General features: G+C 41.1%; 4 protein-coding genes, 2 long non-coding RNA genes and 2 pseudogenes across 13 annotated transcripts; 4 read left to right on the top strand and 4 right to left on the bottom strand.

The window, feature by feature from the left end:
- Window positions 1–102,976: 102,976 nt before the first annotated feature.
- LOC136964135 (uncharacterized) lies at window positions 102,977–121,835 on the bottom strand. The gene is made up of 3 exons (XR_010879050.1): window positions 121,517–121,835; window positions 104,882–104,943; window positions 102,977–103,744 (listed from the first exon to the last, which is right to left on the bottom strand). It is a non-coding gene; the product is annotated as an uncharacterized lncRNA (long non-coding RNA).
- A 4,000-nt stretch (window positions 121,836–125,835) lies between these two features.
- wrn (WRN RecQ like helicase) lies at window positions 125,836–220,239 on the bottom strand. 8 transcript variants are annotated; one of them, XM_067258022.1, is made up of 36 exons: window positions 196,367–196,647; window positions 196,083–196,203; window positions 195,788–195,883; window positions 194,891–195,012; window positions 194,536–194,678; window positions 194,209–194,357; window positions 193,978–194,127; window positions 193,298–193,340; window positions 193,061–193,166; window positions 192,591–192,963; window positions 189,734–189,814; window positions 189,428–189,557; window positions 188,779–188,854; window positions 183,366–183,433; window positions 158,713–158,821; window positions 158,541–158,609; window positions 158,334–158,416; window positions 158,053–158,159; window positions 157,294–157,481; window positions 156,580–156,754; window positions 156,288–156,469; window positions 154,832–154,930; window positions 154,635–154,727; window positions 154,195–154,354; window positions 153,731–153,901; window positions 153,382–153,473; window positions 147,864–147,930; window positions 147,547–147,620; window positions 147,332–147,395; window positions 146,954–147,066; window positions 146,544–146,658; window positions 146,108–146,233; window positions 145,457–145,619; window positions 139,411–139,604; window positions 131,155–131,310; window positions 125,836–126,057 (listed from the first exon to the last, which is right to left on the bottom strand). In XM_067258022.1, the coding sequence occupies exons 3-36, from the start codon at window positions 195,845–195,847 to the stop codon at window positions 125,944–125,946; spliced, it is 4,215 nt and encodes a 1,404-aa protein (XP_067114123.1). In that variant the 5' UTR covers window positions 195,848–195,883; window positions 196,083–196,203; window positions 196,367–196,647; the 3' UTR covers window positions 125,836–125,943. The 8 variants fall into 8 exon arrangements, with proteins under 8 accessions (XP_067114123.1, XP_067114124.1, XP_067114121.1 ...); XM_067258023.1 differs by having other exon boundaries at window positions 195,788–195,864; window positions 196,083–196,647; XM_067258020.1 differs by having other exon boundaries at window positions 196,083–196,647.
- purg (purine-rich element binding protein G) lies at window positions 212,982–214,014 on the top strand. Its single transcript, XM_067258411.1, has one exon. It carries the CDS (start codon window positions 212,992–212,994, stop codon window positions 214,012–214,014), a length of 1,023 nt encoding a protein of 340 aa, XP_067114512.1. The 5' UTR covers window positions 212,982–212,991.
- A 423-nt stretch (window positions 220,240–220,662) lies between the features above and the next one.
- LOC136964407 (uncharacterized) lies at window positions 220,663–230,208 on the top strand. Its single transcript, XM_067258515.1, has 9 exons — window positions 220,663–220,962; window positions 221,140–221,305; window positions 222,026–222,263; window positions 222,353–222,496; window positions 222,580–222,718; window positions 223,075–228,179; window positions 228,292–228,341; window positions 228,472–228,602; window positions 228,684–230,208. Exons 1-9 carry the CDS (start codon window positions 220,845–220,847, stop codon window positions 229,148–229,150), a joined length of 6,558 nt encoding a protein of 2,185 aa, XP_067114616.1. The 5' UTR covers window positions 220,663–220,844; the 3' UTR covers window positions 229,151–230,208.
- Window positions 230,209–230,562: 354 nt separating this feature from the next.
- LOC136964566 (uncharacterized) lies at window positions 230,563–232,040 on the bottom strand. Its single transcript, XM_067258723.1, has 3 exons — window positions 231,674–232,040; window positions 231,024–231,269; window positions 230,563–230,921 (listed from the first exon to the last, which is right to left on the bottom strand). The coding sequence occupies exons 1-3, from the start codon at window positions 232,038–232,040 to the stop codon at window positions 230,563–230,565; spliced, it is 972 nt and encodes a 323-aa protein (XP_067114824.1).
- An 8,642-nt stretch (window positions 232,041–240,682) lies between these two features.
- LOC136964567 (uncharacterized) lies at window positions 240,683–243,284 on the top strand (annotated as a pseudogene).
- A 7,225-nt stretch (window positions 243,285–250,509) lies between these two features.
- LOC136964478 (uncharacterized) lies at window positions 250,510–251,329 on the top strand. The gene is made up of 3 exons (XR_010879076.1): window positions 250,510–250,598; window positions 250,730–250,900; window positions 251,146–251,329. It is a non-coding gene; the product is annotated as an uncharacterized lncRNA (long non-coding RNA).
- Window positions 251,330–251,903: 574 nt separating this feature from the next.
- LOC136964568 (uncharacterized) lies at window positions 251,904–258,422 on the bottom strand (annotated as a pseudogene).
- Between the last annotated feature and the right edge of the window lie 25,875 nt (window positions 258,423–284,297).

The following is a 284,297-nucleotide window of genomic DNA, read 5'->3' on the forward strand; positions in this document are numbered from 1 at the left end:
GTACCGACACCCTAATACATAAAATTGTATCATACATAGAATATCATTCAAATCTTTACATTTATCAAGATTAACACACTTCCCATCTCAGAAAACTATAATCTGAATTGAATTCAAATAAGTGCAAAATCTGATACGTAAATATTCACCCTCTTAGTTTCTCAAATACCTGATCTTCACTGTGACGCTACATTTACAAGCAGAAGCATGCTGCATACAGTTATTGTTTAAAATGGCTCGGTCCTCCATTGATGGTGGAGTTTCGACAGTGGGAGTTGCATGAATGGCCTGTTACTGGTAATGCTACAGTTTCCCTCCCTCCTACCCTTCGTTGGGAATGTGACTTTAGAAGTATTGACAGTAGGAGAAAGTAGGAGACAGCTGATCCTGAGAATATAGTTGGCTGTACTGTACACACTGACAGTTCACACCAAAGACATACTGTAATCATCTATGCTGGTTTAAAATAGTTTCTAAAACAGCGTCTAATTCAACTCCATGCAAAAGAAAATGTGATTTATTAAGCATCAGCTTAATCTTTACTTCCATCAAATGGTTTTGTTAATCAACTTTATTACTGTGTGAAAATGTATGACTATATCTCAATTAATAATGTTAAACTATAGAGGAACACCAGAACATGGAAAAATTATATAATTGGGTGTGCTTGTCCTTGGCAAGGCCCAACCTATATTCTCTCTCATTTATATTTATTAATAATAAAAAATTCCCTCGTCCTAAAAACTCAGTAGATTGCACTACAAAGATAATGTCGGTGTAAACATTTCTGTCTTGGTCCAGAAAGCTTTGTTTGTATCGGATGGAATGTTCCGGGCATCATTTACATTTTTGTGGAGAAAAGTGAAGCTAACGGTGGCTAACCAGCCAGCCACAGTCACAAACGTCATAACATCACAAACCTGCGCGCGATTACCTTTAGTAGAACATCAGTTTAGTAGCTCGTTAACTTATGGAAGATAGCTAGCTACCTAAAACGTAAAGACAGCTGTAGAAACGCCACAGGTAAAGGACAGGGTGGTAACATCTAGCTATGTTTTCAGGCTGTGATATCAACACCCTGTATTTGTGTACGCCCTTCGACTGGTTTGATCCTGCGATTGCCACACAGTGGTATTCTAGTAGTTAGCTCCATTTCCTTATCGGTCCGGGGGTCAGGTCTGAATCTAGGAGCAAAAAGGAGCATAACCGGCTTCTCCATGTGAGGAAATTGTACATTACCTAGGGAAATTGTACATTATGCTTGCAGGGATTAAGGTGGCTGAGCGATTAGGGAATCGGGCTAGTAATCAGAAGGTTGCTGGTTCGATTCCAGGCCGTGCAAATGACGAATGTGTACTTGTGCAAGGCACTTCACCCTACTTGCCTCGGGGGAATGTCCCTGTACTTATTGTAAGTCGCTCTGGATAAGAGCATCTGCTAAATGGCAAAAATGTAGGCTAAATATAGGATTATCTGATAATCCAGTTCTCCAAAGCACAGCTGCTACAGTACTAGCTACCAAGCAGTAAATTAATACTTAGTTGTCTTCCCTGAATTTGCGCTGTTGAGCTAGTATTGTGGTGAGACTGATAAAATATTAAAGCAATTAACCACAAGAGGGGTATCTAATGATGATCATTAGTCCTGTGGAGAAGTGGCAGTTCTAGACAAATTTTACTGGGGGGGGGGCCAAGTGTTTAATCAGAGGGGCACATTAAAAAACGGAAACAAATGATATTTAAACATTAAATACTTTAATTTTGCTTTACATTAAAATCATACAAACGGCTCTGTCTCTCCCTCTTCCAGCTCCTCAGCTCTCTCAATACCTTGATATGTTTCTCTCACTTTTTTATTTACTGGGGAAAAAAAGGCTGCAATGTCGCTTCCTCGTTTCATGATGACTACTAGAAATACTTTTTTTTCTTCAGTCACAGGGCTCCAGACTAACTTTTTTACGAGGAGCACCGTAGCCCCTGACTGAAATTTTTTGGAGCGCAAGCAGAAAATTTAGGGGCACACCTAAAATCGACCTGCAATGCAATTATTAATGTAACTAGAGAGGGTACAATTTCTGAGGAAATTGTGGGGTGTGCTTACGTCGGTTGCAGATGGGTCATTTTTACAACTGATATACAGCGACGCACCACACAAGCTTGAGTTTAAATTAGTGGTGGGCCGTTATCGGCGTTAACGCGCTGCGTTAACGTGAGACTCTTATCGGGCGATAAAAAATATATCGCCGTTAATCTATTCTCAAAGTTGGGTTGGGAGCTGGGTCTATACTACGCAAGCTATGATGACTTTCACCTTGATATTTTAGCACGGATGTATACCTAGCCAAATTGCACTGTAGGGGGCGAGAACGAGTCTTCGAACCTGTGTGTATGCCTTGTGTATGAAATTATCACATCAAACGAGACGAGCTAACATGGATGCAGCTATGAAGCCGCCTGGTTTGCTTCAGGGAAAATTTATTTTTAAGAAGCTTCCCAATGGAAACCTCGACAAGACTAAGGTTGTTTGCACCTTGTACTATGCGGAATTAGTTTACTGTAGGAGTTCTTCCAGTCTCAAATACCACATAAACGCAAAGCATCCCTTAGCTAATGCGGAAGATGCCGGGCCAAGCACTGATGTAGCGCAGGGGAAGAATCGTTGTCAAACTACGATGTTTGAGTGCAACCGAGGCAAGCCCGTCAGCACAGCTCTATCAGCCAAGCTAACTAATCTAATAAACAGTTAATAAACACAAGTACATCTTATTGAACATAATTTCTTTTCATCACCAATTATCATAGTAGAACAGCTTTCTCAAGCAGTTTGTGATGCATTTTGGAAACAGGAGATGAGCTCCTGGTCTAATGTGCCACCTGGCTTGAGAAACCCGTTCTCAAAGACTTACTTTTAGTCATTATTTGGGTAGCACACATATTCTAAATGCCTTGGGCGGAATTGAAATGAGCCATTTTAATCTAGATTAATCTAGATTAACGCCAAGATTACAGTGAGATTAATCTAGATTTAAAAAATGTATCTATGCCCACCACTAGTTTAAATACATTATCTAATGTGACATTACGTACTGTATGCAAGTCTTAGCTATGCCTTAAATGTATTATGCACTTATCAATCAGTCCTCCTAGAAGGGGTGATTTTAGACCCTTTTTAGGGGTGCTCAAGCACCCCTAAATGTCATCTCAGTACCCCTAAAAATAATAATAATAAAAAAAACTATTATTGTTTATTATCATCTGATGCTGGTAGTCCTTAGTTTTTTCATTCATGCAATATTTTGCATAATAATACCTAAATGAATTGTTATCCAGTGAAATTAGGGATTTATTAGCAAGGGGGTTTAGCACTTTTGCAAGGCACTGTATTCATGTCACATTCTCATTGGGGGCTGAGCACCCCTGAAGGTCTGATCCTAGAATCTCCCCTGTCCTACACCACACTTGCTGAGCAACAGCGCAAACACATGCAGGGATACAGTAGCTAACAACGCTAGTGCTAAATAAGTATTTAGCTGCTCGGCTCCATGACGCCGGGTAAGAAGGGCTTGTGAGACAGCTCACCAAAAGAACGAAGGGGAACCCACTTGTCTGGCAGATAAAGACATGTTCGTAGGAACCTAGCGAAAAATAGCCTAAATATTCCAAGACTTTTAGCTACGGTACTAATGCTGAGGGCTCGCTGATATCGCTGTCTTACTAGAACGTGGTATCTATGCATCGTTGCTAACGTGTGCTGACATTGTGCACACCCAATAAATTCCAAATGTGTTGGTCGCACATGCGCGAGTATTTGTAAAAAATGCTCGCACTGTCTCAAAAACTGGTCGCAAAATGCGACCATTTGGTCGCAGTCTGGAGCCCTGAGTCAGCTCAGGGGGGCCACAGGGGGGGCCAGTTTTACAGGGGCACTGGCTTCTGTAGGCCCCCGTGTAGAACCGCCCCTGCTGTGGAGCAATCGATGCGGTTCAATATCCGGACGATTGGAGTGAATAAATGAAAGGTGGATTCCCTACTATTTACAGCGCGGATTGCCGATCACATGACTCTAGTCTTTAGACAGGGACGTTGTTACTGACACATAATGGTTGCGTTATTATTAGTAGCCAACTCATGAGGCTGTGGTTAAAGTGTATCATTTTAATATTAGCTTTAGATGTTAGCCACTGGAGCTGAAAACGACTGACACAAACGTGTGTGACTAGTGTGTGTGTGTTTGTTTGTAAGAGAGTGTAAAGTGGATTAACATGTGTGACTACACTGTAAAAAAAAGATGAAATTACCGCACTTTTTCTGTAAATTATACGTGTTTTTTTCTGTATTTCTGAATGACAGGAAATACAGATAGAAAGACAATGGCAAACTGTAAATTTATAATTTTACATAAACATTACAGCCAAATGTTGTTACTTAAAAATACACGAAAATGTCTGTTTTTTTACAAATATTAATAACATTTTCACCAAAATGTTAATTTCACTTTATCAAAACTAGCTAATTTAACTGTTATTTTGCAGATATTTACTTTCATCCCACGGACAAATAACATAATTTTTGGTTTAGACATAGGAACCTTGAACTGTGAACTGAGCTCGGGTAGTTGACGTCATGAAATCCCAGCATGCACCAGTCAATATCAAAGACTATTTATTAATTAAAACTACTTCAGCATAATAATGCACTGAAAATACAAACGTGAGCAAAGGCAGCAATCGCTATCGAATCAACAGACGTGCAATTTAGATAGCCCGGGGAAGAATACAAACAACGAAAATCACCAGTGAACTTAATTTAAATGAGCAAGAACTATAGACTAATACAATAACAGGCTTAAATGAACTGAAAACATAAATTATACGACTTACAGTTCTCAAGGACGCACACACACAATCTCAACTGCGGTGTGAAGCGTGTGTCCGTACTATTCTCCGACATGCACTCTAACAATCACTGCTGATAGACGGCACAGCCCTATTTCTGATACCGTGGCGGCAGAAATTTAGAAATCAACATAGAGGAAACACTGCACCATCAAACAAACCAAATGTGGGACAATTACTAAGTTTGTGTGGGACAATGTGGGACATGTTACCAACACTAAAACATAACCTGATAATAACCTTAATAAAAACATTTGTATGCTCTGTTCTTTAGTACCTTCCAGAAAACCCCATTACATCACAATGGTCACAGCTCCACATTTTGATTGACAGCCGTCACAACCTATAGTGAACGTGTTTACTCCTTTCTTTTCAACCATTGGATAGGATTTAAAAAACGGCTGTTGTATTTGTACTTCTGACGAAGCGCTGTTAAATATAGGTGAAAAACTAAATCGCAAAAATAATAAATAAAATGCTTTCTTAAAAAGGCAAAAGAATGCATGTACGTTTTCTTAATATGATAATTAAAAACCAACAGACGAATATGAATATGCGGGACATTTTTCAATATGCGACATGAGGGACAATGGGTGAAAATGCTGTGCGGTACAACGCAAAGCTGGACGGGTCCACACATGCACCTAGCTGGCGTGGGTGGCCTGTATACATGCCTGGGGAGCAGTGGGGGCTGGTTCATAGAGGCAGACGAGGTTGCTCCTGCTCTATTTTTTTAAGGCAAGAGGGAAATCAAAATATAAAAAGAGTAATTGGTTGAAATAAACCATTACCAAATCTTTGTATCATTTATCAAATAATGTATCTCTTCTTTGGAAAAAATCCATCTCTCCAATAATGGAACAGGAATCTCTGTCTGTGTGTGTCTTATTTTTTTGAATGGGAGTTTAGGGCAGCGAGTGTCACATAATTATCCTGAGAACCAGGCACTCTGCAAAGTTCATATTTTGCAGGTGTCCTTTGTATAAACCAATGGAGTGCAGTGACAGCGTTTAACATTGTTTGGATAAGCTTTTTGAATTTCTCAAAAATAATTTGCCCCTAGTTTTGCATTGGATCTTTTTCAGCCATGTTGAGCTCGCACTTTACGCTACGTTTCACTAACCGCTTGGACTAGTGCACTAGAGGTTGGAGGCTGTATGATAACTTAAGTGAATTTAGTTTTGTTAATGAACTAATGCGATTAACAAAGGCATTCGGAAAAAATGAACTAAGCGCTTAACACATCAAATTTTGTAGTAAGGAAAATAGGGAAATGTTGTTTAGTTATTTAAAAGCAAATTCGCTTTTACAACTGAAATGGCCAGGTTAGCAGTGCTGACTGCTGGCATAACATTGAATCAGCTGCTTTCAAAGAGGTTTCTTTATCGATGTAATGCCGGCTAGCTAACAGAATGACAATATGAAGTGGATACTTTAAGAATAGATCAGTGAATTTAGTTACATAAATTAATGTGTTCACTGATGTCAAAACTGCCTGCACATTGTAATCAAATCAACTACGACATTATAATCACCAGTTGCATCACAGACATGGCCACAATTCAGGGGCAGGTCTAGACATTTTCACCTGGGTTGGCAAAGGGGTGGCAGGAGCAGGTGTGGGATGAAGCTGGAAATGTCCCCACATTTCCTTTTCATTTCCCTACAGTATTCAAGAATAATCATTAATATGCTGCTTTAAATCATAAAAGAAAAATGCAGCAGTGTGAAAACTCCTCGATTACAAACACGTATTATGAATTGAAATGAAATATATAAATATATAAATCTAAATGACATAAGACAACTTTGTTAAAATAATGGATTTAGCAATACTTATGAATAGGGCTGCACGATTATGGCCGAAATGATAATCACGATTATTTTGATCAATATTGAGATCACGATTAACTATCACGATTATTTGTTGATTTTAAGCTAAACAAATGTTATTGTCTCAATGCATTGTACCTGTATAATGGATGTGAATAAAACTCAAAATATACAATCATTAAAAACAAATATTCCCATAACAGAATGTAACCAAATGAGAATGTTTCAGAACTATGCAGAAAATACTAGTTTACAGGTTTTTTAGAAAGATTCACTCTTTATTTCCCCTCTGCGTTTTACATCGCAGGTTGGAAAACTAATTGCGCGGGGGATCACGTATCGTTTATCAAGAATTTGAAACCTTCGTTTGTCACCGTGTTTATTGGGCACATGTCTTTGGCCAAATGAAATGCGACTGCATTCGTTATTTCACTGTGTCTTTGGGAGGTGGATGGGTATGGTGATGCGCTAAAGAGGCTCACTTCGATGGATGCCTGAGTTGATATTGTGTTTAGATTAGTCTTTGCAACGCATTTCTTGGCCCTCATACATTCATCTAGAACGTTATGGTGTTTGTTTGAGTGGCAACTTTACGTCACTTTGCATATGACCTGTTCTTGTTTTGTGTCACTTGCCTTGAACCCAAAATATTTCCACACAACGGATGACGATCCGATTCTCGTTAGACATTCTTTTGTTTTCTTTGTTATGATAGTTTATAGCCTTATGACCGACTACTCTCTGTTGTGGAATTTTTCTCAAGTTACTCTGTTGTGACCGTCTGACCGACTGGCTCATGTAGGCACGTGATCTGACAGTAGGTGTATTCGACTTAATGCAGCGCCGCAGCCGGCTGCCTGCAGGTTGTAGAAAGAGTTTAACATAGCCCAATACATGACAACATTTTCGACTTTACGGAGCCGTTTATAACTCCTCCCCAACTGCAAGCATCAACTCTAGCATGTCGTTTTATGCAGCCAGTCAATTTCGAACGCACCTATTGTTTTACGGAGCGCTAGATTGGCTTTGCAAAAAAAAAAAAAAAACTTTGATACAGAGTGTTCTATGAACAGAATGACGCATTTTAAATATCGCTCGATCACGTGAATTTGATTGTGGGAAAACGAAATCGTGATTGTGATTAAAATTCGATTAATCGCGCAGCCCTACTTACGAAATAGCAAACTTTATCATTTACAACCTAGATAATGAAAAAGAACAAAAGTTGTATCTACAATGGCCATATAATGACGGTACTGATAGCTGAACTGGGGCTAGCATATGAGTATAATTAGCCTATAGGAACATGCACACTTGTGACACTTAATAAACAAAGTCAATAAACAATTAATCGATTAGAAGAAAAGTGTAAACTTAATCATGCTTTCATGAGTATGCTTTGAGGGAACGATTATTTACTCACCTTAAATACAATTATCAATGGAATAATGACGTACCTACGCACAGAAATATTCACATGTATAAAACCGGTCGTACGCCAGGTCCTGCGCACCTTTCCTTTATAAATCACAATCAACTTGACCACTCGTGAACGAGCCACTGACCCCGCCTTGCCTCCTCCCATACATGAATATGCAGATGGACTATAAATGCGCCCCTGAGGTAATTTCTTTGTCTGAATTAAAATGGCCAAACACGCAAAAAAGAAAAAATCACAGACTGTGAGATTGAGGTTCTAAAGACAGAGGTGGAGGCGAGGAAATGTGTCCTGTTTGGCGGCCTGTCATCAGGTATTAGCAAGCCCGAACTAAATCTGCAGATTTTTTTCACATTTTCAGTTGTTATTCAGACAGAAAATCTGCAGAATTCCACTAGCCTTCCTGTTCTTATGCCGGAGCGACCGAAGATGTTCCACAACAGTTTGACGCCAAATATGGTCGATTGAATGTTGACAGACTTTGCAAAAAAGTTTTTATCCATCCTCATAAAGATGGCCTGAAAACTCCCTGGCCCTGTCTATTGCTGTAATTTTGGTTGATAAGTGTTTCCGTGTCAATTATCTTCAAGGCTGAATCTTGGGATTATTGGCTAGCTAGTCTAACGTGAACGTTACTGTATCAGTTTATGGATTGACAGACTTCCTTCAATTGCCATCACAGACCTACTCTGGTGGCAATGGGCTCTGTTTACAGGTTAAATATTTCGAAAGAATAGAAACATAATGAGTTGACAAGTTTATTAAAATGTTGCCAATGAATTCTATTTGAAATTCTGCGGGTTTTTGTTGGAATTCTGAGCTCGCGCATTACGTTTGGGCCTGGGTATTAGCAACAAAACTAAGTCGGCGGAGTGTAAAACTGTCACGAGGGCCATAAATGCTGTGGGTTCGGAGAACAGGACCATGGCAGAAATTAAGAAACGAATGGTGGTCCTTGGGAGGTGAATCCATTCGTCATGCCTCCTGGCTCATCCTCAGAGTCAGGCTCACAGAGACATTTGTATTTTCCCATGCCAATCTTGTGCTGCGTTTCCAGTTTCAATAATCCATTTGTGTTTTGGAATTTTGATGTGAATCATCCACATCAATGATCAAACTTTTATTAGCGGAGGTAATTATGTTTTTTTAATCGTCAACGTCATATACGTATTACAGTAACTGTAGTGGAAACTTTATTTTGTAGTATTTGTTGAGTTTCGGCACTTTTCAGTTAAAATTCGAAACGTTACAGAGCCGACAAGACTTTGCGGACGGCCCGCACATTCTCACGTCTGCTCAAAAGTTTCTGTGACTGCCCGCACATTCTCACGTCAAGTACATTTTTATACATCACACCATGTGCGTGAAAAATGTTGCGCCTTTAATGACTGAAAGCTTGAAGGACCTTCTTCAAGTAGTGACCGATAGCTAAGGTAGGATTGGTCAAAGCCGTGGCTTTAGCAATAGGTCAATTATAATTTCCAAATGTCATCTTGAATTCTCAACCACTGTACTGTACTGTGACAAACTGGTAGTAAGTGATAGCAATAGATACAGTAAAATATTGTTAAAGATAAATTATAAATGCAAATAGCAAAATTTGGATTTTTTGGGATTTATGTTTCCCATTTCCTTTCGAGAAGTAGCTAGCAAGTGTTAGCTTGCTGTGGCAGCCCTGAAGGAGCGTTAGTGGGATGGGAAATAACCATTTGTGGATTATTTGTTGTCACAGCCATTGCACAGTTTGGATTACACAGCAAAGGAAAGGATCAAGACTGCTGGACGACCAACTCCACAGATAGCGATGATCCCGCCGATCACAGTCCACAGCCCTGTGGCTACCTCTGATTATACTCACATTTACCAACTGACCCAAGTTGAACACTGGATTTTGTTGTTTCAACACCCATGGGCACCTGTAGCCCTCCTACAGCATCATATCATATTTTTGAGTTGATTTGCTAGCTAGCCTATCTGTCTGTCTGTTGCCGTCAAAACACGCCGTCAACGAGAGCGGGATTGTCACGTAGCAACGCTGACACCGGCTAACCTAAAAAAATTAATGAAGTCGATTTTCTATTACTGGAGCATAGGTTTGAAACCCTTAATTTGGAAGACAAAAGTGAAAATAAAGTGTCTTGGTGCCCACCAACCACGGGATACCGTAATAACTCAAACTGCTGGTAAAAATAATGCATTAAACAATGATGAACAATGATTTGATACACACCATAGCCATGATAAACGTATGGCTATATGGTAGTTTGTGATTTAAAATGTTTAGGCATCAGGCATAGGACTATACAGTTAGGTCCATAAGTATTTGGACATTGACACAATTTTCATAATTTTGGCTCTGTATACCACCACAATGGATTTGAAATGAAACAATTAAGATGTGCTTTAAGTGCAGACTTTCAGCTTTAATTTCAGGGTATTTACATCCAAATCAGGTGAACGGTGTAGGAATTACAATACAATTTATATGTGCCCCCCCCCTTTTTAAGGGACCAAAAGTAATTGGACAATTGGCTGCTCAGCTGTTCCATGGCCAGGTGTATGTTATTCTCTCATAAAGGGAGTTCGTTATTTCATTGAGAAGGAGCAGATAAAAGGTCTAGAGTTCATTTCAAGTATGGTATTTGTGTTTGGAATCTGTTGCTGTCAACTCTCAATATGAAGTCCAAAGAGCTGTCACCATCAGTGAAGCAAGCCATCGTTAGGCTGAAAAATCTAAACAAACCTATCAGAGAGATAGCAAAAACATTAGGTGTGGCCAAATCAACTGTTTGGTAAATTCTTAAAAAGAAAGAACGCACTGGTGAGCTCAGCAACACCAAAAGACCCGGAAGACCACGGAAAACAACTGGGTGGATGACAGAAGAATTATTTCCCTGGTGAAGAAAAACCCCTTCACAACAGTTGGCCAGATCAAGAACACTCTCCAGGAGGTAGGCGTATCTGTGTCAAAGTCAACAATTAAGAGAAGACTTCACCAGAGTAAATACAGAGGGTTCACCACAAGATGTAAACCATTGGTGAGTCTCAAAAACAGGAAGACCAGATTAGTTTGCCAAAAAACATCTAAAAGAGCCTGTACAGTTCTGGAACAACATCCTATGGACAGATGAGACCAAGATCAACTTGTACCAGAATGATGGGAAGAGAAGAGAAGAGTATGGAGAAGGGAAGGAACTGCTCATGATCCAAAGCATACCACCTCATCAGTGAAGCATGGTGGAGGTAGTGTTATGGCGTGGGCATGTATGGCTGCCAATGGAACTGGTTCCCTCGTATTAATCGATGATGTGACTGCTGACAAAAGCAGTAGGATGAATTCTGAAGTGTTTCTGGAAATATTATCTGCTCAGATTCAGCCAAATGCTTCAGAACTCATAGGACGGCGCTTCACAGTGCAGATGGACAATGACCCGAAGCATACTGCGAAAGCAACCAAAGAGTTTTTTAAGGCAAAGAAGTGGAATGTTCTGCAATGGCCAAGTCAATCACCTGACCTAAATCCAATTGAGCATGCATTTCACTTGCTAAAGACAAAACTGAAGGGAAAATGCCCCAAGAACAAGCAGGAACTGAAGACAGTTGCAGTAGAGGCCTGGCAGAGCATCACCAGGAACGAAACCCAGCGTCTGGTGATGTCTATGGGTTCCAGACTTCAGGCTGTCATTGACTGCAAAGGATTTGCAACCAAGTATTAAAAGTGACAATTAGATTTATGATTATGTTAGTTTGTCCAATTATTTTTGGTCCATTAAAAAGGGGGGGGGGCACATATAAAATGTGTTGTAATTCCTACACCGTTCACCTGATTTGGATGTAAATACCGTGAAATTAAAGCTGAAAGTCTGCACTTAAAGCACATCTTGATTGTTTCATTTAAAATCCATTGTGGTGGTATACAGAGCCAAAATGCTGAAAATTGTGTCAATGTCCAAATACTTATGGACCTAACTGTATCTCAATCTAAATTATCAGAGTATAATTATCATAGCTATATAATTGTTAACAGTAGCCTACAATTGCAAAACAAACCTAAATCCATACATCTATAATCCTCCATTTTCCTGACACAAAAACAATGTTAAAAAGTTAGGCTATTGGATAATGTATTGATTAATAGTTGTCTATTTATATAAAACAATGTCAACAAAGTCAATTTAGATGTGTTTAGAGGGTGTCTGTTTTTTAATCAAAGAAGTAAAGGTTTAAAAAAGGACCTCGACCTACGTAGCCTATCATTCACACCGCTTAAAGGGAACGTTCTTTCTGGAAAAAGTCACGTGGCCGTGTGCATTGTTTTTTGCCGTGGTGGATTGTATAATCCATGTTTTACCTCTCGGGGTGCTTAAGAATAGGGTGCACGCGCAATTAGCTTGACTACTTAAATCTGACTTGAATTAGTAGGAGTGCATGAGCTGAAATTGGCCAGAACCGCTTTAGCCTCGCTTGACTAATTAAACAAATTCAAGTCAGGTTTGGAACTTTAAGTCCATCTTATTTGAGCGGCAGTGTTTCCCCTACGTTTACAGCAGGGAGGGGGTCGACCATGTAGAGACAGAAATGACATGCCGTCGTGTAAGTAAGATAAATAACATAAGGCCATTTAGTTTGTTTAATAAAAGAGCAAGCTTTAGACCTGTTTTATAGGAAAGGTAACCTTAAATGACTTATTTTGTGATCTGGCGCTATATAAAACCTTCCAGGGGGGGGGGCGGGGGGTGCCGTTGGGGTGGCGGGACGCCCCCCTAATATAATGGTAGGGGAAACACTGTGCAGCCTTTATGGAACAGGCCTCTGATCTTAACAGCTTACATCTAAGGTGTGAGCTGTTGCCCACTGTGCAGTCTTTGTGCATTGCTATGCACATCGCCTTAATATTGTCCTCAGCACAAGGAACACAATCAGACAAGAACGACTGAGAAACTTGCAATCCTTGCAATTGATAGGAATAATCTAACATCTCTTGTAAAGAATCTTAACTGGTATGAGAAGACCATAGACATATTTGCTGCACAGACTTCTAGAAGAATGGACTTCTCTTTTAAGTAAATGTGTCACTCTGCCCCTCATGGTCCTGATGACAACAACTCTCCAAAGAATAGCTCAATTAAGTTTTTACCCCCAGTGCTTTTTTCAATTACTATTAAACTACCAAGACTTGTGTTGATATTTTACTGACTAGACTTCTTCTGACCTTCCAAGATCCAAAGACAGACAGCTTTTACTTATCTCCTGCTCTTGGAATACTGGATTCAACAACAGGCCAGCTATGAAGATAATCTCAGAACATGTAAAGTGAGTGGAACCCTCCCACAGGCAGAAGAACTAATAACATTCGTTTTTAATAATTCCAGATTTTCATGGATTTTGTTTTACCTTTTAAAACAGAAGGGGCTGTCTAAAAGTGCCAATGTAATGTACTGGGTGCTGCGTATATATTATATATATTTATCCTTTGTGTTTTAATATGATAATATGATATTTGTTCCTTTCCTTAGGACTTCGGGTGCATTACCTTACCTTAGTTGTATAGTAAGTTTGCATTAGGTTGCTAGTTGGATTATTGCTACATTTGAAAATAAAAACATAACAGAACTTGAACATAAGAAAGTAGAGATAAGTAGCCAAGTAGTGTAAAATAACATTACGCAATGGTTCGGTTTTCCTCCTGTCCACCCAAGTCTTTTTTGCCACCAGCTGCCACTGCTGAGGAGTGAGTTTAACTGATCTACACCAGCTACATGAACTGTGGTGCAGAGTGTTACAGAGGAACAGCAAGATTCCAAGGTACAAACATATACACAATCAGTCACAATACTCTAGTAAAAAGGTTACAAATCCTGGTGTGACACATTCCAATTTGTATTTAAGTATGGTGTCAGAGGGGACAAGTGAGCTGTTCTTTCCTGTCATCTCCCAAAACATAGTGAAGTCTGTGTAAATGATTGGTCTTACTCACCTACGCTATAGTAAAAACGATTTGGTTTGTCCAAATAGTTTACAGTGGTGAGGTCAAGGCGCTTTAGCAGACCCAAATTTCCAAAGTGCCTTTTCTGAGAAATACAGTTTTTCCATGTGTGTGTCGTCAGAGATAAACACAACGCCCACACACAAAAATACTTTGAAAACAAGAGCCAGAGACTGGTGAACTTTTAAGTTTTTATTGATAGATGAATTGGATAATTAAGTTGTAGATAGGGATAAGGATGGGTATAGCTAGACAGAGGAGTCCATTTGTTGTAACCCCAAATTATCTGTAAATTAAGATACTGTAGAGTACACATTGGATACATTAAAACAGGTGAACAACTATTGTACTGTACTTGGTTTTTAATGCAGAATAGGTGTTGCAAACTTAGCGAACCTAGCAATTTTAGCTTGAGATTGAAAGGATTCAACCCAAAATATCCCATCCCCTCTCTTTAAAGCCACTCTTCCAAAGCACATGAACGAGCTGTCTGACTACTGCCGGGAGGCAGACAGACAAGTAGCCTGTCCAACCATTGCATTTGGTCTGAATGCCGTCCAATCATTAGAGCCGGTCCAACCTCAATGATTGGTCATGTTTATGACAGTCCTAATTTTACTGTCGAACCGTTAGATGTATTTGTTGCTATCAGGATGTGAAGTTTATTTCAGCAAATATGTCAAAAGGTGCTTCTCAACAACATTACCTACCCTGCCTTTAAGGGATCACTATCCTTAAGTGTTTTCTATTCTCTGCTACAGATACATACTGTACAAAAGTATGGTAAATCTGTGGATCTTCTTTAATCACGCAGTATGTTTCTTGCTTTTAGGAGTAGGGTTGGGTATCGTTTGGATTTATACGATTCCGTTGCCGAACCGGTACTTTCAAACGATTCCGATTCCTAAACAATTCCTAAAACGTAAAAACAGTAATCAAAGAAAGGCTCTTTTATAGTTTTTTTTTAATGAAAAATTGTTTAAATGTAACAATATATTAACGTTTTAAAGTAGCCTACTTAAATATATAATAAGTAAACCTAAGTCACCTAACACACAACTACAATAATTTAACAATAAATAACAGTTACACTATTAACAAGTAACAACAAAATAAAAGTTGAGTTGGTATGCTAACTAAACCAGCTTCAGACTTAAGCAGTTCTTTTGCAGAAAAATTACCATATTTGCCTTCTCTGGTAAGATACGACACCTCTCCTGACTTATGGCGTGTCCTGCACAGGAGAAAACTCAGTGTCAAAGAGGCCTGTACACACAGGTATGAGTTTGAAAGGGCAGACAAATTGGGGAGGTTGTCCCGGGACTAGGGACTGATGTCTGCAAGCTGTCGAACAAGGTGCATCCCTCTGCTTTAAAGATCCTGTAAAGCAAATTCCATGATTTGCTTCTCAGTACATTCTATACGTGTTAGACCGTAGAACAGTTTCTCTTCCGTTTTCAGATCAGGTTTTAATGGGCGGAGCCAAAAAATTACCCATCTACGTCACTTTGACCTATCTACGTCACAACACTGCATGGCTTCTCCTCTCACTCGGTGAAACGGTATAAATGACTCCTGCTGTATTATTATTGTAGCAGTTAGCTAGCTAGGCCTACAGGATGTCTCCCTCCACCCACATCTGAAATGGTAGCTAATGTGCTAGAAGTAGTTGGAGAGCTCACTGTCTGCTGTCTCTGGTGTCCATTTTTACTCCTGTGTTACAGCTCAGGGAACAAGCTTCATTTATATGCATCTGTATGCTTCAGTCATTGAACAAATAAATTCTAATTCTATACTGTTTTGTTCAGCTTGACGTAGCGTCCATTATCTTGAGAGAGGCGGCGCCTTCCAGCGAGGGGCGGAGCTTTAGCTCCTTCAGGCGACACGCCCCCCCAATCTCAAGCAGAGAAGACAGCTGATTTTCTCAAGATTTCAAAGCCTAATTTAACATAGTTTTCTGTGGGGGTTTTTTTCGTTAGAATTTGGATGGGTAGTTAATAACACATTCTTCTGTAGTGTGGTGAACTTAAAACTCGTTTTCAATTCTTTTTTATTTTATCAGATTTATTGTGCTTTGTCGATATATATTGATGCTACATCTAGCCAGTGCATCGGATTTCTTGCATCATAACTTCTGAACAGATTTGTCATAAATCACAAGATTGGTCACTTCTGATTCTAAGTGGCATACTAACTCGAAATATATCACACTGTCCCGTGTCTGCCATTTTGGGCGTCGGCCATTTGGAATTTTCATTAAAACAAACTCCTCGTTCGCCGTTGCTCCTATTTTCATGGACATGTAATCAAATCATTTTCAGACCACAATCACCTTGACATGTCAAAATAGGACTGAATTACAGCTTTTTATACTTGGGTCAAATCTGACAACGCTCCCCACAGGAGAAACTGCTTACTTTTTTATACAGTAACTGAACACAGCATTTCCTTGCAGTGAGAATAGCTTACTGGGATAAAACGGGTTCCTCTGAAGTGCAAGGTCATAGGTTCGAACCCAGCCACAGTCATCAAGCATGTCATGATACTGGTTTATCTGTTTAGTGAAGCCAGGTATGCCACAGTAGCTGTCTAACAGTATAATGGTAATAATTATCATTCTCAGGGGATCTATACTCAAGAAGAGTCAGATTTATTGTGCTTTGTAGATATGTGTCCTCTAACCTCTAGGGGGGCGATCCCATGTCTGACACATGTTAACTTGAGATACCAGCCAAATTGATGCCGCCATTTTGAATGAATTAATAAAACGTTTTTGTCCTACTCCTCCTACAAAATATATCAAATATTCACCAAATTTGGGACAGATTATCTTCAGACCACAATCACCTTGACATGTCAAAATAGGACTGAATTACAGCTGTTTAAACTTGGGCCAAATCGGACAACCACTTGCCACAGGAAAAACTGCTTATATTTTTACCCAGTAACTGAACTGTGATTTGCAGCACTGAGAATCGCTCACTAGGATAAGTTGGTGTCCTGGCAACGGCAACGTCAGAGGTTCGAATCCAGCCAAAGCCAACGAGCTTGTCATGTCTCTGATTCTCTGTTTAGCGACACTGTAAGCCACTGCAAAGGAAGCCAGGTACACCGCAGTCGCTAGCTACCTGTAGTCAAGCTACAAGCTATAGTAGTAAGTTGTGTCGTATCTCAGCAAATCTTTGATGGATTCACGCCAAACTTGCTGCGTGTACTCGGAACACTCTTCTGAGGATGTCGAAAGTTTCTTCTGGGTCATCTGACCTGCTTGGCCACCCCATTGCTGCTTGCAGCTATATTTGGTGGCCAAGCCGCGAAGCGGCGAAGCCACCTTAAGGGTTTCTACCTTTTCTTATAATTATTATTATTATACATCTGCAATGGGAGTCTATGGCAGCCCCTAGAACCACATGGTCAGAAGTTGTGAAATTTGGCACACTCTTTGGGACCTGTCCCCTCATCACTTTCACCAAGTTTCATGTCTCCCATTTCAACCCTCTAGCGCCACCAATGGGTCGAAGTTGAAGGTGTGTTTACACACGTTACCTTTGAACCATATGCCGCATTTTCCTTTTCACATTCCGGTAAAGCTGATCAAAGTCGGCGATGAAAATCATATCTCAGGAAATATTCGCTGAATTGACAACAAACTTGGTACAGGTGCTCGGGACCCTGTTTCAAAGAGGTCCACAAAAGGTTGTGTCATCTAACCTCTAGGGGGCGATCCCATGTCTGACACATATTAAATTGTGATACCAGCTGAATTGATGTGGCCGCCATTTTGAATGAATGAATAAAACGTTTTTGGTGAATACCAAATATTCACCTAATTTGGCACAGATTATCTTCAGACCACAATCACCTTGACATGTCAAAATAGAACTGAATTACAGCTGTTTAAACTTGGGACAAATCTGGCAACCACTTGCCACAGGAAAAATTCCTTACATTTTTACGCAGTCACTGAAATCTGATTTACAGTACTGAGAATAGCTCACTAGGATAAATTGGTGTCCTGTCAATGTCAACGTCAGAGGTTCAAATCCAGCCAAAGCTGACAAGCTTGTCATGTCTCTGATTCTCTGTTTAGCGACACTGTAAGCCACTGCAAAGGAAGCCAGGTACACTGCAGTCACTAGATGTCGAAAGTTTCTTCTGGTTTATCTGACCTGCTTGGCCACCACATTGCTGCTTGCAGATATATTACTAGAAATGTGATTTCATTTTTGTTCTTTTTATATCCAGGATGTGTTTAATAAATGGTTAAACATATTAACAGAATAACATAACTTACAAGTCTTTGGTTTTGTTGTAACAATGATAAATTACAACTTTTGGAGGGGGGGCCAGTAAAAATGGTCTTGGGGCCAGTAAGTTTCAAAATGTTAATGTTGAGCCCTGCTGTGGTTGATGGCATCCTTTCGCCCAACGTCCGGCTGTTATCTCTCCTAGCGTTCCTTTAAAAACTCTGGAACACACTGCTCTCAATCAGCAATCCCCCTGTTCAGGTCATCCAAAATGCAGCCCCTAATCTTCAAGTGACCCATTTAGAATCAGTTTCATTCGCTATTTTTGCTTTTTTTATACAGCTTTTTTTATAAGTAAGTTTGTACAAACAAGGAATTTACTATGGCAGGAAGGTAAACATATGAGTTTTAAATAGAAAATGTAGAAAATAAAACTTTAAGAAAATGTACAGCAGCATCTAAATAATTCTAACCACTTACAATTCCCCTACTGAGGTTTCTCCACTGGATGCTGACCATTACCAAGGCTGCGGCCACATGTACCTCCAGGATATTATTCAGCCATACGCACTGATGGGAGCAGTGTTGGTCAACTTACTTGGATATATTCATTAGTTACTGATTACTGATTACTTCTCCAAGAAAGTAATCCAGTTACTTTACTGACTGCTTATTTTTCAAAAATATGATGCACAACCTGAATACGCTATAAAGCAATAGACCTTTCAGCCTAATTCTATTGTTTCTGCATATTCCATCATATAAAATTGAATAAAATGTCTCTTTTTCAAAACTTGTTTTATTAGTTTCAATCTTTTAACTTTATGCACATTGCATCAAGGCAGCTTGAAACAGCTTTTGGTCTGTATTTTTTCTACGATGCGTCGGAATGATTCAGAGTCTACAGTGGAAATGGGCAATTTGTCCTCGATAATATAGCCAGCAACGACCTTCTTCAGTTCATCGGCACTAAGTCCTGTCTCTCTTACGTCTATTTCCTCCTGTTTAGCAGGAGAAGGGCCGTCAGAGGTTTGCCCGGTGGAATTGGATGTGGTAGCCGCAGCGGTCATGTCAGTGGGGGGATCCGGGGGTTTCTCAATGAGTTTCACATTCCTGTGCCGGCTTGCTAGGTGCTTGCTCAGACGTAGTGTACAGCGGACGCTGTACACTTTTTACAGAGTCAAACTCAAAGTAATGTCGGTACTTCCAAGCATTAAACGCTGCATGGTCTTGCTCTCTCCCGCACTCCATGTTATCTCTTGTTGATCTACACACACACACTGACGTCGCACCGCTGATACGTGATTGTCATTAGACACTCTCACAAACAAAATCACGGTTTAGTAACACAGCCTGCTTGTGTTGTTTTTGCAATTGTAATCCCTTACTTTACTCGTTACCTGAAAAAAGTAATCGGATTACTCCCATCACTGGAAGGGAGGCATTTTGCTCTGCAACATCGGGTCGTCTCAGGACCTCTTTTCAATGACAGAAGAGTTAAATTTGGATTGCGGTGATAAAGCAATCATGACTATTGGAATGAACTTACTTATATCCTCAAACTTGTTACAATTATTAATCAACCTTTAAATGTTTTCGTTTAAATAATGATATTGCAGAAGTACAGTAGCTTTAGGTTCATTTGAATGGTCTATGGGAGTTTAAATCAAAACATAAGTGTCACAGTGTCCCAAAATCACTAAAACACAAAGACTACTATTAAAGTATCTCATTGTAAATAATATAGCTGCAAGCAGCAATGAGGGGGCCAAGCATTAAAACATTTCAAGAATTCAAAATGGCGACCGCGTCAATTCGGCTGGTAACATTTAGGTTGGTTGAGGGGCAGTTCTATGGGCATATGTGAAGCCCTCTGTGACATGCTTGCTTGTAAAAAGGGCTATACAAATAAATTTGATTTGATTTGTTAGACATGGGATCTCCCAAGATATCAGGAGACAAAGGATTCACTTAATCCTTGTGTTATCTTCGGGTCATTCTGACCCATCAGTCATTGTGACCCACCGTCGTATTGCGACAAATTTACCTCATACAAAAACAAAGTGAAGCATTTTCTTTTAACTGTCGGGCTGTCTCAGACCCCCCACATTGGAATGGTTAAAAGAAAATTATTTTTATTTGTTTTTGTATTGGGTAAAATTGGGTAAACAGAACGATGGTTCTTTATGAACCTTTGGGTCATGTGACCCGAAGGCAGCACGAGGGTTAATTAAGGCAAACAAATCAACAGTTGTTGGCCAGTAAGCATTTTTGCTTCCTACAGCCCCTCCCAGTAGTCACATGGCATCCTCAAGGGAGGGTTCCGAGTTGAGGTACCAAGTGTGGTGTTGATTTCTCAAAGAGTTGCTGAGATATAACCCAAATTCCTGTTTGGTTGCTTTGCTGCCCATAAAACCCCATGTGTTGATGATTCATGTGAGGCTTTTTCTGAAGACAATCTGTGCCAATTTTGGGGAAGCTCGGACAAAAATTTTAGGAAAAGTAGTGAATAAATGTTTTTCCTTAACATTCAAACTACTACTACTAATAATAAGACTTTATTTATATAGCACATTTCATACAAGAATTGCAGCTCAAAGTGCTTTACATAAAATCAATAAAAACAATATTATAAGAAATAAAACTAATAAAACCCTTCTGAAAACAGGCCGCAGTCTTTGCGGTAATCCAGAACACACAAGCCGCAGTTTTTGCAGTATCTCGAGGCACAGTCTTTGTGGTTTCCCAATATAAATAAAAATGTCAAAATATAATGTAACTAATTCAAATCCAAAACACACAATTTCAGGCCTTTTGCAGAGCAGTCCAGAATCTATGTTGCTCAAGCCTTTCGATTACAAGCCGCAATCTTTGCAGTGTCACGAGCCACAGTCTTTGAGGTATTTCGAGCCACAGTCTTTGTGGTTTCCCAATATTAATCAAATGTAGCACAATCAGTAAAAACAATAATACAAGTCAAACACAAGCCGCAGTCTTTGCGGGAATCCCAAAAAATCTACAAAACAATAATACAACTAATAAAACTAATAAAACCCTTCTGAGATAAAATTAGTTAAATGCTAATAATGTTAATAATCTATATAACCGGAAATTGACGCCAAAGACTGCGTTGAACTTGTCTTGATCCAGGGAATCCAAAAGTACCTCATTTTAGAAAATCGGTCTTACGGTTAAAAAGTTATGTGTGTTAACGCACCTCCAACTTTGACCTGTTGGTGACACTAGAGTGCTCCAATGGGAGACATGTAACTGGGTAAATAGGATGAGAGCACTGTCCCCAATGAGTGTGCCAAATTTCACAACTTTTTACCATTTTGTTCTAGGGGCTGCCATAGACTCCAATGGGAGAAAAAGAATATGATGCGTAACTAGAGAGTGTACAATTTCTGGGGAAATTGTGAGGTGTGTTTGCGTCGGTTGCACTTTTTCTTTTTTTTTCTTCTATATCACCTCCAAACCTTTTGTTTAAAATAATATCCAATCATTCTGATAATTTTCATGAGTATACTTACATTTTACAACTGATATTTCTGTATATTTATGAAGATTTCATAGATTATAAAGCATTTGTTGCTGCTCATTTAACCTTGTGTAAAAATGGTCCTAACCTATATTATGACTTAAGCTCCCCCTCATGTTTTTTCCTTCTATGCCATTTTTAAGCATTTACTCATATTGCATTTCATTAATAAAGAACCTCCTTTGAAACACGCTGATTCTAACAACGTTGTCACTGGTAGTAGGCTTTCTTACTGGCTAATATAACAAGTTTACTAGGAGTGATCATCATTTGTCAGTTACAACATCCATGTCTGAAGACGAGGGGATGATGTGACCGGCAGTGGCGACCGGGACTTTGCAGAGGCCCCCGGCAAAGTCGGAGCTCGAGGCCCCTCCCCTAAATCCACTCAAATGTATCTTCATCCTATCTTATACATTGCTGTCTATCTTTAAATATAGCCTATATCCAATGTGAGAGAGAACAAGTTTAAAATAACAAGTTTAAACTGTTTGTGTGGCGTCCTGCGGAAACCCGTCGGATGTCGCGGCCGCTCATTGTTGGCATAAAAGTAAAATTGGTAGCCATAAAAGATCGAAAATAGTTTTCTGTCAACGTTGAGATTTTTGATGTTTTCTATAGTTAACACCCTAAACTTCATTGTTATCTACAAAAAGTATATACTTACTTATGAAAAACTGTTAATTTCAACGGTTTTTGGACATGTCAGCTAGCAAGTTTTCCAAGTCATTTCAAATCAAATGCTTAGTTTGCCTGCTCTTTTGAGTGTTGCAGCAGCCCCAAACAACTGATCAATAAAGTCAGGCTGTTAAACTTACAAATAACTTGCTGAGAAGTTATTAATGTAGCCTACACTTGAACTGACATTTACATTCACAACGTGATTACGAACAAAATGATTTCCTTTCCATAATCGCCACAGAATTGGAATGAAACGCAGTGGAATCTTTGAATGCAATTTTCTTCCTTACCACTTTTTGAAACGGGTCAACTTTAAAATTATGTAACTTCAGTTGTGATAAAGATATCTGAGTGATTTAAACAGATTTGTATTCGGGTCTCAGTTTGATGATAGACTTTGTAGTCGTGTCGTCGGATCTGAGGCCGAATGTCTTGGACAGTCGGGTGAGGAGAGGGGCGGAGCTGTCAACTGATCACCACCTGGTGGTGAGTTGGCTACGATGGTGGGGGAAGATGCCGGTCAGGCCTGGCAGGCCCAAACATAATGTGAGGGTCTGCTGGGAACGGCTGGCAGAATCCCCTGTCAGAAGGAGCTTCAACTCCCACCTCCGAGAGAGCTTCGGTCATGTCTCGGGGGAGGCCGGGGACATTGAGTCCGAATGGGCCATGTTCCGGGCCTCCATTGTTGAGGCGGCTGACCGGAGCTGCGGACGCAAGGCGGTCGGTGCATGTCACGGCGGTAGCCCTTGGACCCGGTGGTGGATGCCGGAGGTGAGGGAAGCCGTCAAGCTGAAGAAGGAGGCCTATCGGACTTTGTTGGCTGGTAGGACTCCAGAGGCAGCTGATGTGTACTGGCAGGCCAAGCGGAATGCGGCTTTGGCGGTCGCGGAGGCAAAAACCCGGGCGTGGGAGGAGTTCGACGAGGCCATGGAGAATGACTTCCGAACGGCTTCGAAAAGGTTCTGGACCACCATCCGGCGACTCAGGAGGGGGAAGCAGTGCACTGTCAACGCTGTATATGGTGGGGATGGTGCGCTGCTGACCTCGATGGGGGACGTCCTGGATCGGTGGAAGGAATACTTTGAAGACCTCCTTAATCCCACCAACACGCGTTCCGACGTGGAGGCAGAGTCTGGGGACATTGGGGGGGGCCCTTCTATCTCTGGGGCTGAGGTCACCGAGGTGGTTGAAAAGCTCCGTGGTGGCAGGGCCCCTGGGGTGGATGAGGTCCGCCCAGAGTTCCTTAAGGCTCTGGATGTTGTAGGGCTGTCTTGGTTGACACGACTCTGCAACATCGCGTGGACATCGGGGACAGTGCCTCTGGACTGGCAGACCAGAGGCAGGTGGTTCCCCTCTTTAAAAAGGGGGACCGGAGGGTGTGCTCCAACTTTAGGGGGATCACACTCCTCAGCCTCCCTGGGAAAGTCTATTCAGGGGTTCTGGAGAGGAGGGTCCGTCGGATTGTCGAACCTCGGATTCAGGAGGAGCAATGTGGTTTTCGTCCTGGCCGTGGAACTGTGGACCAGCTCTATACCCTCTGCAGGGTTCTGGAGGGTGCATGGGAGTTCGCCCAACCAGTCTACACATGTTTTGTGGATTTGGAAAAGGCGTTCGACCGTGTCCCTCGGGGGCTCATGTGGGGGGTGCTCCGGGAGTACAGGGTACCGGACTCCCTGATCGGGGCTGTTCGGTCCCTGTATGACCGGTGCCAGAGTTTGGTCCGCATTGCCGGTAGTAAGTCGAACTTATTCCCGGTGAGAGTTGGACTCCGCCAGGGCTGCCCTTTGTGACCGATTCTGTTCATAACTTATATGGACAGAATTTCTAGGCGCAGCCAGGGTGTTGAGGGGGTCCGGTTTGGTGACCTCAGGATCGGGTCGCTGCTTTTTGCAGATGATGTGGTCTTGTTGGCTTCATTGGTCCGTGACCTTCAGCTCTCACTGGAGCGGTTCACAACCGAATGCGAAGCGGCTGGGATGGGAATCAGCACCTCCAAATCTGAGGCCATGGTTATCGACCGGAAAAGGGTGGAGTGCAATCTCCGGGTCGGGGAGGAGATCTTGTCCCAAGCGGAGGAGTTCAAGTATCTCGGGGTCTTGTTCACGAGTGAGGGAAGGATGGTGCGTGAGATCGAGAGGCGGATCGGTGCGGCGTCCGCAGTGATGCGGGCTCTGCATCTGTCCGTCGTGGTGAAGAAGGAGCTGAGTCGAAAGGCGAAGCTCCCTATTTACCAGTCGATCTACGTTCCTACATTCACCTATGGTCACGAACTGTGGGTAGTGACCGAAAGAACGAGATTGCGAATACAAGCGGCCAAAATGAGTTTTCTCCGCAGGGTGTCCGGGCTCTCCCTTAGAGATGGGGTGAGAAGCTCGGTCATCCGGGAGGGGCTCAGAGTAGAACCGCTGCTCTTCCGCGTCGAGAGGGGCCAGTTGAGGTGGCTCGGGCATCTGATAAGGATGCCTCCTGGACGCCTCCCTGGTGAGGTGTTCTGGGCACGTCCCACTGGGAAGAGGCCCCGGGGAAGACCCAGGACACGCTGGAGGGACTATGTCTCTCGGCTGGCCTGGGAACGCCTCGGGGTCCCCCAGGAAGAGCTGGTGGAAGTGGCCGGGGAGAGGGAAGTCTGGGCCTCCCTGCTTAAGTTGCTGCCTTTCAAAATATGTATAATACCCAGAAAGACCCAAATGTTCACGATGTGAAGGGTTTCCTCAGGCCGCCACACATTTGTCATTGTTCAAAACCAAAGACAGCGCTAGCCTTCTGATAGTTCAGCACCAAGGATAGCATCGACACTATGAAATAACACACAATCAATGGAGGAAAGGAAAAAAAATATTCTTTCCAATAAGTAGGCTAAGCAAGTATATTTACTGTTGGTTGCTTGTGAAGACGTGCTGCTGCTAGCTACCTGTGGCTGCGGTAGTGTTTCGTGTCTGATAATAGCTTCCTCTCTGGCTGATCTAAATAAGTGTGTAATCTTCGGGTGTTTTGCTCGAGCTTGTTCAGACAACAGTTTATTGCTGCGCTTTTGAGCACCGCTTTCATATTTTCTTTTACTCATGTCTCTACCGTCATCATGTGCGCGTTGAATAGGCGTAATGGCACGAAAGGCACGTAAGATACGCAAAAGCCATTGTTGCCAGATTCAGGGATTTTGAGACTATTTAGCCCATGGAAGTGGATGAAGATCTGTTACGTTACGGCACTTAGGAATGATGGCTGGACCTGATGTTAGTTTCCTCCATGATCACAATGTCTCTTATTGACAGACTTGCTGCTTTTGTTGGTTTGTTGTAATTGTCTTAAAATTATTGTACTCGCCGTGAAATATATTATTGTTGCTTGCTTTTTTTTCACAGGTACACTCTTGCACTTTTGAGGTTCTTGCTGTTTAATTGTAACTTGTCTAACTACATGCTCTTATTGTTCTTCCCTTTGGGACTTACTTGGTTTTCACAATGTATGCTTCATGTTTGGCTACCCGCAATGTTTGGGGCTATATCGTTGTTATTATCAGTGACCTGTAGCAGAGCCAACAGACAAACCACGTACCATCACACCTTTCCCCTACCCCCGACAAGGAGAAAGGGGGTTTCCCCCCTTGTCCTTATCTCCAGAGCAGGAGCTTCAAAGCTTCTGGCCCAGCATGGGGTCAGAAGGTAGACCAAAATGGCCTTACAGTATGGAGACAAAGGATTTTAAGGAAGGACTTTTCTGGATTTACAAACATATTCTCAAGGACTACATGGCTCATGGACACTATTTCAATGACAGTAGTTGATGTGTTATAATGTATGCTTTCCCTTTAATGCTGTGTTGATATAATTTAGGGAGTCAGGTGGCTGAGCGGTGAGAGAATCGGGCTAGTAATCCGAAGGTTGCCAGTTCGATTCCCGGTCATGCAAACTGACGCTGTGTCCTTGGGCAAGACACTTCACCCTACTTGCCTCGGGGGAATGTCCCTGTACTTACTGTAAGTCGCTCTGGATAAAAGCGTCTGCTAAATGACTAAATGTAAATGTAATGTAATAATGTGATGTTTTAATGTAACTTCCTTTCCTGTTATGATAAATCAGTCAATCTTGATATCAAAATGATTCTAATCTACAAACTAAACCATTTATTAATGTTGTATTGTTATATTTCGAAGTATAAGAAATACATGGACATTTTAAATCGCTGAACTCTGAAAAGTTATCAACCACTTCACACCCATACGTCAATCTCAGGATGGACGCCCAGGTGGGAGTAACTGACCAATCAAAGAGTTCACCTCCAAAAGGATACCCCCCTTTCTCAAGGATTATAAAACCTCGACGCACAAGCAATCCTGGCTTTTTCGCAAGGATTCACCGGAAGTGTTCGCGACACATCTGACCTATCCTTCTCAATCAGCAACTCACTGGACCACTAGGAACTTGAACGAAAGATTCCTTTGCTCTAACCGTTTGACAACGACGAACGGAACTTTGACTCTTCTTCTTCAAACTGACAACAGTAACTGCGATATTGCTACATTTCTTACTTGTGAACATTGGCATATTGTGATTTAATTTGTTACGTTTGATTTTAGTTTGCAAATGATTTAACCTAACTTTCGTTAGGATTAGTTAACATACTCTCCCATTGTTCTCCAGAAGCCTATCTCTCTCCCTTCCCCCTCCCCACACGCTCTTAACCTACCATCTTGTACCAACCCTCATCAGAGTTTAGGACCTACTGTATACAGTTCAACTCAACTCACTTTCAACTAACCTATAACTTCTCTGGTATTTGTTCATTATAATAAAATTTCCTTAAATAAATCATTGTTTATAATACTTGCGTTATCCCTCACGTTATCTGGTCTGCTCTACTTTCATAGAAATTCACTACTTAAGATTAGACTGATTATTACGAAGGCTATTATTCAATAAGGTTTCCTCTGTCCCTTTAACAAATAAGAGGTGGTGCCCCCAAGAACTACATTCTTTATTATAAATTAAGTATTGCTAATCTTAAACGAGCAAACCCCGCTACAGACCTATGCACTTTTGTAAAACTCTCTCTTGGAAGTCGCTTTGGATAAAAGCATCTGCTAAATGCATAAATGAAAATGTATGTTGCCTACATTACGGAGGTCCTTTACCTGGCAGTTGAAACTTGGGGCTCTCAATGAGCGCCCTCAAAGTGTTTTCTTTGTTTTTTTATATATATTTTTTTTTATATATAGGCCAAGTCTGTTTTTTGATATGCAGGGCGGGGCCCTTAGGGCGTGGGGGTCCACCCGCTTCCTGGGACCGGCCATCTGCGCTGTAAGTAGGGAAAACCGCCTTGCGTTTATCCACTCCAATAGTTTGTATATAGAATGGCATCGCTTGCTCTACAGGACTAATGATCATCATTATACAGGGTGTTGATTACACAGCCGGGAAACATACTGTAGCCAGCTACATGTTATCACATTTAGTCATTTAGCAGACGCTCTTATCCAGAGCGACTTACAGTAAGTACAGGGACATTCTCCCCGAGGAAAGTAGGGTGAAGTGCCTTGCCCAAGGACACAACGTCATTTGGCACGGCCGGGAATCGAACCAACAACCTTCTGATTAATAGCCCAACTCCCTAACCGCTCAGCCATCTGACCCCCCAGCTCCTCTTCCACATGGGGTCCCCCAGGGCTCAATCCTTGGCCCTCTTTTATTTGCTCTTTACTTACTCCCCCTCGGTTCTGTTTTTAGGACACACAGCATCTCATTTCATTTTTATGCCGACGATTGCCAGATCTATCTTCCATTGGCACAAAACAATGCCCACTCAGTCCAACCACTCATAGACTGTCTTAAGGACATTAAAGCTTGGCTCTCAGTCAATTTTCTTAGCCTTAATGAGAACAAAACTGAAGTAATGATGTTTGGACCAAGTTGTCATTCTTCCCCCAACGTTGACCTTGGCTCTCTGTCACTGTATCTTAACGACTGTGTCACTAACCTGGGGGTCAAGTTTGATACTGATTTTAAATTTGAGAAAAAGATCAGTGGTGTTGTACAAAAAAGCTTTTATAAACTACGTCAAATAGCCAAGGTGAAACCTATTTTATCAAGACCTGACTTGTAGACATTAATCCATGCTTTATTACGACTCGTCTTGATTATTGTAACTCCTTGTACATAGGGATCAGTCAGACTTCCCTTGCCCGTCTGCAGCTTGTGCAGAACTCTGCTGCACGCCTGCTAACCCAGACCCGCAGGCGTGAGCACATCACTCCCATCCTGGCGTCCCTACACTGGCTCCCTGTGTACGACAGAATACATTTTAAAGATTTGTTTTTAAATGCTTGAACAACCTTGCTCCACCATATTTATCCGATCTGCTTCAGCCTTACTGCCCATCTCGATCCCTAAGATCAGCCGACCAGCTGTTGCTGACAGTCCCTAAAATAAGGCTGAAGCTCAGAGGTGACAGAGCATTTTCCGCTGCTGCACCCAAGCTTTGGAATAAGCTGCATTTAAATGTCAAACAGGCCTCCTCGCTTCCTGTTTTTAAATCTCTTCTAAAAACGCACTTCTACTCCCTTGCCTTTAACTTACCTTAAATTTTCCGTCATTCTCTAAAAAGCAATTGCAGTGAGCTTGTTTGTTTGTGTTTTTATATTTATTTATTTTATGTCTCAATGTAAAGAACTTTGGCTTCCTCTGTGGTTTTTTAAATGTGCTATATAAATAAAGTTGATTGACTTTAAGGTCCTTTTCCTCACATACAAAGCTCTACACGGACAAGGACCTAGCTACATTGCTAACTCCTTTATAAACTACACACCAGCTAGAACACTGCGATCATCAAATGCAGGCCTATTAGAGGTCACCAGAAGCAGTCATAAGAAGATTGGTGATTCGGCCTTTGTCAATTACGCCCCAAAACTATGGAACAAATTACCCATAAATATTAGGGAAGCTAACACTCTAGACATTTTTAAAAGACAGCTTAAAACCTACCTTTTTACCGAAGCATTTAAGTAATTTTATCTCAAAAGGGTTTTCCTACTTTTTAAAGTTGTTTTCTCTCTTGAACAGAGATCTTATTGGGATTTTTATTATTGTTTGAATTATTTATCACTTGTATTATTGTTTTTATTGATTTTATGTAAAGCACCTTGAGCTACAATTCTTGTATGAAATGTGCTATATAAATAAAGTCTTACTTACTTACTTACTTGATTGATCAACCAGGTATTTGCCTGTGGAGTTTCTGCAGCTGTTTTAGGTAGCTATCTCCCAGATGTTAATGAGCTGCTAATGTTCTATGATAGGTAATCGCGCGTGGGTTCATTACGTTGTGATGCTAGTGATGTTTCACTTTTCTCCACAAAAACTTTAAATTAAGCCTAAACCGTCAAAGGCAAGCCCACCCAATAAGAAGAAGAAAAGGTCGAAACACAATAGGTGGCTTTGCAGCTTCGCTGCTTAGCCCCCAATTATAAGTCGAACAAGGTTAACATGGCATAAACACAGCACTAATGCTTTGGTGTGTTCAGCAAGCAGCTGAATCATCAAAGCACTCCTACTCCTTTTCTCTGTATGATCCAGATGTCTGCAATGATATGTGTACTTCTTGCCATGAAGTGTTATCATGGTGCCTTCTCAAGAGGGAAGTTTGTTATGGTTTGTTTGGTAAACACAGTATAACTAACAAAAAAAACACCCATCTAACATAAAAGCCTCTTTGTATGTCCATATGCCACATCCAATTGTTACACCTTAACTTATGGATATGCATTCCCCAAAACCATAAATTACAAAGTATTTTTTTAAAGGTTTTATGCCTGACAACAACCACCAATAATAATAATACAAATCTGCATTCATGAAGAGTTAAGTACCCATCCAGTAAGTGAGAAACAAGTGAAAAACTTTCACAAACTATGAAAAGATTTCTATGAGGAGTGACCCAAACTTTCATACAGATTACATCAGCAAAATTATTTTTTACCACAGATGAGTTGTGTTTACTTCAAGTATCTATTAAGGTTAAACCTCATGATTGAACTGTTCTAATTTTGTGGCAGCACAACAGCAAGCTAAACTGTCCACCAAATGCATGTCAGGAGTCATGTAGAAGTGTAAGTGAAACTACAAGGAGTGAAATTACAAAAACAACAAAATATAAGTACATAAACAGAGTGCAATGACAAGGTAACACTATACTTCATCTCTTTAATAATGCAAGGAATATTTGTGCGTATGTCTATGTGTGTGAGGTTTTAAAGAGAAGGATTTTAGGGCAACGAGGATCCCACAATTATCTTGAGAACCAGGCACTGTGCAAAGTGTACTTTTGCAGGTGTCAGTTTTGTAGCACAGTCAACAGACAACACAATGCCAATCTGATCACCTCAGTAGAACACGGTATGCTGCTGACCCCATCACCAAATGTCCCTTAACTTTGCATTATATGATGTCTTATCTCACTGGAGGAAACCTGGAGGCCAACCTGCCTCAGCCTTTTTCCCTTCTAACCCAGATGAACTCAGGACAAAGGGATTTACCCAAAGCTGACCTTTATGGATGAACAAACATCTCAAGGACCACACTGTTCATGGACACTACAAGGATGATAGGAATTGGTGTGTGATAATGTGTGCTATTCTTTTATACTGTATTGATTTAATAGATTTTCTTAATGTAACTTCCTTCCACGTAGAGATAAGTTAGTGAATATTGGTATAAAACTAATTGTAATATACAAACAAAAACATTTATCAATGTTGTGCAGATACATTTTGATGTATAAACAATGCATGAACCTTGTAAGGCAAGGTTATATACAAAAAGTTATATACCGTTCACGTCTGTGAATCAGCCTGGGCAACTCCCAACCTGGGTAACCGACCAATGAAATTACATCAAGACACTCCCCTTTTTTTTGGACTATAAAACCATAAAACTCTAATAACTCTAATAAAAACTATAAAAATACTTTGACGAAAAGACCTTTGATCAAATTATACATACTTGCTTAACTACGGCCTAGGACTTACATGGAGCCCGCTTCGACCCACAACTTCAACACATAAACGCAAAGCATCCCTTAGCTAATGCGGAAGATGCCGGGCCAAGCACTGATGTAGCGCAGGGGAAGAGTCGTTGTCAAACTACGATGTTTGAGTGCAACTGAGGCAAGCCCATCAGCACAGCTCTATCAGCCAAGCTAATCTAATAAACAGTTAATAAACACAAGTACATCTTATTGAACATAATTTATTTTCATCACCAATTATCATAGTAGAACAGCTTTCTCAAGCAGTTTGTGATGCATTTTGGACACAGGAGATGAGCTCCTTACTTTTAGTCATTATTTGGGTAGCACACATTATGAATGCCTTTGGCGGAATTCAAATGAGCCATTTTAATCAGATTAACGCCAAGATTACAGTGAGATTAATCTAGATTTAAAAAGATTATCTATGCCCACCACTAAAAAAAACAAAACGCAGATTAACGAAAGGGAAAATGCTAACACTGGCAGCTCAAAAAAAAAAATCTTAGTCGACCAAGGGCATATCGACCAAACAATTGACTAGTCGACTGAGTGGGGACAGCCCTAATTATTTCATTAGAACGTTTGTTGTCTAGCTCTTAAATCATTCAGGAACATTTAATTTATAATAAAGAATGTTACACAAGTTGTGTGTTACACTGCAGTGGGTCTAAAAATGCATAGCCCAACATTATCAACATTCTATATCAAAAGTACACGGGTGCAAAGGAGCTTGAGCAGGTGCCTTTCTGAAACTTTGACACATCACAATTCTGAACCACTCTCTCTACCTCCTGATCCATACCAGGCCACCACATGTATGATCGGGCAATCCGATTCATCCGGGACATGCCAGAATGGGTCTGATGTAACTGTTCCAATACAGCCGCTCGACCTTGTGATGGTATGATGATTCTCTCTCCCTACATCACACAACCATCTTTGACACTCAAAGCATCTCTCCTGTGATAGTACGGTAACAGTAGTGGCTCCACGTTCTCAGGCCAACACTAAGATGTACTCATGTACTCCAGACAGTGTTATGTCATGCAAAGTCCACTTCTTAAGTTGTTTTGCACTTACAGGCGGGTCATCCATTAAATCCATTATCAGCACTTGCTCATCAGGATGCCAAAAATCACATCCAAGCCTTCCTTGTCCAACTGTGAATAATGCTTTTCTGCAGGCGTTAGCGTCCTTGACATGAACCCAAGGGGTTTCTCCACACTCTCTCCTTTTCTGCGCTGCGAGAGCACTGCACCTACCCCGTAGGGCGAGGCATCACAAGCCAGAGTCAGTTCCGAATCTGATGAGTAATGCACTAGCATCTCTGCTGACTTTAGTAGAGCTTTCGATTCCTCAAAAGCTTCTTGTTGGGGCTTTTTCCACACCCACTGAACATCTTTTCTCAGCAGCAGATGTAGAGGGGCTAGCAGCATTGCCAGGTTTGGAAGGAACTTCTTATAATAGTTTAGCAACCCCAGGTATGCTTTAAGCTATTTGACACACCTTGGTGCTGGTGCTTCTTCAATGGCTTTCACTTTCGTTTCCAGAGGATGGAGACCCTGTGCGCCCACTCTGTGTCCTAAATATTCCACTTAATCTGCCAGGAACGCGCATTTCCCCCGTTTCAGCCGCAATCCAGCTTCTTTCAGTCTCGACAACACTTCATCCAGTGCCTTCCAGTGACTTTCTTGGTCTACGCCAGTCACCAATATATCATCCAGATAAACAACTACTCCAGGAATACCTTGCAACAATCCCTCCATTGTTCTGTAGAAGATTGCAGGAGCTGAAGCAACTCCAAACGGCAGACGATTATATGTAAATAAGCCTTTTTGTGAATTCACTTTCAAGTATTTCTTGGAGCTCTCATCTATGATGATTTGTTGGTAGGCGTGACTCATGTCCAGTTTTGTAAACTGCTTTCCTCCATCCAATACAGCAAAAAGATCTTCCACTCTTTGTATTGGATACTGTTCCAATGTGGTCACTCCATTGACCGTGAGTTTGTAGTCACCGCATAATCTTATACTGCCATCCGGTTTCAAGATAGGAACAACAGGATCTGCCCCCTCTGAATACTTAACAGGTGAGATAGGGCTGGGCGGTATGGCCTAAAATGTTTATCACGTTATAATTCGTAATCACTGACGGTATTGGTATTCATCACAATATATTAGTTATTCTTAAAATGTCATGACAATGCAACCCGCACTGCAGCGGCTAATCTACCGCACTCGGACGGATTTGGATTGGGTAACTCCGGTGTGTCACTGTCACATGAGTTGAATTTTCCAAATTTTGCAGCGTTTAATTGCCACGGAAGAGCGACTTCTCAGTAGCCTACGCGTTCAACAGTAGCCTACGTTTATGGGATCGCAAGAAAACTGTTAAATATTTGTAGTGAGTTAGCTCTAGCTATAAACAATTATTACATGGCTGAATACTCTATTGTGTTGGCCTACAATAAACATTTCACGATTCTAACCAACCTGGCATTGGATTTGTCAAACGCATTCTGGTAGATTCATTTTCGCGCACATGCATGGCTTTCTGGTGGTGAAAGAGATTGCTAGTGTTTCCACCTTTGGCTAGCACAATTCGACGACACAACTTACAGAGTAGGCTACTGTTTGTTGGTCGATGTCGGATAACTTGAAACCAAATCATTTCCAAAAGACAGAAGTAGGATCCATTTTTTTTACCAATTCTTCTTTGTCCGGCAAATCAACCCCACTACCGTTATTTTCAGACATCATTAATGCTGGCTTACACTTGCCAACAAAAGTAGTTTACTCATGAATGATTGCTTCCTCTGGAGTTGGGCTAGCTTGTTTGTTGACTTTCATTAGCTGGCACAATGCGTGCAGCGTCCATGCTGCATGTTTTTTTTTGTAAAAGATACAAATTTGAACTAGCCCACTAGGCAGTATTACTTGACTTATATTTTATACCAAACAGAAACACTTTACTAATACATTTATTAATATATTGTGATATCCATGATATGGCAAAATCCATATCGTGGCACAACGCAATACCGGTATTCGCGTTCATACCGGTATACCGCCCACCCCTAAGGTGAGATAATTTTCCTCCTTGAACACTTATGCTGGGAGAGCAACTGTTGCAATGTCATCATCTCGGACTGTACCAGCATTATCTCCTGCCATTGTAGTTGAATTTTGTCAAGCCAAGCTCTGCCTAGTAAGCATGGTCCTGTTCCTCTCACTAAGACAAGTGGCATTGTCCTTTCCTGCTGCTGGTATTTGACATGAACATCCGTCACGCCCACTATCTCTAATGGCTCTAATGGCTTCTGAGCCTTTCCAGATGCCCTCATTCATGCCCTCATTCATAAGACTTACATTAGATCCTGTGTCAATTTCAAAGTTTACAAGTCTGCCATTAACATGTAACTCAACAGTGAGAGGTTTCACTTTCTTCCACGCATCAGTTTTCACACACGCCAAAGTGAATGTTTCTTCAGATTCATCACTCTCAAAATTTTCACTGACATGGAATGCTCGGTGCGGACGCACTCCTTTTCTACTTTTTCCAGTTAAAATCAAATCAAATTTATTTGTATATCAGTTATCGCGTGTCCCCTCTGTTTGCTTTTGTTGCGACAGGCCCTAGCGATATGGCTTATCTTCCCGCACTCATAACATTTGTCCGTCTTAAATCTACATTCATTGGCAATGTGGTTCTTCCCACTGCATCTGTTGCATTCTCTGTATTCTGGAATCAAATTTAAATGTCTTTACAATTTCACTTGGTTTAGGATTGAAATGATGTTTGAGCATCTCAACCAGTTGCTTATAAGTCTTTTCACTTGGTTTTGTAGGGCTAAGAATATTTCGCATCACACTGTAGGTTTGTGGTCCCACAATACTTATGAGAATAGCTCTTTGCTTACCCTCATCTACGATTTCATTAGCCGTGAGAAATTGCTCCAGTATTTCTGAATACCCACGTTAGAGCTTTTGCATCAAATGCTGCTAGCGAGCCGATACCTCTTGTAGCCATGATTCCTCTTCTTCTTTCAACCCTTTAGATTCACCAGTGTCCTCAACCGTCAGTCACCAGCACTCTGCTCTCTTTCATCACCTCAATCTGTTGCCCTCATAGGTGTTCCGCTTTATCCTCGTCGCCAAAAATGTAGTGTCTTCATATTACATTACATTTACATTTATTCATTTAGCAGACACATTTATCCAAAGTGACTTCCAAGAGAAAGCATTACAAAGTGCATAGGTCACTGATTATAACAACGAGATAGCCCCAATCATTGCGGATAGCCAAAACATCAAGCATACATTGTGAAAAACCAAATAAGTGCCAAAGGCCAGAACCACAAGAGCATGTAGTTAAACAAGTTACAATTAAACAACATTAATCAGACCACTACATGAAGTGAGTTGAATTGACACTTTACTGTTTCCAACATTACAGCAACAGACAGAACTCTCCAAGCCTCCCGCATGGGACGTCTTCTTCAACTAACTTATTAGGAAAGGACAGTGATACCCAAAACAACCCCTAGTGGCTACTCCAGGATACTACAGGTCTAAAGAAGGTTTTACCCTCGTTCATTTCCAAAAACGCTGCTCTCAAAAAGTTATTACAAATTTGCAAAAAATTCTCGAGTCGTAGCCTACAGAGCGGAGCTCTAGAGTCATTGCTACAAAACCAGCAGAACGCTGCCCTCAGAACGTTGGTTCGGGGTGTTGTAGTTCTTTCTGGGGGATCTTGGTGTTGGTACGTACGTGGTGTTAACACTACAAATCTCATGATAAATGAAATACCTGCCCGCGAAATAGGTCAGCGTCTCCTCAGAGTTTCTTAAAGTTTGGCTACGTGTGGAAAATGGGAAAGTGTACTTTCAACGAGACATGGCTAGATCACAGCGATTTCCGCTGTTGGTTACAAGCGGTACCCAGCTTGTTTACAGGCTCGCTTTAAACTTTGCCCAAAAAGTATTCTGGGAGTCAGGTGGCTGAGCGGTGAGGGAATCGGGCTAGTAATCCGAAGGTTGCCAGTTCGATTCCCGGTCAAGCCAACTGACGTTGTGTCCTTGGGCAAGGCACTTCACCCTACTTGACTCGGGGGAATGTCCCTGTACTTACTGTAAGTCGCTCTGGATAAGAGCGTCTGCTAAATGACTAAATGTAAATGTATTCTATTAGGCACTCTGGGTGTGAAGGTGCTGTCACACGCCAGAGCGGAGAAAACACAAGCTACACACACTCCCTCACACACTGTCTCTCTATTTGAGGGCAAGTTTGTTTTAGTCCATTTTCGTTTTGAGGGTAAGGTTTTTGGGCATTTGGCATGTTGTTCGGTGTGGAAGGTTACTAATGTGATTGCTTTATCTGTAAATTAAATTAATGCTTTTTCAATGACTGAATTCATTGAAATAAAATGTTTTTTTCAGAATTTCTTTGATTTGAACATGTTTTGGGTAATGCTTTGTGTAGGTCTTAAATTTAAATCTTTGTGGTCTTAAAATGTCAAGTCAAGTCAAGAGGCATTTCATTGTTAGCATACAAAAAGGTTGCTTGGCAATGCTCTTGTTCAAGAGCCGAAGGTCTAGAATGCACCGCCCGTCTTCTATGGAACAAGGAAGTACGGGGTGTATAGGCCTTTGTTTTGGTGTTCCTTGGGGACCAAGGTCACTGCTCCTCTGTCTAGAAGGCTTGCGATCTCCTGATAGAGAGCGTGCACCTTGACTGGGCAGGACAACACCCGTTTATTTCACACCCTCAAAGGGAGGAGGGACTAGGAAAAACTGCAGAGCATACCCACCTCTCATTTCCACCAAAGTGAACTGGGAGCTAGTTCGGAGCTGGTGCTAGAGCCAGTTCGGAGCTGGTTCAAGAATAGAGCCTTCTAAGAACTGGTTTGCTTTTCCACAGGCTAGAGAGCCACGTCATTACATCACTGTATACGTCTCATCTTTCCCAGCAACGCTAGCGCGGCAGCGCCAAACACAAAGCAGAGCCTGTCTAAAGGCTGTTTATTAATCTTAAGAACACGAGTTTGAGATGCGTGTTTTCTTGGCTATTACGCAATACCCTGGACTTGCAGCAGTATGACAACACTGGCATTATCAGCGCTACATTTTATAAACTTTTGCTGTATAGTGCTTGTGTATTACTTTTGTGTTAAATATAGGCTCAATAGCTCATAAGATTTGTGTTTGTCATTTCACTCATTTGATAGGATTATGATAAAACGCAGCAATTAGTGTCTGCACTGCACTGCGATGCTAGCTAGGTTATCGAAAAGTCGGAGCAAATTTACAAATGAGCAGTTCATCAATAAAATCAGCACATTTTCAGCAACTACACTGCCCACTTCACGTTACATTTTAATTCAGATGCTCACGGTAACCCCGCCCCAAGCGGTTCTTACTTGGTTCCCAATCTAGTCCAGCTCCGAAGTGGTGCTATTTGCGAACCACGTACAAACCACTTTTCCGGTTCTCAGTCTGTCGAAAGAGAAAGAACTGGTTCGCGATTAAGCACCGGCTCTGAACCTGCACCCAAAATGCGTTGGTGGAAAAGGGCTATCAGTGTCATGTCTAGCTATTTCGTGAGTGTGCAGCTCGCCTTCCATTCTGAATGGAATAGCAAGAGGGGGCAAGCGCACGCAGAGTGGGTTAGACACAGGAAACGGCTGTAATCCTGAGAGACCCTGACGGCCACCGTACACCCAGGGGGTATTACGGCACAAGGCGGGGTCAGCTCGAAAGGGCCGGGAAGATCCCGTCACAGCTTCACTAGCTAGGAGTTGTTTGTTCGCTGTTTGTTCACTCTCAAGATTGACGAGGAAAGGTAGATTGCCCTGTGCCGAAGGTGCGGCCGTGAACGACTCAACCGTTCCAGGAAAGGTCTTTGTTCGTTTACGGTGTGAAGCACTGAGACAAAGAGGCCAACACCAAGGGTCATTTTGTCTGAAGGGGGCCCCCTAGCAGACGTGGCGGTAGCTGAAGGTGGTTGACGAGGCTGCTGCAGCGGCATCTGACCACCCAGAAGCTTCTTCCCCTCCTCCAGCTGGGCGAAGCCTTGGTGACAGCCTCGCCGAAGAGCATAGTGGAGGAGATGGGGGCGCTGAGGAAGGCGACCATGTCTCCTTCTTTCATCACCGTGAGGGCGAGCCAAAGGTGTTCCTGGCCAACCGTGGTGTCTTGCGGCCAGCGCAGATGGCCCCACCCTGGTTTAAATAAAGGGCTGCCAGCTTTTCAGTTAGCTTTTTACATATTGTTAATAGTGGGAAGTATAAGAAATAAATACGGATGAATCTGATGAAGCACTCGTGGGGAATTTGGATATGGGATATGATAGCTCTAAGTAGCACCTTTCATTAGAGACAACAATTATGAAAAGTAATACCTTTTTATCCTAGTATGGATAAAGTATTTCACCATGGGTTCTTTTGGAGTCTCCAAAGGGAACCTTTAGAAAACGCCTGGATGTAACCTTCGAAAAACGTGTACAATATTTATTTATTGTGGTATTATAATCTACTTTAGACTTGGACTAGGTAAGGCTTCATGCTGTGGTCCCATTGTCTTCCAGCCAGGGCCGGTCCTAGGCATAGGCAGCCGCCTAGGGCGGCATCAAGAGGGGGGCGGCAAATTCCGAAGTTCATCCATTAATTAACCGTCCGCACCACCAGCAGAGGGCGCCAAGTCACATATCCGTGTTGCAGTTGGGGGGCGGCACCCCGTTTTTTTTTTTTTTTGAGGGGGTGCTGTTGATACATCTCGCCTAGGGTGCCGAATGTGCTAGGACCGGCACTGCTTCCAGCTAATAGCTCCCACCTATAGCATCTGCAGGCATCTGTATGCAAAACAAGTCAGACAGAAATAAAAGCTTTCTATTTCATGTTTCATGTTCAAGCTTCTATTACTCAAAACCAGTATCACTTACAGGGATTCTGACAACAGGGGAAAGAACTTCAGTGTCACCTTTCAAAAGAGACCACGACCATGCATGCTCCAAATTGTTCAACAGCTTTCAATTTACTTTGGGTTTACCTTGTTTAGGCATTTTAGGGGAATTTGACAGGATTGTTAAGATGTTAATAGTTTTTACTGTTTGTTTTTTGTATACAGTGTTTTGGATCATTTTGTTAATCAACTCAGGGCCTCATGTACTAACGCTTTTGCGCCCACTTCAGGCATATTTGTTTCCCAATTTGCGCGTAAAAGCATGGCGAGGTATGTACAAACATGCCGCACTGAGGTAAAAGCGCAGACTGCGTGTCGCGGGAACTGAAAATGGCAAATTGCGCTTTTCCGTGTCATGCATATGCATTCACGGGAGGGTCAAGGGGAAAGTGGGAGTTTCCCATAAAGAGATGGGAGGGGATGCGTAAAGTGCGCCTAATTATGTATTCTGCGGTATATACAAAAACCTCCTGTGAAAGCGCACCTCTATTTTGCAGTGAAAATTCTCCGCCTGATAAAAGCAGGCGTAAACCAGGATGCGCATATGCAGTGTTTCCGCTATGTTGATTTTTCCGTGGCGGCCCGCCAAGGCTGAATTTCTGCCGCCACGGTATCAGAAATAGGGCTGTACAAAATTTTAGGCCGTCTATCAGCAGTTTGTTAGAAAGCGTATCGGAGGATTGCACGGACACGCGCTTCACAGCGCAGTTGAGATTGCGTGTGTGCGTCCTTGAGAACTGTAGAGCTAAAGGACGATTTATACTTCTCCGTTTTTACGGAGACGGACACAGGGAACGCCCTCTCCGACGAGGAACTCCCTCTCCGTGCCCTCTCCGAGCCCCTCGGAGAGCTCTACGTGCACCTCCTGATTTTCCTGACTATCCGTCCTTCCGTCATTGTCGTATAACTAATGTTGTCAGTTAATTTAAGGCTGTTATTGTATTAGTCTATAGTTCTTGCTAATTTAAATTAAGTTAACTGGTGATTTTCGTTGTTTGTAGGCTATTCTTCCCCTGCTAGCGAAATTGCACATGTCGATTCGATAGCGATTGCTGCCCTTGCTCACGTTTGTATTTTAGGTGCATTATTATGCTGAAGTAGTTTTAATTAATAAATACTGGGTATATTTTTATTATTAGCTACAGAATGCTTAGCCTAGCCTATCAAGATCAAATGAAGCAGACAGCGTACATGCTTCCGAGTGGCCCCTTAATCGATAGGCTAGGCTACTGACCATTTACAATAAGTTACATCAATTATTAATTGGCAGCATTTATGCCATTTAAAACTTACTTTATGACTGTAAGGTGTCATTAAGTAGCGTAACTTTATTTCTATGGGGGAAATAGGACAAAAATATGTGCAAAAATACATTAGCTATTAGACTTTTACATTAACCTGCTCCAAAATATAGGCTTAGGGTTAGCACTTTGTTTCGGCCGGGGGTGGGGGGGTGGGGGGCGTTCGGACAGACCTGCCCCCACTGCAAAAAAAAATCCTAGAGGAAACACTGCATATGCCTCCTGTTGAAATGGCAACCGTAACCTGAGCAAGACGAAGGAGACATAGGCCAAAGTATTTTTTGCCACAAGGATCACACTTTTTGAGTTGAGTGAACACGAAATCATTACGCGTTACAGATTAAGCAGCCATTCAATATTACAGTTACTGGAAGAAATCAAAGATTACATTGAATCTCCGACTCAGCGTTCACATTCCATTCTAGCAGTTGTTTAACTCCTCACTACATTACAAATATTGGCATCGGGATCATTTCAAACAGTCATCGCTGTTTTGACTTTGGTGATTGATCCATGATAGAAAGAGAGAAGGGGGCCCATTCAATTGCGCGTTTAAATGCTCGCAATGTACGGTATAGTGGGCGGAGAAAGCGCGAAGGCGCTGATTACCCGATGACTTGCAGGTTTCGTAAATACGACGTAAACTGAAGTATCACAGCGTGCGCAATCTGCGGGATGGCCATGGCGCTAATAACGCTACGTTTGCGAATGTACGTACGAGGCCCTCAGTGTCTTTAGATAGCGAGGTTAGCAACTTAACAGAATTGGGCCTGGCAGGAATGGTGTCACAAAAAGTGAGAACATTTCTAAATATTTTCATGGGTTTAAATCAAAATCTAGTATGCAATCAAAATTATGTTTTTCACAAGCCATGAAGCCAGCTAAGATATGTATTGTCCACTCAGCTCATATAGAACCCTTTGGCTCAGCTCTGAGCCAGAAAGTTAATGTTATGCTATCCATGATACTATACCAGACCAAGGTATGAAGATGCTAAATTAGCAGCATTGATCACATATACCGCTGCAGTATTACATTTACATTTAGTCATTTATCAGACGCTCTTATCCAGAGCGACTTATAGTAAGTACAGGGACATTCCCCCCGAGGCAAGTAGGGTGAAGTGCCTTGCCCAAGGACACAACGTCATTTGACACGGCCGGGAATCGAACTGGCAACCTTCTGATTACTAGCCCGATTCCCTAACTGCTCAGCCACCTGACTCCCTATAGTATTACCAATAACAACATTAGTACGCTTATAACATGACTCTTGATTGGACGAATGTCATTCCACTCAGCTTGCGGCTTACTTCCCATTAGATTGATGGATGCTGAGATGTATCTTTCATTATTAGTAGGTGGGTGTACAGTCAGTTGTCTCTTCTGAGGTTGGTATATGATAAATCCCTCTCCTTCAGAGGTGGGAATATGGCATATACCTGCGTATACTCAGCCCTACACCACTGGACACAAGTACATTCAGGACACACAATTATTGATTGGACACAAAGTTTAAATTTATAATTTTAGCTACCTAAAATTATGATACGGAGGGCTTTTGTACATGCAAGACTGTCCCTTGCTCTGGTGAAGAGGTCATGAACAGGGCCTTTCACCGGCCGCTTATAGATATGGGAATGCACTATGGTCAGACTCTCGGGAAACATTAAGCAGGAAATATTCAGAAACAGAACTTCTATGAGTTACGACCTTATCACCTGTTTTCTTTTCAACTTGCGTTATCAACTGCTTAACCATGTAGGGAAGATTTCTGTGGTCACTATATTTTAACTTGTCTATCCATTGTATATAAGGACAGTTGGGAACCCTGTTACTTACTCATGCTGACCACTCTGTCGTGGAAAGGTCACATGATCAAGCTCGTCTAATAAACGCAGTCAACCCTTTCCAGTGTCATGCAACTCTTTCCGGCCTCTGACTGACAGAATTCATCCTATCAAATTAGTTTGTGAATAAGCCAACCTTAACTTTATCTTGCTGCTGTCAGATAATTGCTATACACGTTAGGTTATCTTAATAAGTGGTAACATTGTTAAACAGTGGTACATGGTACCAGTGGTAACGCTGAGGCAGTCAACATCATTTTGAACTGTGATGAGGCTCTAGCCCTGTACATTATTACACAGTTAAATGGAATTCTCTATTATAATTGTTCAATGTTGTAATTACGATATACCAAATATATTACATTATATATATAATACATCAATACATAATACAAATAATTGTATACCTATATATATATATATAATGTAACATAGATAGCCAATAAGTATATAAGTATATATTTTCTTTGGGCAATTTTCAGCTACGTAGAAGGGACTTTTTACTGCATTCTGACATTAATTTAAGTTCAACTGATTTTTTGTTAGACTCAAACCTTGAAGTGTTTTGTTTTCATTATTTCAAAAGCATTTTTCTGAATACATTTTTGCTTTTTGATATGTAAATTCTTTATTAAAAAGGTTCACACAAGTGACTATTGTGTTTAAAAGGATGAACAAACCTTATTTTAACTCTTTTGAAACCAATGAACTTATTCAGATAGGTTTTAGAATATTTTACTATTTAAAAAGATTGAAGATTAAATTATACATTTATTGTTAGCATATAGAAGTGAGAAGAACAATCATTTTATTTATCGCACAATTAGTGAACACTAAAAACCGAGATACAATCCACACCATGTTGAACTTCAGGCTCATCCGGTCTTGCTCAGTTGAGTGCCTTGCAGTGCTACTGGCTTCACCATAGGTCTGAGCTGTCTATAACTTAAGCAAAGGTTGGTTTCCCCATTTCAGATTGGTTTCAAACTCAGCAAAAAATATTGTGTGAAAGAGCTAGGCTAGTATTTTGAGCCAGGTTCGACAACAGAAATGTATTTGGGGGGAGATAGTTTTGGATATTTTGACTTGAGTTAATAAAATAAAATCACCGGAATGAACCAGGTGCTAAAACGGAAATGCAATACCACCAGGATCTGTTAGAGTCTTTGCTTCAAGCCACAGAGCAAGGGGTGGGGCAAGGGGTGTCCACTGGAAACGTTTGTCTTCCATTTTCTCCCATGCTGATGCTTGTCCTTCCTCATTTGTCAGCCAAGAGGAGTGGGCTGTCACAACAGCACCCATAGGCCAAGCATCCTAGTGTTCACTCATGTCCTGGTCAAGGACATGGGCTGGGAGAGAAATCTTTAACACCTCAATCTGACTGTGTTGTCCTGAAGATCAGATAAGGACATGTTCACTTATATGAAACCGACTTTCATGTATAAAAACAAAAATGTGGTGAACCGTCCCTTATGAAGAAGAAACGTTTATCACACACACGCGTGCAAGAAGCGGCAACAATGGGAACACACAAGCAGCAGTGTCCACTGATAAAAAAAATCCTCTGCATTGTCCCCTCCTGTTGTTCTTCCTCCGTGGGCAGCCATGAGCAGTAATCAGCCACATGAAGGCGACCGGGGGCCAAGTCCAAGTGCTCACCATATGCTTGGTCAGGGACATAGGCAGGAGAGCAATCTTGTCAGGGTTTGAGGGGTGACCTAGTGGTCACTGTGTTTCATGGCAGCACTCAGCTGAAGCGTATCTTTCTGTCAGCAGCTTTCTCCTTCTCACCACCTGTTCCCTGTTGTGTGCTGATTACACCCCTTATAAATACCCTCTGTTTTTCCTCTTTCTTTGCCGAAGAGTTTTGTAATGTGTGAAGACCAGTTCCATATCCTGCAATACATTCTTTTGTTCCAGCCACGTTGAACCGCTTCCCTACCCTTCCCTGGACATACTGGACTGCCTTCCCGATCTCGGACCCTGCCTTTCTCAACTAAGTTTTTTGGATCACCCCTTTTTGAGTTACCTTCTACGGCGTGCTTTCTTGTTTTGTTTCCAGAGCCTCACTTGTGAGATTTCAGTTGTCCTTTAATAAACTTTCCGTTCCGCACTCCGCTTTTGGGTCCTCCTTGCAGCCAGCCGTGACACAATATGTTCTGAATGTATATTTTATTGGGGTTCTTTGTGGAAGATACCCCAGGGACCACAAGGAGAACATGCAAGCTCCAAAAAGAAAGGCCCTGGAGGCCCACCTTGTCAGTCACATGATCACCATCAAACAGTGTCACAAGCGGGAATTGAGCCCAGGAGGAAACAGTGCAAGGCACTTTGCCACCACGCAACTAATCATGATTAGATCATGGGTGCACTATTATACAAATCTGCCTCTTAAAATGTTTTTAATTTGTCAGTTGCTAAAACCAGGCTTAAATGAGGACTGAACTGAACTGAAAGTATGTATAAATATTTCATTTGGATAAAGCCAATGGTCCATATTACTCACTTAGTGTAACTAAGATCTTAATAATGAGTGCTGGATTTGAACAGGAAGTCTCCCTCACAAGCTGGTAGAGGAAAATACCTGCCATCATGGACCTAGAGTACTGTGGCCTTTTACAGTTTTTTATTGCCAACAGTGAGTGCAATGAGGTGGCCCTGCACAAGTGTTCTCCACCGGGAGTATGCTAATAGTATGACAAATGCAACCTGGGCAACTAAGGGAACACATTAACATCTCATCATACAGAACACTTAATTGTGGTACAAAAGCATTACAGGATACTTGCTACTAGGTGACGCAAAACAGAATACTAAAGCCTTTATATTCACTACTACCTTTACAGTTTTGAGGTTCCCTGTAGCTCATTGTAACATATGAAACAATTTGATGTACTTTCTCTGTAAACAGAAGCGACCCAGTTCTTATTCAGTGGAAGTAGTATCAAAGAAATGGAACTTGGCAGATCTCAATGATTCCCAAACAAAGACCTTGGGATGTCTTTCTTCAGTTTTACTTCCAGATTTATTGTGTGGGTATATTTGTGGCCACTCAAGCTTTTTTTTTTTTTTGGACAAAGCCTCTTAGCTTAATTTCTGCAGGGCTGTAATCCAACTGAATAGAAATCAGGCAACAGAGCCCACTACTCGTTAAGCAAAAAATAACACGTTATGTGACCACTACACAGTGGCCCTTTGTAGCTTTATTCTGTTTTATAGTACTAAATCAAACTTGAAAATAACCAGTCCACTTTTTCTGTTTTCATATGGGGTTCATTTAGCATTCTGTCATTTGCCAGAACATGTAGAGGGAAAGGAATGAATAATTCAGTCATCAACTGTGAGTCTTGTTTTCAGAACTGTTATATTTAACTAGAGAGGGTACAATTTCTGGGGAAATTGTAGGGTGTGCTTGCTTGCGTCGTTTGCACAGGGGTCCGTTTTTAATGACATTTTTACAACTGATATTTCTGTATATTTTATATAAAAATGCATAGGGCCTACTTATTATTTATAAAGATTACATAGATTTAAAAGCATCTTTTTTTTTTGCTGCTCATTTACAACTCAAAATACGAGTGAAGTGTAGAATGAAATATGATGTCTTCTCATTTCCCCTGCAAGAGGCAGCCTCATAGCTGAATCAAAACGAATACATTTGGCAGACCGGTGTAAAAATTGACCTAATCTCTATGATTTAAACGTCCTTTTAAGTTTTCCCTTCTCGTGATATTTTCAGGCATTTAGCCTACTCATATTGCATTAATTCATTAATAAAGAACCCCCTTTGAAGATTATTCTACGACGTTACCGGCAGTAGAAGATGGAATCGCGATTCAAACAGTACCATCTGCTAACTGAAAATATGCCCTCAAAAACGTAAATAAGCTTGACATTTATTTAGTGGAAAATCGCTCATTCAAAAAGCTCACTGGTAGCGATCATTGTCAGTAACAACGCAAAATGCGATATAGCCCTGTGTGGAAAGGCTGCCCTGGTAAATTGTACTACTACGGTACAGTACTAGACTACTGCTGTGTTCGTCTTGGTAGCGATTGCGTTGGTTGAATTGGATTTAACGTTCCGTTGTACGGTTTAGGCTGAAATTAATTATTTTCATGAACAGATTGACAACGTTTAGGCTGTGGCAATGAAGTTCAGGTTAGTAGTTAGATAGACTTTTGATTTAAGTAAGGGGAGTGCCGAACATGTTCTGTCGCCGTTTGACTTCCTACAGCTGTGTAGATGTTTTTGTAGTGTCTCGCGTAGGCTACAGCGTTGCAGTGAGCAACACTGGTTTGAAACCACAGGTAATGATAATTTCACCCACAAATCGTTTACTTGTAATGTAATGTCATAATAAATCCTACAACGAAAATGTATTTGTGAGGAATGTTTATTTTAAAGATTGAAAACAGATGCATCATAGACCACTGTAGTATGTGTTGCCCGGGCAACAGAGGCTAATGTCATGATGCTAATGCTTCAGTGAAATAGTAGACTACCGTTTCCAAAAGTAGATGTGGGCCTACTTCCTTAATAATATCAGCTAATATTGTACATTACATTTCATAATTGTGTTTCACATCACAAAGTAAAATGAGTAAATAGTTATCACCCTGGCCTCTTTGCTTGTGGCGTTCCTGCAGCTGCCTTGCAGTAAAGCTATAGTTAGCCTAGCTATCCCCCAAGTTAACAGATGTGAAACGAATGTTCTGCTACAGGTAGTCACGCGTGTTTTCGTGACGTTAGTGACGTAGTGACGTTAGTAACGTCAGTGACTGTGGCTAGCAAACTAGCCAACGTTAGCTTCACTTTTCAACACAAAAACGCAATTTCTACTTAAACCATGCAACGGAACGTAAATAAAAATACAACCAACGCAATCGCTACCAAGATGAACCTTTTGACACCGCCGTTGTGTATGTAGTCCAAATATTGACTGATCCTTAGGGGGGCGAAAATAAATAATAATAAATAAATATATATGTGAGAGAACAAAGGTTGTGCTCTCGCCGAAGGCTTGAGCACACCCAATAATTTCTACATATATGTGTGGCGGCCTTCGGAAACCCTTCACATCGTGAAATCTTTCTGGGTATTATACATATTTGGAAACTACAAACTCTCCTGAATACAAATCTGTTTAAATCACTCAGATATCTGTATCACGACTGAAGTTACATCATTTGAAAGTTAACCTGTATCAAAAAGTGATAAGGGAGAAAACTGCATTCAAAGACTCCACGTTTCATAATTCGATTTGACATGGCTTGAAAATCTTGCTAGCTAACATGTCCAAAAACCATTGAAATTAACAGTTTTTCAAAAGTAATCATATACGTTTTGTACATTACAATGCAGTTTAGGGTGTTAACTATACAAAACATTAAAAATCTAAATTTTGCCAGAAAATGATTTTCAATCTTTTATGGCTTATAGCCAACAATGAGCCGTCGCAACATCCGACGGGTTTCCGCAGGCCGGCACACATATTAAGTCATTAGATAAGAAGCCAAGACCAGTGTTGCCAACTCCTCAGTAAGGAAAGTAGCTATTGGCCGTCCTAAAAGTCGCTAAATGACGTCATCGCCTAATTTGCATATTTATAACGGCTGCTGTGTGGGAGAGAAAAATAGCATTGTTGGAGACACAATGTGGGTAAAACAACCTGAATATGTTTAGAACTACAAATTAATTTTCGTCTGTTGATTGTTGAGGTTTTTTGAATGTTTTGGCATTGACAAAGGCCATCAAAGTGTGTGGGTCTGCTACTGTCTGTTGTGCGAGGCTATTGTGAGACTGGTCACCTGTGAGTGCTTTGGGACGGCGGAGGAGCTCACAGCAGCACCCGCTGCTCGTTGAGGACAGTACTGCAAAACTATCCGTGCTTTCACGTCAGAGTCTCAAAAACACCAGCAAGTCTCCAACAACACCGGAAAAAGTCACTAGATTTGTCGCTAGTCGCTTTTGACAATAAAAGTCGCCAGGAGGGTTTGGAAAGTCGCCAGATCTAGCGAGAAAGTCACTAAGTTGGCAACACTGGCCAAGACTAAAGTTAGTGTTGTTGTAACTGCTGTTTTTTCAGAAGCACAGGTGGAGAAGACAACTTGAAATATTCATTCAGTTTTGTACTCCAGTCATATATGGTTCACTTAATGCCACACCCTAGACATTTAGTAATATAGAATAGTAGGATTTACCTTAGTGTCATAATAAAAGTCAAAGTGATGTCTTATCCTGTGCACAATGAACACAATGTCAATAATAGTACGTAATGTATGTAAACTGTAGAGCAGTGGCGATTTCTTTAAAGGGGTCATTTACTGATTTTATAGGGTATTTCACACTGTTCCTTAAGGTCTCCGAATAGGGTATGTAACATTGGTTGGGCTGAAAATGGCCCGGGTGATGGTCTATGCGCCCTAATGCACCCTGTGAAATAGCCCTGGAATAAAACGAGAGGTTTTATCCCTTTTATGGTTTGCTCATGAATATATAGATGAGCTGTGCGCAGATTGGTTGGTTTACAACGAGTGAAGCTACGGAAAACAAAGACGCAACACGGCCAACCGCACTCAGTGAAACATTGAAGGTTGAGATCATTTGAAATGATAACGTTAGTTGTTTCCACTTCTGTTGTCGGACTTAGTTAGCTATCTTGCTAACTAATAAAGAATAACCTGACAAAGATCTGGACAAACATGCATCTTGAATTGTAGATTTACATGACAACACAGGTTATTTATTTGAATGAAACACAAGTCAGGAACATGAAATAACATTAGCCCCATTGCCAATAAACTAAATCATCACACATTCTACCTATGCTAGATACAGGATACTACAGCTTGCACTTGTGATGAACATAAGGTCGGAACAGCACCTCTCTTCAGCAACAGCTTCATAGCAAATCCTGCTTTACATTTTCCCAGGTTATCAAAACTGTCCTCTGTGAACTGGTTTGAGCAAATGTGTAATTGAGGGTCGAACTGCACAGAGATCTTCTCATAGACAAACATCACAGCCCGTCGAGTGTTTGGTTCCTTGGGAAGACTCTGAAAAGTGTGTCAGCATTCTCTGTACAGCCTGGAACACTGCATTTACGACCGTAGTCCATTTTCAATATCCTAAAGGAAAAACGTTCTTCTTTGTAATTCTGTGGTACACAGAGCAGCGCACAGCAAATTTTGGGGAGTTACAAAGGTATTTTTTTTAAAGGTGGATTGCATTCACATCTACTCATTTAGCAGAACTTTTTAATCCAAAGCAATAAATGTGCACAGAATATGCAGAAGACTCAAACCCTGTATACACTGTGTAGCATTGCAGGTCAGAACTTCACCAATAATGCTATATAATAACAATAGTGTTCAAAAGGCACATTCCCAGAATAACGTCTTATCACAGTGAGTGACCCAGGAGATCACTACATTATGATCACAGAACTGTAACAAAACATATTTTTTATTTGCTATTATAAATATATAAAATAAGTGTCCTGATGTCAATAGTTACAGAGCTTTAAAAGATAGCTTACATACATCTGGTTGATCACACGTCAATTAAGAAATAATTGTATACTCAATTAAATGTGCTGCCATAATAAACTAAGCCCACAAGCATGTGTTCAAACTTACTGTGCTGTTCATTTAGATTCATGTATTTGTGTGATTTTTAAATTTTCAAAATAAGATCATTTTGTTGAACATTATTAAGCCTGTTCATTATAGTAAAATATTGTGTGGCCAAGGTAGCTAGATGTACTGTATTGCACCATTTGTAGAGCCCGAATTCAGTTTTTAAAAAGTACTCCAAGACAACACATTACACAAACATTAAGCAAGTACTCTTAGGCTAGATAGAGATATAAAACACCAACATCTAATGAATGTAGACCCAACATATGGTTGCATTTCGAAACATGGCACTATGGCATGAGTAAATATCAGGAAGGTTCCATAGATTTCCATCTACCACCTGTGTGTCCTCGGGTGGGTAGAAAAATTGGTAAGTCACTAGTCCGCCTCCGCTTTGTCCTGTGACACATAACAGGATACGGTTTTCAAATAAACCCACTCACCCTAAACCCCCCTCAATAAGTCTTTCTTCATATTAGGAAATGTTTCTACAAAGCCGGTTCACTGCAGTACACTGCCAGTCAAAAGCCTCACGTACAATTTATGGTTGTTGTGAAGAATAAAAGTTATAGTCAAAGTTAAAAGATTTTTTAAGATGATATCTCATCTACAAGTTGCATAGAGTTCGATAATTAATGTATTCAAAGACCTCAGGACCTGAGACTGTACTGTCTGTATTATATTGTATTGTTGTTTTCCATCCCATCTTCTTAGTCTTACACTCAGCATGTAAATACCATCCAGTACTGTACCAAACCCAAGGTTTTCTCGTACAAAAGGTATATGTGATGCTTTCTATCTTCACCCGAAGAACCCTAAGGAAGTTTTGTAAAAAGAAAAAAAAAAGTGGTAATTATACATTGAATCCATCTAAACTGAATTCCACCATAGGAATGTTGCCAATGAGCTGTGTCCAGTGTACTGCTTTGTATATAAATGAAATAATGCTGACTAAATATAAAGTAAACGTAGAGTACATCTCATATCATTTAATCTCCAATCTCATACAGTACTGAAATGCCAACATGAAGAAATACATTGGAGTTATTTGTCCTGGCATATACTATTACCAGTTGTAATCTAGTTTGATTAATTTTCCCCAGTGTATTCAACAGAGTCTTTGCACTGTGTCTTTTTATAACTATTTGTAGTTTGTATTGAAAAAAAGGCCATTATCTGTGCTGACAGGTTTGAGGAAGACCACTGCTATTTCATGTGGCATCATTGAGTCACTGGAAAAAGCTCTAGAATAGAAGGTATTCAAAGCCTATGTCTTACAAGATTCCGTCTGGGTTTCAAATAGTTAGTGCTTTGAATATAGTAATATTTATACATAGTTTTTCTTTGAAAACCGAGAAATAATAACTCTGAGGACACAAATGTCATTGGTATATATATACAGTTAGGTCCATAAGTATTTGGACATTGACACAATTTTCATCATTTTGGCTCTGTATACCACCACAATGGATTTGAAATGAAACAAGATGTGCTTTAAGTGCAGACTTTCAGCTTTAATTTCAGGGTATTTACATCCAAATCAGGTGAACGGTGTAGGAATTACAACACATTTTATATGTGGCCCCCCCCCCCCCTTTTTAAGGGACCAAAAATAATTGGACAAACTAATATAATCATAAATCTAATTGTCACTTTTAATACTTGGTTGCAAATCCTTTGCAGTCAATGACAGCCTGAAGTCTGGAACCCATAGACATCACCAGACGCTGGGTTTCATCCCTGGTGATGCTCTGCCAGGAATCTACTGCAACTGTCTTCAGTTCCTGCTTGTTCTTGGGGCATTTTCCCTTCAGTTTTGTCTTTAGCAGTTCTGAAGCATTTGGCTGAATCTGAGCAGATAATATTGCCCGAAACACTTCAGAATTCATCCTACTGCTTTTGTCAGCAGTCACATCATCGATAAATACAAGGGAACCAGTTCCATTGGCAGCCATACATGCCCACGCCATAACACTACCTCCACCATACTTCACTGATGAGGTGGTATGCTTTGGATCATGAGAAGTTCCTTCCCTTCTCCATATTCTTCTCTTCCCATCATTCTGGTACAAGTTGATCTTGGTCTCATCTGTCCATAGGATGTTGTTCCAGAACTGTACAGGCTCTTTTAGATGTTTTTTGGCAAACTCTAATCTGGTCTTCCTGTTTTTGAGACTCACCAATGGTTTACATCTTGTGGTGAACCCTCTGTATTTACTCTGGTGAAGTCTTCTCTTAATTGTTGACTTTGACACAGATACGCCTACCTCCTGGAGTGTTCTTGATCTGGCCAACTGTTGTGAAGGGGTTTTTCTTCACCAGGGAAATAATTCTTCTGTCATCCACCACAGTTGTTTTCCGTGGTCTTCCGGGTCTTTTGGTGTTGCTGAGCTCACCAGTGCGTTCTTTCTTTTTAAGAATGTACCAAACAGTTGATTTGGCCACACCTAATGTTTTTGCTATCTCTCTGATAGGTTTGTTTTGATTTTTCAGCCTAACGATGGCTTGCTTCACTGATGGTGACAGCTCTTTGGACTTCATATTAAGAGTTGACAGCAACAGATTCCAAACACAAATACCATACTTGAAATGAACTCTAGACCTTTTATCTGCTCCTTGTCAATGAAATAACGAACTCCCTTTACATTTACATTTAGTCATTTAGCAGACGCTCTTATCCAGAGCGACTTACAGTAAGTACAGGGACATTCTCCCCGAGGCAAGTAGGGTGAAGTGCCTTGCCCAAGGACACAACGTCATTTGGCAGAGCCGGGGATCGAACCAGCAACCTTCTGATTACTAGCCCGATTCCCTAACCGCTCAGCCACCTGACTACCCTTTATGAGAGAATAACATACACCTGGCCATGGAACAGCTGAGCAGCCAATTGTCCAATTACTTTTGGTCCCTTAAAAAGGGGGGGGGCCACATATAAAATGTATTGTAATTCCTACACCGTTCACCTGATTTGGATGTAAATACCCTGAAATTAAAGCTGAAAGTCTGCACTTAAAGCACGTCTTGATTGTTTCATTTCAAATCTATTGTGGTGGTATACAGAGCCAAAATGATGAAAATTGTGTCAATGTCCAAATACTTATGGACCTAACTGTATATATATATATATATATATATATATATATACGTATATATATATTTGTCACCCCAACATCCCTCAGCATGGTTTTCTGCTATTACTGCAACCCTCCCCTGCACCAAGAAGATAGGGATGTGCAAAGGAAAACAAATGTCAATAGAGTCCTAAAGCTAACCATGAACATTTATAACACTGGAACAGTCATGATCCAAGGCCCGGACCACAGCCTGGAGGAGTTTTACAAGATGTTTCCTATACTGTCAGCAGATGCAGTGTCTACAAAACACAAGAAACAGAGATGAAGAGCATCTGTGAGGACGTCACCACCTACAACCTCCACAGTGTGCCCTACCCCACCTCTTACCCCATTGCCCTCCAATGATAAAGCTCTGCAAGACAGTATTGCAGAGAGACTTCATTATCTTTAAAGAAAAAATGACCTCCCTCAATGACCACTCCAGCCCCATCCCAGTGATCCCACATTACTGTGACATATGTTGAGGAAACTAACCAAGATCTAAGGAGGAGAGGAGCACAGCCAGTACCTTGAGAAACAAGAACTAAAGACTCTGCTAATTAACATGCCCAAGACAGAGACCACTGACACACCAACACACAATCAACATCCCCATCTATCCCCACTCACTAACACACATATCACCCCTGATACAAGTACCACCACAAAAACACACACTCCCATCCTACACTCCCATCCCCCATAACTGTGGTATATTGGATTGAGCACTCGGTGCTCGACTGTGTTGGACTGTCAATACTACTGGGTTCGGGGATTGACTGTTGTGGTCTGGGTGTGTGATTTGCTGCCGGTAAAGAACGGACTTGTAATGCATCCTTGTCTCCGTGTATATTTGTGATAAACAGTGATTAAGTTAGCAACCCATGAATAGTAGCACTACAATAGTCTACGGTACATAAAGCTACAACTAAGTGTCAGAAGACAGAGTTACGGAATAAATCGAGGACGGTATTTAAACAAGTTAACTGAAGACCAGCAGTCAGCTAACAAGTGCTAGTGCCCGTGAAAATGGAGCAGTTCAAACAGCCACCACCGCTGATACTCTCAGGGAATATTGCTGAAAACTGGAGAAGATGGGAGCAACGTTTCCAGCTGTATATGACCGCTTCAGGTGCGTTGGACAAGGAAGAGACGGTTAAAATAGCCATTCTGCTTCACATTGTCGGCGAGGAGGCGCTGGAAGTGTATAACACGCTCATGATCATCCCAGAAGGAGACGAAGAAACGATGGAGGAAGTTCTGAAAGCCTTCAGTGACTACTGCAACCCTCAAAAGAACGTCGTTTTTGAACGCCATCAGTTTTGGTCACACACGATTTCATCAGGAATATCGGTGGACAGATTCATCACACAGCTACGTCAGAAGAGCAAAGACTGTGAGTTTGGCAGAAATGAAGATGACATGATTAGGGATAAATTAGTGTTTAGCATAAATGACATTCGTCTGAAAGAGAGACTGTTGCGTGATAATGCCCTTACTTTGCGCAGAGCTATAGAAACATGTAGATCAGCAGAGCTCGCTAAGTCACAAATACAAGCGATGCAGACGTCACATGTTGTCCATGACACCTCGATAGATGCATTAAGGAAAGCAACGGGGCAAACACGCGCGGGCAGCTGGAACAAGAGCGAAATAAGCAGCAAGAGGCATGTAACAACTGTCTGCAATAAGTGTGGAAATAAGCATGAGCCCCGTCAATGCCCAGCGTATGGTGCAGTGTGTCACAAATGTGGTAAAAAAAAAAATTCTAAGGTATGTAGAGTAGGCACTGATAAAGCAGCAGCTACAAGCCAAAGACTATACATAATTTAGAGAGTGAAGGTGACTCGTTATATATAGGCATGATTGGAAAATACTAAAAGAAAGCAGCACACAAAACGAAAGGCACTGTATGGCACGAGACAGCCACAGTCAGAGGTGTAGCAATTAACTTCAAGCTGGACACAGGCGCCGATGCAAATGTACTTCCAATGCACATGTACCGACAGCTACCAGGTCCCATTCAGCTACGGCCCACAGAGACTGTGCTAATTGCTTTTGTAGGAGCCCGCCTACCCACAGATGGTGTTACGTCTCTAGAATGCAGGATGACCAAACGCAAAGCTGTGCTGGACTTTCATGTGACAAGCCGGGCCGACAAGCCGATTCTGGGTGGAGATGCATGTGAGGAGCTGCAGCTGGTGAGAAGAGTTGAGGCACTCACAGCAAGATCCCCGCAACCAGGAAAACCTCCAGCAACCCAAAGAGGAGCTACTACAGAGGTATGCAGCGGTCTTCACAGGATTGGGCGAGTTTCCTGGAGTTCATCACATACGCATTGACCCCAGCATCACACCTGTGATTCACGCATGCAGAAACGTACCACTGACACTCAAAGACTTGCAGAACAGTGATAATACCCGTCAAAGAACCTACAGAATGGGTGAACAGTCTTGTTGCCACAAAGAGAAAGAACGGTGCGCTAAGGGTGTGTTTGGATCCTTGCAACCTGAACGAGGCAGTCAACCATCAGCACTACTCCATTCCAAGCCCAAAGACGTGCGCAGCAGACTAGCAGGAAAATCCATCTTCTCCATCCTAGACGAGAATGATGTATACTGGCAGATCAAGCTAGATGAGCCGTCGTCGTATGCATCTTCAACACGCCATGGGGCCGCTTCCTCAGACTCCCATTCTCACCACCATGGGGAGTAGAGGGAGTCAGGTGGCTGAGCGGTTAGGGAAGCGGGCTAGTAATCTGAAGGTTGCCAGTTCAATTCCCAGCCGTACCAAATGAGGTTGTGTCCTTGGGCAAGGCATTTCACCCTACTTGCCTCGGGGGGAATGTCCCTGTACTTACTGTAAGTCGCTCTGGATAAGAGCGTCTACTAAATGTAAATGTAATGTAGAGCATTCAGCCGCTCTGATCCCCGTCTCTGGAACTGACTACCGCCCCAACTCAGAAATATTGATTCATTACTCCATTTCCAATCACAACTCAAAACACATCTCTTTACTACTGCCTATTCCACGTAATGTCATTTGCACTGCTTCCTTCTGTTGTTTTTATTGTTGTTATATTTTAAATTTTTCTGCTGCTTCTGATGTTTTTTATGTGCCAATGTACTGTGTCCTTGAGTGCCGAGAAAGGCGCCTTGGAAAATAAAATGTATTATTATATTATTATTCGGGATCAAGTCTGCCAGCAAAGTTTTCCAACAGAAGAACTGTGAGACGTTCAGCGACATCCCAGGTGTGTACGTCATAGCAGATGAAATGATCATCGCAGCATCAACAGAGCGGGAGCATGATGAAATCCTGCAGAAAGTAATGGAAAGAGCAAAGACTGCAAATGTGAAGTTTAACAAAGACAAGAGCCAGTTACAAATTGATACAGTAAAGTATATGGGACACATCATCATGGCAGCAAGACAGAGAGCTGACGACACAAAGATCAAAGCGATTGTCGACATGCCAACCCCAGAAGACAAACAAAGTCTCCAACGTCTGCTGGGAATGACAAAATTCCTGGCGCAGTACATACCAAGTGAAGCCTCACTCACGGCACCCCTCAGACAGCTGCTAAAGAAGGATGTGGCGTGGCAGTGGTGCTCACACCACAGCTCAGCACTATGGACACTGAAGTCCGCCCTCACACAAGCCCCAGTGCTGAGGTATTATGATCACAAGCAGCCACTGACTCTACAAGCTGATTCCTCAAAAGACAGACTGGGAGCCTGTCTGCTGCAGGATGGCCGCCCAGTGTGCTATGCATCACGAGCGCTCACCGACACAGAAAAGATGTACGCACAGATAGAGAAAGTTACTTGCCATAGTGTTCGCTGCTAAGAGACTCTACCAGTATGTCTACGGCAGACCAGTAACTGTGCAGTCTGATCATAAGCCTCTGGAGGTCATCGTGTGCAAGCCGCTGAGCAAAGCACCTGTGCGGCTGCAAGGAATGCTTCTACAACTGCAGAGGTATGATCTACACGTAACATACACACCAGGCAAGCAGCCAACTGAAAAGGGCAACGGCAGCACATAGCGTGTTGCAAGCTGTGTGTGAGAAACACAGGAAAGGCTGGCCCATGAAAAAGAAAAGTCTGGACAGGAAAGTACACGGCTACTGGCCAGTAAAGGACAACATCAGCATAGAGAATGACATTTTCTTGGTTGGAGACAAAATCATCATACCCCAGAGCTTCAGGAGCACGATTTTGGAGAAGCTGCATCTTGCTCACCAAGGAGTGCAGCGCACAAAAGCCAAAGCAAGAAAAGTCCTGTACTGGCCTGGCATGGCACAAGACATTGAGACAATGGTGGAGAAGTGCATGCAGTGCAAGCAGCTACAGCCCACACACTAGACTGAGCCACTCATACCACATCAGGTCCCACAACTGCCATGGATGAAAGTCGGAGCTGACATCTACGAGCTACATGGTCAGTCATACCCGTTAGTTGATTACCTGACCAAATATCCTGAAGTGCTCAACCTGCCTGATAAAACAGCTTACTCAGTGATTCAGAAGATGAAGTCTGTTTTGCCAGGCACGGGTTTCCTAGGGAGATAGTGAGTGATCATGTCCCATTTGCCAGCTATGAGACAAAGTCATTTGCAGCTTCATGGGAGTTCAAGCTCACACACTGCAGCCCAGGTTTTCCATCTTCAAATGGAATGGCTGCGAGAGCCATAAAGACTGTAAAACATGCGCTGAAGAAAGCAACACAGACTGGCACTGACCCACATCTGGGGCCTCATGTATAAACGTTGCGTACGCACAAAAAGCTTGCGTACGCTGGTTTTCACGCACACTTTGTGATGTATAAAGATTTACTTGACGTGAGAATGTGCGGACCGTCCGCAAAGTCTTGTCTGGCTCTGTAACGTGGCGAATTCTAACTGAAAAGTGCCGAAACTCACCAAACATTACAAAATAAAGTTTCCACTACTACGTTTATGACGTTGACTATTCAAAAAACACAAAAATAAAAGTTTGATCATTAATGTGGATGATCACATCAAAATGCCAAAACCCAAAACGGGAAATGCTATATAGCCTTCTGTTTAATCCGCCACCACTTAATAACTTCTGTTAAACTTGAGGGTGTCAAACGAACGACAAAATCACTCAGGAAATGCATGTCACGCTAACCCTATAGCTGCCATGCTGTTATGATGTGCCACCACTCGTTTCTTCATTTAAAGTTTTACATCGGACCATTTCTTTTTAATTTCTGCCATGGTCCGGTTCTCTGAACCCACATCATTTATGGCCCTATAATAATAATAGTGATTTTATTTGTAATGCACTACCCATTTACCTAAATCTCAAAGTGCTACAGGTTAAAAACAAGAAAGGGCGCAAATAGTGACAGTTCTCCACACCGCCGACTTTCTTTTGTCGCCAACAGGCTGACAAACATGACACATTTTCTCGTCTCCACCTCTGTTGTCAGAATCTCGATCTCACAGTCACCGTATTTCTTCGAATTTAATAAACGCCGCAGTGTTTATTAAATAACGTTCATTTTTGGTGCGCCGTTTATTCAAGGGCGGCATTTATTCGAAGAAATACGGTAATTCAGGCAAAGAAATTACCTCAGGAGTGCATTTATAGTCCATCTGCATATTCATTTATGGGAGGAGGCAAGGCGGGGTCAGTGGCTCGTTCACGTGCAGTCAATCTCACGTTGATTGTGATTTATAAAGGAAAGGTGCGCAGGACCTGGCGTACGACCGGTTTTATACATGTGAATATTTCTGTGCGTAGGTACTTTTTGAGTTTTGGCCGTACGCCATCTTCTGGTATGAAAGCTGCGCAATCCTTTATACATGAGGCCCCTGGTGTTGCTGTCACTGAGGAACATACCGGTGACAGGACTGAATGAGTCACCTGCACAAATGTTGATGGGAAGAGTTCTACGGAGCACACTTCTGTGTTCCAGTGCAGTGCTGACAGTCAGCCCCACAGCATCTTCACAGCAAAATACAGAACCTAGAGTTCCGCCAAAAGCATCATTACAATCAGCGTGCAAAGCCACTGCCAGTGTTGACCCCAGGAGACACCGTACACATGCAGACACAGAAATGTTCCTGGGAAAAAACGCTAGGTTTTCTCCTTTTATGGTATGCTCATGAATATATAGATGATCTGCGCGCTGATTGGTTGGTTTACAACGAGTGAAGCTGTGAATCAAAGCTGTCGAAGCTTCCCTTATAATGCCGACTACAGCTAGTCTAGCTAGAGTCATTTGCTAAGTAAGGTATGTTGATGTGTTTAGAAACTTATTTAGCATTCTACCTATGCTAGATACAGGAGACGTTAGCATTGCTAATAAGCTGTTAGCACTAAATCATACTTACAGCTTACGTTTGTGATGAGCATACTGTTGGAACAGCACCTGTTTTCAGCAACAGCGGCTTAGCAAATCATTCTTTAAATTGTCCAAGGTATTCATTCAAAACTGTCCTCGGTGAAATGGTTCGAGCAAATGTGTAATTGAGGGTCGAACTGCACAGGGATCTTCTCATAGACAAAAATCACAACCCGTCGAGTTTTTGGTTCCTTAGGAAGACTTTGAAAACTGTCAGCATTCCCTGTACAGCCTGGAACACTGCATTTACCACCGTAGTCCATTTTCAATATGCTAGAAAAACGTTCTTTGTAATTCTGTGGAAGTACACAGTAGCCTGGCTCTGCCCTCCTACATACTTCCACTCAATTTTATTTTTGCTTCTGTACATAGGTCTGGCCATGAGGTACGTAAATCAGATTTTTCAGGTTGATTTTATACCGGCGAATCAGCGAACAGAGGGAGTGACTGAGAACGATGACGTTGTGCGCTAGTTTGTGTTGTAGTTCCGTAATGGCGGCGGAGAAAGATGCGAGCAAAGCCATTCGGTCCGTTGTGGCAACGCTGCCGAATATCCAACAGCTAAAGCCGGAGCAAGAACAAGTTTTGGTGAGTTTTGTTGGTGGCCATGATGTTGTGGCCTTCCTAGTACACAGAGCAGCGCGCAGCAAATTTTGGGCCGTGACAAAGGTACAGACCAGAGCCAAAAAAGGTGGAGCACCGTTGTGTCGTCACAACGGGGGATTTTTCAAAACCGACTTTTACAGCTAAATTTTTTTATTGTGAGATTTACATAGGAAAGAAGTGTCAATGGACTTTGAGGTTCACTGTATATCCATTTTACCCACTGAACTGTCGTTATTCAACTGTGACAAGGTAAATTCGGTTCTGCAATCAATGACCCATTTAATGAAAACCATCAATAAATTGAAAACATGCTTTATTAATCATTGAAGTATGCAAGTAGAAAATACTTGATCAATGTTGACGTCCTAGAGTTAAGGACAAGTAAAGAGTTAACGGTTGAAGTAGCTGATTCGTAGGCCACTTCTCAGTTGGCAAAGAGGGATGTGGTATATTGAATCGGGCACTCGGTGCTCGACTGTGTTGGAGTGTCAATACTACTGGGTTCGGGGATTGACTGTTTTGGTCTGGGTGTGTGATTTGCCGCCAGTAAAGAACTGACTTGAACTGCATCCTCGTCTCCGTGTATATATGTGATAAACAGTGATTAAGTTAGCAACCCACGAATAGTAGCACTACAATAGTCTAGGGTACATTAAGCTACAACAATAACCATGTATCCATTCCAGCCCCGTTCACCATCACACTGCTGTTCGCTCTGACATCAGCACTCAACCAAAGAAAATCAACATAGATGCCACATCCAAGGAGAAAAAAGCAACGGTAGAATACAACATCATCATCCTTTGGGACTCGAATGGGAAACACCTCAATGAGAGATGGCTGTTTCCTAGGAGAAACGTGAAGAAAATGTGGTGTCCAACTTCCCAATCTACCCTACGATTCCTGTCAGAACAGACACTGAACACACCACCCATGTGATCGATCATCAGGAACTAATGATCTAAACACAAGGACAGTTTATGTAGCTAAGACCCTCATCCTAGTAGAGTTGGGTATCAAATAGGGCTGTCCCCGACTAAGATTTTCTTTGGTTGACCAAGACTCGACTAAAACATATGAAAAACGACTAATCGAAATTTGAAACGCTTTTCTTTTCACAAAAAACGTACAAACATTTTCGCGATCTGACTCAATGGCTGCTGGACATTGCAGATTCAGCCGCTAATAGCCTACTTATAATAAGACTCGTATCACCAGTCCTGTTGTAACCGAATGCCGATGGTATTTAGTATCTCTTACAATGTACTACAAATAAAAAATATTGTTTGTTTATCATGCAAATCATCAGAGCGCGCTTATCACTGCCTGAAAACTTGCAGCATGCGAACTTACGTAGAAGCTGAGTGGGGAACGGTGCAACAGGGAAATATTTAGTTGTCTTTGCCGGAGAACATAATGTCATTCGATTTGGATGTGATTCTTATAGGCATATTCATTTTTCAACCCAGCGCGTTAGCATGAGCGAAGTAGGGCTAGGCCAACTTACGTTTTTCAGGTGGTAGGCTACATCATATTCAACGTCGAACTATGAAAAATAAACCGTTGTTGGCAGAGTTTGCATTCAACGTTTTTCGAGTCACCCGGTACTTTGTAAATGTAAATGTACTTTAATGAAATGCTGCCATACCACAGATTTCTTTGCCATTTTGACGAATAACACCGACAAAGTAGGCTATGGCAGATTTTGTAGTTCGGCAGCCAATTGTGCTTGTGCCGTGTGCAAAATACCAAAACAAAGTGCAGATTAATGAAAGGGAAAACAGTAACACCTTTTCTTTTAAATTATATATTCTTAGAGTTGCTTTATTTGTCGTAAATAATATAAATCTACAATTTCTGTAGAAAATGTTAATTCAGCAATGATGACACAAGCGGGAATCAGATCTCACACTGCCATACGGCAGCTTGACTAAAAAAATCTTAGTCGACCAAGAGCATATCGACCAGAAAATCGACCAGTCGACTGAGTGGGGACATTTTAGAACCGGTTCCAAATTTCCAAGATCCGTGGATTCGATAAGACACTTGCATTTCGATTCCTCATTTCAGTTCATTAAAACACTGTGTGCATTAAAACACTGTGCAGACTCCCGATCGTAATTCACTTCACTACATCGGTGAAAGGAGGCCAGAAGTTGAAGGATGTTACATTATGGACGAAGAGAGATTCATCCTAGAAGCTGGGCAACACTAGTTGTATGACACAACAAATCCAGAAATGGCTGATACAAATTTGTATCTCGCGAACTCGCCAATGCAGCTGCCTCGCAGCGTCTCTGAAATTCTGTGAGAACAACTAACCTGGTCACGTTGCAGCCGTAACGCTCTGTAGACACGTCCGGTGTGAATAGGGCTTAAGTGTGGGTATTTGGCTGTTTGGTATTCTGTTAAAAGCAGTGCCTGGCAAAGGATCTCATACCCTCTCTGTTGATGTGGTCATAGAGGCGGCCAGGGTGAATGTTTCTGTGGTGGGCTATACTCACATTCTGCATCTGTGCACACTTGAATTATATTAAATTATTTATCCCATGGATGACTTGAGGATGTGTATCGCTTCTGGGTAGTAGATAGGTATGCCTTTGGGACTGTTGTTGTTACTACGGTCTAGGTTGGGTATCGCTTCAATGTGATAGATTCCGATTCTAGTTTTAAAACTTTTTTTCGAATCTTGGTTCCTATGATTATTTTAAGAGAAAAAAAAATTACAAATTCTGTTAGTGTGACACCCAAGATGTGTGATCACATTTTGGAGGTTTTGTTAGTTTTATTTTGAGCAATGTTTTGAAATAGGGGTCATAGAGGCCAATTATAAGTACAAAAAAAACCAGTTCAAACAGTTCAGTGTTGTTGCCAGTAGGAACTAACGTGGTGCTGTTTTTCCATTGGGGACTCTATGGCAGGCGGGTGTCGGTGCTTTTTCAATATGTTGAGCGGCGCGAAAGCAAGAAGAAGCACCTGTCGCCTGGTCTCAATTATTTTCCTGTTTTTCAGGGTATTCTTATCTGTCTATGGGTCCTCTGTCTGGATCGGCGACACCTGTAATTGGAGAACGTCGTTGATCCAGTGATCTCTGAACCTGTGGGCCGGTGTGTGACATCATCAGAGTAAGGGGCTGCGAGAATCCAGGCGTCTGACCACCATCAGAGCAAGGGATTTCGGGGGCCAAAAGCATCTGACGTGTTCACTATGACCAACAACGAGAGGAAGAGACTGGTTTGGGCTATAAAGAAGGGACTGTTCTGCCTTTCTCCTGATGAGTTGTTCCAGGTTGCAGTGGACATCTCAGGGACATCTGACCAAGACTCGGCTAAGTTGAATAGGGAGGACGAAGAGGGCTGTGTTGATTATGTATGTACATATATGGAGAGTACATTTTTGTTAGAGTTGTTAGATGAGGGAATGTCACAGTTACTTTTCCTAAATAATGTAATTAGTGAGATGATTCGTAGCCACAAACAGGGTAGTACCTCACACACTACACAAATGACCGACACTCAATCCATTGACGATACCAATAACCAGTCCCATAGCCCACATATCACACAGTCACCTCGTTCCAACACTGACCAACACTCCATCAACACCACTGAAAGCATTATCGCCCTCAAAGACCTTCCCTTACTGCAAAGGAAATAATTCAAAATTAATGGGGGGCAAATTGGAGATAACTCCTCTGAAATAAGATACAGCAATATTAGTAAACAGATGGATGAGAGATTGAAATAAAAGCACACCGAAAGTGAGGTCATCAGAGCAGTGTTTCGTATTATAAAACCCGACAACTTCAAATGTTTGCTAGCCAGCAAGGAAGAGGTGATAATAACAGAACTAAAGAGTTTCTTACAGTCACATCTAGGGGAGAAAAGTGGCACTGAACTGTTTCAGGAGCTGATGAATGCCAAACAGCATCCACATGAAACGCCACAGCAGTTTCTTTACAGAATGATGGGGCTCAAGCAAAAAGTGCTATTCACGTCCAGACAGACGTACTTCTGAGACAAGTTACCAGAACAACAAGTGAGGAGAGTGAGAGGAAACAACGCTAGGGTCATAGCACTCGCCCAAAAATAGCCCATGCACAGAGTAGTGAGGTTAATACTAGTGAGGTGACGAAAGAAAAGAGTAACACTGATATTAAGGCTAAAGATGAGCTAATTGATCGGCTGAGCGCTCAAGTACAGGCTCTCGCTCAGGCCGTAAGCTCCCTACAGACAAATGTTGCAGAAACAGCAAGGCCACCAACATCAGAGTCCCAACCGCAGTGTACCTGCCAATGTCCCAGTAAACAGGGAAGACCAATAAGAAAAGAAAGACCCTATGGATGCCCTAACTGCATAGCGAGTAACCAGACTAACTGCAACCACTGCTTTGTCTGTGGGGAAGAGGGACACCGTGCTGTGGGATACTTGAAAGGATCTAGGCCATCGGGAAACGCATCCCGGTCATGGCAGAGGGACAACCTGTGACCGACTGTAGTATGCAGTCCCACCTACACACAAGTAAATCAGTACCAGCACGAGCTAACTACAATATTGCCCCTCCTCATTTACCAACTAATGACAAATCAACATCACAGCGAGTAGCTAAGATAATTGGAGAAAAGTGTTTATTGAAATGTAATCTGAATGAACATTCTGTGATTGCTCTTCTAGATTCAGGAGCCCAAGTGAGTATCATAGACCGCCCATGGAAACAGAAACACTTTCCTCAACAGAAAGTGTGCCCTCTCAGTGAGCTCCTAAGAAACAGAGAACTGGAGGTCACTGCAGCTAACGGGGGGTCAATTCCATATGATGGATGGGTTGACCTCACCTTCGCTTTAATTGACAACAAGGATCTAAAGCTTGCCATCAGAGTACCCTTCCTGCCTAGCCGTGTGAGCCTTATGAGACCGATATTGGGCTTCAATGTGATCCAGGAGCTCCTTCTAGGGAAGACGGGTGGAATGGAAGTTGTCACTGTTATTGCAGATCTGCTGAGAGTGGCCATGGGGATTGAATATGACAAAGTTGAGGCAATTGTGAATTTTGTACAGACCGAGGACACCAATCCCGACCATGTACCAGTGAGAGTTGGTCGGCACGGCGTTGTTGTCCACCCCGGCCAAGTTACCTGGATCAAATTCAAGTTGCCAGCTGAATTCACCCCACCTATATACAGTTAGGTCCATAAATATTTGGACATTGACACAATTTTCATCATTTTGGCTCTGTATACCACCACAATGGATTTGAAATGAAACAATCAAGATGTGCTTTAAGTGCAGACTTTCAGCTTTAATTTCAGGGTATTTACATCCAAATCAGGTGAACGGTGTAGGAATTACAACACATTTGATATGTGGCCCCCCCCTTTTTAAGGGACCAAAAGTAATTGGACAATTGGCTGCTCAGCTGTACCATGGCCAGGTGTATGTTATTCCCTCATAGGAATTCGTTATTTCATTGACAAGGAGCAGATAAAAGGTCTAGAGTTCATTTCAAGTATGGTATTTGTGTTTGGAATCTGTTGCTGTCAACTCTCAATATGAAGTCCACAGAGCTGTCACCATCAGTGAAGCAAGCCATCGTTAGGCTGTAAAATCAAAACAAACCTATCAGAGAGATAGCAAAAACATTAGGTGTGGCCAAATCAACTGTTTGGTACATTCTTAAAAAGAAAGAACACACTGGTGAGCTCAGCAACACCAAAAGACCCGGAAGACCACGGAAAACAACTGTGGTGGATGACAGAAGAATTATTTCCCTGGTGAAGAAAAACCCCTTCACAACAGTTGGCCAGTTCAAGAACACTCTCCAGGAGGTAGGCGTATCTGTGTCAAAGTCAACAATTAAGAGAAGACTTCACCAGAGTAAATACAGAGGGTTCACCACAAGATGTAAACCATTGGTGAGTCTCAAAAACAGGAAGACCAGATTAGAGTTTGCCAAAAAACATCTAAAAGAGCCTGTACAGTTCTGGAACAACATCCTATGGACAGATGAGACCAAGATTGTACCAGAATGATGGGAAGAGAAGAGTATGGAGAAGGGAAGGAACTGCTCATGATCCAAAGCATACCACCTCATCAGTGAAGCATGGTGGAGGTAGTGTTATGGCTTGGGCATGTATGGCTGCCAATGGAACTGGTTCCCTTGTATTTATCGATGATGTGACTGCTGACAAAAGCAGTAGGATGAATTCTGAAGTGTTTCGGGCAATATTATCTGCTCAGATTCAGCCAAATGCTTCAGAACTCATAGGACGGCGCTTCACAGTGCAGATGGACAATGACCCGAAGCATACTGCGAAAGCAACCAAAGAGTTTTTTAAGGCAAAGAAGTGGAATGTTCTGCAATGGCCAAGTCAATCACCTGACCTAAATCCAATTGAGCATGCATTTCACTTGCTAAAGACAAAACTGAAGGGAAAATGCCCCAAGAACAAGCAGGAACTGAAGACAGTTGCAGTAGAGGCCTGGCAGAGCATCACCAGGGACGGATTTGCAACCAAGTATTAAAAGTGACAATTAGATTTATGATTATGTTGGTTTTTCCAATTATTTTTGGTCCCTTAAAAAGGGGGGGGCCACATATAAAATGTGTTGTAGTTCCTACACCGTTCACCTGATTTGGATGTAAATACCCTGAAATTAAAGCTGAAAGTCTGCACTTAAAGCACATCTTGATTGTTTCATTTCAAATCCATTGTGGTGGTATACAGAGCCAAAATGATGAAAATTGTGTCAATGTCCAAATATTTATGGACCTAACTGTATGTATAGGTGGGACAACTTTACAATGTTAGGCAACATTCATCCAATTGAAAAGATAGTGGAAACTTAGTGTTGACTCACCTGTTCCTGTCGGCGAGGGTGGCAAAGATGAAACAGAACTATCCGGATTGTGGCATCCTCCTGTCGACTTAAACCACTTAAATGATGAACAACAAGCAGAAGTAAAGGAAATGTTCTATGAGGAGTCAAACGCATTCGCTGAGGATGACGGTGACATTGGGTGCGTTCCAAGCCTCCAAACGCATAACTCTGAAGGATGACATTCCAGTGCAGCGATCATACACAGCGGTACCAAAGCCCCTTTACAAAGAAGTCAAAGAGTACATCCAGGACTTACTGGCAAAGAAGTGGATAGTCAAATCTCCATACTCTGCCCCAGTGGTTTGTGTCCGCAAAAAGGATGGTAGCTTGAGGCTGTGTATTGATTATAGATTCCTGAACCAGAAGACAGTTCCAGACAGACAACCCCTACCACGTATTCAAGATCTCATCGACACGCTTGGGGGGGGGGGTACAGCTGGTTCTCAATCTTGGATCAGGGAAAAGCCTATCATCATTGCAGAGGGGTCGCGACACATGACGGGTTCATCACTCCATGGGGTTTGTATGAGTTGGTGCACATCCCTTTTGGACTTTTGAATGCTCCAGCTGCATTTCAGAGGAGTATGGAGGAAATGCTTAACTCCTTGCGGGATGAGTGCTGCGTCAAATACTTAGACGATGTCCTCTGCTATTCTACAACATTCAAAGATCATGTTGAGGTTCTGAGACGCATCCTGAAGGCCCCCCAACAACATGGGGTAAAACTCAGACCAACTAAATGGAGTCCGGATTGATCTTGAAGCCATCCAGGCTTTGGGAAGTAAAACCCCCAGGACTGTTGGAGAAGTTCGAAAGCTGCTAGGATTCCTCTGTTATTACCGGACATACATTCAAGACTTCTCTAAAATTGCAAGCCCAATGTATGAGCTCTTGCAGGCAAAGAACACTGCCATCGCAGTACCTCAATCTAAGCAAAAGAAGGTAAATGGTATTTTTTGGGGGGAGTTTTTCCTTGTCTTCCTTGAGGGTTTAGGTTGGTTGAGGGGCAGTTCTATGGGCATATGTGAAGCCCTCTGTGACATGCTTGCGTGTAAAAAGGGCTCTACAAATAAATTTTATTTGATTTGAAAAGGGGCACAGATGCCATCCAGGACCCCAATACAATGAGCTGAGGTGCACCAAGGAGCTTTAGGCCAGCTCATAGAGAAGCTTTCCAGTCCACCAGTGCTTGGTTATTCTGACTTCGACCTCCCTTTTGTGCTACATACGGACGCATCAGAACAAGGGCTCGGTGCCGTGCTATATCAACGTCAGGGAGGGAAGCTGAGAGTAATTGCTTATGGGTCTAGAACACTGACGCCGGCTGAACGGAATTACAACCTTCACTTTTCAATGATTTCATTACACGGTTTGGCTATCCATGGAAGCTGCATCATGACCAAGGGAGAGAATTTGAAAATGAACTTTTCAAAACCCTGCAACAGCTGACTCCCCACCATCCTCAGGGAAATCATGCAGAGAGATTTAACAGTATCTTGCTTCAAATGCTCAGAACTCTGGAGGAACAAGAAAAGGAAAGATGGAGAGAACACCTACCACAAGTCTTCCATGCCTATAATTGTACCAGACTCGAGGCAACAGGGTTTTCACCCTTTTATCTAATGTACGGCCGTCAACCACGCCTGCCTGTGGATATGATATTTGGCTTGGATACTAATGAAGAAGCCACTACTCCACGAGGCTATGCAGAGAAGTGGGCCTCTAGAATGAAGTCAGCAGTCAAGTGCTCGGGGAAAGAAGTATTACGACTGCCATATGAAGGGTATTGTCCTTGAACCAGGTGAACGTGTCTTGCTGCTTAATCTGAGTGAGAGGGGGCAGAGGCAAGCTAAGGGCATACTGGGAAGACACAGTTCATACTGTGAATGAAAGAATTAGTGAAGGACCTGTGTACAAAGTGGCCCCAGAAACAGGTGGAAATAGGGTCCGAACACAACACCGCAATCTGCTTCACCTGGTCAATGACTTACCAGTTGATCTACCTCAGCAATCACAGAAACTGACTGGAGTCAGCAGTGACTCGTCCGATGACGATGAACCACAATACTGGCTGAGGATACCCAGGAGGGGATTTGAAAGGACACAAGAACAACGTGTATGTGAGCCTCAGGAAGAAGGTGTAACAACTACTAAAAGATGTGAACAACCAAGACCAATCATAACTGAAAGAGAAACCAGACAAAGTGTACATGTCAATGAAAGGGAAGAGAGTATGCCCGAAGTAGAAACCGAACACGTAACATATGAAGAGGAGTACTTGCCCATTGATCCAATAGAATATGAGCATGAGAATGTGACGTTACAAGAGGAAGGACCGGCAGCTTCTCAAACAAAGAGTGAATCACCCTGTCATGATCAGGTTAGTCAGTCACCAACTCGAAGATCCACTCATGAGAGGAAACCCAGAGGCTCACATACAATGTAATAGGCCAACCCTCTTACCAACTTCAAACAAACTGTAACACAGTGGAGGTTGATGATCTACCACCTATGTCCATTTGGGAAATGCAGACATACAGTAGAGCCTACCATACACCTTTCACAGTGTTATCATATCTCACACCAAGCCACATTCTACCTTGCATCATAACCATGCCATATGTTGTGCCACTAGTTGCATATTAATTGGTATATACACACTCACAACATACCATTGAGTATTTATTGTTTCACAATTGTGAAATGTTTGGGGTTTAGAAGTTTAGGAATGTCTAGAGCCATTAAATTTTGTCAGGGAGTGTGTGACACCCAAGATTCGTGATCACATTTTTGAGGTTTTGTTAGTTTTATTTTGAGCAATGTTTTGAAATAGGGGTCATAGAGGCAACACTGAACGGAAAAGTTCAGTGTTGTTGCCAGTAGGAACTAATGTGGTGCTGTTTTTTCATTGGGGACTCTATTGGCAGGCGGGTGTTGGTGCTTCTTCAATATGCTGAGCGGCGCGAAAGCAAGAAGAAGCACCTGTTGCCTGGTCTCAATTATTTTCCTGTTTTTCAGGGTATTCTTATCTGTCTATGGGTCCTCTGTCTGGGACCTGTAACATTAGCTCTGATGTTCAAATATCCATTCATATTTCTGTGAAAAATTAAACATGTCATACTTTCTGTATTTATTCAACAACATTTGTAGGCTTATTATTTTATCCTGTACTATACACTATATAGCCTAACTACAAAAAGCATCCAAAGTTGATGTCAAATGATGGAATGGAAATGAATACGAGGGAGGGATTGCCTAACCTACAATTTCTATTTCTGGGAAAATGGTTAAGTTTACTTGCGGGCCGGCCCATTTGTGCATAGTGTCCGACCATGGTGTATTAACAAATTAACGTGAACACTGCTTATACAAGCCTGTAGCCATGTGAAAGGCTGAACCAGGGACAATACCAGCGACAGTATGGAAGAAACCTCTTGAAAATGTGCCATTTTATCTATGGAACATACCACCAAGGGATCGTAATACCTGTGTTTTTACTTTGAAGTGACCGGAGGCATGTTCCATAAAGAGAATTTAATCAGGGCATGTCACTTACTTTCCCGTTTTTTTGGTAAACTCGCTTTTTGGAACAGGCCTCCGATTTTCTGACTTACATTTTGTATTTTACCTTACGGCTTGGACATGACCTCCGTCAAAAATAGAAAAGCTACCTATCTCTCGCAAAGCTGCACGGAGGGTCGTGTCTGGGACGCTGCTGAAACGCGCCACGTGGAGTCTGGTGTGAACTACACCATTGACTAGAGTGGCCGCGATCAGCCACAATCAGCTCCAACAGTCACGTCGCAATCGTAACGTGCCAGGCGCGCCCAGGCTTTATACTGACAGACCAACAAATGACCAACAATCTCAAATAGACCCCAACCCCAAAAAACTGAACTCTTATTCAGAATAACACAAACAGCCCTCCATGAAGAAGCAGACAATAAAATCCCAACCCCCTACTCTGACGAACAGTTATACAGCTACAGGTAAACCATTAAAAAACTACAGTGAACTGAACCAGATAAAAGAAATGCTGACCTTCATATGTAACAAACTACTAGATTAGATTAAGATAATAAATACTACTTGAAAAATTGTAAATGATCTTGTGGTTAGATTATACAAAACACTGTGGGGAGTTCAGCCAGAACTATGTGAGTGAATCCAGGGTTCCAGTAAGTAGGCCGTATTTTTTATTGAGGAAATAATAAGATTGATGGAGCTGGGATTGAAGGTTTATTTTACAGATGTGATTATTGTGTGGTTCTGTAAATACAAACACAAATGACACTTTGTATTTATTTTCCTTTCAATTTTAGTTAATATTGCTATTAATGTTTTTTTTTATTTATTTTAGTTTTACTTTCATTTGTATCATATATTAATTTCTTGATATAGACGTTAAGTTGTTTTGATTTACGGGAGTGGACGTTACACATTTACTTGCAAATCCCATCTGACTCTGAGAACAATTGCATCACCTAAAATGAGCAGCTGGAATGTCCAAGAAATGTGCTCATCAATAGGGTTTGGTATCGTTTTGGATTTTTACGATTCCGATGCCGAACCAGTACTTTTAAAACGGTTCCGATTCCTAAACCAATTCTTGAAAAACTAAAAAATTAATTAAAATAGTTTTTTTATTGAATATGATTTAATTTAACAATATATGAACGTTTTAGAGTAGCCTACTTAAATATATAATAAGTTAACCTAAGTCACCTAACACACAACTACAATAAATAACAGTTACATTATTAACAAGTAACAACAACAAAAATGTTGAGTTGGTATGCTAACTAAGCCAGCTTCAAACTTTAGCAGTTCTTTTGCAGAAAAATTATTTGCCTTCTCTGGCAAGATATGCCTGTCACTGGTACCAGGGATGGGAACAGAGAGTTTTTATAACCCTCAATCAAGCACCCTTATAGAAAATGTGGTAGAGATTCAGATGGTATTATTGTTTGGTTTAGAGTAGTGGTGGGCATAGATAATTTTTTTTAATCTATATTAATCTCACTGTAATCTTGGCGTTAATCTAGATTAAAATGGGTCATTTGAATTCCCCCCAAGGCATTCAGAATGTGTGCTACCCAAATAATGACTAAAAGTAAGTCTTTGAGAACGGGTTTCTCAAGCCAGGTGGCGCATTAGACCAGGAGCTCATCTCCTGTTTCCAAAATGCATCACAAACTGCTTGAGAAAGCCGTTCTACTATGATAATTGGTGATGAAGTTTGCATTGTATAGCAACGAACCAACAATCATATGTGTTTTTGCTCTAGCGCAATCAAATAAATACAGGAAATAAACACAGCACAGAAATAAATGTGGTGTTCGGAAATATTTGTGACGTTAGGGAATAAAAGTCTACAAAAATAAATAAATGTGGCATTAGGAAATAAAAGTCACCTGACTCCCTCAAATATTGTTTTCTTATTCTTTTCTTCACTGCGGCCGGCGCTTGATGCTTCTAATGATTAACACAAAACGACCACACCTCTCTGAAGGCGTGAAAAAGTCTCACATTGAAGCCGATTATCTGGCTAAAGCTTTCCATAACGCAAGTTTACCAAATAAGCTAGACTTATGTCAGTTAATCGGACTAATTTCTAGTTCATTCGGTTCCATAAAGCTAATTCAGCGTAGTTCAAACACGCTGAATGCTTCCAAACTAGCCTGGTCTGGGGCAGGCTAATTGTCAGACTTAGACCTTGTTAATGCTTAACCAGACGTTCCTGTAACACTGACCCAACGGGAAAAACTATGATTTACCACGGACATTCACATTGTCTTATTCTCATCAGTTCAATATGTAGGCTACATTTATAGAAAATCAACTTAAATAGTCTACATAGACTACAACATTTAGCTTAATGCATTAAACAATTATGAACAATGATTTGACACACACCATAGCCAACGTATGGCTATATGATTTGACAAAGCTGTTAAAACGCTAGCAGACAAAGCAGGAAGAGAATTCTATGCAATTAAGAAATCTATATGTAAATATAACTGTTCCCTCAGAATTTTCACTAAAATATTTGACTCAATCCTAAAACCAATCATGCTCTATGGCAGTGAAATTTGGGGGCCCCTTTACACTTCCCATCAGTGGCGGGCCGTGCAATTCACGCCTAGGCCTTCAGTGACGTCATACTTAGTCTTACCTAAATTAATACACCTTATAATACCATCAATATGACACCACGGCTCAAGAATCCATACAGAATCACACTTACATCACCTAATATAGGCTAGTCGAGCAACACTTAAATTCCAGAGCATTTAAAATCAATAAGCTCACATTCACAATTAAGAGTAGGAAACTAAGATCACGGATACTGTCAAAACTAAAAAATAAAAGAGTATTTTAAGAGACGAGTCAACAAAGTTTATCCATTAAAAGTACGCTATGTGAGCTTAAACAAGTTTGTAAAATAAACTGCACATTGTCGCCGTTTCATATGTCACCAACGAGACGATAACAAAACAAACTATTCATTGAAAAGCAGATTATTGGGTGTGCTTTGCCTTCGGCAAGGGCACAACCTTTGTTTTATCACATATATATTTATTATTTTTATTACTATTTATTTTTGCCCCCCTAAGCCACAGTCAATATTTGGACTACATAGACAACCTAGGTGTCAAATGTTTCGTCTTGGTGGCGATTGAGTTGCTTGTATTTTTATTTACAATCCGTTGCACAGTTTAGGAGGTTACAACGTTTTTGTGGCAAAAAGTGTCTTCTGTCGACGAAGGGTACCAGTGCTAGCCTACATCACTACGTCAGCACACGTTAGCAACGACGCATGGATACAACGTGATAGAGACGTTCTAGCACGCAAATTGGAGCTTGGATTATGAGTGAAAAATGCCAACCCCCAAAATTACCAACCATTGGGTTTTGTTGAGAAAGCAATTTCGAGTGGAACTGCAATCTCTGATTTTGTATTTAGGTTGTGAAAGTCTTTGTAATTTGAGCAAGTGCGGGTCGCCCGTGAGACTGATATGATATGACGATATGACTATTGTGAAGACAGCCAGATGGTGAGATTTTAATGTAGGTTGCTGTAAAAACCTTTATTGGTTTGCTACGTGAGAGCCCCGTCAGCTTCCGTTGACGATTGCGTCAGCTGTTGTCGATCTCTGATGAGTGTTTTCTTAATTTCGTAACAGGGTCAATTCTACATCAAAAATCAGAAGGAGACGGAGGGCAGTGTTTTAAAGATATGGCGATTGCGAAGACAGCCAGCGGGTCAGCATATTTTTGTGATTTGTGTAAAACTTGGAATTTGAGTGACACCGCGGCTTGTTTTGACGTTAGCCTCAGTCAGACTCGACTCGCCCACTGGCAGTGTAGTACTGTCTTCAATGCCACAGCTAAACTTTATGTCAAAAGAAACTTCTCATTTCCGGCGCTTTCAAACAATCAGTGAAATGTGGAGCAACAGCAGCTAGCTTGCCTCTAACAAACTTATTTTGAATTAGCCATTTCCCCCTACATTAATGTCAAACTTATTTAAGTTTTGGGGGGCATATTTTCAGTTAGCAGACGGTACTGTTTGAATCGCGATTCCATCTGAAATATACTGCCAGTAACAACGTTGTCACAGTAGCTTGTTTCAAAGGGGGTTCGCAGCTGTTTCAAAGGGTGTACTTAATGAAATATGCAATATGAGTAGGCTAAATGCTTGAAAATATCACTAGAAGGGAAAAACTTAGAGGACGGACCCACCTGCAACTGACGCAAGCAAGCACACCCTACAATTTCCCCAGAAATTGTACCCTCTCTAGTTGGGTGTGCTTTGCCTTCGGCAAGGGCACAACCTTTGTTCTCTCACATATATATTATTGGATGTGCTTTGCCTTCGGCAAGGGCACAACCTTTGTTCTCTCACATATATATTATTTATTGTTTATTTTCGCCCCCCTAAGGATCAGTCAATATTTGGACTACATACACAACGGCGGTGTCAAAAGGTTCGTCTTGGTAGCGATTGCGTTGGTTGTATTTTTATTTACGTTCCGTTGCATGGTTTAAGTAGAAATTGCGTTTTTGTGGTGAAAAGTGAAGCTAACGGTGGCTAGTTTGCTAGCCACAGTCACTGACGTTACTAACGTCACTACGTCACGAAAACACGCGTGACTACCTGTAGCAGAACATTCGTTTCACATCTTTTAACTTGGGGGATAGCTAGGCTAACTATAGCTTTACTGCAAGGCAGCTGCAGGAACGCCACAAGCAAAGAGGCCAGGGTGATAACTATTTACTCATTTTACTTTGTGATGTGAAACACAATTATGAAATGTAATGTACAATATTAGCTGATATTATTAAGGAAGTAGGCCCACATCTACTTTTGGAAACGGTAGTCTACTATTTCACTGAAGCATTAGCATCATGACATTAGCCTCTGTTGCCCGGGCAACACATACTACAGTGGTCTATGATGCATCTGTTTTCAATCTTTAAAATAAACATTCCTCACAAATACATTTTCGTTGTAGGATTTATTATGACATTACATTACAAGTAAACGATTTGTGGGTGAAATTATCATTACCTGTGGTTTCAAATCAGTGTTGCTCACTGCAACGCTGTAGCCTACACGAGACACTACAAAAACATCTGCACAGCTGTAGGAAGTCAAACGGCGACAGAACATGTTCGGCACTCCCCTTACTTAAATCAAAAGTCTATCTAACTGCTAACCTTAACTTCATTGCCACAGCCTAAACTTTGTCAATCTGTTCATGAAAATAATTAATTTCAGCCTAAACCGTACAACGGAACGTTAAATCCAATTCAACCAACGCAATCGCTACCAAGACCAACACAGCAGTAGTCTAGTACTGTACCGTAGTAGTAGAATTTACCGGGGCAGCTTCTCCACACAGGGCTATATCGCACTTTGCGTTGTTACTGACAATGATCGCTACCAGTGAGCTTTTTATGAAAGCGATTTTCCACTAAATAAATGTCAAGCTTATTTACGTTTTTGGGGGCATATTTTCAGTTAGCAGATGGTACTGTTTGAATCGCGATTCCATCTTCTACTGCCGGTAACGTCGTAGAATAATCTTCAAAGGGGGTTCTTCATTAATGAATGAATGCAATGAGTAGGCTAAATGCCTGAAAATATCACGACAAGGGAAACACTTAAAAGGACGTTTAAGTCATAGAGATTAGGTCAATTTTTACACTGGTCTGCCAAATGTATTCGTTTTGATTCAACGATGAGGCTGCTTCTTGCAGGGGAAATAAGAAGACATCATATTTCATTCTACACTTCACTCGTATTTTGAGTTGTAAATGAGCAGCAAAAAAAAGATGCTTTTAAATCTATGTAATCTTTATAAATAATAAGTATGCATTTTTATATAAAATATACAGAAATATCAGTTGTAAAAATGTCATTAAAAAACGGACCCTTGTGCAACCGACGCAAGCAAGCACACCCTACAATTTCCCCAGAAATTGTACCCTCTCTAGTTTGCATTTGTTTTTGAGAATATGTGACAACAAAACAATTGAACATGTTGGCGCAGCTGTGACTGAAGTCACTTCAGTCAGCTGCGCCAATGCGCCAGGTTATTTATCTCTCTCGCTAGCGGATTGCCCTCGCTCAGGCTCTCACGACTGCTTATCCAATCACAGGACGCGTACATGTCAAGTTCAGCGTAAGACCTTCTAGCTGGCCTTGGTGTCGCAGACTCGAGATCTGATTGGCTATCACAACTGACTGTCTCCGTTCACTTACAGTGCACGGGAGCCTGCTCTGTTGATTCTGAAGGCCTCAGGCAGATTTCATAGAACCTGACAACACAAGCTAGCTGAAATATGATTGGATAAAAACTCTACCATAATATACAACACTGTCAGCAGCTCAACCAAGTGGATATAATAAGACATGGAGAGAACAGACTATGGAGAATACTTTTTATTTATTTAAATTGTTTTGTTATTTATGTCAGTGTATTTATTGAATGACATTAAGATGGAGGAAAATTATGAAGAAAAAATATATAACCCCCCAAAAATACTTTTCTGAGTATGTTTAGGCCAGCAGAGAAGTTATTGCTGGCCCAGGCATCCCATCACTGCTTCTCATAGCATGTGGGACAAAAGTCCAACTAAAATGTTACATTTAGAATTTTGTAAGACTGTATTTGGTCTACCCAGAAATGGCCCAAATCTTGCAAAGTAAAATAGAGTCCCTCTCACTCTCCATAGTAAAAAACACATTCAATTTAGTATTCACTTTACACAAAGTGACCCTGAATGCCTCCATCACAAGGCCTTTAAAACAAAAGGAGGAACACAGAGATTGACGCATAAGCAATAAAACATCAAATTAATACGGGTGATTATGTTCATTAAAAAAACTCAGACTTCTTGATAATAATCATAATGAATATAATACCTATTGGAAAAATGAAATCAAGTTACATTACAAACTTGAATGTTACCGAATTTTGAATAGAGAAATGAAATTAGCTGAACATCTTAAATGTCAAATGCACACGCCAGGCATGTCAGTTTATTTGGTTTTACTTATTTTATTTTACCTTATGGCTTGGACACGACCGCCGTCAAAAATAGAAAAGCTACCTATCTGTCGCGAAGCTGCATGGAGGCCCGCGTCTGGGTGAACTGCACGCTTCTTAAACGTGGTGCATCTGGTGTGAACTGCACCATTGACTAGAGTGGCCGCAATTAGCCGCGATCATCTCCAACAGTCGCAATGTGCCGCAGAGACAGTCTGGTGTGAATAGTGGGTGACATGAAAGCAACTCCGGTGGAATTGTGTATCACAATAGGAACAAACTTTCTAATACGATTATTTAAGTATACGTACAATGCTGCTGTCTTTAGGATTATCGTTACTCGGATGTAGGGTTGGTTCTAACTGGTTCTAAGACAAACAGCAACAGCTAAAAAATCAGGCATTAATGCTATTTCACAGAGGACAATTGATTATCGACTGTTTAATTGGTTCATCCATAACATCCCACATACAGTGTTGAGTATGGTTTCAATGGACTAATGCAGCTGCACTCTTACAAACTAGAAATACAGTACAGACCTTCTAGTACTCCATTGCATAAAAAGTAGGGTCTTATCAACAAGATTCAAAAACAGTTTGTGGCTTTTTGTAAGGGGAGAGCAGGGATGAACATTTGTCAGACAGAGGTATTTAATATACCCAAGTCACAGGCCGTACATATTGCTTTCCACTTTTTAAAACGGGATCTTGAGGCTACTCTAGAGAGGTTCGCTCCAATAGGGTTTGTCTAGGAATATTTTTCCATGCAGCGAGTCAGCAACATACACAAACAGTTTGATTTAATGAACTCTGTGTGTACAAAAGCTGATGACCGGCTGGTCTACTGGAGTGTTCCTCGCTTACTCAGCCTTGCTCCTACGCAGAGCAACCTTTCAACAGCTGTTGTGCACAGATGGGGAAAACGTTGTTGATAAAAGCTTACTTTTCTTCCACTCGAGGGTATACATGCCGGTTTAAACCCTTTTTAGGCTCCCTAGGATCACACACTCTCATCCATTAGACGTTGTTTTCTATAGCATATCATTGTACTGTGACTGCGCCCACCGCCTCCAACTGTTAGTCTCACGTGCCACATACATTGAGAAGGTCCGAACTGTGAAGAGTGAATTTTTCCACAAACTGAACGTAACACCTAAGGGCTTCTAGGATGGAACAATATTTATAGTACTCACTCAACTGCAGCAAATATAGACCTCAATAAAGTAAGCCATTTGTAAAAAAAAAAAAAAAAAAGCCTATGTGTGGTTATGCAATAGAGTAAGAAGATTCAAGATGCTATTTTTTTTTTTTTTGATACACCAATTTTTGGGGGACTTTCTATTGAATTGGTGCTTGAGTCCATCACTTTGACATAATGTATACAACTAATGTATACAATGGTGAAGCTTGTAGAACATAGCATGAAACACTATGTTTAAAGTGATGGAGCGGCTTTCTGACATCTGCACTGAATATATATCGTACACAGGATTAAGAAATATTATCATATGAGTAAACTTAACTGTGTATAAAGATGGTGTTCCTGATGCATACATCCACAGTGTTATCTTTTAGACCCAACATAGATACACTTTGAGAAGACAAAGAGGAAACTAGAGAAGTCCCCTTTCTCAATGAAGCCAATGCAAAGTTACCCAATCAACCTCACAAGTGTCCTACTTAATTTCTGATCTTTGTACAACAATTAGCATCACAGTGGTACAATGTGTTAGCCACAAGTTCTAGTGAGATAAATAAACAGGTCACTTTACTTACGCTCTAACCAAACTTTTGGAGTTCACATAACTCAGCTGCAGTGTGGTGAAAGTGTTAAACTTGAAAATGTAAGTCTTATGAGGAAATGGTTTATCTAAGTAAACATGCCACCTGAAAACAGGTACAATATCATTGTTTTTACTCTCGACAAGCTAGTCAGACCTTTATATCTTGCAAATTTTCTAATCGGGCAATTGTGTTGATTGTCCAGCAAATTTAATAAAAAATATTTATGGAAGTGTTCTAGAAAATGTCCTAGAAAATCACTTCTGGGACCCTATAAGTTATTTTTATATTTTGTAAAATGTAAGCTACTGTACAGCCCTTCATGTACGATTAACATACAGTGAAAATTACACAAGTTTGATTCAAGGCCTTTAGTAAATCAATTTTTTGGTGTGATTTAGAAATTCTACCACAACGAAAATACAGACAAACAGCACTCTGTCATATCACTATTTTCACCATACCAGCACTCTGATATGTTATTGCATGCCCATCGGAAGTTGACAGAGGGAAAGTCATCAGCCAAATATGGGCATGTTACGGGGAAAGATGAGGACATGATTAATCATGCGGGTCTACGTCTTGCATTCTTTTGTTGTCCAAATTGATGGTGTAAATCCAAAGTGTTTCTCTATCCCCCTCTCTCCTCCTATCACTCTTTATGGTTGTGTTAACCCATTCCCTCTCCCCTTCTCTCCAACAGCATAGGCTGCCACCTTCAGCTTTGAGTGACAGTGAGTGAACCAAGCTTCAATAGGGAGTTACCTGACAAACTGATGGTCTCCTCTTCCTCCTTCTCCTCCCTCGTCTCGACCGATTAGCCTAGCCCTGGCACATCTGTGGGAGTGTCTAGGTTTTGTGGTCCAGCAGGGGAAACAGCTGCCCTTCCACCCCTGTGGGGCAGCCAACCCTGGCTTTATCACACTGACCGCCAGCTCCTACATTATTATTGTTCCATGCACTCTATCTCCCTCTCTCTGATAGGGACTACGGTGTTATTATGTTGTCCAGAGGAGGCAGACAAAGGGCCTTGCTTACACCCACGGTGCTTGGCTGTAATCTGTGGAACTGTGGAGAAGAGGTTATAGAGGTTTGGCAGGTTCATTCGGAAAATAGATAGGACACAATGCACTGTGCTAAGGGAAATTCTTTTTTTGTTGTTGATGTAATTGTGGTCTCTGTGAGTCAGTCACCTATAGGTGTAGGGAAGCTTCCATCCTTTACTTTGTCTCTTACAGGAATGCAACACTGACATCTAGTGCGCCTGCAGCACCTACACACAGGGGCTAAGTAATAGGATCTCCATACTAAATGCAACGCAATCCATAGTCTATATACAGTATGCGTGGAGTGGTACTGTAAATATTATCAATTAAGAGAACTGTGTTTATTGATCACTGGTAACCTTTTTCAGACTTATTTCCATACATTGTCTACCAGATATATGAATGTACTGGATAATGGGTCTCAGTAGAAGAACTATAGTTGAGTACTATAATAACCATATTCCAATAATTGGAATTATGTACTAAGTGCTCTTTAAGATGTACTGTAAGTACAGTATTCTGCAAACACACTAATCATAATCCTTTGTGAAATAATGTTTGTGTGTGTGTCTGTGAACTTTATGCAGATGTGAGCAGATGTTTTGAGATTCTATTGGTTTAAGCTGCCCAAGGCCACCATTTCATGCAAGCAGAACATAACTAAGTTATCTACTGTAAAACCTTTATTTTTATTTTTTATGGCCGTATCAGAACAGATAAGCCAGGATAGACACTAACATCAGCCCCAGCTTCAGTGTGTGTTTCAGATGTGAGTGGAGTTGAAGTCGGGAATGCCCTGGCAGGGAAAGGCCACCATGGACAATAGACTCCTCTGTAAGGAGGAAATGGAGAGGGGTCCACCAGCTGCCACTGTCAATTTAGCTCAGCAGTTTCCTCCCTCCACTCAGGTCTCTCTTTCCCCCCCATCTCTGTTCTTCCCTCTTCCTCTATCTCTCTATTTTACTACCCCATTCTTTTTCTTCCCTTTCAGCTTCTGTAGCACCTCAGGCTTGGGCTCCTAAACTGACCACAACGCATTAACAAAAATGTATTCAACAGTCTCAGCCCCAGGCTTTACATGACCCCAAACTCACTCACAGGGCCGTTTGGGAAATGGCATTTCATAAAGTTTGTAGACATGTCCGGCGTTGGCTCTGAAAATTCAAGGCCACTGGGAGGCTTGCTAAACAGATGCCAGCTGTTTGGATTAAACATTTTTACACAGTTGAAACTCCTACTGGTTGTTGGAAATATGATAAAGGGACTTTCCATCCACTTGTCGTCTCTGATGCTCCCTGACATGTGTGTGTGCAGGATTAGGAGCCAACAAAGATCTAGTTCAAACTCCAGCGCTCTGAGCACACACACATCCAACATGCACACACTCATTCATTCACTACCCTACCAGACTACACTAATCCAGGCTGGTTCATAGTAGCATAACAGCCATACCTTCCATTCACGAAAGAGGATGTGTGGTGTTCCTGTATTATTGATTGGTTAGGTCCTTCATACCAGATTATATTCAATATATTATATTCTTCAATAAACTGCTTTCACACCTGTTACAGCGCTGTATCTATGTTGGTGTACTGTACGCAAAAAATAATTACTCCGATGCGTTCTGCAGAGAAGGGAGACTGGCGTTTGTCATGGTTTGGAATGGAAGGGAGAAACAGGACAAGGGCGGATATCGCTGTAAAAATAAAACTATGTTGTTAGGTGGCAGACGTGTGTTGCTTAGGCAGCCGCCTTAACTGAAAAGTGCTGCGGGAAACCCTGAGCTAGCAACAATGAATCGCAGATTAAAAGGTCCCCTTTCGTCCAGCTAGCTCTCAACGCTCGGCAGGAATTTCAGGTCCACTCACTAAAAACAAACTTGACCCTCTCACTGGATATATTGTATAATAAAATGTTTTATTGAATGCAATTGGTTGCCTTGTATATTCTGTTCTATTTACCAAACTCCTTTCTTGTCTTAAATTGAGCAGTTGTTGGTGTGATTGCTATCTAGATTAGATTCAACATGCATCAAGTACTACAAATATAAATGTTCTTAACGTGGTAAATTGTAAGTGGGCTGATGAATAAAAGAACTTGTTTAACAAGTCCCATTTCAAGGATTTTTTTGTAGGCCAAGTGGAAGAGAAATGTACTTGCCCCACTGGACAAGTTAAACCTCAAACAAAACTAGAGAGGGTACAATTTCTGGGGAAATTGGCACTACACTCCAGTGGATCTCATCCTACCTGTCGGGAAGATCCTACCAGGTTTCCTGTGGAGGCAAACTGTCAGGACCTCGCCAGCTCTCCACTGGTGTCCCACAGGGCTCCTTGGACCCCTCCTCTTCTCTCTGTACACCACCTCACTTGGACCAATCATCACCTCCCATGGCTTCTCCTACCACTGCTACGCTGACGACACGCAGCTGTACCTGTCGTTCCCCCCGACCGATCCGGGGATCTCAGCTAGGATTGAGGCCTGCCTCACAGACATCTCCGCCTGGATGACCGAGCACCACCTCCAGCTGAACCTCGCCAAAACAGAACTTCTCATCATTCCGGCTAAACCCTCCATCTCCCACGATCTCTCAATCACCCTGGGATCTGCGACGGTGACCCCTTCATCCTCTGCCAGGAACCTTGGGGTTACCATGGACGACGAGCTCTCCCTCACGGCCCACATTGCTGCGGTCTCCCGGTCGTGTAGATTCACCCTCTACAACATCCGGAAGATCAGGAGATACTTGTCTGAGCACTCCACCCAGCTGCTAGTCCAAGCACTTGTCCTCTCCAAGACTATTGCAACTCGCTGCTCGCTGGTCTCCCAGCATGTGCAACCCGCCCTCTTCAGAGGATTCAGAACGCAGCGGCCCGCCTGGTCTACAATCTACCCAGACGCTCCCATGTTACCCCGCTCCTCATCTCTCTCCACTGGCTACCTATCATGGCCCCCACTGGCTACCTATCATGGCCCGTATCATTCAAGACCCTGGTATTTACCTTCCGAGCAGTGAACGGGACTGCACCCGTCTACATCAAGTCTCTCCTGCAGCCTTACACCCCCACCCGTCACCTACGGTCTTCAACCGCCTGGTGGTCCCACCGCTCAAGACCGCCCGGTCCCAACACAAACTCTTCTCCTGTCTGGCCCCCCAGTGGTGGAATCAACTCCCCACCTCCATCAGAGATACTGACTGTCTCTCCACCTTCAAGAAAAGGCTCAAGACGCACTTGTTCCGGGAGTACAACGGTACTTAGGAATGGTTCGCTTGACCCGATGTTAGTTTCCTCAAGGATCACAATGACTCTTGCTTAGAGACTTGTTGCTCTTGTGGTTAGTGGTAACTGTTTTAAATTTTTGTTCTCGCTGTGATATATTGTTTTTATTACTGTTGCTTGCTTTTTTCCACAGGTACACTTGCACTTATAGCAGTTCATGTTGTTTAATTGTAACTTGTTTAACTACATGCTCTTATGGTTCTTCCCTTTGGCACTTACTTTGGTTGTTCACAATGTGTGCTTCATGTTTTGGCTACTGGCGATGTTTTTTGGCTATCTTGTTGTTATGATCAGTGACCTATGCACTTTGTAAAGCTCTCTCTTGGAAGTCGCTTTGGATAAAAGCGTCTGCTAAATGAATAAATGTAAATCTAAATTGTAGGGTGTGCTTGCTTGCGTCGGTTGCACAGGGGTCCGTTTTTGAATGACATTTTTACAACTGATATTTCTGTATTTTATATAAAAATGCATACTTATTATTTATAAAGATTACATAGATTTAAAAGCATTTTTTTTTTTGCTGCTCATTTACAACTGAAAATACGAGTGAAGTGTAGAATGAAATAGATGTCTTCTCATTTCCCCTGCAAGAGGCAGCCTCATCGTTTAATCAAAACGAATAAATTTGGCAGACCGGTGTAATAATTGACCTAATCTCTATGATTTAAACGTCCTTTTAAGTTTCTCCCTTCTCGTGATATTTTCATGCATTTAGCCTACTCATTGCATTCATTCATTAATAAAGAACCCCCTTTGAAGATTATTCTACGACGTTACCCGGCAGTAGAAGATGGAATCGCGATTCAAACAGTACCATCAGTACAGCGTTGCAGTGATACACTGAATCGAAACCACAGGTAATGATAATTTCACCCACAAATCGTTTACTTGTAATCTAATGTCATAATAAATCCTACAACGAAAATGTATATGTGAGGAATGTTTATTTTAATGATTGAAAACAGATACATCATAGACCACTGTAGTATGTGTTGCCCGGGCAACACAGGCTAATGTCATGATGCTAATACTTCAGTGAAATAGTATTTACTACGAAAGTAGATTTACTTCCTTAATAATATCATCTTATATTGTACATTACACATCACAATTGTGTGTCATATCACAAAGTAAAATGAGTAAATAGTTATCACCCTGGCCTCTTTGCTTGTGGCGTTTCTGCAGCTGCCTTGCAGTAAAGCTATAGTTAGCCTAGCTATCCCCCAAGTTAAAAAATGCGAAACGAATGTTCTGCCAAAGGTAGTCACGCGTGTTTTCGTGACGTAGAGACGTTAGTAACGTCAGTGACTGTGGCTAGCAAATTAGCCATCGTTAGCTTCACTTTTCGCCACAAAAAATTTACTTGAGCCTAAACCATGCAACGGAACGTAAATCCCAATAGAAGCAACTCAATCGCTACCAAGACGAAACTTTTGACACCTAGGTTGTCTATGTAGGCCAAATATTGACTGAGTTTTAGGGGGGCAAAAAGAAATAAAAATAATAATAATAACTAGAAAAGGCTGTTCCTGCGAAACAGCAGTGAGAATGCTGAAAACCTGAATGGGGATAGCTGACCATGCTAAAAAAGCTGAAAAGTGAAAATTTAGTAAAAAGTCATGAGCTGAAGCTTCAAAGCAACCGAAAGGTATTTTTGAAAGGGGCTGGAGCAGCATTCCAACAATGATAGCATTCAGCATTTCCAAGCAGAAAGCTGAAATGAATTTCAAAAATGTGTGAGTCACACAAAAGAGGCAGTGTGGAAGCTGAACTGCATCATCTTAACAAAGCTAAGAGCTAAAATAGCCTACAATGCGTGAGAAGCTGAAAGCTGAACTGTTAAACAGAAGTAGAAGGAGGTTAGCTAGTCGTAACAAGAATATTATCGTTTTAACAGATGAAATTATAGTTGGGATAGTATTAGCAGTAGCAGATGTAGCCTACCATTGAGTGCGTTTACTCGGCTTTCTTAGTAGGATTCAATGTGTTGATGGAATGAAACGATACAGGAAGACACGGCGACACTTTGTTGCAGAAGGATGATGGTGCAAGTTTTGTCCGTGGAGCATACAACGATTAATAAAAAAGATTCATGTAGACGCGTTTATTGAGTAATTGCATAACTAATTACACATGTAAACGGAGTAATCGTATAATTGGCATAAACCGACAATTGCTAGTAATCGGGTTTCTCATGGTCAAGTAAACGCACCAATCACCTGTGTGAGAGACTGAGTGGTGCGTGTCTGTCGTTGCCACAGTGATGGTGCAGCTATGATTGCTAAAGCACTGAGGGCAGAGAATAACAGAAATGTAGCTAGAATCCACACCTCAAACAAGTTAACCTAGACGCAAAACTGTACGTCCAATCCAAAAAATAAGGATATTTTCCGAGACCCAAGACTCTGCCGAAACCAGAGATGTCCTTTATATGTCTGTGCGGTCAGAAATACGACTCTACCGGCAGTTTCAAAATCTTGTTTCTTTCGCTTTCTCTGACGAATTTTACCCACCTCTCCATTGAAGTTAGTGAGAGAATTTTAAAGGCTGCTCTCGCTTCAAGGCTCATAGCTGAAGATGTGTAAATGTGAGCTCTTTTGTAGTTACATTGGCTGAAAGAGGAAAATGTTTCCTACATTTTCAGGTGTAACTTGTTTCTGTAAGTTAAACTATATGAACGTTAGAGGAATTTGTTTGACAATTTAGTTGAATATCAGAAAAAGATTCATAAATATCAAGAAGGAGCAAACATTTTAATGTATTTCAAACTGTCATAATTCAAAATTGGCTGAATATTTGAAAAAGCTGAATCATTTGGGAATAGCTGAATGTCTTGTGAACATTTTAAAGGTTGAATGGTGTCTCTAGCTGAAAGTATGCTGAAGTAGTTACGTTTGAAAGAGGAGGAAGCTTTTTAATGATTTGAAAGGATTTACCATTACTTTTAATGGGAGAATAATTTGCACAAAAACCTTAATGTCTTAAAAAGTATAAAAGTGAGAAATACCAAAAGTCATAGCCAACATCTCCTGAAGGAGCTGAACGTTTTGATACAAGAATTGTAGGAATCGGTGAAAGTATGCAGAACTGGTTAAAGGCCAAAAAAGGGCGGAAGAACTAAGAAGTTGATATAATAATAACTAGAAAAGGCTGTTCCTGCGAAACAGCAGTGAGAATGCTGAAAACCTGAATGGGGATAGCTGACCATGCTAAAAAAGCTAAAAATAGTGAACATTTTGTAGAAAGTTATAAGCTGAAGCTTCAAAGCGCCCGAAAGGTATTTTTGAAAGGGGCAGGAGCTGGATGAAGGCATAAAACTACAGAAACGAGAAGAACAATGCTAAAAGAGAAATAATTCAGAATAATTTGAAAATTTTGTAGAAAGTCATTTGCTCAGGTTTCAAAAGGTCTGAAATGTATTTTAGAGAGGACCTGGAGCTAACTGATTAAAATGCTGCAGCAGAAAGAGTTAAACTATTGTGGGTGGTAAATAAGATCATGATACATCTAACCAGCGGATTATCTTGCAAGTGTGTCAAAGTGGTATTTTTACAGACTGTATTAACACCATATGCGTGAATAATCATTGTCATTGTCGTCCATCTTTAGCCGAAGAAGCTAGAGAGGATGCAATGGGAGAGTGTGCTTAAAGCACACCCAATAATATATATGTGAGAGAACAAAGGAGAGTCAGGTGGCTGAGCAGTGAGGGAGTCCGGCTTGTAATCAGAAGGTCGCTGGTTCGATTCCCGGCCGTGTCAAATGACGTTGTGTCCTTGGGCAAGGCACTTCACCCTACTTGCCTCGGGGGGAATGTCCCTGTACTTACTGTAAGTCGCTCTGGATAAGAGCGTCTGCTAAATGACTCAAATGTAAATGTAAACAAAGGTTAACCCAATAATAAGTATGCAGAATAAGCGGTTAGGGAGTCGGGCTATTAATCAGAAGGTTGTTGGTTCGATTCCCCGGCTATGCCAAATGACGTTGTGTCCTTGGGCAAGGCACTTCACCCTACTTGCCTCAGGGGAATGTCCCTGTACTTACTGTAAGTTGCTCTGGGTAAGAGCGTCTGCTAAAAAAAAAATGACTAAATGACATTGTAGGGTGTGCTTGCTTGCGTCGGTTGCAGGTGGGTCCGTCCTCTAAGTTTTTCCCTTCTAGTGATATTTTCAAGCATTTAGCCTACTCATATTGCATATTTCATTAAGAACACCCTTTGAAACAGCTGCGAACCCCCTTTGAAACAAGCTACTGTGACAACGTTGTTACTGGCAGTATATTTCAGATGGAATCGCGATTCAAACAGTACCGTCTGCTAACTGAAAATATGCCCCCCAAAACTTAAATAAGTTTGACATTAATGTAGGGGGAAATGGCTAATTCAAAATAAGTTTGTTAGAGGCAAGCTAGCTGCTGTTGCTCCACATTTCACTGTTTGTTTGAAAGCGCCGGAAATGAGAAGTTTCTTTTGACATAAAGTTTAGCTGTGGCATTGAAGACAGTACTACACTGCCAGTGGGCGAGTCGAGTCTGACTGAGGCTAACGTCAAAACAAGCCGCGGTGTCACTCAAATTCCAAGTTTTACACAAATCACAAAAATATGCTGACCCGCTGGCTGTCTTCGCAATCGCCATATCTTTAAAACACTGCCCTCCTTCTCCTTCTGATTTTTGATGTAGAATTGACCCTGGTACGAAATTAAGAAAACACTCATCAGAGATCGACAACAGCTGACGCAATCATCAACGGAGGCTGACGGGGCTCTCACGTAGCAAACCAATCAAAGTTTTTACAGCAACCTACATTAATATCTCACCATCTGGCTGTCTTCACAATAGTCATATCGTCATATCATTGCCCTCCTTCTGTTTTTTGGTGTAGAATTGACCAACTATAAAATTACGAAAATACTAAACTACTATGACGCTTGCATGGCTGCCGCCTAGGCAGTCTCATGGGCGACCCGCACTCGCTCAAATTACAAAGACTTTCACGACCTAAATCAAAAATCTGAGATGGCAGTTCCACTTGAAATTGCTTTCTCAACAAAGCCCAATGGTTGGTAATTTTGGGAGTTGGCATTTTTCACTCATAATCCAAGCTCCAATTTGCGTGCTAGAACGTCTCTATCACGTTGTATCCATGCGTCGTTGCTGACGTAGTGACGTAGGCTAGCACTGAGTACCCTTCGTTGACAGAAGGCACTTTTTGGCACAAAAACCCAATTTTTACTTAAACCATGCAATGGAACATAAATAAAAATACAAGCAACTCAATCGCTACCAAGACGAAACTTTTGACACCTAGGTTGTCTATGTAGTCCAAATATTGACTGAGGCTTAGGGAGGGCAAAAATAAATAATAATAAATATATATTTGAGAGAACAAAGGTTGTGCCCTTGCCGAAGGCAAAGCACACCCAATAATATATGTGAGAGAACAAAGGTTGTGCCCATGCCGAAGGCAAAGCACACCCAATTAAACAACATGAACCTCAAAAGTGCAAGAGTGTAGGAAAGCAAGCAACAATAATATAATTCACAGTGAGTACATGGAGTTAAATCGAGTACAAGGAGTTAAATCAGTTACAACTAACCACAGTTACAAATAATCATGCTGTCTCATCAGCATCTTGATATGCCACAACTGTGAGGTGGATGGATTTTCTCGGCAAAAGAGAAGTGAACAATATTTGAGAGAAATAGGCCTTTTGTGTACATAGAAAAAGTATTAGATCTTTGAGTTCAGCTCATGAAAAATGGGGGCAGAGACAAAAGTATTGCGTTTATAATTGTGTTCAGTGTATGTAGATTGAGATACGTGTATGCTTGGCTATTGCGCAGACTCAGCTCATTAAGGCATTGGTATGACAATAATACTGGCATTAGCAGCACAATATTTGATACACTTTTGCTGTATTGTGTTTGTGTATTATATGTATGTGTCTAATGTAGGCTCACACTTCAAGTTAGAAAAACTCAAAACTTGTCTTTCCCTCCCCTGTCTCTATTTTAGTACCGGGGAGTTTGAAATGCTAGCTAGATGTTAACACCCCTAATGAAGACAACTGTATTGCCATTTTCGGTATGACATTTGAAAAGTGAAAATCAACTACAAAGCTAATAACCTAAAAAACCCTAACCCTAACAGCAATTTTGTGTAGCTCATGCTAGCCTTTAACTTTGCTGGCTAATATCAACTATTGCCTCTCCACTGCACTGAACCTTCAGTTCTTCAGTAAAGAAATCATCTTTATAGATATTGTAATGGATAGTGATCTTTGTTTTTCACAATTTTCTCTCTGCTGCACGGCATTTTCTTTTAGTTTCACTAACATTTTTATTTGAAGGTTGGCTAGCAACAGCAGCAGTGACTGACCTTCAATGACAGGTGGGGGGAGGTGCACAAAGGACACACTTATTAGTGGTATCTTGCTTCCAACTTTTCTTTTGACAACCCAGTCATTTGGAGCAGATAAACATCTAAAAACATGCAGGGCTACAATAGGCCCAAGGACCAGGATCAATGACCCAGATTGAGAAAGGCTGAGAGGGAGTTTTAGAGAAGCTGACAAAGATGAATGTGCTTTTCCCTACTTGCAATCTTCATAAATAATAAGTATGTATACTTATTTAAATTATACCAAAATATTAGTAATATTACTTAAAATGTAAGTTAAAAAACTGACCCATCTGCAAAGGATGCAAGTACACCACACAATTAATTGTGACCTCCCAATAAATTGTACCCTCCCTGGTTTAGATTTTGGAACAAAGCAAAATAACAAAGTTATCCAGTGCAATGGTTCGATGCAGTATTGTACCCTGCTGCATAGTAATGAAATAACATGCAAGACTTATATGAACTCCTGATTTAACTTACTGCTGTTGTATTGTCCGGATATCCACAGAATGTGGTCATGACCCATAATCAACATGTACTATAACTGCTGAAAAGCTGTCAGTGGATACAAAACATTTGTCAGAACCACGTGATACCCAACATATTCAGACAGCAAAATTTCATCATGCTAATAGGTTCACTTGGGGTGTTTGTCTCTAATGGAGAGCTAAAATCGATATGGGGAAGAAAATCATTCTCACATTTGGTGCAGGGTGGTCCTGGATTAATAAGCCTAAAAGCCACATCAAAGCCTTGCTAATGGTGGCAAGTTTCCCTGACAGGGCTGGGTCACTCAATGAGGAAAGCATCCAGCTATGTAAAATAGGATTACACTGCTTCTACTGTAAACACAACGCTTTTGTATTAACCTTAGAGGTGTTCTTGAAGCATCATGGTGACCACAGGTCAATTTAACTACATTGCCTTCATCCAAGAATCCTTTGAGTGCACTGAGTCAGAGAAAAACCTCTTTAGAACAGGAAGATCCCTCTTGTTGGGTGGCAATTGAATAGTTTCAAACTTGTAAACAGATTTGAAGTGCTTTGAGTCCTAAAACCATTTTGAAGCGGTTACTTTCGACTTTTTTGAATTCGCTTACTTTGCTGAAGACTGTGAATGTGTAAATTACATATGCATTACGTCTATGAAAATAACAGAATCTGCCTCACTTGCGTACTTTAATGTAAAGTGCAATAAGGCTACATTTGATAAAGCTTTTTTCCATAAAAGACAGCTCACAGTCAAATGTATGTTATCACTTGAATCTCAACTTCCAAAGCTGTTATTCCAAAAGATAAAACTTTTGAAAAGTATTAGTAAAAGTCTCAAGCAATCTGCTGGTGAAATACTGCTGTAGCCAAAAGAGTGATGTACTATGTTTCTCAATGAACATATAATAACCATCATTTATAATCATTTAGTTGTATGTGGTCTAGGAGTTTAAAGGTGACATGACATGAAAACTTCACTTTAGGAGGTTATTTAACATTAATATGAGTTCCCCTAGCCTGCCTTTGGTCCCCCAGTGGCTAGAATTTTCGATAGGTGTAAACCAAGCCCTGGGTGTTCTTCTCCGCCTTTGAGAAAATGAAGGCTCAATTGCTCTGTTTGAAAATTTCCTCTTTGTGACGTCACAAGGAGGAAGGTTACCTCCCCTCTCTCTGCTTTGCCCGCCCAGAGAATCTGGCCTGCCCGTAAGAAACCGAGCTACGACCGTGCAAGTGTTTTTATCCTCGAGAGACATCATGGCTTGCAAACGAAAGAAGCATTACATTTGCTCAGTTTGGATGTACAAAGGAAAACAAAAATCTTTATACAGTTCCTTCATCCGAGCCTCTGAAGACCCAGTGTCTTAATTTTATTTTCTCTGGAAATGCGCCTACACAACTTCTGTTGTAGGCGGATTTGTTTTGTATGTCTGCGCCAAACACTTCAGCCACGACTGTTTCCTCAACTTGAGCTAATACAAAACTGGCCTTGCTGAAATTAAATTCTGGATCAATACTAACTTTCCTTTGTCCAGCTACTAACCTCGGACAAGTAAGTTAACTAACGCTATATCACTTTGTAGCTTTACTGTATATGGTTACCTAGCTTGCTACCCTTAGAATGTGGCTGTAACATTAGCTCTGCAGCTAACAGCTGAGTTACTGTCGCTAATGGAAAGGTAGATAGCATCAAGTATGTGTGTGAATACACATGCTGTAACGTGAGTGTTGTACACTTCTTTGTTATTTGGATAACCGTTCTGCTGTTGGTGTTATGGCGCGCGCGATATCTGCCTTTCCCCTCATTGAAATGACTGAGTGTGTACCTCTGCAAACCAGGGTTATCAGATGAGAATGGGCAAATTCGAGGCATCTTACAGCAACGGGGCTACAGCCATTGCGATACATCGATTGTAAACATTAGCGCATGGTGCCGCCCCTCCGCTCCTCATTAGCATTTAAAGCTACAGACACCAAAACGGCACGTTCTGAGGAAAGCTCCTTGTGGCACTGCTAGTAGTGGCTGTAATTCTGCACCAAGGCTGAATTTCGGTAAAGAGACTTCTGATACAGTATTAGGGGACCACTAAGGCCTATATAAAAGCATCCAAAAACAGCATGTCATGTCACCTTTAAAGTGAATAACCTCTTTCAAAACTAATCAATGACAGGCATACTGGTATGATAATAGAGTTAGTTAAGTTGTGTTTAGACAGCTGGATCCTATAAAAATTATACCCATATTCCAGGGCACATCAGAACAAATTGTCACTTGGGAATTGAGGTGCCACATTCATGTCATAAGCTCAGTTCAACAATAAGCCATACTGAATTTATTGTGCAAAAAAAACACTAACAAATGAAGACAGACATTGAGTGAAATCATAAGGAGTCTTAAGTACCGACTAGCCTGTTCAGACAGTAAATTTAAGTGAATTAGAAGACGGCAATGAAACGGCAATGAAACTGTAAAAAAAATACATTAAAAAACAAAAGCGTAACTAGATTGTCTGCTTGTGTGATCCAGTGTAATCCTTATCAGTTGCACATGGTGAATGTAAGACTAGACTTCCACTAGAGGGTGACCTTTTCATATGAATTCAACACTGCATATTATACACAAACAATGTTATCTAACACATGAGCCCAGGCAAAACAACCTATTGTATGCATTGCAGTAACATTAGTCATTCCATCCCATCAAAACTTCTGCGTTATGCCCAGACAGGAAACAGTAATTGAAGAGTACACGCTTCTGCACTGCTACTGCACTGTGACACTGTTTTGAGTACTTCAAAGCAGTTGAGAATATTCTCCAGTCCACTTTGGCAGCATAGAAAGCTTAGGCCCCAAGGATGTCAGAGAACTAAACAACCCTCCTGCCTAGATGAGGGTCTGGGATGGCAAGAATAAAGGCTGAATGTCAAAAGTGAGCTGTGGATGACACCAGAGGAATACAACTGTAAAGTGTACTGGCAATGAATTAGCAACATAACAGTAAGGACCAAGGAATTGATCTTGTTACTAAGTAACTTACTATGACAAAGCTAGTGTTCGCATTTTATCAAAATAACCTGAACAACAAGCATGTGCCTTGTAACATTGAATCAAACTTTGGTGTTACCTGCTCATGCTATTCCTGGACATACCTTGCCTTACATTGACAAAAATTGTGATTGCTCCACATGGAGGGGTTTGTATTTCAACTTTTGTCAGGAGCCATCTGCCTCTTGGAGATAGAACGCACACTTAATTGCCTCCAGATGATTGCCGTTGACCTGGAAACATGGTCACAGCATGAAATGCCCACACATACCCCCCCAATTTGAAGGAATGAGCCTGATTTAAATGTTAAATGAACTGTGGATTTCACATTAAGCTGGGTTCAAATTAAGGGCAATTCAATCCCTTTGGGATTTAACATTGCAGTGATATGTCAAACGTGGTCTATGAAAAAACAGACCATTCATTTATGTGTCATTAACCTTTTGGTAACTGTTGCACGACAGTTTGAGTGCTGTTGATTACCAAACCTAATCTGAGGTAAGGCCAGAAACAATTTGTAGACCATAAATTGACAACATCTTTTTGTAAATTACATGGCCAATTCATCATAAAAAAGATAATCTGTTCACAGTAGTGCACCTGCATATTGAATCAGTTTCTGATTTGGGATATACTGTTAAATGATCTGATGAAACTAATACAGTCATACGAATACAACTCAGCACTGTTGAGTCTTCTATTTTGGGCCCTGTTAACTGACAGTCTTTTTAAATAACCTTTTAAAATATTAACATCTACAGAGTCAGGAATAAGCCCTACTTTGAGTGATAAAAGCCCATCTCTAAATCTCTGATACCGAGAACATGACAGCTTATACAGAGTCAGAGTGTGAGAAGAGACAGCAGGTAGTGGAGATACTGCCATGTTAGAAACACTGAAGAATGTGGTTTTGCACGCTAATGAGACATTCAGGTACAATCAAGTCTGCCACCATTGCCATTCATTCTGTTATCTGAAACTATGCACAGTGGAGAAATGAAAAGCGAGAGGTCCTTACTTGACCAGATACTGTCAAAGATTGGGCACTATGTTACTATGCAACATAGCAATACCTATTAACAACATTGTAGTTCCATAGGAACTACAATGGATTGAATTATTTGGTAACACAAAAGCTAACACTTAATAACATTTCATTACAAAGCAATTCCTATGTACCTACAATGTTTTTAATTAAAGATCCCCAGCACAGAATAATTTTTTTCTTATATTTATGTTCCCTAAAATGACCTTGACTAAACTGAATTGTATCGGTGCAAAGTTGGTCACCAGAGAGGTTTTTTCACAATCCTCTACTGAAGGTGGAAGTCTGCTGTGAACTTTCTGTGATAGAAATGGTCCAATGCAAATTAGATTTTTGTAGTCACAAATTCAAGCCAATCACTAGTCATATATCTAACCACTCGTTTGCTATTTCACAGGTCAACCTAGTGCATGCAGCGGTTTTGGGCCATGCACGCGGCCTGGGATATTTGCATATTCATAGAATTCAGAATTTGTCAATGAGGAAGAAAGAGTACATGTGCTTCCAGACACTTTTATTCGTTTTTTAATACTTTTAATGTGGGGAAAACCATTTTAAATGAATCATGTTGGGGGACTTTAAGGTATTGCAGTTTAGTTCCATTATTGTTAATGTTACCTTATAAAGTGTTGCCACATATTTTATAATCTACTTTTGGTGAACACAGAGCCACACACTTAAAGCCAGAGATAGTTGGTATAGTGAGATTTACTGTATTGAGTATTATTATCAATAATTCTATCAGTAAGTGATCCCTATCAACCTGTATACTGTATATTTTATATAAAGTGAAGATCATCTTTGTCACACCTACACTAGAACACAAAGCCAAATGTAAATACTGTATTACAACTCCACCAGCACACGCACACTTACATTTTCAATCAAATGCAGCATTGGTGGTGGTGGGTGCTGCAGAGTATCAGAAGGTAGCTGGGCAGGGATGGAAATTAAATTTTTTGTCCACCGGCCACTGTGGCTGGTGGATTTCAAAATCTACCAGTCACTCAATGTTTTTACAAGCCACTTTCTTGTTTTTAACCGACAATGTTTAACTGCATGTGAAAATTAATACTACAACATCTACAATACTTAAGCAGTTTATTTAATCTCAGTCTCAATGAAACACTGACACTTTTATACATACACAAACCACGAACTGATACACATTTTATTAAATGAGTAGGGCAGATTAAACAACAAACTAACATTCCTCCACCCATCCTCCCCACTCCCAGTACAGTTTCCTACTGTTCATCAGAATCAGATTCTGAAGTTTCAGAGGTGCTATCTTGACCGTTCTTCTTCCACGACAGGGCGAACAGCTTCGCTCTGAAGGGGCTTATTTTCCCAATAATGACAACGGCGTTCTATACATTATCCCGCTTATAACACGGCTACTTGCCAAAAAAAAAAACTTAACACAATGTGTGTTATTACAATTTATATGTTACCATTCGTAGTGTTGATCAGCAGAGAAATAGTTCGCCAAAGACGTTGAACTTCATAAACGTTGAACATTCTTTAGGCTTCAAATCAGCTGACGTCGCTAAGCAACAGAGTACGCTGGAGTTGAAAAGTTACCGGACTACTTGCGGAGTGCTACGAAAGACGTGAATCCGAGGCAAAAAGGCAATTTCTCGGTCAGTTATACATAGCAACGGTCTGTTATGGAAAAATAATTGACCGCAGAAGGTTGGGAAGCCCCATTCAAGTGAATAGGGCATTCTACAGCATTAAGAACAGCTGTGTAATAATTGTATTTACCCGCCACGGTGGCCGGTAGGTGAAGCGAGTTTACCCACCACAACACAAAATCACCCTCATTTGGCTGGTGGCGGGTGCTAATTTCTATCCCTGTAGCTGGGCCTTCATCACTAAGCATGCGTGAGTGAGCACAAACAGGCAGCAACACCCCCTCCCCTGCCCCAGAATGTCTCCACTCCTGGCAGCTCTCTCAAAACCCCTGACTGGGTTTCCCTCTACTGCAGAGTAGTAGCCAGGAAAATAGGAACTCCCTGGTGACACAAGATCAGAGAACTGAGCCCAGATAGACTGTGTGAAACATGGGCTTACCATAGCACAAAAGAAAACTTATATCATCCATACTGAGGAACAGCGAGACTATGACACCCTCTTCGATTATCCTCACTTTTATTAGCTTTTGCCTTAAATCCAATAGAAATTGATAGTTGAGTTTCCCTTAGCAATATACTCTTTAAAATAGAAATACAGTTATTAATAACTAGTTTATTTGTTGAGTTAAATTTCCACACACAATCACTTTATGGATTTGTACCCAACCAAATTTGTAAAAATGATGTGATGCACTGACTCACACACTCAAACACTTTTCACATGCACCTACCCTCACATATTCTTTTGAGAAAATAATGAATACAAGAAAAATACATCTGCAGTATGTTTGGCATGGCTTTGCTCTCTTAGCCAGCTGCTGTGCGTGTGTCTGCCAGCTTGGTTCATGTTTTATGTTGAGTGCTTTGAAAAACAAAAGGCGAGCGTCCTACCCTGTACATGTGGCGCAGCTGCCAAGGGGTGTGCCGAAGCTAATACAAATTCCACTCAAGGTCAGGAGGTTTACCTCCCAGATTATCTGTTGGGCCCTCCTCCTTGGAAGAAGAGTTGGGGGAGACACAACTGTACACGACACCTCTCCTGGTTTTCCTACTCCTAATGATGATGTGGAGAACTTTGTGATGTGGAGACGGATGTTCCAGTAATGTACAAAGGCATCCTGACTGAATGTTTACACAAACGGGTTACCAATCAAGGAACACTAATGCTGCACATTTCACTTCCAAAGCCTTGCATCTTTATTTAGTCAGCGTTCTGGTCTGAGGACCGTCATGGTCTGAAAAAAAGTCTTGTGACCTGATCATTAAGAAAATAAACTAAGAGTTCTCTTTTATCTGCTCACACGTGTGTATCTCAGGCACACCTACAGACAACTGTATCAGTCCGGCAAGATCATTTTAAGCCAGTGGTGAGGTTTAAAGTCAATGTTTCTGTCTTTAATCAATCATCCTAACTACGCCTTTCTCTCTTCCTGGCTGAAAAGTTTTTCAACATCTTGGCGTAAAAAGCAAAGGGGAACACCAAGCTGGTTTCTTGTGCACAGCTGAAGAAATCATCAAGCAATCTGCATGTGCCAAAGATGGACAGGTGTCTCGATGCTGTTTCGACTGTCAGCTCCTCTCAGTACAGAACGTCCTCTGTTCTGAGCTGCTGTCCAGAATTAAAGTCCAGAGTTACAGCCCAGAGTCCCCTTAAACCCAGAGTTCCCTACAGAATAGAGTTATAGCTCAGAGTTCCCTACCCCAGAGTTCCATACAGTTAAGGGTTACAGACAGAGTTCTACAGGTCTGAGGAGCTTTGACAGGCCCTTTTATGAGTGGCTTCCTCAGAAGATGACCAGGGACTTCACTAGCATTCGGAATAAAAACTGTCAAAACTTTTTTGAGTTAAGTCACCTTACCAAATAATGTACTTTCTTCAAATCACACCAAGGTCCACATATACTAACGCTTTTGCGCCCACTTCAGGCGTATTTGTTTCGCAATTTGCGCGTAAAAGCATGGCGAGGTATGTACAAACATGCCGCACTGATGTAAAAGCGCAGACTGCCTGTCGCGGGAACTGAAAATGGCAAATTGCACTTTTCCGTGTCATGCATGCATTCACGGGAGGGTCATGGGGAAAGTGGGAGTTGCCCATAAAGAGATGGGAAGGGATACGTTAAGTGCGCCTAATTATGTATTCCACGGTATGTACAAAAAACGCCTGTGAAAGCGCACCTCTATTTTGCGGTGATAATTCTCCGCCTGTTAAAAAAGGCGAAAACCAGGATGCGCATATGCCTCCTGGTGAAATGGCAGCCGTAACCCGAGCAAGACGAAAACATAGGCCAAAGTATTTTTGCCACAAGGATCACACTTTTTGAGTTGAGTGAATACAAAATCATTACGCGTTACAGATTAAGCAGCAATGCAATATTAAAGTTACTGGAAGAAATCAAAGATCACATTGAATCTCGACTCAGAGTTCACATTCCATTCCAGCAGTTGTTAAACTCCTCGCTACATTACAAATATTGGCATCAGGATCATTTCAAACAGTCATCGCTGTTTTAACTTTGGTGGCTGATCCATGATAGAAAGAGAGGAGGTCCATTGAATTGCGCGTTTAAATGCTCGCAATGTACGGTGTAGTGGGCGGAGAATGGCGCTGATTACCCAATGACCTACCGGTTTCGTAAATCCGACGTAAACTGAAGTATCACAGCGTGCGCAATCTGCGGGTTGGCCATGGCGCTAATAACGCTACGTTTGCGAATGTACGTACATGAGGCCCCAAGTCTCTTAAATTCAGTTCCTACTGACAAAAAGAAAAACAAACTATAAGGTGCCAACAATTGTTGTGGCCAGTTCTACATTGTAACTTTATGGCTGTCAGATTAATGCCATGACAGCTTACAATAACTTTCAATTTTTTTATAGCAGTACCATTAGAATGATAAAAAGTCAAGTACCTTATGGAATACTGACAATGAGAGTAGTAAAATATGTCCTTATTAGAGCTCCTCAGTCCCTAGTTCAACACCCTGACAGGTGCACTTTGTGGGAGGAATTTGTGTGAAATATTTCTTCTCATAAAGAGCCTTGTGTAGAGCAAAAATGTGACCCTTGGTTGTATAATGATCTCTCATGCATCACGTGCAGGACCTTTCCAGCATTACACCCCTGCGTATCATCTCTGTCAACTCTGACAAAGATGTTCATCTGCTCCCCTCATTTGTTATGGCTTCACTGGCTAAATGTTTTGGATGGGCACCATTCTTCATAGTTCTGAGTTTTAACATTTAATCTGATCCACATCAATACAGGGACTTTTCATGAATCCATTCAAAAATGTATTGCTGTTCCTATTACTATTCACTGTAAATGCATTGTAAAACAAAAACAAATAAAAGCTGACTTAAAGGGGCAAAGGAGCCATAGGAATGATTCCAACCAGTAGGCCTAACCATTCTAAAGTGTAATCCAATTTGTATCATGACTTTTGTGTGAGGGTTCAACAGTAATCCGTCCTGGTTGTTGTTGGAGCCAAGGCCGGATTAACCATTAGGGCAACTGGGCACTTGCCCAGGGGCACATGACATCTAAGGGGCCCTGGACAATGTCAACTAAAATGTTATATCACTTTATGAACGCAGTCCTAACTTTCCTTAATGTGAATACTTTATTGCAACTCGTTCGATCAAAATATTATGTTAAATCACGTCAAACAACAGTGTTTGTGTAGTCTAGTAGCCAGTGCCGCCGCTCCCACAACGCGCACTACGCGCTGTGCGTAGGGCACCAACTCCTGAGGGGGTAGCAAAAATTAGCCAACTGAAATATCATCATAGTTATAATACTTATAATGCCGATATTATTTTAGTATATAAATATTAGGCACGTATATTACAAAACAGGCAGAACAAGAGATATAGCCTATTTAAATGCTCAAAAAAAGTTACGATGGTGCACCCCCACCAAAAAACAAAAACAAATAGCTACACACTCAACTTCCCAAGCTCGCTGTGGGTGCCATTCCCTATCTCAGTGGCCTGACGAACTTTGACAGCAGGCTAGGTCAACTTTTCTAAAATTGGCTTAAAAAGATAACAGGAGTCAGGGGAAGAAAAAAAGAAAGAAAGAGACTGCGAGATGGTGCCCGTGCATCACTTTCAGGTAAGCCCGCGGGCTTAATCATTGTTAAATACGGGAAATGTGCTGCTAATTTAATGGTTAGCCTACGCATAAACTTCAAACTAGCTGACGTTATTGCTAATGTTAGCACACTCAAATATGTTTTAACTTAGGTGCAAGCTAAATTAAGATGTTACTGTTAAACATTATCTATGCATTTTACAAGTAACAGCTAGCTGTTACTTTACATTCTATATGGTTTTATATTCGATTTATCAAATAGTTTTAAAATGAGTAAGGTGGAGAGCTCCTTGGCTAAACCAGGCTAAGAAACGCAAGGTAGCTACGTAGGGCTGAAAAATTAAGAGACAAAAAGACCACCTTCTCTAGACAAGATTTTAACAATGGCTCAAAAAGCTCAAAAAACTATTTTGCGCTCAAAGAAAGACCCCAAAAATTCGCTAAAAGTACTTTTAGAAATCGTAACTAGCATCACATCAAACACGGGGGGGGGGGGGGGGGGGGGGGGGGGCACAGAAAATTGATTTTTCTTTCGCGTAGACTACATGCGGCAATCCTTACTAAACATGACAACATTTTCATTGTCAAACACAAGCCATTCACGACCCGTCAGCCATTTGTCATTACATTTTCTGTTTCTGTAGTGCTATCAATATCCTCATCCCCTGCCTCGTTCCTCTTCTCGCTCCCAGAAGTTTGTCCTAACCACCGCCGTATTAAGTTAACTTTTTACTTTACTACTCTAGCTAGCTCTTATTACCTCCAATGATCCTCAATGCTTCGTTTTACTTCTTCCTTGTGTTTTCTGGTGGACGCTCCGTTCGTTTCCACCGTTTCTCGCGCTGGTTTCACTTCTAACTGCGCGCAGGCAATGGAGTATAAAACGTTATCACGTAGCATTACGGCACAGTGTTCATGGGAAACTTAGGAAGTACTGCCAGGGGGATAAATGACCGAGAACCATGCCGAGAACAGAGACTTATGTATCATTCATGTAATGCCTCATGTATCACCGGCCAAACTGGCTAGTGAGTTTTTATTAACACCCGCCAAAATGAATTTTAACCCGCATTTGGCAGGTTGGCGGGTGTTAATTTATAACCCTGAACATACTGGTGGCGTGGCTAGCGTGCTCGTTTTAGAACGGCTAGCCAGTAACGTCATTTTGCAATGCAGTCGCTGTTCTGCACGATGAACTGTTGGACAAAGATTGTTGAGTTTGTATATTTTAGTAATTGGATGTTAATTGGAACACTGTTAATAATATGGCAGCAGAACAAAAGACAACTGCTGCAGGCGGACCAAAAGAATGGCCATTAATTGAATGTGTATTTGATGAAATAAACATCTTCATCCATCCTGAGAGTTCCAGTCCTTAAAAAGCAGCAAACACAACGCGGGTTATATACGCTACTGTAAGACAAACTAGAGAGGGTACAATTTCTGGGGAAATTGTAGGGTGTGCTTGCTTGCATCGGTTGCAGATGGGTCCGTTTATTAAATGTAATTTCTGTATATTTTATATAAAAATGCCTACTTATTATTTATGAAGATTGCATAGATTTACATTTAGTCATTTAGCAAACGCTCTTATCCAGAGCGACTTACCCCCCCGAGGCAAGTAGGGTGAAGTGCCTTGCCCGAGGACACAACGTCATTTTGCACGGCCGGGAATCGAACTGGCAACCTTCTGATTACTAGCCCGCTTCCCTAACCGCTCAGCCACCTGACTCCCTCCCCTCCAGATTTACATGTGTTGCTGCTCATGTACAATTCAAAATACAAAAAGTGAAGTTTAGCATGTCCCTGTACTTACTGTAAGTTGCTCTGAATACGTACATCTTCTAAATGACAATGTAAATGTAGAATGAACCTAACCTATATGACTTAAATGTCACCTTAAGTTTTTCCCTTCTACAGTAGTGATATTGTCAAGCATTTAGCCCACTCATATTGCATTCATTAAGTAAGTAAGTAAGTACCCAGATAGGCCAATTATACACCAATTTACCCCATAATACAACATCAGAAACCATGGTTGGCAAACTCTGTGCAGCCACATGTGGGTGATTAAACAATAACACACAATTAGCACCACAATGTGTGATTAACAAGTCCGTTTATGTATAATGGCTAAGCCTAAAACTTAAAGCCACTTAGGGGCTGCTGTACAGACTTAAAACAGTCTATGCCTATAGTAAACTAGCTGACTCACTCTCTTCTACCTTACACCGTTCCGTAGCTGGCTGTTGAAATCACAGACTCCTTATAGTCATCGTTGTGTTTTGATGGCCCTTTATTGATCACAATGTTCTTCCATTGAACATGCAAGTCCATGTGTCCATCAAGCTCCATCAACAAACATTTTTACATTCCCATGAGTGTTGCGGTGTTTGCAAATTGATGCGATATATATAAACCAATGAAAATGGCTCTTACATAAGGGATGCAAAACCTGTGCAATATCAAGCCATTCAACTGCATTAAACTTGTAAGATGGAAGATTTATTGACTGTCTGAACTAACAAAGCATTTTCCAGGAGGGATATCCTTAGCGGAGCTTAAGAGATGAGCCCTCTGGAAATTGTAATGAGGATGTGCAATTATAATAGAGAGGCTATATGGATTGATAACATTGGATAGTCAGTGACACACCAGCCAGGTTGTCACCAAATTGCCTACTGTGCTAACAAAACATTTAAATAACTTTTTAAAACATTTACGTAACTACACCATCTGATTTCACTTTGTGGCTCCCGTTTAATAAAGAGCAGCAACTCAATTGTAAAATCAGCTTGTATAGTGGTTGTATGAATGAAAACCCACACCCTCTTGGCACTTGATTGCTGTACACCTATTGACAAATGAGTAGAGACAACAGCTATGTTTGTGGAATGGAGAATGGTTGTTATAGCAGGAGGTAAGAAGAAGCACACAGAAGTCCCCAACACTATTGATGATGGGCAGCAGATCACCAGGAAGAATCTTCAACGCTCTGCTCACTGGAAAATAAAAGTAGTAAGTACATTTAGTCATTTAGCAGATGCTCTTACAGAAACAGCCAAAAATATTAAACTCATCTTGCTACAGAACCATGTTAAAGATTTGCTCATTACATGCTAAATAAGAGTCACCATAACCAACAACCCACTGGCAATCAGAACATAACATTAGAAGAGGAAGAGTAATCCAACAGGCCTACTTTGGTAATTAAGGAGGTGTTTAGTTGGTTTAATAGCCGAGCTAGCTCATGACTTGAAGGTATTTTTGACATAATTTGACATTTGCTGTTAGACTTTTAGAAGTGCATGGCAACTATCAGTTAAGCATTTACTTTTGCAGTATACCGATAGACCTCGTATATTACTCTACATCCCAAACTGTATATAAAAACAACGTTAAAACGGTACAAACAAAAGTACTGTAAATGTTTTTGTCCCGTTATAATCAACAAGCGGCAAGCTGATCGCACGAGATGGCTGTCTCGTGAATTTGTGGCTAAACATTCGGACAAAAGCCGTTATTTTGGGCAGTTTGTTAGAGGACACTTCAGCAAACTAGGTGGTCTAACGATACAGTACCAGCTTTTGAAATGTAACGTTGAGTAAGTAGATACAAGTTTATAATCTTCTTGTCACTAAAAATGACTAAATGTAAATGTAACCATCTCCTTATACAGTGGGTATACTAGCGGCTGTAGCTAGATGGCGCTAGCAATATACATCGAATACGATCCAGTGGTGTGCACTGTTAAATTGTTAGAGCTAAGCTACTTAGCTACTGGCCGGACATTTTTAACCTCTTTATGGATAGACCTGTAGCTACTAACTTGTTATATATATATATATATATAGCTAACCGATTGGTCGGTCCATTCTACAATTTTAAAAGCTATTGTAAAACCACGACTGGGAGAACTGCTATAAAATAAACTAGTAGCTATAGTAGCTCGAGCTACTACAAGCTAGCTCTAGCTTTGTCTACTGTACTGTAGCTCAGTACTACTAACGGAACATTAGCCAGATTTGCCATAGTGTGCGAGCTACAACACAAACGTAACAAATACACTGTGTTCCATCATTTTAATTAAATATGACTTGTTGCACATGTTATTTATATTATTATATTATCACGCTTACCTCGATGTTGATTAAAACTGTTCTCTTCAACGTCGCTGTCCGTTGCTCATGTGTAGCTCTACCTTTAGCCAGACAGGATATGGATGAGCATTGGCAACGGCAACTGTCAATTACTTGAAATGACCATTCAAAAGTAAGTTGTTGCACCGAATCAGGTGAGCTGGATCAGGGAAACATCTAAAACATGCAGGACAGCGGCCCTCGAGGACCAGGGTTTGACACCCCTAATATATATCATACTTCATAGGATAGATGGATAGATGATGAAGAGAGGAATAGCATGTAACAGCTAAAAGTAACACTTTTAATTGTTTCTTAACTCTTTCTGTAGCGGCTCAGCTGCACATCCTGACCCTGCTGGAACACATCAAGCAGCAGCAAATGCAACTTGCTGCTGCTGTTAACAGTCTTGCTGCAAGAGTGGGTACAGAAACTCCAGTGGCTGAGATGCCGGACAATATGAGTTTCCACTGGCCACCATGTCTGAAGTGGAGGAGTTGGAGGAGTGGCTGAAAGACTCGAGGAATTCTCATGCTAAGCAAAACATGGTATAAAGCCAACAACTTCATTGTCTTTTTACATCATCACCTTTAAAGCAACATCCATCACTGCTGTTTAGTTTACTGGGTGTTAATATTGTTTAGCTGGTGTTGAGTGCAGGGTTCTGTTCAGATAAACCCAGCATTTGATGCAGAATTGCAAACTTCATAGAGTCAACAAAACTGTGCATAATTGTAGCAAATATTTTGTCTTTTGATCTAGAAGAAACCTTTTTTTTTTTATCTTGTCAGATTTCTGCGCTTGGTGCTGTAGGAGGACAGAACACCAAGAGAATATCCTGGAATGTTCTATCAAAGATTTTCTCTGACACAGTGGCCAAAAGAATTAATTGGAAAGGAGTAAATGGCAAAAAATGCTTCAAAGAAATGCTCACGAGAACTCTGTTAATCAGTAAGTATTGTAAAATACAGTAAAGTAGCTGTCAAAACAATGGAGAATTAGTTGGAATAAGTGGAACATTCAGAATCTGTTAATGACAGTTTATTAAGTGATGGACAATCTCCCTCAACAGAAGCTGTAAGGAAGAATCATCAGAGTGCACCGGACAGTGAGATTGACTCTTGCACCATAAGAGAGGGAGGGAGCCAGTGTAAAGTAGCTAGGACAGGACTAATGCGTTCTCTCCTTTTAGTTTTGGTTAATAATCTAGCTGCAGAATTTTGAATGAGCTGTAGTCTTTCAGTGGTTTTCTTGGGAAGACCAGTGAAAAGTGTGTTACAGTAGTCCAGCCGGCTGGATATAAAAGCATGAATTAACTTCTCTGCATCATTTTGGTTTATGAATGGCCTTTGCTATATTCCTCAGGTGAAAGAAAGCTGTTTTGGTCACTTTATTAATGTGAGAGTTGAAATTCAAATCTGAGTCCAGGATTACACCGAGACTTGTCACATCTGGTTTAAGACAGGGGGTTAAGCCTCCAAGATTCTTAATAAGCATCTCTCTTTTGGATTTGGGGCTACATAGTAGGACTTCGGTTGTGTCTTCATTTAATTTAAGAAAGTTACCATTCATCCATTTGTTTATTGCCAACAGGCAGTTGGTAATGGAATTGATGGCCGTTGCATCGTTGGGTTCAGTGGATATATATAGTTGTGTGTCATCCGCATAGCTATGGAAATCTATGTTATGTTCTCTGATTATGTTGCCGAGTGGTAACATATAAAGAGAAAAAAGTAATGGTAAGAACCACCTTTGAAACAAGCTGAACCCCCTTGAAACAAGCTATTATAAGTAACAACGTTGTCACCGGCAGTATTAGATGGAATCGCGATTGAAACAGCACCATCTGCTAACTGAAAATATGCCCCCCAAAAACATAAATAAGCTTGACATTTATTTATGGGGAAATGGTTCATTAAAAAGAAGTTTGCTGGAAGCGATCATTGTCGGTAACAAGGCAAAATGCGATATAGCCCTGTGTGGAGAAGCTGCCCCGGTAAATTGTACTACTACAGTACAGTACTAGACTGCTGTGTTCGTTGGTAGCGATTGTGTTGGTTGAATTCGATTTAACGTTCCGTTTTACGGTTTAGGCTTAAATGAATTATTTTCATGAGAGATTGACAAAGTTTAGGCTGTGGCAATGAAGTTCAGGTTAGTAGTCAGATGGTTTCACATATTGAAAGACTTTTGATTTAAGTAAGGGGAGTACCGAACATGTTCTGTCGCCGTTTGACTTCCTAAACATCTGTGGAGATGTTTTTGTTGGCTAGTAGGCAATAGCGTTGCAGTGGGCTACACTGGTTTGAAACCACAGGTAATGATAATTTCACCAACAAATCGTTTACTTGTAATCTAATGTCATAATAAATCCTACAACGAAAATATACTTGTGAGGAATGTTTATTTTAATGATTGAAAACAGATGCATCCAGGTGACCACTGTAGTATGCGTTGCCCGGGCAACAGAGGCTAATGTCATGCTAATGCTTCAGTGAAATAGTAGACTACCGTTTCCGAAAGTAGATGTGGGCCTACTTCCTTAATAATATCAGCTAATATTGTACATTACATTTCACAATTGTGTTTCACATCACAAAGTAAAATGAGTAAATAGTTATCACCCTGGCCTCTTTGATTGTGGCGTTTCTGCAGCTGCCTTGCAGTAAAGCTATAGTTAGCCTAGCTATCCCCCAAGTTAACAGATGCGAAACGAATGTTCTGCTACAGGTAGTCACGCGTGTTTTCGTGACGTAGTGACGTTAGTAACGTCAGTGACTGGCTAGCAAATTAGCCACCGTTAGCTTCACTTTTCACCACAAAAACGCAATTTCTACTTAAACCATGCAACGGAACGTAAATAAAAATACATGCAACTCAATCGCTACCAAGACGAAACTTTTGACACCTAGGTTGTCTATGTAGGCCAAATATTGACGAAGATTTAGGGGGGCAAAAAGAAATAATAACTAAAAACGGCTGTTCCTGCGAAACAGCAGTGAGAATGCTGGAAAACCTGAATGTGGATAGCTGACCATGCTAAAAAAGCGGAAAATTGTGAACATTTTGTAGAATGTTATAAGCTGAAGCGCCTGAAAGGTATTTTTGAAAGGGGCTGGAGCTGGACGAAGGTATAAAACTACAGAAAAGAGAAGAAAAATGCATAAAGAGAAATAATTCTGAAGAATTTGAAAATTTAGCAGAAAATTATTTGCTGGAGTTTCAAAATGCCTGAAATGTATGTTAGAAAGGACCTGCAGCAAGATGAAGGCAGAAAAGTACAGAAAAGAGAAGAAAAATGCAAAAGTACTGGCAGTTGGAAGGTACTGCTATGAAATGTATTTTTGAAAGGACCTGGAGCAAGATGAATGCAGAAAACAGAAGAAAAGAGAAGAAAAAGAAAAATGCAAAACAATAAGGGCAAAAATTCTGAGAGATGAGCTGCAGGAAAATGTGAACATTTAGCAGAAAACCAGTTGCTGAAGTCTGGGTTGAACGAATTTGAAGGTAAAAGGACAACACTGGAATGACTTAAACTTGCTGGAAAAACGTAGCAACCGTTGGTCATTGTTGGCAACAGACTGGCAACATTTCTAACCTAGAATCTAGGTTTCAGGTTCAAGAAGGAGGAGAAACTAATCATGTGTGCCCAGTCCTGTTCAGACACTTAATTTAAGATGACATCAAAATAATAATTCATAGTGCAGGGTAGCCAATGTTGTCGTTGTCCCTCGTGAGTTTTTTATACTTAAATAATAAGATCATGCTACATCTAACCAGCGGATCATTTCTTGCAAGTGTGTCAAAGTATTATTTTTACAGACTCTATTAACATAGGCTTGAACAATAACCGAAGGCGTGAAACTAGAGAGAGGATGCAATGGAAAATTTACTACATAAGCTAGATCTACACAGCTTCAAATTGAAAACGGAGACCATCTTTTGATTAAAGACAAGTTCCTTAACCTCTGTTGTCAATATCGCCAATAAAAAGTAAATACTCTTCAGTTACGCATTTGTTTGTAAGCATTTGTTAAGTTAAGCATTTGTATGCAAGTTAAGCATTTGTTAAGCATTTGTTTGTAGCTAGGTAATGAATGATAGTTATTAGACCGTATGTGACCTGGTTTCGCCGTTCTATTAGCAGCCATGATGACAGTAGCGTCACTAGAATGGCCTAACTAACAAAAGATCAGATATCGAATCTGTCCGCTGTTCTACATTGCCCACATAATTACGTATATTTCATTCCAAGACTCTGCCGAAACCATAGATATCCTTTATGTGTCTGTGCGGTCAGAAATACAACTCCTTTGGCAGTTTCAAAAACGTTCATGGTGCGTGTCTGTTTGGTTGCCACGGTGATGGCGAAGCTGTGATAGCTAACGAGCTAGGCAGAGAGAAAAACGAACATTTACCTAGCATCCACACCTCAAACAAGTTGACCTAGACGCAAAACTACACGTCCAATCAATAAAATTAGGATATTTTCCGAGACCCAAGACTCTGCCGAAACTAGAGATGTCCTTTATATGTCTGTGCGGTCAGAAATATGTCTCTACTGGCAGTTTCGAAATCGTCTTCCTTCTTGCTTTCTTTGACGAATTTGTCCCAACATTTGCATTAGTCTCTATGGGGCTTGAGACAGACTTTGTCTCACTCTCGGGCTCCTCACGCAAAAAGTAAATAACTGGGTTTCCATGCCCATATGAGTCCGACCAGCACAAGCACGGCATCGTTTTGATCCAAAATGAAGCTTGAAACGTAAATATTGCGGCCGTGAGAGCAAAAGTGCCATAAAAAAAAAAACACGGTTTCGGACTCTGCTGTCACTCTGAATTTGCGCAACATTAAAATGCCTCACTCTAGCTCTCTACATAGAAACCCATGTAAATCTCAGAAACGGTTTGGAAAAACTCATGAAACATAATCAGTGATATAGAAAAAAGTTGAATAGATATCAAAAAGATGAATTTCTAAAAAATAGTTTAGGATTTTGTCAACATTTTAAAGTTCAAATGGTGGCTCCAGCTGAAAGATTGAGGAAGAAGAAGGATTTGGAAGTTGAAGAAGTTTTAAGAAGTTTGAGAGGATTTGAAAGAAAACTCCATTGGAAAACCATGTTAAAAATATTATGAATATTGATTTATATTAATTCAAGCATAAGAGGTACAAAGCTGAAAAGTCATAGCACCCATGGCCTGAAACTGCTGAATTTTATGATAGATGAACGGTTTTAATAGCTGAAGATTTGAAGGCGCTGAAAGGTGTCTTGGAAGAAATAGAAGAAGATGGTTGAATAAAGATTCAAAGAACAATACTTGGAATGCTGAAGCTGCATTCCAACAATAATAAAGAGAAACAGTAAAACAATAGAGAGAATGCTTAACAGCATTCTCACAATAAAAACTAAAAAAGGCTGTTCCTGTGAAACAGCAGTGAGAATGCTGAAAACCTGAATGGGGATAGCTGACCATGCTAAAAAAGCTGAAAATAGTGAAAATTTAGTAGAAAGCTATAAGCTGAAGCTTCAAAGCAACCGAAAGGTATTTTTGAAAGGGGCTGGAGCAGCATTCCAACAATGATTTGAAAGGATTTACCATTACTTTTAAAGGGAGAATAATTTGCACAAAAACGATATTTTTAAAAGTATAAAAGTGAGAAATTAGAAAATACCCGCAAGCTGAAAGCTGAAATGAATTTCAAAAATGTGTGAGTCACACAAAAGAGGCAGTGTGGAAGCTGAACTGCATCATCTTAACAAAGCTAAGAGCTGAAATAACCTACAATGCGGGAGAAGCTGAAAGCTGAACTGTTTAACAGAAGAAGAAGTAGGCTAGCTAGTCGTAACAAGAATATTATCGTTTTAACAGCTGAAATTATAGTTGGGATAGTAATAGCAGTAGCAGATGTAGCATATCATTGAGTGCGTTTACTCGGCTTTCTTAGTAGGATACAATGTGTTGATGGAATGAAACATACAGCAGTAGGGCCGATACAGGAAGACACGGCGACACTTTGTTGCAGAAGGATGATGGTGCAAGTTTCGTCCGTGGAGCATACAACAATTAATAAAAAAGAATCATGTAGACGCTTTTATTGAGTAATCGCATAACTAATTACACATGTAACCGGAGTAATCGTATTATTGGCATAAACCGACAATTGCTAGTAATCGGGTTTCTCATGGTCAAGTAAACGCACCAATCACCTGTGTGAGAGACTGAGGCCCCGTCCACACTAGCCCGGGTAAATACAAATACGCGTATTCGAATTGAAAACGATCTCCGTCCACACTAGCGTTTTCATATCGTTTTCCAAATGTTTGCTGTCCACACTAACACGGGTACATGACAATCGTTGTCATGGTTACGCCACTCCTGCCCCTCCCTCCCGCCACCCTGCTCTGTTTACATGCACGCGATCAGCTGAGACTGACACTTGTTTTGAGGTTAAAAAAAAAGTGTCATACCAAAAACAGTTACACTATACAAACTATAGTTTTTTGGCTACAATGGCTCAACCAAAGGCGAGTTTTTTTTCATGGACAGATGAAGAGGTGGATGCGAAAGAGAAGGGTTTCCCTCACACGGTGGATATAACCAAAACAGCCTTAACCACAAAGCTGAAATTTATTAGGAGTAAGTACAGGCATGCGGTGGACTCCGGGAGAAGAAACTAGAAATATTTTTTCAACGACATCCGAAGCTCCACTCTAAGCGTTTCAGTCTGCACTCTAGGCTTTCACGTACACACCCATGTAAATCTCAGAAACGGTTTGAAAAAGCCTTGAGCTGCAATGAAATGAAATGTGCTATATAAATAAAGTCTTATTATTATAAACCATGGTGCACACACAGTAAAAAATGGGGTGTTAATATTCCAGAGTTAACTTATTAAAACCCATAGAGAGTATTTTCAACAATGTGGAGAGTAACGGCGCTCTAATGGTGTCGTTAAAAGGCAGTGTTAAATTCTGCAGACCTGCAGTGAAAAAATCTACTCTTCAGAGTGTTAATTTCGCGCCACTGCTGAGGTTTAACCGCGAGGACAGTTGCTACTTCGTCATTTTTAAAACGGCTTCGGACTGAGGAGCGCGTACTTTGTCGGTAAGTAATGTTATAGTGTCGTAAATAAATAGTACATTTTGCAAAGTACCGTACGTTTTTAATAGTATTTATGCTAACTGAAGTATTAACACATGTTATGTGTTATCCAACTAGACTAACGCTACTGTTGTCGAGCTCCAATGTGACGGTAGCAGTTGAAAGTTAGCTAGTTAGTGCTAGTATACTGTACTGTAGTTCTGCTCGAGTCTTAGCCTATAACTGAGCAAACGTTCTGAGCTAGTAACATAAGCTAAATTAGGTAACGTTATCATAAATTAGACGGGACACAAATTAGTTGTCACAACTGCCCGCAGTCAGGCAAATGCTAAAACGTTAAACCTAGCTCTAGCTAGTACTGTTGTAGCTAACTTAATTATTCTTCAGAGATCTGTGAGGTACAGTACCTGTACTGTATTAGCTAGCAATAATAGCTGCAGGCAGCGTGCCAGCTAGTATTGCGAATACAGTAACGCTACCTCAGTAAATAATAGGTAAGTTAACTAGTTTTTATGTTTTTGCCTGCATATGTCTGCAAAGGACTCTGCACACAGCCTCGGATGGTGGATTGGGCAAGTAGTGAGCTAGTTGGCAACCTTCAATGCTAGAAGTTGAAGTTATAATGTGTTGACCTACTAGCTACTTCACGTTGCTGTGAAGCTAATCTTCACGTTGCTGTGAAGCTAATGAGTCATGACACGCGGCCAAAATGAGCAACTCTTAACTTGGCAACCAATTTGGCTAGCTTTCCCAACATTACATTTGACTTTATCATAGAGTTAGCTTATTGACGTTCAATGTTGACATATTTAGAATTTGTGGCTCCAGATAATTTTACCTTCACATTCATTTAATGTAACCTATTCTAGAGTCCAACTTTAGTTTGTCTACTGTGATGTCTCTACTGTGCAGTGCATTACTGGTTAATGATTATTTTGGAAGTTTTTTAACAGATGCAAAATGTTGCTGCGAGTTCAGTTTGGTGTAGAGCAAAAGTATGTCAAGCTGTCAGAGCTGACATTTGATGCTTTCTTGCAAGAAGGTGTGTACATTATTTCAAGAACTATTCATTCCTATTGCAAAGTTTGATTTACCATGACTTTCAAACTAATTGAATCAACAATGTTTTTACGATTAAATTTACATCTTCAAAAGATAGTCAAATAAAATCAAAAACATTTGAATGAGCAATTTATTTTGTATTTTTTACCTGAAATAATTGTTGACCTTTTATTGTCTTGGGAAGGATATACTCTGCTATCAAAATGTGTTTAATGGTGCAATCCTAATTGATATACAGTATACATGCTTCATTCAATGACCAGAAAACATAATTTTTGTTACCAGTGTTCACAAAATTCAGCATACCCGAAGAATGTCAGGCTGAAATCAAGGTGTATGACCAGTCTGACACAGAAGTTGACTCAGAGGTTTTTCAAGAAATCGCAAAGGAGTCACCTGGAACCTTTCGGGTCACTCTAGGCATAAAAGAACTTGGTAATCATTAACTTTTAACTATTAAGCTTAAAAGTTGGGTTAGTATAATATATTAGTATAACACAAAAACAAATCCAGATTTTATACACATGCATTGAACTTGTGGTTAATGCATTTTAGATTTTTTTTTTTTATGTATCATGAATATAATAGTGCTGTGTGATATAATCTTTTTATTTTGTACAATTTCATAATGCACAGGTGCCTTTCCATCATCAACCTCTGTAAGATCTGATGACACGGTAATTCTAAACCTCTCTGTGTGTGACCGTAATGAAGAAGCAGCCACTGTTGAAGGAAGCCAACCTAAAAGACCATGCAGAGTAACCTGTGAGGCAAAAGGGGTAGGTAGTAGAAATTACTTTTAAGTCTGAATGTTTTTTCATTTGGTGTTCTTGAGTGAATTATATAAAAATATATATTTTCACATTTAAAATAAATGTTTTTTTATTTATTTTAACTTAAAGTTGATTGAAAAAATCCTAACATCAAGACCCGGTGGTGAACGTATTATCCACGAGTATGATAAGACCAAAAATCTCACAGATGCCACCGGAAGACAAATGATTAACATACTTGCTGCTGAGATGACAGAAACACATGGGTAAGCATTAGACGTATGATTTGCGTAATTACTGTGTAGTTATTATTTTTCTTATATGTTGTGTGATGCCAGTTGACTTTGATGGTTTCATTGAATTTCAAATACCTTCCCTAGAACATCCCCCCCAAAAAGTGTCAGGGTGATGTATGCACAGGGGATTGTTGCATTCTTTCCTTATCTGGAAGACCCATATTCACAACATGGATATGTAAGTAAAGGTGTAATTGCAACATTATGCCCGTATTCATAATTTTAAATGTTTGTGTTAATTTATGTTCATATCTAATTACATAGGAACATTACTACGATCCAGAGAGTGGGTGTGGATACCTGGCATGGCGTTTGAAGACCATACAAAGAAAAATCGCTGAAGAAAAAGCGGCCTCAGAAAACAAATCCCCCCAAAAGTAGTTTGTGCTGTGAATTGTGTTGTGAAGGAGGCTGTCAATTTGTTGTTTGTCTTTAGCTGGTGGGCCAGGCCATGGTAGACAACCTATCACCAGTGACCAAGTACCAACTGATGAAGAGGTGGAAGCAGCCATTGCTGTTTTGAGATACTCTGCTGATGAAGACACAATCCGTGAGAAGATGAAAACTACTTTTGTGTTTCGCCAAGCAATGGTCAATAATGCAAACAAGTCAGCAGATGTATTTTTGGTCTTCCCACGGTTTTTGGACACAGCAGGACTGGTATGACTTTTTTATTCACTATATCACCAAAATACCAAATAATGCCTTAGATATCACTCAAGAGAATGGTGGTGTTTTTTTTTTCTTTTTCAAGTCTATGTTTGTTGCATTGCAAATAGAACAAGACTTCAGACATGTGTTTGGTGAGGCCACAGCCAACAAATTCCTGGAGAAGTGGCCAACCACTTTCAAAGAAAAGGTGATGAAGGAAAGCCAGGGACTCGTACCTACCACAGAACTCTTGGATTTGATGCGCAATGCTGAGTCAGCTGTGGAGACTGAGAATGGTATGATTACTGTTTGATCTTGACATTACTGTGTTAATCTATGCACTAAAAGCATTTTGTAATGGTGCGAATCCTCAATTGAATATAATTGTGGTATTATGTGAACTTAACACTGGTTTACTGATCAATAGGCTGGGACTGTGACAAATCTGCCATCCTGCTGCTGCTACATTTGCTACCACCAGCTGCACAAGGGCGAAAGAGGCCAGGAAAGATGTCTGCATCTCAAGCAGCAGATAAGCTCATCAGATTTCAAAAGGTACATTGAAATATTGTGTGAAAATCATCTCAACCTCATAATCACTATGAGATCTGATGTATAGTTACTAAATACTTCTATTTAATATCTCCTCTAGGTTGGAACCAGTGTGCAGCAGCATCTAGATGGCATCACCCAAAGCAGTCAGCCCTACCTTCTTGCCCTTGGATCTACAAGGAGCTGCATCCACTCCTACTTCATTGTGGTCGACAAGCATGCGCTACCATGCAAAGCGACAGGTTCAGTGGGAGCCTTTGACGAACTTTTTAAGGCCCATTTCGTCTTTGATACGTCATACAGTCCTTGCCTGAACAACTTTTTCACTTTTTTGCAAACAACCATCTACAACATTGACATGGGGAACACAAAGGAGACCCCCAGAGTTGCTGAGTTAAGAGCAAGACTACTAAGATAAAACCATGAGGTGTTTTCTTTGCAAAATATGCCATAGAGGTCCAAACAGCTTTTCAGGAACATTTTCATGCATATGAAGTGACCAGGTCAAAACATGGTTTTCTTTACTTTTATGTTGAAAACTTGCTTTATCATAGGCCCTTTGACATACAAAAACAAACGACACAGCTCTATTTGTGGTTCCATATTGCTTTCTCTGGTGAGCATGTGATTTCTGATGTTCATTGATGTCAAAATAGCCTATACAGTTACAATAAATACTGGTATGGTTATCTGTTTGCTTTTTACCTTCATTACATTACAGTAATTCAATAACACTGTCATGCCATTGAGTTTTAAAATAACACTATGTATATATACAAGAAAATCATACAAATCAATATTTTGTACACATTTCAGTGTTAATTTTAACACTTTCCTTGTGATATATCCACTCTGAAACGCGTCAATATATTACTCAGAGGAGTGTGATTAAACCACAGTGTTAAATATGTGTACACATTTCAGTGTAAATTCTAACACAATTTTGAGTAGAATTAACTCGGAAAAATTAACACTGACCAAAGAGTAAATTTAACACTATTTTCGAGTTGGACCAAATATTTTCTGAAACAGAGTTAAATTTAACTCTGTAGGTGTTGAATTAGCACTCTTGTTTTTACTGTGCAGGATTAAAGATTGTGTAATGTAACCAGTTCCTGTATTTGAAAGGTGTGTTTGGCTTGTGTGCCAGATATGTAAAGATTACATAACAGAACTAAGTTAAGGTTAAGCAAGGGATCCAAATAGTTCTCTCATATAACAGAGGTTTTCAAATGTAATGTACAGTGGTTTCCAAACTAGTGCCCAGTGCCCGTGATGCAAGTTGTCAGTGATTAAGATGTCGGTGAGACACACACAGATTCCTGGAACTATAGACAGTGCACAGTGCCTGTGATTCAGTTTCTGAGTCAGGCTGTGTTCACACCGAAAGCAAAGCAAATTGACCGCGGGAAACCATGTCCAAAATGACTACTAGAAACAAATATAAAGTAATGTCATATAGCAGAGCATGCCCAGACAGCTACAATAATCTTGCCCTCCATTTCTTCTAAAACATCAGTGACATCTCAACATTGATAAGCTTTCGCAACATAGCGTCATGTGAATTTCTCACTCAGGTTGAACATTTTAAACTCAAGCGATAGACGCGAATAGTAGTGCCCATGATGCAGCTGATGATGACAGTTCTTCTCAGCGGCTTTGATACCTATATTTCTCAGATCACAATTGAAATTCTCAAAAGTATTTATTCAACCTCCACATCATGTAGTCATGTGCAAATCATAAAAGCAATTTATCATTCATTTAAACAAATTGGTATCATCTACAAAACGATGATCCCATCAATGATCATAAAAATATGATCCAAACCCATTTCTGAAATGATATATTGGATTGGAAACACTCACATTATTAATTTCCTTCATGTGTATATCTCGCCAAGTTAATGTGGCCTCATCCATCCTTGTCCCTGATGTACTGTGCTCTGTAAATGTTGAATAATCTGGCCAAGAACATTGGATTACAACTGTCTACGGACACTGTTATTGATAGTGTAATAACAAATCCCACATTTGAGTTGAGTACAAAAGCTTCATACTTCCTGTCTCTGAACTCAAATTATAACTGTCTATGATCATCTCTACGTAGGATGTTGTTTGTTTTTTGTCACATTAGGTTTGTGAGTTTATAATAAAATGCTAAGAATTATGTGTTGAAATACATTAAATGTAAATTCAGAACAGCAGACAATCACACATCATAGGTAAACATACATTTCATAGCCCATGCAGAGGTTAAATGTTCACATGGAATGTCTTCCATAATTATGTGAGAACAAGTTGACAGGTTTATTGCAAAGTCAATCTATCAAAGCCTGTAATAAATATAATGTAGCACAATATTTTCTTTGTAAATCTGGATTTACTATGATTTTGTAAGCCTGTGATATTATTGCCGCTGACTAAACAACGAGATTCCTATTTTTACACATTGTTTGAAGGAACTTAATCGAAATTACATTGTAATGCTAAAATAGTTTACCTGACCTTCATGTAATGCATGCCACCCAGGGGTAGAGTTGAAGTTCTGTTTTTTGAAACTCTTTTTCAGTCCCCACAAGAATTATCCTATTATCAGTCTAATAAAATGAAACTGTTAGTTTTTGTTAGTCCCAAGGGAGTTACTGGTCACTAAGATTATTCAGTTCACAAAACATTATTTAACAGTAAAAAAACGAAACCATGCTAACCATGACAGAAAAAGCTTTCTGAACTAAAAGATTGTCTCTGAAAAAGGACTTTCACAGCAACTAGGAATGTTGCAATGTGGTTACACAGCCTCAAATAATTCAGTTTTTGCACTGAACTTTTCAGTCCCAGAAGATGCATCAAGAGTTAAATTTCTATGCCTTTTCCACTAAAAACAATAAACAACAAAAAAACATTGGACGCTGTTCAACACAATGAGGTTTTCATCTGAGCCTGTTATAGTCTGAGACTGTTTGCCATTACAAAGTGTTTGTCCATCCCAGTTTCGTTGTACAATCTATAAACATGTAACAAAAGGTTTTCATCAGGCCCATAGAGATTACCCCCGCACCGCGGGGGGGCCTCGCAGGGATGGGGGGCCTCGCGTTTGTTTTTTGTTTTTATCCAATTTGAATGACATGGGATGCACACTATGGTCTTATTGTCTTGTCTGTGTTTCCAGAGTTGATATAAAAATAAAGAAAAGTATATTTAATTGTGCTTTCTTTGTTAGCAAGGTAAGTGACGTGACGAAATCGGTCAGATGGTCACACAGACCGGCGAGCCCGCAGCAAATAGGTAGCTAACTGTAGCGTAGCTCGGATCCTGTTCCGTGGACTGGTGCTATTGTTGGGCCGTCAAGGTCATTTTTCAAGCTAAAACTGATCAAAGGGTTATTCTGCGGGGGGGCGTTATGTGTTTCCGTTACGGTACTGGTTTTCATGTTGATCCCTACATCGAAAAACTGTTTTGCCTCAAAACACAGGTAGCCCATATCTTTGATGTTTCTATCCACCACTCTTTCTTTGAAAATAATTTTAAAATATGGAATGAAACATGCAGACTTGAAGTCAGCTAAAGGACACAACACTTATTTCTAGAAGCCATCCTATGTTATTCCCTCCCTTTGCTATTTTTCTGACCAGGCTTGGAACAAGAGGTTGTTTCATTACAAACTCTTTCCACCCAAAAACCTATTAGTACCTAAAGTGACTTCTGTCCCTTCTGTCTGGCGATCTGTCCCTCCAAAGTACTTGCATGAGGAGCACTGACCCTGGAAGTGCTCCGGTGGTGGGGTTGATGGGGCTTTGTGAGCTATAGGAACCATTTACTGTATAGCCACACTTTAACTTGACTTTAACACTTTAACTAATTAATAAATGTATCTAATTGCCTCATTGCCCATGTCTGGTCATATAAACCATAGAAATGTATTCTAAAAAGATGTATAGTTAATCGACTGTCCATTTGACAAGGGGTTATAAGTCTGGGGTAGACACAAGATTGGTAGGTTTATTCTGCTTCTCAAGATTGACTACATTACTGTCCCTCATCTTGAAGGAACCTCAAATGCAAAGAGTCACTTCTCCAGTAATAAAGCAACAACAAAATGAAAGGGCCTTTGATAGGAATGCTTTAGACCATACCCTTGTGCTTTTTTGAGCAATTGTAATTATTCTAGCTGAGTGAGGAAAACAGAAAGCAACATTGAGCTCATGGACCCCAAAAAGCTCCTTAAAGCATTATTTGTGTGCTCATACAGCATGAAGCAATATCCTATTTTGAAATTAGGGATTTGATTTGGCAGCAAAGAACCAGGTCCAAATCCAAACAAAGAATGCCCAATCTCAAAAGATTTATAGATCAGGGTCTCTCAACTAATCAATTCCAATATACACTTTCAAAACCAGAGATGTAAGTTTATTGAGGAAAAAAAACTATGGAGATACAAAATTGCAGCAACACAATATTTATATAAAGCGGATCAAATTGATGATAAAATAGTGAGTTAATATATTTTGAGAAAGGGATGCTAATTAATTTGTTTATAAAGGACGGCATATATTGACTGATATAATCAATTGATAAATGTATAATATTTTGAGCTCACGAAAGCATTTGGAGCGAAGCTCAGACGTTATTGTGAAATATTACAAGAGATGTTGATTTTTTTTCATTCACTAGCTTCTTGATAACGTTGTATCACGAATGACTGCCAGATTCATAGTGAGTGCATTTTCTCCGCAAGAGATTTGGGTAATCCATGTGAATCTGATGATATTAATGCATGTCCCCTGGGTATGCTGCCAACCCAAAAGGATTATATCTCAACCATACTCTCAAATGTCTATCATGCCTCTGTGTCATGGCAATATACACAGGCCCGTAGAGATTGCCCCCGCAGCCCCCGCACCGCGGGGGGGCTCGCAGGGACGGGGGGCCTCGCGTGGCAAAAAGTTTTTTTAAAATTTTTATCCAATTTGAATTACATGGGATGCACATTATGGTATTATTGTCTTGTCTGTGTTTCCATAGTTGATATAAAGATAAAGAAAAGTATATTTAATTGTGCTTTCTTTGTTAGCAAGGTAAGTGACGTGACGAAATCGGTCAGATGGTCACACAGACCGGCGAGCCCGCAGCAAATAGGTAGCTAACTGTAGCGTAGGTCGGATCCTGCTACGCCGACTGGTGGTATTGTTGGGCCATCAAGGTCATTTTCCAAGCTAAAACTGATCAAAACATCTCAGAAGCTCCATGTCACAAGAGAGGCTGTCAGGTCTGCCCATCCTTAGCATAGAGAATAAACGTGCGCGCAGTTTACATGTAAAGAGCGTGGTTAAAGACTTTGCACACAGATTTGCTGAAAGACGCGCACATGTGTATTCACCTGCAAACCTGTATAAAGTAGCCTACCGGTGTATCGACTATGTAGGCATATTTGTTATGTTGTTGTAACATATGTTCTGTTTGATAGGCCCTAGCCTATGTTTCTTTCTGTTGGAATACATTTTTTCTCTGTTTGAGCAGTTTTTTTCTGATTGAATAAATTTCCCTAAAAAGAAAAGCTTGAGTTTCGATATCTTGCATTTATTATACGGCTCTTCAGAATGTTCCAAAAAGTTCAGTTGATCGCGTCGGGGTCCTGTTCGTCCCGTATGTCTTTATCAAAGTGAATTATCAGCTATTTTACAGGAGAAACTCAAACTAGATGCAGTCAACAAACAAATTACTGCAATGCAAGTATTTCTTAACCATCAAATTCAGCACCACAGCAGAAGATAGCTCCCACTGGCATCAGGGTGAGCCCGACGGTCACAGTCCATTCACACCTAATCTACGCATTTACAAGCGAGTGACATAATTGCTAGTGAAAACCTTTAAAAACACAAAGATTGTTCACGGCTACATTCCAATTACTGATTGACCTGTTTTGACGCAAACAAGATACTAGCAGCACTACTATTTCCTTCAGGCCTACGTGTTTTTAGAACTCAGTCGGCATTAGGTTGTCATACTTCTATGTAAACAGTTGTTAACGGATATCATCGTTTTCTTTTTGAACGGATATGTAGGCTATACTGTATGTGTGGTATTGAGAAGACAATGGTGCATGGCCATGTGTATTAAGCTCTGAGACAAACATTATCGTGACAGTAGGACACCGTTTGACACTGCGCAAGAAAGTTTTCAGTCTTCCACTTACCACAATCCTTGCAGAGCACTTTGCTGACATCCCTTCGAACCGCTCGGCGCGTCTCGACAGGTGGGAACCTCGCGTTGAAAATGAAGGTGTCATTTGTGGGTTCCAAGAAGAACATATACCTAGTTTCTTTGTTCAACAACGCCAAACAGTTCTCTCTTCTGTTCAACACAATATAAACAATAGAATTCTTCTCGAGTCCCGCTGCTTTCATTTCCCAAACCTGGTGGACCTTTATCCTAACCTGGTACTGTTGCGAAGTCCTGTTTGACACCGATTCTGACGGAAAATGTACTTGTTTTTCTATTATCTGGACCTCGCTTTCGTTCCTTTTGGAACGAGCGCGTTGATTGGGAAGATTTCGCCCCTCTTCTTGGAGCTTTCCCTCAAACACTACTGTCGACTGGTGCACCAACTCCTGCACCGGAGCCATGAGAGAGGGGCTACATGTCAGCCCACAGAAACCTCCATACGGAGAGATGGAAAAGGACGCAAAAATTCCACAAACAACTGAAATAGTAAAAGAACTCTGTCCAGAGACTAGGTGGGTCCTCATTTTGGTAAAGGTCAAGATGATACGAAAGCTTAAAAAGGGAGAGAGCAGATTATAAAGAACATTTAAGATGACTAAACTGTGATGGAAAAAGCAAGCATGGTCCAACTGAAGCCCGCTGTTTGCTACAGTGAGCCACTACATGAGGGGGCGGAGTTGCATACTCTCTGTGTCGTGTGTACACATACGCCATGTGTGAAAGGATTTAGTATCATATCGTTTTCAGCCTTTTTTCATAAATAAAAAAAAGTACAACATATATTTAGTAACTAGTAGTTCAATCGGAAATGTGTTAAATGTTAAGTGGTGATATATTGGTTCAGTTGTAAAAAAATAAAAACGTTTTAATTCTGTAATTATATTTCATAATCAAAGGGATAAACAAGTTATTGTTGTTCCTGTTACATCTGTAATAAGAACACAATTGGAACTCCTGTTACAGAACAATAGAACAAGAACATTACTGTGAATTAAAAAAAAATTTGAACATAGTCCAATAGTCTGATCCTGGATTACTTCAAAACAAGCTGTAAAGGGGTATCTAAACATTGCATTTCTGGTAAATATGGGGCAAAAAGGATTAAAGCCATTAGCAGCCAATTTATTAATAGTTCCCTTGCCAAAGCGTTTGTTTTATGTATGTGAATCGTAATCCCCATCTTAATCCACATACTGTATTTCTTCGAATAAACGCTGCTGCCCTCTAATAAACGACGCCCTCGAATAAACGCTGCACCAAAAATGAACGTTATTTAATAAACGCCGCAGTTTTTATTCGAAGAAATACGGTATTGCATTTTGGGGGGTTAGGGTTACCTCTTTGCAGCTCCTCTCCCATTGCTTCAAGGCATTGTTCTCAAATTAAATGAGATTCTCTCTTGTAAAGACATAATTGAAAGGGGGCCTGATGGTACATACTATTGTGGTTCATCATTCAAAGCCCCTCTGCCCAGCCCTCTCCTCATGGCATGACAGCCTCAGGCCGTAACATATCCTGCACGCAACCACAACAGCCTCAGCCTGGGCAGCTGCACATGAGTAGGGTGCCTATATGCCTGGAGGCCTTCCTTCCAGAACTGCCTTCCACCTGCTTGAGAGCCACAGTTCAGCTACTCAACCCACCCGGGTCTGGCTTGCATTGATCTGGCACGTCCCTCCGTGGCCACACATGACACTTCCACTTCAGCTGTCTCCCCTCTCACTGTCAGCCATGTTGGTTCTTCCAATGTCTCTCCTACCTTCTCACAGCATGCAGGTTCAAACATTAACTCAATAACTCATCATTGAAAAATTTCATTGTTTTACTGAATAACCTTTACAAATGCTGATGGGAGCTGCAGCTGATAGCTGACAAAGACATTTCAGACTTTCTAGTTTGATATCTTTTTTTAAACAGAATGCAGTGACCTCTAGCCCTTAAATCGAAATCCACTTACCAAAATGGCAATGTGCCAAAACCCAGACCACCAGCTACAGCTGACCTAATTTCTGCTGTGAAAAGTCAATGAAAATGTGTTGCATAATTGCTGTCATTAAGAGGTGCTGAAATGAGTATCCTCAATATTATCAGTATCCTCAACATTATTCACACGGTTCCTTCTTGAACTGTGGTCACGTGATAAATGGTCAATATCTATGACTCGGATCAAATGTATGATGTACTTTATTGTGTACACTGCACCCATTTATTTGAGATATGTATCAGTTCTGTAAATATTTCTGGGGCGTCCACATGCCCTATGACATTAGCGTGATTAAACCTTAGACAGGCATGTTCTTTAATCAATAAAGAATTAGGTTAAGTACTCCACTAGAACATCCACACAACCATGTGCCATAAGGAAAAGGAAACACCAACGTCAAGATATGTTTACTAACCAGCAACCCACACTTCTAAAAATTTTCATTCTATAACTTCTGACAGCCTCTTAAGCTATCTCAACCACCACTCTTTCAATTTACCCACATGCTTTGAATTTTCATTACAGGTTTTGTACAGCTTGTAAAAGATACCTGGAATAACGATGTGCTCATTATTGAGCTGGGGAAAAGTCTGTTTTATATTCTATATTTGCCCTTATGTCATATGCTATAAGTATGTTTCTACATTTGGTGATGCAGTTGCTCTTGCAATATTGAGGAGGATGCTTGTCAAGTTGCGCCCAGAGCAAGACAAATTTAACCATTTGAACCATTCATTGCTCCTGATATGAATATCACATATAGAAACAATATGTCCTAAAGAACTGTAAAACTGTTTAATGGAAGATAATCTGAACAAGCCTGTCCTGAAACAGTTTTTTGCAAAAAGGAAACTATATATATGGGTAAGCTGATGAAATGGGACTGGTTTAATGAGCCAGACAGTTACATTCCCTCAATGCCACCAGCAATTCAGAGCAATTTTAAACCTAAGCTCCTACAAATTAATTTCACAGGTCACCTGCTGCTGACCATCCAACAGCACATATTTATGGGACAGGGCGGCACAGTTGTCAGTGTCCTACTTCTACACACAATGAAGAATCATCAATAACAAACTAGGCATACAGGAAAGAAGGCATTTACACCAATTTCAATGGTGCTTCTCGTTGCCTCCTCGACACTAGCTAAAAGCTAATCTAAAATGTTTTAATAATTTTTATAAACTATAGTCCTTGAATAAACTTTTCTTCTTCATAAAATTACCTACATTGATTGGGCTTCCCTCTAGGTATATTAATGCAGGTGTATTTTAAGCAAGTATTTTAAGGATGTAGGGATTTGTCAAGGCTGAAATAAAAGGTTTCCTCTTCTCTTCCTGGAGGTTTGCCTGACAGCATCGAAGCCTGAGACGAGCTGTGACTGGACATAGATGATTAATGTGAAGAAAGACATGACTGTGTATGAGCAAGAGACAGGAATCAAAGGATATCAAAAGCATGTCCTCAGTGGGGTAGACTAAAGCCAGAGGAAATGTATCCTGAGGTACCTGCTTTTTCTCTGATTTGAGTTAATCTGTATTACTAAGTCTGTTACAACCTTGGGATAGACTTTGGCATCCCAGGAAACCTCTGTTGTAAGTGATGGTCATAACCTATCATATTGTGACCAGGAAAATGGTTTGCTGAATGTGATTTTAGTTTTGGCAAGTACCTCTTGGAAGGTCTTTTTCAGACAGTATTACAATGAAAAATCTATAGCCTTCTCCAATTCCATTGTAAGTGCTCTTGATACAGTTGTACAATCATATCATGCAAAAAGGAGGTAAATCACTTTTACACGGTTCACCAGCTCTATTCCCACCAGGATAAGACACTATCTGTGACAAATCCCAAGTCTCTCACCTAATCTCTCAAGACGTTTGTGTCTGTGGAAACACTAATCTCTAAAGGGATTAAATGTTCACATCAAGGTGCAGCCTACCATTCCCTAATTCTTTCCCTAAGGTATTTTGTTGAAAGTCAGAACAACCTTTGACAGAAGGGTTTTAGCCCAGGAATAGGCAGTACAATGACAACAGCAGAGCATGATGTGTAAATCAAAAATGTATAGTAAGGGTATTCAACAAGGTAAACACGTTAATGTGTTAACATGTTCACTTAGCACTTTGGATCAAGAAAAGTGCATTATAAATCTAATTAATTCTTCTTATTATTATTGAGTTAAATTTTCTGATCATTCTTATCTTGTCAAGGAACATTTAAATCTTAAAATATCTGCAAGTCAACTTCTGGATGCAACTAAGTGTGGGTACCAAAGTACAAAAACAACGAAAAAGTACTTTTACCTTGAATTCACATTTTATTCTTAACAAGTAAAACAAAACAATAATTGCACATGGAATTATATCAACAGTTTCAGATGAGGTCCCAATTAATACAAATCATTGTATGGATTAGGAAAAAAGACCTTTCTTCTTTTTGGCTTTCTTCATAGCAGCAGGTACGGTCGGGACTGTCAGAACTTCTGACCAATCTGGTAACTTCCTCTTTGAAGGCTGGCTAAAGTTCTGGCAAAAGGACCAAAACAATATCAACAACAGTGTAACCAGACCAGACTCACGAGGGATCCAAGTACAGAGGGTTTTATTACAAAACAGGGTAGTCAAGGAACAGGCAGAGATCGGTATTCAGGCAGACGTAATCCAAAATCGTAATCTGAAAACAGGCAGAAGGTCGTAATATCGTAATGATACTAGACATTAGGGCTGTCCCCACTCAGTCGACTAATCAATTTTCTGGTCGATATGCTCTTGGTCGACTAAGATTTTTTTAGTCGAGCTGCCGTATGGCAGTGTGAGATCTGATTCCCGCTTGTGTCATCATTACTGAATTAACGAAATGTTCTACAGAAATTGTAGATTATATTATTTAAGACAAATAAAGCAACTCTAAAAATATATAATTTAAAAGAAAAGGTGTTACTGTTTTCTTTTCCCTTTCGTTAATCTGCGCTTTGTTTTGTTTTGGTATTTTGCACACAGCACGAGCACAATTGGCTGCCGAACTACAAACTCTGCCAAAGCCTACTTTGTCTGTGTTATCAGTCAAAATGGCAAATAAATCTGTGGTATGGCAGCATTTCATTAAAGTACATTTACATTTACAAAGTACTGTGTGACTCGGAAAACGTTGAATGCAAACTCTGCCAACAACGGTTTATTTTTCAAAGTTCGACGTCAAATATGATGTAGCCTACCACCTGAAAAACGTAAGTTGGCCTAGCCCTACTTCGCTCATGCTAACGCTCTGGGTTGAAAAATTAATATGCCTATTATAAGAATCACATCCAAATCGAATGACATTATGTTTTCTATGTCTTATTATTAGTAGGCTATTAGCGGCTGAATCTGCAATGTCCAGCAGCCATTGAGTCAGATCGGGAAAATGTTCGTAGGTTTTTTTGGAGAAAAAAAAAAGTGTTTCAAATTTCGATAAATCGATTTTCAGACGTTTTAGTCGAGTCTTGGTCGACCAAAGAAAATCTTAGTCGGGGACAGCCTTACTAGACATATTAGTAGAAGTATTAGTCCTTTGATTGAAATACCATACTGTTAAGAAGCTCTTTCTAGAGCTCCTATATAGGCCCAGGCCTGATAAACCTCTGAATGAAAACGTAATCTGACAGAGTTGTATAGCACTATGTACATAACTCTTGGTGTTCTAAACATGTCAAAGCTAGTATATGTAGAATAGCATAACTCAAACAAATCCCATAAAGTGCAATACAGTCTCTATGTGAGCTTAAACTTCACATACAAAACTGCATCCATACAGGAAAACCTGGGGCCGACCTTCATCGGATTATTATTCATCTCAATTCCTCGTAAACCCTTTATCTGACCCTCCAAATTGAATTTCCATGGGGATACAGGCATCTGGCAATCTCTTTGGCACTAAATCTTTAATGACCTTACTATCAGGAGAAGGAAGAAAAGAATACTGGTGTTTATATATTTGGAGGCTGCTCTAATGCACACATATTGATCCATAGGATTGCATAAAAAGGGCCAAAGTAGGACAGAGGAAGAGAGAGAAAGTGCGACAAATGTCAATTTACAAAACATTCACCTAAATTGTAGTAACCCTTTTTTGAGAATAGGCTGAAAACAGCTAAAACAAAAACAAAAACAACTCAAGACTACTCATGAGCAACAATGTCACCATTAAATATAGCTGCCACTGTGTGTGTGTAGCTCTCCCACTTGGCCAAAGGTCTTGCCCCCAGCAAAGGTGCTTGAGACCTTTAAAGGGCGGTCAGAGGGCCCAGATGCTCATGCTGATTGCTGACCCCTGGTACAGAGACGGTACCCAGGTCAAATGTAAGCCAGCTCCAAGCTAAGCCTGCTACAGGCTCATCTCGTTAGATGGGGACACGCCACGCACCAATCCTTACAGTGTGGGATTAGCGAAGGGCTAGGGTCGCAACCCCTCTGAGGTACGTCACAAATAAACAATGCGCTGTGCGTTGAAGAGCCCTTAACCCTGCATGAACTTTTTGACCAGGACTCTTTCACTCTCTTGTGCGTGCTTTAAGGCTCATCTTCTGATCTGCTATTGATGTGGATTCACGGATTACTCACAAGGAGATCATGATCCCTAACAGGGAAAGAGGGACCTATTAAGATACACACAATTGTAAGTAGTTATTGGGTGTGCTTTGCCTTCGGCAAGGGCACAACCTTTGTTCTCTTACATATATATTTATTATTATTATTATTTAATTTTTTTCGCGCCCCTAAAACTCAGTCAATATTTGGCCTACATAGACAACCTAGGTGTCAAAAGTTTCGTCTTGGTAGCGATTGAGTTGCTTCTATTGGGATTTAGGTTCCGTTGCACGGTTTAAGTAGAAATTACGTTTTTGTGGCGAAAAGTGAAGCTAACGGTGGCTAACTTGCTAGCCACAGTCAATGACGTTACTTACGTCACAAAAACTTGCGTGACTACCTCTAGCAGAACATTAGTTTAGCAGCTTGTTAACTTCTGGGAGATAGCTAAGCTAACTGCTTTACTGCAAGGCAGCTGCAGAAACGCCACAAGCAAAGAGACCAGGGTGATAACTATTTACTAATTTTACTTTGTGATATGACACACAATTGTGATGTGTGATGTACAATATAAGCTGATATTATTAAGGAAGTACATCTACTTTCGGAAACAGTAGTCTACTATTTCACTGAAGTATTAGCATCATGACATTAGCCTCTGTTGCCCGGGCAACACATCATTACCAGTGTAGCTCACTGCAACGCTGTAGCCTACGCGAGACACTACAAAAACATCTACACAGCTGTTTAGGAAGTCAAACGGCGACAGAACATGTTCGGCACTCCCCTTACTTAAGCTGATTTTTTACTACTTTTATTAGTTATATTATTGTTTTTATAATTTGCTATTGTAATTATTACTTTTATCACTTGTATTTTTTTAAAAATTGATTTTATGTAAAGCACCTTGAGCTACAATTATTGTATGAAATGTGCTATATAAACAAAGTCTTACTTACTTACTTACTTATTTATGTTTTGGGGGGCATATTTTCAGTTAGCAGATGGTACTGTTTGAATCGCGATTCCATCTTCTACTGCCGGTAACGTCGTAGAATAATCTTCAAAGGGCGTTCTTTATTAATGAATGAATGCAATGAGTAGGCTAAATGCCTGAAAATATCACGATAAGGGAAAAACTTAAAAGGACGTTTAAGTCATAGAGATTAGGTCAATTTTTACACCGGTCTGCCAAATGTATTCGTTTTGATTCAACGATGAGGCTGCATCTTGCAGGGGAAATGAGAAGACATCTATTTCATTATACACTTCACTCGTATTTTCGTACAATCAAAGCAAACTTTTGCTTTGATTGTCTGAGTTTCGTGAAGTGATTTCAATGACGCACGTGATTGGACAACACATCGTAGTTAGGGTTGGGTACCGAAACCCGGTTCCACTATGGAAACGGTTCCTACGCATCCGGTAGGAATCGGACCGGATTAGAACGCACATTTCGGTTACACTTAATGTGTCGACTGAAATATCCCTCTGTTGCTCCGAAACTGACGTAAACTATCACACTTTCTCTGTAGTCTACCATTAGCTAGCTACCGTAAATGTAGGCTACTTTCAAAATGCCATATTTTCCCTTTGGGCTCACCAAAACGGACGTTAAACCATATTACCCATTCACTGCACGTGATTGCTAGTAAACATATTACACTTACTCTGCTAGTCTATCGTTAGCTAGCTTTTAGTGCATTTAAAATGCCTAAAGCGAAGCGGTCGAAAGTGTGTCTGTATTTCACAGCCAAGGATTCCGACATCGCAAAATGCAACAAATGTTTCAAAACGATTACGTGCAAAGGGGGAAGCACGTCGAATTGATTGAAAAATGCAGTGACACACAGTGTTCGACAGCTTGCGGACATCAGTCCCTGGTCCCGGGACAGCCTCCCCAATTTGTCTGCCCTTTCAAACTCATACCTGTGTGTACAGGCCTCTTCAACACTGTCTGAGAGAGTTTTCTCTTGTGCAGGACATGCCATAAGTCAGGAGGCGTGTCGTATCTTGCCAGAGAAGGCAATATGGTAATCATTCTGCAAAACAACTGCTGAAGTTTGAAGCTGGTTTAGTTAGCATACCAACTTAAATTATTGTAGTTGTGTGTTAGGTGACTTAGGTTTAATTATTATATATTTAAGTAGGCTACTTCAAAACGTTAATATATTGTTAATATAAATAATATTGTTAATAATATATATTGTATATATTGTTATTATATATGTTAATATATTGGAGTCAGGTGGCTGAGCGGTTAGGGAATCGGGCTAGTAATCAGAAGGTTTCTGGTACGATTCCCGGCCGTGAAAAATGATGTGTCCTTGGGCAAGGCACTTCACCCTACAGGCCTTGGGGGGAATGTCCCTGTACTTACTGTAAGTCGCTCTGGATAAGAGCGTCTGCTAAATGACTAAATGTAATGTAATGTAAATGTTACATTTAAATAATTTTCCATTAAAAAAACCCATGAAAGAGCCTTTCTTTGATTACTTTCATTTTTCATTTTTTCAAGAATCGGTTTAGGAATCGGAATCGTTTTAAAAGTATCGGTTCGGTATCGGAATCGTATAAATCCAAACGATACCCAACCCTAATCATAGTATGGAGTGCTGTCTGGGACTTTCCCAGCTGAGCTGATCCAGCGCAGTATGTGTTCACTGAAAATAACTGTTGCTTCATCAGCGTTTAATTCAACAATTATTTATGAGAAACGTATCTGGTTCCAGATAGATCCTTCAATAGGTCTGCCAATTGTGCTGTAAGGTCTTATAGCTAAGCCTCAATTTCAACAAAACATTTAAAGATTTGATAAGTTCCAATGTTGAGGCTTCCACAGAGCTCGATAACAACCCATTCATTTGAATCAGGTGTGTTGGAGCAGGGAAACATCTAAAACATACAGAGCAGTGGACCTTGCGGACCAGGATTGAACACCCCTGCTTTAGGCTACAAAAAGCCAACAACCTTTATGTCAAAAATAAGAGCTGTTCCTCGAAAGCTAGCGTCTGACCTTGTATACTCTCTAGATCTACGATTTCAGTAAACACGTACCTTTACAGAGGAATCGTTGAAAATGTCCTGTGTATCCTCATCTGGGGACTTGTAACAGGATGCCAACATAATTGCGCTGGTCTGGAGGGTAGCTTTAGGAGTGGGGGATGCTTCAGAGGTGCTGGGCACATTCCTAGTGCTGCTAGGAGTTACCTCCTGTAAAGAATAAAATCAATCATTTGTGGGGGTGTATGTTCTAAAACAACAGTAGTCACTAGTCACTTTTAATGATTATGTTTCAATATAGGGTACACCACACTAGCCACCAAGAGGAAGATGGCCTTCACATCCAAGATTGGCAATTAATACTGACACAAATCCTGTCCTAACCACCTTAGTTAATCATTGCTTTGAGTAATTTTCTTTTCCTATTAGCTCAACCAGGCTGACTCAGCCTCCAATGTATAACTCAAACATCCAGAGTAACGTCACTCTTCTCTCCACTTCTAAGGCTCTAAGATATCAAACCATGCCACTTGGTCCAACAATGAGCCCTTACAAGCCTCCCGTTCAAATTAGTAGTCATGACACCAAAATGACATACCTCAGTAAGTGATAAGTTAAACCTAGGAAATCAACCAGTGACTTAAGAGACCAAACAGTACACATTCTGACAAATCACAACTGTCCATCTGTAGTATGTTTTACAGATCTGACTGCATCAACCTTTAAGAAAACATGTCTACTATGATAATCAACCTGAGATGTAACATCAGATGTCCTTATGGCTTCTGTGCCTGTTTAAATAAGGTTTTAGAAAGAAACAAGGACAGCCTGGATGGTGGAGCAAGAGACTCAGAGTGTGTGTGTGTGTGCGGAGGGGGGATAGACAGAGAGGCAGAGGGAGTGCGAGAGAGAAGGAGACCAGAAGCACGCATGACTCTGCTGCTTCGGTTGGAATTAAAAGACACCTGGCGTAATTAAGGGAATCCTTCCATCCATGATGGGTGTAACACATAGCCAACCTCAACACGATGCTAATCTGATCACCTCAGTTCTTCCACGGTAGGCTGCTGAAAGAAAAGAAAGAAGCGACATTGCATCATCCCATTGACGAGTTCATGTCCTCCCTCGTGAAGAACGGTCCATCCTTCGGGCAGCTGAGAGGAGATGGCGCAAGTCCAAAGACGGTCTGGACCTCGGTAACTATCACTTCCTTCTCTGCCTGCATAACTGATGCTAAAACCCACTACTTCCTGAACAAAATTAACTCTGCCTCAAACCCTCACAGTGCGTGTCCACTGCAGCGACGCGATGCGAGCGACAACATGTTTTCCATTCATTTTCTATGGAGCCAGGCGAATCGCTTGCGTGGTGTATTGTGGGTAGCGACGCGACCGAGTTGAGATTTTCTCAACTTTATGCAAATGAGGAGCGATTTTCGCTAGCGATGGCCAATCGGAGTGTTTTCTTGTTTCTCGTAACGTAGCAACCATGGTGAACATTTCTAGGTTTCAAGGTGGAGGAGAAACTAATCGTTTGTGTGGCTGCTTACCCTGTCCTGTACGATACATAGCTGTATTCGTACAGAGATGATAATAAAAAACGATGCATGGCGCAAGGTTGCCGAAGTTGTTGGTGCTTGTACTTTCAAATTCAGTCTAGTCACATTTCGTAACTTCGTTCTGTGGTAACTAACTAGCTAGCCCGGCTGGAACTCCCTATCGTATCGACAGATTAGCAGAGACTTTGAGTAATATAATAAACGTTTTTTACACATGTCAACGTGTATGTCTATTAAACTGTTTTGTATTTTGTATACAAGTTGTATTTTGATCGATGTTGCGAGTACGTAAACCCAAGTCTGCACACTTGGCCATGACAACTACAACAGTGACTTTAGAGAACTACATTTTACATTAATCTGTTTGAAACGCCCCCGAGCGTGGTGAACTGTGGGAAGGCGAGCGATGGCAAACGATTCGCATCGCTGCAGTGGACACGCACTGTCACACACTTTTCTCTACCTTCTCCAGCCTTCTTAACCGACCTCCCCCACCCTCCCCCTCCACCCTGACAGCAGACGACTTCTCCTCCTTCTTTGAGAAAAAAGTTGCTGACATTAGCAGTCGGTTCCCTGAACCCACCTTTCCTACCCACTCACCCTCTATGACTGACCCAACTAAATGTCTAAACTCTTTTTCTCCCCTCAGGCCAGAGTTAGCCCTCTACTCAAAAAACCCTCCCTTAACCCAGCCGTCCTCCAGAACTATTTATTTATTTATAAAATGTATTTGACAGGGACAATGCAGATAAACATAGCTGTAGAGCAAAGTTTGCAGCCGATGTAATACACATAGAAATTATAGCAAGTGTTAATTTCTGTCACTGGATGGGCCTTTCTACAATAACACACAATAAAAACAATATACAATTTAAAAAATCCCAAATGAAAAAGTACAAAAGTTCAAAGAGTTCTACAGACCAGTATCACTGCTACCCTTCTTTTCTAAAACAATTGAACATGCTGTATATAACCAACTGTCAAACTTTCTCTCTCAGAACAACCTACTTGACCCCAACCAATCAGGCTTCAAGACTGGCCACTGTCACTGGCCTCCTGTCAGTCACCACTGCCCTCCAGTCTGCCAGAGCGGCTTCGAGGTCATCCGTCATCATTCTGCTGGACCTTTCTGCAGCATTTGATACGGTTAACCATCAAATCCTGCTGGCCAAACTCTCTGAGATGGGCATCACTGGCACTGCACTTCAGTGGATCTCATGCAAAGTGTCAGGCCCCCGCCAGCTCTCCACTGGTGTGCCACAGGGCTCCGTCCTTGGACCCCTATTCTCTTCTCCCTGTACACCACCTCGCTTGGACCAATCATCACCTCCCATGGCTTCTCCTACCACTGCTATGCTGACGACACGCAGTTGTACCTGTCGTTCCCCCCGACTGATCCGGGGATCTCAGCTAGGATCGAGGCCTGCCTCACAGACATCTCCGCCTGGATGACCAAGCACCACCTCCAGTTGAACCTCGCCAAAACAGAACTCCTCATCATCCCGGCCAAACCCTCCATCTCCCACAATCTCTCAATCACCCTGGGATCGGCGACGGTGACCCCTTCATCTTCTGCCAGGAACCTCGGGGTGACCATGGATGACGAGGTCTCCCTCACAGCCCACATTGCTGCGGTCTCCCGTTCGTGTAGATTCATCCTCTACAACATCCGGAAGATTAGGAGATACCTGTCTGAGCATTCCACCCAGCTGCTAGTCCAAGCACTTGTCCTCTCAAAGTTGGACTACTGCAACTCGCTGCTCGCCGGTCTCCCAGCATGCGCAACCCGCCCTCTCCAGAGGATTCAGAATGCAGCGGCCCGTCTGGTCTTCAATCTACCCAGACGCTCCCATGTTACTCCGCTCCTAATCTCCCTCCACTGGCTTCCCATCACGGCCCGTATCAGATTCAAGAGTTACACCCCCCCCCCCCCCCCCCCCCCCACCTACGGTCTTCTTCTAACCGTCTGGTGGTCCCACCGCTCAAGAGCGCCCGGTCCCAACACAAGCTCTTCTCCTGTCTGGCCCCCCAATGGTGGAATCAACTCCCCACCTCCATCAGGGACACTGACTGTCTCCCCACCTTCAAGAAAAGGCTCAAGACGCACTTGTTCCGGGAGTACAACGGCACTTTGGAATGCTTGGCTGGACCTGATGTTAGTTTCCTCCAAGATCACAATGACTCTTATTGAGAGACTTGTTGCTCTTGTTTGTTAGATGTAACGGTTTGAAATTATTGTACTCGCTGTGAAATATTTTACTGTTGATTGTTTTTCTACAGGTACACTCTTGCACTTTTTGAGTTTCATGTTGTTTAATTGTAACTTGTTTAACTGCATGGTCTTATGTTTCTTCCCTTTGGCACTTATTTGGTTTTTCACAATGTATGCTTCATGTTTTGGCTGCTCACAATGTTTGGGGCTATCTCGTTGTTATGATCAGTGACCTATGCTCTTTTGTAAAGCTCTCTCTTGGAAGTCGCTTTGGATAAAAGCGTCTGCTAAATGCATAAATGTAATGTAAATGTAATAAGACACCTCATACGATGCCTTATCTTTCTGATCGAATTACACAGACACATTTAACTACGGACTCCGCTTCAAACCACAGCTTCAACACACCAACAAAGTTAATGCAACTAGCCGTATTTCTTACTTGGGACATTGGTATGAAGTGATTTATATTGTGTGTTTGACTAGACTACACATAAATCTGACGTGTAGTCTAAGACCTGACTCTTCCAGTTATTAGCCTAGACAAGGCCAGATTATTCTTCCCACTATTCTATTCCCACTCTTTTCACCTTTCCATTGGTCAAATTGTTCATTTTGTTATCCAACTCTAAAACTAACAATAACAATATTTAGTACTTTTCATCATATCACTGTTCCATTTACTTCAATAATCATTGTGTATATACACAATATAATAATATTAAATAGCGTAATTTGATCTCTCATGTTATCTGATCTGCTCTACTCTCATAACGAATGTATTCCTTTAGAATACTGAGCCCTACATAATAACTGGGTTTCCTCCATCTCCCTAAACCCATATTGAGGTGGTGCCCCTAATAACTCAATACTTGATTATAGATTAAGTATAACTATTCTTAAACGACCACACCTCGCTACAAAGGGGGAGGATTCTAAAACTCTAAATTTTTTAACATAATGTATACTTGAAAAGGTTTGTGGTGGGCTCAAGACGAGAAGCGAACCCTTGGGATTGACACTTGTTCTTTTCACTGAAGTGAGTGGCTGCTAATGACATACTGGGTGGCGTGTGTCTGATCAATGCGTTTTGCATTGACCAGAGCTAACATGATAAATATTAACTATCGAACAAGCAATCCAATTAAGAATGCCACCATGAATAAGTAGCCCCAATGATGTCATTCCAGAGATAATACTGTAAGGTCTTAGCAGTTCCATGCATTCTCCATGTTTGTAACTGATAAACAACTTGACATTCATTCAATCAGTGGAATGTTGCATTTCAATCAGAGCTCTGCTGCATCTCCATTCACTGCAGCTCTGCTGGCGTTCGTGGAAAATGGGCATTCTATAACAATATAACAAAAAGCATTGGATTGTAGTTAACGAGTTAAGAAGAGTTTTGCCACCCTCTAGTGGTAATAGGAGCATGACTAAGCTTTGAAAAAGCTACTGTTCAGTGACATCATCAAACAGGCTTTACTTTAGACCAGTGTTTCTCAACTGGTGCGAGCTGGTGTGGCGTGGGTCGCGGACGTGTGCTTCGGCTCCGTCTAAAAACAGTGGCGGCTGCTGGTCTTTCAAACAGGGGAAGCTAATTTTCGGCCTACATCATATACGTTTTCAGTTCACTGGCTAGTTCACCCCTACGACACTAGCCTAGCCTACAGTATGGATGAATGAACGAACGATCTAACCAAAAAATATTTAAACCCGAAGGAAATATGGGATTAGGTTCAACTGAAACAAGGAATGTGATGCATAATTGTATGAAATGTATGATGAAAATTGGCTAGCAATTTCGCCAAGCAAATACCAAGAAATAGGTTGCAGCCGTTTGTCTTTCAACTACAGTTGCAAAATCCGTGATGGGACTGAGCTTGAATAGCTTCGGCGACTTTTTATAGTACAAAATCGCTGTCAATCAAAAGGAGATGCAGTCTTTCGACAGACCCTCCAATCATCACGCGGAAGCCCAGCGTCCAGGCCAGCCCACTCCTCCATTCACCCCCAGAGACGCTGAGCGTCCAGGGCGGGACATAATCGCAGCATTTATCCAATGACCGTATAGTTTCGAAGCACTGAAAAAAACTGTTCATCGCAGCCCCATTGAAGTCCATGGAAGCTGAGCTTCAACAGGGAAATGCACTGTGACGCTACGGGAATGTATGAGAAGGAAATCAGTCAGTCGACCTGCTAATATATGTAGCTGATTCTGAACAAACTCGTCTTCGCTATGAACGTGTTCTAACGCATTTAAAATGTTAACACAATCGTAAATATTTGACCATTAATATTTTGAAATGTTAGGGGAAACTGAGTTTGAATAGCTTCGGTGACTTTTTATAGTACAAAATCACTGTCAATCAAAAGGAGATGCAGTCTTTCGACAGACCCTCCAATCATCACGCGGAAGCCCAGCGTCCAGGCCAGACCTCGATATGAACGTGTTCTAACGCATTTAAAATGTTAACACAATAGTAAATATTTGACCATGAATTTTTTTAAATGTTAGGGGAAGCTGAGTTCCCCTTGCAGTCTTAAAGAAATCGCCACTGTCTAAAAACCAAATGTTTATTTTTATTACGTTACCGAACATCCGATGGTGTGCTTTTATTTTGAAAGGTGCTCGAGTTGATATAGCCGTCTAGATTTATACAGACTTATACAGAGTTACATGCCACCCACCAAGCCAATCAGAAACACCACCTGCCATTTCTTTTAGATGGCACCATCTGTAAGTTTATAGCATTCAAATGTTTTGTTTGTATAAAGTCATTATTTGAACAAGTCAGGGGTCTCATTTATAAACATTGCGTACGCACAAAACGGGTCTGGAAATGTGCGTACGCTGCTTCCCACGCAAAAGTTGTGATTTATAAAAAACAAACTTGGCGGGAGAATGTGCGGTCCTCCACGCAAACTCTGACCCATCCGTAGGCCTACGCACATTTTGGAGACAGTGGGAACAAACAACAAACAAATAAATAGATTATTATTTAACTTTTTTGGGAAAAATAAACATCAACATCTGAAGCAACAGGTTTTATGTGGTAGCAAAGCTGATGGAGGATTTGATATGTTAGCCTTTTTTGATGTTAATAACACTTTTAAAATTACATGGATTAAACAGTGTGTTACCTTTCCTGACTATCTGGTATTTTATCCCATCTAATATTTTTAAATTGGTGGGTGGACTAAAATTGTTGTTATCTTGCAACTTTACCCCCCCTAAACTCCCTTTAAAATTGTCCAAATTTCATGAACAAGCTCTCTTGGCATGGAAACTTTGTTTTGTCCACAACTTTTCCCCACACAAATTAAAGATATGGAATAATGAATTGATTATAACCAAGAACAAATAGATTTTCCTTGAGAATTGGCATGAGAAATGAATTGACTATCTTTATGATATTATGGCTTTTACCATATAAATTCTGTATCCCTAACAAAAGTTAAAGATGTGCATTTAAGAATTTTACACAAAATTTACCCTACAAATGAATATATATTGAAATTTAGAAATGATGAACCAAACTGTACTTTCTGTCTATTGATCATCTTTTTTTTTAAATGCCCTCTTATTGGTAAATTTTGGGTTGAATTCTTCTCATTGCAACTCAGATGTTGAATACATAGGGAATGTTTTTATTTTATTAGCTAAATTCTTTATACATAAATGAAAATTTTCCTCTATAGTGCCTAAATTTGTTCATTTTCTACATGACGTCAATTACCTTGTTGAAACGTTAAAACTTGTGCATAATTAAAAAAGTGTCAAATGGTTGAATTATTATGAATTATTTGAATTATTATGAAAAGTTTTGTTAATTACAGTATAACCTGTGCCTCTTTACAATAAAAAAAAAAATCGTTTATAGTTGTATATTATTTAAATTGATCTTGAAGATGTCTCTCATATAATGGTCATTGCTGTATTGACTGAACTGGCATTGTATTTGTTAACATTTTTGCAACAAAAAAAAAAGTTTGAGCGGAAGTACGTAGGAGGGCAGAGCCAGGCTAACAGTGACCGGCTCACCGGTCTAAATAACGTTACATAACCAATTAAACTTCATCTTTAGATTCTTAACTTTAATGTAGATCTTAGATTGACCGCTAATATAAACCAATCATTCCCTTTACGAGACGCGACTGTAGATAACAAAAAATGGTTGTCGCAGTCTAGAGCCCTTTGCCATATTAAAACCTGCCAACTACAACACTCGACTGTTCCTTGGAATAAATCGTATGGTTAAGAGTTTAGCTGACTGTGTATCTCAACAGGCCCAGGGTTAGAGATGGCACTTTGAATGAGAAAAGTTGAGAAACACTGCTTTAGACTTTAGTTCTATTGTATTTGTGTTTGGTGTAGTGGTAAAATAAGTACTGGGTAGCTATGTTAAATAATAATAAGTGATATTCATTTTTAGAATCTGTCATGCTGACGACGAGAATAAACTCTAGCTTGCATTTGTGGAAAAAGACATGAGATACTTAACTCGGTGGATGGACAGACTCCATCCACTGCTTTTACCTCTGGTTCAATCCAGGAGATGGACTGCTGGCTCTGGGGTGGTGCTGCAGACCTAGGCTGCAGTGGGCCGATGGGGACAGCAGAGGGCGCTGTATGCACTCCATCTCTCTGCAGCATGGCCACAGTCAGTTTGAGCAGGAAGGGGCTGATATCTTTGGGAATTCCAGCTTGGATGGCCTTGATGTCATTGAGGTCTGGAAAGGAAATAGGGTAGGACAGGGAGGAACATGGGTATATATGTAAGGTGAGTTACTCAATAAGGTTATTGACAGAAGCCCAATGGGATGTTACACACTCCGCTTGCCCTATGATCAAAGTCTGAAGTCGTAAAGAACATGGTGGGAACATGCTGGAAATTATGCAACAGAAATACAACATTGGTTACTGTGACAGTTGTCTACAGCAAAAACACATTCTCCAGTGGATCTATTGAGCTGTACTACCTACAGTTAATCAAGACACTCACGTGATTGATTTCACCATTTATTCATACACATGACAAATGGTTTAACATTGGCGGAATGGATGTACATGGGGAAGCACTGCCGGCCTTCACTGCAGCATGCATGACATGAGGTAGGGAGCAACAAGTTAAATCCCCAAATCACCGACACTCTGCCAGTCTATACTATGTGTAGAACAGAGCGTCGCTCCTCCTGAGCCACAGGAGGACCACATGACATCCCACTGTTACTAATGACAAAACAAGGTGTTTTCTGGATGCCCAGGTCATGCTATCATTACAATGACTGCGGCTTTGTGTGCATATCCTTCATGTCGCATACATGAGGATGTGAGACAAATGTCAGCGGTGCATTCGCTGTTCCCAGGGCATCTTAACGGACGTCCCCATGTAGACACTGTGGATTCTGATGGCGACGTAGCGCATCATAGCACGTCGGCGGACCACCACGGCTACATGGAAATCCGAACGGACATACTAGCATTGCAATGTATGAAGCCAACCAGCCACAGGATACATGGGGACCACATTGGTCACCGGAGGTCTCAGACCCACTCAGCTTGAGCGCCTGCTCAGCTTCTTCTTGAGCGCCTGCTCAGCTTCTTCTTGAGCGCCTGCTCAGCTTCTTCTTGAGCGCCTGCTCTGCTCCTTCTTGAGCACCTGCTCAGCTTCTTCTTGAGCGCCTGCTCAGCTTCTTCTTGTGTGCCTGCTCAGCTTCTTCTTGTGCACCTGCTCAGCTTCTTCTTGAGCGCCTGCTCAGCTTCTTCTTGTGCGCCTGCTCAGCTTCTTCTTGTGCACCTGCTCAGCTTCTTCTTGAGCGCCTGCTCAGCTTCTTCTTGAGCGGTGCTCAGCTTCTTCTTGAGCGCCTGCTCAGCTGCTCAGCCTAGAGTGGATAGTCGCTGAGTGTTAACCAATGCAAGCCTCTATGGTGTACCAGCTGCAAGCATCGCCCGACACACAGTCACGGTCTCTGTTCTCAAGCGCTCATGAGTTCTGTGCTTCCACAACGTCCAGCCAGGACGTGGACACCAGAAGCAGCCGCCCTGATCCGTAAGGAATACGCTGTATACAGCTCCGGAGACAGGCCATAGCGCTCGCACAGACCTCAGTGGCGTTGCGTGAGCCACGATCTGGTCATGGCCTTGCCGGCTGCGTCATAGACGGGCTCCCCAGAAGGCTGCATGATGAAGGATACGTACACCGAATGTACAACTGGACACCTGCCACTAATGCTTTGATGTATGTATAAGAATATTGAAGCCAGGCAGGGGTTGACGGTATTCACTTGCCCTTTGACGAGGGCACAGATCGGGGAAGCGTCCCTGCAGGCTACCTGCAGCATGCAGATACCTATTGCAATCAGCATAGCTGGCTTCATGCAGACCGTCTCACAAGCTTCTCGGTTCATCATTATCGTTACTCATTTATCTGACGCATTGATTATATCTGAAACATATGTTCAGCATTGTCAGTACACATTGGTATATCTTAAAGGTGTAAACCGAGCCCTGGTATTCTTCCCCACCTTTGAGAAAATGAAGCTCAACGCTCCAATTTGAAAATGTTCCTCTTATGATGTCATAAGACAACATGCGTGCAAATGACCAAAGATAGACTAGATAGGCTACAGTATTTGGGGACCCCTAAGGCCTGTATAAAGCATCCAAAATGGCATGTCATGGGACCTTAAGTATTGATGTGTCTCTTAAAGTAAGAGACATGACAAATATGAAATAGCAGCAGGATTAGCATCGTAGATTCATTCCTTCACAGGACACATCCCTGCTAGGGATGTTCATGACTTATCATTGATCGATTCTTTGCTGTTCAGAATGTATCCAGTAAAATGTAAGCTATTAACCGACAACGTTTGCTGTCTCCATTGTTAGGCTACTTAAAACGTAACTAGGACGATGTACTCCAGTGCTTCCGCTGTATTCATCATACCGCTGCTTCGGAATTGAATGAAACATCATCAAATGTGAGCGAGTAGATCCCGATTAGATTGGATCTAGTGATGGGTCGGATCATTTTACTGATTCGGTTCTTTGAATCGGTTCTTTGAATGGTCACGAACTGTGGGTAGTGACCGAAAGAACAAGATCGCGAATACAAGCGGCCGAAATGAGTTTTCTCCGCAGGGTGTCCAGGCTCTCCCTTAGAGATAGGGTGAGAAGCTCGGTCATCCGGGAGGGGCTCAGAGTAGAACCGCTGCTCCTCCGCGTCAAGAGGGGCCAGTTGAGGTGGCTCGGGCATCTGATAAGGATGCCGCCTGGACGCCTCCCTGGTGAGGTGTTCTGGGCACGTCCCACTGGGAAGAGGCCCCGGGGAAGACCCAGGACACGCTGGAGGGACTATGTCTCTCGGCTGGCCTGGGAACGCCTCGGGGTCCCCCAGGAAGAGCTGGTGGAAGTGGCCGGGGAGAGGAAAGTCTGGGCCTCCCTGCTTAGGTTGCTGCCGCCGCGACCCGACCCCCGGACAAGCGGAAGATGATGGATGGATGGTTCTTTGAATCTCGTTCAGTAAAATGAACAAATCGTTTTTCGAGTCATTCGTTCATTTCAACGGGGGGAGGGGGGGGTGGCTATCCGTCCACTGCAAACACGTATCATATTCTCATGTAGGTTAGTGCATGACATTTGCACCAGCAGATACAATTTTCAAAGACATTCCTGCATTAAAATAATGTATCATGACAGTTTGTATGATTTGGTCATTTATTATCACACTAGCATTGAATTATCACGGCAAACAATTACACTGCACTAAACTGTAAGTGTAAATGTAAAGTGAAAATAACAAAAACAGTCAGTATGATGACTTGAGCGAATATCATTCACGTCTTACTAAAACAGCGGCCACGCGAAAGGGAATGAGGAAACTGTTTCCTCTACTAAAAAATACAATGCGTGTCAAGTGAAAAAAGGATCCGAAGTTAACGAATCGTTCGTTTCCTCTAGCTACCAGTAGGCCTACAGAGCCTATGCAGGTCACGTGAAAAATTATCCAAAGACTCGTAGAAAGACCGAGTCGGGAAATGAACGAATCGTTTGTTTCCTCTAGCTACCACTACAGAGCCTATGCAGGTCACGTGAAAAATTATCCAAAGACTCGTAGAAAGACCGAGTTGGGAAATGAACGAATCGTTCCCTCTAGAGTTTCCTCTAGCTACCACTACAGAGCCTATGCAGGTCATGTGAAAAATGATAAAAAGACTCGTACCCGAAAACCGAGTCGGGAAATGAACGAATAATTTCTGTTTACTTGGACGAGCCTATGCAACCGTCCCGATGCGCGGCCACGAGAAAATGAACGAATCACTCTTTGAGAGGACTCGTTACTCCCGAGTCCTTGTAAGAATTCGTTCAAAATTAAAGAATCGTTCACCAACGACACATCACTAATTGGATCTGCTCCACGATTCTAACAACCAATTTAAACGGCGCGAATACAGCAAGCACTTCTGTTTGGCTCGGTCAAGCAGTGACAAACAGGACAGCTTTTAGTAACAGTAACACTACTACTGGCTAAAGTAGGCTACCTCGCGAACTCTGGCTGCTTCTTCGAATGCAGGCTTGTGCAGCAATACATCTCGTAAGGCTCCTATTATTGTTGACTGCTAGTAGACTGAGAAGGCGTGCACATTGCATTTGTCCTTGCACGATATGTCCAACCCTTCACCCCGCAATCGATCAGATGCCTGTCCAACAGGTCAGTGAACGGAGAAAACCTGAACGTGATTCACGTCAGTACATTTACATTACATTTAGTCATTTAGCAGACGCTCTTATCCAGAGCGACTTACAGTAAGTACAGGGACATTCCCCTGAGGCAAGTAGGGTAAAGTGCCTTGCCCAAGGACACAACATCATTTTGCACGGCTGGGATTCGAACTGGCAACCATCTTATTGGTAGCCTGATTCCCTAAGCGCTCAGCCATCTGACCCCAGTACCTGCAAATGTTGCTCCTCAGATATGCCAGATATGCCGCGAGTGCTCGTGGTCGGCTCCTGGACGCGAGCCCCCTTTTTGGACAGCACAACAGCAGCACGGGAAAAGGAGCCGCCCTTCGCCGGAGCCTTCCCCAGGGAGCATGCAGGGGAGTGGATGGAACGGCTTTGCCGCACTCGAGGAACAAACAGCTCCTCGTGGCCAAACCCCACGTTGTACTACGGACAGTCCTTAATGTTGGCCGAACAAGGCCAAACGTGAACTGCGCCAGACGTTGCTGCGGCACCCCGAGTTTTCACCGACCCCATTGGTGCAGGGCTTCTCAGATGGAGAATCATCAGGAAGCAGCTCGAAACCTTCGTTCAGATCCCCAAAACACGCACACGCCGTCCGGGACAGAAGAGACGGACAGGGAAACGCGAACGACAGACAGGCCAACACTAGGGATGGCCGGATCGATCCTAAAGTATCGATATTTACGATACTGGCATTGTATCAAAAGGATCGATTCTCAATTTGAAATATCGATCCTACCTGGGATTTGTTTTAAACAAGTGATTTTAGAATATTTTTTATAATAGTTGTAGGCCGTATAGTATAGAAATGTACTTAACCCTTGTGCTGCCTTCGGGTCACATGACCCAAAGGTTCATAACGAACCATCGTTGTATTTACCCAATTTTAGCCAATACAAAAACAAATTAAAATAATTTTATTTTAACCTTTGCAATTTGGGGGGTCTGAGACAGCCCAACGGTTAAAACAAAATGCTTCACTCTGTTTTTGTATGCGGTGAAGTTGTCGCAATACGACGGTGGGTCACAATGACTGATGGGTCAGAATGACCCGAAGATAACACAAGGGTTAAATAAGAAAGTCAATGGGAAAAAATTTTTCTTCCGCTGTGTCTGTGCTTATCATGAGTTCATCAGCGGCAGCGCGCCACGCTCTCTCACTCTCACTCAGTGAAAGCACACTCAGCGGAGAATCGAATGCATTGCTGCGGTCATGACTGAAAGAAAAAGAAGCATAATCTGGAGTTATTTAACTCCAGTTAACAACGATGAAGCTTTATGTGACATTTGTCAAACAACAATAAACCACAAACATGACAAGCATCTAAAAGTTAAACACCTTAAAGAGCACAACGAAGTACAGCTGACCGCAAAGGAGGCAACACAGACACGTAATGCCTATTGCGGTTTATTTAATATTAATAACAATGGCTTTCAGAATGCATTATAAAATTACTCAAATAAAAATATTTCATAGAAGTATCGGTATCGGTATTGATATCGATGATACTGGTCTTGAAAGTACTTGGTATCGGATCGAAAAGAAAATGATTGGTATCGCTAGCCAACACAACACAGAGAACGAGAAGCGACCAGCAATGGCAGCATCGCAGAACACAAAGGTAATCGAGGACGCGTGTGCATGCATGTGTGCGACTTTATAGCGCCGCCTATCAAGCTAAGCCTATGGGCTGAGAACACGGCAATGGGTGATATGGCGCGCGCTGCCCGAGTGCCATGCCTGGACTTGCTTCGCTCATTTAATCTTTGAGTATTGACTGATCGGGAATATAACATTAAAGGGAAAACAAGATGACATGAGTAGCAGGTTCCTTACTGGAGTTGATAGGGGCAGACTGGACAATGCGCATGATGGTGTCTCTTATGGCAGGGGTGAGACCAGCTCTGTTCACGTCTAGAGGGAGGTCTGCCCTGAAGGCCTGCAGCAGATGGGACTCCACCACAGCAGAGGGCAGGCTGCGAGCGTCACACACATATTTCTGAACACACACATACACATCATGTACACACATTAAGCTCAGTTTTATTCACAAACTGCAAGTAATTGTTATTAAAATGTGCCTACAGATATCAAATGCGTCTGTCACATACTTTCTAAAAGAGACGAAGAAAGAACTAAAGTTGCTAATCTGCCGACAAAACGAAGGAGATGGGCAATGTACTGAAACTAAACTAAGAGAAACAGGAGTATTACATTTACATTACATTTAGCAGACGCTCTTATCCAGAGCGACTTACATTAAGTACAGGGACATTCCCCCCCCCCGAGGCAAGTAGGGTGAAGTGCCTTGCCCAAGTACACAACATAATTTGCACTGCCGGTAATCGAAACGGCAACCTCCTGAGTAATAGCCCGATTCCCTAATCGCTCAGCCATCTGACTCCCGTATCCCGACTCCCGAGTATCAGTGAAAGGGGGTTTATGGATATCTCAGTACGCCGAAATAGGAATAATTGCCACATTGACCATGCTCTGGCCCTGCTCCTGGAACAGTCTGTAGGTGATGTTGACACTGTCTGGTAGAGGGGAGGGATGGGGCCTTGACAGCAGCGATGAGCTTTCTTCTCTGTGTACAGTAGATGGACAGTTCACCTAGACAAGATAAGAGGACGACTTCCATCAAATTAAACATTTCTCACTTTAAATTTGTGTGCTGGTCTGTTCTGAAAGGACGACGACGGTATAAGACATGTAATAGAACAAGGAGGGTGGAAAACCACAGGGAAATACCTTGTATACCAAAGCTTATCTCTACTGTTGTGAAAAAATCCTTATTGGACCTGGGATGAGAAACGTACTTGTATCTCATTTAGATTTAGCATTAACAAAGTCAACTTTTATAACTGTGAATAATCCATATGTCTCGGGTTACAGATTTACTTTTGTGGACTCTCCTTTTCACCTTAAGTTGGTGTTCCGCACATAAACTTGCTATGGTTTTGAGGAGAGGCGCCAACATGCTTGACTTGGCTTCAGACACTCCATCAACCAGCTTCAGATCGGACACCGTGCATGGTCTACAAAAAAGCCAGAGGGAAATCAGGTCTGACCTTCTGCATAGAATTATTGCAAGAATTTGTATCTTTTTTTGCCTGATATTGCTCTGTTTTGCCAACAAATGGCAGAAGAAGAGAAATCTCTCCTTGTAAATGTTCAAAAGTTTCCCCGCCAAGTGTTTTGCAAGAAATAATAAAGTTTCCAATCATTCGACTTCTACTAGGACCAGTCTTTGTACACATGCTTTGTCTGTAAATTACTGTACCTTTAGAAATGGTTCTCAACATGACTACACCATGGATTTAAATGGCATACCTAATCTTTGCCATGTCGAGGAGAATCTTGTTGGTGGCTAGTATGGCTGGTGGAATGTCTTTCTCGCTGGCCAGTTTTTGTCGCTCGGCAACCAGTTTGGCGTACAACTCTGCCTGTGCAGAGACAAAGAACAGGGCATCCACATATAAGTTATGATCCGTTCACAATAGTCCATTGGGTCAAACATTGACAGTACATTGATCCTAGATTGAGTGATGAGGCTCAGGACTGAGGAGCTTACATTTCTTTATTCTATATATCTTAATATTGTCTGTGTCTATTTGTCTCCGATAAAGTGTGCAATTAGATACACAATTGCATGGAGCCGGGGGGGGATTATGACAATGTTTTCACAGGAAGAAGACTGGTTGTCTATACCTGTAGTTGTAGCTCTCTAGGATAAACTGGGTCTGGCAGAGGTTTGGGCACCTGTGACTGGAACCTGGAGCGGACAAGATACATGCATTTCACATGAAAACAAATCCACATTGATCACCTAAATGTTGATTATTTCATGGGTTTCAGACAACACTGAATTGGTTAGTTTTTTGTCTTTGGGGTGTCATGCTGTTTGAAAAAAAACCGTGCCATACCTGCCAGGTGAACTGTTGTACTTTTCGTAAACTTTGCTGCCAATGTTTCGTGAGTGGGAGGCAGTCAAATGATTCTGGAATTTTTTTTTTTTTGAAATGTGCAGAATTAGACCAATTGTGCTGGACACCACCTTTGTAAAGGTCCCAAAGCAACCATCCTGATTGACTGGGTTTGCATTCTAAGTATCTTGTTCTTTGAGACATAATACATGTTACTTTTGTTGGTTGTGGATAAAGGTGTGTATTTGCTTGTGTATACGGCATGGATATTTCTGATAGTGAGTACATCTTCTTCTAGAAAAGCCATTTTCTCTCACCTGAGCCACAGTTGAAGACTGTCTGCCAGCTGGAGTATTTGAGGTAGGAGCAAGGCTGGGCTTACGTCTGAAACCACGTGAAAAAAAAACACTTCCATGACATAAAGTGTCTACCTGGTCTCCTCTGCCTCACCCCAATTGCCATCAAATCCAAAACCAAGTCTTGAATAACTGCCCTTTATGCTATCTTAAAACTGTAATTCATTGAGATTAAAGGTACAGCATGTCCAATGACAGTGCTTAATGAAAATCTTAAAGGTCCCATGACATGCTGTTTTTGGATGCTTTTATATAGGCCTTAGTGGTCCCCTAATTAATAGTTTTCAGTCACGTGACCTGGAGGGCAGAAAGCTGCTGGCATAGCAGCTCACAACGTTGAGACGCAGCAAAAGCCGTCAAATTTACCTTCCCACGTTTTTTTGGATCACCTCTTAGCTAAAGAGAAGGCAAGATATGGACACAAACTTCAAGTGTTGGGCACTTGCGATCCATATACAGCACCCGCTGCCATATTTCTGCCCCTGAAAATCGCATGGTTTTTATATATGTGATGACTATGTGATATCATTACTGTAAACGAGCTAACCCCTCTCTCTCTTAAACAACTGCTAACTATTCAAACGGAAAGTCAACTTTTCCTTTAATCTTTACATATTACGACCTTAATTCCCAAAAAGTTGGGATGCTGTGAAAAACGTAAATAAAAACGAAGGATCAAATGAGTATGAAAAACCAATCAGTCTTAACACAAGCCTCACACATTGGCCCCTATCTTGCACCCAGCGCAATTGACTTTGTCAACGACGCAAGTATCAGTCGGTAAATTAGGGAATGACTTTGCGCTCCCGGGGGCGGTTCAGCGAAAAAAGGAGGCGTGTTCCGGCGCAAACGTTCCCTGGTGGTATTTTGCAGTTTCAGAAAAACAATTCCGCTACTGACCAGGAAAAAAGTAGTCTAAAGTCAATGGCGCGTTATTCAGATTCTAGTTTAAGGGCGCAAGCTTGGTCCAAGCGCACTGCTGGCGAGGCCAGGGTCTTCTTTCTGCAAAGCTACGTTACATTGTTTTGATTTATGGCGTGTTACATTTCTTCAATGATTATAAAAAGATTTTCATGAGAAATATCTATGTATGTGAACATGACTTGTAACAATTGTGGCAATTTACTCCCAAGCCTGTTTAACCGAAGCTAATTTGGGTGGGTTTTTCTCCCATCTCCATCAGAATCAGAATTCGGTTTATTCGCCATGTAGCCTATGTTACACAAACACAGAATTTACTGTGGCAGGAAGGTGCAAACAATAAACATATACAGGTCTTAAATTAAGTAAAAAAGTACAATAGCTAAACTAATTCTAAGAACTAAACAATTAAAAAAATAAAATATATATAAAAATAAGAATAAGAATTTGAATGAGCAGCATGAGTGGGATATTTAGTGCAATGAGAAAACTACTCTGCCTTTCCCATACAATGTCACTTCTCTATCTGTTACGGCCCTGATTAGAACGTTGGTCTCCTCGGCTGTGAACCACTCCTGGCGTGCGCCTGGCAAATCCGCCGTTATAATAGCAATCCGCCATGGAACAAGCGCTGCTCTTAAAGGAAATGTGAGATGACGCTCTAATTGGTTTATTGCACGTTATTCCCAAACCACACCCATTAGTAATGTAGCTACTTCGGACCAACCCATTTTAGATTTGCGCCAGGCGCAAAGTCATTTATCCCGCCGGCAAAATAGCAACCCAGCCGGAGTCCTGCCCACAAAGTTACTTGCGCTTTGCGTTTTGATACTTGCATTTCAGATCGTTAAAATAGGGCCCATTGTCTTTGTTTTAGTTGTGTCTAACACAACAACCCAACTATTTAGTCAACTAGCTAACTTTAACTAATTACGACCACTGCAGTTAGTCGCCTCGATACACGAACTATGTCAAACCGATTACGTAAAGATATAAGATGTTTTATGGCAAAAAATACCATAATTAATATATCTTTATATTCTTGTGTTTAACTTTACTTGAGCTTGATGTAGTGTTATCTGCAAATACGTGTATATTTGGACGGCTGGCATTGTTTGCCCTCCCCGGAGACAGAGGTAACATTAGGTTTACGATCCAAGATGGCGCCGATGATGGCTGCCTCGGTTGCTAGGTGCGCTCTATTTTGTCTTGTTTTGTCTGTTAATTCAGTGTTCTGCCAAGATCCGTCTGTCAAAATTCTGAAGTTTGCGGATGACACCACCCTCATTGGGCTCATCTCTGACGGGGATGAGTCTGACTATAGGTGGGAAGCTGACAACCTGGTGACCTGGTGTAGCCAGAACAACTTGGAGCTCAATGCTCTTAAGACAGTGGAGATGGTTGTGGACTTCAGGAAGAATACAGCCCCACTCACCCCCATCACCCTGTGCGACTCCCCAGTCAACACTGTGGAGTCCTTCCGCTTCCTGGGCACCATCCTCTCCCAGGACCTCAAGTGGGAACTGAACATTAGCTCCCTCACCAAAAAAGCACAACAGAGGATATACTTCCTACGGCAGCTGAAGATATTCAACCTGCCAAAGACAATGATGGTGCACTTCTACACAGCCATCATTGAGTCTATCCTCACCTCTTCCATCACCGTCTGGTACGCTGCTGCCACTGCCAACGACAAGAGCAGACTGCAGCATATCATCCGCACTGCTGAGAAGGTGATCGGCTGCAATCTGCCTACCCTCGAGGACCTGCCCACCTGAGGCGTGCGAGGAAGATTGTGGCCGACCCCTCCCACCCTGGTCACTCCCTGTTCCAGCTACTCCCCTCTGGCAGAAGGCTGCGGTCCATCAGGAACAAAACCTCACGCCATAAGAACAGTTTCTTTCCATCTGCTACTGGCCTCTTCAACAAGGCCAAGGACTCCCATTGACATTCATTCACTTATTTAACTATTATAAGTCCATCTAATGGCAATTCAGTATGCATAAGCCACTTTATCTCAGTATCCGATTGCACTATGTTGACCATTCACGCTGCTCATTATTCTTATTTTTATATATATTTTATTTTATATTTAAATTGTTGTATTCTTAGATTGTTTAGTTCTTAGAAATAGTTAAACTTTTGTACTTTTACTTAATTTAAGATCTGTATATGTTTATTGTTTTGCACCTCCCTGCCACAGTAAATTCCGTGTTTGTATAACATACATGGCGAATAAACCGAATTCTGATTCTGAGGTTTAATGGCCCAAATCCACAATCTCCTCCTCTCTGGGTTTTCTTTATTGGACGAAATTCTAAAGAAACACAGCCCAGGCTTGTTTCCTCTTCGATTACTGCATCCGATAGAACAACATCTATCCGGCATTTTGGCAACACAAAAGCAACAGACTCAAAGCAAATGTATGACTTTATAATGGGTGGCGGGCAGCAGAAAGTCTTTTTGCCCTCCAAGGGGGCGTGCCCCTTGGAACGTGACGTCACGTGAAAACTATGAATACTGTATCTGAAGTCTCTTTCCCGAAATTCAGCCTTGGTGCTAGTGATGGGAAGTTCGGATCATGTTACTGATTCGGTTCCGTGAATCTCGTTCAATAAAAGGAACAAATCTTTTTTCGAGTCATTCGTTCATTTTGGCATATAGTTTTTGTCTATCAGAAAATAGTTGGTTGGAATGTTCAGAATCACACGTGTGACGGTACTCTGTGGGGCCCGCTTTCGAACGATCACATGTGTGACGCTACTCCTTAATGGGTTAATTATCACGGCAAACAATTACACTGCACTAAACTGTAAGTGTAAATGTAAAGTGAAAATAACAAAACTAGTCAGTATGATGACTTGGGCGAATATCATTCACGTCTTACTAAAACAGCAGCCACGCGAAAGGGAATGAGGAAACTGTTTCCTCTACTAAAAAATACAATGCGGGTCACGTGAAAAATGATCCACAGACTCGTAGAAAGACCGAGTCGGGAAATGAACGAATCGTTTGTTTCCTCTAGCTACCAGTACAGAGCCTATGCAGGTCACGTGAAAAATGATCCAAAGACTCGTACCCGAAGACCGAGTCGGGAAATTAATGAATCATTTCTGTTTACTTGGACGAGCCTATGCAACAGTCCCGATGCGCGGCCACGAGAAAATGAATAAATCACTCTTTGAGAGGACTCGTTACTCCCGAGTCCTTGTAAGGATTCGTTTAAAATGAACGAATCGTTCACGAACGACACATCACTACTTGGTGCAGAATTACAGCCACTACGAGCAGTCCCACAATGAGCTTTCCTCAGGATGTGCCGTTTCTGTGTTTGTTGCTTTAAATGCTAATGAGGAGGAGAGAGGCAGCACCATGCGCTAATGTTTACAGTCGATGTATCGCAATGGCTTGTAGCCCCATTGCTGTAAGATGCCTCGAATTTGCCCATTCTCATCTGATCACCCTGGTTTGCAGAGGTGCACACTCAGTCATTTCAATGAGGGGAAAGGCGGACATCGTGCGCCATAATACCAACAGCAGAACGGTTATCCAAATAACAAAGAAGTGTACAACACTCGCGTTACAGTGTGTATATTCACACACATACTTGATGCTTTCTACCTTTACATTAGCAACAGTAACTGAGCTGTTAGCTGCAGAGCTAATGTTACAGCCACATTCTAAGGGTAGCAAGCTAGGTATCCATATACCGTAAAGCAACAAAATGATATAGCGTTAGTGTAGGTTTGTAGCTGGACCAAGGAGAGTTGTGGTACTGATCCAGAATTTAATTTCAGACGGTCAGCAAGGCCAACTTTGTATTGGCCCAAGTTGAGGAAACAGTCGTGGCTGAAATGTTTGGCGCAAACATACAAAACTTTGGGAAGTTGTGTCGGCACATTTCCAGAGAAAATAAAATTATGACACTGGTTCTTCAGAGGCTAGGATGAAGGAACCAAAAAAATACTTTTGTTTTCATTTGTACATCCAAACACTGAGCAACTGTTATGCTTCATTCGTTTGCAAACCATGATGTCTCTTGAGGAAAAAACGATATCGCACTCGCACGGTCGTAGCTCAGTTTCTCATGGTCGGGCCAGATTCTCTGGGCAGGCAAAGCAGAGAAAGGGGAGGTAACCTTCCTCCTTATGATGACATAAGGAGAGGATTTTCAAAACCGAGCCTTTGAGCTTTAATTTTCTCAAAGGCAGAGAAGAATACCAAGGGCTTGGTTTACACCTATCAACATTTCTAGTCACTGGGGGACCAAAGGCAGGCAAGGGGAACTCATATTAATGTTAAATAACTTCCTAAAGTTAAATGTTCATGTCATGGGACCTTTAAAAACGACTTTGTTTCCTGTGCATGGTATTTATTTTTAACATTACCTTCCATTACCTTTTCAAAGCATTGAAACAGCTGTTAACAGTTATCAAATCCTAGAATTTTCCTGTGTACTAGCATATAGCAATGCCTTGTGCAGTAGTTGCCAACAAAGTGATCCCTTCTACAGTGAAAGAAACAGACTGAAAGCATATTTCACATCTGGACAGTCTACCTTTGGACAGACCAGGTACTGAGCTCCCTGTTAGGCTGTAGCAGTAGGCTTCTCTTTGTCTCATCCTGGGCTTGGTTGAGCCACATCTTACCCTAAGCATAAAAAACACAATGCAGACAGTTATCGTAAAGAGCTTATGCAAATGAATGCTTCCTTATTGTATAGGTTTTGTGTACATAGTGCCAAATTCCAAGCATTAATTAATCTTGCACTTCTTGAACTTCCCTGTTCTGAAGCAAAAAATGTCATCTAAGAAATCAAAAATGATTATCCGATAACCACAGTTTTTCTTAGTACATACAAAAGCAAAGTACATCACCATCATTCTTACAAGTTAGTAGTACTCTACCTTAAGGGTTATTCGACAAAGGGTGCAGAACTTGTTACTGCCAGTGTACTCTTGCAGGAGGTCCTCTATGAGCAGCTCCTTGACCAAGGCCTTCCAGCAGGGCTCTGGTATGCCCTTTCCCCCTCCGAACAGAGGGTGGCGCCGGTAGTTTTCAGGAACCCTTTGAGAGTTCTGAGAGGAAAAGTAATTTAGTTAATGTGTGCTGACATGTTGGCTTTATAATGGTCACCCGGTATGTGTATCTGTATTTAAAATGAGTGTGTGTTGTGTGTAGGCGTCAAGGTATGAAAAAGCTCAAGTAAAGCTACCCTTTCATGAGCCAGGATATTTTCTTATGCTTCCACTGGGCTAAAGAGATGTATCCTACATATTCCTGTTAGAGAAGCTTAGAAAAGTTTGGCTGCTCCCGTCTATCCTACGAGTGGGGTCAGTGAAGGTCAGACTGGATGTGAGGTGATACTAACCGAGCCACGCAGGAAGAGGATGGTGGTGGTGGTGCCATACCTCTCCCCCATAGCAGCCACTGCACTTAGCAGCTGGAACCCCAGGGGGCCAAAGTCCTGATGCCTGCTTCCTCCTCCAATGCCGCCATCACAAACACTGTCGTCTATGATGTTCACCAACCTGGACACACAAAGGAAAGAAATATGGGACTGCTTCCATACTTTTGAGGGGAAAATAACTGAAAAACTCAATGAGCTTGAACAAAAATAGGGGAAAGTTCATACTGATTAGGACAATGGGATGGTTATCAAACTTTTGTCCACATCAACAGCAACACCTGTGTGTGATGCCATTTTAGGTTCTACAGCAATCGTAAGACTAGATGTTTGATAAAACACGTTACTAGAAAGAATTGCAAATGATGTACATAACACTGATAAAAGTTCTGGAGAAAGCACACCCAGATTTGCAGTTGTCACAACACTGGTAAGTTTCCTTGATGCCAGAAGTGACTTTTCTCAGCTGCTTGTCTTCAAAATGAGAGAGGATCAATCTTAAAAGGAATACATTACAATTAGATTACCATTAGTATTGATTCACAGAAAATCCCCATTGACATTTTCCTTTTTGAAGAATCAATAAAGATAGGAAACATACTTTCTTCTGCATTTGTATGATTTGAGATACTGCTCCATCTTGACCATCATTTTCAACTTGTAGGGACGAAATGTGTTAGTCCCCTGGTTGAGGAAAAACCTACAACAATGTTTTGGAATTTAATTTACTTTTTGACTCTACGACAAATTCAAACAAACGAGTCATGACTGTCACTAAGTATAACGACCTCCTTACCCCTACCGCCAATCCTGTAACAAAACAAAACAGAGGGAGGCAGGCAGAGGAGGACGCTGTAACACCTGAGATAAAGCTATTTCCATACAAAAACGGTTTATATTTGTTATTGCATCATTATCAAGATCAAGCAAGACCTTAGTTCAGTAGGGCTGTCCCCGACTAAGATTTTCCTTGGTCGACCAAGACTCGACTAAAACGCCTGAAAATCGACTAATCGAAATTTGAAACGCTTACAAAAAAAAAAACTTACAAAATTTTCCCTATCTGACTCAATGGCTGCTGGACATTGCAGATTCAGCCGCTAATAGCCTACTAATAATACGACTCGTATCACCAGTCCTGTTGTAACCGAATGCCGATGGTATTTAGTATCTCTTAAAATGTACTACAAATTAAAAATATTGTTCGTTTAACATGCAAATCATCAGAGCGCGCTTATCACTGCCTGAACTTGCAGCATGCGAACTTACGTAGAAGCTGAGTGGGGAACGGTGCAACAGAGAAATATTTTGTTGTCTTGGCCGGAGAGCTTCTTAACGAATCTGGGAAATCCGGCCAATGTCATTCGATTTGGATGTGATTCTTATAATAGGCATATTCATTTTTTTTTTGCGGTAGCATGAGCGAAGTATGGCTAGGCCAACTTACGTTTTTCAGGTGGTAGGCTACATCATATTCGACGTCGAACTATGAAAAAGAAACCGTTGTTGGCAGAGTTTGCATTCAACGTTTTCCGAGTCACCCGGTACTTTGTAAATGTACTTTAATGAAATGCTGCCATACCACAGATTTCTTTGCCATTTTGACTAATAACACCAACAAAGTAGGCTATGGCAGAGTTTGTAGTTCGGCAGCCAATTGTGCTCGTGCCTTTTGCAAAATACCAAACCAAAACAAAGCGCAGATTAACGAAAGGGAAAACAGTAACACCTTTTCTTTTAAATTATAGTTGCTTTATTTGTCTTAAATAATATAATCTACAATTTCTGTAGAACATTTCGTTAATTCAGCAATGATGACACGAGCGGGAATCAGATCTCACACTGCCATACGGCAGCTCGACTAAAAAAATCTTAGTCGACCAAGAGCATATCGACCAGAAAATCGACTAGTCGACTGAGTGGGGACAGCCCTATAGTTCAGTTTAAAGAATGTGTACTTGTAGACAGGGCTGTCACCAATCCTGTCATATCCGATCAGTGAAGAGGGAAAGGACACATTTTTAGAGCATGCTACCTTCGTACACACACACAGTTACCTATTGATGGTCATGTCTCCAGGTGTCCAGAGGACGTGGCAGGCACTGGGCAGCCCATCTCTCCCTGCCCTGCCGATCTCCTGGTAGTATGACTCCATCTCCTTTGGGGCCCCATAGTGGATAACCTTCCTAATGTCCAGCTTGTTGATACCCATTCCAAATGCCACAGTGGCCACAACGCACTGAAATCAGCATGTTATTGTATTCTATTGTTATGAGTATTATACAATCTCAAAATGTTTCAAGTCATCATTGCTCCTCTTTAGAGCCAAACAGTCAGCAAATGGCCTACCTGAATTTCATCTCTCATGAAGCTGTGTTGTGACTCTCTCCTCTGTTTGATGCCCAGCCCAGCATGGTACAGTCCACCGGTAATGCCCAGCTTGTACAGTACAATACTCACCTGCTCTGCCTCCTTCCTGGAGGGGCAGTACACTATAGAGGGCCCCTCAAACTCATAATCCCCCCTGACAGAGGAAGCAGTAACAAGGGAAAAACACATTAATATTCTTTCTTTCCTATCTGCCCGTCTATCCATTCATCGATCGATATGGTAAAAAGATCTATATCGAGAGTAGATTTTGGTTTGACTGTTGTGAAAATCAAACTAATGCTTTTGGGGAGATTTGTCAGGAGGGAAAGGTCCCTCCCTCATCTTTCAACTCACTCTCAGGATTCAGTTTATAAGATGGATCTGATTGGTAAAGGGTGTAAGGTCCCTCCATTTTTTACATTAACAATGTTTCATGTATGTTTCCATGTTCATAGTTTCAAAACGTTCACAGCATGACAACACTGCATGTAAAATATGTTCACCTGTCAAGTTACAAGCTTGTAAATCCTCTTTCCACATTATGGATTTCCAAATCGTGTCTTTCAAGCTTTCTGAATTCTGTCTCTATTCTCACCTCACCTCGTCTGTCTATCTGTGTCTCTGTGTGTGTGTATGTCTGCCTGCCTGTCACAGTTCAAGCTGTCCTGAGAGTCTGACTCTACATGGACCCACCCAGGCTTCTTCCTTAGGAAGCGCTTCATGTCTTCCACCATGTTTCCAGACTTGCGGCCGACCTCCAAGAAGAGGTTGGGCCTGTCAAAGGAGGTGCAGGTTATGACAGGATCCACCAGGTTTAGGCTCCTCACAATGTCCATCCTGATGGAGGGGCTGGCTGTGGCTGTTAACGCAATGATAGGGACCTGATGGGACAACATCATCTAAAGATTTTAGCGGTTCTCTGTTGGAATCTTTTCTTTTGTGAAACATATGAGACTATTATTCAGGTGAGTCAGGTGGCTGAGCGGTTAGGGAATCGGGCTAGTAATCAGAAGGTTGGTGGTTCGATTTCTGGCTGAGCCAAATGACGTTGTGTCATTGGGCAAGGCACTTCACCCTACGTGCCTCGGGGGCATGTCCCTGTACTTTCTGTAAGTTGCTCTGGATAAGAGCGTCTGCCAAATGAGTAAATGTAAATGTAATGTATTATAAAGAATAGTGTATTGTTCTTAAAGTAAAGTAAAATAAGCTAACCGTTACAGTGTTTATTGTCAAGTTAACTTAATTTATTTCCTTTTTTTATTTAAAGAATACCAAAAAATTGTATTCATGCCTAGCAATATGTCTGTAAATTATGTAAGTCCTTAAATTGGAGGTGTGTACAAATCAAATTATTCAAATGTTTGACTTGCTTTGAACTGAAAATATAAAAAAGTAGTAAGTGTAATGAAAGGTGGCCAGACATTTTTAATGGTGAGACAAAACTAAACTCACATTGGGCATACATCTCTTCAGTTTGCCAAGGTTTCTATAGGCTCCTCTGAAGTCATGGCCCCACTCTGAGATACAATGAGCCTCGTCCACCGCTATCAGAGAGATTCCTGCAGCACATATGCATTAAATGGAAATAATTCACAGTGATTTTATCCCCCCAAATTGTATAATTGTGCTTTGTTGTTGACAAAACTGTGATCTCTGCTTACGTTATTTATAGGTAAAGGTGTTCTTTACAAAGACTGGTAAAATAGTAGGTAGAAACTTTTTTATGAACTCACCAATAGTTGTGTTGAGCTGCTCCAGTAAAGAAACACTCCCAGAGCAGTATTCTGGGGTTATGAACACAACTTTGTATTTCCCCCTTAAAAATAGAAATGTAGTTTTCTGTTTCACATTAAGATGTTCAAAATATTAGAAAACAAGTCATGCTATATGACTGAAATGAGAGTTTCTATTGTGGGGTGTTTTCTTAAGAAAAGACTAACTGTTTCACGTCCAACAAGACATTTTTGGTCTGAGCTGAACCAAGGAAACAGGCTGGAATATTGGACATTCTGGAATTAGAACAACAAATACAATTATTTTTGTGAATAGAAACATTTGTTTGCAGTTTAATGTGTATCATGTTGTTAATGCATATCTGTGGTGTTAACATACTGCAGTTGCAGCACCTGGTCCTCCATGAGGGCAATGAGGGGAGAGATGACGACGCTCAGACCTCCACAGTACACTGGGGGGAACTGGAAACACAAGCTCTTCCCATAGCCTACACAAGAAAATCCCTCACTGAAAAACTCCATTGAAACATTGTTGCAACACCTATGACATGTACTGCAGCCATGAATATGATTATATTACAGCCCTTGTACTGTTAAGGTATTCAGAAGGGTACAGTGGACCACTGACAAAAGAAAAACCACAACATTGTCATAGGAAACCCCTAAGAAAATATAGCTGCAAGCAGCAATGAGGAGGCCAGGCAGGTTAAATGACAAATCACAAAGCAATTTTGGTGTGAATCCATCAAAGATTTGCTGAGATACGACCCAAACTCCTGTTTGGTGGCACTGTTGCCAATTTTGATCGGAAAAGCGGTTTTGAAAATCTAAAAACATTTACATTTACATTTATTCATTTAGCAGACGCTTTTATCCAAAGCGACTTCCAAGAGAGAGCTTTACAAAGTGCATAGGTCACTGATCATAACAACAAGATAGCCAAAAAACATCGCGAGTAGCCAAAACATGAAGCACACATTGTGAACAACCAAAGTAAGTGCCAAAGGGAAGAACCATAAGAGCATGTAGTTAAACAAGTTACAATTAAACAACATGAACCGCTATAAGTGCAAGTGTACCTGTGGAAAAAAGCAAGCAACAGTAATAAAAACAATATATCACAGCGAGAACAAAAATTTAAATCAGTTACCACTAACCACAAGAGCAACAAGTCTCTAAGCAAGAGTCATTGTGATCCTTGAGGAAACTAACATTGGGTCAAGCGAACCATTCCTAAGTACCGTTGTACTCCCGGAACAAGTGCGTCTTGAGCCTTTTCTTGAAGGTGGGGAGACAGTCAGTATCTCTGATGGAGGTGGGGAGTTGATTCCACCACTGGGGGGCCAGACAGGAGAAGAGCTTGTGTTGGGACCGGGCGGTCTCGAGTGGTGGGACCACCAGGCGGTTGTTTGAGGAAGACCGTAGGTGACGGGTGGGGGTGTAAGGCTGCAGGAGAGACTTGATGTAGACGGGTGCAGTCCCGTTCACTGCTCGGAAGGTCAATACCAGGGTCTTGAATCTGATACGGGCCATGATAGGTAGCCAGTGGAGAGAGATGAGGAGCGGGGTAACATGGGAGCGTCTGGGTAGATTGTAGACCAGGCGGGCCGCTGCGTTCTGAATCCTCTGAAGATGGCGGGTTGCACATGCTGGGAGACCAGCGAGCAGCGAGTTGCAATAGTCCAACTTGGAGAGGACAAGTGCTTGGACTAGCAGCTGGGTGGAGTGCTCAGACAGGTATCTCCTGATCTTCCGGATGTTGTAGAGGGTGAATCTACACGACCGGGAGACCGCAGCAATGTGGGTCGTGAGGGAGAGCTCGTCGTCCATGGTAACCCCAAGGTTCCTGGCAGAGGATGAAGGGGTCACCGTCGCAGATCCCAGGGTGATTGAGAGATCGTGGGAGATGGAGGGTTTAGCCGGGATGATGAGAAGTTCTGTTTTGGCGAGGTTCAGCTGGAGGTGGTGCTCGGTCATCCAGGCGGAGATGTCTGTGAGGCAGGCCTCAATCCTAGCTGAGATCCCCGGATCGGTCGGGGGGAACGACAGGTACAGCTGCGTGTCGTCAGCGTAGCAGTGGTAGGATAAGCCATGGGAGGTGATGATTGGTCCAAGTGAGGTGGTGTACAGAGAGAAGAGGAGGGGTCCAAGGACGGAGCCCTGTGGGACACCAGTGGAGAGCTGGCGAGGTCCTGACAGTTTGCCTCCCCAGGAAACCTGGTAGGATCTTCCCGACAGGTAGGATGAGATCCACTGGAGTGCAGTGCCAGTGATGCCCATCTCAGAAAGTCTGGCGAGCAGGATCTGGTGGTTAACCGTATCAAACGCTGCAGAAAGGTCCAGCAGAATGATGACGGATGACCTGGAAGCCGCTCTGGCAGAAAAACCGTGTGATAACATTTGTGACGGTTGGTCGGAAGATGACCTGTGCCAAATCTTTGCTTAATGCAGCGACCCATAGGCGTCAAATTGAACAAACTTTTTTGGACGTCTTTAGAACGGGGTCCCGATTCCATATACCAAGTATGGTGTCAATGCAGCAAAGATCTGCTGAGAAATAACCTTGCTTCAATACCGACTTTGATTGGCTGTACCATAAAAACGGGTTAGAAAATCTAAAAACCATGTGATAACTTTTGTGAGGCTTGGTCTGAAAATAATCTGTGCCAAATATGTTGAAGATTGGTCAAACTTTGTCAGACAAGTAGCGAAAAAACATTTTATTCATGAATTAAAAAAGGGGGCTGCATCAATTCAGCTGGTATCGCAAGTTAACACGCGTCACACATGGGATCTCTCAAGATATCGCCAGACAAAGGAATCACTTAATTAAGGCAAACAAATCAACAGTTATTGGCTGAAACAGATTTTTGCTTATTGCAGCGCCCCCTAAAGTTTAAATGACATGACCTTTTGTGGACCTCTTTAGTTCAAGTTCAAGGCTTTTATTGTCAGATGTACAGAACAACACAGGGTCAGCCTGGGCACTGAAATTATTAGGACAGGACAATGCAAAGCAACCTGGCATAACATAACATATAAGTACACAGAACATAGATTACATCTATGATAAGCAAAATGTAGTAAACCTCCTAATATACAATAATATACAATATTCAATACAGTATACTAAACCTCTAAATACACATACTACACATAATAACCTATAATAACCTTATAAACCTACACTAACCTAAGACAAGTGAAGTACAATAGTGCAATATTGCTGATAGTGCAACCAGTAGCTGAAAGTGACAGTGTGTAAAGTGACTAGTGAGAAGTGTATCAGTGTCTATATCAATGTTACTTTTACATTATTCATTTAGCAGACGCTTTTATCCAAAGCGACTTCCAAGAGAGAGCTTTACAAAAGTGCATTGGTTACTGATCATAACAACGAGATAGCCCCAAAACATTGCCGGTAGCCAAAACATGAAGCATACATTGTGAAAAGCAAATAAGTGCCAATGGGAAGAACCATAAGAGCATGTAGTTAAACAAGTTACAAATTAAACAACATGACCCTCAAAGAGTGTACCTGTAGAAAAAGCAAGCAATAATAATAAAATTCACAGCGAGTACAAGAAGTTAAATCAGTTACAACTAACCAACAAGAGCAACAAGTCCCTCAATAAGAGTCATTGTGTTCCTGGAGGAAACTAACATCAGGTCCAGCAAATCATTCCTAAGTACCGTTGTACTCCCGGAACAAGTGCGTCTTAAGCCTTTTTTTGAAGGTGGAGAGACAGTCAGTCTCTCTGATGGAGGTGGGGAGGTGATTCCACCATTGGGGGGCCAGACAGGAGAAGAGCTTGGGTTGGGAGCGCGCAATGTTTATTCAGAAGCCTGATGGCCCTTGGAAAGAAACTGTTGTCCAGTCTGCGTGTGTGAGACCGAATGCTTCGGTATCGCCTGCCAGAAGGCAACAGGGTAAAAATACTGAATGATGGGTGGTAACAGTCTCTTAGAATCCTGCAAGCTTTCTTGAGGCATCGTGTGTGGTAGGTGTCCTTTAGGGCTGTGAGCTTCCTGCCCATGATGAACTCAGCAGACCGGACCACACTACGTAGGGCCTTGTGATGCAACCAGTCAGTATGCTCTCTATAGTGCATCTGTAAGAGTTACTGAGGATGACTGAGTCCATGCCAAACTTCTTCAGTCTCCTCAAGAAGAAGAGGCGTTTCCGGGCCGCTTTGACCACCTTGTCCCTGTTAGCAGACCAGGTGAGATCATTGCTTATGTTCACCCTGAGGAATCTGAAGCAGCTGACCTTCTCCACTTCGGATCCGTTGATGTATAGGGGTGCATGCTCCTCCTCCTGCGGCCTCCTATAGTCCACAATCATCTCCTTAGTCTTGCTGACGTTAAGAGAGAGGTTATTGTCCTTACACCATGATGTCAGGGTATAAACCTCCTCTCTGTAGGCTGACTCGTCGCTGTCAGAGATGAGGCCCACGATGGTTGTGTCGTCAGCAAACTTAACAAGGAGGTTGGAGCTGTGCGTTGCCCCACAGTCGTGAGTGAACAATGAGAACAGGAGAGGGCTGAGCACACAGCCCTGGGGGGTGCCTGTGTTGGGGATCAGTGTGGATGAGGTGCGGTCACCGATTCTCACCACCTGTGGCCTCCCCGTCAGGAAGTGGAAGATCCACTTGCATAGGGAGGTGCTTAGTCCCAGGTCCACAAGTTTGGAGACCAGTTTGGAGGGGATTATGGTGTTGAATGCTGAGCTCAATGAACGGCATCCCCACATACGTATGCTCAGTGCTATCGGGCAATAATCATTCATGCAGGTGACCTTGGTGTTCTTGGGTACAGGGTCGATGGTGGTCCTCTTGAAGCAGGTGGGGAGTACAGGCAGGCTGAGGGAGAGGTTGAAGATGTCACTGAAGACCCCTGCTAGCTGGTCAGCCCAGCCCCTGAGGGCCCTACCTGATATGTCGTCTGGGCCAGGTTCCTTGCGAGGGTTGATCTTTTTGAAGCAATGCCTCACCTCAGCTATAACACAGTTCCGAATCCCTATACCAACTTTGGTGTCAATGCAGCAAAGATGTGCTGAGATATGACCCCACTTCCTTTTTGGCGGCTTAGTTGTCAAATGTGATAGGCTGTACCAGACAAATCATTTTGAAAATCCATATGATAACTTTTGTGAGGCTCAGTCTGGAGATCATGTCTGGCAATTTTGAAGAAGATTTTACAAAAATTGTAGTAGCAAAAAAAAATGTTTTCATTAAACTTCAAAATGGCAGAAAATCTATAAAACTGTGTATGAAGTCATGCGTTGAACTCATCTTGATCCAGGGAATCCAACGATACCTCGATTTTAAAATGTCCAGGGCCCTATCTTGCACCCAGGAAAAAATTACTTTGTACACCGACGCATGTATCATTCCTATTTTGCACTCAACGCACAGCGGACTTTTCCCTCCACAGACGCACGTCGGTAAATTAGGTAATGAACTTGCACTATGTTGCAGTTTCAGAAATCAATTCCGCCACAGACCAGGGAAAAGCGTAGTCTAAAGTCAGTGACGTGTTATTCAGATCCTATTTTAAGGGCGCATGCTTGGCCCGTGTGCACTGCTGGCGAGGCAAGGGTCTTCTTCCTGCGAAGCTGCGTTACATTGTTTTGATTTATTGTATGGCTGTGTTACATTTCTTTCATGTCAATGATTAAAACTATTTTCATGAGAAATCTCTATGTATGTGAACTTGATTTGTAACAATTGTGGCAATTACCTACCACGCCTGTTAAACCGAAGCTAATTTGGGTCGGTTTCTTCTCCCCTCCCCATGCAATGTCACTTCTCTATCTTTTACGGCCTGACGAGAACGTCGGAGTCCTTGGCTGTGAACCGCTCCTGGCGTGCATCTGGCAAATCCGCCATTATAATAGCAATCCGCTGTGGAACAAGCGCGCCTGCTCTTCAAGGGAATGTGAGATGATGCTCTGATTGGTTTATTGCACGTTACACCCAAACCACAATGAGTAAATATAGCTACTTCAGACCAACCCATTTTAGATTTGCGACGGGCGCAAGAGTCATTTATCCCGCCTGTGAAATTGCAACAGCGCCGGAGTCCCGCCCACAAAGTTACTTGCGTTACGCTTTTGATACTTGCGTTTCAGATCGTTAAAATAGGGCCCCAAAAGTCACATGTGTAAACACATCTTCAACTTTGACCCGTTGGTGGCGCTAGACTGCTCCAACGGGAGACATGAAACTTGGTGAAAATTATGAGGGGACTGAATGAGTGTGCCAAATTTCACAACTTTTCAACATACGGTTCAAGGGGCTGCCATAGACACCAATTTGCGGAAGTTTAGACATAATAATAATAAATATATCTGCAAGCAGCAATGGCGGATTACTCCCTCCATTCAACACATCAAGTTGGCTTCAGCCCGGTGACCCCACCGCCCCCCTCCCGGAATGGAGTAGCCTAACTTTGATAAAAAATGTTTTTAAAAATCAACCTCTCGTAAAGATGGACGCAGCAATCGCATAGGCTACTCAAATCTGACGTGTTGAAATGGAGCGGACAATTGACTCCTTTTTTAAGAAGGGACGTTCAAGTGTAACCGAACCATCACTTGATGTCGATTCGCCATTTCAAACGGAGCCTGTGAGTGAGAATGATGAGCCTGAGAAGGATTCAACAGGGTAAACACACGCAGGAAAAACAATACGGACATGCATTTCAACACCAGTGGCTCAAAGAATACCAGTGGTCATAGGTGCCATTTCCAGCGTATAAGTGGTAGGCTATTGCAAACTTTTTCGCCAGCGCAAGGCAATTTCTCCTTAGATAAGGGATTTACTTAAGGGTTTTGCACAGAATCCCTTAAATGGTTTCCTTAGCTAAGGTGAAACGTTAAGGGATTTACTACATTGAACTTGATTTCACAACAGTAAAATTCGACCGTTTCCACGGAGACTGCGTTTGTTCAGTTGTATCGCTCGTGCATCACCTTACAAAAGCTAGGGATAGTTAGCTCTAGCTAGACCTATGGAAAAAAAGGAAGAAAAGAAGGCAAGAAAACCAAATTGGTCAGAGGAGGAACATTTGAAGATATTTAGACTGCAGCACAAAAACCTAACAGTGCTATAGGTGTGGGATGGGTTAATTTATCTCCATAAACTCGGCCATGTTGCGAACTTTAAGGGAATCCTTAACTATAAGACCAAGATAAGGAGAAATATACTTAAGGGAACATTTAAGGAAACCTTAAGGAAAAGACTTAAAGGTGCTTTGTGCAACCGATTATATTTTAACCCTTGTGTTATCCTCGGGTCATTCTGACCCATCAGTCATTGTGACCCACCGTCGTATTGCGACAACTTTACCGCATACAAAAACGAAGTGAATCATTTTCTTTTAACCGTTGGGTTGTCTCAGACCCCCCACATTGCGAAGGTTAAAAGAAAATTATTTGTATTTGTTTTTGTATTGGGTAAAATTGGGTAAACACAACGATGGTTCGTTATGAACCTTTGGGTCATGTGACCCGAAGGCAGCACAAGGGTTAAGGAAACCTTAACTCTGACTTCAAGGAAAATCTTAACTTAAGGTGTTTTGTTCAACTGGCCCCAGACCCTTGACCATTGTTACTCAGCATTCAAGGGCATCTACAAACCCCTCCCCCGCCCTGCTTTTGGGAAGGCTGATCACACCTCCATTCTTCTCCTCCCCGCATGTAGACACAAGCTCAAACAGGTCAGACCAATTGCGAGGTCAGTTCACATATGGAGTGACGAGAGTGTGACGACCCTCCAGGACTGCTTCGATACCACTGAATTGCTGATGTTTAGAGAGGCAGCAGATGGAGACATTAATGAATACACGGACACTGTTTCCAGCTACATTCAACACTGCATCGATGATGTCGTCCCCAAGAAGGCTGTCCGGTCTTTCCCAATCAGAAGCCCTGGGTTGATACCGCAGTCCGGCCCAACCTGAGAGCCCGGTCTGTCGCTTTTAACTCTGGGGACCCTGATCGGTACAAGAAAGCCAGATACAACCTTCTTAAGGCCATCAAAGCAGCGAAATGGGCTTACAGGACCAAGGTGGAGTCCAGCTACCATGGCTCTGACCCCAGGCGCATGTGGAGCCTTAATGCACGGGCTCCGTATTCGCGGTGTCATTACTCTGCTCTACAGTGGCATCTGGTGGTGTATGTGGAGGGATGTAAATGTATAATGCTGCTAGTACACCACGGCACGATACGATACTTGCTGTGCAACAGTAATGCACGTTGTATCCATGCGTCGTTGCGAACGTGTGCTGACGTTGTGACGTAGGCTAGCACTGAGTTCCCTTCGTTGACACAAGGCACTTTTTGCCACAAAAACTAAATTTCAGCCTAAACCGTGCAACGGAATGTAAATAACAATACAAGCAACTCGTGCGATTAGCGTGTGGGGGGTCTCAAAAAATGAAAAAAAAAAAGTCCATAGCCCAGGGGCCTCAAGTGCTATTAAGACGCCCCTGATGTGGAGTGGACTTAAAGCCATTACAGACTACAAAGGGAGAGGCTACAGTGAGACCCAGTCCTCTGTCCTACTGCCAGTCGAGTTGAATGCATTCTACGCTCGCTTTGAGATGGACAGTGACCCCCCTGCAGTGGAGCTACCTGAAGGCCTAGCCAGTGGTGTGCCTACACTAACTGTAGCTGAGGTGAGGCATTGCTTCAGAAGGATCAACCCTCGCAAGGAACCTGGCCCAGGCGGCATATCAAGTAGGGCCCTCAGGGGCTGCGCTGACCAGCTAGCAGGGGTCTTCCGTGACATCTTCAACCTCTCCCTCAGCCTGTCTGTACTCCCCACCTGCTTCAAGAGGACCACCATCGACCCTGTGCCCAAGAACACCAAGGTCACCTGCATGAACGACTATCGCCCGATAGCACTGACCTCTGTCATCATGAAGTGCTTCAAGCGGCTAGTCAAACCATTCATCTGCTCCTCGCTGCCTCCCACCCTGGACCCTATGCAGTTTGCATACCGGTCCAACAGGTCTACAGACAATGCCATCGCCCTGACTATGCACACTGCTCTCTACCACCTGGACAAAGGGAATACGTATGTGAGGATGCTGTTCATTGACTACAGCTCAGAATTCAACATCATCATCCCCTCCAGACTGGTCTCCAAGCTTGTGGACCTGGGACTAAGCACCTCCCTATGCAAGTGGATCTTCCACTTCCTGACGGGGAGGCCACAGGTGGTGAGAACCGCACCTCATCCTCACTGATCACCAACACAGGCACCCCCCAGGGCTGTGTGCTCAGCCCTCTCCTGTTCTGCTTGTTCACTCACGACTGTGCGGCAACGCACAGCTCCAACCTCCTTGTTAAGTTTGCTGACGACACAACTATCGTGAGCCTCATCTCTGACAGTGACGAGTCAGCCTACAGAGAGGAGGTTGATACCCTGACATCATGGTGTCAGGACAATAACCTCTCTCTCAACGTCAGCAAGACTAAGGAGATGATTGTGGACTATAGGAGGTGGCAGGAGGCGGCGCATGATCCCCTACACATCAACGGATCCGAAGAGGAGAAGGTCAGCTGCACTGGACAACAGTTTCTTTCAAAGGGCCATCAGGCTTCCGAATGGACATTGATATGGACACTGATACACTTCACACTTGTCACTTTACAAACTTTTAGCTACTGGTTGCACTATCAGCAATATTGCACTACTGTACTTCACTTGTCTTAGGTTAGTATAGGTTTATAAGGTTAGTATAGGCTATTAAGTGTATTATGCATATTTAGAGGTTTAGTATACCGTATTGAATATTGTATATTATTTGTATATTAGGTTTACTATATTTGAGCTTATCATAGATGTAATCTATGTTCTGTGTACTTATATGTTATGCCAGGTTGCTTTGCGTTGTCCTGTCCTAAGAATTTCAGTGCCCAGTCTGACCCTGTGTTGTTCTGTGCATCTGACAATAAAAGACTTGAACTTGAAACCTTAATTTCTGTCAGAATTCAAAAAGAACTAGAGAGTGTACAATTTCTGGGTAAATGTTGGGGTGTGCTCTTATATTTGTGTTCTCCCTTTCGACTGGTTAGGTCCTGGGATTCCCACACAGCAGAAGTTAGGTAGCTCTACAATTTACCGGGGCTAGGTCTGAATCTAGTCGGAGCACAGCTGCCAGCTGTAGGTATATGCAGGTAGCAACGCTAGTGCTAAATAACTATTTACCTGGTCGGCTCCATGACACCGGGTAAGTAGGGCTTGTGAGACTGCTCACCAAAAGAACGAAGGGGAAACCAATTGTCTAGCAGCTGAAGACATGTTGCCTCAACTTTCCTAGACTTTTAGCTACGGTACTAAAGAATATATTGTGCTTATTAAAGTTCTGTCTTATGATCTGAGAAGTGGGTGTGGGAAGCAGGCTGTTCTTTGTGTCTCTATCTCTTCATTTTCAGAAACAACCGGGTGGAGACGGCACCCGAGCAGGTGGGACGCGTAGGCAAGAACAACTCCCTGATGCACGAGAGAACAAGCTCAACCCTCTTTTCATCTTTCTGTTTTAATTGTAAAGAATATATTGTGCTTATTAAAGTTATGCATTGTGCTTATTAAAGTTAAGAACTTAGAAGTGTGCTCAGGCTTAAACATTGGGTCTCACACTGGGTGTGGGAAGCAGGCTGTTCTTTGTGTCTCTATCTCTTCATTTTCAGAAACAACCTTGAAACCGGGTGGAGACGGCACCCGAGCAGGTGGGACGCGTAGGCAAGAACAACTCCCTGATGCACGAGAGAACAAGCTCAACCCTTTTTTGATACTTGTGTTTCAATTGCACTGTATAAATATATGCTGGGGAGGGACAGATAGCCAGTTGGACTTCGTGAACCAGCCCAAACTCTGTTGCGGATAGGGAAACGTAGACAACCCCAGAGCTCTGTACTTGTTGATTTCCAACTGCTGCATTAAAGCTGATATTATGGGAGCTCTGCGACTCCAGACCACTCTTTCTAGAACACAGATTTGTGTCATTGAATACTATCATTACATATTGGAATAGACACAAAATAATTCAAATCCTTCAGTACTAATGCTGAGGGCTCGCTGATATCGCTGTGACTGTCTGTCTTACTAGAACGGCGTATCTATGCGTCGTTGCTAACATGTCATTGCTAACGTGTGGCTAGTTCCCTTTGGCAACACAAGACACTTTTTGCCACAAAAACGTAATTTAAGCCTAAACCATCAAACGGAACGTTCGCGCGAATACAAGCAACGCAATCGAGACCAACACAACATTTGGACACCGACATTGTCTATGTAGTGCAAATATTCATATTTTTTTGGGGGGTGGGAAAGAGAGAGAGAACAATGGTTGTGTGCACCGAATTATATATTGCTCTGACTAGATTACAACCTACAACCCTTTAGCACATCAGCATTGTGTCTCATCCTACTAAGCCATTCACAGACTTAAACATTGGACTGTTCAGTTTTTGTATCAGACAATAAGCCGTTTCTCCAATGGCAAGCATTGTCATATTTGGTTAAAATTCAAACAGCTGTAATTTAGTCAGGCTTTGCCGGATGTTGAAAAAGGTGATGCGCCACCTACTGTTGAGGACATGAAGTTTGCAGTATTGCACAAAAACACAAACTAGGCTGTTGATGTAAATGTTAAAAAATAAGAAAAACTACTTCACTTAATTATTTACTTAATTCGTAGACTATCTGCTTCTTCAAACACAATGTCATTACTCAATTGCAACATACAGTAGTGGCCATAATCTTTGGCAATGACAAATGTTGTGTTTTGCAAAGTTTTGCTGGTTCAGTATTTGAGGAAAATGTTTTTGTATGTTTCTATAGAATACTGGAATACAATAAGGCACATTTCATATTTGTTTTTTGGGGGGCAAAGATTTTCAAATTATGCCAATAGTCTCCTCTTTTACAGCAGTCAATCTGCTCTTAAAATCCAATCAGAATGATAGTTCACCTGGCTAGAACTAGTTCACACTTTCCCCTGTGCTGATAATATGACTTACTGATATTCTGTTAGCAGTCATTTTATGCCAAGGCCCAGCAAGCTTTGCAAACACAAAATGTATGTCGCTTTCAGAAAAGTTGAAGATGTAACCTTTTATTCTGTATAAAATGATACTGTGTTTAGCCTTGTGTGTAGAGAGGCCACCCCCAAATGAAACTGTAGGCAAGGTCCAGGCTTAGGTAAACATACAAGACCCGTATCTTGGGATGAGGACTAAGAAGAGTTGGGGGTTTGTTTTTTTTTAATGCAGGGGCGTAGCCAGAATAATATTTTTGGATAGGCCTAGAAAAATATGTATATTAGTATATACGCTACTTGGAGCAACTTCTTTAGCCTATATGGCATCAAGGCTATTAAAATAAGACAGTGACTACACAAGTTCCCAACTTGCCAAGAAAATGAAACTCATCAATTCATATGCTCGATGACTATTTCACAATTTACCTTACCTTTAGACGTCATAGGCTTGACCTACATCACAAGGTGCAGACGGCGAGTCTTGGAGTTGAATATTGTGATGATTTCAGCATAATCCAATGTATCTGTCAGTTCATGCTCAAATGAGATTAAACTGAAGTGGTTCAGCCTGGCGCTTGTCATTGATGTCCGTAGAGGATTTTTTATTCTGTTAGTTGTTGAAAAAAGTCTCTCCACACTGCATGACGTTATTGGCAGTGTGACAATGATCCTTAACAGAGAGTTCATATTTGGGAACATATCATCAGGGCAGCTGTCAATACACTCAATATGGATGAAAAGTCACTCATTCCCATGTTTATTTTGCGATGTAACTGCTGAATAAAAACTGTGAATTCAGATTCCTCAATTGATACTCCATAATGATCGCATGTCGTCTTTAGCTGCTCTTTAAGGCCGAACGTTTGGGAATATTTGGAAAAGGACGCTGCCGCTTGCATGATCCCGTACATGTCTTCTTGAAACCTTGAGTTCAACTCAGTAATCTGTCTGTCCAGAATACTGTTTCAAAGTTGCCTCAGGTCACTGTCACTCTTGATATTGGATGTTTTCCCCAATGAAATTGTGACTACAGTATCGGCCAATTTTACTGGCAGTTTTCGTTGTCGTGATGCGCTCACATCCCAATTACTAACATCATGCTTACTCATCATCTCTTCAGTTAGCTTGAGCACTTTATCAAAGTCTCCCCCTGAGTTATCTCTGAACGTAGAAAAACTGGTTTTGAGGATTTCAATTAAACCAATACACTGTTACACATAGCGTAGCGTTTTGTAATCCCTTCGTAGCAAAATCACTAGTGTCAAACAATTTACTAAACGTGACTAACAGGAATAAAAACTTCTTGTTCTGGATATTATGTAAGAGGGCATCGGCTTCTAGTTTGGTTTGTCCACAAGCCTCTGAAAACTCTGCAAGGGCCTCTAAAATTACATCTAGCAGTAACAGCACTTTACTTACGGACCCTGATTTTGAACTCCACTGTACATCCATGGATCTTTGTAGCTCGATACATGGTCTGCCGGGATGTAACTCTTTCTGTACTTCTATGAATCAAGCATGTCTATGGGATCCACTCATAAACGTGTGTAGCTGGTTTACTGTGTCAAAAAAAGTACTGACATGTCCCGATACTTTTGCCGCGGTACACAGAACCAAGTTCAGACGGTGGGAGTTGCAATGCACATATACCGCTTGCTTAAATGTCTGCTTTAGGAGGACATGTACCCCTCCTCTGTTGCCGGACATGACTGAAGCACCATCGAAACAAAAACCCACACACAGAGTGGGATCCAACCCCAAGGGTTGCAACACTTCCAGAATTTTCCGAGATATTCCTTGTGCAGACAAATCAGCAGCTTCCACAAATCCAACAGCTCTTTCATTAATAATTCCAGCATGAATGTATCGGCTGCACACAGCAATAAGTTCTTGTTTAGATGGATCTTCATATTCATCTGCTAGTATTGCAAAATACGTGGAAGGAGCAGAATGAACTTAATCTTTTATCCTCCTGAGTAACAGCGTTGCTGCACACTCCAGCAACTCGTTCTGAATTTCGGGGCTCATAAGGGTGGCATTGCGTGGTACCTCATTAAGCCTGGTTTGTATTTCTGAGTCATACTTCGCAATGAAATTGAAGACTTCTAAAAAGTTGCCTTTGTTGCTTGCATCTTCGGTTTCTCTATGCCCTGAATGGAATATCCTTCTTTGCACACATTAAAATAATATCTATTACCACTTTAACATGTGCACGGTTTCTTTCTACAAAATCCTTGTTTGCATCACCATGCATTTGGTTCAACACAGTCCCGCGACTTCTAGGTGTAAGCGTCGTCTTGTAGGATTCAAATTTAGCAAGGACACTAGCATGTAATTTGCTATTCTCGTGTTTACGGCAAGCATTTCTTGTCAGTTTCCAGTTTTTAAAATCCCTCTCGTATAAATGTGAATTCAGCATTTGCCCCAGGAGAGTGCCTACAAAATTTACAAAAAATGGCATCTTTGGCTTTACTATACTCAATCCACACAAACTGGTCATACCATCTTGAAGAGAAGCATCGTGATTTGCCATTTATTAAACTTGAAGAGAACTTTGCTAGCTTTGGTTGACAGGTTGGTTCATCAACTGCAGACAAATCCGTCGGTGGGCCTAGAGCAGGTTCACCCCCGCCCGCAGTATCAAGAAAAGTAGACGGTGGGGTTAGCAAGCATTCTTGGCTCAAGGTGGCGGCGGTTGTGATGGCGATTGCGGTTGATTCTGTCCTGATGCCACCTGCTAATGTCTCATTCTGGAAGCGTTCGGTAGATCCATATTATTTTCTGGCACACACTCATTTTCTAAAAAAAATTTGGGGGAAAAACCTTGCTATCGACATTTGGTTTGCCATTGCTAGAACTAGCCTACCTCAGCTGGTGAGTCTGAGACAGTATTTAAGCGCAAAGTGACGTTGAAAAAAATCAAATGTAGCCTAAATAGTCGGAAAACAACTTATCGTGGGATATACATTTTTTTGTTAGACTACATTAGCCTATAATAAAATGACCCATATAAAATAAAACACAATTACTAAATAAGTTTTCTGAGATATTTTCGTTTTTGGGTAGGCCTTTGAACAAATTGGATAGGCCTGTGCCTACCCAGGCCTACCCGTGGCTACGCCCCTGGTTTAAAGGAGATACTGTTTGACAGAGCTAGAAGGGAGATTGAGGTCTGGTGACCATTAGTTAGTCACCTAGTGGGGGTAGGGTTGATGTTGTAAATGTCCACTGCAATAGACGCACAAACGCAATCACGAACGCGTGCAAGGTCTATGCAAGGGAGCCAATGAAAGGAGGGCCATGTGACAGTTGTATGCCTGTTTATGAACCAATGACTGTAGAGAGCGGTTTCAAAGGTTAGCTAGCACAACATGCTAGCAGACAAACTTTGTATCACCATGGCGAGTGGTCTTTTTGTCTCCTTGTGGGCCGGCCGCAAGCAAAAAAGCTTTCTTCCCTTCTTCACCGACTGACTGTGCAATGCTTGGTAAAGATTAGTATTTCTGATAGTCGCTCCCAATACTTTTGGCCACGGCTGTAGAGACCAAATTCACAATGTATATCCTATTAGCTAGATAGCTACAGACCGTGACATAGCCTAGGCTACTGTGATATAGAAAGATTGTAAGCTAAATATTACCGGCATTGTGTAAAACTTTGAATTTGTATAGAATGCTTATAGACCTTTTTTGATGAACATCCTAGAATTTTTGTTTGTTAAGTGTGGCCCTTGAAAGCTTCCAGTTTCAGACGCGCGAATGATTGTTTTGATGGAGTTTAGAAGCATAAGAAGTGAGCAAGTTACTGTGTTAATTTTTTTAAATGTCAATCCTGTTGCTGTGTTTGGGTATTCGTTGAGATTGGAGAAGAAAAAGTTGTCCACAATCAAGATATGTACATTTCCTTTAAAAACGGGACAACGGGATGACTGGGTTGCTGCTGTAAAGAATAGCTTTCTCGTAGTGCTTTGAAAAGGTTGTTTGGGGTGCTATAACTTGTCATCGAAGGGAATTTCAAATCATGTCTAGTATCAGTGGCGATGTGTCCTGGCTTAGGTTACTGAAATGAATTTGAGCAACAGGCAAGGGATCCACCTGAACAATAAATATACTTCATTAGAGATAACCATTAGTTATCTCTACCATGCGTAGACTACAAGTAGCTAGCTACTGTGGTGAACCTGGCTTGTTTTGCAGTGGTTTACACAGTCTCGCTAAACAGATGATCGGAGTGTTGTGATGGGCTCAAATAAACACGCATTGCTATGTTTTACAACCGGAAGATTGATCGGAAGACTAGAAACCGTTTTGTCAGAATAAAAACTACACCTCTGACTGGTTTTGAACCTACAACCCTTTGCTTACCAGCACAACATCTCAGCCAATTGAGCCATTCCCAGACATGGATTACATGTTAAAATTCAGTAACTGGATAATAAAAAAAGCCATTTCTCCAATGGCGAGCATTGTCAGATTTGGTCGAAGTTCAAACAGCTGTAATTCAGTCATATTTCGACATATCAAGGTGAAAATTTGCATGGTACTTCAGGGGCATCTCACCTTAAAGCCTATTACACCCCTTTCAGCCATTTTGTATTTGATTCAATTGTCTTAAGTAACATTTTTAAATACGTCAATGATACATATCTGTACAAAATCTCAAGTCAATTAGAGCTTTGGTTCAAGAGAAGAACCAAAGCTCTAGTATCAATGTGCCAAATTAGAAAATTTATGACCAGGGACTTTTTGAGATAATGGGGCACAAGGAGAAACAAAAATAAGAAGAAATATAGCTGCAAGCAGCGATGCGGGTTCCTCTGCAAAATGGCAAAATATTATAAACATGTACACTGTAGAAGATCAAGACTTGGACAACAAGAGAGCAAAACTACTTCATGTTTGGCCAACAACAATAGGCTGAACGGGGATTTGAACTCATGAGCATAAGGTTACAAGTCAGTCTCTCTAGCCTCTCTGCTACACACCAACTGCTGAGATTTTATGATTAGTAAGGGCTGAGTATTAACTTTGTATAGGATATTGAAACTCTTCTTGAGTTGATCTCTTTCCAGACTCTCAGTCAATGCACACAACTAACAATAGTCATGTGGGCAACTGGGCTAGGGCAGAGCTCATAATCAGCTCCTTGCGAGAATAGCCTGTGACAGTACAGCAGCTGACTCTCTGGTCCCATTAAACTACACAACATGCACAATCAGGGTGACCAACAACATTATATTAACTAACCAACAATAACATTACAAACATCTAACTGAACGAACACAACAACTGAAATCCCTCGCACGGCTGTTGTAACCAAACTATCAATCAATACGATCCAAGAGGGCGCCGATGATGGCTGCCTCGGTTGCTAGGTGCGCTCTGTTTTGTCTTGTTTTGTCTGTTAATTCAGTGTTCTGCCAAGATTTCCGGGGTTCTCTAACAAGAGAACTACTTCTAAACATCAGGACTACAACTCCTGTGGATTTGTTTCCCACTTTTCTGCTTCCAGCGGCAGATTTAGTGGGAATTCTAGCCAGTGCCACGCTAGGCTTTGCTCATGCAGTGAAACGCAGAAGAAGGGGAAAGCGAGCGGGAGCACTAGTTCGGCTTCGCAGACGTGGAATCCGAACAGTGCTTCCAAGTTTTTTTCCTCTCCAACGTACGTTCACTGTGCAATAAAATGGACAAACTACTGCTACTACTACTACTAACTACAGCTACTGATGGTGAAAAACAGAGACTTTCTTTCATCTTCGGTTTTGTGCTTCACGGAGACATGGCTGTGCGATTTGATCCTGGACACTGTATTACATCTGGCAGGCTTTCAACTCGTGAGAGCTGACCGGGACACTGCACTCTCCGGCAAAACCAAAGGCGGTGGTATGTGTTTCTACATCAACAGTGGCTGGTGTGTAGATGTGACAGTGAATCTGCAACATTGTTCTCCTGATCTGGAATAATTTTTTATAAACTGTAAACCTTTTTACTCGCCACGAGAATTTGCGTCACTCATTTTGGTCGGAGTTTACATGGCACCGGGTCCACAGGTTAAAGAGGCCCAACGCACGCTCGCCGACCAGATTCTGAGTGTGGAGCGGGCAAACCCAGATTCCCTTGTTATCGTACTCGGCGACTTTAACAAAGGTCATCTCAGCCACGAACTCCCTAAATACAGACAATTCATCAAATGCCCAACCAGAGAAGAGAACACTCTGGATTACTGCTACACTACAGTCAGTAGAGCCTACCACGTCATCCCTCGTGCAGCACTGGGTCACTCTGACCATACCATGGTCCATCTGATTCCTGCATACAGGCAGAAATTAAAGCTCTGTAAACCTGTTGTGAGGACATCAAAACAGTGGACCAGTGAGGCTATGGAGGATCTGCGGGCGTGCTTGGACTGTACTGACTGGGATATGTTCACGACTGCTACCAATAGTCTGGATGAACTCACAGAGGCTGTGACATCATACATCAGCTTCTGTGAGGACTGCTGTATTCCAACACGCACCAGGGTGAACTTCAACAACGACAAGCCCTGGTTCTCAGCAGAGCTCAGAAGGTTGAGGTCAGAGAAGGAGGAAGCATTTCGGAGTGGGGATAGAGACAGATTCAAGGAGTCGAAGAACATGTTTAGCAAGGCGGTGAGAGAGGCTAAACGACTGTACTCAGAGAGACTGAAGCGTCAGTTCTCTGCTAACGACTCTGCTTCTGTCTGGAGAGGGCTCAGGCAGATTACCAACTACAAGCCCAGAGCCCCCCACTCCACTAACGACTCCCGCCTGGCCAACGACCTGAATGAGTTCTACTGTAGATTTGAAAGACAATTGGACTGTCCTGAACTACCCCTTCCCACCCACGAGGCCTCCTCCCTCACCCCCTCTACAGTGACAACTCTCTCCATTCAGGAGGATGAAGTTAACAGACTTTTCAAGAGGCAGAACCCCCACAAAGCAGCTGGGCCGGACTCTGTCTCTCCTGCCACCCTCAAGCACTGCGCTGACCAGCTGTCTCCGGTGTTCACCTACATCTTTAACACCTCCCTGGAGACATGCCATGTGCCAGCCTGTCTCAAGTCCTCCACCATCATCCCTGTGCCCAAAAAGCCAAGGCCAACAGGACTCAATGACTACAGACCCGTCGCCCTGACCTCTGTGGTAATGAAGTCTTTTGAGCGCCTTGTGCTGGCACACCTCAAAGCCATCACAAACCCTCTCCTGGACCCACTGCAGTTTGCCTACAGAGCCAACAGATCTGTGGATGACGCCGTTAACATGTCCCTCCACTTCACCCTACAGCACCTGGACTCACCAGCATCCTATGCCAGGATCCTGTTTGTGGACTTCAGCTCTGCCTTCAACACCATCATCCCTTCCCTGCTTCAGGACAAGCTCTCCCAGCTGAACGTGCCTGACTCCACCTGCAGATGGATCACAGACTTCCTGTCTGACAGGAAGCAGTGCGTTAAGCTGGGAACACAAGTCTCTGACTCCCGGATCTCCTCAGGGCTGCGTCCTTTCCCCTCTGCTCTTCTCCCTGTACACCAACAGCTGCACCTCCAGTCATCCGTCTGTCAAACTTCTGAAGTTTGCGGACAACACCACCCTCATTGGGCTCATCTCTGACGGGGATGAGTCTGACTATAGGTGGGAAGCTGACAACCTGGTGACCTGGTGTAGCCAGAACAACTTAGAGCTCAATGCTCTTAAGACAGTGGAGATGGTTGTGGACTTCAGGAAAAATACAGCCCCACTCACCCCCATCACCCTGTGCGACTCCCCAGTCAACACTGTGGAGTCCTTCCGCTTCCTGGGAACCATCCTCTCCCAGGACCTCAAGTGGGAACTGAACATCAGCTCCCTCACCAAAAAAGCACAACAGAGGATGTACTTCCTACGGCAGCTGAAGAAATTCAACCTGCCAAAGACAATGATGGTGCACTTCTACACAGCCATCATTGAGTCCATCCTCACCTCTTCCATCACCATCTGGTACGCTGCTGCCACTGCCAAGGACAAGAGCAGACTGCAGCGTATCATCCGCACTGCTGAGAAGGTGATCGGCTGCAATCTGCCTAGGTCCTGCACACCTCGAGGACCCTGAGGCGTGCGAGGAAGATTGTGGCCGACCCCTCCCACCCTGGTCACTCCCTGTTCCAGCTACTCCCCTCTGGCAGAAGGCTGCGGTCCACCAGGACCAAAACCTCACGCCATAAGAACAGTTTCTTTCCATCTGCAACTGGCCTCTTCAACAAGGCCAAGGATTCCCATTGACATTCATTCACTTATTTAACTATTATAAGCCCATCTAATGGCAATTCAGTATGCATAAGCCACTTTATCTCAGTATCCGATTGCACTATGTTGACCATTCACGCTGCTCATTCTATTCTTATTTTAATATATATTTTATATTTAAATTGTTGTATTCTTAGATTGTTTAGTTCTTAGAAATAGTTAAACATTTGTACTTTTACTTAATTTAAGATCTGTATATGTTTAGTGTTTTGCACCTCCCTGCCACAGTAAATTCGGTGTTTGTATAACATTCATGGCGAATAAACCGAATTCTGATTCTGATTTTATTTTCCACAAGTTAAGAAGGTTAAGAAACAGTTGACATTTCAAGGTGAAATTGCATGAAATTGTGCAAGTAATCAAAATTATGACAGGCCAATAGACTGTGCCTAGATTCGAACCTGTGACCTTGCACTTTGTAGGACACCATTTCAACCCATTGAGCTACCCTCAAGGATGACAATACATGGTCAGTTACTCTACAAAAAAAGGAAGCCGTTTTTCCTGTAGCATGGATTGTTCGATTAGTTTAAACATCTGTAATTCAATGATCTTTGACATATCAAGGTGAAATTGTGCATGGTTCTTCAGAACGATGTCATCCTGTTTAACTAAACAGATATTCAAATTTAAGACAGGCTCAAACACTTTGGCTGGATTCGAACCTACAACCTTATACTTTGCAGGTCAACGTCCCAGCCCATTAAGCTATTCTCAGTGTTGAATATTGTCATGTTCAGTTACTGTCTGAAAAAGGTAAGCTGTTTCTCCTGTGGTAAGCGTTGTTAGATTCATCCAAGGTTGAAACAGCTCTAATTCAAATTATATTTTGACATACCAAGGTGAAATTGTTTATGGTACTTCAGAGTGATGTCATCTTGAACCCTATTAGGTTTGAAAAACCATCATTCAAAATGACATTTGATTTAGTGACACAAACATATTGAGGCAATGTGTAAATTTACATAAGTACACCCCTTTCAGCCATTTTGTATTTGATTCAACTGTCTTAAGTAAAGTTTTTAGATACATCCATGATACACATCTGTTCAAAATTCCAAGTCAATTGGAGCTTTGGTTCAAGAGAAGAGGAATTGTTAAGGTTTTTTAATAGTACATTAATAGTACATTTACATTTAGCAGACGCTCTTATCCAGAGCGACTTACAGTAAGTACAGGGACATTCCCCCCAAGGCAAGTAGGGTGAAGTGCCTTGCCCAAGGACACAAACGTCATTTGGTTGGCATAGCCGGGAATCGAACTACAAACCTTCTGATTACTAGCCCGATTCCCTCACCGCTCAGCCACCTGACTCCCCAATTTGGTTTTCCCAAATTATCACTGTACAGGAAAATACATCATGGCGGACCTTATGGGTCCTTGAGGCTTTTTTGTTCCTCATGAAAAATGAGGCATGCACACCAAGATTCGGGAGAATTGGAGCAATGGGGTGGGAATGCCATCACTTTGAAAATTTTACACGCCCAAGTCAAATTTGAATTTGACTTGGGCGTGGCCTGTGGCACCCCCTATGGTCTGATGTGGCCCATATTTGGTGTGGGGGTACCCACTTGGATGTAGTATCAATGTGCCAAATTAGAAAATGTATGACCAGGGACTTTGAGATATTTAGGTGCAAGGAGAAGAAAAATAATAATAATAATAAAAACCAACAATAACAATAGGTTCCCTCCTACCGGAGGAACCCTAATAAGAATACCAACAATAACAATAGGTTCCCTCCTACCGGAGGAACCCTAATAAGAATAAGAATACTAACAAAAACAATAGGTTTCCTCCTGCTGGAGGAACCCTAAATATAGCTGCAAGCAGCAATGGCAGATTCCTCCAAAACATTGCGAACCATTGAAAAATGTATATTCTTCACAAATTGTCACTGCATAGAAAAATCCATGCTGCAGACTTGCCAATGGGATACCAAATCTGAAATGCAATACCATCCAGATCCACAAGGGCCTTTGCTTCAAGCCAAGGAGTGAATGGTGGGGGCTTGGTCAGCCCACCCATTCCAGAAAGCCTGGTACCCATAGGCGCTACAGGCCACGCCCTGACGCACAGATACAAGGCCTATGGGTGATGGTGGGCCATTTGTGGTGTGGTAGTTACTCATGGCCTATACTATCACTGTTTCAGGATTTGGAGAACTTTTTACCATTGCATACAATTTCAGAAATGCAATGACACCAAGGTCCTCTAGGGCCTATGCTGAAAATCAATGAGTTAGTGGGGGCTTGTTCAGCCCCAGAGCCATAGAAAAAGAGAGTTGTGAAACTTCCATAGACTCCCATTGTTATCGAGGAATGCAGAAGTAAAGCGTGTCACATGCGACCTGTAGTTCCAAACATTGTATTTTCCACCGTTCAACCCCATTCATTTCAGTGTCTCCGAAGCAAGTTAGCTAGTAAATTGATGAAAATCCAGCATTTTTTCATATTTCTACCACCACATATCAATTGTTATTAGTAGTATTTCATATAGCTAGCTTTAGATAAAGTTTATCGTAAGATTATAGCTTGTTAGATTCTAAATGCAGTTAGAGCTAGACTGTAGGTCTAGTATCTAATGTAAGCAACACTTTTACTGTAGCTAGCTAGAGAGTATGTTTATCATAGCCAGAAGATCACCGGATCACTACAAACAAAAGGAGTGGAAGAACACTGGACATATTGTACAATAAAATGTTTTATTGAATGCAATTGGTTGCCTTGTATATTCTGTTCTATTTACCAAACTCCTTTCTTGCCTTAAATTGCTGGTGATAATGGTTGGATTCAACTTGCATCAAGTACTACAAATATAAGTGTTGTTAATGTGGTAAATTGTAAGTGGCTGATGAATAAAAAAACATTTAACAAGTCCCATTTACTTCAACAGTCGAAGGTTAAACGTTAAGTGGAACAATATAGTCCTCATTAGGCTACTGTTTGGTATGTACAGTATGGTACAGTTGTTACAGTATGGTAGGTAGCATAGCTCTAGCTCTGCTTCACAATATTGCGTCATGTATTATCATTTAATGTAATATACATAACTGTTAATAAAGTATCAGACATATACATGATACAACACACCAGTAACCAATTGATATTATGTGTTAATATACCGAAAATGTCCGTGAATCGAGATGGTGCTGCTGTCTGTCCCGTCGAAAACCATTCAAACAGGTTCACAGCAGTGGGGTTTTTGAAACTACAGCGAGCTACCGGAACCACGTGAAAAAAAATCTCCAGCTTTTTTCCTCTGTGTTTCACTGGCAGTGAGTGTTCACAGTGTTGTATTTCACTTCATTCTACACCAAAAACGTCAGGGGTGACTGCTTTTTGTAGATACGAGTCTGTTGAAGATAGACAAAATCTCTGATTTCTTTAACCAAGCTTGTTTCATTCGTCATTTGCCTGAGAAAGCGACTTCCGTTAGCCAGCTGTATTGAAAACCATTCAAACAGGTTGACAGCAGTGGGGTTTTTGGAACTACAGCGAGCTACTTGAACCACGTGATCACGTGTTGGCGAGATCAAAGCGTGTCGCAACTCTCTTTTTCTATGGCTCTGGTCAGCCCACAATGTCCTGAAATGTTGTGTGTGCGTCTCGCCAAGCTCACGCGTGTATCAAGGGAACAGAATGTGTGTGAGAATTTGGAGGAGCAGAGGGAGAGAGGATAAAGCCCTAGCAATTAGCCAAGCATGTATATTTCAAATATTCACAAAAAATATACTTTTCATCTTACAGTCAACTTTTTCTCAGATTTGTGTACGAAACATTCTCAAGAGTCTTCATATGAACTTGTGATTGAATGAGAGTATCAGTTTTTGACTGGCTGATGTGTAAAGCATTATTTTAGCGTTAGCGATACATTTTATTTCCTTTAATTCAATCATTTTTGGAGATATGAAGTTGCCTCCGCACATGGTATCATTTTGTCGTGTCTTCTTCGTGTATGTACATTTACATTTAGTCATTTAGCAGACGCTCTTATCCAGAGCGACTTACAGTAATTACAGGGACATTCCCCCGAGGCAAGTAGGGTGAAGTGCCTTGCCCAAGGACACAACGTCAGTTGGCATGACCGGGAATCGAACTGGCAACCTTCGGATTACTAGCCCGATTCCCTCACCGCTCAGCCACCTGACTCCCCGTGTGTAACAGATCAAGTCCCTAGGTCAATGTGGTACTTATTTATGGACACATTAAACTAGTGCTGTCAGTTAAACGCGTTATTAACGGCGTTAACGCAAACCCATTTTAACAGCGTAAAATTTTCTATCGCAAGATTAACGTTCTTTTTGGCCTAGCAAACTTTGTCGTTTTTTTCACATGCTGTTGCAACAACTACTGACGTTAGAAAAACTACAACACCACACCGGATCTAGCTAGACCGGAAACAAAACAACAGGCACGCCGCACACACTTGTTTGAGCTTGCAAGCCGGCTAAATAGTAGTAGGCTAACAGTAAATTCCATGTTTGTATAACATACATGGCGAATAAACCGAATTCTGATTCTGATCTAGCTGCCGAATGTTCTACTGATTTCCCTATCCAGAAGACATCCATATGGATCATTTGGCAAGCGGCAGCTATTCTTACAATGCGGATTTAGTCATTATTAACTTTCAAAAAGAAAGGGAGAAGAGGATATGGATGGGGGGGAACTTACCCGTTGCCATAACAACAAGATTATCTCTCCTCTCCTTCATAACCGAGTGTATTACTTTCCATTGTACCCTGCAATATGAAGTGATGATCTCTGGTCAGGCAAAGAATACAGGGTCACAGAAACATGGCAAGCCACAAGATTATGTAGAAATATTGATATGTAGATACATGTGTTATGCTGACTTGCTTGTGTTGGGTTATGCTCATTTTAGATGGTGGTTATCTTCGGGTCATTCTGACCCATCAGTCATTGTGACCCACCGTCATATTGCGACAACTTTACAGCATACAAAAACAAAGTGAATCATTTTCTTTTAACCGTTGGGCTGTCTCAGACCCCCCACATTGCGAAGGTTAAAAGAAAATTATTTTTATTTGTTTTTGTATTGGGTAAAATTGAGTAAACACAGCGATGGTTCGTTATGAATCAGAATCAGAATGGGATTTATTCGCCATGAAAGTTTGCACAGACAAGGAATTTGCTATGGCAGGAAGGTGCATACAATAAACATATAGGGACCTAAAATTTAAATATGTGGACTATCTATACTAAGGGTACATAAACTACCAGTACTAAGTGGAATTAGAATTAAATAAAATATACAATAAAATAAAATATAAGTTGCCGTAATTTACAATATAAAAATACAAAAATACAAATATTACAAAAAATACAAATGTACAAGATACAATTTTGTAATGCAGTGCAAAAAGCAGTGTGTTTTAAGCAGGAAGTCATTAGAGTCAGTGTGGTCCCTTGGCCTTGTTGAAGAGGCCAACAGCGGAAGGGAAGAAACTGTTTTTGTGGCGTGAGGTATTGATCCTGATGGACCGCAGCCTTCTGTCGGAGGGGAGTGACTGAAACAGGGAGTGTCCAGGGTGGGAGGAGTCGGCCACAATCTTCCTCGCTTGCCTCAGGGTCCTCGAGGTGTGCAGGTCCTCGAGGGTAGGCAGATTGCAGCCAATCACCTTCTCAGCAGTGCGGATGATACGCTGCAGCCTGCTCTTGTCCTTGGCAGTGGCAGCAGCGTACCAGACGGTGATGGAGGAGGTGAGGATGGACTCAATGATGGCTGAGTAGAAGTGCACCATCATTGTCTTTGGCAGATTGAACTTCTTCAGCTGCCGAAGGAAGTACATCCTCTGTTGTGCTTTCTTGATGAGGGAGCTGATGTTCAGTTCCCACTTCAGGTCCTGGGAGAGGATAGTGCCCAGGAAGCGGAAGGACTCCACAGTGACTGGGGAGTCACACAGGGTGATGGGGGTGAGTGGGGCTGTGCTCTTCCTGAAGTCCACAACCATCTCCACTGTCTTAAGAGCATTGAGCTGTAAGTTGTTCTGGCTGCACCAGGTCACCAGGTTGGCCGCTTCCCACCTACAGTTAGGTCCATAAGTATTTGGACATTGACACAATTTTCATCATTTTGGCTCTGTATACCACCACAATGGATTTTAAATGAAACAATCAAGATGTGCTTTAAGTGCAGACTTTCAGCTTTAATTTCACGGTATTTACATCCAAATCAGGTGAACGGTCTAGGAATTACAACACATTTTATATGTGCCCCCCCCCCTTTTTAAGGGACCAAAAATAATTGGACAAACTAACATAATCCTAAATCTAATTGTCACTTTTAATACTTGGTTGCAAATCCTTTGCAGTCAATGACAGCCTGAAGTCTGGAACCCATAGACATCACCAGACGCTGGGTTTCGTCCCTGGTGATGCTCTGCCAGGCCTCTACTGCAACTGTCTTCAGTTCCTGCTTGTTCTTGGGGAATTTTCCCTTCAGTTGTGTCTTTAGTAAGTGAAATGCATGCTCAAGTGGATTTAGGTCAGGTGATTGACTTGGCCATTGCAGAACATTCCACTTCTTTGCCTTAAAAAACTCTTTGGTTGCTTTCGCAGTATGCTTCGGGTCATTGTCCATCTGCATCTTGAAGCGCCGTCCTATGAGTTCTGAAGCATTTGGCTGAATCTGAGCAGATAATATTGCCCGAAACACTTCAGAATTCATCCTACTGCTTTTGTCAGCAGTCACATCATCGATAAATACAAGGGAACCAGTTCCATTGGCAGCCATACATGCCCACGCCATAACACTACCTCCACCATGCTTCACTGATGAGATGGTATGCTTTGGATCATGAGCAGTTACTTCCCTTCTCCATACTCTTCTCTTCCCATCATTCTGGTACAAGTTGATCTTGGTCTCATCTGTCCATAGGATGTTGTTCCAGAACTGTACAGGCTCTTTTAGATGTTTTTTGGCAAACTCTAATCCTGTTTTTGAGACTCACCAATGGTTTACATCTTGTGGTGAACCCTCTGTATTTACTCTGGTGAAGTCTTCTCTTAATTGTTGACTTTGACACAGATACGCCTACCTCCAGGAGAGTGTTCTTGATCTGGCCAACTGTTGTGAAGGGGTTTTTCTTCACCAGGGAAAGAATTCTTCTGTCATCCACCACAGTTGTTTTCCGTGGTCTTCCGGGTCTTTTGGTGTTGCTGAGCTCACCAGTGCGTTCTTTCTTTTTAAGAATGTACCAAAAAGTTGATTTGGCCACACCTAATGTTTTTGCTATCTCTCTGATAGGTTTGTTTTGATTTTTCAGCCTAACGAAGGCTTGCTTCACTGATGGTGACAGCTCTTTGGACTTCATATTGAGAGTTGACAGCAACAGATTACAAACACAAATACCATACTTGAAATGAACTCTAGACCTTTTATCTGCTCCTTGTCAATGAAATAACGAACTCCCTTTATGAGGGAATAACATACACCTGGCCATGGAACAGCTGAGCAGCCAATTGTCCAATTACTTTTGGTCCCTTAAAAAGGGGGGGCCACATATAAAATGTATTGTAATTCCTACACCGTTCACCTGATTTGGATGTAAATACCCTGAAATTAAAGCTGAAAGTCTGCACTTAAAGGACATCTTGATTGTTTCATTTCAAATCCATTGTGGTGGTATACAGAGCCAAAATGATGAAAATTGTGTCAATGTCCAAATACTTATGGACCTAACTGTATACTCAAACTCGTCTCCACCAGAGATGAGCCCAATAAGGGTGGTGTCGTCCGCAAACTTCAGGAGTTTGACGGACGGATGACTGGAGGTGCAGCTGTTGGTGTACAGGGAGAAGAGCAGAGGAGAAAGGACGCAGCCCTGAGGTGATCCGGTGCTGATAGACCGGGAGTCAGAGAGTTCCCAGCTTAACGCACTGCTTCCTGTCAGACAGGAAGTCTGTGATCCACCTGCAGGTGGAAACAGGCACGTTCAGCTGGGAGAGCTTGTCCTGAAGCAGGGCGGGGATGATGGTATTGAAGGCAGAGCTGAAGTCCACAAACAGGATCCTGGCATAGGATGCTGGGGAGTCCAGGTGCTGTAGGGTGAAGTGGAGGGCCATGTTAACTGCATCGTCCGCAGACCTGTTGGCTCTGTAGGCAAACTGCAGGGGGTCCAGTAGAGGGTCTGTGATGGATTTAAGGTGTGCCAGCACCATGCGCTCGAAAGACTTCATTACCACAGAGGTCAGGGCGACGGGTCTGTAGTCATTATGTCCTGTTGGCCTTGGCTTTTTGGGCACAGGGATGATGGTGGAGGACTTGAGACAGGCTGGCACATGGCATGTCTCCAGGGAGGTGTTAAAGATGTAGGTGAACACCGGAGACAGCTGGTCAGCGCAGTGCTTGAGGGTGGTAGGAGAGACAGAGTCCGGCCCAGCTGCTTTGCGGGGATTCTGCCTGAATTCTGCCTGAAATTCTGTTAACTTCACCCTCCTGAATGGAGTCGTCACTGTAGAGGGGGGGAGGTGGGAGGCCTCCTGGGTGGGAAGGGGTAGTTCAGGACTGTCCAATTGTCTTTCAAATCTGCAGTAGAACTCATTCAGGTCGTTGGCCAGGCGGGAGTCGTTAGTGGAGTGGGGGGCTCTGGGCTTGTAGTTGGTAATCTGCCTGAGCCCTCTCCAGACAGAAGCAGAGTTGTTTGCAGAGAATTGGTGTTTTAGTCTCTCCGAGTACAGTCGTTTAGCCTCCCTCACCGCCTTGCTAAACCTGTTCTTCGACTCCTTGAAACTGTCTTTGTCCCCACTCCTAAACGCGGCCTCTTTCGCTGACCTTAACCTTCTGAGTTTAGCTGTAAACCAGGGTTTGTCGTTGTTGTAGCTCACCCTGGTGCGTGTTGGTATACAGCAGTCCTCACAGAAGCTGATGTATGATGTCACAGCCTCTGTGAGCTCATCCAGACTATTGGTAGCAGTCGTGAACATGTCCCAGTCAGTGCAGTCCAAGGACGCCCGCAGATCCTCCATAGCTTCACTGGTCCACTGTTTTGATGTCCTCACAGCAGGCTTACAGCGCTTTAGCTTCTGCCTGTATGCAGGAATCAGGTGGACCATGGCGTGGTCAGAGTGACCCAGTGCTGCTCGGGGGACCGCATGGTATGCTTTGCTAATTGTAGAGTAGCAGTGGTCCAAGGTGTTTCCTTCTCTGGTAGGGCATTTGAGGAATTGTCTATATTTTGGGAGTTCTTGAGTGAGATTGCCTTTGTTAAAGCCGCCTAGCACAATAACCAAGGAATCCGGATTTTCATGCTCCACACTCAGTATTTGGCTGGCGAGCACACGTTGAGCCTCGTTGACGCTAGCCTGCGGAGGCATGTAGACGCCAACCAGAATGAATGATGCAAACTCTCGTGGCGAGTAAAAAGATCTACAGTTAATAAAAAATGATTCCAGATCAGGAGAACAGTGCTGCAGAATAACTGTCACATCTTCACACCAGCCACTGTTAATGTAAAAACAAATACCACCGCCTCTCGTTTTGCCAGAGAGCACAGAGTCACGATCCACTCTCAGCAGTTTGAAACCTGCTAGCTGTAGCGCAGAGTCTGGGATTAGTTCACTCAGCCATATCTCCGTAAAGCACAAAACGGAAGATGAATGAAAGTCTCTGTTTTTCCACACCAGTAGCTGAAGTTCATCCAGTTTGTTGCTCAGTGAACACACGTTGGAGAGAAATATCCCTGTTAACGCTGTGCGTGCCCCACGCCGACGGAGTCGCCCCAGAGCACCGGCTCGTTTGCCTCTCCTACGACGCTTCGCTGCTAGGACAAAGCCGAGGGTGGCTTTGACTATAATTCCCACTAATTCTGCTGCTGGAAGCAGAAAAGTGGTAAATAAATCAACAGGAGTTGTAGTCCTGATTTTTAGAAGTACTTCTCTTGTTAGAGAACCCCGGAAATCTTGGCAGAACACTGAATTAACAGACATAACAAGACAAAAAAGAGTGCACCTAACGACCGAGGCAGCCTTCATCGGCGCCATCTTTCTTGAAGATCACATGAACCTTTGGGTCATGTGACCCGAAGGCAGCACAAGGGTTAAGAGAAATACTAAATTCACTTACGGCTTGAAACAACTGTGTCCAAAATTCATCTTCAGACATTTTATATGATCTGGATTTGGCTCTGGAAAGGAAGGATCTATAGGGGAGGGAGGTTGAAAGGGAGACAAAGAAAGATTAAGTAGTGACTTTGATCAAAATCACCAAACAAGCACACATATCTAGGACTTGATCTGACAAATTCAGTCAGTTAGATTCCATCCCTTCACAGCATAAACTGATTTATAGATAGATCATTTTATGTCAAATCTATGTAATGTAATATCTATAAATGACAATATTTTCTGTATCTAATTGAGTGAATTAACCCTCGTGCTGCCTTCGGGTCACATGACCCAAAGGTTCATAACGAACCATCGTTGTGTTTACCCAATTTTACCCAATACAAAAACAAATAAAAATAATTTTCTTTTAACCATTCCAATGTGGGGGGGTCTGAGACAGCCCGACAGTTAAAAGAAAATGCTTCACTTTGTTTTTGTATGAGGTAAATTTGTCGCAATACGACGGTGGGTCACAATGACTGATGGGTCAGAATGACCCGAAGATAACACAAGGGTTAAGAGTATGAAAGTTCTATGAATGTCCTTTCCGATGGTTAGACCATTGTCTTCAAAAAACTTTCAGTTATTTAGCTTTAACAGTTTAGTACCAAACTCTTCCTCCTCCTCTCTAATGACATCCTCCTCTTCCTCTGGAGAGGAAGAGGCTTCCTCAAGGTCTTTCTGTTCATCTTCCGTCTTCTTTTCTTCACGACTCAACTTCTCTGCTTCTTCCACACACTAAGGGGCAATACGACCATGAACTTTGACACAAACACCAGCAATACTTCATAACATATTTGCACTCAAAGGTGTCAAGAGTGGTTTTCAAGGTTAAATCGTGTGTTTTAAGATAAAACGTTCATCAAAGAAGAAATATCCATGATTCTGACATGGCTGAAGTTGGACAGAATCACCTGTAACATCTGGTTCTCCAGCTCCTCATCACTCGCCACATCATACAAGAGGTCGGCTGAGTTCTCCAGGGTATTCTTCTCCTGCGTCAGTGAGAAGAAAAAAGAGTTTGTTGACTGATTATTTTCAATGCTGGTGGACATTACCATCAACCAAATCCCTTGTACTGCAAATTACCTGTACATTTCACAGTTTTCAAACCTTAGATAACAAGCTGTGAATATAAGATCTTAATTTTATGCTCCCGCGCTTGTGTAACGCAGCTGTCAAATGGGCAACACTCCGGGCATTTAATATTTTTCATGTCACCTAAGGTCAGAATCAGAATCAGGTTTTATTCGCCATATATGTTTACACAAACACAGAATTTACTGTGGCCGGTAGGTGCAAACAATAAACATATACGGATCTACAATCAAAAAGTATAAAAGTACAGTAGTATAACTAATCCTAGGAACTAATAATAAAAACAATTTTAAAATTTAAAATTTAAATTATAAAATATTAATAATATATATATAAAATAAGAATATGAATGGGCAATACTGAAAATAAGGTGGCTTGTGCGTAGTGTAGTTAAATGTCAGTTGGAGTCCTTGGCCTTGTTGAAGAGGCCAGTAGCAGATGGAAAGAAACTGTTCTTGTGGCGTGAGGTTTTGATCCTGATGGACCGCAGCCTTCTGCCGCAGGGGAGTAGCTGGAACAGAGTGTCCAGGGTGGGAGAAGTCAGCCACAATCTTCCTCGCTCGCCTCAGGGTCCTCGAGGTGTGCAGGTCCTCGAGGGTAGGCAGATTGCAGCCAATCTCCTTCTCAGCAGCTCGGATGATACACTACAGTCTGCTATTGTCCTTGGCAATGGCAGCAGCGTAACAGACGGTGATGGAAGAGGTGAGGATGGACTCAATGATGGCTGTGTAGAAGTGCACCATAATTGTCTTTGGCAGATTGAATTTCAGCTGCCGTAGGAATTACATCCTCTGTTGTGCTTTCTTGGTGAGGGAGCTGATGTTCAGCTCCTACTTGAGGTCCTGGGAGGGGATAGTGCCCAGGAGGCGGAAGGACTCCACAGTGTTGACTGGGGAGTAGCACAGGGTGATGGGGGGTGAGTGGGGCTGTATTCTTCCTGAAGTCCACAACCATGTCCGCTGCCTTAACCCTTGTGTCATTGTGACCCACCGTCATATTGCGACAAATTTATTGCATACAAAACCAAAGTGAAGCATTTTCTTTTTACCGTTGGGCTGTCTCAGACCCCCCCCCCCCCCCCCCCCCCCCCCCCCATTGCAAAGGTTAAAAGAAAATTATTTTTATTTGTTTTTGTATTGGGTAAAATTGGGTAAACACAACAATGGTTCGTTATGAACCTTTGGGTCATGTGACCCGAGGGCAGCACAAGGGTTAAGAGCATTTAAGTTGTTCTGGCTGCACCAGGTCATCAGGTTGTCCGCTTCCCACCTGTAATCAGACTCGTCCCCGTCAGAGATGAGCCCAATGATTGGAGGTGCAGCTGTTGGTGTACAGGGAGAAGAGCAGAGAGGAAAGGACGCAGCCCTGAGGAGATCCGGTGCTGATGGACCGGGAGTCAGAGACGTGTGATCCCAGCTTAACGCACTGCTTCCTGTCAGACAGGAAGTCTGTGATCCACCTGCAGGTGGAGTCGGGCACTCTCAGCTGGGAGAGCTTGTCTTGAAGCAGCGCGGGGATGATGGTGTTGAAGGCAGAGCTGAAGTCCACAAACAGGATCCTGGCATAGGATGCTGGGGAGTCCAGGTGCTGTAGGGTGAAGTGGAGGGCCATGTTAACTGCATCGTCCACAGACCTGTTGGCTCTGTAGGCAAACTGCAGGGGGTACAGGAGGGGGTCTGTGATGGCTTTGAGGTGTGCCAGCACCAGGCGCTCAAAAGACTTCATTACCACAGAGGTCAGGGCGACGGGTCTGTAGTCATTAAGTCCTGTTGGCCTTGGCTTTTTGGGCACAGGGATGATGGTGGAGGACTTGAGACAGGCTGGCACATGGCATGTCTCCAGGGCATGTCTCCAGTGCTTGAGGGTGGGTGCGTAGATTCCGCAAAGTTAGCCCAAAGTATACATCGCAAGTTATGGGTCTGTTAGAAGGAAGAGAGGCGCATAAAAGCAGTGACGCTCCACCTCCCAAATGGCCTCTTAATTAAGGATTTCTTACATTTAGTCATTTAGCAGACGCTCTTATCCAGAGCGTGCAACAACATAATTTATTTCAAAACCACGATTCAAATACAGACCATCAATCAAGCACATTTATTTATGTCATCTATTAAACTAGTCTACAGTGCCCCTGATGCAGTCAGTGAGTAAGATGTCAGTGACACACTGATTTCTGGAATGATAGATAGATAGTACAGTGCCTGTGATGCAGGTGGTGATGGCTCAGTGGCTTTGATATTTTCTAATCACAATTGAAATTCTCAAAAGTACTTGTTCAACCTCCACATCATCTAGTCCCTTATGCACATCGTAAAAGCAATTTCTCAATCTTTTAAACAAATTACCAATGCTCTGGTACATTCATGCAAGTGATTATGTAGTCAACAATTGTCTACTGTTTCCTACATTATCATCGCATATGTCATGCCGATCAAAATGTATTATTAAGTTCTCTGTTAAATTGTCTTACCCCCACAAACATCTAGACATTAAGTTCACTACATAAGTCATTACATGCACAGCAGTTGAGCCAGCTGTTATAATTGTAGACCTAATTCACCATAGTGTGTACAGTTCTGCGTAAGTTTGTTCCCTATGTTTACATTAACATTTTTTCATATTTGCTGGACATTTGCTTTAGGAGTTGAATGTAAGTAAAACAGGACAATTCTGTACCTTGAAGTCCAGGGTGGACTGTTCTTCATGATCTTCTTCTTTTACTTGCATCTCCAGCATCTGAAGCTCATACTCTGAGATATCCAGAGACATGATGCCTTCTTTCTGCCAGTATGAGGCTTCTCTGACATTCTTTACTGGTTCATGAGCCTTGAACAGGTCTAGGTTAGACTGGTTTAGATCCACATCATCTCCATCCTGGGCACGTGTTCTGCTTGACTCAACTGATGGGCTACAACCAATCACCTCACTGCTTTCGGGGCCAAGAGGCAAGAGTTCTTGAGGTGAAGAACAAGCTGTGTTGTTGCTCTTCATTAGAATATCTTTTAGAGAGTTGACGCTGGCAGACATGTCTTCAACCAGCTTGGAAGCTCTAAAATGACAACATAACAGTAATGTTAGACTAAAAACTGGTAATTTACAAAAAGAAAATAAGTTTGAGTTGGATAGATAACATTTGTAAAGCAAACCTTTCCATGTCATTGACTTCATTATGAATACGGCCAGCTAAACTAGCCATTTCACTAGCCATTTGGGAAACCTTATCCTTGAGGCCAGACCTACAATTCTCAGCTCCTTTAATGGAACCACCCAAACCCACACACAAAACACACGCACAAACCAAATACTTTGAATTAGCATATTGTTGTACCAAGAGCAGCTCATATACAACATTAAAAATCACACTAATCAAACAGGATACTCACCTAGATCCCAATTGAGCAGTTTGTTATAAATGATCAAACCAGCCTGAGTTTAAAATAAAATACAGAAAATAAATAGAGACTTAAATTTCCAGGTAAACAACTATGGGTTTGTACACAATCCTTATACATTCTACCAGGGGCGGACTGGCCATCGGGGATACCGGGAGAATCCCCGGTGGGCCGACGGGATTGGGAAGGTCCAAAATACCGGCCCACTTCCATCACCAACCGGCCCTCCCTTTGACATCGCCGGCGCCTCCAACTATTTTCCATATTACACAGCTTGAACACGTATAAATTGCTCTAAGACCTTAAGTAGTCTACAATCGCTGACTGAGTTTTATACTCCTCCTCGCGATTTGTATTTAACACTCACGGTGCCTATTTTCCTGAAATTTTCTGAAGTGTCTTCTGAAATATGTTCTTATGGACACTTTGGAAGTTCAACGTAAGAAATTAAACACATATCATGTAATTTTTTTGTAATCATCCAAAACAATGTTAAGTGTATGGGTATTTTTCCAAGTAGCCCAATGACTGGTCGATACGTGCGATACATTGAGTGGGCAACGCGCCATGTACTGAGTGAGTGGGCCGGTCTGACAGTAACTCCCGGGCCACTTTTTTCCCCCAGTCCGCCCCTGCATTCTACTTTACATGAAACCCATGTACACACTCACATAAGCATCTGTGGCAGCGTATCTTTTCTGGTCCTCAGAGAGATGGAAGTTATTCCAATTGCTGCAGCGAACATGTTTACTTTTGAAGAGCTTCTTCCTGAAAAGGTGCATAACGAGCCCAGCCAGACTCCACTTCTCCACACATCTTAGCTGTAGCATAAAATGAAGGTAGTGTCAAAGAAGAAGGGCTATGAACCTTCTGTTTCTGTAGCACAGATTGGTTGGCCTTACTTTTTCATTTCCTAAATCTCCCAGCTCCACAAAGTTTGTCATTTTGATACTGAAGTCGGACAGTAACTTCCACATGTCTCCCTCGATTCCCACGCCAACTTTTATTACAGACTCATCCTCCAGCAACAACTTCAGACCAGTTGGAAATCCTGCAATAGTGTTTAATCGCCATTGGTATGACATTATTTCAGTTACATACTGTGCAGTGTGAATGTCTCTGTTGATATGCAGAGCAATGCACTGGGCAAATACTATGATCATCAACAGATAAAAGTGGTAACATTTGATGGAGGGGAAAGCAAAATACATTTCCATTGCGGACTGTACCTGTCATTGAACAGAGATGAAAGAGGTAGCATTTCTCCTCTGAGGTACACAGCTGGACCAATGCAACTTTCTTCTGTCCCTTGAGGAAGCAAGGTGGCCATTCTATATCAAATCCTATGGCAGAACTGGGCTCTAGACCAGCCCTAGGGACAAACAAGGAGGCTTTTAACTAATGAGAGACTGAAATAGACAGCTGACTAATAATGTAGTCCTACTTTCTGAAAATGGTAGTATATTGAGAACAGTGAACAAACACCCTGATAAATATTGAAAGCAATTCAGTGTGTCGATTTAGGACAGTGACTTTTCATGCCAGTCTTGGCCTGTCTGGCTGCATAGCAATTCTGCAGATTACCTTAAATCCTGCGACAAAAACAAACAGTCATTCTTCTCATGACTGTATATGACTGTGCCAGTAAACTCCAGATAAGGGAGATCCTCGTCTGTGACATTTCTCTTATGGAATCCTGATTGAGCCTATTGAAGCAAAAAAAAAAAAAAGAATGTTCAGGCTGTGTTTGAGAGGGAAGGCCTATACTACACTTTAAACTCCTTGTTGTGTTGAGGGATGTATGGAAATATACATCCATTCATTATTGCTAATCATGAAATATAATTCTTTGTTCTTTGAACAGAAATTCACACACAACCAGGGCCGGGGTGGGTAATCGGGAGAATTCCCGGTGGGCCGTTTCACTTTTGGGCTGGTCGAGGATTTTTTGTTGTTGACATTTGTCACGTTAGTCTATCTTCTCTTAAAGTAGGCTACACACATTTCACATTCAGACACCTCAACCTCTACATGGGTTGTACCATGTGAGGGAGTTCTCCCCTCCCAAATAGAGTTGGCTGGGTCCATAGCCCGTCTTTTCCAAAAAGTCTAAAATTCTAAAATTACCCAATGCAACCAATTATTATTCAGCAGAATAGCTTACAGAAGGTGCTATACGCACACAAAACAAGCTGCACTAAAATAGGTTGTGTAAAACAGTGCGTTCACTGCGTTGGTAATGGTATATATTTGAATATGATCCTTCTCTGCTCAGGTGCTTGGGTAAACTTAGGCAAATGAGTGAGCCACAGTGAATTGGAAGATTACCACACCTAGATAGATCCGCCTCAAACTGCTATTGGCTAGGATGCAGGGAACAATAGATACTAAAGTTCATACTGTAATATTTCCAATTGTTATAGATCACACCACACCAAAACACATGTCTGATGGAGGACACAAGTAAGTACATCTTTTTACCTGTTTGAGAGCAGGAATTTCATTATTTGACATCCACTCTGGTAAATTCCGGTCTGTCATGACTTGGTTTCTATAATCTTCCAGCGACAAATTCCTCTGTAATAATGACAGATTTTATGTATTCATCTACATGAGCAAAAATCTATTTTGTTCTGTCAATTTTCAACAACACCAAGACGAGTCACGTGACGCTTTTTACTTGGTCGTTCAGTCATTGCAAGATAAGTAGGCCTAGTCTAATGAAACTCTATCTGACGACACATTAAACATCAATCGTAATGTTCGTTTGCAATACCTTGCAATGCCAGGAAATAGTAAAAAAAAAAGTTAATATATTGTTTGGTTATCCTCGATCGTCGCTACGCTTTCATGGTTCAGTATTCCAAACAGCTGGCGTGGTATCAGTTTGCATACTTCTGGAGATCAATAAATCGGAGTAGAATGGTTGTTAGATTCTGTAGCTGGCTACGCATCTGGCCAGCATTGCTTTCACAGTTGTCATGCCATGTGGCTTGGCGGACATCGAGTTACAAACTGGCTGATTAAAATTATCATAATGTTAAGATAGTACAAACTAACTTTCAGAAAGATTAGATCTAGGCTACAGTATGTCTGTCCACAACTCCCGCTGTATTTTTCTTTGGTGGTGTTTTTCTGGGTGGACAAATACTGCCGCAACTGTTTCGGAGGGCAAATTGCATGTCTATTTCCTCTACGATCGATCTATATTCAAATTAATATTTGAGGAATTACGTAAAACAGACAGATATAAATAATTGTGAAAATGTGTAGATAAAGCAAGGTACAACACGGGTAATAATAAAAGACGCTGAACACGCGCACAACACCAGTCCCGTATGTTACGCTGATTGGAGCTGCATTTAAAAACTATAGCCAACCCTACTTGTAACAGCAACAAAACAGGAAATAGGGGTTATGCCAAAGCCTGTTTAAGCAGAGCCTGCCCACTCCCTAATAAGTATGGAGTCAAATTAGGGTCAATAATAATTTGCAGTCGCAGAAAAAGATTCGCAGGCGCAGAAAACGTATAAATAATAATAATATAATAATAATATTAGTTTTACAGTAGTATCAAGTAGATCAACATATATATATTAAAAATGATTGTGGTCACAAAGTTACTTTGAGAGAATGCATGTAAACATTATCAGTTACATCAACAGTCCATGAGTGGAAAACAAATACTTGTAACATGTTCCCAGTACTACTAACACACATTACTGGATTATACAACACGTATGGGACAAAAGTCTATTTATATTCGGTACAGAAGCGCAATACACCAAGCTGGCTGAATATACACTGGAGCCAGAGACTGAGCTTGCGGGTCGGCATCTGCCTATGGTCAGAACGTCTCGTGGATGGTTCAACAACATTCAAATTCTGTTAACGTTATTCTTCGCAGTTGTTGGTGGATTACAGAGAAACAAGACGTACAGTATAGACCTAGACAATATATTGTACACAACAGTATTAGGCTATATCACAACACAGTATCACATCGAAATAAAAAGGCATCTTTACCTGTTGGTGTTTTTTACATTATGAATTTCATTACGCTTCTTTGGTGAGACCTCTAGGTACCCTGTTAGCGTTAGCCATCAATACATTAATTTTCCAACATGAAATGCACAGTTTTACAGGTTTGTGTGTACACTTTAAAGTATAAACTCAGTACATTCTTGAAAGCAAATTTAGATTATGAAATTGGGCTACATGTTTGACAGTGGGTAACATTGAGAATAATTTTCGACAATCTTACAAACGTTGTTAGTGTGAGGAAGATCTCGAAGCGTTTAGTCAACCTTTGTGTGTCCATATGTGCTGCGGTCGGTGATCAGCATTCTGATTGGCTACTCAACAAGCAACGTGCTGATAGGACACCTTTTTGACCCGATTTTGACACGGCAAAAGATTTGCAGGAGCAGAAAACGATTAGCAGGAGCAGAAAACGATTAGCAGGAGCAGAACAAGATTTGCAGGAGCAGAAAACGATTTGCAGGAGCAGAAAACAATTTGCAGGAGCAGAACAAGATCTGTAGGAGCACAAAAAGATTTGCATCCGTAAAAAAAAGTTTGTCAAAAATTATTCCCATGATACAACACTTTTTTACGGATGCAAAACTATTTCTGCTCCTGCAAATCGTTTTCTGCTCCTGAAAATCGTTTTCTGCTCCTGCTAATCGTTTTCTGCGACTGCGAATCTTTTTCTGCAACTGCTAATTGGGTGTGCTCAAGCTTCGGCGAGAGCACAACCTTTGTTCTCTCACATATATATTATTATTATTATTATTTTTATTTCTTTTTGCCCCCCTAAAACTCAGTAAATACTTGGCCTACATAGACAACGTAGGTGTCAAAAGTTTCGTCTTGGTAGCGATTGAGTTGCTTCTATTGGAATTTACGTTCCGTTGCATGGTTTAAGCTTAAATTAAGTTTTTGTGGCGAAAAGTGAAGCTAACGGTGGCTAATTTGCTAGCCACAGTCACTGACGTTACTAACGTCACTGCGTCACTAACGTCACGAAAACACGCGTGACTACCTTTGCCAGAACATTCGTTTAGCATCTGTTAACTTGGGGGATAGCTAGGCTAACTATAGCTTTACTGCAAGGCAGCTGCAGAAACGCCACAAGAAAAGAGGCCAGGGTGATAACTATTTACTCATTTTACTTTGTGATATGACACACAATTGTGATGTGTAATGTACAATATAAGCTGATATTATTAAGGAAGTACATCTACTTTCGGAAACAGTAGTCTACTATTTCACTGAAGTATTAGCATCATGACATTAGCCTGTGTTTCCCGGGCAACACATACTACAGTGGTCTATGATGTAGCGTTATCTGTTTTCAATCGTTAAAATAAACATTCCTCACATATACATTTTCGTTGTAGGATTTATTCTGACATTAGAAACCGATTTGTTGGTGAAATTACCATTACCTGTGGTTTCAAACCAGTGTAGCTCACTGCAACGCTGTAGCTTACGCGAGACACACTACAAAAACATCTAGCTACAGTACACAGCTGTTTAGGAAGTCAAACGGCGACAGAAAATGTTCGGCACTCCCCTTACTTAAATCAAAAGTCTATCTAACTACTAACCTGAACTTCATTGCCACAGCCTAAACGTTGTCAATCTGTTCATGAAAATAATTAATTTCAGCCTAAACCGTACAACGGAACGTTTAATCGAATTCAACCAACGCAATCGCTACCAAGACGAACACAGCAGTAGTCTACTACTGTACCGTAGTAGTACAATTTACCGGGGCAGCTTCTCAACACAGGGCTATATCGCATTTTGCGTTGTTACTGACAATGATCGCTACCAGTGAGCTTTTTATGAATGAGCAATTTTCCACTAAATAAATGTCAAGCTTATTTACGTTTTGGGGGGCATATTTTCAGTTAGCAGATGGTACCGTTTGAATTGCGATTCCATCTTCTACTGCCGGGTAACGTCGTAGAATAATCTTCAAAGGGGTTGTTTATTCATGAATGAATGCAATATGAGTAGGCTAAATGCCTGAAAATATCATGAGAAGAGAAAAACTTAAAATGACGTTTAAATCATAGAGATTAGGTCAATTTTTACACCGGTCTGCAATAATGTCACGAAAACACGCGTGACTACCTTTGGCAGAACATTCGTTTGGCATCTGTTAACTTGGGGGATAGCTAGGCTAACTATAGCTTTACTGCAAGGCAGCTGCAGAAACGCCACAAACAAAGAGGCCAGGGTGATAAATATTTACTCATTTTACTTTGTGATATGACACACAATTGTGATGTGTAATGTACAATATAAGCTGATATTATTAAGGAAGTACATCTACTTTCGGAAACAGTAGTCTACTATTTCACTGACATATTAGCATCATGACATTAGCCTGTGTTGCCCGGGCAACACATACTACAGTGGTCTATGATGTATCTGTTTTCAATCGTTAAAATAAACATTCCTCACATATACATTTTCGTTGTAGGATTTATTCTGACATTAGTAAACGATTTGTTGGTGAAATTACCATTACCTGTGGTTTCAAACCAGTGTAGCTCACTGCAACGCTGTAGCCTACTGTACCCGAGACACTAGTGTGAGTAGCTAACAACAACTCCTCAGCTGTTTAAGTCAAACGGCAACAGAACATGTTCGGCACTCCCCTTACTCAAAAGTCTTTCAGTAGGGAAACTATCTGACTACTAACCTGAACTTCATTGCCACAGCCTAAACTTTGTCAATCTGTTCATGAAAATAATTAATTTCAGCCTAAACCGTACAACGGAACGTTTAATCGAATTCAACCAACGCAATCGCTATCAAGACGAACACAGCAGTAGTCTACTAGTAGTACTGTACTGTAGTAGTAGAATTTACCGGGCAGCTTCTCCACACAGGGCTATATCGCATTTTGAGTTGTTACTGACAATGATCGCTACCAGTGAGCTTTTTATGAATGAGCTATTTTCCACTAAATAAATGTCAAGCTTATTTACGTTTTTGGGGGCATATTTTCAGTTAGCAGATGGTACTGTTTGAATCGCGATTCTATCTTCTGCCGGTAAAGTCGTAGAATAATCTTCAAAGGGGGTTCTTTATTAATGAATGAATGCAATATGAGTAGGCTAAATGCCTGAAAATATCACGATAAGGGACAACTTAAAAGGACGTTTAAGTCATAGAGATTAGGTCCATTTGTACACCGGTCTGCCAAATGTATTCGTTTTGATTCAGCCTGTCAGCTGCCTCTTGCAGGGGAAATGAGAAGACGTCATATTTCATTCTACACTTCACTCGTATTTTGAGTTGTAAATGAGCAGCAAAAAAAAGATGCTTTTAAATCTATGTAATCTTTATAAATAATAAGTAGGCCCGATGCATTTTTATATAAAATATACAGACCCCTGTGCAACCGACGCAAGCAAGCACACCCTACAATTTCCCCAGAAATTGTATCCTCTCTAGTTATTATTATTATATTAATGTTAAATAACCTCCTAAAGTGAAGTTTTCATGTCATGTCACCTTTAAAAAAAATCTAAAACCCAGCACTGTGTATTTTTTTGGCCTCCCCTTTTGAATTCAACATTCAAATTACTAGACAAAGAATTATATCCTGAGAAAAGTGGATTTTGAGGGGTATAGCTCCATAGACCTCCATTCATTTTGCACTCGCCCATTAGCGCCCTCATGGGAGTTCTCCCCATATATTTAGCTTTACAATCAATTGACACATTCTCCAAAGCTTCAGGCTTACGTCTGAATTTAGATAAATGTGAAATACTTGCTTTACATGATTGTCCTGTACAGGAATTACATAATATAAAGGTTAAAACAGAGGTAAAATATTTGGGTATTGTTATTTCTAGGACATGACCACAACTGACAATAAGAATGTATGGAATAAGGTTGATGAATGTAAGAAGCTCATAAATAGCTGGCTGCAGAGAGATATCACGATCTTTGGGAGAGTCTTACTATCCAAAATGGACAGTTTGTCCAGGCTCATTTATCCGGCCTTCTCATTACCCATATCAGCTAGAATGATTAAAGCTATAAATAAGGTTAACTTCAATTTCATATGGAGAAACAAATGTCACTACATCAGAAAGAATGACACTGTTAAAGACTATGAAGAAGGTGGTGTTAATGCGATTGATTTTGATATCATGAATGGAGTCTTGAAATTGAAATGGTTGCAATCTTTTCTTAAGAATAGGGATTCTTTTTGGTTTACTGTTCCTAAGTTGTTTTTTCAACAAATGGGCGGTATAGATGTTTTACTTCATTGTGGTTTTGAGTGTAGTTCATTTCCAACTAAACTTTCTAATTTCCATCAGCAAGTCCTTCTTTATTGGAAATTATTGTACAAGCATAATTTTACCCCACATAATACACCAGTGTGGAACAATAGATATATATTGGTCAGTAAAAAATCTGTGTTCATGGAGGAATGGTGGTCAAGGGGGATTTGGGCGGTTGCTCACTTTATGGATGACAATGGGAATTGAAGTTCTGCCGAAAATTTGGTTTCCAATGTTCTGATAGTATTTATGATGAATTTGTAAGAGCCATACCACTGGCATTAAGATCAATGATTAGGGAAGACATTTTGAACTCAAAGGTTACTCCTATGTTACGGCAGCTTTCAATTGATGGTGTTGACTTTTATGATAATAAGTGTACTAACAGGGTTGTTAGAAGTATGCTTCTTAAGAAATATTATCCAGACTCGGTGAGAAGAAAATATATCCTCAAAGATCTCCCTGTGGAGGAAATTAATAAAACGAAAACAAGGTATATTTCATATCCACTTCCCCCTAAGGTAAAAGAGATATGCTTTAAGATTTTAAATTAGTTCTATCCAACAAACGAATTCTTAAGATTTGGTTTTGAAGCAGATGCTTGTGTATTTTGTGTTGAGGAAGTAGAAAGTTTAGAACATGTGTTCTTTCAATGTGAATTGGTGCAGTCCTTCTGGAATAATATGTGGAGCTGGCTACAATCCAAAGATATTATAATGCCATCCTTGACAGTACAGACGATCAAGTTTGGTGTTTTTGTGGAGGACAAGAACTTGGATTTTGTTCTCATTGTTGTGATCTTATTGGGGAAGTTCTTTTTACACAAATGTAGATACTAATGAATGAATGCAATATGAGTAGGCTAAATGCCTGAAAATATCACGATAAGGGACAACTTAAAAGGACGTTTAAGTCATAGAGATTAGGTCCATTTGTACACCGGTCTGCCAAATGTATTCGTTTTGATTCAGCCTGTCAGCTGCCTCTTGCAGGGGAAATGAGAAGACGTCATATTTCATTCTACACTTCACTCGTATTTTGAGTTGTAAATGAGCAGCAAAAAAAAGATGCTTTTAAATCTATGTAATCTTTATAAATAATAAGTAGGCCCGATGCATTTTTATATAAAATATACAGACCCCTGTGCAACCGACGCAAGCAAGCACACCCTACAATTTCCCCAGAAATTGTATCCTCTCTAGTTATTATTATTATATTAATGTTAAATAACCTCCTAAAGTGAAGTTTTCATGTCATGTCACCTTTAAAAAAAATCTAAAACCCAGCACTGTGTATTTTTTTGGCCTCCCCTTTTGAATTCAACATTCAAATTACTAGACAAAGAATTATATCCTGAGAAAAGTGGATTTTGAGGGGTATAGCTCCATAGACCTCCATTCATTTTGCACTCGCCCATTAGCGCCCTCATGGGAGTTCTCCCCATATATTTAGCTTTACAATCAATTGACACATTCTCCAAAGCTTCAGGCTTACGTCTGAATTTAGATAAATGTGAAATACTTGCTTTACATGATTGTCCTGTACAGGAATTACATAATATAAAGGTTAAAACAGAGGTAAAATATTTGGGTATTGTTATTTCTAGGACATGACCACAACTGACAATAAGAATGTATGGAATAAGGTTGATGAATGTAAGAAGCTCATAAATAGCTGGCTGCAGAGAGATATCACGATCTTTGGGAGAGTCTTACTATCCAAAATGGACAGTTTGTCCAGGCTCATTTATCCGGCCTTCTCATTACCCATATCAGCTAGAATGATTAAAGCTATAAATAAGGTTAACTTCAATTTCATATGGAGAAACAAATGTCACTACATCAGAAAGAATGACACTGTTAAAGACTATGAAGAAGGTGGTGTTAATGCGATTGATTTTGATATCATGAATGGAGTCTTGAAATTGAAATGGTTGCAATCTTTTCTTAAGAATAGGGATTCTTTTTGGTTTACTGTTCCTAAGTTGTTTTTTCAACAAATGGGCGGTATAGATGTTTTACTTCATTGTGGTTTTGAGTGTAGTTCATTTCCAACTAAACTTTCTAATTTCCATCAGCAAGTCCTTCTTTATTGGAAATTATTGTACAAGCATAATTTTACCCCACATAATACACCAGTGTGGAACAATAGATATATAATGGTCAGTAAAAAATCTGTGTTCATGGAGGAATGGTGGTCAAGGGGGATTTGGGCGGTTGCTCACTTTATGGATGACAATGGGAATTGAAGTTCTGCCGAAAATTTGGTTTCCAATGTTCTGATAGTATTTATGATGAATTTGTAAGAGCCATACCACTGGCATTAAGATCAATGATTAGGGAAGACATTTTGAACTCAAAGGTTACTCCTATGTTACGGCAGCTTTCAATTGATGGTGTTGACTTTTATGATAATAAGTGTACTAACAGGGTTGTTAGAAGTATGCTTCTTAAGAAATATTATCCAGACTCGGTGAGAAGAAAATATATCCTCAAAGATCTCCCTGTGGAGGAAATTAATAAAACGAAAACAAGGTATATTTCATATCCACTTCCCCCTAAGGTAAAAGAGATATGCTTTAAGATTTTAAATTAGTTCTATCCAACAAACGAATTCTTAAGATTTGGTTTTGAAGCAGATGCTTGTGTATTTTGTGTTGAGGAAGTAGAAAGTTTAGAACATGTGTTCTTTCAATGTGAATTGGTGCAGTCCTTCTGGAATAATATGTGGAGCTGGCTACAATCCAAAGATATTATAATGCCATCCTTGACAGTACAGACGATCAAGTTTGGTGTTTTTGTGGAGGACAAGAACTTGGATTTTGTTCTCATTGTTGTGATCTTATTGGGGAAGTTCTTTTTACACAAATGTAGATACTTTAAAACTAAACCCATCTTGAATCATTGGAAGAATGAGTTAAAATCTTTAAGTAAATCCCTAAAGCTGATCAAAGTCAAGAAAGCTCTTAAGCTGTTTTCCTTGTTAGATACCTTTTAAATTAATCTGAGATGACCCTACATTGTGTATATGTGTAGATATTATGTATATGTTTATTTGTAATATTATTTGTCCTTGTGTTTGTTATGTAGATATTATTTGTATTGTTTTGTTTTTTGTTGTTGTCAAGTATTGTCTATATCTGTCTATGGGTTTTATTCTTGTTCAAACTGAGGCAGGAGATATATTCATTGGTTTGGAAATTACTGCTTAAGGGCCTGGATTGTTTTTATTTGATCTGAATAAATAAAAAAATTAGACATTCTCTGGTTATGCGGAGCGCCCAGGAAACGAACCGGAAAAGAGATGTAATCATTTTCCGCTGCTGTGCTAACCCAACGGCAAACCCAGCTAGTTAACACAATTAACAATAAAATTATTATTATGAGCATTTTGGGCGTTTTAAATTATTGAAATGTGAACACCATGTATTTATCTAAACCGTTTAAGTACCAGATGCGGGAAAATCCGAACAATGATTTTTACTGCGTATCTCAGTGTGAAATGTCCGGATGACCTGATGTCGTACCGCCTGGCTAAATGCAGAATTCCCGTATATCTTGAAAGCTGCCCTCCTCAACCTTTTTGGTGTAAAATTGACCGACATGTACAGGGTTTTTCCTGGGTCAAAATGGGTCTTCGGTGCTCAAAAAAAAAAAAAAATGTATATATATGTTATTTTCTTCTTTTTCTTCTTTTTTCTAATCAATGTATTTATTCAAAGGTGAATAAATACATTGAAATAAATCTAATGTAATAGCTAATGTAATATTGCACACATTTTCGTCCTATTTCCCCTAAAGCAATGAAGTTAGGCTACTTAAAGACACCTTACACTCATAAAGTATGTTCTAAATGGCATAAATGCTGCCAATTAATAATTGACGTAACAACTTATTGTAAATGGTCTGTAGCCTAGCCAAGGTAGGCCACTCTGAAGAATGTACACTGCCTGCTTCATATGATCTTGATAGGCTAAGCATTCTGTAGCAAATAATAACCCCACTTTTTATTAATTAAAACTACTTCAGCATAATAATGCACCTAAAATACAAACGTGAGCAAGGGCAGCAATCGCTATCGAATCAACAGACGTGCAATTTAGCTAGCAGTGGAAGAATACAAACAACAAAAATCACCAGTTAACTTGATTTAAATTTGCAAGAACTATAAACTTATACCATAACAGGCTTAAATGAACTGACAACATAAGTTATACGACTTACAGTTCTCAAGGACGCACACACGCAATCTCAACTGCGGTGTGAAGCGCGTGTCCGTGCTATTCTCCGACATGCACTCTAACAATCAGTGCTGATAGACGGCCTAAAATTTTGTACAGCCTGATTTCTGATACCGTGGCGGCAGAAATTTAGCCATAGAGGAAACACTGCACTATATATTATCATTCCAGGTTAAGAATATCAATGGAGGCTGCGTTGGAAATCGTAAATCAAACTTTTGTCAGCATTTTGAGTGGAAATTTCATTTGCATTTGTACAGGTGTATTCGTGCACGTCGGGCTGGCCCTCGCAGCCGTTCTGTCCATTCGCGCACCTCACAGTTGCGTTTTGATCTGACAAGAAGACACGCTTACTCGATTACTATTGATCAAAACAGAACGAGGGTTCGGCTTATGGTACTTGAAACATACTATTGAGAACCAATTCGCTGACATGCATTGCACGCGTGATGAACCCAGCTTTAATTTTTATTTTTTATCACAGACTTTTTTTTTTCTTTGGCGCTCAGGATTTGTCATTGGCGCTCGGGAAAACGGTACCTGTGCAACGAGACGTGGCTGCCGCCTACAGTAAGACTATGCAGTCTACCGGGCGAGCCGTTCTCACTCAAATAAGACTATCACGACCCAAATCAAAATTCCGAGTCGACAGATGAATGGGGAATCGCTTTTTCTTCTAAAGGCTGCCATCGTCGACCTTTTTGGCGCAAAATTCACCGAGATATAAAATTGGAAACTGGAGGCATCTTGTGTAAAACAGCACCATGTCAGCATAGAGCGTACAGATCCGGAAGTGATGATGTCTGTTTTACCGAATACGGAAGTATTTTCCGCATAGGCCATAGGCTAACCCCTATTCAAGAAACGTGCAGGGCTGAGCATGCTTTAAGATTTTTCATAATTATACTTTCACACTAGCATGACACCGTCTAGCCTACCTTAAATGTTGAATACCCTATCATGTTATTTTGGTTGACTGCAGCATAGGCGTATGCCTTTATGATCAAATATTTGATTTGATTCTGTGCTATTCTGTGATGTTTCCTGTGTCGTGTAGGCCTACTCTGGGCTAGGGCTGGGCGATATATATTAAAAAAAAGATATCTATATATTGTCAAAAAAATATATGATATTCTATATATATCTCGATATGTTTCCATTTGCATTTAAATAATGAAAAAACATGATTTTCTTTTGCCTCCATTAGAAAAAAAAAAAAAACAATTTAGATAGAACAGCTATTGTTACAAAGTACAAACAAAATGTGTAGTGCAAATTTAAGCAGTTGCCATAACATGGTACTTGCAACTACACAAAATGGACCTCACATGGAACAATTCATGCAGAGGTCCTTTTGTGACAGGACAAAAAGAGAGCAAAAGAGAGTACCTGTGCAATTTTCAGTTTGTGCACATGCTCTTTGTGACGGTGTCTGTGTTTGTTTGTGTGTGTGTGTGTGTGTGTGTGTGTGTGTGTGTGTGTGTGTGTGTGTGTGTGTGTGTGTGTGTGTGTGTGTGTGTGTGTGTGTGTGTGTGTGTGTGTGTGTGTGTGTGTGGAGCCAGACTGTGATCTTAAAACACAAACAGTCAGGACCAAAAAAAAGATTCTATTCGATATTCACGGACAGGGCAAGCAACAGTACAACAGAATAACCATTAAAGTTATCATCTCCCTGCAGTTACACTTTCTTTTTACTGCCATCATCCACACTTGGGCTGATGATCTTATCACAAGGTAATTTATCATTTTGATTGATGCAGTACAGTACCTAATAAAACTGTGTAATTACTGAATTAACCAAGGAACAACCTTGTTAGATGCAAACTAGCCATGTTATCTAGTTGAGCTAGCTAGTGAGTGGACCTGAAATTCCTGACGAGTGTTGAGAGCTAGCTGGACGATAGGGGACCCCCTAATCTGCAATTCATTGTTGCTACTCTACCCTTACAAAAAAGTAAGTATGCTTATAAAATCGTTCACTTTTTATATACTTTTAACAAGTATACTTATAAAATCGTTCACTTTTTATATACTTTTAACAAGTATACTTAATTATGCTTTGAAAATAGTTAACTTTTGATATACTTTTAAGTATGCTTTGAAAATAGTTCACTTTTGATATACTTTTAAGTATGCTTTGAAAATAGTTCACTTTTGATATACCTATAAGAAGTATGCTAAGAAACAAAAAAATATATACATTTCTTTTGGTGTAGGATGTACGTCTTCTTATACAGCAAAAGCAGTCAAAATACTTTTAAAGTACATTACAAGTTACATTTTTTACATCCATCTTGTATATTCTAATTATTCATGTCTAGGAAAATCTATTATGAATTGCACATTGAATCTTTTTTGTTACTGAAGCTGTAACCTTAATTACTGGCAAAACGTTTTGAAGCCCTATACTCTTGTACTATACTAATAATTATCAATTGGAGTATTCATGGAAAAAACCGAAAAAGCTACTTGAGAAAGAAGCCGACAGAAGGGTTGCATTATGCATTTGAAGGTTACACTCAAACTGACTGAAGAACAAAATAACCGTGAAAAAATGAAGAATGACTGGTCAATTCCCATGATGCAAGAGGCTCATGGGGCCATGACTAATATATTAGTAAATCATAGTAAATGGACATTTATTGAGTTTACTTCTTGAAATACTTACATTAATTTAAAGTGCACTTGAAAGTATTCCAAAGTATACTTTGAGGTACTTTAGGAAGTATACTTCATGAACTGAAAGTACACTACACAGGTTACTTTAAAGTATTCAAAAGTAAACTTCAAATACACTATAAGTGTACTGTAAAGTGTACTAAATTACCTAAAAAGTGGGCCAATTCAGTTTACTTGGTACAAAAATAGTATATAAATAAGTACATTGCTAGTATACTTTAAGTACCATGGTAATAGTATACTTTTTATATCTAAGTATACTTACAAATTAAACTTGAAGTATACTTCTTTTTCGTAAGGGTACGTACTCGCAATATCGATCAAAATACAACTTTTACACACATTAAGCAAAAATCTGATACGCTGGCTAAATGTAGCATGGTGACTACATGGTGCATATCTACTATACACACTAGTTCTGGCTCTTTTTTGCTGTATTTTAATCAGAGTGAAAGATGAAATGTTACAGTACGCGATCGGAAGTGAACGCCACTAATAGTGTGCAACAGTCTTAAAATATCGATGAAACAACTTTTACACACATGATGTAAGAAATCCAATACAATAGTTATATGTAGCATGATATTTTTTTTGTATTTTATTCAGGGTAAAAGATTAAATGTTACAGTATGCCACCAGGCACTCAGGGTAACCAGTTGTGTACTGTACCGTCGACGGGGTTAGCAAGCTAGCACAGTTACGTATTGTTACGAGACAGAATTTAAAAGTACAAAAACCCACCAGGAGCACCAACAACATCGGCGACCCTGCGCCATTCTTCATTTTTTTTGTTAACATATCTGTACGAATACAGAGACCTATCAAACAGGAATGGGTATGCAGCCACACAGACGATCAGTTTGTCCGATTGGCCATCGCCCACGAAAATCACTCCTCATTTACATAAAGTTGAGAAAATCTCAACTCGAATCACTTGGATCGCATCGCGTCACTACCCACAATGCACCACGCAAGCAATTTGCCTTGCTCCATTGAAAATGAATGGAAAGCATCACGTCGCTCGCATCGCTGTAGTGGACATGCACCGTTATGCTGCAAAACTAACCTGGTCCGGGGCAAGCTAACTGAAGGCTTACTCTGCATGTCCACTACAGCGATGCAAATTTCTTGCCATCGCTTGCTTTCCCACAGTGCACCAAGCTCAGGGGCTTGTCAGACAGATTAATGCAGAGTTGTAGTTCTCTAAAGTCACTGTTGTAGTTCGTATAACATCATGGCAAAGTGTGCAAACTTAGGTTTATGTAGCCTACTCGCAATATCGATCTAAATACAACTTTTACACACATTAAGCAAAAATCCGATACACTGGCTAGATGTAGCATGATGTTATCTACTATACACACTAGTTTCGGCTCTTTTTTGCTGTATTTTATTGAGAGTGAAAGATTAAATCTTACAGTACGCGATCGGACGCGAACGCCACTAATAGTGTGCAACGCAGTCTCACAATATTAATGAAAAAACTTTTACACACATGATGCAAGAAATGCAATACGCTAGTGATATGCAGAGTTTATGTATACATGAGGCTTCCTTCCTGAGGTCAAGAGGTCATCCAGTGAGGCCCCTTACAGAACGAATATAGATGTGGAATGCACAAATGTCCAGACTCTTAGGAGACAGTAAGGATCAATGTACTGATCATGCTAAACCATATAAGGAAACAATTCTGTACATTCTATGTTTGAACATGTCCAGCTAATGGATATAAGAACTTCTGGGAGACATTTGCCCCACTCATGCTAACTACTCTGCCGTGGACGGTCACATGATCCGAGCTCGCTTAATAAACAAAGTGAATCCTTTTCAGTGTCGTGCATCCTTCTGGCCTGCCTTCTGACAGAAAGATTCATTCTATCAGCTAGCCCCTTACAAAAAATAAGTATACTTCAAGTTTAATATGTAAGTATACTTAAGTATAAAAAGTGTACTATTATCATGGTACCTAAAGTATACTAGCAGTGTACTTTTATATACTATTTTTGTACAAAGTCAACTGAATTGGCCCACTTTTTAGGTCATTTAGTACACTTTAAAGTACACTTATAGTGTATTTGAAGTTTACCTTTGAATACTGTAAAGTAGCCTGTGTAGTGCACTTTCAGTTTATGAAGTATACTTCCTAAAGTACCTCAAAATATACTTTGGAATACTTTCAAATGCACTTTCAATTAATGTAAGTACTTAAAAGTAAACTTAATAAATGTCCATTTACTATGATTTACTATAATATTTATATGTTTAGGGGCCCCTCCAACACCACCGATCTTGCATCACTTGACGAGAACGGGGGCCCTCGCAAAGTGACACTTATTATTAGCTGAAAGAAACTAATTACTGCATGTAGTCACATGTTACTTTAACCCAGCTGTTCTTATCAAACGTAACAGTCATTTAACTCATGGTTACAATGGTAAACCAGCACAACAATGACAATTACCACGCAACAAAACACTAAATTCTAAGCAGACACAATAAAAAAACTAAATTTATGAAGTTACATTTGTATTTCGAACAAACTGCACATTTATCAGCAAATTTTAACACTATTCACCGCCTTGCATCATGGGAATTGACCAGCCAACGAGCCACGCTATCTTCATTTTTTCACGTTGTTATTTCGTTCTTAAGTCAGTTTGACAGTATAACCTTCAAATGCATAATGCAACCCTTCTGTCTGCTTCTTTTTCAAGTCGTTTTTTCGTTTTTTCCATTAATTCTCCAATTGATAATTATTAGTATCGTATAAGAGTATAAGGCTTCAAAATGTTTTGGCCGTAATTAAGGTTACAGCTTCAGTAACAAAAAAGATTCAATGTGCAATGCATAATATATCCTAGACATGAATAATTAGAATATACAAGATGGATAAAAAAAAAAAAAAACTTGTAATGTATTTTAAAAGTATTTTGACTGTTTTTTCTGTATAATAAAAGAAAACGTAGCCTACATCCTACTCCAGAAGAAATTTATACAATTTTTTGTTTCTAAGTATACTTATTATAAGTATAACAAAAGTGAACTATTTTCAAAGCATACTTAAAAGTATATCAAAAGGGCCGAAGCACTTCTGGGCCAGAGGGCCGCTTGCCTTATAATTTTTTTTACTACTAATACAAATTTTGGAATAAGATTGAGCGACACAGTTGGCCAGCAACACCGTTGGCCGGCCCCCCTTTCCCCCAGGACGGTTGGTCTATTCCAAATGAACGTCTATGCAGCCCTTAGTGCCGCTTATACACAACAATGCCACTGACAGATCGAAAGTTAGCTAGTAGAGACAACACAAAGATGGAAAACAGGCTAAGAAACGTAAATGTAATTACCTTCACTAGACAATGTTTTATCAATTGAAAAAACGTCTATGTTCGTTTGTTTTACATAAAGCTCCAAAAACCATTTTTCGCTCAAATCAGCCAAAAATATTCACTCGCGCGCCCGCATTAAGCGTGGAAGTCCCTAACTAGCATCACTTCAGGCAGGCGCGCTGTGGTGGCGTATACGGGACCGGTTCTGGTGGGCCGGTCTGGATCAAAGTCCAGGGCCTATTTTTACTCCCAGTCCGTGCCTGGCCAGGCTACTTTTAACTTATGGCTGTATGGTAGTTTGTGATTTGAAATGTTTAGGCTGAAGCTACATATATCTGAATCTAAATGATCCCAGTATAATTATCATAGCTACATAATAGTTAACAGTAGCCTATAATTGCTAAACAAACCTAAATCCATACATCTATCCTCCATTTTTCCGACACAAAAAAAACATTAACAAAAAAAATGTGGCTACGTGCTTAGAAGGTGTGTGTGTTTTTTTTATCAATCAAGTAAAGGTCTATTAAAAAGGACCTTGACCTAAGTAGCCTATCGTTCATGTGAATCATGTCATTTCATTTTGATAAAGTGGTGGACGAGCCGTCATAGTACACGGCTTAAAGAGAACCAGAGAATCTGAAACTCATTTCCTAATACATGTCTCTTTAACAGCGAGATTTTCTGTTGGGAGGGGGGGGGGGGGTTGATGGGTTCATTGGGTTCATTCCGCTTTCTTTACTGAAGCAGCGCCCTCTAAAGTGGGCCTGGATTGGATGATTTTTCATTTCATCAGGCTAGCCGCTTTCTTAGCTTGCATCTCAGCAGACAAAAGCGTGATAAGCAAGGAAAAGGGATGCTAAGTAGCCTAGTTTTCCAAAGTTGACGATGGAAATGGCATGAAGCGTTGTGCATGACCTTTAATCAGGACACAGAAACTCGATCAGCTGATGACTCCTGCCGAGTAGCTGCCATTTTCAGGTCATTCCAGGTATCTTTCAAACTTGTCAGTAGCTACAAGCTGGTTGGCAAGCTTAATGAACGAGCAAACCTTATTCATTACAAGCACGATAAATAGATAGGAATGGGGGAATTGCTTCGTACTACAGTGTCAATGGAATTATGATGGCTGATACATGTTCAAGAGGGATGGAAAAGGGTAGAGGAAGGATTACATCAGATTCAATGCCGAGAGGTGCATATCCTCAACATTATGTTCAGCCTGGCACACAGCAGCAGGGTATAGATATTCAAGAGCTTGCCTCTAAACGTGTCGACATTCAAAAGAAAAGATTCTATTTGGACGTAAAACAAAGTACACGGGGACGTTTCTTGAAAATTGCAGAGGTTTGGATTGGCAGAGGCCGGCATGACAACATAAGAAAAAGCAAATTGACGCTGTCTATGTCAATGGCACCAGATTTACGGTATTGCCTCGGAGACTTCATCGATTATTACGCTCGTATTGGGTTGCGAGGTACTTTGGTACCCCGGCCAGAGGAGCAAAGCAATGGCCAAAGCCGCCCGCACGATTCTCGCCGAAGACAGCAGGATCACCACACAGCATCTGTGTCACCTACCGGCTCTGCAACCTCGGAGGAGCATACTCATCGGGTCCTGAAAAGTGAATTCATAGAGAGAGACAATAGAAAGTACTATCTGGATTTGAAAGAAAACCAGAGAGGCAGGTTCCTTCGCATCAGACAGACGGTCAGCAGAGGACACGGCACTATGGGTTACTACGGCCAGGGCATTGAACAGACCATAGTGTTGCCAGCTCAAGGGCTAATTGAGTTCAGAGACGCACTGTCGCAGCTGATCGAAGACTATGGCGACGAGAACCCAGATGATCGTGGAAGAGGCTTAAGGAACCATGACGAAACCCCCGAGCTTCCAGAAGCAGCATCTTTTCGCGTGGACAACAAACGTTTTTATTTCGACGTCGGTTCCAACCGGTTCGGTGTATTTTTAAAGATAAGTGAGGTACGGCAGCCATATAGAAACACCATCACCGTTCCCTTAAAAGCTTGGGCTAGATTTGGTGAGAATTTCCTCAGGTATGAGGAGGAAATGCGGCACATTTTCACCTGCCACAGGGAAAAGAGGACGGAGCCTCGCGAGGACAGTGAGGACCAAGAGGATTGACATTGGCAATGCTAAGGGTTTTAGAGGTGTCAAGGTGGTCTTAAACAATGAAGGAAAATATAAACCTGACTATCATAGAATAAGATGATAAATGAACCTCTATACTGTACTGTATGACGCTTGTCAACGAGCACTTTCACATTGTTTCTCGTGCTTCTCCAATTTCACTCATTTTATATAGGATAATGGCGTCTGTTTTTCCAATGGTGCAAGGTGATGCACAATGAAATGGTAGGCTATACAAAATTCCAATAGATTGTGGTCCAATTCTGAAGCATTGTGAAATATTCTATTGTCGTTGCAGTGTCCGTTTAAGAGTCGCGGTGATTAGTGAGCCTAAAAGTGCGCATGTGTGTGAGAGTGAGTGAAAATGTGTTGCCTATGTTATGACTTCTGTAGTTTATTACACGGGTAGATTTGCTGATGGGTGCTAAACAACGCAGTTCAACCATCAGTTATTTTAGTTGTCATGTCCGTCTTCGTCCAGAGTGCAGATTAAGCAAAACTATAGCCTAGTGGACAATTTGGATTCGTTTAGCGTTTGGTCACCTCACAAATTGCTTGAAATAGTGTAGCCTACATGATATAAGGTGAATATTACAATGTCCTCCAAGTAACTATCTAATGCATTACCACAAAAGAAACTTTGTCAATAATTATTGTTGATCAGGCACTGAAAGTTATAAACCAGTTGCTGCACCATCTTATTCCACACCCATAACACTGTTTGAGGAAGGATGTTTCCAGAGGACCCTGCTGAGCACAGATGATGATCAGGTAGATTATTTCGTAACAGCACTCTCTTTGGTCATGCTCTCAGTGATTCACAATAGAAAAGCTTCAAGTGAACATTCAGAATGATGCCTTGAAAAATCCTTACTTGAAAATCTAGCTATTAGGATCTATAAGAGACTAGTTTGCATTTAGAGATGCAACTTTAATAGTTTGGCTATAAAATATGCCCTTATCAGTCTTGTCACAATCCATCTGACAGTGGTTTCCTTTCATGCATGTAGTGTAAGTGTGACTGATAATCAATTGATGTTTGACGTAAAACCTCTACTCAAATTGATTTTCTTTATAGTTCTCTATACTATATTTTTGTATCTTGAATCATGCCAACAATTTTGTGGTGCTATGAAAAGGAACACGCATCATGACATAGATCATTCTGTTGTAATTTAAGTGGGTGTTCCCAATTCCTACAATGTTAAAAAGTACATAAGACATGGAGGCTGATGTTAAAGAAGGACCTCCCTGAGCCATTCAGTAGTTTTTGCTTGTCACAGATGTATTTAAACATGGCTGGTGATATTTTCAACTTCCTTATCTTTTCCCATATTTTGGGATTCTTCATTCACCCATTCATACTCACACATAACGACTGCATCGAGCTACCATGCAAGGCGCCGGCCTGCCCATCGGGAGCAACTTGGGGTTCAGAGTCTTGCTCAAGGTTACTTCGGCACATGACCTAGGAGGAGTCAGGGATCGAACCGCCAACCTTGCAATTAACAGACAACCCTCTGTACCCCCTGAGCCACAGCCACCCCCAAGTTCTCCCATAGAATTTGAATGGCAATGTTTTTTTATTAATTAGCTGGATATTCATATTCTCCTGGTTGGAATCCAGAGGAGAGATGAACCATAAGCATGTATAAGCAACCTTGTATTAGGCTCATTCAACTCTTAAGTGTATTGTCTGTCGGCAAGCAGATTATTTTTCCTATGTGACTTCTGTTTATGAAATCTGAATTCTTTGGAGAAATATAAAGGAGTACGGTAAACTATAGAAGATAAGGTAAAAAATTGCGTATATATCCTGATAAGTCCAATATTTAGATTTTTCAGAGGTAATGGTCCAGTTTGCTTTTGTCAACTGAAAAGGTACATGAAAAGCATAAAAGTGTTCACTTTGTAGTATCAAATTTAAAGACGATTTTAAATTGTTCTATGAGGACTGTTAAAGACGTATTTACATTTAGTCATTTAGCAGACGCTCTTATCCAGAGCGACTTACAGTAAGTACAGGGACATTCCCCCCGAGGCAAGTAGGGTGAAGTGTCTTGCCCAAGGACACAGCGTCAGTTGGCATGACCGGGAATCGAACTGACAACCTTCGGATTACTAGCCCGATTCCCTCACCGCTCAGCCACCTGACTCCCCGTATGGGTATGGCATTATGGGATAATAAATTAAAGCACAACTTAACTTACTTTCCAACAACATTTTCAACTGTATTCTCCAAAACTCCAAGTTGCATACTTTAACTTGATACCAAATATGGCAATTATTTCTGGCCATTATTTAAAATTGCCCTTTTGCAATGTATTGTTGAGAAAAACAATTATTCAAATTTCGGCTTTAGGTGAAGACTTAAATGATGATCACACTAGGCTTATTTCTTAACCGTTGATTATGATTTTGCTTGACATATATTTAAATGGTGTATGGCTCATAATTATTAAAATACTATTCCAAGAAAGCACTTTTTATAGCACTTTACTTTGCTGCTTTAAACTTTACTGACATGGTGGGACCACAAGACACATTGGTTCAAATTGACAATCATGCACAATGTCACATGACATTTATGCCAAATGATTGAAATCCAGTCTATATTGTTTGTTTGGAATCAAACAAGCTCTGTTTGAATATAAGGTGACCTAGATAGTGGTTGTGAAGGTAATAGCCCTTCCTCTTACAGATGTTTTACTTGAACAACTCTGACCCCCTTTGTACTGAGGTCAAGGTCTTACAGTGTTTATATGGGTGTTATACCATTGTTGCATCTGCTTGGATTGGTAAAAAGGTGCAACTAACAATCCATACAACCACTGCCATTAACATATTGAGATCTTTTCATATCGTAAAAATGGGCAATTTAGCATTATCCGCTTTTGTGTAATATCTTATGATAGAATATGTTGTTTTCAGTTTACGTTTTTGCTTATAACTCATTATCTGTATATCCATCCATGTAACTTTAGATGATAACAATAGACATTTTAATTGCAATAGTACGCTTTTTCTTTTTTTGCCCTATCAATCATAGCCCCAAATAATGTTATAATGATCTGCATTCATTTTCCAGTACTATTATTTTGGGTACAGTGCATTGGGTAAATCTTTTAGATGACCCTTGCACAATTGTAGTTAAATCTCTAGACATGATTAAACAAGCACTTTAATGATGTGCACAAAGATTTGATTGCCTTTATTCCTCTAATATATAAACTTGAGATATAATTACATAGAATCCTAACATATAATGAAAATATTAAATATAGATTTGTGTAATGGTATACTGTTTTATGTATTGGTAACACCTACAACAGCCCCCCCCCCCCCCCCCCCATGGATCCAATTAGGACTGTTATTTCTAATTATAGCGTTGCCTACCTTTTAAGCCTTAAACATCTTTACAATTTGATTGTACTGCTTTGTTAACAAGTATAATTTCTATTCTCAAGAGAAGGCTAATTTGGAAAAAGTTACCTATTTATTCCAAGGACAAAATAAATAAACAGTTGTTTCCTAAATATTTGCAATGCACAATACACGTGTGTACAAGCATGTTTTAGGAACTAATTATACAAGTGCAATGTTAGCGTTCGAAAAACACTGGTAATAATAAGCTTTTTGCATTTAATTCAGATACAAAAAAGGTTCAGGCTTTGAAAACATGACAGCATCTTCACATACATGAGTTACTCATTTATATTTATTTAGGTAGTGTGTTGTTAAAATATGGGTACTAAAAACCCTAGGTTGGTTTGTTAATTTTGTTTGTATTTCACATGGCATTTTTTTGCAGTGGGATTTTAGAAGTATAAGTGTTTTCCTAATGATATAACATTTTTATGATGAAGCAAAAATGTTGTGTGTCTTTGGATAAATGTAGTGTACAACATTAGCGTGTCCTATTGTCCTAATAGCATATATAAGTATCAAAACTAAAAAGCTATTCTTCTGTATTTTAGCTCCTTCTTTAACGTGTGTACCGTATTAGTTAATGTTTTTACATGTATGGTACTGTATGAGTATTCATTAATTGCCTTGTAATGTTTGTAAAAGGTTGCAACATTTAGAAAATCTGAGAAAAAACACATTTTTAAAGGTTCTGCATGCCAACAGTTGGGTCCTAACATAGGAAAACTATACTAAAAAATGGTGCTATATCATGATATATAAAGGTGCTTAAATGGACTCCAGCTGCATGCATGCTTACAGGATATTTATAGAGTAGAATAAACAGTTGGACTTCTTGTCATATGATTAAATGGCTGCCACAGTGTTATCCCAAATGAAAACAATGTAGATTAACTGTAAATACTATCAATGGACATGACCTCATCTATCTAGACAGACTGTACCAACATTGTACACCAGTAGAGTTTGTAGTTTCCAGTTTTCACTGGCACATGGGAGTTTTACCGATTGAAATAGCTTGTTATGAGACAGTAAAGACACCCCTGCAGACAGAAAATATCCCTCACAAACTGATTTGGAAGTAATTAGTACCAAGGATATTTTAGCCAAAGGAAGTAAATATCATATATGTGAGCCTTATTTACAGTTATGCTGCCTCTGTGTATGCTCCAAAAGATCTGAAAACAATCTAATGAAAATCCTTTTTTTATGCTAATGATTTTAATCATGTCTTTGATAAGCTTTTACATGTAGCAAAGTTCAGAGATGGAAATGTGATGGCGTGTCTTGGAAAAGTTGATGTTATGCGTTCTTGGAAAAACTCGAGTTGATTGTCATTTGAACAGTTGTATTGCTTTGGCTGATAAACATGAAAATCTGCGTGTTTAACAGCTATATTAATCATAATTCTTTCAGATTTTGTTGTCCAATAAAAGTTTTACCAAATAAATTGGAATTGGCTGTTTTTTTCGGTTTTCTTTATGACTAATAATGTTGCTTGCAGTAAATCTTCACAGGACATGACAAGATATACAGAAAGAAGTGTGAGAAGTGATGAGTCAAGTGACTTTTTCCTCAGTCAAATGATGGACAAAATAAATCGGTTTAGATTAACACAATTTATACGGTTCAGGTTCCTTTTTAACAACAAAAATATAGCTATATAGAGAGCACTAATTACTTTCATGCACAACATGTCATTTTCTTTAAAGCAAACCCTTACAGGCGTATTCTACTGCGGTCATTTTGGCGGTGTATGAACTAAAATGTGCAAGGTTTGGAGGTGTGAGCTGTTGCAGTGGTGGGAACTTCCTGAAAGTCTGCAACCGAAATATATTTGAGGTCAAGCCATTTCCTCCTTTTTGCAAGTGTCCCTCAAACGGCAAAGAATAAATTGCATGTCAACACATCCATTTGTCATGAGTTTGTCTTTGTGCACAGCAATAATTGAAATGGTAAGATTTTACATTTTCTCCTACACCCTGGTATTTTGCGAGGAGCATACTGAATTAGCATCTTTCTACATATTACCAAAAGTGGTATCATCAACAAGTTGTAATTGATTTGTGATCTGTAAATATGGTAGCATTTTAGAAAAGTTTGTTTGATAAAGGCTGTGTGCATGCTGTTCTGTCTTATGCATTGTTCTCTAGCCTCAAGAACTACAGTTGTCAGTTTGTGTAAAGAGTGTTGAATCAACAACAAATGAACATAAGAAAAGTGTTGACTATGAGTTAAACTTATTACAGCTTATCACATATCCGAACTATCAAGAGTACTATACTCACATAACTGCTCATGTCTTCATTTGTGAACACAATTGAGATATTCGGGTGCAATCATTCAAATTAAATATTTCTTAAGCTTATGGTTTTGTTTAGCTAGCCTTTGAAATACTCCTTCAAATATCATAACAGAATTATATCAACATCCATACTGTAGTTTGTGGCAGTTTGAGGGGTTGCGTCACAGGTTGTGTCGGAGGTTCACTTTCATATCTATATCACTTCAGTTTCCAAGAGCTCACTAGACAGGTTTTGGAGGATGATCGCAGAAGCATTTTATTCTTCTCTCGTTCTGTTCAGTTTTTTTTTTTTTTTACATAAAGTTGAACAATTATCAATATAATTATAGAGGTCAATGGTTGAAGTTCCAGAACAGTCATTTTTGGATCTTTCAGTAAAACGGGAAATAGGTGTCAAACGAGCTGAAGCTGTTTGCCCAGACTCTCTACCTTTTTGCAGTCAAAGGTTCTTGGGAAGTGGCCAGTGGACTTTACCCACAATATATTTCTTTACATGGTCATGTGGTCACATGATAAGCAAACAAGCAAATGGACTTGTCTCTGTCGATATCAGTATGAAAAGTTCAAAGGTAAAGACAGAAAAAAAACACGAATCACTTCTGGATATACAATGCATGACTGGATAAAACCCACATTGCAGCGTCCTATACCCTGTAAACATAGTGAGATACTACCTGGAATACAAAATTCAGTGACTGACTCAAGGGACACCAAAAAAGTTTGCTGTGAGATCATTTGAAGACTTGGTAGACATTTAAAACATCCAAAATAAAAAATGAGGTAATTAGTAATGTAGAATCTTCTTTCAAGAATGTGTTTATGGCATGGGGTAAAACAAGTTCTCCTTTTTCAACAACAGGGAACTAGGTAACTGAAAAGCCTTTGTCTTATAAGTAGGAAATGACATGACCAGTTTTGAATATTTGTGAATATAATGATGTGACTCGAAATGGCTGTGACTGAACACTGAAATGGTATGTTTCCAAGGCAGAATAAGGAAACACTAAATGGCACGGCACAGTTTTAAAGTCGGATCTCTTGGACTTATATAATTTATGGATTTTAACAGGATAAAGTTCTGAACTAAGACACCATGGAAAAACCCACTTGTAAGAAAAAGATACTTTCATCAAGGGAATCTTCATGTGCAACACTTACCCCGACTCTTAAGAACTTCACCATTCCCAGAAAAAAGAGAGGAGATGGGAAAGGTTTGAGGAACATCCAAATACGTCAATCACTGAAAGTCTATATATTGTCTGTGAATTATTTGTCAATATAAAAGCAGTTAATAATTGTGTATAATATCTGTGAAATGTTATAATCTGAGTTCAATTTGTTTTAATTCAAATGAATGTTTTGTTCAATTCCATGCATTGTTTCAACAGCTCTTCTTGAATCATGCCATGAAGAAAGTAGGGATTACAGTTTAGTAAAAAGAATTCTAAGTGATTCCCGGCTAGACCCTTGCAAAGAGATTTCAGTCACTTCGATGTGTGAAGAAGTCAAATTGATACACAATGAGGAGCTACAACGAGAGTTCTCTGAGAAAAGGTGACACTTGACAGATGTTGTCTTTTACATTTAGTCATTTAGCAGACGCTCTTATCCAGAGCGACTTACAGCAAGTACAGGGACATTCCCCCGAGGAAAGTAGGGCCATAAGTGCCTTGCCCAAGGACACAACGTCACGGCCGCTCAGCCACCTGACTCCCTTTATGTCATTGGTCATCTATAGTCTTAATTCTGCCAACATTATAAAGATTACATCTGTACATAATGTTCCGAGCCATGGATTCTGGACTGTCTGCAACAAAGACTTATCGTAACACTCAACACTGTTACCTATTTACTACTCTTTATTAACTCTTACCTATTTAGGATACTTAGGGAGTCAGGTGGCTGAGCGGTTAAGGAATCGGGCTGGTAATCAGAAGGTTGCTGGTTTGATCCCCGGCTCTGCAAAATTACATTGTGTCCTTGGGCAAGGCATTTCTCCCTACTTGCCTCGGGGGGAATATCCCTGTACTTACTGTAAGTTACTCTGGATAAGAGCATCATATGGTAATTAAGATGGTCCATTATGTTGTAACTCATAAAAAACTTGAAGGGTGACTTGGTATGGAAATTAATGAAGTTTAATTTCAAAGTTCAATCTATGAAATTAATTTCATCGATTTTTGTACACCATTATCAGTTAACTTTTTTTATTGAACCTTTATTTTACTGGGAAAGTCCATTAATGAGAACACATTCTTGTTTTGTGGTTTTTAGGGCAGAGATGCGTTCCAAGGATAGACATGTCAGAGAAATGGAAGAAAGCTTCTGTTTTTTGGTCATGTCTGATCAGAAGGCTGCAAAGATTTTTCAACAGGGACTAAGTGTTGGGGACTCTGATCAACACTGTCTGGGAAATCCATCACATGGAGTGTATTTGCACAAACATGCTGATGTGGCCCTGAAAAATACCAGTGGCACCACACCCGCAGGAAATGTTTTAATCATTTTCAAGGTCAGTTGGAGTTTATAAATATTGTTCGGGTTTGAAAAGCACATATTTTGCAGCCAATACTAATAGGAAACTTTGTTGTTCTGTCAAAGGTTCTTTTAGGAAAGGTGAAAAAAGTGATTCCAAATTTGAGAAAGAGCAACACACATGATCCAGTTGTAAATTACGATTGTCATGTGTCTAGAGACCCTGCTGGACCACAAGACAGCCTCTCTCAACAAGTTATTGGGTCATCCGTAAGTTTAGTTCTGTCCATGCAAAGCTCAACCTTATCATTATTTGCATCAATCATTGATCAAGGACACATTTTTGTTTACAGGTGTTCCTGTTTGACTACAACGACAAACAGGAACTGACCCCCACACCAAGGCAATGCTTGCCGTATGCTGTAGTTTCATTGGCTCCAGCTGTACATTCAACACCATCCACACTGATGAGCGTTCCAATTAGGCCAAGGGGTACTGTACATGTAACTTTTACCTATAAGAATGTTCTATGCTCAATGTTCTAATCAAAACTGTTGCCTGTATTTGTTAATATTTGTAAACTGTGAATCTAAGGTCTATTTTAATGTTGTGGTGACCAGCATGTTTGGTGTTTGGGGCAGGTACAAAACATTCAAATCATCAGGCAGTTGGGTACACTCACCCAAAAACAGTTGATACAATGAACAATTGTTGAACAGTGATAAAATATAAAAACCTTTCAGTTTCAACCAATCCAAGTTAGAAATGGTTAAATATTTGTTTTTACTTAATAGCATAATTCTTTTTCTGCAGAACCATGTATAATTTTTTTTTTTTCATGTTGACAGAATTAGAAGCAAATATGAAGACTTGCACAGTGGCAGAAAGATGGCGAAAGGGACAGAATGCAACTGTAAAATTCAAACATTTTGGAGCTTCCAAATGTCCTGGATACAAATCACAAGGGTTGGAAGGATCTCCATTTTACCAAAATGCAGAACAACCAATCTCTCATGGCCCTACAAAAGACCCAAATACATCACATCAAAATGGCAAAGACCAGCTTTTACCATCCTTTGGTTCATGGGCTCCTCAGTCATGCTTTAGTACTCCATTAGACCCAACACCGCCAGACATTGGTTCGATCCCACTTCTGAACAGTTGGCTATTTCCTCATTCTGACTATGCTCAGTTCCTCTCGCATGCTGGACTGACTCAGATGAAACAAAATAAGTTACAGTCAAGTCATCAAGTTCTGTCTTTTCAACAAGCTCAAAGCTCACTGTCCATCAACCAGGATCAACAACGGCAACTTTCCGATATACCCACAGCAGCTGTGTTGGAGAAATGTACCACTGTCGTTTATTCTTCTCGTGTCATCAAAGATCCAAGAATGTTAAGACGATTGTCAGGCACTACGCAAACGTCCAGTTATGTTGACTCAGGTGGTCAGCAAACTGAGACAGACACATCGGAGAAAGAATTAATGGAAAAGGCAAAGCGTGATAAACTCCATGACTTACCAAACCAGAATAACAAGATTTTTGCAAATGAAACTAGGAATGTAAACCACACTAAAGGTAGCTGTACTTCTGCTTCTAAGATAAATGATTCAGTTGCTTCCCCCTCTGTGTCCCCCCAAAAAAGTGATAATCAGCCATCATACAGAATGCTGAAAATGAAATTTAAGAAATATTCAGCATATCTCCATATGTCAAAAAATGAGAGGGCCACAAAAATCTGGTCTTTAGAAAGTTTGTCATTTGATGAGAAAAAAATACTTTTTGAAAGAATCAATTTCTATGAGAAGTTTTACCAAAAGTACAAAAAAGGAGACCTTGTTCAAAATGACAAGAAAACCAAAGTAAACCATGAGGCATCAAGTAAACCAAGAAGTGAGCATGGCTGCTTAACTTCCCACACAGGGAAGAATTCACACAAACAACATACCAGTTATCACAATATTTCAAAACAGTCGCCAGGAATATCAATGCCAGAACCATCCAAACAACAGATGACACTGCCACTTCAACATTTGACACTGTCACAAGACACAAACAAGAAACAGGAAGATAGCCAAGTAAAAAAAGATAATTTTAGAGCTGGACCCATCCCAGTCAGTCTCTTAGGACTAAAGGGGGATCTCTCATTAATAGATGTGCATAGGTTAGAGCTTGAAAGAACAGCCAAAAGTTTGGATATAATAAATCGAGACTCATTGAACCAACCATCAACGATGTTGGAGCCTTCCACACAATCAACATCCTCTTATTACGCTATCCAAATCAAAAGGAAAGGGGAAGGCCAAGCTAAAAGTTGCGGCGAAATTGAATTCTGTGAACAACCTGATAAACAACCTGATAAAGACACACTGCCTTTTATTTTTCCACCGGATATATCTGTTCCCTATGCTTCAGCTGGATCCACACATTTTGATCCACAGACTCAGATACAGTCTGAAGTTGTTGCTCAAATGGTAGACTCCATGGGGGACAAACAGGACGAGAATGTGAAATCCTACTGTCAAAACCTTGACAGTAGTATGCACAACAGTGTCGTGAGACATCAGCATAAAACAGTTACGGAAGTACAAAACCAAGAGACGGTATCTCCAAGCTCTAAGGGGATTCTACAGGAGATGGAGGAGAGGTTTGATCTTGATCTGATGATGGTCCAAATGCCTGAAGATGCTCTTTATTCAGGAGAGGACACAAGTACTTCTGAGTACATTTTTGAGAGCCACACTGATATTATTGGTGCTTGTGAGGAGGTCAATGCAATGGAGACAGAAGTAGATGCTATAAGCACTGGCTGCCCCTTGAGTGTGTCAGGCAAAGACCTTGAAAAATCAATACAAACTATCAATATTCAAGACACAAAAGGCATACCATTGTATTCAGAAGTAACTGAGGATCGGAATAGCCATCCTTTGGAATGTGTCAATGATGCCATATACAGCTTTTTGCGTAGTAGATTTGAACTTGGTCAACTTGTTCTCTCATCTGCTCAAAACACTGAGTTTTTCATCTCTAGAAAACAATACTTGAAACCAAAAGACGTCAACAGTCCATTGAACACTTGTACATCACCACCTCAACCTTGCAACACAAACAAGTTCATCAGAGGTGTGCACTATAACCTGTGCATTACAATAAAAGCTGACATGGAATGCTCTCCTGGCACTGAATCATGTACTCTGATCCAGAAAACATTCAAAGGAGGTGTTTTGAAGGCAACCACCACATACAAGGATAGGCTGAAATCCCACAATGTCAAATTAATAAAAATAATGGCAGAAAAATACAATGGAAAGGAAAATGAGTCTTTCGGGACAATGAAGGATCATGTACAAGTGATGAAAAGTTCAAAAAAAATCTTCTCCAGCTTTCCACAAGCAGATTTATCAATAGAGTCGCAAACATCTTTAAGTATATCGCTAAAGAAAAGGAAACGGTCAAATGTGATTAAGAAGAGGAACTCAAAGCTAGACACATTTCCTTTTGAGTTTCGAAGGAGTGTCAGGAATAGAAGTAAAGGGAACAAGAATTCTCAATCTACAGCTCACAAGTCAGAAATAAACACTTCAAGGACAGCAAAGCCAGTTACCATGCAAAGGAAAAAAAGGGTTATTATCAAGATAATTAAGGATTTTAGGAGGACCAATAGTTGGTGGACATTTAGTCACAGGTTGAACCCAAACCGAATGCATCGCAACAAATTGTCCTATGGTCCTGTCAGATCAGACAGGCAACGAAAAATTACATCTGTAAATAAGGAACTTCCAAGCACTGACTGTTCTGCAAGAGACACATCCAACAGAGAGTTGAAAACACTACATTTCCCTCAACATACGTTGTCTACACTGGAATACCTTGATGTTGCAGATTCAAGTCATGAAAAATGGTTTACTTATGGGAACGTATTGGAGGATGACAAGCCACTAGAAAAAGCATTACAAGAAGGTACCCCTGAGGAAGAGACCAATGGAAATCTTACTACAATGACACAAGCTGAGGAGATCACCTCAGTATCTGATATCATGGAGTACCCATTAGATGCTGCCATTGAGATTCTTTGTGGCAGTGAGGTAAAAAGTGCTACAAACTTCTGCACACCCAAACCATATGAGGTAATGACCCAGGGTCTATCACAAACACAGAGATATGATAGAACTGAGGAAGATGTTACATCTAATCACGCCACCACACCCTCCAAGGAGGTCAAATTAATCTCTCAATTAAGAGATTTCTTGACCAGATTTGAGTTAACAGTTCAGAAAGAAGAAACAAAGTCACACTCTGATAATGAGGAACAGAATGTGTTGCATATCTGTGAGACTTCGCAAAGAAGTGACTCTGATGCTCAGAAGCAACCAGTTCAGTTAGTTGTTCTTGACAGGGTGGAACTGCCTAATCTTAGACAATTTACATGTGAGCCTATGCTGAATTCCACTGTCAAATCACAAGCAGTAAATGCTACCGAGATTCAAAGTATTGCAACAGAATGCAATCAATTCAAGATCTCAAGTCAGAGTATCAAACCACACATTAGCCAGTTTGATGTCACAAACTCAGAACAAGGGTTGAAAGCAAAAGATTACAAAAATGTGGATTGCATTTCATGCATCAGTCCTGATAGTACTTCCATGTTGGAAGTCACTAAAGGGTCTACTCAGGTTCTGGTGGGCAACAGTAATCTAGAGACAAACTCAGAAATCACCACAAGTGTACCTGTCACAAAACAGAAATGTAACAGCAATAGCAACACGAACAAGTTGAAAACTCAATTTGATTCAGAAGTTGAAAAACCGAAAGAAAATTATAGCATGAAAAGACACAATGTAAGGCTTGAAACTTTATTCCGGAGAGACTTTAGTGTGGCAGATATTTCTTACATGCTACAAGACAGCGACAAAGCAACTTCCTTGATTCAACTTATTCCAATGAGATCACACTGTAAAGTCATGCTCCAGTACTTCATTTTGAATTTTGAGAAAAAGCAGAATGACGAAGCCAAACAAATAGTTGTCACTAGAGACTTAGTTCTAGAGAAATACATGGACCGTCCTCCACAACCAGTGGAACTGAAGTATGAAGCATTGAATTCTTTCTTGGAACTGCAGATGATGTTGGAGGCGTGGCAATTTGTTGACAACAAGATGAGATATTTTAGTGGAGAAATTACATTTAGGAGTCTGCTGTGGTATGATCCCACTCTGTACGGTGAACTGTTCAAAGGAAAGGTGGGGTTCCAGCAGCAGTCCTCTTTATATTCATCTTTCCAGCAAAGCCTTGCCACTAATGGTCTAAGTGCATTGCAAAACTACCATATGGCTGTCTCTAAATTGAATGTGCAGCTCCAAAGAGCCCCAAACATGTCTTACTACATGTATCTCAAAAGCAAAAGAGAAAGGCTTGAGGTGGAAGCTGTATTACGAAATCCCACTCACTTAGAGAGTTTCTACCTCTCTGTGCCAGTGTCTTGCATGATAAACTTCGGTGACAATGTGGAAAGTTTAGAGAGGGCCAAGAATGTTGTGAATATCTTTACAGACATTCCAGGTGACCAGTTGGAAGGGGGATTTAATGTGGGAAAGGCAGAGCATCTTGCCATTATGTGCCGATTACTTCAAGAGAAAATCTACTATTTAAAAGCCGTTAAGAACACCATGCTTAGCAAGATATCGTGGATTGGCATGGAACACATTCTGTATGATGCTTCAAAGATAATGGTGGGAAGAGATGTAAAACCATGTGCATCACATGAACTTCTGAGGAAATACAGAAAAAAAAATCCACACATTGTAATTGGAGTAACAGAAAATGGCGAATCATTGTTCAATACAAGGAGGGCAAATAGCACTCACCAAGTGACAAAGCGAGTTCATCCAAGACAACAAACAAGACACTTGCAAGATCAGGTGCGGTCTACTGAGGACAATCACTGTGCTCAGGTCAGTTGATTTTGTAGAGATTTTCTTTTGTGCTGTGGACTTGGAGACTATAATGAGGGTCTGCTTTAAATGACCGCTCCCAAAAGTATTCACTGCTTGGTTTATTTTCTAGAAAGCACCTGAGGATATACCCACTGCAATAGCCTTAACATGTGAACCAAGGTATGCACATAAACATTTTGTTTTTTATTTGAATCAAACAGAAGCTCTGTTTTACCTCCTGAAAAAAACGTGATTAAATTTGAGGAATTTAGGTCAACGTGTATTCATACTTCAATGGTCTCCTTTTCAGCCCAAAGCCTCCTGATGTTCGCTCCAACAAGACTAAGCGAATAGTGTACCCCCAAGTTATCATCCCTTCAACGCATCTCCAGCCTGGAAAACATCAGGCAAAGCTTAATAAAACACAGGTTGTCCATCGAGGTGAGGGGTCATATGATATTCATGATTTACAGAAAAATATCACTGCACCATTCTCACCCCACATTGTGCCCCAATACCCAGAAATCAGGGCATGTCTTCTGAACAAAGACGTAAAAGAAGTTGATACACTGATGCAATTACCTGCTGCTTCGAGAGAGACAGAAACACATCCACATAGACAGTGTCTCTCAAGCTGGCCAACCCATAACAGAACAGGACATGATCCAAGGCAGATGCAGCCATCCTTGTCTCATTCAGTTAGGGACAGTCAACCCAGGGTGACTATATTCTCAAAAGATCTAAAGGAGCAAACTGGCCTGTCTCGATGGTTTAATCTGCATTCTTCCCAGCAACTGCCCTTATCAATGCCACCATCGAGAAGTGCAACACAAATGCAGCTTCCAAATCATATCAGCTCAGTGTGTGAGCCCCCTCCAATAAATTACCCCTTCTTCCTTCTGAATGGACAAACTTATGCTACTGTCAATCCTATCACACCATCACAAGCACATGATAATGGGGCCGCATTTCTTCATCATCATATGTAGCCAATGTTTTGCCTGCTTGAAATTATAAATGTTATACATCTATGTATAATGATTTATGTAAGACATGAATGTTTTACTTTCACAGTGTGTAACTCCAACACACAAACTGTACGGTCTTGGTTTTAGTAGTGTTTCTCTATTGTATGCCATTTTATTTAAGTGTTTTTTTTAAATCAATGTTCACATTTTGTACATAGATACATTTGTTATTGTAGTACAAAAATCAGTTTAGAAAGAAAAATTACATTCAGTTGATGAGCTTTTTTATGAAGTGTTATTACTGTTCGTCTTACTAACTTATTGCCGTTCTCTGTGTGGGCTCTTCCAGTGATTGTATTCAATGTTAATTTTATTTAGCTGTCATACATCTATGATATTTTCATATTTTGTAATACTCTGTAATCACATCAACTGATAGCCCATTGCATCAGTTGAAAGCAATCTTTGTAATAAAAGCCATTGGCTCATAAAGTCATATTGTTTATTGTTAAAAGGATCCCCATTAGCTGTCACCAAAGTGGGACAAGCTAATCTTCCTGGGGTTCAACAAAAAGAGCAAATAAAAAATCACTTAATTATAATCTAAAAGCAGCAAACATTGTAGACATCATTATAAACATCAGAAATTGATTCAGAATAAGTTATTACAGTATTACATTCATTATAACATTCATATAGTAAATGTCCATTCCCTACTCACAATTTTAAATAGTGCATTCTCAGATGGTACCTGAAAGAGACTTTGCAATTCATTTTACGTATATTCAATGGGCAATTATTCCAATGATTGATGGCATGATAAATAACTGTTCTCTTTAAAGCATTTGATTTCGGGCATGATAGCATCATCTGGCCATCATCAGCTGACCTAGTCAAATGAGAATGAACCTGATCACACCTAACAATTTGGTTATATAAAAACATGGGTTGAGAAAAAAAGACAGCGTTTCTGAAAATATTTGTTGTATTGAAGACCAGCCTGTTCTCTACCGTAGCCATGAGAGTCAAATGGTGCATACTGATAGTGTTTGTTCTTATGGGACAACGTAATACGAACTATACTAACACAATGTAATACTCGTATGCTTGGAAGGTCACATGAAACTGTCAGGGTGTGAGGAGGGGTAGGACCCAAATGCACGAGAGATGCGAGGCATGGTCGAAACAAGGGTTTTAATTCTCAAAAAACGGGGAACAGATAGGGCACTCACAGGGACAGGTATTGTAAGGACAAGACAAAGACTGGACACAAAACAGAAACCTAAATACACAGAACCAAACGACACACAGGTGGACACAATAATGCTAACGAGAACAGGTGAAGACAACGACAGGGAAACACTATGGCAGGACAAAAAACTGAAACCGGGGGGGGGGGGGGGCACGGCTGTGGCCGTGACAGTACCTCCCTCTCAAGGGACGTCACCGGACGTCCCACAAGGCCGGAGCAGGTCCGGAGGTCGGCCCGGAGGCAGGGCAGAGGGCCGGGGCAGGACCGGGGGTCGACCCGGAGGCAGGGCAGAGGGCCGGCGCAGGTCCGGGGACCGGCCTGGAGGCTGGGCAGAGGGTCGGGGCAGGTCCGGGGGTCGACCTGGAGGCAGGGCAGAGGGTCGGGGCAGGTCCGGGGGTCGACCTGGAGGCAGGGCAAAAGGCCGGCGGCCCGGAGGCCGGAGCAGGTCCAGGGAACCACCCGGTGGCAGGATGGGCACAGGCACATGGGACAGGAGGCGCCTGGGAGCGCGGACGAGGGGGCGCGCGGACGAGGGGGCGCCTGGGAGCGCGGACGAGGGGGCGCCTGGGAGCGCGGGCGAGGGGGCGCCTGGGAGCGCGGGCGAGGGGGCGCCTGGGAGCGCGGGCGCGGACGAGGGGGCGCCTGGGGCGGAGGAGGCGGCGGCCAGAAGTCCTCGGGCGGAGGAGGCTGCGTCCAAGAGTCCTTGGGAGGAGGAGGAGGTGGCCAGCAGTCCTCTGGCGGAGGAGGTGGCCGGGGCACAGGGCAGGACCGAGGCTGGGGCACTGGGCAGGAACGAGGCTGGGGCACTGGGCAGGAACGAGGAACAGCCTCGGTGGTCTGGGTGCTGGGCGGCGCAACCTTGTTCGTCCGGGCGCAGGGCGGCACAACCTCAGAATGAGGCAGGGGCACAAGGCAGGATCGAAAAAAAAAACACCGACACTGTATGACTATGTTTAGCCTGTGTTCTGCTCCTCTCTCTCACCAACCGTCTCTGGAGGGGATCCCTCTCTGAATTGCTCCTCCCAAGGTTTCTTCCATTTTTCTCCTGTTGAGAGTTTTTTGGGAGTTTTTCCTTGTCTTCCTTGAGGGTTTAGGTTGGTTGAGGGGCAGTTCTATGGGCATATGTGAAGCCCTCTGACATGCTTGCATGTAAAAAGGGCTATACAAATAAATTTGATTTGATCGAGGCAGGGGCCCAGGGCAGGACCGAGGCTGGAGTACAGGGCAGGAACGAGGCTGGGGTACAGGGCAAGAACGAGGCTGGGGTACAGGGCAGGACCGAGGCCGGGTACCGGCGGCAGGCGGCCGAGACTCTCCGGCAGGAACAGCCTCGGTGGTCTGGGTGCTGGGCGGCACAACCTTGTTCGTACGGGCGCAGGGCGGCACAACCTCAGGATGAGGCAGGGGCACAGGGCAAGATCGAGGCAGGGGCCCAGGGCAGGACCGAGGCTGGAGTCGGGGTTCAGGCTGGGGCTGGAGCCGGGGTAGGAACCCGGACTTTGGGTGGGCCCTCCGCTGCAGGCTTCGGGGTCCACCAGCAGCAAGTCGGGTCCCTAGGAAAGGGTTCAGGGAACTCTCTGCTGGGTCCATTTGTGGTCTTGTCCTTCTGTCAGGGTGTGAGGAGGGGTAGGACCCAAATGCACGAGAGATGCGAGGCATGGTCGAAACAAGGGTTTTAATTCTCAAAAAACGGGGAACAGATAGGGCACTCACAGGGACAGGTATTGTAAGGACAAGACAAAGACTGGACACAAAACAGAAACCTAAATACACAGAACCAAACGACACACAGGTGGACACAATAATGCTAACGAGAACAGGTGAAGACAATGACAGGGAAACACTAGGGCAGGACAAAAAACTGAAACCGGGGGGGGGGCTAATAAGGAATAAGGTGGTAAAAAGTAGTGACAGTGGTATGTTAGACCCGCAAACGTAACAACATCTGAAGAGGTCCACTGATCAATTAACAAATAATGATAACTATATTACTTTTATACTGTTTTGAATGTTCTGAATATAATAAACAATATTTGATCTATACCCTGCTATATTAGCTCATGAGAATGTCCAGGAGAGAAATATGCCTATCTTTGAATTATGTTGCTTGAATCATTGATAAACTGTCATTATGCTGTTTACTAAAGCTTGCTTATGCCTGCATAGCCATAAGTTAGTTATATTGTAGGATGTGACTAGGAAATGTCTGTGACACTAGATTGTAGGTCAGAGATCACAATGTTACCAAAGTTTATAGTGCCAGGCAACTTTGAACGAGAAAAATAGGAGGGAACGTCAAGGCCATTTGTAGGTAGCCTGGTCCTAACCAGACTCTCGTACATTGCATTTGTACAGAGACTGGAGTCTGGCCTCGCTCCATTGACAAGCGTTGACTTCCTTGTAGGCGGGTACTCTGTTGAAGTTTAAAACTATTGGATCTGCCCAGAGCCACTCTGATCTGCCATAACCAATCGCTAGCATTCGCCTTAGACAATTCCTTCACCACTCCTGTAACAGAGCTAGCTGCCATAGCTGGAAAATCAAACTGTTCCCGAACCCCGTGGGGAGGAGGGCCACAACATCATGGCGACCAACAAAACTCAGCGAAACTTGTTCTTGCTCCGGCTTTAGCTGTTGGATATTCGGCAGCGTTGCCACAACGGACCGAATGGCTTTGCTCGCATCTTTCTCCGCCGCCATTACGGAACTACAACACAAACTAGCGCACAACATCAACGTTATCGTTCTCAGCCACTCCCTTGTCCGCTGATTCTCCGGTATAAAATCAACCTGAAAAATCTGACTTACATACCTCATGGCCAGACCTATGTACAGAAGCAAAAATAAAATTGAGCGTAAGTACGTAGGAGGGCAGAGCCAGGATAATTTGTAGGAGCCCTATCTAAAGACTAAGCAAAAGCTATCAAGCACCATGAATATGGCAGATTCTTTCTGTGCTTGCAAAGATATGTTGATTGTCACCCCCTCCTATATTGTGAGACTATTTAACTGCTCTTCATTCCTGTATTCTTTGTCTAGTCTTCTGAGAAGCTCAACTTGAGTGTATCAGAAACTTGCACCTGCCAGATCTGTAATGAATACTTTGTCTTGAATTTGTATTTGGCAATTGACTTCACTGACTTGGTACTTTCACAGCAATAATGTAGACTATAGACTTTTTAACGTCCCACAAACGTAATAAAAATCTGCAGCTTTCAATGTAATAATCCCACAAACGTAATGTTTCCCGCAAATGTAATAGCAGTTGCCTACCACAAACATAATATGTAATTTCCTGTAAACGTAATAATAATGTTGTTTGCTGTATTTTGTTACATTTTCAGGAAGGTGACAATCTTCAGCTTTGAACATCCCACAAATGTAATAAACCACTAAAAAATACAAATCTGCAGCTTTTACAAGTTCCTTACTCCAAATGGCTTTACCAGCCAATTAAATTTTCTTCACACATATTGTCCACTAGGTACTGGCCTGCTTTGACTGATCGAATGTTTCCATCATATTAATTCTAGGTGTTATGACAAAGCCAAGAGTAAAAAATGGCAGGAGAGGAAAAAACAGTTTCATGAAAGATTTACAACTAATTATTGTGTGTACAAACACACCTGCTTACAATTAATCTATGCATGTAGGCTAAGGAAGTATTGATTGTCAGTAACAGCTGGATATTATTTATTCCAGGGACTCCACCCAGATCATGATTCTGCCACATTTTCATTCCTGTTTGGAGTCAGTGAACACATTGTTTTAGAACAGAAAACATGGCTCTCCCAACTTGTGTCCTTGGCCAGGCCATGAACGAGCACTCAAATTGGCCTTCAGAGACTGTTGTGACTGCCCACTGCTCATGGCTGCCAAATGAGGAAGGACAATGGCAGAAAATGACAGAATTTCTCCGGTAGACACCCTGACATGCAAGTGTGTTCAGCCACTCCCTGCATGTCTGTGTGTTTGCTTTGACCAATTATTAGACAAATAAAAGGATTGTTGATGTTCTTTTAACTTATAAATGCTAACATTTTGCTGACAATGAATTGATCCTTTAATCTTCAACTTTTAGAAATAATTGACAGTTCAAAAATGGTCTGGATGAATTATTGGTTGGTACAAAAATGTATTTATTAATTTAGTCATTTAATCATTAAAACAAAACATTTCCCAATGTTTAATAACTTTTTTAAAGAAAAATCTGGTGAGTTTAAATTGATGTTAGAATGCAGGAAATCATGTGAATTCCCCTCTACCTAAAGATTGCCTAGACCAAAAATGGTTTGTTATATTTTGTAGGATATGTACCGTATTTTTCGGACTATAAATCGCTCCAGAGTATACATTTACATTTAGTCATTTAGCAGACGCTCTTATCCAGAGCGACTTACAGTAAGTACAGGGACATTCCCCCCAAGGCAAGTAGGGTGAAGTGCCTTGCCCAAGGACACAACGTCAGTTTGCACAGCCAGAATCGAACCGGTAACCTTCAGATTACGAGCCTGACTCCCTAACCGCTCAGCCACCTGACTCCCCAGTATAAGTCTCATCAGTCAAAAAATGCGTCATGAAGAGGAAGAAAACATATATAAATCGCATTTATTTGGAAATGTATTTCACAAAATCCAAGACCAAGAACAGACATTTAATCTGGAAAGGCAAGTTATTCAACTACACAATAGCACACAGAACAACAGGCTGAATAGGTGTACGGTATGTTAACGTAACACATTAACAGTTATTCAGCTACACAATACCATAAAGACAGGGTCGTCAAGTTTCATCAAAAGCTTGGAGTGAGATTCCCCCCCTCCCCCGAGACAAGCTTTCACATGTGTTCGTGTCTATTGTTACTTACCTAGTAACGAACGTACGGTCGCCGAGAACCTTCACTCGTGCGACCATTAATGAATACAACGTTAGCAGACATCTTGGTTGGCATCCAGGGCCGGATTAACAAATTCTGGGCCCCTGGGCACGAAGGCATCATGGGCCTCTCCAACCCCTCCTCCTATCAACTCAACCACAGCTAGATGTAAAACTATGTTGGTTACAAAATTCAATTGATTGTTCAGTAGGCTACAGCAGCCAATGAAAAATGAACACAACACAATCTATAAATGTAATTAAATCATACATACCAGCAGTGAGCATAATAGCATATAATAATAAATAAAGACCTTACCTTAGAAGATTGGTCTCTTTCTTGTTTTCTTCCTTGAGAATTCAGTCACCACGTCATCAAAGTTCAGCTCTCTGACAAGTTCGGACTCAATAGCCATCAATGAAAGCGTACTAAGGCGTTTCTGACACAATCTTGTTCTGAGTTCATTTTTTATACTTGCAATTTGCAAAAACGATCGCTCACCCTCACAATTACAATTAGGGAGTCAGGTGGCTGAGCGGTTAGGGAATCGGGCTAGTAATCCGAAGGTTGCCAGTTCGATTCCCGGTCATGCAAACTGACGTTGTGTCCTTGGGCAAGGCACTTCACTCTACTTGCCTCGGGGGAAAGTCCCTGTACTTACTGTAAGTCGCTCTGGATAAGAGCGTCTGCTAAATGACTAAATGTAAATGTAAATTACCGTATTTCTTTGATTAAACGCCGCAGCGTTTATTACACAATGATCACACGAACTTCGGGTTGATGAAGGCGAATTCGCAAGTGGTAAAGTCAGATAGGCTATACTATATTGTAGGCCACACGTAATTGTCGCAATTACATTATAAAAATGTATAATTTGTTTTCAACCAGTCATCATTTAGAATTATATAATTGCATTCAGTATTATTAAGTGACTATTTGGTAAGAGTACAGTGCCTTTATTTTGAAGACCTTTTGGAACACTAATGAGTTAGAGAGTCGACAATTAACAGCAAGCGAAGCACGGACAATTTAATGCTCCGATAAAAGTTTAAGGTTGTTATAACGGATGTTAGTGATCTCTTGTGTACAGCATGCAGCCAACGAGGTTGTTTTGTGTCTGTATTTTACTTTGGTGAACGTCATTTACATGCTGCGCATGTCATTGTATGTTCATATGAAGCTAAGTGGTCTTTATTTTGTCGTTATACTGTGGGTTTAGTTTTCACATGGATTTGGAGAAGAAGCTTCAAATAAATATGTAGCAAGAAAGCCACTCTTGTGTGCCAGACAGTGCTTCTGTAACGGAGTGAGAACCGTGAAACTCGCTCCTCAGGTATGTAAGAGGCCACCCGCGTCAAAGAAGAGCTAGCTTTTCTTTGGCGTAGTTGGTAGTGGTCGCGCTTGGCAAGTCGGAGGCCGAGCATTCGAATCCCGTGAGTGGTGAACTACCTTGTCAGCAGTGTGCAAATTATACAATGACAATCAGGGGGGTCAACTCAGTTAAGAAACTTGCCTTTCTTGCACTTTCTCACGACGCAGAACGCACCGCTACACTGAGGTGATTCAACAAGCTTCTGTATTGCACACTGCTTTGTCACTCGCGTGCGGTGTTTCTTGAGTTTTATTGGGCACTGGTCACTCGCGCTGTGTTTATTGAGTGAATTTTGACTATGGTCAAATAGTGTGATATTCCCTGCCATAAAGTCAACATTTCTGTGTATCGCCAACCTGTTATTGAATGAATATGGTAACTATATTGTGATATTTACGATTACAGGTAAGAACGATATATAAATGTATCGACCCCCCCCCACCTGTGGTTTTTGGGGGGTACGAACCTTAATCGGGGGTCAGACCCCCCCAAACCCCCCCGTAATTCGCACACTGCTTGTCAGATGGAGCGTGGCTACGGCTCTTACAGACTACCACTTAGAGGGAATTATGGTAGCCTACACTTGTGATTTACTTGTGTAATAAATACTGTGTTTTAATTTAACCAATTAAATAACCGTTTTCGGATTTTTTGGTGCGGCGTTTAATCGAGGGCGGCGTTTATTACACAATGTTCATTTTTGGTGCGGCGTTTATTTGAGGGCGGCGTTTAATCAAAGATATACGGTAGTTACAGGTAGAGTAAGGAAGTCAGCCTCATTGCTAACATTAGCAGACAAGCTAGCACTAGCAACTGGTGCCCCCTCTGACGAGTAACTAGCAACCTCCTTTTAAATAAAGATGTCGATAGAAGCCACACTTTGTAAAAGAGCTCCTCCTCTCGCTTCTTTCTCCTGTTTTTGCTTTACGTACCCAGTGCTAGGAGTGCATAGATCCATTCTTTTCTTCGCTGCCTGTCTAGGCTACGTTATTTTCTTAATTTTGTCAGCCTTTACATTAAACCCACCCTCCCTTACCATTTCACCAATCGTAAAGGGTATGTCTTCTGGTGGAAAATATTCACACGATTAAATTGGTCAATTTGTCGCGCTAAAACAATGAGTGTGTAAACATTGGACAGTTGACTTGCCCATTTTAATTTATTTCAGTGCATATTTTATGTAACTGATATGTGATTGGCTAATGAGCTATTTGTGTTAACAAGCAATTGAACATGTATACCTAATAAAGTGGCCGGTGAGCTGTACCGTATTTTCTAAGTGTGACTATAAGTCTGGTCCTGCGACTTATAGTCAGATGCAACTTATATATCAAAATATATATTTTGCAAAATTTAACTGATATATTTAACATGTTTTTAAATGTTAATTCATACTGACTGACATGAACCAACGAGCACCAGCACGTATCGTTTTCCCTGTGTTAAACAGGCCACCGTACGTTCGTTACTAGGTAAGTAACATAGATGTGCGAACACACGTGACGGATAAGGTAAGTTTTAACATTTTAACATAAACATTTTTATATTTACTCCAGAGAGGCTAGAACATTTGGTAATATAGCCCATTTTTGGCTAATGCAATTGCTCAGTGGCTAGTAACTTTGGAAAACATCTAGCCACAGTGGCTGGTGAGTGCAAAAATGTTAACCCTTGTGTTTACCCAATTTTACCGAATACAAAAACAAATAAAAATAATTTTCTTTTAACCTTCGCAATGTGGGGGGTCTGAGACAGCCCAACGGTTAAAAGAAAATGCTTCACTTTGTTTTTGTATGCGGTAAAGTTGTCGCAATACGGTGGGTCACAATGACTGATGGGTCAGAATGACCCGAAGATAACACAAGGGGTTAATGTCAAGCGCTGAAACCAAGGTAAGCAGAATACCATCTCTGAATGCGCAACACGTCGAACCTTGAAGTAGATGGGCTAAAGCAGCAGAAGACCACACCGTGTGCCACTCCTATCAGCTAAGAACAAGAAACAGGCTACAATTCACACAGGCTCACCAAAATTGGACAATGGAAGATTAGAAAAAATATTGCCTGGTCTGATGAGTCTCAATTTCAGCTGTGACATTCTGATGGTATGGTCAGAATTTGACGTAAACAACATGAAAGCATGGACAGTGGCGGTCCTAGCACATTTACCCCCCCCCCCCCCCCCCCCCCCGGGGCGCAAGCCACAACACAGACATATGATGTGTCGCGATTGGCGCCCTCTGCTGGTAGTGCGTTTGAATCTCAAGGATAGCGGAAGGGTTCATTTAATTTTATGCACTTGGGAAATTGCTGCCCCCCTCTTCATGCCGCCCTGGGCGTCTGCCCGGTTCGCCTGTTCCAAAAACCGTTCCTGAGCATGGATCCATCCTGCATTGTATCAACGGTTCAGGCTGGTGGTGTAATGGTGTGGGGGATATTTTATTGGCTAACTTTTGGCCCCTTAGTACCAATTGAGCATTGTTTAAACACAACAGCCTACCTGAGTATTGTTACTGACCATGTCCATCCCTTTATATACACAGTGTACTCATCTTCTGATGGCTACTTCCAGCAGGATAATGCACCGTCACGAAGCTCAAATCATCTCAAACTGGTTTCTTGAACATGACAATGAGTTCACTGTACAATGGCTATGGAAGTTTATTAGACTTTATTCAAATGGTAATGAATTTTTCAAATGGCAATTCAATGTGCAAAGTGGCAATGCAATCCGCAATTCAAATGGTAAAGCAGTTGTCAAATGGCAATTCAATATGCAAATTACAATTGACCCCTGTAATTCTTCACCAACACTTACTGACCAATTGTGAAAAACCTAACACGAGGAAGGTTTGGCTCAAACTCCTTCTGCATTCTCTGAGAAAACTCAGGTTTGATAAGTGACAGTGTTGTGTATGAACGCATTGAACACGTTCATTTTTATGAGAACGATGAACTGAACGAAACTTAATGACAAATAATGAATTTGAACGGTGAACACGTTCATATTATCTGAGGTCTAGCTAAACCGTTACAGAATGTTTTTCTTCTCCTGAGGAGAGACGCTGTCTAAATCAAATTCTTGCACCATGTCGTTGCTCATTGCATGTAAAATTTTCGCTATGTAGCGAAACTTACCTAAACCAACTAACTCGAATTCGCACTACGTTACCCATGATTCATCGCACACACATGTAGACCAAACAAGCAACTGTAACCAAGAAAACAGGTGCGTTCGACATGGACTGACTTCATGCAGCGCCGCAGGTGGCTGCAGGCGGCTGACTTGAAACAGTGAATTCTGGTTAGACTTTTTGTCCGACTTGAGACGGCGCCGAGGCTAGGTCACTGTGACGTAGCCATCAAAGTAGCGTGAGATCGATTCGAGAACTGCCGGCTTCACTTCACATTCAATATTTTCATCAAGCGTACGCCACCAGAATAAACTTCTAGGCCAACCAGTTAACACCAACTGTTTAACCACTCTTAAAACAGGATCTCGGTCTGTTTCTTTGGCTATTTCTCTAGCAGTAAGAGGTTAGTCATCCAGACACGATACTCTGGGTCTTTCACAAACTATTACGCCCTTACAAGTTTTGGAAAGGGTATCTCCCTTACGTTCCACCTTCTTGCGCGAGCTCTGACTGTAGCGAGAACTGTCATTTTGATCAAATAGTGCTGCATGCAATACATGACCAGCGACCCCCCCGCCGACGCGACGAAGTGTCCTCTTTTTCACAAACTCAAATCTGGTCACCCTAATTTAACTTAAGAGCCCTGGTGTGTGTGAGAGTGATTTAAAAAGAGAGTGAGAACGAACATGTACATGCACAATTATGTCCTTAGAATTTAGGTCTATTACAATTACACCGATTATAAATTATATATATTTTTAAATATTCACAATAAATAGCCTCAACCGACCAATATTTGTAAGTAATGACAGTAAACATAAACCTCACAACACTGACAAATCCCATTCCACAAAAACGCAAAGCGCATTGTCTAATTTCATGATAAACATATCAGCTAGTATTATTTTTGAATATCTTCATATGGAAGGAGGATGATTAAGGGATATCTCGACATGAAAGGTGTATGCTGTATGCTGCAGAGACACAAATTGGATCTGTGCTCAAAACTATACATCAGCCTTACCACAAAGCAAGACATCAGGTACACTGTCTCAGCCTTGATATTTTACATCATCAAATATGTTGAATGTGTTATTATGAGCTGATTAATTTTTGTTGGTGTTTGTGTAGCTGCAGGTACTTAACCCGTATACAGTAAGATTTATTTTCATATAACCAGACCAAATGCCCTAAATGTTAAATGTATAAATGTATTTGACAGGGACAATACAAATAATCACTTACATTTAGAAAACCTGAAACCAATGCAGTGTATGTAGAACTAATAGGATTTAACTAGTTAATAATTTTCCTATCTCGTTTAGGGGTACCGCAATCTCAACCCCATACCATATCAAGCTGAGTACATGGGTCACAAGGTTCATATGGACCAAAACTAAAAGTTGGCTATGTTTGGGGTCACCCATGGTGCTCATTCTACAATGCCTATAAAAAGCCACCTTGTCATCTATGAAGAGGTTTTCAGGTAATATAGCCTTGGCTATGTCTTGTTGTAGACACTAAAGGGATAATCTGACATTTCTTAAAGACAGTGTTTTTTTGCTATTATATCAATATTTTGATATTAAAAAGTGGATATTTTGTGCTTAAATATCTTATGATATTGAAGTGTTCAGTCAAGGATAATGTGGTATTTGATTTGATCCATATAACCTATATCTAAATCTCACTTATGTTTTGTTTTGATCATTTATCAATATATTGTTCCTAAATGATGACTGCTGAATTACATTGTTATGAATCATATTACATTAAGAATAACTGATTTTGAACGGTTAACTTTTGCCCAAACTGAAATCGACTCTTTCATCCAGTAGGCCTGCAGTACTTGCTCATGGTATGTGGGACCAGGTGCCAGTAAATCACGGCAAGGAGTTTTATTTGACGGTATGCAGTTTTCCTGGTAAATGTGCATATTGACTGCTGAGTTGGTAAATTTACACAATTACTGGGAATTTTGCATAATAATTTTTCCCAAATGGACCAGAATAAATTGACTAATGACAAATCTTCACTGCCAATTCAGAACCATATAGTTGAAAGAATCTGACCTGAAGTCAACAATCGTGTCAACTATCCACTGAAGACAGCCCTTATGCAATTGTTGGATCAAGAGGAACTAGACATGGACGATGGCCTTGTGAGATACTGTGTGTCCAACCTAACTGGCCAGTTGTGCCAGATTGGTCTTACACAGCTGATAGTCTTGGAATGCTCATCGAATTCCAGGTGAAATGAAATTAACTGATCTTCAACAGACATTGTTAAGTTTCAAGACCAACAGTATGTTTTTTATTTTACAGGCAAAGGTATACCAAATGACTTGGCTGGCAGTGGGTGTCTCAACAAAATCCCACAGGAACTGTTACCTCATTCAGTTGAAGCAGCAGACCTTTACAGCCAACAGCTGGGATCCTCACTGACAAGACATTGTACTTTTGGAGTTGATCCATTTTTAACTGAACAGGACAAACTTACGGTTGAGAATCAGTTTGCAGAGAAATATTTAGACATTTCAGAACTATTCTCTAGAGCAGTGAACGATGACCTTGCACCATTCAAACAGGCACTGCTCTTTCTCATAACCACAACTCGGCGCAATGTGTAAACAGTAAAAACAATATTGCATGTGTTTGGGCAATACAAATGTTATCACAAAAAAGATATGTTGTCAATAGAAATAATTGTCAAATATAACTTCCTTCTGCAAAGTCTATACTAATAACCAAAATGACAATTTCAAGCCCAAACATGTAAATATTCACATATTAGAACAAGAACTCTGACCACTCTTTGAACCAATGAACTAAACTGACAATATACCTATTTGTAAATATAAAAGTGCAACATGTTACTCCTCTTCAGAAAGGGATCTCACAACAGACAATGCATCTGAAAGACCATTAATTTCAAATGTTGTTGCCTGCTGTGTTCCCTCTACATTTTGCACAGAGGTCTACTGCCACTGTCGCACACATGTTTTGCAGCCTATAATGCTTCGGCAACGCTGTGTGAAGACTGGCTCCTCAATAAACTAAAAAAATTAAATAAAATGAGGGTTAGGGTTGTCATTCTATATGTGTGTTCACATATGTCCTTAAAGTGTTCTTCATGTATTAGGTGACTGTTTTCTTTTTACTCAACTGAAATACAAAAAAAAAAAGTATTTGTTATTGTATCATCCTACATCATGGGCTGTTACACAAACATTTGCATCAGTACATGTAATTAATTGTAATGGATGAGACGAAGCTGACCTTAGTTATAGAATTTAAAAACTATTTGTATGTGTATTTGGAAATCTAAAATTCTGACACACTAAATAAAATGGATGTTAAATTATTTTACATGTGTGCATTTACTATGTATTGCATACTTACTCATACAAACAACACAGCAGAATCCCTGCTTGATGGTCTGTAGCTGGGAAGGAGTCAGGATGACTCTCTGAGTGGCAGCCAGATTGGTGAGTTCTCGGATTTCTGCAGTGACATCTGGTAAACTCTGTGATGCCAGTACAAGCTCTTCTACTTTCTCAGTGACCTCTCCAATACCTGTAGCATCTTAATCTTTTCAGTTGTTACTAGTGTGACCATTCACCATCTCCGTCACCGTATACCAGTGGTGTAGTGGTAAAATAAGAGGTGGGTAAACTATGAATTTTATTATTTATTTATTATTACGTTTCATTAGGGCTATTTAGATGGAACCAGTAAGGTTGGCTTGTACCTGCATCATCGTATTTGAAAGCACGTTATTAGGCTAGCCACTAGCGTTTGTCCCTGTCTTAATGCGATGTTGTGCGAACCAAAACAACGTTTACAAACGTGAATTGATCTTACTCTGTACTTGATAGTGATGTGTTGTTCGTGAACGATTCGTTCATTTTGAACGAATCCTTACAAGGACTCGGGAGTAACAAGTCCTCAAAGAGTGATTCATTAATTTTCTCGTGGCCGCGCATCGGGACTGTTGCATAGGCTCGTCCAAGTAAACAGAAATAATTCATTAATTTCCCGACTCGGTCTTCGGGTACAAGTCTTTGGATCATTTTTCACGTGACCTGCATAGGCTCTGTAGTGGTAGCTAGAGGAAACGCTAGAGGGAACGATTCGTTCATTTCCCGACTCGGTCTTTCTACGAGTCTTTGGATCATTTTTCACGTGACCTGCATAGGCTCTGTAGTGGTAGCTAGAGGAAACGAACGATTCGTTCATTTCCCGACTCGGTCTTTCTACGAGTCTTTGGATCGTTTTTCACGTGACCTGCATAGGCTCTGTAGTGGTAGCCAGAGGAAACGAACGATTCGTTCATTTCCCGACTCGGTCTTTCTACGAGTCTTTGGATCCTTTTTCACGTGACCTGCATGGGTTCTGTAGTGGTAGCTAGAGGAAACGAACGATTCGTTCATTTCCCGACTCGGTCTTTCTACGAGTCTTTGGATCGTTTTTCACGTGACCTGCATAGGCTCTGTAGTGGTAGCTAGAGGAAAAGAACGATTCGTTAATTTCCTGACTCGGTCTTTCTACGAGTCTTTGGATCCTTTTTCACGTGACCCGCATTGTATTTTTTTGTAAAGGAAACAGTTTCCTCATTCCCTTTAGCGTGGCCGCTGTTTTAGTAAGACATGAATGATATTCGCTCAAGTCATCATACTGACTGGTTTTGTTATTTTCACTTTACATTTACACTTACAGTTTAGTGCAGTGTAATTGTTTGCCGTGATAATTAAATGCTAGTGTGATAATAAATGACCAAATCATACAAACTGTCATGATACATTATTTTAATGCAGGAATTTCTTTTAAAATAGTATCTGCTGGGGCACATGTCATGCACTAACCTACAAGGGAATATGATACGCGTTTGCAGTGGACGGATAGCCCCCCCCCCCCCCCCCCCCATTTAAATGAACGAATGACTCGAAAAAAGATTTGTTCATTTTACTGAACGAGATTCCAAGAACCGAGTCAGTTAAATGATCCGAACTTCCCATCACTAGTACTTGAGGCCCTTTGCAGGCATCTGTGGGAGTGGGAGCACTCGATGGTCTCTTCAAAAATCGCCTGATATCCATGGCTAATTAATCCATTCCGAACAGGTAGGCTAATCCACAACGTGTATGTGTTTACCCAGACAGCAAAATGTGGCGCAGATCCGCTAAACGGACCTGGACAAGGCTCATCCTTTCCAACGGCCCAATACCGGAACAGTTTGGATCATTACGGATCAGAGACAGATCTGGGCCCAGAACAGTTATTCTGATGCCATGACGTGTGGTGCGGATCTGGCCCAGATCCGCAACTCACATCAGGGGCTCATCTGGCCCTGGTCTGTGATTCATATTTAGGCTATCAGACAATTAAGGCCCAAACAAATACCCACGCAATTTGTAATGTCCGGGAATCGAACTGGCAACCTTCGGATTACTAGCCCGACTCCCTCACCGCTAAGCCAACTGACTCCCTCACTTTCATTTCATTTTCAATTTCATTTATATTTCCATTTATATTTCCATTCATATTTCCATTTTTTATTTCATTTTCAATTCCATTTTCATTTCCATTTCATTTTCATTTCACTTTCATTTCATTTTCACTTTCATTTCATTTTCAATTTAAATTTCCATTTCATTTCCATTTACTTTTCATTTCACTTTCATTTTCAATTTCATTTCCATGTTAATTTTAATTTCATTTTCATTTTCATTTCATTTTCATGCATTTCCCCGGTTCACACCCGTTACACACACTCATTCACACACTTACACACACATGCTTATTTACCACAGCCATTCATAGTAGCTCTCAAGCCTGGCAGTGAGACAGGCTTAACCACACCACTGTACAGTAAGAAGCCATACTACTCTAGTTGTAAAAGGCCATTCCCAGTAGTGAGTAAATGTAAGTGACAAAAATAATATGATTAAAAATCAAATTACAAAAAAAAACTAATGTGAACACTGCACATATTTATTGCTCACCAGTTGGGTGTGACCGGGCACGGCGGCCACCCCCGCGGTCGCAAGCCAGATTAAACCATCTGATGGCATTATGATTTATTTTAATGTCTGTGGCTTTATCACTGATGCGATTCTTCCTCACTGCTCCTGTAAGACGTACAAAAAGCACACAAAGCAAAGAAACAAAGAGTAAATATTAGATTCAATATTCAAAGATTCTTTATTACATGACATTATAGTAAAATGCTTGCACAAATATATTATAAATGTGACTAAAGTGGTGTGGAGTGAGTAGTGAGTAGTGAGTGAATGAATAAGAGACTGGTGATTAAGTAAAGACATCTATATATATAATACTTACGAGCCATAATGACTAGTTGCCATCTCACTGAATTTTGAAGCAAAAATGTACCCCAAAATGTTAAATGCTATTTGTTTAGTACCTCTTCCCCCAATGGAGGCCAGCATCCCCACCCCAAACAAGAGACTAAATTAGTGAGAAGTAAGAGATTGATAAATGATAGAGGTATGGGCAACATAGCAATGAGTGTGGGACATATCTCATGTCATGAATTACATCTTGAGGGAATAAGCTTTCAGGGGTTTATATGGTTGAATCAGCTTTCCCTTATTGGGACAGGCTCAAATGTGTTAGCTGTAAACCTTTACCATCTAAATCCATAAAATCCCATTCATTCCAATGGGAAAATGTACTTTGAAGGCAAATATATTTAAAAAAAATACTTTGAAGCCAAATATATTAAGGGATATCACCTGGCACCCTCCCAAATCTTATTGAGATGCCCCTTGACAACAAAAAACAGCATGAATACCATGCGAATACCAAGTGTTAGTGGACTTAGATGTTATATACAGTAAGCATAAATACCAAGTGCTGTTTTTTGGCTATGTTGCCTGGGTTTTTCAACCACCCTTCAAGTGATCAACCTCCTCAAGGGAGGCTAGGGGAAAGGAGATCTCCTCCGGCATCTCCACAACAGGCTCAGCGGCTCCCGTTCTGGCCATGATGACGCTCATATTTATGGAAAGTTGGTTCATCTGTTGTTTCATGTTCTCCATTAGTGTCAACATGTAGAGGTCAGCAGCTACAAAACAACACCAAATTTAGAGACATGATATGAATTCTAAATGTAGCAAAAGCAGACAACACAGAAAATACTACATAATTGAATTGAAATACTTTTTGCAATGTTTTAACATTGGTTTTAATGTTTCTGAGTGAGTTTCTCAATGTTAAAATGATCCGTATTAGCTTTGTTGATATGGTTCATGTGATTCAACATTGTCTAAGCATATGTTGAGTTGTTGGTGCTATGTCTGCGCAATAATTCACTTACGTGTACAGATGATTGGGTCCCTCCCTGAACGCCCCATATTCAGGCTGGGCATACATATTTCAGTGGCTCCTTCTCTGTAATTAGTTGCCAAGCCATCAGAGGACATCCCGGGAGGTGGATGGCTTAGAGTCAGATCTGTATAGTTCTGTGATGAACTGTTGTAAGGATATTGAAATATCTGCTGAGGTAATGAGGGGGGCCTTAAAGGAGAGCGTCGTGGAGATGGAGAACAGGAGGATGGCACTGGAGGGCTGAGTGGTAGAGGTGGAGAATAGGAGGATGGCACTGGAGAGGCGTGTGGTAGAGGCGGAGAATAGGAGGATGGTAGTCGAAGTTTTGGGTGAAGAAGGATGGCCCTGGAGGGGGTGGTAGTGGAGGTTGGGCAAAGAAGGATGGCCCTGAAGCTGGTTGGTTGCTAAACAATAAACAGCAAATGTTTACTCCTCGACAGGTCTGCAAACGCATTTGTAAACTGAGATTTGTTAAAACGATTTGTTTGTTAACCTCGTTTTAACAAATCGAGGCGACAAAGCGTTTGCTGACCTGTCGAGGAGTAAACATTTGGTTTCTTATATACTACAACAATACGTGGGAAGATCACAAATCAAACAAGTCGAATCTGGAGCAGACGCCATGTTGTCAGAGCAATCAGCTGCACTTGCACTGGTGACGTCACTACATCTCCAAGGCAACATATCAACAACATCAATTTGTCTTCTGTCTGCTTCAGATACTTCTTTAAAACGGGAAGCGATTGTGGGGCGTTTGCGGACCTGTGCAAAAACCATATTTGGTTGCTTTAGTTTTTTTTTTGGCAATTTAGGCTACTTTGTTGCCGAGCAGATGCCACGTTGTTAAGGTCAATGGCTACATCTCCAAGGCAACCGCTTGTTGCTAGGTCCGTAAAAACGTTTATTTACCTCTGCGAACTTTCAGGAGGTATATAAACGGATTTATTAACTTTTGAGAACGTCTTCTGGACCAATAGGAACAGCGTATTGGTCCAATTATTACACTAGTATATAAGAAATATAAATGAAAGGTTAAAAGGGAGATTCTTTTGTGACATTTATAACAGAAGAGTTAAAAAAAAAACAGCAATTTAATAGTTTAACAATTGATTTCCACAATTGGACAAATACTGGTTATATTTACCATCGTGATGGTAAATATCATCGGCTCTCCGTCACTGTCTTCAGTATCACGATAATGGTGACAAATTTTTAGGAGAGAGACACATTTCACTTAGACTGACACTTGCACTTTCAAACGGAACACACACAAAACGACATCAATCACATTACTTGGCACTTGCACTTTCACACACTAGCACCTCTGACACTAAGGCTCCGTCCCAATACTACCACTTCACCCTAGCACTTCACCCTTCCCCTTCGTTTGCGCGTTCACGTGAAGGGGTAGGGTGTCCCAATTATTTTAGACCGAAGGGGAAGTGTTGTTCAACCCTTCAAACAACCCCTTCAAACGGAGTGCGATCAGAGGCAGACTACGGTTGAAGGGAAAGATTACATTTCCCAGGATGCCTTGCGAACACCTTGGTAACCGACTGACTCCAAACATTTTGAAGAAAGATGGCTGCCAGTGCAGAAAAAGAAGTTTACAAATGTAAGTATATCTTCGCAAATAACTATAATTTTTTTTTAAACACATCGGGATATCTAGCTGATCAAAATAATATTCCTTCCAATTGAGTAGAATACAATTGTTAAAAAAAATCACTATTTCACAAATGAACTTCTGTCTATGCTGCTGAGAGTAGCCGAGTAACGTTAACGTCAGCTAACGTTAGGATGTAAAAAACGCAATTTTATTATGACAGGTGGGTAGGTTAAATATGTTTGCCAAAACCTGAAAACCTGACGTGTGTTCAAATTCGCAAACATAGGAACACTGTTTGCCTTGAGTTTTTGGCAAACGTAGCCTACAGTGGAGCTGGATATGAGCTAGACAAAATGTTACCATTACAATGGTAACACATTTACAATGTGTAACTAAAATCATTTCAATGTAACGGTTGAAAGATACTAGTAGTTTGGTTGCGAGCTAACAGACAGGTGTCTAATGTTACAATGTTAGGGACTCCCGACCAGACCTGGGGTCTCATTTATAAAACTGTGCGTAGGATTCTTACTAAAAGTGTACGTACGCCCAAAAGCCTAAAATGGCGTATGCTCACAAAAATTCTGATTTATAAAACCGTGCGTACGCACACCTGTACGCAATGTTCCCTTTATAAATCACAGATTACCCACAAGTGTGCGTACGTGAATCAGCATTGTACCCCGCCCTGAAAACGCCCATTTTTAAACATAAATAGTCAATGCAAAGCACCTCATGAATGCTAATCTAGTATCTCATCATGACCCTGGCATGCGATTGTTCTTTACGGTGAATCATAGCGCATGACAACTTCTCATACACTGTTAGCCTATTGGTGGAGCCTGAAAACTCTGAAAATGTGGTGGCCGGTAGATCACCAATTACAAAAACTGTGCGAGTGGCGTCAACTGTGCCAGTGATACCGCGAGTCGGGATACAATTTGAAAACAAAAGCGTTTTGTTATGAACAGTAATCTATTAAAGTCTGGACTGATGACGTGGAGTGTAGCGATTGCACGGGAGCTTAACGACTGTATTTCCAGTTTTTGACATATGATTATATATGCACAGTATTAAATAAATATATTTAGTTATACACTGTATTCTGCAGTTATTTAAAGGTAGGATATGTGATGTTATCTGCATTCCATGCAGTCGGGCATTCCCCCCTCCTGCACTCCGGTAGTGGACAATATGATGGTGAGACAGCGCTGAATTTTGATTTAAAATTTGAGTTGATTGTACAAGGTGTTTATGGAACAATTATCACTCAGTACAAGCTAAAATAATACTGCTGGATTAAATCTTCATGATAATGATGAAATCGAGTGAAAAACGTGTGTGAGGAAAACAAAATATATAAATATTACGAGTAATCGTTCTTCCCACATTTACTTTCTGCAGTCTGACTACAGTACGGTCATCTGCGTCGCCAATTCCAACTGTTTCCAAAATGTGCGTAGGCCTACCGGAGGGTCAGAGTTTGCGTGGAGGACTGCACATTCTCCCGTCAAGTTTGTTTTTTATAAATCACAACCTTTGCGTGGAAAGTGGCGTACGCACATTTTCAGCCCCGTTTTGTGCGTATGCAAGCTTTATAAATGAGACCCCAGGGCACTCATTAGGTTCAGGACAGAAAATTAGGAGCAATTTACTAAAAAGAAATATGCATCCAAGCAGCTATATGAGTGAGTGACCCAGTTGTTGTTTTCCAATGAACAATGAATATCTCTGATAATTCCTGTAACCAGAGCCTAATCTACATCATTGTTTGTTGTCTGAGACAAGACACTGATCAAACAGCTGGGCCTGGAGGGAAAGGTCAATGTACAGCAGGTTGGAAAGAAATGGGAAAATTTAAAAAAGAAATATAAGGTAATTATTCGGTGAGATATATGCTGCATGTTATCGCCATCTGCCTTTTCAAATGAATGCGCAATCTATATATCAGCTTTTCACTTGTGAAAAGTGCGTGCACACACGCACATATATGTTTGCTATTGCAGGATCTGGAAACGCCAAAGACTGGTTCAGGGACCGAAAGCGGGGAGAAAACAGCTGCCAACTGGCCTTTCTACGAAGATATGCATGAAGTTCTCGGTGCCAGACCATGCATAGAGCCCCCTGTATTAGTGGCATCTTTTAATGAAGGCAGTGATGCCACAACATTACTGATGGTAAGTAAGGAAAATACACTAAAATGTATAACTTTTTTATCACTTACATTTAACCGGTGCAAAACTTCAATGGCACCAACATATCTAAGGCCTGAAGTACATGTCATGTCTGTAGATCTCCAAAACATTCAGTCTGAATGGACCTTCAGGCCCTGGTTTACTGCTGTGGCATGCTTGCAGTGTGCACAGGATGTTAATGTGTATGGTACTGAACCAATCTGGTTATTCATTTTCACTATGTACAGAACATCGTTGAACCAAGAGAAGATTCTTCCTCCAGTCCTGGTCCTCCAACCACTCCCACTGCTCCTGATCCCACAACACTGTCTCCCAGGAAGAAACGCACGAAGACCAATCTTAACCCTTGTGCTGCCTTCGGGTCACATGACCCAAAGGTTCATAACGAACCACTGTTGTGTTTACCCAATTTTACCCAATACAAAAACAAAAACAAATATTTTCTTTTAACCATTGCAATGTGGGGGGTCTGAGACAGCCCGACAGTTAAAAGAAAATGCTTCACTTTGTTTTTGTAGGAGGTAAATTTGTCGCAATATGACGGTGGGTCACAATGACTGATGGGTCAGAATGACCCGAAGATAACACAAGGGATATACTGGAATTTCTCAAACAGGAATCCGCAAAGGAGCAGAAGAGGCACGAGGAGACTGAAGCCAAAACAGAACGTTTCCTCAGCCTATTTGAGAAGCTAGTTAATAAAATGCCAGAGCAGTTATTTCTTTGTTCTATTCTGTTTCTTACTTATTTATATATGTTATTGCAGATGTGTAAAAACCTGTGTAATAGCAGACCCAAAATCCCAAACAAGTTGTCCAAACATCATAGGAATTACATAATATGTAATAGGAATTACATATTATTATATGTATTATATTATATTATTATGGAACAAATATAAAAACAATAAATAAGAAAATACAGCACAAAATTATTGAATGAAAACATGTGCATATGAACTATTTACAAGTTTGTAGAAGCATTCCTACTGAGGCACTTCTATATTGCCAGTGATCAGAGCAGCAAGCCTGTCCCTCGTGGCATTCCCTGGCCTTTCATGTGGTGCAGGGGCTTCCTGCAGAGGTCCTGGAGCCATGATGTCCTGTGCCACATCATCATCAGGTTCAAGGACATCCCCATTGTCTATACACACATTGTGGAGGAAGGCACACGATGCGATAACCCGAGGCGCAAATGTGGGCTTCACCTCCAAGGCCTTGAAAAGAGTAGACCTCCATCGGGTCTTCATTACACCAAACGCTCTCTCGACTATCGTACACCCCTTTGATTGCTGATAATTAAATCGCTGCCGCTCCCGTCCATTCACTGGTTCCTTGTATGGCGTGATTAGGCAGATTGGAGTCTCCAAACAAGGATACCCACCATCGCCAAGCAGAAAGTATCCATCGGGAGAGTACCTTTTAGATAGGTAAAAGGGGCTATTTTTTTTAACCCGGGTGTCATGTACAGATCCTGGGTATCCAACAAATACATATAGAAATTTCCCAGATGCATCACAAATGGCCTGCATGTTTATAGAGAAAAAGCCCTTTTAATTCAGATAGTCCAACCGGTGTAGTGATGGGGGCTTAATTCGAATGTGACAGCCATCAATGGCACCCACAGCTTTATTAAACACTGGATTTCTAGATAGTTGGCCAAATCCAAGTCCAATATTGTCCAGATCTGCAGGTGTTGGGAAAGAGATGGCTCGATGTAGGTTGCTCCAAATGTGTTGAGCGGTTTTGTGTATGACTCAGTGGACTGTTGATCGGGGTACATTGAATACCCGTGACACTACACGATACGACAGTCCATGAGCAACCCAGTAAACATATGACGATCTCCAGTTCATGGCCCCAGCCATGATCCTGCTCGCTTTTCAGCAGTCTCTGCAGGGCATGTATGGCCCGTCTACACAGTCTGAAGTCCTCCATTAGCTCCAGCTCTACATTCAACCACAACTGCAGGATGGGCACGTTGATATTCAGATGTCAGTAGGTCATCATACGGCCACTCTGAAGAACAAACAATAATCAACATTATTGGACAAAAGTCACCAGCTTCAACATGCACAGACAGAGGCCTAGGCTAAACTTCACCGTTTTTACCAATGAATTGTGATGTCTCAAATGAAAAATAAGTAGGCCTAATCTAGTTGAACTGCTTGTTGAGTGCTTGTGTTTATGTTATTTTTCCTTCATTTCCAACACAGGAAATGGCAATAATAACATAGAAGAACACATTTTTAGTTTTTATTTACATTAACCATGAACGTCACTAGGCTAACGTTACTACTAAACAATATCTGTTCGCGAGAAGGCGATAATAGCTAACGTTACGATAACTAGGCTAACTGTTTACTGTACACAAAAGTCTTTCCAATTTTAACTAACTGTTTCAACAGAAACGTTCGCAAATTGTGTTCCATACACTGTAACGTCATGATGTGAACGCACCTCTTGAGCAGGTTAGACTAACGTTAAAGATCCTGTAAAGTAAATTCCATGTTTTGCTTCTAAGTACATTATATATGTGTGAAATGAATTCCTGAAAGCATGTGCAAAGCGCTAAAACTTTGTCACACTGAAATGTGGAGTTAGACCGAAGAACAGTTTCTCTTCCGTTTTCAGATCAGGTTTTAATGGGCGGAGCCAAAAAATTCCCTATCTACGTCATTTCGCCCCATCTACGTCAGATCACTGAATGGCTCCTCCTGCTGTACTATTATTGTAGCTTACATCAGCTAGCTAGCTAGCTTCAGGATGTCTCCCACCACCCGCAACTGCCTCTTTCCTGGATGCAAGAACTCCAGCTGCGCTGCAACGCCATTTAAGTTCCCTGTTGATAATGAAAGGAAAAATAGGTGGATAGATGTTGTGAAGAGCCACGCTCATGGAAAGCTTCGGATAAACTCCAACAGCCGCCTCTGCGCCACTGCCCATTTCAAGGCGGACAGTTTTAACATGGACCAGACACAGATGGGGTTCACCAACAAACGGCTTCTCTTGCAGCGCGGAGCCATACCGAGCATCGCCCCCCCGGCCGTTCATCCTCCGGTCGCACCTGGACCATCCACCGCTGCCAGCAGTTCATCACTCAGTTCTGTGTGCTTGTTATAATTATACTAGATAACTTTTCCAGAGGTATCTCTGCTATAATTTGTGCAAACCGCTAACTTGATATTAGGCTACTCGGTGTAGAATGATGGTCTTTTGGTGAAATGGTAGCTAATGTGCTAGAAGTAGTTGGAGAGCTCACTGTCTGCTGTCTCTACTGTAAATGTTTACTCCTGTGTTACAGCTCATGGGAATATTTCATTTATATGCATCTGTATGTTTCACTCATTGAACAAATACATTCTAATTCTATACTGTTTTGTTCGGCTTGACGTAGCGTCCATTATCTGGGTCGCTTACGACCCAGATAATGGGCGCTACTTGATACGCTATCCATTGATAATGGATAAATATTATTATTGTAGCTTACTTGAGAGAGGCGTGCCTTCCAGTGAGGGGGCCGAGCTTCAGCTCCTTCAGGCGACACGCCCCCCCAGTCTCGAACAGAGAAGACTGCTAATTTTTTTACGATTTCAAAGCCTAATTTAACATACTTGTCTGTGTTTTTTTTCATTCTAATTTGGATGGGTAGTTAATAACACATTATTCGGTGGTGTGGTGAACTTGAAACTCATTTTTAATTCCACTTTACAGGATCTTTAACACATCGCCATCATACCAGCTAAGTTCAGTACAACGTTACATTTCTAAAACAAATGTACATACCTGAAAGACATCCACCATCGCTAGTTGGTGTCGAAGCCGTCTTCTGTTCGTCTCATATCTTCTCCGTTGGTTGGTTAAACGGAGAAGGATGATAAAAGATAACAGAACAGCTGGAGCCGGCATTTCCATGAATGGAATTACTACTACTACATTCGTTGATGCGTGTGACGTAGGTGAACTCGTTGGCTACTAATGACGCAATGACGCATCGAGTGGTGTCCCATTTTGCAGGTAAAGATTTCAATCCCTTAACACTTCTCACTCCGTTGTGAAGGGGCACACCCCAGTGAAGGACACTTCAATGAAGTGGTAGGGTGAAGGGAAGATAATTGGGACAGGGCCCAACACTGTGGACACTTTGCACTTATACTCCCCTCTTTTGCTATTTATTAAATTACTTTCCTGGTCCTTCTTTCTTTCACCCCATGTACAGAAAAGTTGAGCATTCAAATTTTAATTCAGTACATGTCTTACATTAGTATTTCTATGTACGTGACAAATAAAATCCTTGTATCATATCCATTTAAACCTGACAAATATCATAAACATGATTCTGTCTTACATAGGTTTAGGTGTTCTTTTGCCTCGACCAACTTCCTCATTTTCATCATCGGAGTCTAGCTCCGATGTGTCACATGTCAGTGACTGCTTCATCCCTTGCCAGGCTGACAGGAAGTCATCTAAAAGAACATTTATATAGGTAAATCATCGGCATTAATCTTGACTCAAGATATTAACAAAGTAGTTACTGTTGGCTATTGGGAGACACAGTACAAGGTAATAATAACAACTAGGTGATTCAAAAATGTATACCATATGTCTTCAATAGTCTAACAGGATGCTTCGATCAGTTGTGGCCTGGCACCTCGGCAAACTTCACGGGTTTGTTGATCTTCTCATCGCTTGTGTAATTTGGCCAGTAAGTAAAACCGTCATTGTACCATGACTTAGGCACCACAGACACGGACTTCTTGCCCTCAAGATATTGCACAACACAGAATATTCTTTTGAGAGAGAGAGAGAGAGAGAGAGAGAGAGAGAGAGAGAGAGAGAGAGAGAGAGAGAGAGAGAGAGAGAGAGAGAGAAAAGCATTAGCCATTTACCGTGCCTGAAAAAAGCCTTCTTCAGTCCCCTGAAAATAATCAATTTTCAAGTATGAATGGTGAATACTTTTCATAAAAATTGTATATTGCTGGTGTGTCTATTGTGTATACATATTCATTACCAAATACATTTTACTGGTGTCATGAAAGTGTACTTACATGTACATAAATAATTGATGCAACGTAGAAGATGATGCTTGAGAAACGAAAATCTAACCATAACTAAAACTATCAGCTGTAATACCACCCTCCCAAAAATCTAAAACTAGAATTTATCAAACAACCCATCAAACAACTGATCCTAATTCAAAAACAGCAAACTACTTTATCGTTTCACAGAATGTAGAATTGGTATGGATACAAAACCATTTATATGGGGGAGTAATACACATTTATATGCAACTGCACACACTTTGGCATACATGCATTGTTCTGATAATTGAGAGACACTGTAGATATTCAGAAAGTCTGAACTGAATGGATAGGTAAAGAAGATGGACTTATCAGAAAACCTTCTATAAACTAAATAGATGCCATCATGACACTCAACAATATTGTCAATCTTACAAATGTCACCAGCAATGGCAAATACATTGTTTCCTGTTTAGACTTTGATAGTCCACTCGTTAGAAACCATTTGGCTGTACTGCCTTTTAACCTTTCTAGAGGCAGCTCATTTGGAACTGATCCAACAAAATGTGGCTTTTTCAAAGAGACCGATGCTCTGTCAAGGATTTTATTCTGTTGATTTTGCTCAGACATGCGACGTAGCATTTGGGCAAGGGGGCGTTGGGGTTTTCTGACAAGTTTCTTGAGTTTCTGGAAGTGGTTCTCATACGGGAAAGCAGATATATTGTCGAGACAACCATGCTGTCTCACATCTTGGGCTAAGTGTACTAGTGAATGCACATTGTACACAATTGCCTCCTTGCCATATATTTAGCCAAAATGCGTCACAAACATATGGAGCAATCTTTCGGCATACTGCCAGTGCATTGAGGACAAGGTTGGGCTGACTAAAATGGCAATGCTAGAAAACATCAGCATAAAATTGCTGTAGATATTTGTGTCCAAGTATGAAGGCAGAATGACAGGTCTGATGTACAACAAAAACATCCTAAATTCCGTTGCCTTCCACCTGTCAATGTCCCTCAATGTTCTGGGTTTTCTGGCAAATTCCAACGGAATATAGTGGCGCAAACCTGTTAAACTGTCAGACATCTGGTCAACAATCGAAGCAGGTAAGCGGAATCTGAGAGCTCCTCTCAGCCAAATGTTCAGAAGCTTCCTAACGACACCTAAACAAACAGAATGCATATAATCACCTGGAAACTGAGATACCATCCCTACGTTCAACCCCTGGAAAGGGTTAGGGCCCTGGTGATGTTCTTCATTCTGTTTTTGTGCAAATGATTCATCTGTCCCAAGTGGGCAAGAGACTAAGGGAAAGGTAATTCTGCCAGATAGATATTCTCCTTTCTGGGCACATTTATCACATCCAAAATATCCATTGTGACTCTTAATGTTTTTTATGAAAGCCCGGGCAGGCGTATCACATATGACAGAATCTAAGTAAAAAAAAATCATTTTGCCCTCAAAGTCAATACCACTCTCCAACTCTTTCAACTCAGAAACAAAATCTTCCAAAAAGACTTACGCTGGCTTTGGTTTATGTGGTCCACAGAACAATGCAATCAAAACAGGTTCTTTAATTGGAAAACATCCTAAAATTGGCCACACCTGCATGCCACTACTCTTGAATAAGGGCAAGCCATCAATGTTGAGTTGGAGTTTTAGTGTGCAGCCATCTGCAAATGACTCAAATGCCTGTCGTAGCTTCTGCTTAAAGGAGGCCAGGATGCCAAAGTAGTAGTAGAGTCCTTTACATTTTTGTTCTATGTTATACGTGATTCTGGTCTTAAGGAGGGTTCTAGCATCCTTTGGCAGGTCAGGGTGAAAGAGTCTCAGCAGGCCAAGAAGAGCTGTAAGAGCCACCAGGGAAACTCCAAAGATTAACGCCCAGTTGCGTAGCCTATCACCAAGTGTGTTGGAGCTACATTAGTTAGTGGTGATTTGTTAATTACATTGTTTATTATGATTTTGTTTACATATATGTATTTGGTAATGTAGTTTAATAAATACAATGTTTGACTTAGACCCTTGAGGGCAGTAGTGGGCACAGGTGAAGGTGTATATAGGTAGGAAGTAGGAGGTGGCCTGTAGCACCTGGGTGATGGGCATATGGTTTTTTACCAGTGTGAGAGATAACATATTGTTTTGCTCAGTTGGAACAAATAAATCAGCCACAACCTCTGAATCCAGCCTGGAATATATTTTTGTCTTGCCTGCGTACATCACCTGCCCAGGGTGCTAGAAGTCGTCGTTTGAAGTATTAATTTAAGTTTAATTGATATTTTGTTAGTGACAAGCGGCCACTACAACAAGGTTACAGGTCTGATCTGTTTCATCAGAATCTTGGTCTGAGTAAGACTCCTCCTCAGATCCAGGCAGATCCCTCCTAAAGGACTGCTCATGTGATATGTCCTCCTCTACAATGTCCTCCTCTATCATCTGTTCATTTTCAATCTCCTGTCTCTCCTCCATGTCACCCTGCATATTCTCCAAGACTGTCTCTGCTACTCTTTCCCTACATCCAGGCTGTCCTTCCACTACATTTTCCTCACTACAATACTGGTAAGAAAAACTTTCGCTGTGCATATCCCTAATTTGTTGAAGCCCTCGCTTAACTTCTCTACGCGCTCTCCATCTAATGGCGGCCCCCGAGAGGAGTGTTTCTCTTGAATCCATCCTGAGCTGTTGAAATTTGCAGGGGAAAAAACCCTTAATCAAAGGTACGCGTGTGGTGGAGACGATGTGTCAAGTGCAAAAACATTGAAAACTAGAGAGTATACAATTTCTGGGGAAATTGTAGGGTGTGCTTGCTTGCGTCGGTTGCACAGGGGTCTGTATATTTTATATAAAAATGCATCGGGCCTACTTATTATTTATAAAGATTACATAGATTTAAAAGCATCTTTTTTTTGCTGCTCATTTACAACTCAAAATACGAGTGAAGTGTAGAATGAAATTGATGTCTTCTCATTTCCCCTGCAAGAGGCAGCTGACAGGCTGAATCAAAACGAATACATTTGGCAGACCGGTGTTAAAATGGACCTAATCTCTATGACTTAAACGTCCTTTTAAGTTGTCCCTTCTCGTGATATTTTCAGGCATTTAGCCTACTCATATTGCATTCATTCATTAATAAAGAACCCCCTTTGAAGATTATTCTACGACTTTACCGGCAGAAGATAGAATCGCGATTCAAACAGTACCATCTGCTAACTGAAAATATGCCCCCAAAAAGTAAATAAGCTTGACATTTATTTAGTGGAAAATCGCTCATTCATAAAAAGCTCACTGGTAGCGATCATTGTCAGTAACAACGCAAAATGCGATATAGCCCTGTGTGGAGAAGCTGCCCCGGTAAATTCTACTACTACGGTACAGTACTAGACTACTGCTGTGTTCGTCTTGGTAGCGATTGCGTTGGTTGAATTCGATTTAACGTTCCGTTGTACGGTTTAGGCTGAAATTAATTATTTTCATGAACAGATTGACAAAGTTTAGGCTGTGGCAATGAAGTTCAGGTTAGTAGTCAGATTGTTTCAACTATTGAAAGACTTTTGAGTAAGGGGAGTGCCGAACATGTTCTGTCGCCGTTTGACTAGAAAAGCTGAGGAGTTTTTGTTTGCTACTCACACTAGTGTCTCGGGGAGGCTACAGCGTTGGAGTGAGCTACACTGGTTTGAAACCACAGGTAATGGTAATTTCACCAACAAATCGTTTACTAATGTCAGAATAAATCATACAACGAAAATGTATATGTGAGGAATGTTTATTTTAACGATTGAAAACAGATACATCATAGACCACTGTAGTATGTGTTGCCCGGGCAACACAGGCTAATGTCATGATGCTAATACTTCAGTGAAATAGTGGACTACTGTTTCCGAAAGTAGATGTACTTCCTTAATAATATCAGCTTATATTGTACATTACACATCACAATTGTGTGTCATATCACAAAGTAAAATGAGTAAATAGTTATCACCCTGGCCTCTTTGCTTGTGGCGTTTCTGCAGCTGCCTTGCAGTAAAGCTGGGAGTCAGGTGGCTGAGCGGTTAGGGAAGCGGGCTTGTAATCAGAAGGTTGCCAGTTCGATTCCCGGCCGTGCCAGATGACGTTGTGTCCTTGGGCAAGGCACTTCACCCTACTTGCCTCGGGGAGAATGTCCCTGTACTTACTGTAAGTCGCTCTGGATAAGAGCGTCTGCTAAATGACTAAATGTAAATGTAAATGTAAAGCTATAGTTAGCCTAGCTATCCCCCAAGTTAACAGATGCGAAACGAATGTTCTGCCAAAGGTAGTCACGCGTGTTTTTGTGACGTTAGTGACGTAGTGACGTTAGTAACGTCAGTGACTGTGGCTAGCAAATTAGCCACCGTTAGCTTCACTTTTCGCCACAAAAACTTAACTTAAGCCCAAACCATGCAACGGAACGTAAATTCCAATAGAAGCAACTCAATCGCTACCAAGACGAAACTGTTGACACCTACGTTGTCTATGTAGGCCAAATATTGACTGAGTTTTAGGGGGGCAAAAATAATAAAAACAATAATAATAATAATATACTCTGGTGAGTAACTGTGAGCCGCTAACCGATAATGATTTAAATGATATAAATACAATATAACTTTTTAAAAAGGCGTTGAAGTTAGTTTGTAACTCTGCAGTTTATACATGAATGGAAGTGAAATATTTTCCCTGTATTGCATACGCTAACGCTTGCTTAACACTAGCATAGCAGCTATTGTCACTTTAGCCAGCTAGCTAGATAAGCGTTTAGCGTAGCTAAATTCAGTGCTAGCCGCTATGCTAGTGTTAGCTGAGCGTAACGTCATGCTATCATGTTCATAACCAACGTGGCGCGAATTTGTTGCGCTATTGTGAAAACGTAACATACAACATAACGCGTTTATAGGCTCATCCTGTCCTTACTATATGGTAGCTTCGGTGTTCACATAGAGCTCTGAGACCTGTGTACGAACCATAATTGTGTAAATTAAATGACGCCGTATGACTTAAGTGTTGGTGGAGCTAACTAATAATTGATCGTGGCAGCTTTAATGTTTAATGTTGCATTGTTTTAAGTCCTTGACATGCAGTAACACATATTGAAGGTATACAATTGAATGCTGTTGACAACACAGGATTACCTCAGTCACACATAAATGTACATTTTACATGTGATGTTGATAATAAATAAAGAACCTGAAAGTACTTAAAGTGAGCTATGAGGTTGGTTTTCTGAAGTGAACTGAAAATGTCTCTTTCTCCCTCTTCATCCCTCACCCTCCTTCGTCCTGCAGGCTGACTCTGAACAGTAAGTTCACATACATTGTTATGGTTTATGCTAGAACTAAACTGATATTACATTGGTTTACAGTTTAGAATGTCTTCCCATCATAATAATCCGTCTTGACACAAATTATGTCCCTTACCTACTTAACAATAATCACCCAACCTTAAGTTCTAGAGTGAAATGGGATGTGATACACAGTTTTTTGGAGAAGAATCGAAATATAATGTATTTCTCTCCTCACTTTTCCTGTTTCCTCTCTGTTTTTAACTACAGACCATCACTGCTGGTGACTCCTAGGTGACTTCACAGTAAGTTCACACGAGTTAAAACTGAATGCAGTTTGTTGAAACGCATTGTGAAGTTGTTGTTAAACACTCCCAGCTGCGCTGCCTGTGTGAGTCTGTCGCTCTTTTCGAGATTCCTGTCCACGAATCCCCTTATTTCTTAAACGCTTTCTATTCTGAAATATTTGCAGAACATTGAAGGAAAATGCAATGACTTTCACGACTCCGTGAATTCAGAGAATCAGCTTTTAATTGTGGATTGTTAACATATTATGAATAAACATACGCTTCTTAAACTTTGAATGTATTTAAAATACAATTTTTAAAGTATTATATAGTTGGCATAATTAAATGAACAGTGTGGTAATCATAAAAGGCAAACCCTGTAAAAGGACAGCTGGCAGCAGCAACTCTGTGAGACATCTGAACCAGTCCCCTTAATGATACATTTAGAACCAGCATTGTTTTTAATATAAATAAGTGTATGTAAGTATTACTTGTGGTAGACTGTTTTATATCCTAGTTATTTGAGCAAATTATGCACTTTAGCTTTAAACGTTCCTTAAATTGATCTTCAAACTGCTGTCTACAGTGTGTTGTATATTGTGTCTTCCAGGTGTCCTGCTGTCCAGCATCTCTCCTCTATCACATTGGCTCTCTCTCTCCTGTACCTTGTATCCACTCTGTCTACACGTTGGCTCTCTGTCTCTCCTGTCACATCTACCGCTCTGTCTTTTGCACTCTGATGTTGGTAATCTTTGGCAAATAAATGGAACAAACTCTGGAGCCCTTTTTCTGAACTGAATTTTGGACTAAACCTTGGTCACAAGGACCTGTCTGTTGGCTTGACTTGGGTTACCGGTATCTATCTGATTTGAATAATCTGAGAGGCTCTCTTCTCTCACCCTCACCTCTTACCTCTCCTGTCTACAACTCATACACTTATCTATATAAAAACTTGCTGATTTTACAATTTAGACTAAGCATTTATGCTATTTCTGAGACTTTTTCCAACACAATTGGTTTGAACAAAACTGAAAAGTTAATTCAGAAACTGTAAAAGACAACACATAACATACACATTTTGTTGTAATTGACATGCTAAATTTCCAAATATATAATTTCTTATGAAAGTTCATCATTAAATTAACAATTCAAGCTCTCTTGTTACTTTACATAAAAAGCAATTGTAGTAAAAGTCTATATTATAAAATAAGTTAATTTCCTGATCGTTGTTGCTTTGGAGATCTGCTATTCGTACCTAAAGTTTGGTTTGGTAGCAGATATCTTCACTCTAGAACTAACGTACATTATTTCAATCATTCACTGTATGTGTGTTTAGTTGATTTACTTTGTTCATACTAAAATAAAACAAAGCCATCTTTAAGGAGGAAGTGGATTTATTGGGAGTTGCTGCCTTCTGTCTGCAGACCCGACGTTCTTCAGAAGCTTTCATCCATCATCACTTTGCCACGACAACTTTTCCTGATTTACAATATAAAACACTAGTATTATAAGTTACTCTCTGCTGGTAAGTGCAAACAGTTGAGGATCAGATCACTGCTGATATTAGATAACTGGTTGTGGATTGATGGAAAATATCTTCTTTAGTGTATTTCATTTATACAAAACAGATTGTGATATAAGTGGCTCGCTGTTATAAACAATTGGAAGCAACATAGTTTGTTCAGTTGTGTGTCAGTGTCAAACTTTAGTCTATTTGTCCAGGTTTCTTTGAGAAATATATTTTACATATTCAATATAATCTGTTCCTTTATTGAACCCCTTATTCACGTACACTGCCCAGAATAGACCCGATCACAGTATTTATAGAAGTGCTTTGTTAAAATTGTCATATACTGTAATAAGGGTTCTTTGATTTTGGTGTATATAAGAATTAATATAATATGTCTAAGGAATATATACTGTCACTGAATTTGACATTCCAAGCATTTGATTAACAAGAACTAAAATATATAAATACCATAGAGCACACACTTCACATTTATATCCACAGACCAAGCCTTCTAGAGCAACACTTGCTTGCATACTGAGAAGTCTCTTTGGGTATAGTTTCAAAGCATTAAACCCTGAACTTTTCTGTGAGTTAATTTATCATTCTTGGTCAATAAAACCAGACACTGGTTTCATCTAAATTCACATCCTGCTTTGTTAATTTTAGTTAGTTAGTTAATTTTACCATTAATATTGTGTTTAATATCTTGGTTGTGTAGAATACAAGTAAAACAATACCATTTGTGGTTTTGAAACACAACAACAATGCCAAGGAAGAGTAAGAGATCAAAAGCTCAGAGCCTGCGCTGGCAGCTGTCCAATGAGAATCCCTGTGCAACAAGGACTGAAGGAGCAGAATGTGTTGGTCGTCAGAGCAGTGGAGAGGAAAAGATGTCTGCAGAGTCTCATGGTGGAAGTGTGACACAGGGAGGTCAAAGTGATGAGTCACGTGTACCACAGGTATCATATGCAGACGTAGTAAAGAGAGGACGTCACAGTGATAATTTATGTATAGCAGGACCTTCTAATGTCAAGCAGGTAAACCTTAGACGTCAAAGTGAAGAGTCATGTGAACCAGAGGTATCTAATGAAAATTCTATAAAGAGAGGACAACCCATTAAAGAACCATGTGCAGCAGGACCTTCTAATGCAGACTGTGTAGATACTGGAGATCAGCCTTCTGAACAACATGTCCGCGCATCCCACAGCCAGGCTTCTATCAGATACGGCAGATCCAGAAATCGGCAGTGCACCTGTAACTCACTGACTTTTCTTGCATTCCTTCATGGGAATGAAAACATCACAAGAGCAGACCTGGACCATGTTTTGGATAAAGGTAACACAATGTATAAAGAGACCAGGAAACAAGTCACTAATCACATCTATCTGACCACCGATGAGCTCACTGATGAAGTTCCTGCACGCATCGCTACACACTATGCCAACATGACTCAGCTTTCAAGGTACGGCACATTAGGAGAACCTTTACCTGGAGCTGTGGATAGCTTTCTGGACCTAGAGTCAGGACTCAGCTGCTTGTTATCTGATGTGAAGTATGCTCTGCTGTTGATTAGACTCTTGTGCATCGCAGTGTTCAGAACCAAGTCAGGCAGATATGGTTTCTTTGACCCATATTCCAGAACAGCCAGAGGTTTGCCCCTACCATCCGGTTCACACACACCAGGTACTGCTGTCATGGTGACATTCTCACGTCTCAGTGACATGATTGACAGGCTCAAGAAGTCCCACAGAATGATGGACACAGAGTCCTCCTGTACCTATGAGTTGAAGCCTGTGGAATTCTACAATGTGAACACAGTCAACCTGAACGATGGTCTCCCAAACACAGACTGCAGACCTACAGCTGTCCCTGTGGATGAATCAAACTCACCTACTCTAAAGAGAAACACAACCACTGATCAGACCAGTTCACCTGAAATGACTCCTCACATTCCAGCTGTAAAACAACCAGCGGTCTTCATCACAACATCATCACATGATGCTCTTCACAATGAATCAGAATCAACTGCTCAAGTGATAAACCCTTTTCTCAGTGATCCCTCTGACAACATATTGACAGTAGAGTCCAGTGACATCATCTTTACACCATCGGTGAGACAACAAGAGGTCATATTCCCTGATACCCCCAATGAACCAGAACTGTCAAGTCAATCCACTTTCCTTCAATCACATGATGCTTCTATCAATGGACCAAATATTTCTTCTTCAGTAGAAAATACTGATGCCAGTGATCTATCTGATGTTCTATTACAGGAAATCTCATGTAAACTGACAAAGTGTAGTAAAAACAAAAGGAGAAAAATGAAGAGAAGACTGATGAAAGACAGAGAAAACTCAACAAAGTAAAGAGATTCAGAAAAGGAAAGAAAGGGAAAAGTATGCTTCAAATAAAGCATTAAAAGCAGACAAAATATCTAATGCAAAAAGGCAATATCAGAACAACCCTGAATATAGACAAAAGAAAATAAATAATACAAGAGACAACGTTGACTTCAAGCGAAAACGGAAAGAGTACATTTCCTCCCAGTACAGAGAACATGCTGATTTTAGAAGAAAAAATAAATAAATCTATGTCTCTCGTTACAGAAATAATCCTGAATTTAGAGAAAACAAAAGAAAAATCTTGGTCTCACGTTACAGAAATAATCCTGATTTTAGAGAGAAACAAAAACAAATCTTGGTCTCCCGTTACATAAATATTCCAGAATTTAGAAAGAAACAAAAACAGCACTTTACGGACCGGTACCGAGACAATGCTGAGTTTAGAAAAGAAAAAAAACTGTACTTCACTGCTTTTTATAGAGACAGCATTGATTTTAGACAAAAGAAGAGATCTCATATTGTTCAGCGTTACCGCCATGACCAGGGGGGTGTTCCATCAACGTCGCTAACGCAAGTCGCGCTAACACGAATAAGTCTCACTTGGGTAAACGTCAATTTAGACTTAAGCCTCAAGCCGTTCCACTAACGTCCCGTTCCACTAACAGGCAACGCTAATTCAAGCTAGACCTCAATAAGCTTAGACTGTGCAGCCCAGATCAGGCGATCGTCGAAAAGAGGAGTTATGTCGCAAAAAGTATAGCGTAAAGCAGCAGAGGTGTGTTGTTTCAGCAGCGTAAATTGATTTTTTGAGTTTTTTTGTTCCCTAAAAGAGCAATGTTGCCGCAATTAACATGGCAAGGGAGACAACTTGTCAAACCATTACGACCGTTAAAATGCGTAAATTGTAGACCTACCAAATCTACTTAACATATACATATATATGCATTTAGGCCTACTGATAATTAGCGTAATTTGATGAGCTGTCTGAAACCTATCTGCCATAGGCTAGCCTATGGTCGATATTCTCAACAGGAGATTGAGAATAATAGCCCAAAAAATAACGTGGCAGCAATTGAAAATTGTAGGATACAATTCAAAATACTGAAGAAGGCCATGGTTAATTGCACTTGATGTGGGCTAATAATGTTTTTGTCTTCACATCTTGAACAAAATAAAAAATTACTTCAAAATAACTTTGCCACACACATTTATTAACTGATAGGCTAAATGCTGAGCTTTAAGACAAAAGGGAAAGATAACCATGACTTAAATGGGGATTCACTGAAATGACTAGTATTGCACAGATCCAGCACTGACTTTTTAGATCAGAAGGTGACCCAAACTGCACACTTTGTTTGGCAGAACAGTCATTTAAAATTGCTCAGCATGACTTATCATTATTATATTACAAGTATTTTCAATTAACATAGTCTGCCTCCACAGATCCAGAGGGGGCTTGGACAGTGACAGACTGTGGCTGTGCCAAGTGTTGTCACAGCCTCACTTTGGGAAAGCATGCCCTACTGGGAACATTAGGGTAGACTGTTGGGCACAGAATCTAATTGTCTTCTTTGGAAAGGGCAACATTTGGGACACTGTCATGTAGGGGCAGCATAAAGGGCACTTCATAACAGCACCTTTTTCCATTGGAAGTAAGGGCATGGGAACAGTCCAATTTAGGCCATTGTAAGGGCACCTTATAGGGTACTGCATCACATTTTCTATACTATAACGGAACTCTTTTTACATTTATAGAGGGCTCACTCATTTATTGCATGGGGCATCCTGTGCACTCAAGCATATTTCACAATGTGAATGGCAGACAGTAGGGCACTTGGTCTAATTTTTGCCACTCTGGGCATTTTAGAAACGCTTTCAACCATGGGGGCACCAGGCAGTCACCCCCTGAGTCTTCCAATGGGCCTGGATACACCCATGGGGACAGTATATTGCACCTATAATTTTGGGGAAGCCAGAGGAGAGGTAATATACAGGCTTGTCAACATATAGGCTACTTTAAACAATGAAAATACTTTATACAATTGAATAAAAAGTCCTCCTTGATTCTTTGTGTTTCAAGATTACCTGAAAAACTGATGATAATATTCAGGTACTGCTTTGGAGCAAGGTATACCCTTCATATTTCCTGGCATAGTTGCCCGTTCAAGAATGTCCCACATGCAAAGACACAGACAGATGCAGACAGACTGAACAGTGTCAAGGCTTGGCTACAGTGGGTTTGCTTCCTTGTGTGTGATTCCAGCAGACTACATAGTCTAGGCCTACCTACATAGACTGCAGTCTACTACCCTCCTTTCTACTATTATAGTCTACTCTCCTTTCTATTACTTTTTACAAAGGATGGTAGGCTGCTCTTATGTGTTCATTGCCATCCTTAAGAGTTGCTAAAGTGTTTTTTCATATATATATATTTATGTTTTTTTTATTTTTAAGAATGACAATTACATTTATCTAGATAAACTATGCTGGGCCTGCTGAACCTATACTTCTTCCACAGATACTGGTCAGGGAACCATTACTTCTGTCTCTGAAGACCCTTGGGGCTGGTGGGATAAACGCTCTTTGTATAATCTGAGCACCTTCATCCACCACAAGGTTGTCAAAGAACGGATACGCCATAATTGATTGTAACTTGTCTAGACGCTCTGCTTAGTTTCTAAGTCCTTATTTTATGTCAATTAACCAATGGCTTTTGAAAACAAAAGTGACATTATTTCTTAACTTGTTTATTTAAATTAATATATTTTTGGGAGATTAAGTAAACATGTAGCTAAATCTACATTTCCGAACACGGACTAAAGTGGTTTGCACGCAGGAATTTACTCGACGGAACTGTCTTTTGAGATTCTGTTTCCGCCTGTTTGAAATTATTTGCAACACATTTTAGTTTAGCTTGACTTTTAGCCTGACACGGATCAGGCTAGTTCCGAAGTATAATTTACCTTGGTTACGTAGCTAGAACTAAAATAAGCCACCTTAATGGAACGGAACTCTCGCTAAAGTAAGTGAGACTTGGCGAGATAAGTCTAGCTTTTCCTTAATCGACGTTGATGGAACACCCCCCAGGCATTCAGACTGAGACACAAACAACTAATGAAACAACGAATGAAAGACAAATATAACAATCCTACATATCGGAGTAGGCAGAACATGAGATGTGCCATGAAAATAGAAAGGAAATACAGACAGATAAATAAACCAACAGAAGAAAGTGACAACAGTTTGATCAAAGAGGCTATGTTTGTTTTCAGGTCACAAATGAAGTCTGGTCCCACTTATGTGTGCACCGTCTGTCACAAAGCATCATTTCCAAACCAAGTGAGACCCTGTAAAAGGTTAAACTATGTACAAAACCCAGACATGGTTGCAGCATGCCTGACAGGAAGGTACGTCCATGTGTGTGATGATGAGTGCAGAGATGAACAGCAGTGCAATGTGCCTGATGAGAGAAAGGAAGAGTGGATATGTCACACCTGCCATAATCATCTTAAAGATGGAGTCATGCCAACACTCGCTGTAGCCAACAACTTGGAGCTCGCTGACATTCCAACTGAACTGTGTGACCTCAACATATTGGAGAGACATCTCATAGCCAAGTGCATAGCGTTTGCAAAGATCATTCCTCTTCCCAAAGGATAACAGAGAGCGATACATGGCAATGTGGTTTGTGTCCCGTCTGAGGTGCAGGAAACAGTGGAAGCGTTACCCAGACTGAGAAGTGAGTCTCAAGTGATGAGAGTAAAACTGAAGTGACGATTGTGTTACAGAGGTCATCAGCTGTTCCAGACTGTCACCTGGTCTAAACTAGTGCAGGCGCTGCATAAACTCAAACGCATTCATCCACAATATCAGGACATCACTATCAGAGATGAGGCTGAGCTATGTGATCCAACACTTCCTGATGAAGATGAGGATGATGAGGATGCCACTATGGATGAGAACGACTATGATGATGCTGATTTAAAGGAAATTGATATGTGTGAGAAAAGTGCACTGTGTGAGACAGAAACTGAGCTTGATGGAGAGCAGGATGTTGACATGATGTCTTGTGATGGTGAACAACCAGAGGAGCAAAGAGATGATGAAGAACAGGAAGGTGACATGCCTAACTGTGGTTTTGCTCTAGAATCATGTCTTCAGCCATGTGATGTTTCAGAGATTTTATGTTTCAGTGAAGGAATCTACTCTGTTGCCCCTGCAGAAAGTAACAGTCCAGTTGGTTTCTTCAAAACTCCTACACTTGAGGCGATGGCTTTCCCTGTGCAGTTCCCTACAGGCCAAAACACACTGGATGAAGGGAGACGTATGAAAGTAACACCCAGCAGTTATTTCAAAGCGAGGCTTTTCTGCATTGATGATCGTTTTGCCAGAGACACAAACTATTTGTTCTTTGCACAGTTTGTGACTGAAATACACTTAGCCACATCCAGCATGACAATACAGTTGAGGAAAGGAAAGCCAATGACTCGAGATGGACGAAAAATAACTTCTGGTATGCTGCAAAATAAACGAGAGGTAGAGAAACTGGTGAGGAACAAAGATGCAGTCAGATTCATGCAGCCGCTGAGAGGAACACCAGCCTACTGGGAGAAAACCACACGAGATCTTTTTGCCATGATCAGACAGTTGGGAACTCCCACATTCTTTTGTACGTTTTCTGCAGCTGAGATGCGTTGGCCTGAAGTGATTGAAGCAATAAAAAGACAGCAAGGTGAAGAGGTACATTTTGAAGGGCTTGACTGGTCAGCAAAGTGTGACATTCTGAGAAGCAATCCTGTGACAACAATGCGCATGTTTGATAAGCGTGTTGAGGCCTTATTCAGAGATCTGCTCTTATCTCCTGCACAGCCTCTTGGCAAAGTTGTTGACTACTTTTACCGAGTTGAGTTTCAGCACAGAAGAAGCCCACACATTCACTGTCTCATATGGGTAGAAGGTGCACCTGTGTTTGAGGAGGATAATGATAAGACTGTGTCAGATTTTGTGTCCAAATACATCACAGCTCAGCTGCCTGACCCACGCACACAACCTGAACTACACAAGAAGGTCACAGAAGTGCAAATACACAGCAAAAAACACTCAAGGACATGTTTCAGAAGTCCCAGCTCTGGTTGCAGATTTGGATTTCCTAAACCACCTTCCACAAAGACAATCATATAAGACCTGGTGAGGGCGTTGATCCTCTGCAAGTGCAAATAGCAAAGTCAAAACTCCAACCACTGAACTTGTTGCTGAATGAACCTGAAACCGCCTCACTCAGTTTGCAGCAGCTCCTAGCTCAATGCAACTTAACACTCCAAGAGTATGAAGGATGCCTCAATGTTATCAACAAATCCAGTGCGGTGATCCTGAAACGTGAGCCAAAGGACTGCTGGGTAAATGGATACAATGCACATCTTCTTGAAGCCTGGGATGAACATATTGATGTTAGTTTTATTCTCAATGCATACTCATGCATCATGTATCTCACCAGCTACATAACCAAAAAGGAAGCTGGACTTTCTGAGTACCTCAAAACAGTCATTGAGAACTCCGCCAGAGACCACGTCAATGAATGTGATGAAATGAGGGAAATCATGCAGGCTTACTCTAAAAAGAGAGAGGTCAGTGCTCAGGAGTGTGTGACTCGTGCCTGTGGAATAAACATGAAGAAGTGTTCACGTGGTGTCATATTCGTACCAACAGATGACAACGCACTGAAAATGAGTCGCCCCATGTCTTACCTGGAAAACACAACATCAGAAAGTGTAAATGTGTGGATGACATCTTTGACTGACAAATACAAAGCCAGACCAGAAACACCAGAGTTTGAGCAGATGTGTTTGGCTGATTTTGCAGCTACTTGCAGAATTGTCTATGGCCGGCAGAAAAAATGTAGAGATGTGTTGCCCCTCCTCAATGAGATGGGATCTGTGCAAAAGCGTAAAAACTATAAACCTGCTATCATCAGATTTTACCGCTGCTCACAGGAAAAATATCCTGAGAAGTTCTATGGCACATTACTGAAACAGTACATTCCTCACCGATCAGACCGGGAACTTAAAAGACCACATTTCCCCACATACGAGTCCTTCTATAAATGTTGTTGTGTTCACCTACCAGGTTCTAACCATCATGAGTATGTCAAACACATAGTGAAACGAAACAAAGACAAATATGAGAAAAACAGCGAGGAGATTGAGAAAGCAGTCGAAGAATTTGAACAGAACAGAGGAGTAATTGATGAATGGTGTAATCTGGCTCCAGAATCTGAAGTGGAGAGGTTGGAATGTATCAAAGAACTGGAGGCAAGAGAGCCAGATCATGAAAATGTACAAGAAAATGTTCCAGAATACACTAATCAGGCTAATGTTGCAACAGAAGCCAGAGCCATCAGAGAGCCTCCTGCGTTTGACCCCACACTGTTACGGCAGATGTATCTGAACCAGAAACAAGCATGTGTATTCTATGCAGTTAGAGATCGGTGCGTAAAGCGTCTCTGTGGCCTAAATCCTGAGCAGTTTTTCTTTTACGTCAATGGTGGTGCCGGAACAGGAAAGTCACATCTCATTAAATGCCTTTACTCAGAGGCATCTAAGATACTGTGCAAACTGCCCAGCCATTCTGAGGAGGTTGACATATCAAACCCCACTGTCCTGTTGACAGCTTTCACTGGAACTGCAGCCTTTAATATATCAGGATCAACACTGCACTCTCTGCTCAAGCTTCCACGAAGTCTGAAACCTCCATTTCAAGGACTTGGTAACCAACTGGATGAAGTCCGATCAGAACTTTTAAATGCTGAAATCCTCATCATTGATGAAGTGTCCATGGTGTCAAAGCCCCTGTTTGCTTATGTGGATGCGAGACTGAAACAGATCAAAGGTAGCCCCAGACCCTTTGGAGGAATGTCAGTAATAGCTGTTGGAGACTTTTATCAGCTACCACCAGTTCGACAGTCCAAGACCCTCTGTGTGTACGAGCCGTGTGAGATTGATCTATGGCAGGAGCACTTTCAGACAATCACCCTGACTGAGATTATGCGGCAGAAGGATGATGTTGCCTTTGCAGAGATGTTGAACCGGATCCGTGTGAAAGGAAAGTCAGATGAGTTGTCTCAAGCAGAGACAACTGTGTCCTGCACATCTTTGCAACTAATAAACAGGTTGATTCACACAACTCAGTAACATTAGCTCTGCTCCATTCTAATATCACCAAGATCGATGCAGATAACTACAAGAAGGGCCCACAAACTGGAAGAATGGCTAGACAAGCCCAACCATACAAAGGAAACAGAAATGAGTTACCCGATACACTAAACCTAGCTGAAGGTGCTCGAGTCATGCTCACCAGAAACATAGACGTGTCTCAAGGATTGGTGAATGGATTGTTTGCTACACTTGTCAGGGTGATAACCTCAGAACAGAGTGGTGTTGCACATGTCACTATGCTCGGGCTAAAGATGGATGATCAAACTGCTGGAAGGAATTACCGTAATAGAGCAGACGCTCTGGATAAGAGCGTCTGCTAAATGACTAAATGTAAATGTAGAGCACCAGGCGGCCCTGATGACGTGGTGTACATAGAGAGAGCGGAGGATAATCTGAAACAGAAAGGAGTGGTACGCAGACAGTTTCCTGTTAGACTTGCATTTGCCTGTACGATACATAAGGTTCAGGGTATGACAAGGACATCAGCTGTAGTGTCACTGAAACACATTTTTGAACCTGGCATGGCTTACGTAGCTATCAGTAGAGTGACCTCTCTCAGTGGACTGCACATGCTGGATCTGGATGAGAGTAAAATCTATGCCAACCCAGAAATCACTGGAGCCCTCGAGACCATGAGACAAGTCAACTTGGACGACATGATGCCTCTTCTTCATATTACACAGACATCGAGCAGACGTGACACTCTGACCATTGTTCACCATAACACGGAAGGTTTGCCTTCTCACATCAATGACATCAGGAGCCATCATGAACTGTGTCTTGCAGATGTTTTGTGTCTCACAGAAATTCACCTTCAAGGTTCCTTTGTTGCAGACAGTCTCAATTTAGAGGGCTACAACATGTTCAAACGCAACAGACACCTTTCCTACACAAATGTTCAACAAATAGCCAACAGAGGTGGTGGTGGAGTTGCCGTTTATGTGAAAAGCCACATTCAAGTGCGTGAGAAACAGTACATACATAATGTAACTGATCTTGAGTTTGTGGCTCTGAAGGTAGAAGCCCCAGTGAGTGCCCTGATCGCAGCTGTGTATAGACCTCCAGACTTGAGTGTGAGATCATTCCTGTTTAACCTGGGGAGCCTGCTGGACTCATTGGAGATCATGGACTGTCAGCCCATCATTGTCTGTGGTGATTTCAACGAGAATCTCTTCTCCAACACTGCTAAGCCAATCCTTGAGCTATTCCAGTCCAGAGGATATGCACAAATCATTACTAATGCAACCACTGATAAGAACACACTGCTGGACCTAATTTTCATCTCTCAACCACAACACTGTCTCCACTCTGGTGTGATGAGAACTTATTACAGTTATCACAACCCTGTCTATTGTGTCATGTCCTCTAACGGTCCATGAAGGTATCAGCTGAGTTTTAAAGAAAAAAGTAATGTACCTGTGACTTAATTTAAACTAATATTGTATATACATTGATTTAATACTATTGTCCACAATTATTCAGAAGAGGGGTATCCTCAGCCATTTTTATCTTCTCAGCCACAGCAAGGCCTTTATTCTTGTACAGTAAAAAAACTTTTCACTTGCCACAATCATGTTGTCTGTCCACATTCCTACAACAGGTCTTAAAATGTTCAGGTAAGACCAAAATCCACTGAGAATCATGGACTTTCTAACAACACCACATTGTTGTCTGGGATTATGTAATTGTCGATGTAAAGAAAAACTTAATCATCTGGTCAAAACATGTTGTTGCACTTTAATTAGTTAGTAGAATGGGGTAATTTTAAGTGTTCATAGTATTGGACAACATTATGGGTCATACAGTTTTCCAGGTAACCATGTTGTTTTTAGCTATATTTCTAACACATTTTGGCCTGTGCATTTATCAGGGTGGGTTTGGGTCAGGGTCTATAAATGCACAGGCCAAAACTATTTCAGCAGCTGTGTACAATGCAAGCTGTGTACAATGCTGTGTACAGCATTGTACACAGCTGCTGACATTTAATGTAGCAGATGCACATCAGAAAGTATGTGTTATAGATGTAACACATACTTTCTGATGTACCTACCAGCTGAAACCCCACACTTCCATCCCCATTAATTTAATTTGAATTATCCTGTGTTCTCTGTAGTGTTAAGTTTCCTTTGTACCTCACAGGAGACACAGTCCTCCTGTGTCCTCTGTAACGTTAAGTTTCCTTTCTGATGGACAGGAGACACAGTCCTCATGTGTCCTTTGTAGTGTTAAGTTTCCTTTCTGATGGACAGGAGACACAGTTCTATGTGTCCTCTGTAAAGACACCTTCCAGTTTTGGCCTCACCTCTTTCCACACTGTGAGGATCAGCTCACAGCATCTACGACTGCAGCACCAACTGAACTGTCAATCATCTGAGGACCCATCACTATTAGACCTCATAGGGACACATTTGACTTCCTGCTTATCCCCGTCATTCTTCAAAGAAAAGGATGAGAAAACACCTGCCTGTCCTTGCCTCACTTCCTGTCTGGCTCTGAGATTCTGGATCAGATCATACCGACCAAGACATCATGCCACCACAGAGCAGATGTTGAAGCACCATCTCAACTGTTCATCATCAGTGGACACATCACTGAGACATGTGTTCTCCCTGCCAGTGTTGAGGTTTCTTCACAACAGATAATAAGGTATTGTCTTCTTATTTCATATGTTATTTCTAATGTTTTGTTCTAATTCTGTTATCATTCATGTATTCATTTTGTATAAATGCAATATTCTTAATAACTAGTTGTACATCCAATATAACATTGTAATTTATATCCATTTCTTCCTTCAGGTCTTCCTTCTTTGTGATTCCTCCACATCACAGTGAAGACACTCAGGGCTGATAGGGCAAAGCACATGAAAGAAGATGAACATCATGAAGCGTATTCAGGTGCACTGGACGTGCATGTTGATCTGCCCTGCAGAAGAATTCAAGGTATTTCATTACTGTGAATTCTAAACCTTATTAGAAAGTTTAGTTTGTCTTTAGTTTATAACAATAACTTCCTGTTTTCTTTTGTCAGGATCAGGTGTGCGACTGCAAGGAAGCAAACTGCTGCAGAAGAGTCATCTGTCAGTGTTAGTAGTGAATGCTTTAAAGACCTGTAACATTAGGACCTTTGATCAGTGTTGTTACAGGTCTTTAAAGCATTCACTACTAACTCATGAACAGTATGAATGTCTCTAAAAACTGCAGGTCTATTTTGTTTGTTTCATCTCTACCGTATTTGATCTAACAATGTATGTTTTCTTTATGATTCATCACATTTCTTTTTTTTAGTTGACTGTATTTATTCATGTCATTCGTCCCCTTTTCAGTCAGTTTTCTAACAGATACATGAGAAAATTAAGGATGGAAATGTATGTTTGATTGCCTCGTGCATACAAACAAATTAACCTTGAAGAAATTGCATATTTGTATCACAATGAGACATTAGTATGGGGTTTCAGCTGGTAGGTATATTCAAGGTTTTTCACACGTGTACACCGATCCTTAGGGTAACTTAAACTCTACTGAGAAGATGAATATTTAAGGCCAGTGTTAAATTGTATAGCTGTGAAATCCATCTGAGTGTGTCATCTTCAGATTGGCCAAAGCATGACTTGTCAAAAGATTTAACAGGAAAACAAATCCTACAAAGCTTGTGTCCTAACCTTGAGTCAACAAGTGACTCTAACTCAATGTTCAATCAAAGTAAGGAGAACTCAGTGTTTCAGTGAGCCTCAGTAAACTAAGCTTAATGTTGGGATAGTCTAAATGACAATGTTGACAAGACTTATCCGTCCGGGGGTACTGGACCTTGAAGTCTTGAACTTCTGTGAGTATTAACCTAGATCTGGAAATGATGTGAAAAGCCTTTGATTGTAGGAAATGAACCATATTGTTAACTATTGAAACTATTGAAAGTATATTTATTCATGAATATCAAAGGGACCAATGTTCACAAAACTCTGTGTTGATAAATTTGTCAAGTTTTTATTTTGCACAAAATTGTGCACTGTACTTATCTATATTATTTTATTATATTTAAATAGAAGAAAATTTGTCAAAAAAGGATGTAAGGACAGGATGTAAATGCATCTTTTGAAATATAGCACACACCTCACACTACTGAAAAATAACAACACAAAACAATAATGAATGAATAATGTTCTGCCTGGTCTGTGGTATACGTCTATTTAAAAACTTTTGCTTCTTAGGCACTATGGGTACATCTTGTGGGATCTTTGTGGAAAACCCAAAGGCTTCTGCAGAAAGCGTTTATTTTTTCTTTATTTCCAATTCTATGTTTTAATTCACTTGAGAGCACTTAAATTATGATGAGTTAATTTAACTGTAACTTAATGCAGTTTGATAAACAAGGCATCCTTACTTGGACAATTAAATATACAAAGAGAAAACCATTTTTACTTTGCCAGTTTTCATTTGCACGTGTACAGAGAATTTTTATTGACATTTTTTATAATTGCTATTGTTTTTCCTCAATACAATCTAGTGATTTATATTTTTGCATGAGCAATATATTAGGCTTTTCTGTTTGTTAGTTTTGACATGCTAATACTAATTACTGTTTTAATTATTTAGAAATTGATGGTTCGCAAAATTGTATTCTAAATGTTAACAAATAAATGTTTGCAATGTGGTCATTGTCTGCTTTATACTCGATACAACATTGAGAATACTACTGATTTTTATGACTACACCTGCTGCTACTGTTGATATACAAATGCTGCTACTACGACTGCTACTACTGCAGCTCTTGATACTAATACTGCTAATATTACTCCTGCAGCTGTGAATACTACTACCAATACTTTTGCTATGACTGTTATTTCTGCAGATTCTGATGCTAGATTTCAGATGGTGCTACTATTGGTTGTATTCTACTACACCACTGATACTACTGTATATGCTACTGCTATTACTATCCCAGCTATAATTTCAGCTACTAAAACGAATATTATATGATGTATTATAATATGTTTACTGCTTCTTCAAGTACTTCTACAGTTTAACAGTGCAGATTTTGGCTTCTTTTGCATTGTATTTCAGCTCTTAGCTTTATTAAATGCTGCAGTTCATCTTCCACACTGCTACTTTTATGTTTTCCTGTTGTGCTGGTCTTGACTTTTTGGCATTAACACTTTTTCAGCAAAGCCAAAGCAAAATATTCAATATTTTCAGCAATTTAACTTATTTAAATGTTTGTGCTTGTTGGTACTTTGTCATTTCTGTATTATGAGCATTTTTAAAATTCATTTCAGTTATTCGGCTTGCTGGTACATTTTCGGATTTCTGTATTTTCAGCAATTTTTGAAATAATTTTCGGATTTTCTCATTTCTGTATTTTTAGCATTAAAAATATATATATTTTCAGCTTATTATTTCTGTATTTTCAGCAATTTTCTGAAATTAATTTCAGCTTTCAGCATTCCAACGCATTTTCAGCAGGAAATGCCTTTCTAGTTATTGTTGGAATTATTCTTTGAATCTTTATTGTTGGAATGCTGCTTCAGCATTCCAAGTATTGTTCTTTGAATCTTTATTCAACTTATTGTTGGAATGCTGCTTCCAATCTTTATTCAACTTATTGTTGGAATGCTGCTTCCTTCTTCTTTCATAATATTTGTAACATGGGTTTCCAATGGAGTTTTCTTTCAAATCCTCTCAAACTTCTTTAAACTTCTTCAACTTCCAAATCCTTCTTCTTCCTCAATCTTTCAGCTAGAGACACCATTTAAACTTTAAAATGTTGACAAAACCCTAAACAATTTTTTAATAATTCAGCTTTTTGATATCTATTCAACTTTTTTCAATATCACTGATTATGTTTCATGACTTGGGTTTCTATGTAGAGAGCTAGAGTGAGGCATTGGAATGTTGCGCAAATTCAGAGTGACAGCAGAGTCCGAAACAATTTTTTTTTAAATGGCACTTTTGCCCTCACGGCCACAATATTAACTTTTCAAGCTTAATTTTGGATCAAAACGATGCCGTGCTTGTGCTGGTCGGACTCATATGGGTATGGAAACACATAGTTATTTACTTTTTGCGTGAGGAGCCCGAGAGTGAGACAAAGTCTGTCTCAAGCCCCATAGAGACTAATGCAAATGTTGGGACAAATTCGTCAGAGAAAGCAAAAAGAACAAGATTTTGAAACTGCCGGTAGAGTCGTATTTCTGACCGCACAGAAATATAAAGGACATCTCTGGTTTCGGCAGAGTCTTGGGTCTCGGAAAATATCCTTATTTTTTGGATTGGACGTATAGTTTTGCGTCTAGGTCAACTTGTTTGAGGTGTGGATGCTAGGTAAATGTTCGTTTTTCTCTCTGCCTAGCTCGTTAGCCATCACAGCTGCGCCATCACCGTGGCAACCAAACAAACACGCACCAGGAAAGCAAAAGGAACACGTTTTCGAAACTGCAGGTAGAGTCTTATTTCTGACTGCACCAGTGGCGAAAATCTGCTATCAACTTTGGGGGGGGACAATTATATGACATTTTCTCAAGAGCAATTTCTGAGGGGGACACCAAAATGACTGCTGTAACACAGCCTACATTGTAATATGTTAAATGTATATTGAGGAACCATAATTAATACTCCTGGATCATTTATAGTTAGTAACTGAAGGGTTGTCTCAACTTGTTCAAATGTAGTTATAATAGTGTTTCTTATCAGTCAAGTATGAATGCAGGTGTACAGTATTTACAACCAGCAATACCAAGAAAGGCCAGTATGTACTGTACACTGTATGGGTGCAGTTTATGTAATTACAATGGGCATGGTGCAGTCTCATATAAAATAATCTCAATTGAACCATCATAAAGTCGGGGGAAATCGCAAAACCATTTATCTTGAAATGTCAACACTTTGTTGGCAAGAGTCTGCGGTTCTATAAATTGTGGGTGTGGCTGATATGGTTCTGTGCCACCATTGAGGTGACTAGACAGTGCTGTGCCACTGTCTCCTATACTGGTGCTGCTGGCAAAAAGTTTGACCCCCGGTCCTGCCATGGCTGTGACACTATCATCTGAAGTCTCTCCCTGGCTCTTTCCCTTTCACCGCCCTCACTGACTCACAGTCTGTCTCCTAGAAAAGAAATAAGATGTTTCCCATCCTCCTAACTACCAGTACCCAATACTACACAATTAATCACAACAACAACAACAACTCCCCTGGAGAGCGCTGAAGCGAGACTATCTTGCTCCTCCCTTCCCCCCCCCCACCGACATCTGTGGTTTGGTCTCTTCCCGGGTCATGACCAAGGATGTCTCCTGGCCAACACAATCTGCATAGGGAGAATCGGACTGATTGTGGCCTAGGTCGAGGGCGCCAACCCAGACTTACTCACACATTAACTTTCACCTACTACAGATATCACCACCCCCCCACCCCCATCCAACGCCTTCGCCTGCTTTTCCCCAGGGTGGCTGGCGGTTCTGTGTCCAGCGCCTACATGGCTGCAGGTCCAGATGCTGCTTGGCTACCCCCCCCCCCCCCCCACTCGTTGCAAGTATCGTGTTTTTGTAAATGTTGTTGTGCTTATGTGCTGAGGTTTTTGTCTGTTCCCACACTGTACTCCTCTAGGAGCATTGTCTGGGTGTTGCCTTTTTCTCTCCTCCTCTCTCCTCATGTTATGCTGTAACTTTCTAGTGGCGCCGAAATTGGCTGCCTAGGTAGGCTCTCCTACCGAAGTAAATTCCTTGTCTGTGCAAACTTTCATGGCGAATAAAAACCCATTCTGATTCTGATTCTGATTCTGACAACAATACCATTGCCTCAAATTAATCTTGGTTCAGTCACCAGTTTAAGTAGAGAGTGGGGGTATCCATGGCATTGTCCAATTATGTCCCTATTTTACAAGTCTAAAGAAGAGAACCCGTCATGCTGCCAAACAAGAGACTCAACAAACTTATTTTAGCACATTTCACATAATTTTTATGAACATTTTATCAACTAGTCTTTGAAATTAGGCCACTAGGGTTCTTTCTTTGCGTTTTGGTGTCCTGAAATGCTCTGATGTCCGTCTTTCTTTTTTCTGCAATTTTTCTACCATGCTGGCCGCACACACAATGTACAGGTTATTTACAGTAGGAGATGGGCTTTTATCATTTATTACCATTCTTCTAGAATAGGCTTCGATCTACCAGGTAGCTAGACAGTCAGTTAGGAAAGGTGAAACGGATTGCATTGACAGCTGGATTGACAGCTGTATGAGTTCACCCTTTACACAACGCAAACTGCAACCTTTTGTCATTTTAATATAATTCATGTTTTGGTTTTATATTTGGCTGGCTTCCCAGAATAGCTGAATATGCAGCTAGCGAGCCCCAATTCCGTTTGTGTGGTATTTGCCATCATCTTTGTTATAGCCAGTTTACTCCAGATTGGCACACAGATGCTTCAAAGTCCCTAGAGACGATTTAGCTTTTGCAAAGAGACCATTTAAGATAATTATGACAATGGTAGAATATAGTATAGTTCTGTTCAGTATCGCTAAGCATGGCAAATGGATTACTTAGAACTACAATATCCGTGCTGATCTTGGATTAAATTGACGATAGCAAAGTTTCCATCTTTTGACGACGCCAAATGGAATAGTGCTAGCTAATGTTTTCTCTATCGGTTTGTTTGCTAGCTATGCAAATGCAGCTAGCTTAGTGTGTGTGAACCCTGCCAACATAGTGAAATCGCTATGGTGCGATTAACTGGATTAATTTCACGTTAGCCACGTGCATTTCAAATGGTAGACACCCAAGTCACCTTGTCAGATATTACAACTACTTACTGGACATCAGCCACCAACGACACAAACAGATACTGTTCGATTTTCACACACGCACCTGCATCACTGCTGAGGGCTGGGGATCAAACCATTGTGGGACCAAGGGCGGGGTTCGAAATATTTTTTAACTTCAAAAAGCGCCATTGTGTCCATAATCAGCAAAGCGCTTTCATTGCATATTATCAATGTTGTTGAAATTACATAGTTATGTTTACAGTGATTTATTGGGGGGGACAAATCATATTTTTCCCAGGATTGGGGGGGTCGTGTCCCCCCTGTCCCCCCCGGGATTTCCGCCCATGGACTGCACAGACATATAAAGAATATTTCTGGTTTATGCAGAGTCTTGGGTCTCGGAAAATATCCTTATTTTTTTAATAGGACGTATAGTTTTGCGTCTAGGTTAACTTGTTTGAGGTGTGGATTCTAGCTACATTAGTTATTCTCTCTGCCCAGCTCGTTAGCGATCACAGCTGCGCCATCACCGTGGCAACCAAACAAACACGCACCAGGAAAGCAAAAGGAACACGTTTTCGAAACTGCAGGTAGAGTCGTATTTCTGACTGCACAGACATATAAAGAATATCTCTGGTTTAGGCAGAGTCTTGGGTCTCGGAAAATATCCTTAGATTTTGGATTGGACGTACAGTTTTGCGTCTAGGTTATCTTGTTTGAGGTGTGGATTCTAGCTACATTTCTCTTATTCTCTGCCCTCAGCGCGTTAGCAATCATAGCTGCACCATCACGTAACGACAGACACGCACCACTCAGTCTCTCACACAGGTGATTGGTACCTTTACTTGACCATGAGAAACCCGATTACTAGCAATTGTCGGTTTATGCCAATAATAGGATTACTCCGTTTACATGTGTAATTGGGTGTGCTTTGCCTTCGGCAAGGGCACAACCTTTGTTATCTCACATATATATTATTATTATTATTATTTTTATTCTTTTTGCCCCCCTAAAACTCAGTCAATATTTGGCCTACATAGACAACGTAGGTGTCAAAAGTTTCGTCTTGGTAGCGATTGAGTTGCTTCTATTGGAATTTACGTTCCGTTGCATGGTTTGGGCTTCAGTTAAGTTTTTGTGGCGAAAAGTGAAGCTAACGGTGGCTAATTTGCTAGCCACAGTCACTGACGTTACTAACGTCACTACGTCACTAACGTCACGAAAACACGCGTGACTACCTTTGGCAGAACATTCGTTTCGCATCTGTTAACCTGGGGGATAGCTAGGCTAACTATAGCTTTACTGCAAGGCAGCTGCAGAAACGCCACAAGCAAAGAGGCCAGGGTGATAACTATTTACTCATTTTACTTTGTGATATGACACAATTGTCATGTGTAATGTACAGTATAAGCTGATATTATTAAGGAAGTACATCTACTTTCGGAAACAGTAGTCTACTATTTCACTGAAGTATTAGCATCATGACATTAGCCTGTGTTGCCCGGGCAACACATACTACAGTGGTCTATGATGTAGCGTTATCTGTTTTCAATCGTTAAAATAAACATTCCTCACATATACATTTTCGTTGTAGGATTTATTCTGACATTAGTAAACGATTTGTTGGTGAAATTACCATTACCTGTGGTTTCAAACCAGTGTAGCTCACTGCAACGCTGTAGCTTACGTGAGACACACTACAAAAACATCTACACTACACAGCTGTTTAGGAAGTCAAAAGGCGACAGAACATGTTCGGCACTCCCCTTACTTAAATCAAAAGTCTATCTAACTACTAACCTGAACTTCATTGCCACAGCCTAAACGTTGTCAATCTGTTCATGAAAATAATTAATTTCAGCTTAAACCGTACAGCGGAACGTTAAATCCAATTCAACCAACGCAATCGCTAACAAGACGAACACAGCAGTAGTCTAGTACTGTACCGTAGTAGTACAATTTACCGGGGCAGCTTCTCCACACAGGGCTATATCGCATTTTGCGTTGTTACTGACAATGATCGCTACCAGTGAGCTTTTTATGAATGAGCGATTTTCCACTAAATAAATGTCAAGCTTTTTTACGTTTTTGGGGGCATATTTTCAGTTAGCAGATGGTACTGTTTGAATCGCGATTCTATCTTCTGCCGGTAAAGTCGTAGAATAATCTTCAAAGGGGGTTCTTTATTAATGAATGAATGCAATATGAGTAGGCTAAATGCCTGAAAATATCACGAAAAGGGACAACTTAAAAGGACGTTTAACTCATAGAGATTAGGTCCATTTTTACACCGGTCTGCCAAATGTATTCGTTTTGATTCAGCCTGTCAGCTGCCTCTTGCAGGGGAAATGAGAAGACATCATATTTCATTCTACACTTCACTCGTATTTTGAGTTGTAAATGAGCAGCAAAAAAAAGATGCTTTTAAATATATGTAATCTTTATAAATAATAAGTAGGCCCGATGCATTTTTATGCCCCGCAAGGTCACTTAGATCTCAAGATGCCGGCTATCTGGTGGTTCCCAAAGTTAAGAAAAAGACAGCTGGAGGTAGGGCGTTCTCATATAGAGCACCTCTTCTCTGGAACAAATTACCCGTCTCAATTAAGGAGTCTGATACTGTTTCGACATTTAGAATTAGGTTAAAAACGTTATTGTTTAGTCAATTCTACGACTGTTAAAGGTAAGTATGTTACTAGTTGGAGGCAATGGGGGACGGGTTGCTTCCATCCTTATTCTATAAGTATAACTTATTTTAGAGTTCTCTTCCCCTGGAACAGATTTCATGTTCCAAATGGGGGGGACTGTCGCTGTCTTGGTGTGTGGGGTTGCATCAAATTCCCCTTTTTTGCTCTGTTAAATTGCTGCACCAGTCCACACTTGACCGGTGGGGATCTCATTCTATTATGACTGTAACTGTTATCTGCTCCTGGCATCCTCTAATCCCTGCTCTCCTCTCTCTGTCCCC

Source organism: Osmerus mordax, chromosome 20 (genome assembly GCF_038355195.1).
Source record: "Osmerus mordax isolate fOsmMor3 chromosome 20, fOsmMor3.pri, whole genome shotgun sequence".
In the NCBI taxonomy this organism is placed as follows: Eukaryota; Metazoa; Chordata; class Actinopteri; order Osmeriformes; family Osmeridae; genus Osmerus; species Osmerus mordax.

What these genes read in the sequence shown, in the direction of transcription:
- wrn (XM_067258022.1), bottom strand. Translation starts at nt 195,847, where the DNA reads ATGACAGACCGGAATTTACCAGAGTGGATGTCAAATAATGAAATTCCT. An exon ending in TGGAGAACCAGATGTTACAG is followed by an intron (nt 189,558 to 189,733) that starts GTGATTCTGTCC and finishes ATTGCCCCTTAG; the next exon opens with TGTGTGGAAGAAGCAGAGAA. An exon ending in AGAGGAGGAGGAAGAGTTTG is followed by an intron (nt 188,855 to 189,427) that starts GTACTAAACTGT and finishes CCTCCCCTATAG; the next exon opens with ATCCTTCCTTTCCAGAGCCA.
- purg (XM_067258411.1), top strand. Translation starts at nt 212,992, where the DNA reads ATGATGGCTGATACATGTTCAAGAGGGATGGAAAAGGGTAGAGGAAGG.
- LOC136964407 (XM_067258515.1), top strand. Translation starts at nt 220,845, where the DNA reads ATGGAAAAACCCACTTGTAAGAAAAAGATACTTTCATCAAGGGAATCT. An exon ending in CGAGAGTTCTCTGAGAAAAG is followed by an intron (nt 221,306 to 222,025) that starts GTGACACTTGAC and finishes TGTGGTTTTTAG; the next exon opens with GGCAGAGATGCGTTCCAAGG. An exon ending in ATGTTTTAATCATTTTCAAG is followed by an intron (nt 222,264 to 222,352) that starts GTCAGTTGGAGT and finishes GTTCTGTCAAAG; the next exon opens with GTTCTTTTAGGAAAGGTGAA.
- LOC136964566 (XM_067258723.1), bottom strand. Translation starts at nt 232,040, where the DNA reads ATGCCTCGCATCTCTCGTGCATTTGGGTCCTACCCCTCCTCACACCCT. An exon ending in GTCTCGGCCGCCTGCCGCCG is followed by an intron (nt 231,270 to 231,673) that starts GTACCCGGCCTC and finishes CCTCATTCTGAG; the next exon opens with GTTGTGCCGCCCTGCGCCCG. An exon ending in CGCCGCCTCCTCCGCCCCAG is followed by an intron (nt 230,922 to 231,023) that starts GCGCCCCCTCGT and finishes CCGCGCTCCCAG; the next exon opens with GCGCCCCCTCGTCCGCGCGC.